This window comes from Carex rostrata, chromosome 1 (assembly GCF_964058835.1).
Source record: "Carex rostrata chromosome 1, lpCarRost1.2, whole genome shotgun sequence".
Lineage (NCBI taxonomy): Eukaryota > Viridiplantae > Streptophyta > Magnoliopsida > Poales > Cyperaceae > Carex > Carex rostrata.
The window spans coordinates 17,871,880-18,087,931 of record NC_135918.1 but is presented as its reverse complement, the minus strand read 5'-3'; the positions used below and the strand labels follow the sequence as shown (position 1 = coordinate 18,087,931).

At 34.1% G+C, this 216,052-nt stretch overlaps 24 protein-coding genes and 2 long non-coding RNA genes across 35 annotated transcripts; 12 read left to right on the top strand and 14 right to left on the bottom strand.

The window, feature by feature from the left end:
- Nucleotides 1-8,101: 8,101 nt before the first annotated feature.
- LOC144562157 (uncharacterized) lies at nucleotides 8,102-13,447 on the bottom strand. Of its 2 annotated transcripts, XM_078311324.1 has the most exons (5): nucleotides 13,118-13,444; nucleotides 11,501-12,818; nucleotides 10,407-10,664; nucleotides 9,115-9,270; nucleotides 8,102-8,433 (listed from the first exon to the last, which is right to left on the bottom strand). In XM_078311324.1, exons 1-5 carry the CDS (start codon nucleotides 13,126-13,128, stop codon nucleotides 8,320-8,322), a joined length of 1,857 nt encoding a protein of 618 aa, XP_078167450.1. In that variant the 5' UTR covers nucleotides 13,129-13,444; the 3' UTR covers nucleotides 8,102-8,319. The 2 variants fall into 2 exon arrangements, with proteins under 2 accessions (XP_078167450.1, XP_078167458.1); XM_078311332.1 differs by lacking the exons at nucleotides 8,102-8,433; nucleotides 9,115-9,270 and adding an exon at nucleotides 9,706-9,924 and having other exon boundaries at nucleotides 13,118-13,447.
- Nucleotides 13,448-21,549: 8,102 nt separating this feature from the next.
- LOC144562045 (UDP-arabinopyranose mutase) lies at nucleotides 21,550-24,567 on the top strand. The gene is made up of 3 exons (XM_078311179.1): nucleotides 21,550-21,766; nucleotides 22,790-22,919; nucleotides 23,284-24,567. Exons 1-3 carry the CDS (start codon nucleotides 21,656-21,658, stop codon nucleotides 23,301-23,303), a joined length of 261 nt encoding a protein of 86 aa, XP_078167305.1. The 5' UTR covers nucleotides 21,550-21,655; the 3' UTR covers nucleotides 23,304-24,567.
- RGP5 (Alpha-1,4-glucan-protein synthase family protein) lies at nucleotides 23,310-24,567 on the top strand. The gene has a single exon (XM_078311169.1). It carries the CDS (start codon nucleotides 23,310-23,312, stop codon nucleotides 24,354-24,356), a length of 1,047 nt encoding a protein of 348 aa, XP_078167295.1. The 3' UTR covers nucleotides 24,357-24,567.
- A 3,536-nt stretch (nucleotides 24,568-28,103) lies between these two features.
- On the bottom strand, nucleotides 28,104-32,579 carry LOC144562031 (paramyosin). Its single transcript, XM_078311156.1, has 5 exons — nucleotides 31,234-32,579; nucleotides 30,981-31,057; nucleotides 30,578-30,689; nucleotides 29,616-29,732; nucleotides 28,104-28,656 (listed from the first exon to the last, which is right to left on the bottom strand). The coding sequence occupies exons 1-5, from the start codon at nucleotides 32,506-32,508 to the stop codon at nucleotides 28,300-28,302; spliced, it is 1,938 nt and encodes a 645-aa protein (XP_078167282.1). The 5' UTR covers nucleotides 32,509-32,579; the 3' UTR covers nucleotides 28,104-28,299.
- Nucleotides 32,580-38,129: 5,550 nt separating this feature from the next.
- Nucleotides 38,130-39,389, top strand: LOC144562148 (glutathione S-transferase U17-like). Its single transcript, XM_078311312.1, has 2 exons — nucleotides 38,130-38,561; nucleotides 38,908-39,389. Exons 1-2 carry the CDS (start codon nucleotides 38,232-38,234, stop codon nucleotides 39,286-39,288), a joined length of 711 nt encoding a protein of 236 aa, XP_078167438.1. The 5' UTR covers nucleotides 38,130-38,231; the 3' UTR covers nucleotides 39,289-39,389.
- Nucleotides 39,390-41,814: 2,425 nt separating this feature from the next.
- LOC144569818 (putative LRR receptor-like serine/threonine-protein kinase At1g51860) lies at nucleotides 41,815-48,511 on the top strand. The gene is made up of 14 exons (XM_078320320.1): nucleotides 41,815-41,887; nucleotides 42,753-43,293; nucleotides 43,422-43,434; nucleotides 43,549-44,100; nucleotides 44,191-44,279; nucleotides 44,367-44,438; nucleotides 44,607-44,678; nucleotides 44,758-44,841; nucleotides 45,544-45,674; nucleotides 46,141-46,484; nucleotides 46,671-46,788; nucleotides 46,891-46,950; nucleotides 47,215-47,404; nucleotides 48,037-48,511. Exons 1-14 carry the CDS (start codon nucleotides 41,815-41,817, stop codon nucleotides 48,509-48,511), a joined length of 2,814 nt encoding a protein of 937 aa, XP_078176446.1.
- Nucleotides 48,512-57,505: 8,994 nt separating this feature from the next.
- LOC144562130 (manganese-dependent ADP-ribose/CDP-alcohol diphosphatase-like protein) lies at nucleotides 57,506-59,907 on the top strand. The gene is made up of 3 exons (XM_078311291.1): nucleotides 57,506-57,632; nucleotides 58,200-59,032; nucleotides 59,469-59,907. Exons 2-3 carry the CDS (start codon nucleotides 58,298-58,300, stop codon nucleotides 59,691-59,693), a joined length of 960 nt encoding a protein of 319 aa, XP_078167417.1. The 5' UTR covers nucleotides 57,506-57,632; nucleotides 58,200-58,297; the 3' UTR covers nucleotides 59,694-59,907.
- Nucleotides 59,908-60,162: 255 nt separating this feature from the next.
- On the bottom strand, nucleotides 60,163-64,028 carry LOC144562139 (anthranilate synthase beta subunit 1, chloroplastic-like). The gene is made up of 8 exons (XM_078311301.1): nucleotides 63,735-64,028; nucleotides 63,449-63,612; nucleotides 62,295-62,365; nucleotides 62,142-62,179; nucleotides 61,947-62,057; nucleotides 61,735-61,834; nucleotides 60,578-60,713; nucleotides 60,163-60,495 (listed from the first exon to the last, which is right to left on the bottom strand). Exons 1-8 carry the CDS (start codon nucleotides 63,820-63,822, stop codon nucleotides 60,382-60,384), a joined length of 822 nt encoding a protein of 273 aa, XP_078167427.1. The 5' UTR covers nucleotides 63,823-64,028; the 3' UTR covers nucleotides 60,163-60,381.
- Nucleotides 64,029-67,321: 3,293 nt separating this feature from the next.
- Nucleotides 67,322-70,618, bottom strand: LOC144562115 (Tetratricopeptide repeat (TPR)-like superfamily protein). Of its 2 annotated transcripts, none has more exons than XM_078311280.1 (5): nucleotides 70,245-70,618; nucleotides 69,657-69,937; nucleotides 68,847-68,999; nucleotides 68,496-68,701; nucleotides 67,322-67,723 (listed from the first exon to the last, which is right to left on the bottom strand). In XM_078311280.1, exons 1-5 carry the CDS (start codon nucleotides 70,474-70,476, stop codon nucleotides 67,516-67,518), a joined length of 1,080 nt encoding a protein of 359 aa, XP_078167406.1. In that variant the 5' UTR covers nucleotides 70,477-70,618; the 3' UTR covers nucleotides 67,322-67,515. The 2 variants fall into 2 exon arrangements, with proteins under 2 accessions (XP_078167406.1, XP_078167409.1); XM_078311283.1 differs by having other exon boundaries at nucleotides 69,657-69,934.
- A 573-nt stretch (nucleotides 70,619-71,191) lies between these two features.
- On the top strand, nucleotides 71,192-79,325 carry LOC144562083 (cyclin-like protein). 5 transcript variants are annotated; one of them, XM_078311233.1, is made up of 12 exons: nucleotides 71,192-71,630; nucleotides 71,885-71,933; nucleotides 72,068-72,355; nucleotides 72,976-73,190; nucleotides 73,542-73,706; nucleotides 74,852-75,028; nucleotides 75,300-75,374; nucleotides 75,480-75,543; nucleotides 75,803-76,949; nucleotides 77,289-77,345; nucleotides 78,209-78,277; nucleotides 78,927-79,325. In XM_078311233.1, exons 1-12 carry the CDS (start codon nucleotides 71,280-71,282, stop codon nucleotides 78,997-78,999), a joined length of 2,730 nt encoding a protein of 909 aa, XP_078167359.1. In that variant the 5' UTR covers nucleotides 71,192-71,279; the 3' UTR covers nucleotides 79,000-79,325. The 5 variants fall into 5 exon arrangements, with proteins under 5 accessions (XP_078167359.1, XP_078167348.1, XP_078167368.1 ...); XM_078311222.1 differs by having other exon boundaries at nucleotides 75,480-75,549; XM_078311260.1 differs by having other exon boundaries at nucleotides 71,207-71,630; nucleotides 72,233-72,355; nucleotides 75,480-75,549.
- A 993-nt stretch (nucleotides 79,326-80,318) lies between these two features.
- Nucleotides 80,319-84,723, top strand: LOC144562020 (F-box protein At4g02760-like). The gene is made up of 12 exons (XM_078311148.1): nucleotides 80,319-80,660; nucleotides 80,761-80,936; nucleotides 81,165-81,269; nucleotides 81,374-81,481; nucleotides 81,570-81,655; nucleotides 81,742-81,845; nucleotides 81,970-82,034; nucleotides 82,431-82,503; nucleotides 82,753-82,815; nucleotides 83,225-83,286; nucleotides 83,844-83,915; nucleotides 84,363-84,723. The coding sequence occupies exons 1-12, from the start codon at nucleotides 80,349-80,351 to the stop codon at nucleotides 84,502-84,504; spliced, it is 1,368 nt and encodes a 455-aa protein (XP_078167274.1). The 5' UTR covers nucleotides 80,319-80,348; the 3' UTR covers nucleotides 84,505-84,723.
- Nucleotides 84,724-85,407: 684 nt separating this feature from the next.
- B73 (molybdopterin biosynthesis CNX1 protein / molybdenum cofactor biosynthesis enzyme CNX1 (CNX1)) lies at nucleotides 85,408-90,983 on the bottom strand. Its single transcript, XM_078311270.1, has 13 exons — nucleotides 90,750-90,983; nucleotides 90,301-90,427; nucleotides 89,978-90,108; nucleotides 89,591-89,692; nucleotides 89,425-89,508; nucleotides 88,950-89,177; nucleotides 88,230-88,408; nucleotides 87,443-87,547; nucleotides 86,963-87,262; nucleotides 86,411-86,568; nucleotides 86,187-86,293; nucleotides 85,834-85,890; nucleotides 85,408-85,746 (listed from the first exon to the last, which is right to left on the bottom strand). Exons 1-13 carry the CDS (start codon nucleotides 90,900-90,902, stop codon nucleotides 85,537-85,539), a joined length of 1,941 nt encoding a protein of 646 aa, XP_078167396.1. The 5' UTR covers nucleotides 90,903-90,983; the 3' UTR covers nucleotides 85,408-85,536.
- Nucleotides 90,984-97,406: 6,423 nt separating this feature from the next.
- On the bottom strand, nucleotides 97,407-100,796 carry LOC144562074 (PTI1-like tyrosine-protein kinase At3g15890). Its single transcript, XM_078311213.1, has 5 exons — nucleotides 100,578-100,796; nucleotides 100,318-100,474; nucleotides 98,982-99,059; nucleotides 98,704-98,888; nucleotides 97,407-98,239 (listed from the first exon to the last, which is right to left on the bottom strand). The coding sequence occupies exons 1-5, from the start codon at nucleotides 100,607-100,609 to the stop codon at nucleotides 97,585-97,587; spliced, it is 1,107 nt and encodes a 368-aa protein (XP_078167339.1). The 5' UTR covers nucleotides 100,610-100,796; the 3' UTR covers nucleotides 97,407-97,584.
- Nucleotides 100,797-107,227: 6,431 nt separating this feature from the next.
- Nucleotides 107,228-128,002, top strand: LOC144543755 (BTB/POZ and MATH domain-containing protein 2-like). Of its 2 annotated transcripts, XM_078292182.1 has the most exons (3): nucleotides 107,228-108,012; nucleotides 127,485-127,554; nucleotides 127,639-128,002. In XM_078292182.1, exons 1-3 carry the CDS (start codon nucleotides 107,232-107,234, stop codon nucleotides 127,868-127,870), a joined length of 1,083 nt encoding a protein of 360 aa, XP_078148308.1. In that variant the 5' UTR covers nucleotides 107,228-107,231; the 3' UTR covers nucleotides 127,871-128,002. The 2 variants fall into 2 exon arrangements, with proteins under 2 accessions (XP_078148308.1, XP_078148387.1); XM_078292261.1 differs by lacking the exons at nucleotides 127,485-127,554; nucleotides 127,639-128,002 and adding an exon at nucleotides 108,164-108,525 and having other exon boundaries at nucleotides 107,228-108,079.
- Nucleotides 112,599-113,456, bottom strand: LOC144543681 (uncharacterized). Its single transcript, XM_078292068.1, has 2 exons — nucleotides 113,284-113,456; nucleotides 112,599-113,137 (listed from the first exon to the last, which is right to left on the bottom strand). Exon 2 carries the CDS (start codon nucleotides 113,134-113,136, stop codon nucleotides 112,786-112,788), a length of 351 nt encoding a protein of 116 aa, XP_078148194.1. The 5' UTR covers nucleotide 113,137; nucleotides 113,284-113,456; the 3' UTR covers nucleotides 112,599-112,785.
- On the bottom strand, nucleotides 121,317-124,178 carry LOC144543596 (uncharacterized). Its single transcript, XM_078291956.1, has 3 exons — nucleotides 123,817-124,178; nucleotides 122,390-122,680; nucleotides 121,317-122,305 (listed from the first exon to the last, which is right to left on the bottom strand). Exons 1-3 carry the CDS (start codon nucleotides 124,102-124,104, stop codon nucleotides 121,352-121,354), a joined length of 1,533 nt encoding a protein of 510 aa, XP_078148082.1. The 5' UTR covers nucleotides 124,105-124,178; the 3' UTR covers nucleotides 121,317-121,351.
- A 13,264-nt stretch (nucleotides 128,003-141,266) lies between the features above and the next one.
- Nucleotides 141,267-141,674, bottom strand: LOC144548126 (uncharacterized). Its single transcript, XR_013509262.1, has 2 exons — nucleotides 141,527-141,674; nucleotides 141,267-141,368 (listed from the first exon to the last, which is right to left on the bottom strand). It is a non-coding gene; the product is annotated as an uncharacterized LOC144548126 (long non-coding RNA).
- A 1,778-nt stretch (nucleotides 141,675-143,452) lies between these two features.
- LOC144569754 (uncharacterized) lies at nucleotides 143,453-148,293 on the bottom strand. Its single transcript, XM_078320245.1, has 2 exons — nucleotides 146,760-148,293; nucleotides 143,453-143,634 (listed from the first exon to the last, which is right to left on the bottom strand). Exons 1-2 carry the CDS (start codon nucleotides 148,291-148,293, stop codon nucleotides 143,453-143,455), a joined length of 1,716 nt encoding a protein of 571 aa, XP_078176371.1.
- Nucleotides 148,294-149,139: 846 nt separating this feature from the next.
- On the top strand, nucleotides 149,140-150,725 carry LOC144576336 (uncharacterized). Its single transcript, XR_013508015.1, has 3 exons — nucleotides 149,140-149,451; nucleotides 149,618-149,776; nucleotides 150,507-150,725. It is a non-coding gene; the product is annotated as an uncharacterized LOC144576336 (long non-coding RNA).
- A 151-nt stretch (nucleotides 150,726-150,876) lies between these two features.
- Nucleotides 150,877-153,509, bottom strand: LOC144569667 (putative disease resistance protein At3g14460). Its single transcript, XM_078320152.1, has 2 exons — nucleotides 151,226-153,509; nucleotides 150,877-150,884 (listed from the first exon to the last, which is right to left on the bottom strand). The coding sequence occupies exons 1-2, from the start codon at nucleotides 153,507-153,509 to the stop codon at nucleotides 150,877-150,879; spliced, it is 2,292 nt and encodes a 763-aa protein (XP_078176278.1).
- Nucleotides 153,510-161,354: 7,845 nt separating this feature from the next.
- Nucleotides 161,355-167,459, top strand: LOC144561998 (E3 ubiquitin-protein ligase RGLG1-like). Of its 3 annotated transcripts, XM_078311130.1 has the most exons (10): nucleotides 161,355-161,438; nucleotides 161,681-161,765; nucleotides 162,101-162,241; nucleotides 162,624-162,737; nucleotides 163,136-163,233; nucleotides 163,595-163,665; nucleotides 164,094-164,199; nucleotides 165,173-165,400; nucleotides 166,564-166,700; nucleotides 167,219-167,459. In XM_078311130.1, the coding sequence occupies exons 1-10, from the start codon at nucleotides 161,388-161,390 to the stop codon at nucleotides 167,232-167,234; spliced, it is 1,047 nt and encodes a 348-aa protein (XP_078167256.1). In that variant the 5' UTR covers nucleotides 161,355-161,387; the 3' UTR covers nucleotides 167,235-167,459. The 3 variants fall into 3 exon arrangements, with proteins under 3 accessions (XP_078167256.1, XP_078167247.1, XP_078167263.1); XM_078311121.1 differs by lacking the exon at nucleotides 167,219-167,459 and having other exon boundaries at nucleotides 166,564-167,058; XM_078311137.1 differs by lacking the exons at nucleotides 162,101-162,241; nucleotides 167,219-167,459 and having other exon boundaries at nucleotides 166,564-167,067.
- Nucleotides 167,460-178,046: 10,587 nt separating this feature from the next.
- LOC144569576 (uncharacterized) lies at nucleotides 178,047-181,594 on the top strand. Its single transcript, XM_078320052.1, has 2 exons — nucleotides 178,047-181,156; nucleotides 181,262-181,594. Exons 1-2 carry the CDS (start codon nucleotides 178,108-178,110, stop codon nucleotides 181,540-181,542), a joined length of 3,330 nt encoding a protein of 1,109 aa, XP_078176178.1. The 5' UTR covers nucleotides 178,047-178,107; the 3' UTR covers nucleotides 181,543-181,594.
- A 2,488-nt stretch (nucleotides 181,595-184,082) lies between these two features.
- On the bottom strand, nucleotides 184,083-185,870 carry LOC144569510 (uncharacterized). Its single transcript, XM_078319929.1, has one exon. It carries the CDS (start codon nucleotides 185,868-185,870, stop codon nucleotides 184,083-184,085), a length of 1,788 nt encoding a protein of 595 aa, XP_078176055.1.
- A 91-nt stretch (nucleotides 185,871-185,961) lies between these two features.
- On the bottom strand, nucleotides 185,962-187,362 carry LOC144569428 (putative disease resistance protein At3g14460). Its single transcript, XM_078319814.1, has one exon. The coding sequence runs from the start codon at nucleotides 187,360-187,362 to the stop codon at nucleotides 185,962-185,964; it is 1,401 nt and encodes a 466-aa protein (XP_078175940.1).
- Nucleotides 187,363-188,432: 1,070 nt separating this feature from the next.
- On the bottom strand, nucleotides 188,433-189,799 carry LOC144576254 (uncharacterized). The gene is made up of 2 exons (XM_078326605.1): nucleotides 189,429-189,799; nucleotides 188,433-189,183 (listed from the first exon to the last, which is right to left on the bottom strand). Exons 1-2 carry the CDS (start codon nucleotides 189,768-189,770, stop codon nucleotides 188,572-188,574), a joined length of 954 nt encoding a protein of 317 aa, XP_078182731.1. The 5' UTR covers nucleotides 189,771-189,799; the 3' UTR covers nucleotides 188,433-188,571.
- Nucleotides 189,800-201,097: 11,298 nt separating this feature from the next.
- LOC144561991 (uncharacterized) lies at nucleotides 201,098-204,613 on the top strand. The gene is made up of 2 exons (XM_078311110.1): nucleotides 201,098-204,023; nucleotides 204,126-204,613. The coding sequence occupies exons 1-2, from the start codon at nucleotides 201,188-201,190 to the stop codon at nucleotides 204,404-204,406; spliced, it is 3,117 nt and encodes a 1,038-aa protein (XP_078167236.1). The 5' UTR covers nucleotides 201,098-201,187; the 3' UTR covers nucleotides 204,407-204,613.
- Nucleotides 204,614-216,052: the final 11,439 nt, after the last annotated feature.

The following is a 216,052-nucleotide window of genomic DNA, read 5'->3' as shown; positions in this document are numbered from 1 at the left end:
GTATCATATATGAATTAAACTCAAATAATTTGTTTTTTTGGTGATGCTGAACCGAACGCCGAATTATTCGGTTGATCGAACTTTGACCGAATTAAACCAGAATAATTCGCGAATTTTACAAACTTTTCCCGAATTTTACTAATTTTTCCCAAATTTTTCCCATAACATATTTTTTTTGGTTTTTTTCTTTTTTTTTTCTCTCTTGCAGGACTGAGATCTCTGGTCCGGATAATTTTGAATCATTCCTGAATTATACCAGAATTATTTCCGAATCACGAATTTTTGACCTCGCCGAACCGAACATGAATAATTCATTTGTCACTATGGTATTCATTTGTGATATACATGGATATTGCCACAGAAGATCTGAGGAGAAATGAGGAAGGAGGCTAGGGTGGGGCCATGGGGGTTGGAGAAGTGGGTGGTGGGGCCAGGAGGAGAAACCACCACATGTATGCACATGCATTCAATGACCCACATGGGATGGGATGGCATAGAAAATGAAGAGCAACATGCGCTACACTGCTCTGCAATTCTTCTCTACAATAATAACTCAAATAATTAATAGGGTTTATTAACCAAATTATTAATTGTTAGGGAAGTGCTCTTATGATTCCATCAAAAACTAAAAAACAATCAAATCATAAGCGTTTAACCATTAAGAATGTGCTAGTTTTAATTTAAAATAATCATATTAAGTGTGACGTTAATTGGAGTAAATTTCTAATTATTAGGTATACATTTTTGTGTGTTGAAATTGGGATTCATTTGGTAGCAATTTATTGAATCAGATGAATCATTTGTATTAGTTATACTTATTTTATTTTTCGACTTAAGGTGATCTTAAAATTAGTATTTCACAATTCAAGTTAGTTTTTGTTAAATATAATATAAATAGGGGGAATGAAAAGAATAAAAAATAAACAACTTATAATATGAGGAAATTTTAAGATATGTTTTTATTTTTATTTTTGATGATGCCGCTTAATATTTTTGATACAATTATAATACAAGAAGTGACACATGCATATATTAGAACAAACAATTTTTTTATCCTAATTTTTTTAAATGATTAATAGTTTAACACTAATACTTTTAATTTAAAAATCGTGATACTATATATTATGCCTGATATTCAAACACACATGTTCATCAGGTCTAACTGAAAGCATACATACATTATGTTCATACATTTTTTTATCTCATACTTCAAATTCCTTTTCGTCGAACTCATGACATGTGTTTACATGTATTAAATCTAATAATTTATCAAAACATAAAATAATTTCTCAAAAAAAAAAAAAATAATTAGTTAAACACACAATTTTAGACAATAGAATTATATGCATTGTAGAGCAAGGGCTGTTTTAATTGCATGAGAGAGAAGTTTGCCATGGTGGGAACCTTATGCCTTTGCTTTCAGCCCTTTCATGCCTTGCCTTGAAGAAGGAATTTGTTTGGGACTGCCAATTGCATTACTCGTTTGGTCTCACGTCTAAACCTATCAATTTCAAGCATCTCAATTTTAATATTCTCAACAAAAACCAACAAAAAAACAAATAATTAAGATTAGGAAATATGCATGAAAGTGCCTTGTCCAAATCCCTAACCTCTCCATGTAATTAATCAACTGTTAGCTTGTTCACATCATATACCGGATAAGCACGCTTATACAAATATTATATATATTGGAATTAATTTAATTCAAATGTGGTGCAAGTACATACTGTCTGTGGATATACACACATGAATTCTTTTTATATGTATATTATATATATCTATTATGGATGTGTTTGTATATATGTAAATATATGCATGTACTTCTTTTATGGGAATGCAATCAATGCCAATGTTGCAAAAAATATTTATTTAGATTAATTAATCGACCGATTAATCGTAAGCGTTAATCAATTTATTACAGATTTTCTCGACTAATCGGACGATTATTTTCGATTATGACCGATTATTTCTGATTATGACTGAGTAATCGCTTGACAGTACCTTGTTTGTCCGACGAACACATACTATTATTTACAACACCGATTAATACATATATATATATATATATATAGAGAGAGAGAGAGAGAGATGAGCTGCGGTGAGTTGCGAAGTAAAACGCGTTTCTACTTCACGTCGTATTTTTATTTTGAAAGTCCAAACGACCGATGCGAACCGTTAGATGTGATCTCCATATTGAAATGTGATTGGAGATCAAATTTTACATTTTGGAAATTTTTACTATTTATTAAGCAATTTTGAAAACTGTTGTTTTGCTGTAAACAGTAAAAAACAGTAAAAATTTCTGGACCATCGGATCAGCGATTTTCAAAATTGCTTAATAAATAGTAAAAAAATTCCAAAAAATGTAAAATTTGGTCTCCAAGCATATTTCAATATAGAGATCATGTTGAGCGGTTCGGATTGGTTGTTTAGATTTTCAAATCGTAAAATATGAGTGTGAAGTAAAATAGTCGCTTTACTTCGCAACTCACCGTAGCCCATCTCATATATATATATGAATATGCTAATATGCTATGCGTAGCATAGAGGGCCTCCGTGCAACGGCTCAATATTCGACTTTTCAAAATCCTAACGGTCGATCCGAACCGTTCATCTTGTTCTCCATATTAATATGTGTTTGGAGACCTAATTTTATATTTTTTGGAATTTTTTTACTATTGTTTTAGATTTATTGAAAATCGCTGTTTTCAGCAAATCTGGACTATAAAAAAACAGCAATTTTCAATAAATCTAAAAAAACAGTAAAAAAATTCCAAAAAATATAAAATTTGGTCTCCAAACACATATTAATATGGAGAACAAGATGAACAGTTCGGATCGACCATTAGAATTTTGAAAAGTCGAATATTGAGTAGAGACCCTCTATGCTACGCATAACATGCTAGCAGGTTCCTATATATATATATAGGATTTGGCTAATATGCTATGGGTAGCTAAGAGGCCTCCCGTGCTACGGCTCAATATTTGACTTTTCAAAATCCTAACGGTCGATCCGAACCGTTCATCTTGTTCTCTATATTAATATGTGTTTGGAGACCAAATTTTACATTTTTTGGAAATTTTTTACTATTTTTTTAGATTTATTGAATATCGCTGTTTTTTATGGTCCAGATTTGTCTGAAAAACAGCGATTTTCAATAAATCTAAAAAAATAGTAAAAAATTTCCAAAAAATGTAAAATTTGGTCTCCAAGCACATATTAATATGGAGAACAAGATGAACGGTTCGGATCGACCATTAGAATTTTGAAAAGTCGAATATTGAGCCGTAGCACGGGAGGCCTCTTAGCTACCCATAGCACCGTAGCCAAGTCCTATATATATATATGATAAAATATATGTGCAACCTTAATTCACACTGTGTGTGCTCGCGACCGAATTCATATTATTTTATTATGTGTTAATAGACTAGCTAGTAGTCTTTTGAAGGTGCAATATATTAATATAGATAACATGGGATCCTTTAGCAAAATATAAAAAATAATACCCAATTAATTATATATGTTCGTTGCACGTTTCAATTAATATCAGGTCCATTTAAATACTTGTTATGTCATCATCTTTCCTCCCCCTGCCAGTGATGATGAAAAAAAAAAAAATTTATAATTTAATTGCTCAATTCTGAAAAAAAAAAAATTATAATTTCTCAATTCTGACTCAGACTGTTTACTAGCGAGTTCAAATTTGTTCCAGCTCAGTTCGTATTGGATCAGCTAGCTAGCAATTATATCTTATAAAAAATCCGGTTAATAGTTAACCGGATTCATATTTTTTTTTCGACTAGTCCTTTATTAATTATTGTATCTCTTTGTGTGTATCATATATAAGAGAATGAAACTCATTTCAAGGAGAAGATTAAATTCTTTTCCAAGTTGTATCTATGTGTTGCTTACTATTTAGAGATCAATTAATGATACAAATTTAGAGATTTTATATCATAATTATAACTATTTAATAATTTTAAGGTATGACGTCGGTCAAAATGAGTAATTTTTAATTTGTAAAAATATGGAGTCAATTTTAGTTTATTTTTGAAAATTGCATTAGAAAAGAAATTATCATGTAAATAAGCTTATTTTTTTCTTAAAAGAAAATGGAGTAATCTTAGAATAATTAACAACTTAATTTGGTTTTTCACTTTGATTTGTTGTTTTAATTTCTTTACAAATAATGTCCTTCCTTTTTTTTTAAATTTCATAAAAGCAAATCTAAAAACAATAATAGATGTCATGTCATAGTTAACAGTAATACTTTATTAACAAAAGTCACTTGATAATTTTAACAACTTTAATTTTTTAATTTGTCTTCATCACACTGAAAGTATTGTCAAATTAAAGTTTGACAGAAGGTACATTATCAAAGATTCTTTAACTTTTTAATTATTTTGTTTGTGATGGTAAGTAGCAGCCATTTGGGCATAAATAGTATTTTCTCTGGCCTTATCTGTTAGAGTAAAAATAGTAAAAGAAATCATGATATAAAATAATAAATGCATGCTCTCAATGACATAACAGCAAGCACTTCATATGAAAAGTATGAGCTATATAACTTTTGACTAGTGTGCTGAATTTCAATTTTTTTTATTAATTAATTAGGGAATTTTCAGTCTTGATATCTAAACTTTTACAAAGCTTTTTTTTTTTAAATGATCAATAGAAGGATAATTTTTGGCTAATTTGAGAAGTGTTGAAGGTCGACTAATTAAATTCATTTATAAAAGTTAAAGGACTATTTAATTTAGTACAAGTTAATTTGCTTACCGAAACAAACTTGATATTAATTGTTTAAAGTCCAAATCCAACGACCAACTTGCTCTTAATTTAAAAATAATAATAATAATAATTTTGTAATGCATTTTGAGTTTTTTTTTTAGTTTATAAATTTTTCTTTTTATCATGACATGCAGTCCAAGAGTTGTCAAATCTTCAATTCATATTTCGTAATATATTATGAGGAGGGATCCATTTACAATATTTGAGTTACAACATTTTATAACAATTAATTAATTTTACGAATTTTAAAGTCAAAACTGTCGATCCAACCCGTTCAACATTATATCTATATTAAATTGTACTTGGAGAAAAAAAATTTACATTTATTTTGAATTTTAATTATTATTTATTAAGTATTTTATAAAAACTGTTATTTTTCAGTGGTTCAGAATCGTCTAAAAATAGTAGTTTTGTAAAATATTTAATAAATAGTTAAATATTCAAAAAAATATAAAAATTAATCTCCAAGCACATTTTAATATAGGAGGAGGGTTCCAATGCCTCCATTTTTTGTACCTCCATCATGCCTCCATTTTTAAAAACTTAAATAACTCAAAATTTAAATTATAAATATCAAAATAAAACAGTTAGATGTGATCTATGCTATTTTCTCTATATGCTCATAAAATATTATCACATTTCAATTTTGTTTTCATGTGAATTAATAAGTTGAAAAATCAACGTCTAGAAATTATCCACATTAGTACGTTTTTTTACAATCTCTTGATGACAACCAAAACAAAGTTGAAATGTCGTAATATTTTACATGTGCATAGATAAAATGATGTAGATCATATCCAACGGTTTTATTTTGACTTTTAAGTTTCAAATTTTTAGTTATTATAGTTTTTAAAAATGGAGGCATGATGGAGGCACCAAAAATGAAGACATTTGAACTCTCTTCTTAATGATAGAGATCCTGTTAAACATTTTAGATTGACTGTTTTGACTTTAAAAGTCATAAAACCAATATTGTTGTAAAATATTGTAAGTAGATCCCTCTTCATTATAGAATTTGTATGTATATATTATAGAATTTGTAATTATGTGCTATACTTTCTTAATTTACTTTATTTTTATTTTTTTTTTTCCTTTTTCCACTACTTTTGATCGGACCTACATAGAAGTGCCAAAATGGTCGGTCGTGTTGACCGTAAATAACGGTCAGCAATGTCTGACGCCTAACAACATACTTTATTGACCGGCGACTTAATTAGAAGGCACGGTCAGACTCAGACAGGTCCGAATCAAAATCATATTGAATTTGATAAAATTTAATATTCAACAAGATATATTTTGTTTTAGTTAAACAAATTAAATATTTATTAATAAGATACAAACTATAAAAAACAAATTATTAAAAATAACATCCGCGTGAATATTAATGCAGATCTAACGGCTCTGATCCGCTTATCTAGAGCTACTTAGGAGCGAAGGTAGAAACTTTTTCTATGAAGACAGGGTTTCAATGAGATCAATAGTAAATATATAATTAATAGTTAGAAATTCAGCTTAATTTATGAAAATATTTCAGTTTGAATTTTAATTCTTATAAATAAATTATTTAAATTTTTGTTAACTTCTATTTTTTTTTATTCAAGGCTTTAAATAGTGATAATGTTTAACTACAGTAACATATGATAAAGCTAATACAAAAATCATCCTATATTATGATAATTAAATTTATAAAATTGTGTGAAGTCTCTCTAAAAGTTAATAAAATGTTCAACTTTTAAAACCACAAATAAAAAGGTTGTAACTAAAAAAGCTTAAATTGTCTCTTTCCTTTGACATGATAAACACGGTATCTAATTCCATTCAAGCATGTTATGTATATATGTTCTCTCTTTCACATTTGATTAAGACTAAGACACATGCATGCAATTGGTGTTTGAAAATTCCCTCTTTTTATTAATTTCAAAATAATTAATTAGCTTAATTGAATAGTGACTCAACTAACTATTTTTATAATATCGAGAACTAGTTTTTAATTTAGTGGCAAAAACAATGTCTTTCGTGTGAGAAGTAGCATGTTTAAAATTCAGATAGAGATTTCTTGTGAATATTAAATAGTTGAGTGGCTTGAACTCCAGCTTTTACTAAAACAGAAATTATTCTTGTAATTTTGATATAGGTATCAAGTGTTTTCAAACAACATAATATGAATTTTTTTTTTATGTTAATATCACCGAGAGAAATATTTGTTGAGCTAAAAAAACACTTTAGTTCTACTCAATTACAAATATATAAAATATGAGGATATATCCCAACAAAAAAGAAAAAAAATTTTGGAACTATTAGAATTGTTTTTTTCTACTCACATATTTATCTAGGTTATTAACTTTTCCATTAAAACTATTTTTAAATATTTTTAAAGTATTCAATTTATCCTTTATTATTATTTTTTTTAAAAAAGTATGTAACCTAGATATTAAAGTCAAATAAGCGAAAAGGCCATTGCTTAAATAGCTCACCAATCCAACCAACCACCACACGTGTATAATTAACATGTACATTATCAAATTTATTCATGCATCATCCCCATTTAATGTGAGGTGTTATCTGAAAATGAGTTGACAAGTTGAAAATCATACATCAGCCGAATTACATTGACTATATATATATTCTCTAGATTTCAAATAAAATAGGGTTGGCAACGAGCCGAGCTCAGCTAAGCTAGAGGTAGCTCGTGACTTGTTTGTTTTTAAAACGAGTGAGCTAATGTTAGAGTTCGAGTTAAAAAAATTGATTCGTGACTTGCTTGTTTTCAGACCGAATCAAAAACGAGCGAGCCACGAGCCGTATGCTTTTTGTTATCTGGATAGTAATGAGCCAACCTTGATGTAGCTCGTAGCTCGTAGCTCGCTCGTTCGTTTCTAAAATGAGAGAGTCATGAACGAGCTAACATTTAGGTTTGAGCTAAAAAAATTGACCCGTGACTCGTTCATTTTCGGATCAAACTTGAGCAAGTTTCAATACTCAAGCTCCCAATATATTTCCACTATTTCTGGATATTTTCATTTTTTTTAATATAAATAATTAAACATTAACAACAGTTTTTAGCTAAATGTTAAGAATTAGTTTGTCAATAATACAAAGTTCAAAATTGGCAAAATTTTGTGACTGAATAAAAATAATTGTTATATTATACAAACTTCACATAGCTTGCTTATTGTTACAACACAATTTTTCTTACTTTTTATAATTGTGAAGTTATAAATTTTTATATTATTGACAAATATGTTGGTCAAATTGAAACTTTATAATTATAGATAAATATCAGTTCCACAGAAAATAAAATAAAAAATGTTTTTCTTATTTCCAATTTACGGTATTCCACCGCATTTGATCATAGACTGAAAATTTGTAGTGAGTTGAACAAAAAGGATTACAATAAGAAAAGAAAAGAAATTTTAAAAAAGAACAAACAAATTCTCCATTCTCCATTGCAAAATCACCTATTAACATATTCAAAACGCTAACTAGATTTGAAGTATCAAAATTGTTATTAAAATCAGGTTGAAATATCATGCAAGGCCTTCCATTGTATACCGAAGATCTTTCGCCCAATCAGCTTTAAACAGCAAGGTCCGAAGTGTTTGCATTACATCGTAATCTGGATCCAACTTTCTTTGCCACCCCTATAAAATGTTCATAAAACTTGCCACATCAGTTGAGTATGAAATTATGTACCAGTCCAGTACCGGTTCAGTGATCTGTTTTGCTTATTTCTTTGTTCGTTGATTTATTTGGTTTTTGTCAGCTGGGTTATTTAATAGAACCAACTGAGAATACTACAATTTTCTTATGGTAAAAATCACAGTAATGTACTATAGTTATAAAAGAATATTAACAGACTAAAAAGAGAAAGGAGATCCAAAATAAAATATGGGAGAAATTTATTTTTTCTTTCTGAAATTATAAAACATTTTTTTTACATAAATCGCTGAAAATATCCAACGTTAAACATTGACAACTTCACCCCGATCTCTACTGAGCAATTTCCTTTTAAAGCCCCCACTCAACTTTATTAGATTTAGGTGCCAGGTCAGGCTATGTGGTACTTTAGTTAATACCAAAAATAGAAAATAAAGCAATTTAGTCATTTTATGATTAATTAATTCACTGGACCATTACTTTTGTCATTAGACCACAAACAACAAAACAAAGTTTGAATGCCACAAATGTCAGGTCTTATGTATCCAAATCCTGGATGCTAATTACAAAAATACCCCAGAAGAACCAAATAGGTAAACCCGCAAAAGAATATATTGAGTTTAATCCCAGAAATGCAAGCAAGAAGTTAAATAGATTAAAGTTACCTCTAGAACTAAAGTGGTGACCATAACAGTGCACACATTGCCATCAATGTTGACCTTGTGGCGCCGCACCTGATCGAGCAATTGATGCATGCACTCTGCCGGATGCACTACATCTCCCTCTGCTGTACCCCAAAAAGAGAACGACTTCTCTACCTCCTGTTTTCACAAAAGAGCTTCAATTAGCAAAAGAATAATGGTGGTGAAATAAAAGACACCATGCAATGTGAGATTTGTGACTGGAGTCAATGTGAGAAGCAAAACATACTTGTGGCATGTAATGCAGAGCTTTTAGTTGTACCTGTCATTTGACATAATGAGCTGGTAGTATCGGGTTTCATTTTTCTTTTCTTTTTTCCATTTCATCACATTTTGTTTGCTTTTTTCCACTCATGGAAAAAAAAACTATAAAAATGCTTGCTTCTGTCCCATAAAATCTAGTCAAAAGTGGGAAGTATGCAAATGATGTGTAAATACAGCACTGCCTATAGAAATATTTGTATAATAGCAACTTTTCTAACGAAGTCAATATTAAAATAAAAAACACAACATGATATTATAAAAAAGAATATAGAAGAAAAGCTCCAGAGCAAAAATGTTTTTTATTTTGGATAACAAAATATTTCAAATAGAAAAGGAAGATGCACTTCTGCTAATACAAAGGAAAAAAAAAATAATCAAGGACACAGAACAAGCACAAGAATTTACGCATAAAAATCTCAAAGAATGCAGGAAATGGAACCAATCAATCTCATATACAGAATGGCCTGATTTGAATCAGTTTTCTTCAGAAAACTTAAACAGTGTAACAGCCTGGGTGAACACAAATGTTTTGTCAGTAAATAACATTTAACTTGGAGTGAGGTTACGGTACTATGTATAAGTGCACTTTGGTCCATACTATGGATCCATATCTTCATTTTCGAAGTCTAAATAGTCGATATGAACTGTTCATCATGATCTCCATATGAAAATGTACTTGGAGGCCTAATGCACTTTGTTTATTATTTTGGATAGGTCGAAAATCACTTATTTTGAAATTTGAATGGTGAAGAGTTTTTAGATTAAGTGATTTTGTACCTATTTAAAGAAAATAGTAAAAAAAAAAATTTAAATGTACAATTTGACATCAAAGCACATTTTCATATGAAGATCATGTTGAGCAGAACGGATCGACTGTTTGGATTTTAAAAAATGGAGACATGCATCCATAGTACGAACCAAAGTGCACTATGCATTGTACCATAGCCTCACTCTTTAACAGATCCTGGGACCTAAGCTCAAAAAAAACATACCTCAATGAAGGCCTGAGGGTTGGGGCACTTCTGGTTCTTTGAAAGCCTGAGTGCTGACAGTGCAGCGGTACGGCCGTCTCGAAGTGCCACCGACTTGAAGAACTCAATAAGGTTGACACGATCGGTGCTTGACAGCTCAGCAGTCATGCCCACGTCAAGGAAAACAACATGCGGCCTCGACTTCTTTGCGCTCTTCGGGCGCACCACACGCACCAAGATGTTTCCCGGATGCATGTCAGCATGCACAAAGTTGTCCACCTAAGAGAGAAAAAGAGGAGCATGTTAAAACCAAGTCCAGTTGATTATCATCTTAGCTACTCCCATGATTTCAAAAAATTTAATCATGTATATTGAAATTTAATTGAATTTTTATTTTTTCTTAACATTTTTATATAGTTCAGTCCCCTCATGAAATGTTAAATGTGTGCTTGTAGCCTAGTGGTTAGAATTCCATTTAGTGGTTGTAGAGACTTAGGTTCAAATCCCAATGACCAAACATGTATTTTCACATATTATGCATTTTACGTTCAGCCCCCCTATCTAAATTTTCTAGTTCCGCCCCTAGTTATCATTTACTCACTAATTCCTCTTTTCTGATTGCTATTTTTTAAGATTTAAACCCTTAACAACAATTTGTCAAGCCTAATACCTGCCTTTAGAATCCTTATCTAAATGAAAAAAAAAAAAATCAAGTGAAATAGAAAACAAATCCATATTCAGTGGGCAATAGAAAGAAAAAAGGTTTAATTCTGGCTTTTTTTTAATGGAAGGCTATATAGCCCAGTTATATTACTGTAAAAGGTTTATATACAAATCAAGGACCTCAACCTGAATGAAGCAATAGACCCCTTGCATTTTTTTCTAAAAAACCCTTGCTGGTATGCCCCAATTACGCTTCAGCCACACACATTACTTTCTTATAGTAACCCAATTTGCATCATAAGCATGGGCATACCAGAAAGATCCAAAATCCTAACCCTTTAACCAAAAGAACAGGAAGGTACTGATAAACTCAGATTGGTACCAAACACTGGTACACCACAATCTGAGGCACATATACTGCAAAAAAAAAAAATAGTTTCAAGTGTAATTACCAGAAGCATTTTCAGAAGAGCATGGGTTCCAATGTGTGCAAGAGCACTCTTCAACCGATCATGGCCCTCCAGCTCATCAACATAACGCGAGACGCTGTCGCCATCTTCATAAGTCTCAACCAGCACAGCCGGGTGCACAAGTGGGTACACGGGTCTGGGGAATGACACATCCTTCCAGCGCCTGAAGTTATATATAAACCGGCTGAGATGTGCGGCCTCTCTTGCCAAATCTACCTGAGCCATCATAAAAACCGCAAACTGTTGCACGCTCTCGTCAAGTCTCAACCATCTCAGCGTGGGGATGCAATTTGAAATTTTTGCAACAGCATTTATTATGTTGAAATCCCGTCTGATTGCTTCTCCCACACCTGGGTGCCTCACCTTAACAGCAACCGTAAGTTGCTTGGCATTTTTTAAACGGGCTCGGTGCACCTGAGCCACACTACCAGATGCAACTGGCTCCTCCTCGAAATCATCAAAGATGTCAGAGATCTTACGCCCAAATGACTTCTCAACAGTTCTCTTGGTGTATGCAAAGCTGTGTGCTGGTGCTTTGGTGTGGAGCTTGGAGAGTTCAGTGCACAGGTCAGCAGGGAACAAGTCGGGCCTGGTTGCAGCCCACTGGCCCCATTTTATGAATGCGGGGCCCGCTTCCTCCAGGGTTCGGCGGACCACACGCAACCAAGTCTGTCTGAACTGGCCATCAAACCGCTCCGCAAAAGGAGCCATGACTATGCTAGGTGTAAATAGCAATGCAAGGTACATTGACCTTATGAGTAATACTACAAACTCAGCTACTGAGAGAATGAAATTGGTGAGGTACACACGGCTGTCTTGTGCATGCATGTAAATGGAATTACTTTGGGGAAATGAATAATCACCATCAGCATGGGCACGTGTTGTTAGTGCTGCGCCACCAGCTGTAAATGCAAAAAGGTATGGTACCACATGGTACCGTTGCGCAGCTAGGGTTAAGGCACATGCAACCCGACTCACAACTGCAGAGGACACACGTCTAGAATGTTTCAAACTAGACAGTCGTTTCCATGCAATCTGAGCCTGGTACGCCATTGTACCAGTGTAAGAGAGGGAAGAGAAGGTTTTCATGCCATGTTGGCTTGTGTAAGGGTTTCCTCTATTGGATAAAAGAAAGGATTTGTATTGTGAGAAACCTCTGGACGAGTGTACCATGGCACGAGTTGTAAATGAAGCGGCATGAATGTGTAGCTCGGTTGAGTGAGGCTTTGCACTTGCAAGGAAAGATCGGCCGAGCTCTCTGATCTTTCCCAGCTCATCTTTTTTACTTAGAAAAAGCAACCTAAAGGAGTTGGATAGACATTGAACTTAGTCACTAATTAAGAACCTACTTTGTTAATACAAATAGGATCAAATTGGGAACACCATACTGTCTTGATTGAGGTGAAGTGCACTAGTTTTACTCATTTTGAAAGCTAACAACTGAACCCTAATTCTTTCCTTGATCGGCATAAAGCACAGTATCTTCCATTCAAATTCAGAAATTTGCTCCTTGTGATAACTATACCTCAATTCGGGGTCAAATTTGACAGTTTTCCATCCTAATTTTCACAAAAGTAACAACAGAAAGGAGAAACAAACCTTGAGATCATTCTCCCAAATTGAAACACCTTTGGCAAGAGATATCAACAACCTGAAACACAAACGGAGAAACCGCGTAAGAAACTGCTCCTCCTATGCAAGGAACAACCGATTCGAACAACCGATGGCGCTACTAACATGTCGGGAGGCGCCCGATTGGATCAGTGCCACGCTCGGTTCTGAGATTTCTCTGAGAGAGGGAGAGAGATGTGAGGAGGAAGAGAGGCCGCGTAAGGAAGGGATCCAAAGCAGCCACGCCGCACCAGAGAGAGAGAGAAAGAGAGGGACAGAGAGAGAAATGGAGAGGAGAGCATAGGATAGTCTCCAGTCAGATATGCACACGTCTTCCATCGGGAGACGCCGCCAAGGAAACGGGAGAAGAATCTCAGCCGTTGGATCGGGGATCGTGATCAGAAGTCGCCAGGACTGCCATTCTACGAACCATTTCCGTTAGAGTGGGGCCCGCTGTCAGTCTCAGTACCTAGAAAATTGGGAGTTCGATCCAGCATCTCTTAAAGTAACCGATTTTTTTAGTTTTGATCTGGACCGTCCGATCATAAATAGGGCCACGTTGGCCCTTTAATATTCATGTTAGAGAAGATCGGACGGTCCAGAATAAAATTAAAAAAATTGGTTACTTTAGGGGATCCGAAATAGAGTGGATACCAGTCCGAAAAAGGAAATGAGAGTGAAGATTATAACAGTTCAGTTTTTACTTCATGCAGTGCAGGAACCGTATGCAGCGCTGTTTTGATTCTATAAACCGTGCACTGCATGAAGTGAAAACGTCTCTGTTAAAATATTTACCCGCAAATAAGGCATTGATGGAACAAAGAAAGGTAGAAGAACTTTATTCTGGATGAAAGCTATGTGTATTTTTAAAAAGTTAGAATAACAAGTCAAAAAGTTCAACAATTAAAATTTATCAAAATATATAACAGTTTTATCATTTAATTATAATATCTGTTTAAAAGAGTGTTTATTTTAACAGAGAGACCCTTTGTGGTTTTGAATGGTCAGAAAATTAATAAAAAAAATTATCATAGCGTTCAAAAGAGACTTGAATAAATAGTGGAGATAATTTAAAGTTTATAACTTATACTGAGCATTGATGCCTTGATTGTGAGATATTTTGTATAGTTTTTATGTTTTGTAAAGTTTATTTTATATTAGATTAAGATGTCAAAAATTGAACATATTAAAATTGATCTATTATAACTAACTAAATTTGTTCAATTATTACACTGGATCTAGTCTAAACTTCAAAAAAAAAAATAATTAAGGTGCAAATATACCTCTCGAAAATAAATAAAGTCAACATTTTGAGTTCACCATTAAAAATTTTAAAAATGAATAAAATGTGAGATTATGATATTTTGTGACATTAATTATAAGCTTGTGCCATTACAACCCTACTAATGTATATATAATAATGTATTTATCTGCGAATAATTATGAATGCGGGCATGATATTTACATATATAATATCAACCATAGGTATAATCTTAATTAATATTATACATGATATACATTTTTGCATATATTATCATACATAAAGTGGTTGGCTAAGTTTATATATAGTGGTAAGACCAAAGTCGACCTAGTACTGCCAGTTTGTTTTTGCATTTATTTTTATAATTTTATAGTTCAAATTGTTGGTTTGAAGTGTTCAATGAGTTCTTCATATTAAAATGTACATAGAGATCAAATTTTATATTTTTTAGAAATAAAATACTTTCTTTAGAATTTTTGAAAGAAATAAAAAAAATTCTAAAAAAACAACAATTTTCAAAAAATTATAAATATAGTAAAAAATTTATAAAACATATAAAATTTGGTATTCAAACACATTTTTATATGGTAAACATATTGAGCATTTCAGGTCGACTTTTTGTGCTTTAAAATCACTAAAATAAACTATAGTATCAAAACCTTGATCATACCACTATGAAATTTGCCAACCTCATACATGTATCTATAATTCAAACATTTTTTGTGGGAAGAGGGGTCTGTCCGATGGCCATCGAACCACTTTTGTGTTCAATGGGTTCTCTCATCGTCAGATTTGCTTTAGGATTCGTGTGTACGGATTTTAAAGCAGACGCGAAATTGCAGGCGCAAATCCTAAAGCAGATTCGACGGTGAAGAGAACTCATCGAACACAAAAGTGGTCCGATGGGCGTCGGACGCCCCCCTCTCCCTTTTTTGTGACCTTTCAGTCATGGCGCCAAAAAATTTCAAAATTTTTGAACAAGGAATTAAGTCAACTCAAATTCAATGTACATTATTTATACATGCCTTAAAAATATCTAATAAAATTAAACTCAGTTTTTGATACATTGAACTTACATAAGGGTAAATTTTATAATTATTCTCCTACTCATATCATTGATAAATAACTGCCAAACCAAATATATATACATCTAGTTATATATCTTATGAACTTCTCAAAAATCAATATATATATCCTTCTTCCCAAATTCTTCTCTAAATTTGCAAAGCAAGAAATTTATCAACATGAATTTCTTTGAGGAACAATTTGATTTGCTCAACCCTTTTCAAGTTGTCGATACACCGCCACCTCGAATGGAAGATATCCTCTCATTCTCCACCATCGACCAATCGACCGATACAATTTTGAATCGGTCCCGTTTCAATAACAAAGCTTGCGAAAACAAACACCGTGCATCCGTCTTCAGGTCGATCAACCTCATGCAACCAAAACCTAAATTTGTTTTCATTCCAACCCCATTCTACACTCCTCCTGCAACAAAGGTTGCTACTCAAAATGATGCAAATAATATGATTACCACTAGATCGACCGAAGATCGAAGCGTTTCACCTAATAGCTCTATGGTAGGAACCAAATCCACTTGCTTGAACGCCATGCCGGAAATTGAACCGAAAACCGCACCTCTGATATCTTGGTTTAACCCTCAAATTGAGCTGAAAACCGAACGAGCATGCGACTTCCTGAAGTACAACGCTCCTTGGAATAGCGCTCCATTGGAAACTATGAAACAGAAGCGCCCGAAATTTGAACTCGGATATAAGTTCCGGGACAACACTACTCCTTGGAATGGTGTTCCAGTTCTAAACTTGAAGCAAAAGCAACATAAAATCAAACCGGCATATGGCGCTATCGAGTACAGCACTCGTCCTTGGAATAGTGTACAAGTTGAAGATGTGAAGAAAAAGCAGCCAATAATGGAACCAATTCCAGCACATGATCACTTCCGGTGCAACGCTTCTTCGACAAGTACGGTGACATCAGTGCAGCTTTATAATCATAGATGCACCATATGCTGTAAGGCATTTCCTTCTCCGCAAAGTCTCGGTGGCCATATGAGCGCACATGTGAGGAAGATCAATAAGAGAGCGCCGAACAATCAAACTACGAAACGCTGTAAGAGGAGTTATATTAATATTTAAGTTGTGTTTTTAATTAAGTTTTAGCTAGAATGCTAGCTCAAATTCATGTTAGGGTTCATAAAATAGCGGTAGAATGCATGCGGCTTTAATGGCGTTTATGATGTTATATTAATATGGTGAGAGAGAAGTAGGTGTAAGAGTAGATTGTGAGGCTTTTTTTTTTTTTGTCATATCAAACAAAATGATTGCTTCCTCTTGAACTCATTATATTTTTTTCTTTGCAGCTCTTCAAATCCTATAGGCAAACTGAAATATTCTGAAACATTTGAAATAACTTGGTAGTGGTATATATATATTGTTTTATATTAGGCTTGGTGCATATATATATATATGGCATTTTGTTTTGTTATAGTGAATTTTCATTGCTCAATACTGTGTTAATTTGTGTTTTGTAGAAAAAATGAACAGAAAACTCTAAACCCTAAACCCTAGACCTATCAGAATAAATATATTGTTACAATTAAATTTTTAAAATGAAATTATAAGGAAGAATTAATTATATTTATTGTTTCCTTGTTTCTTGCATTTAAAATATGCATGCATTAACATATGTATATTCATTGTATCTTTCTCATTTTGCCTTGTCTCCATGCCATTGTCATTTAAAATGAATATATATCATGACATTTTTTTGTCATATGAATCATGAAGTTGAATGAACAATGCATCTATATATACATCCTCCCCATTAATTGGTAAGTATTTATAATTTTCTTGCTGCCTGTAAATACAAATAAGAAATATTTTAATATTTATATTCAAGTAAACGAAATAAAATATGTTGCATGTAATGTTCAAAATTTTGCCTTTTTCCTAACACTTTTTAGTATTAGGTTGTAAATAAATGTTCATTTATATAAAAGCAAAAAATTAATGATGTTTGAAGTGCGTAGTTTCCTCAAATATTGAAGCGGCGCGCAAGAACGAATCCTCAAGCAGATCGGACGAAAGTAGAACTCATCAAACTAAAATTTGAATCTGATGAACATCAGACACACTTTTGAGAAAAGGCGGGCACAAGTAAAATAAAGGGTCGTTCAATTCATAGAGATTCTCAAATTAATATGCATTAATTTTAACTATTTCGTAAATTTAAACTGTATGTATAAATATTGATGTCTAACGCACCATTTAAGTCAGGGGATCGAATCTCCTGCCCCCAGAGTCACTGTTAGTGGGCCCCCTAAACCCTAAACTCTAAACCCGGCCCCACCCACCCTAATTAAATCCGACCCCACCCCGCAGTAACTGAGGGGGCAGGATTTTTCTGCACCCCGGAGAGCAAGTGATCTGCTTCCTTAGGTCAGACATCGAACAAATCTCGATTTGATGTTCATGGGAAGTTGGGAACACCTATAATAATAAAAAAAAAAAAAATCCGAATCCTCCCAGGTACGTACGTACCTGACTCAAACGGACGGTTCAACACAGCCCGTTGAAACGAACGGTTCAGATTAACTCAAAACGGTGCTTATTCGGAGATATATAGCACAGGGGTAGTATTATTTGTGCTTTCAAATTCGTGCTAAGTTAAAAGAACGATCTTGGACCGTCCGTTTCTAATTTGCTTGAATTCTCCGAAAGAAGGAACTAAGCTCGCACTTGGTAATATTTCTTTCCCATCAACACAGCCCGTTAAACAATTTAACAAGCTAGGCCTGATTATGGCCTATATATAATATATGGGCTTATAAAAAATAACACTGCCCGGAAGTTCTAGGCCTTTGCTTCACAAAACAAGGCGCATTTTTCGTTTGTAGAACTCAGAAAGTCAGAAGTACATGAATATCATACCCTAAACAGTATACATCTGTGTGTGTGTGTGTGTGTGGGGGGGGGGGGGGGGGGGGGGGGGGGCAGAGTATCTTGTTCAATATGTGTAAAAGATTCTCTTGACTTTATGGTTTGAGATTTACTCTTAGCCGCTTTGAGATTCGGGCTAGCGCATGGTTAATATTATTTGGATTTTGAGATACGTGCAAATTTAAAAGAACGGTATGGATCTATTAATTCTAAAATATTCTCTTTTACGGTATCGGAGAGGATGTGAATTGGGGGGGGGGGGGGAATTAAAAATTTGGACCATTCAAATTCTTTCTGCACAAATCTCAAAGCACATTAATATTGGCCCCTTACATTTTAAATAGGTATATAAATAAATTGGCAGGGGAGTAGAACTAGGGTGCTCTTAAGCTCACCAAAGTTTTGGTGAGCTTAACTCTAAAACTTATAAAATCGATTTCAAATGACAAATTCGAACCGTTGAAACCTGCCTATCTTACGTGTGATGCATCTACATGTGAAATTTTTAAACATTCGAATTAATTTAGTATAAAGTCAAGCGGTCAAAATTAGAAGGTTAATAAATTAATTTTAGTGCATTCATTTTTTGAACATTTTTTGACCGCTTGACTTTATACTAAATTAATTCAAATGTTTAAAATTTTCACATGTAGATGCATCACACGTAAAGTAGGCGGATTTCAACGGTTCGGATTCGTCATTTGAAATCGATTTGATGAGTTTTTAGAGTTAAGCTCACCAAAACTTTGGTGAGCTTAAGAGCACCCTAGTTCTACTCCAGGGGAGTAGAACTTCTGATTGTATTGGACCAAAATCAGTTCTAAGTTGCCTGATTCGCTTTAATATTCATACAAACTTAAGTCGATCATATGGATTTTGATGCAATATGTATTAGGTACGAATCTTAAAGCGAATCAATTAGCTCCACCGAGCTTTGGACCAGAATCACAGAAATCTTAGTGTCAATCAGACAGCTTTGACCGACTATTTTGTGTTACACTTAGGGGCACCTCTAATTGCTCAAAAACTGAAATTAAATTGCAATTGAAAGTAAAGAGATGAGTTTAGAGAAATTTGACACGCGGGGTGATAACGGAGTTCGGCAAATCAAAGGCCTACGTCTCCGGGGCTTCGCAACCTTGTGAGGTGCGCCTTCCTATTACCCAATACGAAAGGATTACAACTTGTGAACCGTTGAGCCCTTACACACCTAGCGGGAAGTCAAACGGCCAACTCAAAGAGGTGAGAACAAGGTCTCGATTGTTTAGGAACACAAGAGAAACACTCAATAGATCTCTCTAACCTAATCTATAGCTAGATTAGTGAAGTAGGTTTGAGGTTGCTTGAGGGATTTTGAAGTTTTAGGCTCTCACAACAATGGAGTAGGCTAAGCTCTCAGAAAATCACTTTTAGAATAATTAGGGTCGGCTAAGGTGATTTTGAAAGTGATCCCCTCAATCTATTTATAGTGGCAGCTCAAAAATGAGCTGTTTGATGTAAAACGTTACCAACGTTTTATTCAAATGCGATTTAGGATTTTAATTCTCTGACATTTTAGTAAAACGTTACAGAACGTTTTATAAAACGTTACAACGTTTTCCAAACGTTACAACGTTTTATAAACGTTATAACGTTTCTAGTTTGTACTGAACACCTGTTCTTCAGTTATTCTGTATCTGTTAAACGTTACAACGTTTTATAACCGTTATAACGTTTTATAAAACGTTCTAACGTTTTATAAAACGTTCTAACGTTTTATAAAACGTTCTAACGTTGTAACTTGGTTTTCTTTTGATATTTTTGAAGCTTCTGATCATTATAAAACGTTACCAACGTTTTGTAAACGTTCATAACGTTTTATCCCATTTTAATCAACCTCACACATACTTTACTAAGCTTTTGAATTTACATTCTATATTCTATATAAATGTCTTCACGATTTCTTCAGTCCAAGCATATTACATCGCAGTTCTTTACTCTTCTTGGACCTATATGTTCTCAAAATAGAAGAAATCATAAAATTCAATAATTGTATGTTTTTGCAAATTAGTCAAATAGACGTAAAAGATTATTGTACGAACAACATTTTGTTGATTTTAGTCTGATAGCCATTGAACGGGAGAGGGGGGCGTCCGACGCCCATCGAACCACTTTTGTGTTTGATGGGTTCTCTCACTGTCAGATTTGCTTTATGATTTGTGTGTACGCATTTTAAAGCAGATCCGACGGTGAAGAAAATCCATCGAACACAAAAGTGGTCCGATGGCCATCGGACAACCCCCTCTTCCCTATTGAACACCTCATTCTTCTGTACTGGAAGGCAGATTTAAAGGGGCTATGTGAAATAAATAAGTCACTATTAATTTTTTGAAAATGTTGTAATTTTAGATGTAAATTTTCTATATTTTTAATACAAATTTATAGTTTGGTTCTCAAATATTTATTTAATAAGTAAAATTTATGTTTTGTTATAAATATTTGTTATTGGGTATTCTTTCTTTTATTAAATTTCAGTCTATTATAGTAAAAAAAATAAATGTCTTATCATGATCCACAGATCACATTATTATTATGATTATTATTTTATTTGCATAATAAATTTGCTTGCACTCGAAGAAAACATAATGAAGGTCAACCTCGTTCCCTTTGCTTTGCAGTTAAACAAAAGGCGGGTTCATACTTCATACACCTATTATACCTATACACCTCACTGACCTGTGGACCCGTCCAAACGGCTCGCTATCCAGATTACACGTGAAGAGGATTTATTTACAATTACAGATTCTCTGCGGCAGGAAGGTACAGACCTTCGTATGTCAAGGAACTTCTTATGATTTTTCTATGTATTAAACTTAAATTTACTAAATAACATAATTTATGCGAAGATAATCACAGAACAAGATCTAATGACAGTGACAAGTTACATTGTTTAAGAAATGGGTGTCAATGACCCGCTACACCCAGTAATATAGTAATACAACTACATGAAATCAACAACTCTGCATTGAAGAAAGAGAAAGGGACCCGTTGCAGTCTTGCACCATACGATTTTAGATCCTATCCGCTCATTACATACAAGCACGCATCGTAAAGAGGATCCTTGCAGTACAGGGGTGGGCTGGATTGGTCCGAATTCTGATCGGACGGTTAGTAGCTAAACTCAAACGGTGCGTGAATACAGAGCAAGGAGGATTAAATTAGGAAATTACGAAAGAGCCCCGCAAGCACATGGCCTGTCTCTCCGTCTCTCTCTCCTCCAAAATCGTGCGCCATTTTTGTGTATAAATCCTGTCGCTGCGTTGGATGCATCCCCCGACTCTGCTCTCTCTCACCATTGACTCCGCGCTGCTCCACATCTCCCGCTTTTGCGATCTTTCCCATATCCCCGATCCCATCCTCATCCAACTCTTTTTGGTACACACTCCTCTCTTCCTGTTTTATCATTACATCATATTTCCTTGTCGGATCAGTACGAACTGGGCCATATTTTATGGATCTAGGGTTAATTGCGATGATTTATAAACGGGGATGCTGAATTCGTTATTTTTTGTTAATAGTATGCTTTGATTTCGATTCTTTATTTGTATTTACCTCTTTTGAGTTGTTAAAGTTTGATCTGGATCCTTGCAATGCACAATGAGGTTTGATCTGTGGAAATTAATGTTCATCTATAAGATATTAGCTGATTTAAAGGGGAAAAGTGAGAGAGTTGCATATGTAACCAAAGTGGTTCAATCACTTGTAATTGAGAGTATTAGTATAGATCTGAGGCTAATTGTATATAGTATTTCGAATCACAGGGTGTTAAGACTCAAAAAACCAGTAGAACTGGGATCAGGTTAGTGGAGTTGTGTTAGCTTGCACAATTGAGAGATAGAGAGGCTGGATGCTTTGGGATGAAGCTGATAGAGCTCTTTAGTTATTTTTGTGAGATATTTGGCTTCAGAGAATAATTTGAACAGAAAAAACAAGAGATTTTTCACTGCCCTTTTCTTGTTAGTAGTTCTGTTAGTACTGTAATATGTTAAATTAGTACATATTACCAGAGTTCGGTGTTGATGAGTATATTTTGAAATTCGGAGTAAATAGAGACCTATATGTCAAAGAGGATGTGAGAGACAAGTACAATAAGCACATTAAATGATTTCTTTTACAAAATCATGCACTGGTTAAGCCCTGGATATTTCTATTCATAGTGAACCTAACATTGGCACTACTGCCTAATGCTTGTTCAATTCTTATTTTATTGAGGGACTAAAAAATGGCCTGTACCATTACAAATTTTCACCATTGTAAGTTTTTTTTATCTGATTTTTATGGAATTTTTGTTCGATTGGACCTCTTAAATGCCGTCACTTCCATAATTCATTTCATATGGCTGTACTCTCTTGTTAATGTTATTTTGATAAATGTTGTGTATGATTTTTTTGTTTTCAGAGAACTCTGCAAGCTGGTAAGCTGACAGAGAAGGTGTTGAAGTTGTTTGTAGACACAGGCAGTGAAGAAATTTTGGCCCTCATTCATTCCCTTAACATCAAGCCGATTCTTACCCCTGTTCTTCCCACAAGTATGCTTCTTTTCTATTTTTTTCATACAATTTGTTGCACGCATGAGGTATATCATACTGTGTGGGTCTATAATAGCAACCTAGCTTGTATGGATACAATTGCATAATATCGTCTTGGTAAAATTGTCAAAAAATTATCACGAGTTGGTCAGATTAGTGTCTTTCAAGTTGATACCATACATTCCAGGCCAGAATTGATTTGTACAGGTGCCTACCTGGTACTGGTAAAAGTTCTCATTTACATACTGGTATTGGACAACAGTAGGAGACCATAGAGTATTATTTAAGGTAGATGGTAAAAAATGGTGGTAAGTTGTAATATATTTTGCATGACCATATATTTTTTTTTTTTTCAAACTGACAGGGTGCTCTGAGAAATTTTGAGAAAAAATGTCGGTGCAAATTGAAGACAGTGAAGTTGACATTGTTATTGCCGCGCTTCACCCAAACCTCACCCCTTTTCTAGAAGCATGGCGCCCTTTCTTCTCCCGTTTCCACATAATAGTAGTTAAAGACCCTGAACTTGATTCAGAGCTCCAAATCGCCCCTGGTTTCGACCTCAAAATCTACACCAAATCTGACATAGAAGCTGTTGCCAAGTCATCCTCTATTAACTTCTCTGGCCACTCATGCCGCTACTTTGGTTACTTGGTTTCACGCAAGAAGTATGTAATTTCTATTGACCAAGACTCTCTACCGGCAAAAGACCCATCTGGTTTAGTGACTGATGCAGTGGCCCAACACATAACCAACCTCGCCACACCCGCCACACCATTCTTCTTCAACACTCTATATGACCCGTTTCGCCCGGGAGCGGATTTCGTGCGTGGGTACCCATTCAGCATGCGTTGTGGAGTCCCGTGCGTGCTTTCGTGTGGCCTTTGGTTGAATGTTGCGGATTACGATGCACTGACTCAGTCAGTTAAGCCGAATGAGCGCAACACACGATATGTCGATGCAGTGATGACTGTACCGGTTGGTGCTATGATGCCGACTAGTGGAATAAACATAGCTTTTGACAGGCTGGCGCTGGGGCCTGCTCTGCTTCCTGGCGTTCACTTCACGGGTGAAGGGAAGCGACGGTGGGAAACCCTAGAAGATATCTGGTCGGGTTTATGTGCAAAAGTGGTATCTGACCATCTAGGGTTTGGGGTTAAAACTGGTTTACCTTATGTACATAGAGAAGGTGACGGAACCAAACCGCATGGTAGTTTGAACAAAGAATCAGAAAAGGTTAAATTGTTGGATGATGCATTGCCGTTCTTTCAGTCGGTTAAAATTTCTCGTAATGCCACCTCAGCAATTGATTGTGTGGCTGAGCTGTCCGGGATGGTGAGAGAGAAGCTTGGTGCAGTGAGCCCGGTGTTTGGAAGTGCAGCAAATGCAATGGATGAGTGGGTTAATCTGTGGAAGTCTGTTGGTGCTCAGGCCGAGTAGGTTTGTTTTGGTTTTTTCCCCTCTTATGTTGTCTCTGATATACTTTAATAATATAGATTGAGTCGATTTACGCGATGGGTAGTATGGCTTGGCTGGGCTGGAGATTTAAATTTGTGGAATAAGTTGAAAACATTCGCAATATTTTATTTGTGATGTTCTTCGCTTGAATTATATGAATATTATATGAACAAGTACTTGGCAGATTCCTATTTCTTGGTGTCTCAGATAAAATGCTGAGAATCAGACTCAAATAAAAAGCACAATTTTGAGCTGTATTGGTATGAAAAGCGTAAAATTTCTGAGATCATATAGCAGTTTGTACCAGTGTTGTGGAGATTCCTACTTCCTGGTGATTGATTTGATAAAATGCAGAAAATCAGACAGTGTAGTTTGGTGGTGCAAGAATGTGTTTTTTTTTAGGTTGGTTACTAACGTTTACTAAATCAGACACTTCTTTTTTTAGTTTGCATTCTCTAGTGACAATCATCAGTACGTAAACTGGAGTAGGAAAATTGTGTTGCAAATAATAATATCGCAGAAGATGCTTGGATTTTATAGAAAAAAACATATGGTTTGTATGTTTAATTTACATCCACAAATTTCTCGTTTTTTTCTCAGGGTATGTTTTGCGTTGCGATAAATACTTAGATTTGTGTCATTCTTTTGTATGAATTATAATGATCTAGAGTGTTCTTAAAGCTCATCATTAAGTTTTCTGAGAGCTTAACTATAAAATCTATCAAATTAACTTAAAAAATTATAAGTTAATTAATACATTTATTTTTTTATTATTTTTTAACTGCTTAACTTTGTGTTAATTTAATTCGAAAATGTATAACTTTTTTGTGTGCAAACACATGGCTCGTGAAAAATAGATCGGTTTCAACCATTTGGATTTGACGTTGGAATCTATCCAATAGATATTGAGGTTATAACTCACCAAAAGACTTGATGGGATTGTTCGGCATCACATGATTAAATTTTAAGCGGAGCTAAAGAATACTTGTTCGATAGAATAAGATTAAGAAAAGATGCTAAGAAGATAAAAAAAAAGATGTTAAGAATGCTTAATCCAATAAAATTCATGTATTATGAATCTGAACAAAATGAGTGATTCGTTGGAATTAAGAAGCTAAAGAGGCTAAAAAAACTCTTAATTAACTCTTAAGTGAGACTTGTCAAACACCACGAATGAGCTTAAGAATACTCTAATTGTACTCGAATATAATTCTATGAACTTATGTTTATTTTTTCTGAAACAATTTATTTGTGAGTTATAGTAGGGGTGCATAAAAAGTTTGTAGCTCGTGATTTGATTGAGTTTGATTTAAAAAAAATATCGGTTCGAAACGAATCAAACCAGTTCGGTTTTGAAACGAATCAAACTCAGTTCGGTTCAAAATTGATTTGAATCAAACTCGAACTAAGTCTGACTCAGTTCGAAACTATTTCTTTTTAGTGCTAAACTCTTATGGTTCGAATCGCACCGAATCAAACTCGAACTCTTCTTTTCAGTTCGAAACCCTATTTAAATTTTGAACCAGTTCGGTTCGAAATTAGTTCGAACTCAAACTTGAACCAGGTTAAGTTGGATTTGATTAGATTCGTTTGCAGCCCTTCCGTTACAGTAATTAAAAAATAAAAGTGTAAAGGCGTAGGCCTGAAGCGGCTGGTAGAATCAACCTTTCTAAAGCTATACGGCCTATGTACCTTTTTCATGTAAAGAATACCAAATGAGTAGGCCACAAGATAAACCAAGCCCAGCTAACCTTCTTTTGCTTTAATTCCTACCTTTTATATTATCTTGCTGTTGTACTATCGCATAATTAGTTCTTAGATAATTATATATTATTGTTTACTGTTCAAGCGTGATACCAAATGATTGCATCCCAGCCTAGAAATAGTACCTAAATGAAGAGGATGCTTCTATTATAAATTTATAATCATCATACAACAATATATATATAGTATGCAATTAAATCTATATTAGGCAAGTGGTTATGAACTTTTTGAAGTTCATAGTTTGTTGGTATTGGGCTTATAACATACAACTCTTTAATTTAAGTGAGGCTACGGTACTTTAAAAAGCGTAAATCAGTCTGTACAATGGATTTATATCTTCATAAAACAGTCGATCTGAACTACTCAACAGTACCTCCATATATAAATATACTTGGAGACCAAATTTTACATTTGTCTTTTAATTGTTTTTTACTAGTTTTTAATATAAGTAGAAAATTACTACTTTCTCATGGTTCAGAATCTTTAGATTTTTTTTTTTAAATCTTGTCAGTGGCTGACAGATGATTTTCTTATAACTGAAAACAGTAAAAGAATTTTAATAAATGTAAAATTTGATCTTTAAATATATTTTTATATGAAGAAAATTATGTTGAGTGGTTTGAATTGATTGTTTGAAATTTATAAATTAAGATCTGGATTCATAACATGGACCATTTATTGTCTATGGAATGAAAATTGTACTCTTTATCAGAGAACGATAATGTTAATATTCTGGTACCGTCTAAAACCAATTTGGCTGAATTTCGTTTAAAATTAATTTGTACATGACAAACTATAAAATAAAATAATCCTTGGAATGTATAGGTGATTAATTTCCGAATAGCACCAAAATATTTCATCAACTAAGCTAAGAGCCATATAGCTCCTAAAGCCATCAAAGAGCAACTTGGCATTAACAAATTAATTAACCTTGGCCCCTTCCACATCACCACTGTACTTTTATAAATAAATTATAATCCTCATTATAGAAATATCATCATGACCATAATCATTACTTATCTCTAAGACTTCACCATACATCCCTATAAGAAACCATACATCTTCCCAATTCAAATTCCAATTCCAATTCAAAACAACATCAACTCTCTTAACTTTAAAAAAAAAAAAAAAAAATGTCAATGATAGACTCACTAGAGGTGGGATCGATGAAAATGGTACGTTGGCACTCGCGTCGGAAGTTTCAAATGAGAAGAGCGAATGTGATTGTTAAGTCGGTACGACTTGGGAATAGGCGTCAGAGGCTGACATTGAGGCGGCTGGTACGGTGGCCGGTTGTTCGGTGGTGCGTGGTGGTGAATTTAATGGGACCCATTAAGAAAGCCTTGTTAGAGATTGCATATGCTCAGAGGCACCAGCTACTGCCAACCTTCACTCTTGTCAACCATTTTCCTTTCCCTCTTGTATGATGATATGTTTTTTGTTTTGTTTCTGGTACAATGTATTATGTAAATTTGGTGCTGTACCATGCATCTGATGTTTGATAAGGGGTACAAGTTGTAAAATCCTTCTCGTTTAAATCGTTTGGTATTAATAGCATAAAGAAATGAGTTGCTAGTCGTTTAAAAATAATACATCCAAAGACAAGGATTCAAATGTCTTTTTATTTATTAGTGTCTTCATTTGTTAGAAATAATGATTTTGTATCTATCTAACAAATAATAATTTTTTTTCAAAAAATATAAAATTTAGTCTCAAGACATTTTAATACGGAGACCATGTTGAGCGGTTTAGATCAACTGTTTGGACTTCAAAAATGGAAATAAAAATATGAACGATTGAGACATAAAAGACATGAGACATTTGTAACTACTCTTTAAAATAATACATCCAAAGACAGATTAAATGCCTTCACTTATTTCTTTCTTCATTTTTTAGAAATTTAATTACTCAAAATTTAAACAAGAGTACATAATACAAGTGTTCAGCAACTAACTATTCCATCTCTGCATCTGTAAAGCTGCTCTATTATTAATTTTAATATATGAATAAAAAATTAACTATTAGCGTACAAACTAAAGAGTAGTGCAAGGGTCTAAAAGAACACCATCTGAAATAACTCTAAATATATACTAAGACAAACGAAATATTCATCAATCAAACAACCTATTATTTCAAAAACACAATTAATTTACACCAAAGGCTAGATAAGTGGTTCAGAGAGTTCCATCTCATTGGAACTCTCTACTGATTCACCGGGACCCCCGTGGGCCCGAACGAAATTTAGACCCAACCACTGCCATGGCCAGCATGCGTACCTAATGCCATTGACACCTGGCAACAAATTGTTTGGACCGTCGGATTGCTCCACCTGGCGAGAGAGCTCTTCAAGTCTCTCCCGAAGGCGTGTTGACCTGATGTCAGCAAGTCTAAGTGATTTCTCAGCCGCTTCTCTTGCAGCCATGGCCGCGACCGCTGTCTCTTCTTTGAATTTGAGCTTGTTCTCAAGCTCCTGCATTGATTGTTTTCTTTCCTCAAGTTCCTTTTGGAGAGCCAGTATCTGCAACAAGGGTAGGGGCGGAATTAGAAAATTTAGATTGGCAGGGCTAAAATGTAAAATGTAAAAATGTTTAATGTGTTGTAGGTGGGATTTTAACTCATGTCTCCATAACCACAAGGCCAAGCACACATTTGAAATTTCATGAGGGGGCTGAACTATATAGAAACTTATAGAAAAAAATATATATATTAAAAAAATTAAAACCATAGGGGTGGCTAAGCATTAAGATCCGCTCCTATACAAGGATAACACTTTAGTGAGTAGATAGATAATTACAACTTTTGTGAAAACATCGACATCAATATCTATCATAATTAAAGACATAGCACAATAGTAATTTAAGTGAGCCATTATATGCAGTAACAACTTTAGCGAGAGATAATGCCAAGGGCACTTGTGACATCTCAGTTAAATTAAGATTTCTGCAAATGACATCCAACCTTCTTGTAAATGTAATGGGCAGTCAAATATATAATTTTACTTTATTTTTCTTTTTTGAAAAAGGCCAAGATGGCCCCGTTTTCATTACTGAAAGGATAATTACATAATTCAAAGATTAGTTATTCTGGACTTAAACCTAACCCTTCAAATATATAATTTTACTTTATTTTTCTTTTTTGAAAAAGGCCAAGATGGCCCGTTTTCATTACTGAAAGGATAATTACGTAATTCAAAAATTAGTCATTCTGGACTTAAACCTAACCCTTCTACCCAAAATATTAAAATTTTGTCTCCGATACAACGGCAAATGCATGAAACACATGTTTTCTGCAAAACCTGAAGACTTCAGTCTGTACCAGTACACACCTGGTACAGTACCAACCCCTTAATTGGCACAAATGGAAGTAAAATCAAGCCAGTGTGTACAAACGGGTCCAAACTTGACATAAAGACATACTATTAATTAAGACAGCTTAGTTGTCATAATATTATGAACATTATCTTACTATTTACGGTACCTGAGTTTGAAATTCCTTCTCCACAGCTCCTCCGGCAGCGGCTTCTTGTTCGGCTGCTGCTTTCCATCTTGCAATTTCTTCTTCTGCTGCTGTTATATCCATCATAAGACCTTCCACCTTCACATTCATTTAACAATTACTTAGTCAACACTTCAATTCCAACATAGAGTACTTGACCAAAATTTGCAACAATAGAAGCACTGAAAGCTACCACACTTCTATGTGCCAATTCTGAAGGTTTATGAGGTTCATAAGGTTAAAAAAGGAGTTTATAAATTAATTTTAATGCGTACATTTTTCATCATTTTTCACCGCTTGACTTTATATGAAATTAATTCAAAAAATTATAAATTTTGCATATAAATGCATTACTAATAACTTCGCCTGTGTAGAATGTAGTTTCTACACAGCCTGCCACAAGCCAGGAAAAAGGAGGGTTCGTGATAGGCTTGGCGAGCCAATGGTCAAAAAGCAGACTCTATGGAAATGAAACCCTCACGAATTGGGCAGTAGTACTAGCATGGGTGACCTCCTAGGAAGTCCCTGTGTTGTTGATTCCGGTTGGGTTTCATTTCTAGACTACCCCAACTTATTTGGGAATAAAGGCTTTGGAGAAGAAGAAGAACAAAAAATGCACTACTAATGAAGTTTACCAGTTTCAACGGTTTAGATTAGTCGATTGAAGTCGTTCCAATATATTTTTAAGTTAAGCTCACTAAGGGGCTCGGTGAGCTTAAGAACACCCTAGCTCTACTCTACTTCTTTGTGTCAAATCTGAATATGGTAAAAAGGTGATAGCACTAAAAATTTCCTTGTTTCATTTTAGCTTTAGCTGCACCATTGAGGCCTAACATCTCGGTACGAAACCTTTAATTACTAATTTAAAATTAATGGAGAAAATGGTTGAACGATCTGTGGTAAATGCAAAATAAAATAGGCAAAGAATAGTAGAGGAAAATTACACTTTCATTTGCAATTCGTTCTTTCTCCTCTAGATCCTTTATTTGCAGCCTTTGTTGGTTGATCTCCTTTGTTTGAGCATCAAGACGGGCTTTAAGAAGACTAGACTCTGCCCTTACTCCAGTGAAAATATACCAATGCACACAAAAAACATTTCAGTGTTGTTCTAGTCTAATTATTATGTTTGGTTCAATTTCCAATAAACTCAAAATAAGGTACCATAATGAAGATTGACATTGAATAAAACTCCAGCAAGGAGTTCTCCAAAGCAGTATAATTTCTAAAGAGAAATAATTGGATTCTGCACAACTATTCACTGGTGTACCGTGTACATGCTTAAATGGTAACCTAACTTTCATGACACCTCCACAAATCAAATCTATGTGATCAAATCGATATATGTACCTTAAGGCTTCAACCAAATGTTGTAGCTCTATAATCTTAATTTGAGATTCCTTGACTGTGTTTCCAAGTGCACCTGCCTGTAAAGGTTGTATAAAATCAACTGATAAAATACCATGTTGTACTATCATTAATTGATGTTTATCAATTTAATTTCATGTTGTACTGTCATCTAAACCTATTCATGGACTCTTCGTCAACACTTACTATGAAGTTAGAGATTATAAACTGATAAGATAACAGTACTGCATCTTACCAAGGTATAAACTTCATCATCATGTGTTTCACCTAAACTTGATCTCTCATTCCCGTTCAATCTCAACTCAATCCCCGCCTCTCTCAAGCCTTCTTCGGCCACTTGCAACACCTCACTTTTATTCGACAATAGAACACTCCTTAAAAGTGTACCGATATGTTTTTTTTGTTCAACCAATGCATCAACCTTCTCCCGAAGAGTTTTCACCTCTCCATTTCTCTCATCTAATTTCCCCCTTACTTTCTCCCTGGCATCACTGGCTAACTCAAACACCGATTTTACTCCTTCCAATAGAACCTTCAAATTCTCGTCCGAATTAACTTCCTTTGTCATGAACACTGAACTAGTTGGTTCAGTTTCATCCGATTTTCCATCTAAAGAAATTAATTTATCTATATCCTGAATTTCCTTGTGCAATTTTGAGCGATAATTGAGTAATTCGAGTAAAACTGGTCTTTGTGAATCAAATTTTGCCTCCAAAGCCCTTGCCTTCTTATCAGCTTCATCTCCAAACTGTTTCAAATCAGAAATCTCTCTCTCCATTTCAGCAACCGACCCAGACAATTTCTCAATCTCGCATTCCTTGTTGGAAACCTTTTCTTGAAGGCCAGAGATCTTCGCCTCCAGCTCAGACACCTCAATGGCAATCTCGTAATTCCTCTGTTCCATACTCTCTCTAGCCTCATCTCTCGATTTGGATGCCAATTCGACCTGACGAAGAAGCTCCTCCACAATTTCATTAGCCCGTTTAATGACGCCGTACGCCACGGCAGGGAGTCCTGAGTACCTCTGAGACTTAGGCAATCCATCAGGGAATATCTTGAAAGCGGAGATCTTACCAGAGATCTTCTCCATACCAGATGTCAGCATCTGAGTAAGAGTGGTAATCTCAGCCTGGACAGCATGAAGCTGATCCGATGCCTCGACCTTGAGTCGGATTGCATCATCCCTCTGTGCTATTGCATCGGTCTTCAACCGGAGAGCTTCGTCACGCTGCAAAATCGCATCGTCTTTCAACCGAACAGCTTCGTCGCGCTTCTTTATGCAATCCTGGGCGAAGGCCTTGAGGCGACCAAAGCGCGACTCGGAGTCTTTAAGCGCCTTCTCTGAGGCTTCTCGATCGCGGCGCGCTTCTTCAAGCTGAGCGAGGAGGTGTTGGTTGTCGTCGGAGGAGGGGGTGGTGGTGAGGTGGGAGAGGGGTGGAGGGGAGGAGTCGGCGGCTTCCTCCTCGTCGACGTCGCTCAGCACGGCGGATGAGTCGTCGTCGGCAGCCATGCTTTGAGATTCGTGCTGCTTGATGCAATTGTCGGAGAGGAGTCGGTGGATTATTTTTAGAACAAGTCGTCGTCGTCGTCTCTCTGTCCGACAATTTAGATTTACGGGTTGCTTGGAGATTCGTGCTGGAATATAGTTAACGGTTTTGATCTAATATTAGACGTCGAGGGAATCGGGCTGGGCTAAGTTTGGTTTGGTTTGGTTTGATTGGTAGTTGGTTGGGTCTTTTTTGCTTAGTATAGGGGGGCACTCAAGAATGGGACTCACAGATCAGATGAGTGCGAATGGAATAATCACGGCCCACAGCCCACGGGTGAGTCCGGATCCTCTGCATTACCACACCTTCGAGTTCTAATCCGGACAGTCCGATTAGAATTCTGATCATACACGGAGTCCTTTAGGATTCGTGTCGTTATTTAAAGAACGGCTGAGATTGGAATAAAATAGACGAGGTACCTTGGGTATTATGAATTCGCCCACGTGGCCACGTGTGAGGTTGAGGTAGTATTTTATTTGGTGGCGTTTCAGACTTTCAGGTGACGAATGGGACTGGGCAACGCATGCCGTGTGTAAACCGAGAAGATTGGAAATATTTGGAAGGATGTATGGGATTCCTCTTCTGCAATACTTTCTCTACAATGACCATAATCGGAAATTGCTGAGTTTAATTTTATGAGTAAGGCTTGGGTGCTATGGATAGCATAGAGAGCTACGGTGTTATGGCTTAATATTTGAGTTTTCAAAATTCTAACGGTCGATCCGAACTGTTTATCTTGTTCTCCATATTAATATGTGTTTGGAGACCAAATTTTACATTTTTTGAAAAAAATTTACTATTTTTTTAGATAGTTAGAAAATTAAATATCTGAATGGTGCAGAATTTTTTAAATCAAGTGATTTTCTACCTAGCTAAACAAATAATAAAAAATTTTCAAAAAATGTAAAATTTGGTCTCCAAACACATATTAATATGGAGAACAAGATGAACGGTTCGGATCGACCGTTAGGATTTTGAAAACTCAAATATTGAGCTGTAGCACTGTAGCCCTCTATGCTATCCATAGCACCCAAGCCTTACTCTAATTTTATTTACTTGTGCTTGTGCTTGTTATCTGCATTCTAATATTAAACATGTTGTTGTTATCTTGATTCGCTAATGGCTACGATTAAAAGTTAATATCAGTCCTCCAATCAAATAATTCTTTTGATTAAATACATTTTTTTATACATAAAAGTCTAAATTTAGTTAAAAACATACTCGTCATACGTACAACCACAATATGTTACAATTAAATTTGAATGCATTACCTTTTTAGCGACTTTTTTTTCATTTCTTTATTTCTTTGTTTCATAATTTCATATACATATCATCACGATAGAATGGAAATCAAAAGAATCTTTATTTCCTTATTTCTATTAATTTGTTTGTTCCTATACAGATTTTGTGCAGCTAATTTCTACATATTATCATACAATGATAATGGAAATATGGTCATCAGTTTTGGCAAGGAATTAACTTTCAAATAAATAGACCAATTAATGACAAGAATCATGCTTATTAATGAGAGAAATCTCCATATATCTTGCCAGATATTTTATCATATTTGCAAACTTCCATAGCTAGGTTTTTCATTATAAATAAGTCCATATGTTAGAAAAGAGGGGAGATGAGAGTTATTTCATTTTGTCTGTCTTAGTGTGATGTTGAGTTTAGAGTGACTGAATTCTCTTTCGGATATCTTTGGATGAGTGAGTTCTTATTGAATTCGTGTACGGTGAATAAATCCCTTGAAGATTGAGTGATCAGTCATCTTTTGATCGATTGATCCCAACAAATATCTTGTATCATTACTATTTTATCAATATAATTTTTTTTTTTTAAAGTTATCACAATCTCCATTATGTTTGCAATATTTTCCGTTATCAAGATTCCCACAGTAGAATTGAAAAATCTAAAATGTATTTGATTGAAATTATTTCTATACAAATTACCCCACATCCTGAATTGAGAAAATCATGAATAAAATGTTTGAATTTCAAATTAACTTGTTTTCTTTATTATATATCTTGTAATATGTTCGATCTTTTCAGTTTTAATTTTGACCCTTGAAAATTTGCTGAATTTGTAATTTGACCCGTCTCTGTTTTTTATGTGCACAGGTTCTCAAGTTCCAAATCTTCTCTTTGACCTCCGTCGAATCTGATGATCAACAAAAATTAGGACTTTTTGGCAGAGAAAAGTCGTCGGTCCGAGTTTTTCTTTTGTGACGCTCGACTGTGATGTGAGTGTTGAGTGCTTGGACTGAACACCTCTTTTGCGAAGTTTTCTATTTTTTTTGGATCGACTGTGAGCACTGTAATTACAGTAGAATAAGGCTTGGGTGCTATGGATAGCATAGAGGGCTACGGTGCTGCGGCTCAATATTCGAGTTTTCAAAATTCTAACGGTCGATCCGAACCGTTTATCTTGTTCTCCATATTAATATGTGTTTGGAGACCAAATTTTATATTTTTTGAAAATTTTTTTACTATTTTTTTGGATAGATAGAAAATCAAATATCTGAATGGTGCAAAATTTTTTAGATCAAGTGATTTTCTATCTAGCTAACAAAATAGTAAAAAATTTCCAAAAAATGTAAAATTTGGTCTCCAAACACATATTAATATGGAGAACAAGATGAACGGTTCGGATCGACCATTAGGATTTTGAAAACTCAAATATTGAGCCGTAGCACCGTAGCCTTCTATGCTATCCATAGCACCTAAGCCTTACTCTACTGTAATTACAGTTTATTTGTCTCTCTATTTTTTGTATTTTGTATTTTTTATTTTCATTTATACATTTTTTTTTCTTATTATATGTGAATGTAGCTTTTATTCATTGAGCGACGACTCTTCCACTCGGCACCGTCTCACTAAGGATCTCTTAAAATTCTATTCAATCTTATTATATATCCTCATTGCAATGCATGAGCATAATACTAGTTCTTATATTAAGCACGTTGATGTCCTGATCCGTCAACAACTACGATTGAAAGATAAAATTTTGGATTTAATATCAGCCCTCTAATCATATAATCTGTGTTTTTTAAATTAAATATATATTTTTTATGTATAGAAGTCTAAATTTAGTTAAAAACATATTCGTCATACGTATAACTACAATATGTTACAATTAAAATTGAACACACTTCCTTTTTAGCGACTTTTTATTTGTTTCTTTATTTTCTTATTTCCTACACAGATCATCACGATAGAATGGAAATCAAAATAATTTTTATTTCCTTATTTCTATTAATTTGTTTGTTCCTATACAGATTTTGTGCAGCTAATTTCTACATATTATCATACAATGATGATGGAAATATGGTCATCAGTTTTGGCAAGGAATTAACGTTCAAATATATAGACCAATTAATGATAAGAATCATGCTTATTAAAGAGAGAACTTTGAAAAGATATAAGACCAGTTTTGGCATATCATGCATATTTATCCGCATAAAAAAAAATTGAAATTGAACTTTGAAATTTTTTCAAATTGAATTTTGAAATTTCTTCAAATTGAACTTTGAACTTTGAAATTTCTTCAAATTGAACTTTAAAATTTATCCGCATAAAAAAATTGAGCAATAGGCTAGTATTAACCCCTCAAAAGTTAAAAACAATTGCTCGATTGCTCATAATAAAAGTTTGCTTAATGGAAAATGCAAATAAGTAAAAATATGAGCTGACTCGCGAACCGACTCGTGAGCTCGCGAGCCGAGCCGAGTCGAACCAACTGTTTACATGAGTTGAGCCGAGCCGAGCCGAGCCGAGCCGAGCCGAGCTTTTTCTTTCAAAAGCGAGTATAGTTAGAGCCGAATTATTTTGCTTCTCTCATTGAGCCGAGCTGAATTTGAGCCGAATCTTAATCATTAGCAGCCCTAGTTACCGGCTTGATACAATATCAAGCTTATTGCAAATAAGGAACCTCCTTTTCAAAGTGTTTGTATATTGCCTGGTATTAATTAGAGAAATGAATTATTTATTCTCACAAAGTAATTAATTAGAATACAACTGAATACATATTACACGTTACATATTTTTTTTTCTATTTTTTAATAAAAGCTAAAATATAACATGATAAAATTAAAATGAATTTTAATAAAAAAATACAATAATAATTAGATAAATTTGTGGCTTTTTTAAATTTAAAATGATAAATATAGCCACAATATGTTACAATTAAAATTGAATACACTTCCTTTTTAGCGACTTTTTATTTGTTTTTTTATTTTCTTATTTCCTACACAGATCATCACCATAGAATGGAAATAAAAAGAATCTTTATTTCCTTATTTCTATTAATTTGTTTGTTCCTATACAGATTTTGTGCAGCTAATTTCTACATATTATCATACAATGATAATGGAAATATGGTCAGCAGTTTTGGCAAGGAATTAACGTTCAAATATATAGACCAATTAATGATAAGAATCAAGCTTATTAATGAGAGAACTTTGAAAACATAAGACCAGTTTTGGGCTTTTGGCATATCATGCATATTTATCCGCATAAAAAAAAAATTGAAATTGAACTTTGAAATTTCTTCAAATTGAACTTTAAATTGAACTTTGACCTTTGAAATTGAAATTTGAAATTTATCTGCATAAAAAAAAATTAATGATAAGACCAGTTTTGGCATATCATGCAAATTTATCCGCATAAAAAAAATTTTTAATTGAACTTTGAAATTTCTTCAAATTGAACTTTGAACTTTGAAATTGAACTTTGAAATTTATCTGCATAAAAAAAATTAATGATAAGACCAGTTTTGGCATATCATGCATATTTATCCGCATAAATAAAAATTGAAATTGAACTTTGAAATTTTTTCAAATTGAATTTTGAAATTTCTTCAAATTGAACTTTGAACTTTGAAATTTATCCGCATAAAAAAATTGAGCAATAGGCTATTATTAACTCCTCAAAAGTTAAAAACAATTGCTCGATTGCTCATAACAAAAGCTTGCTTAATGGAAAGTGTAAATAAGTAAAAATATGAGCTAACTCGCGAACTAACTCGTGAGCTCGGGAGCTGAGCCAAGTGTTTACATGAGTTGAGCCGAGCCGAGCTTTTTCTTTCAAAAGCGAGTATAGTTAGAACCGAATTATTTTGCTTCTCTCATTGAGCCGAGCTGAATTTGAGCCGAATCTTAATCATTAGCAGCCCTAGTTACCGGCTTGATACAATATCAAGCTTATTGCAAATAAGGAACCTCCTTTTCAAAGTGTTTGTATATTGCCTGGTATTAATTAGAGAAATGAGTTATTTATTCTCACAAAGTAATTAATTAGAATACAATTGAATACATATTACACGTTACATATTTTTTTTCTATTTTTTAATAAAAGCTAAAATATAACATGATAAAATTAAAATGAGTTTTAATAGAAAATACACTAATAATTAGGTAAATTTGTGACTTTTTTAAATTTAAAATGATAAATATCATATCATAAATTTGAGAAGAAGAATACATGAGATTTTTGAAGGGTACCCATCAATTTGACTATGAGGTGCAAAAAAGTCTTAGATGATGTTCCTATATTCACAAAAAATATTGAATAGTCTATCAATAGCATACATGCCCATCAATATCAACCAAGCAAGATATCTGGACTCCTCCTCATTATATAATTTGTAGATAACATAACACAAACAGAGAAGCTCCCAAATTAAAATGGCAGCAATTGAAAATTCGGAAGTGAAATTGCTTGGGGTATGGGTGAGTCCCTTTGTGATAAGGGTAGGAATTGCACTGAATCTAAAAGAGGTGCAGTATGAATTCCTGGAAGAGCAATTCGGTACAAAGAGCGAGTTGTTGCTCAAGTCGAATCCGGTTTATAAGAAGATACCGGTTCTAATTCATCACGGCAAACCCATATCCGAGTCCATGATTATTGTGCAGTATATCGACGATATTTGGGCTCAATCGGCGTCTGCTTTGATGCCGACCGATACGTATGACAAGGCAATGCATCGCTTTTGGACTGCCTATTTTGATGACAAGGTATTATTCATGTCTTCTATATATTCATGGGAGAATTGCTTCTGTGAGAAAAAAAAAGAAATCAAAGTACTTATTTTGAAAAATAATCAAATTCTCTCTGATTTAATACTCACCAAAAAATTTAATTAATTTTAATATTAGTTTGGTCCAGCCTTATCCCCTATTTCCTAATTTTGTCATACAAAAACTGTTAAAAATACACAACAACTTTTTTTTGGGTGGGGAGAAGAGAATAATAAACTAACTTCTTTTTATAATTCAACAGAAACTACATTTTGCAATATAAAAAAATCATTTAATTTTGATTATCTGTTATACTAACTTATTATTTATTCAACTCTTGCAGTTTTATAACTCTTTATTTGGCTTAGTCACAACTGCAACTGAAGAGACTAAGGTCGAGGCCGTAGAGCAAATCATGACGGTTCTACTACACTTAGAGGAAGCTTTTGCCAAGATGAGCAAGGGAAAGCCATTCTTCGGTGGTGACACGATTAAATACCTCGACATAGCAGTCGGTTCTTTCTTAGGATGGATGAGAGCAGCTGAAGAGATAATGTGTGTGAAGCTGTTAGACGATGCCAGATTACCGCTTCTTTGTGCATGGGCTGAAAACTTTTGCAACAATGAAGCGGTACGAACTGTTATTCCGGAGACTGCGAAATTCGTAGAGTTCGGCAAGATTCTTCAGGCGAAGTTTAAATCCGGACCTCCTCCAGCCAAGTGATGTTTCAATTTTAGTTGTTTAATTCATCATCTGCCATGATAGATTATGAGGAGAAGGTTGCATGATGACTAATAAAGAAAAGTCAATTATTATTGGCATTTTCTATGTATTATTTGTGTCTGTGGTGTTCTTTTTTTATATGATTCTTGTTGGTTTTTGAGATATTAATTACTACGTTGCCAAAACCTTATATAGATATATGCATATCATAAAACCAGGATTTAGATATTTATATGTTTTGGAAATTGTTTGCTATTTTTTTAGAATTTTTGAAAATCATTGTTTTTATATGGTCCAGAAATTTCTGAAAAACAACGATTTTCAAAAATTCTAGAAAATTAGTATTTTTTTTCCAAAAAATATGAAATTTGGTCTCCAAGCTCATTTTAACATGGAGAACATGTTGAGCCATTGAGATTGATTATTTGAACTTTGAATCCAACGGTTTACAGTCCAATGTACAAGAGGAACTATACATTGCAATGCACTGTCCATAGCCCAACTCTCTCTCTCTCTCTCTCTCTCTATCTATATATATATGTACATATATTCTCTAGGAGTTATGTATAATTTTGGTTCAGAATATATATATTGCTTATTTTTCTCTTTTTAATGTAAAATGAAATACATTAATTAGCTTATTCTGGATTTGATGAGATACTTTCTGACTGAGTATTTGACGTGTAAATGCGCTTGATTAATTATTTCAAAATATGCACTCAGTTATTACGTAATGCACACTTGGCTGTTGCATAATGTGCATTTGTTATTTTAAATTTTATGTGCATTATTGTCTAAGCCATCCTAAAATGTACATTTAGTTAATTGTTTAATGTATTGTGTACAAAACACTTACCATTTAATTAGTTTATTTTAAATAGTTGACTCAAAACACCAGCTATATTTTTGGAGGTGGAGCCTTAATTGGAAGATAAATATAATATTTCTAACTAGGTAAGATCCCAACCAATAGCAAACCTTATAACTAGCTATTTCATTTGTGCTTAACATTGTAGTGACAATTAATCATCTGGGTATGCAATAAAAAACTTGGTCAAAATGCATGAAAAATCATCAGGAATAATATATATTATAGTGACAAATTGAAATAACAATCAGCAAAAGTACGAATGGTACATTGACTTTGAAAAATGATTTTCTGGCGCACATGACCTAGCTAGCTGGCCCAGCCCAATTACATGGCCGGGGACTAATGAGAGTAACGATCGATGCTAATTAATTAATTAAGAGCCCATAAATTTGGTTATCAGATTCAGACTCGATCGGAGTATATATCTCTGTGGAAAACTTTTTGACGGAACCAACGAACCATCGATTAAAGAAAAATAGGCTGCGTGGTTGACTTCATTATTTAATTAAGTCATATGTAAACGTGCTCTCCTTAATCTGTTTAATTTGTTGGCGCCAGACATACATATATTAATTTTATTTTTCAATAAATCCAACAGATATATATTCTTCAGATTTTAATTGTTAAATAGTTGGAGCCAGATATATATATATATATATATATCATAAAAAGGAGCCCTTTTCCCGTTAACTCTTCAAGTGGAGAAGAAAAATGGAAGTCACCTCAGAAAGAATGAAATTATGGTGTTTCGTTGTGATTTGCATGTCTACTATACGGGTCGATAGTCAGCTTCACCCTTACGGTAAGCATGAATGCATTATTACCACTACACAATCTCGCTTCTAGATCTTCAAGTGCACGGTCTATAATTAATTGTTAGATGCAATTATTTGTCTTGATCATAAAAATTACTTTGTACGTATAAACTTAATTATTTGTTCATTGGATTCCTAGGAATTGCTTGTTATTTTTCATATCCCTGAATATCTCTTTTTCTATATTTGCTCAAACATGTCACGACACAATGCAATATATATTTATGTGTGTGTGTGTGTGTCCGCATATTGGTCTTTACTATATATGAATTAATATCTCAATTTTAAAGTTTAAATATATAGTTGATCTGAACCATTTATCATATATGATCTTTATATAAAAATATACTTATAGATTGAATTTAATATTTTTAGAATATTTTTACAAATTTTTTAGATGGATAAAAAAAAAAACAACAACAACAACTACTTAAGGCTTTAGTCCCAAACAAGTTGGGGTATGATAGAAATGAAACCCAATCGAAGTCACAAAATCAAGGTAGCAAAAGTATAGTAATACTTATAGTAGTAATGGTACCAATAATAATAGTAATAACACTAATATAGTACTTACTATATAAATTATGCCTACACTATATATAAATCGTAGGAGCCTAAGTCCTAATCCCAAATCACTAGCAGAATGACCTAAAGCGTATAACGGTACCCTAAACAATATATCCTAGGTCATGATTCTGGTACGTCGATCTCTAACTTCCACGCATTCTTGTCTGAAGCTAACTTTTTTATTGCTTCCTCCTATGCAATCTTGGCCAACCTCTGCCTCTCCTTGTGTTTTTGATACAACTTATAATTCCAAGTACGCATTGGTGTTTCGGGATGCCTCCGTTGGAGATTCTCAAACCATCTCAAGCGGTGTTGGACGAGCTTCTCTTAAATCGGTGCTACCCAAGTCTGTCACATATATTCTAGACTCGATCCAAATACTCTAGATATTCTATACCATTAAAATATAGTGATTTTCTATATATCTAAAAAATAGTAAAAACTTTTAAAACATATAAAATTTAGTCTGTAAATTCATTTCACTGTGATATATGTTGAATGGTTCAGATTAATTGTTTGAACTTTAAAAATAGAGATATTAATACATAGTATGGACTAACATGCGTTATGCATAGTAACCTACCCTCACCCATTTTTTAATTACAATCAAATTTGTTAGCAATTGTGTAATTATTTTATATTCAACTTTGCAATTACTATATTGGTGATTAAATTTGGTAATCTAACATACAATTAGAAAATTAAAAATGGAAAAATCTGAAAGAAAAATGCTGATCAGATGGTTTCAAACGTAGGCACTTCAGTCTGTATCAGATGGTTTCAAACATTTTGTTATGCTGTAGAGAACTAAACTAGCTATTAGAGAATACTCAAATGTCTATATATAGCTTTTCGGAGCATTGAACAATCAGAAAATATTTGGCTGAAAAATCTAGCAAAAAGTTTTTGATATGCAATCCCTAGCTAGTAAAACCTCTTATGCTGAGCTTTGTTGCAACTTGGAATATTAAAATTCTGCCTCCATACTTGATACTTTGATGCAAATGGATATCGAGACTTCCTTGATAAATATAGTTCATGGTCTTGCAATAGTATAAATAATAGTGGTACGAGTTTTTTCTTAATGATTTATTAATGATATATGTAAGACTTGTTCAATAACAATACAAAGCATGCATGTTTCTGTTGAATTTCTGCCTTTGTTTTTTAAACTTTAAAAAAAAAAAAAATTGTCATCTCTCTCTTTACAGGTTTCATCAGCATTGATTGTGGACGTGCTGAAAATTCTAACTTTAATGTGAGCTATTATAACTTGCCTTTCGTGTCTGATGATCAATTTATCGACACGGGAGAGAACAAAGAAATCAATTCGCGTTTTGCCACAAGTGTCCTATTCAAGGCATATTTAACTGTCAGAAGCTTTCCCCATGGGATCCGAAATTGCTACTCCTTACCCTCCAAAATAGGATCAAAATACATTATAAGAGGATTCTTCATGTATGGAAACTATGATCAATTAAATAAGTTTCCAACCTTTGATGTTCATCTGGGAGTCAATTATATGGATACAGTTAAAATAACAAATGTTACTGGTCCATTAATGACTGAGATCATTGCGACAGCCACTTCTGACTACGTAGAATATTGCCTCGTTAATACAAATCAGGGCACCCCTTTTATCTCTGTTCTGGAGTTGAGGCCATTGCCAACGAGAATTTATCAATTGGCAAATTCCACACAATCATTGGTTACCTACCAAAGGTCAAATTTAGGAGAAACCGATTTACTCAGGTAAACATGATTATTCGTGGTTAGATACTGTTTGTTGCCCGAATTATTAATCAGAATTTAATTTTAAGTCAATGTCACAAGTTAGAGAACTATGATATAATCTTAATTTAGTATGTTTTGGCTAATAGGAGATGGATAAGGGTACCAAACATCTATGATTTAATTGGCTTGTTTATATTCTCTGCTTGGTCCAAACTAAAAAAGAAAAATGTGCATATCAACCATATAAAATTTGAATTTTGTTTAATAGATTAGAATAGAGAAGGCCAGGTATTTAACATATTCTTCAGTAGTCAACCAGTAGTATATATGGTAATCACTTTCTTCTTCCATCGTTTTGTTGGGTACCCGGATGACCCATACAACCGGTATTGGTATCCCTACATGGAGGAGACGTGGATTGATGTCTCAACCAAGGTGAACCTAGATATAGACTTTGAGACCCCCTCTCGCGTCATGCAAACTGCTGTCACCACTTTAAACACCACGCAACCCCTTTATCTTAACTGGACCAGCGAATATGATGTCACCGTATTTTTGTTAATCCTTCACTTCAGTGAGATCGAGAACATATCATCCACTGAACATAGGGAGTTCAATATATATATCAATAAAATCCTATTTGGGAATTGGAGTCGATCTTCAACAACTTCAGCATTGACATACAGTGTCTGGGATAACACGGAATATAATCTCTACCTTAAGGCTACTTCAAGCTCAACTCTCCCACCACTGATGAATGCATTTGAAGTGTATGCCATTACACCTGCCATTGGGATTCCCACCAATAGTGAAGATGGTATATATGTTTGATCATAATTGTCTCATTCTATGTACTTCATTGAATTATATTTTAATTAATTAATCATGCCTTAATGTATGTGATTTCAATTGCAGTTAATTAATCCTTGTGTTCCCAAAGAATTCTTGTGGACTGGTGTCAACTGCACCTTGGATTCCACCCATATTCCAAGGATCACAACTTTGTGAGCATTTCAAAACGTCTCGTCATACATTTTACTTTTCAATATATATACTAGCTAGCTCTGACTACTAAGATTTGTCTTTTTCAGAAACCTATCATCAAGTGGATTGACAGGGCCCATAGTAGCTTCTTTTGGAAATCTAAGTGCTCTTCAGATTTTGTATATATATATATGTTCCTTAAACTAAGATCAATTTTCCTTTAAACTACAACTGTTAGTATGTAAATATTTTCGTTTTTGTGTAAGTCAGATGTCTTGTCTTCTATTGCAATTCCTTTCCGGCATATCACGCTAACTTATAGCTCTTGCTTTATACATTCTTTTCAGGGATTTATCTAATAATGACTTGTCTGGGGATCTTCCTGTTTTCCTTGATAAATTATCTTCCCTTAGATACCTGTAGGTTTGCAAATTAATTAACCTCTATTTTCATAATGAAGATATCACAAATCCGGTTATAATTTTATGGAACTTTCAGGGACATAACAGGAAATGACAAGATTTCAACGACCCTTCCTCCTGGTCTTCAGAATAGAAAACAGGGTGGAAATCTAACGTTTATGTACGTTTCGTTGTTTTTAAGTGGTATTTTTGTTAGATAATTTTGTTATCCCAATCACTAAAATAACTGGACAATTTTTGTTATACAAGGACTTTATCATTATTTATTATGGCTCGTTAAAGAAATGAATTAAACATAGAAAGATAAGTACAAGTCTAACAACTGCACAACACACTATAATTACACAAATAAAAAAAAATCTATTGATGTAAAAGAGTATATAATCATCCCATAGTTAGATAAGTGCACATCACTAGGTCCAAAATTACCACTATGTAACATTATCACCTTTTGTCAAAATGGCATGGGTATACAGTAAAGAATACACAAAAATAACGATTAAAGAAAGGATATATTAATACACCATTTTTTATATTTAATAAGGAATCTGATCCAACCAGGAATTTAAGCGTACTGCCTGTTAGTCTCTTAAAACTTCACAGAGTAATTGTGCTTCTGCGTGCATCTCTGTTTCTTTTCACAAATAAAAATCAATTGGGTCAGCCTATTTTAAACCATGAAGTTTGATAAAGATGAAAAGAAATCATGTAACAGTAATAGATTAATGTATTAGTAATTCTGGCAAATGGCTGGAGTAAAATATTTGGTTGATGCCTTCTTTTTAAATAACATAGCTGCTGGTATTGAGCTCACCAAGCCTCTAGTCTGCGTTTGCATTATTAAAAACATTTTTCTAATTAGGTTTGGACGTGCAGGTCCACTCCCAGCTCCAACTCGAAATCGAACAGTTATTATAGCGGTCGCTGGTGTGGTTGTGATGCTTCTCATTGCAGCTGCCATTATAATAGTTGTGTATGTGAGAAGGCGCAAAGGTAAGTCTGCCTTTTCTTTGAATTTTTTTTCCTTTCTAGAAAAAAAAAAATTCAAAATTCTCTACTATATTGTAATTTTATATAAAGGGATTATTATGTGTACAGGTCTCTAATTTATTACATTTATATATCAAAATTTAAGATGAGGATTGTTTAAAAGGAAAGACTGATATTTTGGATCTTAACCTGAAAATTTTAGGTGGTACACACCAGTACCAGTTGGGCTCTCTATTCAAAACTGGTCATCGATCTTCAGCTAATAGGAGCTCTTTTCTTATTTTTTTATGAAATACCTTCTGTGGTATATATCCAGTAAAATGAAAGCTTTGTGCTCCATCATCTGAAACCGCTTTTAGGACCTCTACAATTTTTTATTTTATTCTAATAATAAGCTGAAAATTAAACAATATTTCTGTCATCAAAGGTTGGAATTTGGAAAGACATAACTCTGGTTTTTGTCTTACAGATGTCCATTCAGAAGTTCCAGAACAACTTGAAATCTCCAGAACAACCCCTAATCTAGCATATAATCACCAGCCAAACTATGCAAACACTCCCCAGGGCAATATTGCTGGCCAAAATTATACAAATGTATCTAAACCAAACGAAGCAGGAGAAGGATTATTGGATTTTGAGAATCGTCGATTCAGTTACAATGATCTGAGTAGAATTACTAATAAGTTCCTGAATAATATTGGCTCTGGAGGATTCGGAAGGGTATATGTGGGGGCCCTGGAAAATGGAACTCAAGTTGCAGTGAAAATGCAATCTCATACATCTTCGCAAGGAATGAAAGAGTTCTTGGCTGAGGTAATTACCATTTATCTTACCTTCTTACCTTACCTTTTACAAAACCACGAATTGGTAGATACTTATATATACTCGCACAGTTGTTTGGCTTTAGGAAAAAAGATTTAGATGTTAATTAAGGAGGCTAACAAAACTATCTTGTAAAGGTAAGTAGAATAAAGATGCAACAATTTTCTTTGTTTCCAGGCTCAAAATTTGACGAGGGTTCATCACAGAAACTTAGTGTCACTAATTGGCTATTGCATGGATGGAGATTCCATGGCACTTGTATATGAGTACATGCAAGAGAAGCTTATGGGTGATTGTTACCTTTTACTTGAAATCTTTTCTCAAGAGGGGCTTCTTTTATTGAAACTATTTACTAGTCAAGGATTTAAACTGTAAGTCTGAAATCTGTCAATTTTAGATAATGCAAGGCCTCTGAGTTGGAAACAACGGGTTCGAATTGCATACGAATCCGCACTTGGTATGAAAGCTTTTTAGTATCTATAATTTTGAAGCATTTATTCCTCATCTAATCATAATATTCAAGACTATATATCAGGAAAAATCTATAGTAAATCAACCTAAAACACTATTAAAATTGTAACAGTACTGATTGTTACAATTAGTTGACCTTACATTTTTTTCCTTATGCTCTAAGGCATAAATCATTTCCGAAAATATTGACGTCATGACTCAATGGTAATATCATCTTTTAGTAAACAAATATGCACAAAATTCAATGCAGGATTGAAGTATTTGCATAAGGCATGCAATCCGCCACTAATCCATAGAGACGTGAAGACCAGTAACATTCTTTTAAATTCAAATCTCGAGGCAAAGAATGCGGATTTTGGGCTCTCTAGAGCTTTCAACAATGGTGTAAGCAGCCATGTGTCAACAGCAATAGTAGGCACCCCTGGCTATCTGGACCCCGAGTAAGACTGCTCTTTTCTCTTTCTTTTTTAATTTTAAATTTTCTTTTCACAATACAATATTTGTTTCCTTGAGTTTCTTTTCCTTTGGTCATATAAGACATGTTTATCTATCATAAATTTGTAGTTTCTTACCAATTATTAATATAATATCCAATGATATGATCAACTGAGTGAGGTGATCATACTATGCATAATGTATATTGGTCCGTACATACAATCGATCTGAACCATTGAACATGATCTACTAATGAAAATGTACTCCCAGATCAATTTTTTTATTTTTTAGATTTCTTTTTAGTAACTTTTTAGATAGGTAAAAAATCACTAACTTTTGAATGGTCTACAATCTTTAGAGCAAGTACATTTTCACATGAAATTAAATCATGTTAAAAGGTTCAGATAATTTGTTTGGACTTTAAATACAAAGATATTGATCCAAAGTACACTATTCATATAAGTATAGAACCATAGCCTCACTCCTGTACGTTAAACTTTTGTTGTACTATCTGAACAAAAATGTTTTCAGTTGGTTGATTAAAATATAATATAAAGGTCTTGTTTCTAAAAGATTAAACAATATTATTCCTCTTACAAATTAAGCGATAAATAAATTAAACTCCTTGATCCTTCAGGTACTATTCCTCATACCAGCTAAGTGAAAAAAGCGATGTGTTCAGCTTTGGTGTTGTTCTCTTGGAGATCATTACAGGACAACCTCCTATCATTGTGGGTCCAGAAGGAGGCCACCTGAAGCAATGGGTGGATCAAAAACTATCAAGAGGAGACATAGAAAGCATAGTGGATCAAAGAATTCATGGGCAGTATGACATAAACTCTGTTTGGAAGGTTACTGACCTGGCACACAAGTGCACGGGGCCGAACTCTGCTCAGAGGCCTACCATGAGTGTAGTAGTTGCAGAACTCAAGGAAAGCCTTGATTTGGAGATATCTACAGAGGGCACCCGTAGCGGGAGTACAACTTATACAAACCCTCATAATAATTCAAGGAATGACAATTTTGTAAGTGATGTTAGTCAGAACAGTGTTTTCGAGATGGCTTACATGGGTGGCACTGGAAGGTCTGCAACAGCTCCCATAGCGAGATAATTTCACCGTTTGTTTTCTTTGGTCGATTTCTTTCTTCCACTTTTGTTAGTCACTTGTGTGAACATAAATTGTCAGTTTTTTTTTTACGCCAACAATTCAACTATTAATCTCGTACATTGGCTCAATCTGGGCATTTCTTCTTTCAACGTTATTGTTTCATTTTTCTTTATTTATATATGCCAAGTTTATTTTTTAATTCGCTCAACTCTTGTTTATGATATGGTTTGGTACTGTATGTTATATTAGCTATCATATTTTATGTAATAATTAACTAACCTTTCTTAAAAAAAAAACTATAGATATATGTAGAACTTAACTACTGCAAGAAAATTAACTGAAGTCAACAGCTCAGCTCTTATAGGAACACCAAGGAATTATCCGCACTGGGCCACCTATGACAGCTTTCGATCGAAGAAGGAGAGTAAAGGAAACTGCAAACACATGAATTTAAATTTATTTAATTTTTGCCAACTAATCTCTCTCCAGTCTACACAGGTGGGTTTAAGCAAAGAAAATTATAAAAAATTAACATTAAATGAGACGAGATGGTTATTAAAGTATTAATGCTATATCCCATATAGCCTATACTCCATACTGGAGATATCCCAATGTTCCACATCAACAAAGGTGGAAGAGTACATCTAAAATGGTGGACCTAAAATAGAGATGTAAATACATAATGACTAGATACATCACAGCTCGACACACTTATGTCACCACACGGTACAGATTGTGTCTTGTGACTTGGGTGTTTCGTGTCATGATCATTTGCATGATGTGACTATCTTTCAAAAAATTGGCCCGGCACGGCATTACAAGTGAACTGGTCAGGTCACAGAATGGCACGACACATGATCAAATGAATGATCAAAACCATTAGATCTTGATAAATCTTAAATAAATTAACTTAAATTATGTAAAAAATAGTTAAATGTAACAAACATAACCAATCACAATGTGACTATAATGTAATGTAAAAATCTGATTTGATCACATAACTAGTCATGTCACGACACAAATTTACATCCTAGTTGGAGCCCTCCGGCTGATGTTTTTGTTTTCTATTCCATACATCTCATGCAGTGCTGGTGCACGTGACCTTTCTGTTTTTTTTTTATAGGAAAATAAATAAATTGATATTGAAATAGGGGTAGGATTTTGTGAAATTTCAGAATATAAGAAGAACGTGATAGCTTATCATGTCCGCTAAATATTATAAACCATCACGTCAAGCTAATTTGAACTGTAACTCCTCACACTTGCTAATTAACTAATAATAATAATAATAATAATAATAATAATATTACTGAACGTGATAGTCAATCGTCTCCATCAAGCGTTGGCCATTATCATACAATGAAGAGTGAAGAGTTTATATTTTAATTGATATCTAATTAAATAAGCACTTAAATTGGAACAGTAGCTGGGGTCAAATGCTCTCTGTCTGTGTCTGTGGGCAAACTTTAATTTCAGTGACCTGATGATCCAAATTCAACGAAATAAAAATCAGGCGTAGGGGTAGGGTTAATGCTTAAACTTTATATGTAATGAGCCGAAGCAAGATTTCAGCCAGAGAAGCAGAAATTAGGTTCAATAAATTTATTGATTTCAAACTCATTAACCAATCGGATACTATATAAAAAACATAATAAACAATCAATATAACAAAAACATAGACACAATGATCAACTTATTGGGTTCAAGTAAATTAGGATTCTAACCCAAATTACCATTACCATTAACAAGACATAATTTATCCTAAAATTCATAAACTAAAAAATGGATCGACCAAAATAGCGAAAAGAAGGAGTGACTTTTCAGGCAAAAAAAATCCGCTTTGGAGCGACGGTCAAGATATTGGGCCAACCACAGAGAAGGGAAACAACAGCGGGGGAAGCTAACAGCGGAGGAAGGCCACGTGAACAGCAACGATGGGGAGAACTTTTGAGTTTTCAACTCATGATATGACAACACTATACCACAGCCACAACAGTGAGATCTCAAAACTTCAATGCAGGGGCTCAGGTTTTTAATGGCCAGGGTAATGCTTCCGATCGAGGAGACTGACCAGGGCTAGCAGAGAGTTAATAGAAAAAAGAAACATCTTGGAGAAAGAAAGCACAGTTTTAATAACGGTGTAGGTTAACAGGCGCATACCAGAGGGGGGAAAACCTACTGTCAAACGTTTCTGCTTAGAGGAAGTTGAAAAGGCATACATCAAAGCTTTTAAGTTTTAAGGAGGGATTATGCCTACGGTCGATCTCAATAGGACATAGACAGGCGCAGTGCAGAGAACCAATCTTGTGCTTTAAAATGCAAGGGAGTTGGTCATAACTCCGGTAGGTGCACAAAAAGAAAAAACTTCTCCTATAAGTAAGGAACCACCATATATAGAAAGGCCCTGCAACACCAACTCATAAGAACACAACCTACACTCAAATAGTTGCAGACCAAAGTTAATTAGCAAAAAAAAATGGATCTGCTTTGGGAGGAAAGACCAGAGGAGATAGATGTGTACATGCCAAGCAGACCGGAGCTAAGAGAGCCCAACCAGTATCTCAACACAACGGGCATGATTGTTATATGAGATGCCAAGGTATTTTGCGAGAGAGTTTGGTTGGACAGGCGTGACTATGAGGTTCATCAGGCAAATCCGGAGGAGGATGCACCTTATCTAGTATGTGCATTATTTTTGGAAGGAAGAAATTTTTTTTTTTTCTTCAACAAGTGAGGAGAGGAACTTAACAAGGATTATTCTCTCTTGACATATTGTAAGTTATTTTAAAGTATTTTAATCATAAAATTAAATCATTACTTACAATATATGATTATCAAGGCATCTACATTCTAGCTGCAAATTAATTATAGGAGCCTGATAATTGTACCTTAAACAAAATCCCCAAGCATGCCCCCCGAGTAGTTTCACAGAAAAAACTTCAAATGTTATCTAACTTCCATTTTCAGCGTTAATATCCAAGCATTTAAAGCGCTGTTTATAACATTTTACAATGCTACTCGCAAGCATTTAAACCTCTGTCTGTAAGCATTAAAATTCTAAATCTGTATAGTTTTAACTCCTAACTACTTTTGCCTTTCACCCATTTTAAAAAAAAAAAATTTCTGATTATTCTCATCCATTTTCTCGACGATCCGTGATGAATTTTGCGAATCTAAAAATATGAACGTTTTTTATCCGATTTTCTCTTTCAAATGAGATCCATGAAGAATAATTTTCGAGTTATATTTATGTCGTAATTTTTTTTACTACTTTAAATCTTTGTGACTTTCAGCGGCCATTTTTATTAATAACCCAAAAAAAAAGTTTTTTACAAAAATAACCTCAAAATCTGAGTTTTTTCAAATATAACCAAACCGCCAGGGTTGCTGGCGGTCCACTTCTATAGCGGACCGCCAGAGTTCTGGGCGGTCCACAATTTTTTTTTTTTTGAGATCTGATTTTTTCTTAATATTTTAATTTGTGAAGTTTTAGTTTTTTTTTTGTTTAGGGTATTTGGGGTATTTGTCAAAAAATTAAGGACTTGGCATTTATTAAAAAAATTTCAAGTTCTGACAGCTTGGGCGGTCCACTAGGGACCAGACCGCCAGTATCCCTGGCGGTCTGCTAGCTGTCTTATAAGCACGCTTTCTCTCTCTCTCCAGCACAGTCTCATTTGTTAAACCACAGAGAAGAAAGAGAGAGTGATTTTGGCGATTTTGAAGCGATTTTAGGCGATTTAGAGGCGATTGCTACAGGTATTTTATTTTTTATTTAATTATTTTCTGTTTAATTTTTAATTAATAATTATTATACCCACAGTATGTAAATACTATAAATTAGTCTTTAATTAATATTATAATTAACTTTTAAATTGCAAAAAATAATGAATCTATTATACTGTAATTCTTATGAATTTTTTTTTTTAAATGTAGTTTGTTAAGGAAAAAATGCTGGTTGCACTGTACGTGGGCGGTAAGCTAACTAAGGGTGTAGAGGGCGTGTATTACTCGAAAGATGCATCATTCGGCTTGCAGGTTAATGAAAGAATCACATTTATTGAACTTAAGCAACTAGTATACGAAAAGACTGGTGTAAACCCCAACCGGTATGACTTAGAATTGGCTACCCGAATTGACACACAACGGGCTGGGGCGGGTAGACCTTACTTTGTGAGTTTTCCTATAATAGATGAGGAGTTGTGGAAGGCTGTGTACCAACAATTTGAGTCTAGGGGGGTCGCGATGATAGACTTATATTCCAGGAGGGTTCCCCAGGCCGGGGCTAGACCTTTTAGTGCGGCTGGGGCTGGACCTTCTAGGGCTCCCCCTGCTGGACCTTCAGGTTATGACAATTCGGCTTATGACAGCCAGGGGTACCACCACTCCCCTCATGACAACCAGGGGTACCACAGTCCCTGTTATGACAACCCGGGGTACCATAACTCCCGTGAGTTTACTGAAGTTGTACCACCACCACCACCACCCAGACAGGAACCCATAATCCCTACATTTCCAGCTATACCAGAGTCAGTACCGATACAGTTATCCGTTAATCGAAATGATACTAATATTGATGTTGATGCTATTGATGCCATACCGAAAAGAGAAATAGAAACTTCTGCGAGGATCACTATGTCGCTAACATGTATCGTACCGATTACCTTGCTTCTACTTGGGGTGGATCTTTCCATTCTTATCCCAACCAGCATGAGTGGCCTGCGTATGTCGGTGATAGAATACTACATTCAGAAGGATGGATAAGGAAGGGGAGGAGGAGACACAAACATGCTATAATGACCATGGACGAGATGGGTGGTAGGAGGCCATCAGAAAATCAGGCTCGCCGTTCCGTTTCTGACAGGCGCAGGGCAGGTATGTAGCATTTTTCAGAATTAATTTATGATTTTATTATATTAATAACTGAATTCTGTTGGTATGTTCAGATGCCATAAATGAACACAATGAAAGAGAAAATGCGAGAGTTGTTGCTGAAGCAACTGGTAGAACACAACCACCTCTTGCGACCCAATCATCTAGTAGCCAAGGGTCTACAAGTACTGCTGCTCCTGCAGCTGGCACCAGAAAATCTTCTCGTCTATTGGGTCTATTCCGACGTCGTGAAAGATGAACTTATTATTTTGCTTAGGTGAACTAAGTTATGAATATTTGTGAACTTCAGTTGTATCGTTGAACTTTAATTGTATTTGTGAACTTATTATTCCGACGTCGTGAAAGATACGTTGTAATTTCAGAAGACCGTTTCGATGTAAAGCAGAAAAAACATAAAAACCAACATGAAATATAAAATAAAACTGCAATCATAATAAAGAGCTACAGTTCAAAATACATCATAAAAAAAACTGCAATCATAATAAATACATCATAAAAAAACTGTATATGTATATATGTATGTATATATGTATGTATGTATGTATATATGTATGTATGTATGTATGTATATATGTATATATTATACATATATTATAAAAACCGAAAAAAAAAAGACCAACAAGCTGTCAGAACTTGAAATTTTTTTAATAAAGGCAAAGTCCTTAATTTTTTGACAAATACCCCAAATACCTTAAACAAAAAAAAACTAAAACTTCACAAATGAAAATATTAAGAAAAAATCAGATCTCTCTAAAAAAAAATAGCGGACCGCCCAGAACTCTGGCGGTCCGCTATAGAAGTGGACCGCTAGCAAACCTGGCGGTTTGGTTATATTTGAAAAAACTCAGATTTTGAGGTTATTTTTGTAAAAAACCTTTTTTTTTTGGGTTATTAATAAAAATGGCTAGACTTTCAGTTTTTTTTTTTTTTACTTCAAAATAATTTAAACCTCTGTTTACAAGTATATAAACCTCATTAATAACACTTTAAATCTCTAGAATAAAACATATAAACCTCATGTACAAAGAATTAAAACTTCAACAATAACATTTCAAAGCATATAAACCTCAACAATAACACTGCATTTACAAAGCTCATTTACAAAACATATAAACCTCATGTACAAAGAATTAAAACCTCAACAATAACATTTAAAAGCATATAAACCTCAACAATAACATTGCATTTACAAAGAATATAAACCTCATGTAAAGCCTTGTGCATTTTAATGATTGTAGACTGAGATTTAAAAACTTGAAAATTTAAAATGCTAATGAGTTTTACTTTAAAAAAAAAAACAAATGACTTTAAAATTACTCAAAAGTATTTCTTCATGGATCTTATTTGAAAGATAAAATCGAATATAAAACGTTCGTATTTTTAGATCGTAAAATTCATCACGGATCATCGAGAAAATAAATTATAATGATCAGAGAAAAAATAAAAAAGAGTGGGTGAAATGAATCTTTCTATTTTTGGCTTGAAGACAAAAGTAATTAGGAGTTAAAACTATGCAGATTTAGAATTTTAATGCTTTCAGTCAAAGGTTTACATGCTTGCGAGTAGCATTGTAAAATGTTATAAACATAGCTTTAAATGTTTTGATATTCGCACTGGAAATTGAAGTTAGATAACATTGGAAGTTTTTTCTGTTAAACTACTTCGGGGACGCGCTCGGGTATGATAGCTCGGGGTACCAGAACATTTCTCTTAATTATAAATGATGGCAATTGCAGCACCAATTGAATATTATTCAAAAATAAATTCTAAAAATGTAAAAGTCATTAAAATATTTGATGCACTTCATTTAACATAAGAATAATTATATTAATCCCCCTCTATCCATACAATTTAGAAATATTGTATTATGGTGTCACTAAGTATTTAAACACTTCTAAAATTAGAGAGTCCACGTTAAATAAGGAAGGTGATAATTATTTAAATGTTGTATTATGATCTCCACTAATTATTTAAACACTTCTAAAATTAGATGTTGTACTATCGTCCCCACTAATTATTTATCCATACAAAAAATATTTATCACAATAAACATATACGAGGTGATTATCCAAGTATTTTTTACATAGGTATAAATACTCTAGTGTATATGTATAAATACTTGTAATACTTGATATTAATATTTTCATATATCAGTTAGTGTCATATGTAAAAAATACTTTCAAGTATAGGTATAAATACTTGCATAATGAAGTATAAATACTTGTGTGACGATGAACCTGAAAGTATGTCATCATGGATCTCATTTGAAAGAGAAAATTACATAGAAGACTTTCGTGGTTTTAAATTCATAAAATTACTCATAGATCGTCATAAATGTAAATGAGATTGAATGAAGACAAAAAATCCACCTCTAAAAACGTGTATAGTCAATCCCCCATGCAATTTGAGATTTGGTTGGAGATACAATTATTTATTTAAAAATTATTTACCTTATAGTTATAAATATTTTCGTTCTTAGATATAAATACTTCTATGTATGAAAATTAATATTTTAGAAAAAAAAAATCAGTGCTGAAACTTTTGTGGTCTCCAAGGCAGTTATGGAAGTTAAGTGCTGGTATAAATGGAGGGATAGAGGTGTGGGGGGACAATTATCATGACCCTTAATATAAATTTCAATAAACTATAAGGATGAAAATTATTTGAATTATTTTCAATTAACAGAAATGATTTGAAATTAATTGAGGAATAAATTTCAAAGCTTATTGATGTGGTAGAAAAAATTATCTTTCGATATTATAAGAATTATGATGCTCTTGGAATATATCAATTTCTTACAATTGCAAAGTACCAGCATTCTAACAATTATTTATCATCCAAAATTAATTTTAAACTATATATCTTCATTCATCTAATTCAATTAATTTCAGTTTCCACCAAAATATGTTGAATGCTTAATTATATTTTTTGTTAATATATTTGTTATTATATATTTGCATTTTAATCTTTAATTTGCATCCATCTTGCTAACAATTTTAAACGATCGTGTAGCAGTTTCGGTCAAATAATTAATGAAGCAAGCTTATAAAATTTATAATTATTGTAGCATATCTCTTCTCTTATTAAGTATGTAGATGTCATGATTTGTCAATAGCTATGACTAAAAGATGAAATTTCGGATCAAATATCAGTCCTCCGATCAAATAGTTTGTCCTTTTCTATTATATGCATCTTTTTATGTTTTTTTACGTATAAAAATCTTGATTTATTTAGATATGTAATTGTCGACGCCTTTCCAATGCTCTCTATCTCATAAAATTTGCACTTCCTCCTCTTTTTCAATTTTTTTTTGAAAATGTCTCAACCCTTGATTTGATTGTCAGATACTCAATTTTCTAATTGATCATGATTTTTTCATTTATAAAATATCATTTGAAAATATTACAAATTGACTGATAATTGATTGGCCAAGTCTTCATTTTTTTCCAATTTATTTTAATATCATTAATAAATTTATTAATTGTTGAATAATTATTCATTTTTAATCAATTTTTACGAAAATATATCATTTTATGTAAGAATTTATTTTTATTCTCTTATAAAAATATTATAATATGTTCTATTGTAAGGCAAGAGCACAATACTAATAATACTAATATGTTGTTATGCACTTGTGTGGTGTAATATATCACATCATCTACTGTTGAAATATCACATCATAACATCTTAGTAATACTAATTGGTAGTGTTCGGCAACCATGACTTAGAGCTCCTTAGTGCTCTAAGGAGTCTTAAGTTTACCGAACGATTGCTCCTTTATCAAGCTTAATATCACTTCCTTAGTGCTCCTTTAGCTCATATTTCTTAAGCTTGCTTAACTTTTTAAGCTATGATTTCACATGACTTAAGTATTTTGTCAAACTTAAAGTTTTCTTAAGAAAGTTCACCAAACAGGTAATCCTTAGTGCAGCTTAAAATTTAAACTTCCTATAGTTTGTTATGCACTTATATGGTGTAATATCATATCATCTACTGTTGAAATGTCACATCATAGGCTCATAGCACAGAGGTGTGTTCCAATTTCCAACATTTTCTTCTAATACTTGGAAAGGTTAAGAAAATGATTCTTCAATTTTGCAATTAGAAAAATTGTAGAGATCCCGAATGAACATCCTCCTCCCTCTTCCTTCCTCCCAATTTATTCCCCTCCTTCGCAAAAAGCCAAAGGCGAAACCTCGTACGCTTTCGCTCTCCAAGAGGCAATTCCTTATTGGTAATAACCAATCTCTTTGATCTCTCTACGCTCCTTTTCTTTTCGTTTTTCCATGTTTTTTTTTTTGCTTCTTTTTTCATCCTAAAAAAAAAATTGGGTATATTTAGTTATTCACTGCAATCGGATAGGATTGCTTCTCTTCTCAATTGGGTCTACCTAAAACCTAGAATGCAATGAACCAATCAGTTTGCAATTAAAACAAACTATGGAGAAATTTTGTTCCGATTTTCTTTCTTTTTGTCATGTTTCTCATAATAATACGAATCATTGGAAGAAACCACATATTTGATCAAATGAAAATGAAAATGTTGATAAATGCATGATCTAAGCCCCAATTAACCGCCTTTTATGTAATTATTTCTTTACAAAAATGCCGAGTAATATTCTTATAATCTTAATTTCAATGTATATGCTGAATTTTGTGAGAAAAAGGAACTATTTTTTATTGATTTCTGATATTATTTCAATCTCTTATACAGAATATAAAGAGCCACTAAAGTATTTCCTAATTATATGATTTGCTATATCATACTAATTGATCTCTAATAAATTTGTTATCTTCAACAGTATACTTGAAGAACTCACTGTAACAAACCTTCAGTCATTGAGAATTTGAGATACCCACAGTAATAAAAAAGGAGACATCAAATACCGTGCAAAAGAAAATGGCCTTAGTTGCCAATGGATTGTCAACATCTCATTCGAAGGCACCTCTATTCTCTTTTGGTGTCATTGCCGACGTACAATACGCCGACATACCTGACGGCCGTTCTTTCCTAGGCGTACCCAGATACTACCGCCACAGTATCCATGTTCTCCAACGAGCCGTCAAGAAATGGAATGATCACAAAAACATAAAATTCTCGATTAATTTTGGAGATATTGTTGATGGGTTCTGCCCGAAAACCGAGTCAGTAACAGCTGTTGAAAAAGTACTGAGTGAGTTTGAGAAATTTAACGGCCCGGTTTATCACATGATAGGCAACCACTGTCTCTACAACCTTCCCAGGAGCAGATTGATTCCTCTTTTGAAATTCCCTTCTAAGAATTTGCGTGCGTACTATGAATTCTCGCCGTGTCCTGAGTACCGATTCATTGTTTTGGATGCATATGATTTTAGTGCATTAGGTTGGCCGGGGGACCACGAGATCACTGTAGAAGCGGGTCGGTTTTTGAATGAGAAAAACCCGAATTCTGACAAGAATAGTCCCAATGGGTTGGTTGGGGTCGAGAGGAGGTTTGTGTTGTTTAATGGAGCTGTCGGTAAGGAGCAGCTGAGGTGGCTTGAGGAGACCTTGCGGGATTGTGATAGGAAGAAGCAAAATGCCGTTGTGTGTTCTCACCTCCCGATGGATCCGGGCACTGCTGCATCAGAGGCATTACTATGGAACTATGATGAGGTGCGTGATAATTGTTTTTCTGGTAAATATGAATTCAGTTATCAGTGGGTAATCTTAAACCCCAGTACTGTATAGGTTAAGTCTGTTATGACTTATGAGCAGTGTCATACAATATGACTATTATTACAGTATCTGAAGGTTAAAGGCCTATTATATATTTAAATCTTTGTTTTTTTGCCGTAACGTCAATGATAATTTCAATTTAAAGAAATTGTGATTTAAAACGGAAATATCAGTGAGATCGAGAGGATACCAGTACACAACAGATATGGTAAAAATATGAATGGAGACATCAGTAGTGAAAGGTGTCATTTTCTGGCACTACTCTAGAATCCAATGGTTTTGTTCCAAATTAGTATTTACGATGGATTTCTTCTAGTTCCATTCAACTAAAAATCAAGTATAGACTCAGTTTTAATGCAAACTAATGTGACAGGTTATGGCACTGATACACAAATTCAAGTGTGTAAAGGTTTGTTTTGCGGGTCACGACCACAAGGGCGGTTACTGCATCGATTCACATGGGATTCATCACCGGTGCCTCGAGGCTGGTCTGGAATGCCCCCCGGGCTCGGATGCATTCGGCTATGTTGAGGCTTATCATGACAGGTTGTCTCTTGTTGGGTCTGATCGGATGGTATCCACTGAGATGATCTTTTAGAATTTGTTTTAGAGTTTATTCAGGGGTAAATTGGTCAGATAGTGGAATTTATTTTTTTACTGAGGTAATTAGCTTCATTTTATAGATCTTTTTTGGGCACATATGGAAAGATAAGAGTGTTGACATTTCACTTGTGTTGGAGAAATGCTTGTTTGAAAGCTGAAAGCTTTAAATGCAAATAATGGTTCTTAAATTTATGCAAATTTCAAGTTTCCATCAGTAACTGTTAAACTCAGAATTCGTAAACAAAATTAAACAGATGAACTCTGGTACAGTACCAATGAACCATACAAAGTTTTACACTGGTGACCTTCTTGCTTGATTCCAAGGAAAAACAGTGAATCTAAAATGCAGCAATTGAAAACAATAACTAAAGGTCAGCAAGCAGCCACAATTACATATATCATTACAAAGTGGCATTGACAAAACATCTAAAGAAAAATAGGAAAAAAAAAGGATAGAAAAATAATTAAAAAGGGAGATTTTTTAAATTAAATTAAGCTAGATGTTGTCAATTGTCATCATCCAAGGAAAAAAAACGGATTAGTTCATATGGTTTCTCCAAATTCAAACAAGTTCTAATAAAAAATGTAACACTTCTAATTTAATTCTTTCTTTTTTTAAACAAAAAAAGAAAAAGAAACCCAGGTCTCTAAATTCACCAATACCCAGATAAGAAAAGAAAACTTTAATTTTCATTTTCCGGAGGCTTCAACTGGAGCTGTTTTACAAAATTCATGAAATTGAGAACTATCTTCTTGCCTTCTGTTGTGATAATGCTCTCTGGGTGGAATTGAACTCCCTGAATTAATCGAGAAAAAAATTTAGAATGTCCCAGCAATGTTCTAATGGATCATAAAAAAAAGTTGTACTGGTATACATACCAGGATATGTTTGTATTTCCGGTGCCGTGCTGCCATTACCAGTCCATCATCATTCCATGCTGTCATCTCCAGAACATCATTAGGAAAAGTCTCATTTTCTATAACAAGGCTGTGATATCTCCCAGCTTTGAAAGGACTACACGAAACCAAATTATTATGTCAATTTTAGTGTAGTAGGCAACCAAGTATTATTATTTCATGGTTTCAATACCAATTGATCTTGTCTGATACTAAATCAATGCTGGGCCTAGATCATCTATATATATATATTTTTTTTCATTGGTTAAATTGGGATTATTCAGAGATCTTGTGAATAATTGGGGCTTAACTAAAAGTCTACATTTTCCATAGGATACCTTACATAATTGCACCAGAACATGTACAATTGCACGAATCAGCCAGTACTACAATCCAAGGTTAGCACTTAGCAATAACCAAGTAATAAACATTTTTTAATACTTCAGATAATCTTCAACAGATGTATATAGCAATTTAAATATTTATAACAAAACTAATACTTCAACTTGATATTAATGCCAGTTGACCGGTTCAAAGGAACATTTGCTTGTCCAGTCAATAAAACGTGAGTTGACCGAAAAGTCATAGATACCGAAATTATTATTATTATTATATTTTCTTATATTATATTTCAAATTGGAAGAGTAACCAACGCTATATGTACTTCTAAAATTGGTAATGACATCAATACTGCTAACATCCCAGTTCCTTTGGCGCCAGGCCAAAGGAAAATATATCTTTCGCATAGGTCAGTGGCCAAAGTCCAATAGCAACATTCCTTTTACTCTTTTTATGATTGTTTTGGGTAACGAGATATAACGCATGCAATACTATAAACTAAATATATATATTATTTCTTATTAGTTTTGGGAGAAACAATAAATTAGGTTAGGTCGCATATGACAAAATTATAAAAAGTAAATTCACGTGGCTCCAAGGACTACTGAAAAACAAAAAATAAATGCATGTGGTCTCTTCAGTTTTGTTCCTACAATGCTTTCATCCAAAAATCATTCAAAAGGTTCTGACATCATTACCATTTTCCAAAATCAGACACCCATTGGCTACTCTTAAATATTTGGAAATTTGAATTATCTAAAAGGGAGCTTAAGAGTAATATCAGAAAGCTATTGGCTCACTTTGGTAACCCTTGAAACAAGCAAGGTTCCATCTTGTCGTCGTAATGAACAAGTGAACCTTTACCATGTACCACTCCAGTAGGAGCACGCACAATTTTTCCTGTAATTCACAAAGAAGGCCATGCCATACATATATTAACTTCTCCTCGGGGAAATAATACTAGATAATGGTACTCATGCTATAGTATATTCTAAGAAAGAGCTTCAATTACCTCCAAAGGCTTCTCCTATACACTGCAGACCCATACAAACACCAAAAATCGGTATTGTTGGCCCAAGTTCCAAAACCGTCTGGAGTGAAATGCCTGAATCTCTAGGTGCACCTGAATTTAAAAAGACTACTAATAACTACTAACCTACCATAAATAATTATATTCAATGATCAACATCGATAGAAGAACATTTACCAGGCCCGGGTGAGATCAGTATCCCCATGGGCTCCATTCTAAAATTGATTAGGGAAAAAAAAATCAAGGTTAGATTTTCCATACAGCAAATCCATTTTTGGGGGAAATTTTACGTGTGAAAATTTAGATCATATCATTATGTAAAAGTTATACCTTCTTATATCTTCCACAGTCAATTCGTCGTTTCGGTAAACCTCAAAATTTGCTCCTAACTCTCCCATGTACTTCGGATATGCCAAAAGAAATCATGAATAAAAACAACACTCAGATTTAATTAATACTGAGGTACTTCCCAGTACCTGATGCTGGGTGTGGTAAGGGAAAAGGCTCGTGTGTGAACACAAATTTCAATTACAAGTAACTTGTATTTCTCAACCTAATAATTAAATAATTGACTTGCTTGCATTTCACTAAAATTACTCAATTAAGGTAGAACAGTTACTAATTCTGTATGGGGGTATACACAAAGTTACCATATCAGTAAAACATAGAAACTACCACACTAAAACGAGCTATATTCATGAGGTCCAAAGTTTTGGGCCTTTTGATCTTTCTGATCGGTCGGTCTAAAAAATTACAAAGGGTAGTAACCGGTCATTAGCTCGAATCGGTCATTAACTGAGGTAGCAACCAGTCACCAAAAAATTACAAAGGGTAGTTTTGTCCTTTTACAATTAAAATATCATTCCGAATCGTGGACATTTTGAAATAGATTCAGTCTCCTCCCGCGCTCTCAAATATAGAAGAGGTTGTGTCTCTAACATCGTCAAGTGGTCTTATTTGGTGCACCTCCAGACATCGCATCTCTTTTCTTTGTTATATCCAGTGAAACAAAGCTTTAAACTGATTCAGTCACAATTACATTATCGGAGGTTCCTTTCAGCAGCAGCAGAGACTTAAGTATCATTTTCTCAATATCAAAACTCTAACAGCAATCACCAGCTACGGATGAGCAAGTAGAGGGGATTTCAGGTGCATGCAAGGAGAGATGATAAACTGTAGCTAAATATAATTATGGATTTCATGGGCAATGTGAATGTTTGATTAGTTAATTTATTTCTTAATCTATTTTTTTCCTTTGTTTTAGTTTATTTTAATTTGATTTTTTGTTTTGTCAAGATGAGAGAGGGAATGACAAAAATGAAACTATTCCTATTAAATATTCAATCTCCTCTTATTCTAAGAATCTGCAAAGGAAAGAAATCATGCCATGCATGCATGCTCGATTGAGATGCATATGCTGATATGCACAGAATTATAAAATCAATCATCCAAAAATTTGAGCATATCAACAGTAATAAATGTACCTGGCACAAATTGTAGGTGAAGCTATCATAGTTATCAATAACAATGATTGGCTTCTCGTCGCTTTTCATCTCTGTACGCACGCTCCCATTTGGAAGAGAGGTTGACAGAGAAGCTGTCACCCGATGGCTTCGCCGAATAGCAACAATTTGACTCTTCAAAGATCCTTAATCCACACAAAAATTAAAATATAAATCAACAATTTTTTTTTTTTTGATAAATATATAAATCAACAAATTAAGAAACAAAATCAAACAAGAAAAAGGAACCGAATAATAAGATTCTTACTCGAATTAGAATTAGGAGAAGACAAGGTGATGACAGGGCGAGCATTGGCTTTGAGTTGTGACATAGCAGAGCAGAGAGAGGCCGCCATTTCTGAGCAGCGACAGAGCAGAGCAAAGAGAGGCTTTGAGTTCCAATTGCTTCAATTCGCCTAGCACCTCTTGCTAAAGAATTAACAAGTACTAGATAAGCAAGCACCTCTTCCTTGACTTCGCGCTAGAGGAGAGGTGGCGCGAGGTGGCGCGACTGCGCGATCGACGGAGTCACGAAGAGCGTCGCTCTAGAGAGGAGAGAAAAAGGGACTTTAAGTGCTAAACCAAAAATCTGAACGAACCGATCTGATTGAACCACATATATATATCCAACGGCCTAAATACATACCTCGTTAATGAGCCGAGTTGGTTCGGTTCGAGTCAGGTTTAACTCAAATTCATTAATTTTAGTTCGGTCCACTAACAAAATAGCTGTAATAGTTATCAAGGTTGGGTTGCATGTTATTTGTTTGAATTAATTTGTTATCAATAGTCAATTTCTTAATTATCCTTCTATTTTTAATTATGTCTAATATGCTCTCTAATTTTTTGTGATTTTAAAATTCGAACAATCGATCCAAACCTCTCACTATATTCTTCATATTACAATATACTTGGAAACCAAATTTTATATCTTTTTAAATTTTTTTACTATGTTGTTCGAGAGGTACAAAATTATTATTTTGGATGGTACAGAATTATTTAAAAGCAGTGATTTTGTACCTATCTAGAAAATAATTAAAAAACTCCAAAAAATATAAATTTTGTATTCCAAGCACATTTTAATATGGAGAACATATTGAGCGGTTCGGATCGACTGTTCAAACTTTAAAATCACAAAAACTGACTTGTTATAACTTAGACTGAAATATTAACGTTATAACATTAGCCGGACTCTATACATATTAATTAATGAGTCATTTAAATTTGGTTTTAAAAATAATAGAGTATTATTGAAAATAATATTTTTAAATTTTTGAGGAAAAAGATAAGAAGAGAAATTAGATATAATAAATAGTATAGAAATAAATAGAAATTGAAAAATTAATTGTATTTGTTTAGGCCAGAATGGGTAATATATTGGACAGCTAATATTACATGGAATCAGCAAATGGGGGATTAATGCATGAATGAGCTAATTAATGACTTTCTTTAAAATGGCTAACCAGGCAATGTTTTGTAATCTACAAAATAAAAACCAGGCATTATTTCCATTTTTGTTGTGAATTACTAATTAATTTCAAGGGCAATTGTCAAAAATCGCTCAAGAGCGTTCACGTGGATATTGATGTCTCACGTACACATACACAAATTTGTACATAATTTATCATTAAAAATTTAGAGTGAGTCTATGGTACTATGCATATCACGGGTTGTTACCATGTTACGGTTCTATATTCGAGTTTTCAAATTCTAACGGTCAATCCGAACCGTTCATCTTGTTCTCCATATTACTATGTGTTTGGAGACCAAATTTTACATTTTTTGAAATTTTTTTACTATTTTTTCAGATATTTAGAAAATCACTTGATCTGAAAATTCTAGACCATCCAAAAATAGTTATTTTCAATAAATCTAAAAAAATAGTAAACAAATTTCAAAAAATGTAAAATTTGATATCCAAACACATATTAATATGGAGAACAAGATGAACGGTTCGGATCGACCATTATAATTTGAAAACTCAAATATAGAGCCGTAACACGGTGCCAAATCGTAATATGCATAGTACCATAGACTCACTCAAAAATTTATTAATAATTCATCCTTTACGGCACAATAAAAATAAAAATCATGTGGATGAATTTTACAGAGTGCATCAAACATGAAGGGTATGATTATAATTAGGAGTGTTAAATGGATCAATTTGGTTCATTTTTTACAACTGAATTAATTGTTTGGTTCGGTTTTTTTTTTTTTTTAAAACCAGTTAGACCAGAATTTTTGAGTTTGAATCCGATCCGTTGGTTAATACAATTTCAATATCATTTGACATTCAATCAAATATAGTAAAATATGGACTATTGAAAATTTCAATCAATTCATTTGAACGGTAAACCTTGCATCAAATTTCTAATTTTTATATGTATGATGTGCGTATAAAATATAAATTACAGTCTAACTGACATAGTTGAAATTTACAAAGTTATCTTGAGATGGTTGTAAAATTTTTTCCAACAATAATCTTGACGGGACACCAAAATATATAGATATCAGAGTAGAACTAGGGTGTTCTTAAGCTCACCAAACACCCAAAGTGTTTGGTGAGCTTAACTTCAAAATCCATCAAATCGGTTTCAAATGACAAATTCTAACCGTTGGAACCCACCAATTTTACGTGTGATGCGTTAACATGTGAATTTTTAAATATTCAAATTAATTTAGTATAAAATCAATCGGTCAAAATTAGTAGGTTAATAAATTAATTTTAGTGCATTCATTTTTTGAACGTTTTTTGATCGCTTGACTTTATACTAAATTAATTTGAATATTTAAAAATTTCACATGTTGACGCATCACACGTAAAATAAGTGGGTTCCAACGGTTCAGATTTGTCATTTAAAACCGATTTAATGAATTTTAAAGTTAAGCTCACCAAAAACTTTGGTGAGTTTAAAAACACCCTAGTTCTACTCTAGATATCATCCCTCTTTGTTCCTCTAACAGAAGCCCGTCAATCGGCCCAAAAGGCCCATCTCACTAAATTCACAAAGCATGGCCCAAAATTGGGTTACTTTAGGGGATCTGGACTCCTCGTCCCCTCTGGTCGCTCTCTCGCTTGCTTAGTAAATCGATCACTAGTTTCCTTGCTCTTCAAGTTAGTTTCAGATTTGCCTAAATCCTTTTTATTCGTTGTCATTAATTCTGACGATTCCGAATCTTTTCAACGGCTATTTGAGAAAGAATTATCAATGGATACTCTATGAATGAGGTATCTATTAAAGAAAGAGTAAAAGTTTCTCTCACCTCTTGCTGTTTCGAGCAAAACTTTTGCTGTCAAAATCTACACCCCTATTTGTAGCCGACTTTAATTTTAATTTAGAGAGAGAGAGCGAGAGTTCTCTTTTTGGTAGTTGCTGTCAACTGATTTTCCTTATGTTTTTTCTTTTGTTCTTTATCACAGGCTGTTATTGAATCTAAAGGTTCCATTATCAGATATTTGGTTTAATTTCTCTGCCACTGTCTATTTCGAACAAACTGTAACCCATTTCATTTGCTCAACATATTTAGTTTTTGATGTCAAGATTTATGCTAGGAAATCAAGTAAGATGGCTCAGTGTAAGGTATTTATTCAACATATAATGTATCAGAATACAACCGTTTTTGTTTTAAAATCAAAATCTAAATGAAGGGGAGTACAATTATAATTAATTTGTTCAAAATGAGTAAAATTGGAATTGGGTTATAAACTTGTAATCCACTAAACATGTTAGAAAGTAGTTCCAAAGAAAAATAAAACGTCAGAGATTAATTTGCCTTTTTAGAAATATCTATCGCATTTTATCAGAAAAGAAGAAAAAATCTCTCTTGCATTTTATCATAAATAGTATTGACGACTGCCATTAATTTTTCTTGATATATATATACCAACTTTGACTATACACATGTTGTCTTAACTATAGTATACAGCTTTTTCTATGTACAAGTAGCACAGAAGTATGCAAAAATCATACAAAGGCATAGGTAAGAAAATCTAAAAAGGAAAGAAAAAATTATAAGCAATGAACCCATTTTGTTTTCCCTGAATGTTTTTATCTTTGAAGGTAGAGAGCAGTAGCAACCAAACAAAACCATAGAGTAACAATGCCCCACAAGTTGCGGTTTTTTTCCCATCCGCTTGGTGCTTTAAGGAAAAAATCACCGAAGTAATCTTGCGAAGATGCCGCATCTTGATCCGTTTTTCCTGTTTTCCTTTTCATTTCCTGGTCTTTGTACTTGTCTGTCCATGTTCCTGCATACCTAAGATAAAATTACAACAGGTTAATTAAACTTCAGTAAAACATGGGAAATGGCTTGGATGGGAGGTGATAAAATTTTGTTTGATTCTATGAACTTAGCAAACGTGATAAAGCATGTCAGAACTTGGGAAATTCGATAAAAGAACAAAGTACAAGATAATAGAAGGCTGATAATGACGAATAAAAAGCATACTAGGTCAAACAAGGTTGATACAGCATGGGATGAAACATTTTCTATATAATGAAAGGAAAGTACACTAGTATAAAAGATAACCATCTACCAGAACTTGCAAGAAATATACAGCTCGGTGACATTTTCTATTATTTATAGAAAATGGGAAGTGAACTAACCAGTCATAGCTAGAACCAATCAACAGTAATCAGGGGCAAAACTAGAAAATTTAGATCGGGGGGCTCAATCATAAAATGCATAACATGTGAAAATACATAATGTGTGGTCACTCAGATTTGAACTCAAGCTTCCACAATCACTAAATAAAATTCTAACCACTAAGAACAGGCATGCATTTAACATTTCAGAGGGGCGCTGAACTATATAAAAACTTTAAGAAAAATGAAAAAATTAAATTAAATTTCAATATGCATGGTAAATTTTTTGAAATCATAGGGGTGGCTAAGCATTCCCTGGGGTATACCTAGATCCGCCCTGACGGTATTGTGACCATCTCATCTTTTGATATCTTCAACTTGGGAGCTTGAAATAAAGGTGACATTTAGAAATTATTAATAAAAAAAAAGGCAAGTGAACTAACCAGTCATAGCTAGAACCAATCAATGGTATCGTGACCATCTCATCTTTCGAGATCTTCAATTTGGGTGCTTGCAAAATGTACCGGAGCTCAGCAGCTTGTCGTCTGATATTGATACTTGGATGCTCTTGCTCGAGTTGCTTGTATAAATCTATGCAATCCTTGTGCCTGTTGTTGGCCTCATATGCCATTGCCAACCAAATTTGTATCTACATATGAAAACCAAAGATCACATTTGATTAAAGGTTACATATCTCAACTCTTTTGGTTTGCCCTTTTTTGTGTCTAATTGTGGCACTGTTCGGTTCCACATTTGGAAGTCATTAGTAAGTTATGATGTGAATTTATAAGTACCTCGCCACCTAATAATGTGGGCCGAGGAATGATAGTGAGAGAAGCCTCTAAGAACTCAATTGCACGTGAGTACATTCCTTTGCCATAAGACTTCTTCCCTAACTCAAACATCAAGTTAGCGGTTGCTCTACGCTCTGCTTGCTCCCTTGCCACCTAACAGAAAAAGATAACAGATAAAGGGGTATCCATAAAAGCAAGCAAATATAAAAGAAGGCCTAACATAAAGGAAAAGGTGGAGAGCACATGAAAGATCGCATAAATGTACACTAGTTTTCAAGTCACTATTTCAAGACTGATAATGACTGAGAGATATTCATGGCAAAATCGAAAGAATGGTTAAGTAGCGAACTCACTCAACAAATTGACTACTAAATATGAAAAAAATAGCGTGAGGCTATGGTACTATGCATAGCACAGATCGGTCCGTACTATAGATAAATATTTTCATTTTCATAGTCCAAACAGTTAATCAGAACCGTTTAACATGATCTCCATATGAAAATGCACTTGCAGACTAAATATTACCTTTTTAGAAACTTTTTACTAGGTTTTTTACAACGGTAGAAAATCACTACTTTTGAATGGTCTAGAATCCTTACATCAAGTAATTTTCAACCTATCTAAAAAAAGAGTAAAACAATTTCTAATAAATGTGAAATCTGACCTCCAAGTACATATTCATATGGTGATCATGTTGAATTTGAACATTGAAAACAGAGATATTGATCTATAGTACGGACCAATATGCGCTATGCAAAGTACCATAACCTCACTAAAAAAAAGAATAGAAAAGCAAATTAACGAAAATACCTTCTCAAGCTCTCTGCGAACCCTCTCCCGCTTTTCCTCCTCAGTCTCCTCAGAGTTGACAGGCTCTTGATCGGCCTTTGTTTGTAATTCCTCTGCTGCTTTCTCAAGCTCCTTCCTCTCCTCCATTTCTTTAACCATCTGCTTCAACTCCTCTTGCCACTCCTCCCATGCCGCTCCATCTTCATCGCCATTTTCATTTTCATCAACCCCTCCCCATTCCGACGACTCCTTTGACGAAGCTGACACTCCATCATTTGCTTCCTTTCTCCTCTTTGGCCCTGCTGTTGTTAAAAATATATTTGTTCTGATTGAGCAATTCTAGTGTTATACCTGCTAAAAGGGGGTATGAAACTTATTTTTGGGAAATTCTTCCTTATTGTTCCAGTTTCAAAAATTTCTTTGTAAGAAGAGGGTTTTACATCCCAGTAACCCCAAATTGATAAACATTAAAAAGTAATACAAAGCAATAATTAGATCATAATGGTAGTTGATTATGTCAACAATAAGCGCGAGAGCTTAACCCCAGTTAATTCAATGTACACTGAACTTAACTGAGCTGAAAAGAAATGAAGTGAATTAATTTCTCACCTGATTTGCTCCCAAAAAGAGGAATTCGATGTGACCGGGTAGGATCAGTGGAGCTGCTGGAAGTGGCAACAGCGGAAAAGATGAACTGAATAGGCGGTGGGTCCCACTTTGGCCGGGGCAAGGGTAAAGAGTCGAGAGGCCAGATCTTGTGTCGCTCTGACAGGTGGGGCCTAGGAGGAGAAGCGGCGTCCGCCATCAGACCAATGTTTCCGACCAGGATGGCGCCTGCCATGGCCAAGCTAGAGAGAGAGAGAGAGAGAGGAAAGAGAGGAAAAGGGGTTGTGTTGTTGTCGTTTTATTCAATACAATAGCTTGTTGGTGGGAAACGGAGGAGAAAAGAGGAGATAGATATTCTAAGGATGAGGTAGACACGAGTCCATATCACCTACAGTAACGCACCGTTTAAGATTAAATATAATCCGTTCGTTATTTATCAACACGAATCTTAAGGACCAGTATTCTGTTTGGACCGTCAGGAGATAAAATCTAACGGTGCGTTGACGAAGAGCATTCGGATTCAGGTAGCCATGCGGTCGCACGCCCGTGTTTTGATATTTGTTTGGTTTCAACCAACGGCTAGATTGTCACCTACACTAGCAGGTGAACGGTCAGATGTGTTTGTATTAATTATGTAATTTTCCGATCAAAGTAGGTTTATAGGTGCGTTTTCTCTAATCGTCCCGATGTGGTCGAGTATACGTGTACGTATGAGTTATCCTCTTCAAGTAGATTTGACCATTGACTTGATATTTGACAACACGTTGTGGTGGGCCCAACTAACAGGCTCCTTTGTGATGGCCCATTAGTGTGATGTTTGGGCTTGAACAGTCTGACCCAGGACTAATTACTGGTCCATCAGTCCTGGAGGCCCAGGCCCACATAGAAACCAAGTCAAGTCTAGATCCCTACATCCTAGTCCGACCCACTGCGAGTCTGCGACTTACTCTCTGTACCCAAAGTCCCGACTCCCAACCCAGCAGAGACAGAGACAGAGAGAGAGAAAGACCGAACCGAACCGTACCAGGTTGCTACTCCATGGAGGGCTTCGCGCCCCTTCGTCCCGGCGGCGGCGCCGATTTACCACCGCCGCCGCAACAGCAACAGCACCAGACCCCACCTTACTGGTACCCTCCTCCTCCTCCGCCTCCCTCTTCCTCTTCCTCGCCTCATCCACACCACCCGCCACCTCCTTACTCTTTGCCTCCATATCACCATTACCCTCCTCCTCATCCCCAAAACCATCAATGGCCTCCTCCATCTTACACGCCTCAACCTCAACCTCCTCCTTACGCCCCTGCGCCACCTCATCCCTATCCGCCTGGCCCACCTCATCACATGCCTCCCCGTCCTCCCCAACAGATGGCGCCTTATCCTCCCCCTAATCAGGTTCTTCTCACCTATTTCTTGAATTTTCTTTACTTTCTATTATTTTTCCAGCATTTATTTATGTAGTGTTATTTCTTCTGGGTATGGTATGGCTGGGGGAAACATTTGGGGGATCTTGAGTGATTTTCATGAGAAATATTCAGTGTTTAATTTCTTCTTCTTTTGTGGGGCATAATAGCTATTAAATTTATGATCTTTAGTGATTCAGTTTTGGATTAGTTTACTTAATTAATACTGTCTGAACTTTTTTGTAGGCATGGCCAAACCAACCTCCGGCTCCATATGAAGGACAGCACTATCCAGGTGTTCCTTTAGCTTCTGAGTTCATCTTTTAGTAATCATATAAAACCATAATAAGTTCAAAATAATTATGAAGGTAGAAATTCTATTGTGGTGCAAACATTTGAAATTAACACTGTTTGCTATGTAATAAAAAGGTGCAACTATTCCCCAAAATGAAGGAGAAGATTGGGCTGCAAAGGCCAAAGCTTGGGCTGCGTCCAATTCCACAACCGGGGCCCACAATGGAATACCTGTTGACCACAGTTATCTTCACCAAAATGGAGAAACACCACTTGATTATAGTCAAAAAATAAATGCAGGAGGTGGAGTTGCAGTTCCAGGTGCAGGTGCAGATCCGGCCACACTAGTTTCTCCTGTAAAGAATTACGACTCATATTCGGCCGTCTACGAGCAGGAGGTACCTAGTTATTCTTCCTCCCAAGGTAATTTTCATCGACGAATAATTACTTGCGGAATGATGCTACAGTGCTATGCATAGCGCACTTTGGTCCGTACTATGGATGCATATCTCCATTTTCAAAGTCCAAACAATCGATCCATTCCGCCCAACATGATCTCCAAATGAAAATGTGCTTGAATGCCAAATTTTACATTTTTTAGAATTTTTTATTATTATTTTTAGATAGGTAGAAAATCACTACTTTCGAATGGTCTAGAATCTTTAGATCAAGTGATTTTGTACCTATTTAAAAAAATAGTTAAAAAATTCTAAAAAATGTAAAATTTGGCATTCAAGCACATTTTCATATGGAGATCATGTTGGGCTGAATGGATCAATTGTTTGGACTTTGAAAATGGAGATATGCATCCATAGTACAGACCAAAGTGCGCTATGCATAGTCCCATAGCCTCACTCATTTGTTGCGATTAGGGTGAAACTTCTTTTTGGTTTTTGGACCTGACTCTGGTTCCATGGGTCAATCAATTAAATAACATTTTTACTACGAGAAATCATAATATTGCTTATGGTAATATCATGCAAACAAAAATATTCTCCTTTTCTTTCCTTGTTCTCTATTTAATGACAATTACATTATTTCAGGTAGCAAAGATAAGTTGCCTCGGTACGACAATACTCAGGACCACCCGCCTTACGCTGTACCACCAGCTCCAGACCGGTACTATCACCAGCAGCCAGATCCGAGTTACATGGTGAATTATGGTCATGATCCAGGTCCTGCGTCCCATTTGTGGGGTCCACCTGCCAATGTGGGACCATATCCTCCACCTAACTTGCCGCCTCATCTTGCACAACAGGTTACCCTCTTTTATCATAAGCTAGCATTTTAAAATCTGTAAAGGAAAACTTTTTACCTGGCTGCACTGGGTTGACCTCTTATATACTGTCCAAGGTTGGTACAGTAATCATAAATCTCCTTTTCTTTCCTTGTTCTACTACTGTTTCTGGTCTGGTAACAGTATGTACTATTTGTGAATTGTACGCTTATGGTTATCAATTGACTTCAATTTAATCGTTCTTTTTGTTTATTAACTTTTGTGTTTCATTTCACTGTCTGAAGATTTTTAAGGTTTAGTGAGAGTGAAGAGCTACAGTACCATGATATGCCTGTACCATGTCTTATAACTTGAAATCCTTTGTTGTTTCAGTATGATATTCCTACTGCAGTCCACCCATCTATGCCTGTACCAAACTACGGGCCCCCCAACATCCCTCCAGCTGCATTTAATGCTCCACCAGTAGCATCACATCTCAGTACAGAGCTTTATCATGGAGATCCTTTGGCCTTAAACCAGATTAATAAATCCAAAAAGGTTGGTATGCATTGTTTCTGCTGATTTATATTTGAGGAAGGTTCAAGTACCTCCATTTTTAAAATTTTAATAACTTAAAATTTAGAACTTAAATGTCAACATAAAACTTTGAGATGTGATATGCATCATTTTCTCTATACACATTTAAAAGATTATGACATTTCAACTTTATTTTGATTGTTATTAAGAGCTTGCAAAAATACACTGATGTGAATTTTTTCTGAACGTTTCTTTTTCAACATATTGATTCACATAAAAACAAAACCGAAAAGTGACAATTTTCTATCTGCATATAGAGAAAATAACATAGATAAAATCTAATGGTTTTATTTTGGCATATAAATTTAAAAAATTTTGTTATTAGAAAATAAAAAATTGGAGACATGATGGAGGCACAAAAATTGGAGGCATTTGAACCCTCTTTATATTTATACCATTGGACAGCAAGTGCTTCATAGCTCAAGCTGTACTAAGCACATGGTTTTTAAGTATTGATTCTGGAAATGGACCATTAGATTTCAGTTTCACACTTGAATTAATCCTGTTAACAGTACTCTGATGGGTACAGTGTGAGGAAGAGTGAGGCTACGATACTATGCAGAGTGCAGATTGGTCTGTACTATGACTCCATATTTCTGTTTTCAAAGTCCAAACAGTCGTGAACTCCATATGAAATGTACTTGGTGCCTAACTTTTATATTTTCTAGAATTTTTTTACTATTTAATTTAGATAAGGTAGAAAATCGCTATTTTCGAATGGTCCAGAATCTTTAGATCGAGTGATTTTCTACCTATCTAAAAAATAGTAAAAATATTCTGAAAAATGTAAAATTTGGTCTCCAAGTACATTTTCATATAGAAATCATGTTGAGCGGTTCGGATTGACTGTTTGAACTTTGAAAATGTAGATTTGAAGCCATATTATAAACTAGCGTGCGCTCTGCATAGTACCATAGCCTCACTTGTGTGAGGTATGTGTACTTGTGTTAGTTTCTTTTACCTGTTTTCCCCTTGAGGTAAAGTGAGAACCCTTAACTGGTTTTTGTACGTCAGGTTGACCAGCAAGTTCTTAAAATCTTGATTCTATATACATTCAATGGTATTTGACAACTTCTGATTGCATGCCATGATCCAATTGAGTGTAGGCAGCGGTACCAAGCTGGTTGCGAGAAGAAATTTTGAAGAAAAAAACTACCATTGGGAGCAATTCATCAGCTCAGGTGGGATCTGATGGCGGTGACAAATCACCAGATGCAACAACTGATCAGACAGACAGCAAAAGTGTTGATTCAACCAAAATTGCTGAAGAGGAAGATGATGAGGTGCTGTTTCATATATATTTTTTTTTCATGTCGATTTGTGATCTGTTTGTTTTGTATGTGTTTCTTCATTGCAGTCGTCTTCTTTATGAGTAATTGTTAACATTCCTTTGGTTTTTTTCTTGATTGGGCGCGTTATTGTGGGGCGTGCTTATGGTTAATACATGTCTTTTAAGAAGTTCTAGCCAGACAATTTGAAGTATTTCTTTTTATTTTCAAGTTCCAAATATGGGAATGGTTTATATGTATATGAGATATTGGTTGTAATTTTTAGGATGAAGTTGAAGCTGCACGAACAGTGGCAATCAACCAGGAGATAAAGCGTATTCTTACCGAAGTACTTTTGAAGGTAATATAATTTGAATCTATGATTTGCGTGAATTGTTTTTCTACTTTGAAGCATGTTCCTTTATCAATTATGTACTAAATGGTCTCTCTTTTATTTGTTCCTAAGGTCACTGATGATCTTTTTGAGGAGATTGCGACCAAAGTTCTTAGTGAGGATGATGACATGGCAGGTGAAGATTTGATTTTTTTCTATTTTTTGCCAGTCAAATTTCTCTTACTTTCTGGAGGCCTGTAATAGTAAAAGAAATTTTTTTTTTCTCTTATAAAAGATGTTGCAATCAACAATTGAAATCAGTAATCATAAGATTATTTTTTTATTACTGGAGCCTAACTATGCAATCTAAACTTGGTTTGTTATTATCACCCCATAAACTTGATCTCTTTTTTTTATAAACCGGGAAGTACATCTGTATGCTCTTGTTTCCATAGGAACTAGTGAGCCTACTTCTCTTGTGAAATCCAAGTCGCACGGTTCAGCACCATCTACTAGTGGTAATGCTAAGATACAGGATAAAGGTGCCAATGGATCAGCTAGTATTGGTAAGGCTGTGGTACCTGATGAATCAACCAAGGGAGGAGGTGGGATCCTCCTTGGTCTTTCAGATTATGACACGGATGATGACGGCGATGATGAGAATGCATCGAGGGACAGGATTAAACAAAATCTGGAACCCGAGACGAACAATTCAAGTTCCTTGGTAAAAAATGATTTGCTGTCTGATCAAAATCAAAGAGAATTGAATCTAAAGAGAGAAGGCGCTGAAGTACCTTCACATTTAGAGGGAATACTTGATACAAACTTTGAAGAAGAAGAGTCTCATGCTAAAGAGGAGTCGCTTGTAGAGGTTGAGAATGGTCAACGTACTAATGGAGATATATTGCGTGATAGATTTGTTGATGGGGATGGGAATGATAATACAGAAAAATCAAAGGTGATGATAGATAGTGAGGATGGCTTCAAGGATAAGAGAGAAGAAAACAAAGAAGGTAGTAGAGATGGCTTGAGAGATGAAGAAGAAAAAAACAAAGGTGGTAGAGGTGGTTTGATAGAGAAAGAAGAAAAAAGCAAAGAGGAGAAAGATGAGATGATGGATGGTAATATTTTGACAGATAAAAGGCAAAGAAGCAGAGAAGATAGAGAAACAGAGAGAAAAGATGATAAGGAGAACAAATTAGGTGATTTGAAGGGTAGTAAAAGAGAAATTAGCAAAGAGGAGAAAGACAAAATAACTGAGAGGGATGACAAAAAGGATAAAAGGGAGAAGAGCAATGAGGAGAAAGAAAGAAAAACAGAGAGGAGGGATGAAAAAGAGGATAGTTCAAAGGGAAGAAGAGAGAGAAGCAGGGAAGAGAAAGAGAAAAGAGCAGAGCGGAGGGATGATAAAGAGGATAGTTTAAAAGAGAGAAGAGAAAGCAGGGAAGAGAAAGAGAGAAGAGCAGAGCGGAGTTCGAGAGGTAAAAGTGACAAAAGCAAGGAAGAGAGGGATGATAAAGAGAGATCAAGGCACAGTAAGAGGTCGCCATCACCCAGTGATAGAAGGCGTTCTAAGGAGCATTCTGACAGCACTAAAAGGAGGTATTCCTAGAGCTTTTTTTCCCAAAAATATGTAACTTTAGAAGTTTCTTTCATATTTTCATTTTTGGTACCACCATACTGTGTAAATAAGTGATGTTGCTTTCTAAAAAAATAGAAGAGTAAGGGGTAATGTGGGCATCTTCTCAAGGAATAAGAAATAGGATGATGTATTGTTTTTATTTGAAGTATGTGTGGGTTTTATCTTTTTTTTTATAGGGATACAAGAAATTTGTTGTTTTGCTGGCTTATATGTTGTAGTTTCTTCTTTTCAACAATACTCGTGATATGTCACCATTTAACATTTTTCTATTGATTTTTTGGATTGATTCTTTACTTTAGGAGGACTGAGTCAAACAAGAGAAGCATGTCAAGATCACCTACAAGGTCAAGGCACAGGTACAATTTTAATTTTCAATATTTTGTTATTGTACTAATATTACTAGTGAAATTTTGCTAAATTGGAGTCAATTTTTTATCTTTTGATTTCAATGCTCAACATTTCTTTCCTTGATATCTCACAGTACAATAGATTATCTTTTAATTTTTAAAGTCAAATCTTATTTAATTTCTTGCTACGTTACCCATAGTATGGTTAGATCGTGCCCAACTGGGGGCTTTATTTAGTGAACAACAATAACATGGACTTGATATATGGCACTTATATAGGTAGCGCACCTATTTGATATGTACTGCTTTATCAGAATGCTACCGGTTTCTCTTGGTACAGTGACATTTTGATTGATTGTTTCTTTCTTGAAGAGAGAATAAATAACCTATAGGACTCCGGTTCCCGTTCATCGAAGGGTCTACTTTTGGTTGTTGATCCTTCACATTGGAGAAGGGAGAGTATATTCTTTTGGAGGAATTTCATGGATACCCCTCAAAAATTTTGAAATTACATATTTCCCCCTTTATAATTCATAATAACATATTTACCCTTCTAAATTTCAAAAACTCACAAATTTAATCATTTATTGTTTTTTCTATTAAAACTCAATTTTAAATTTATAAAATACCCATTTTATCCTTTATTTAAAAAATTAAAATGTATACCCCCATTTATTGTTTTGGTGGTGAATTTAGTATTTACATCTTGGGAAACAGCATGGGCGGAATAAGTTAATTGAGAGTAAAGAAGTACTTGAATGATAATGTTTTGGTATAGAGTTTAGGTCAAAGGAAAAATGGAGATCAGGCTTTTGATCTTTGTTTAATTTCTTTCGGCTTAACCATATAGCATCATATTTGTTTATCTCTAGACGTGATTCGAGGTCCCCACATTCCAAGCATTCTCACCGCAGAAATTCTGCTTATTCTACATCAGACAGGTACAAGTGAAAAAGCACTCACTCTCTTTCTAATTTTCTTTAGTTTTGCAGACCCGTACCACAATTCTATGTATCAGTTGTGAATTCATTTACTTATTGCTAGCTGTTGGGTTGTCTTGCTTGAGGTTTTATCTTAGTATTAGTACTGTAATTGAGGGTTAACAGACAAATTCTAATTAGAAAAGGAGGAGGGTTCAAATGCCTCTATTTTTTAAGTTTCTTGTAACAAAAATTCTAAAACTTCTATGTCAAAATAAAACGGTTAGATGTGATCTATATTATTTTATTTAAATGCACATAAAAGTTATCACCTATTGCTTGTTTTTATATGCTTTTTTTCTTTTCTAAACATCAATGTCTAGAATTAATCACAACAGTGTATTTCTACAAGCTCTTGAAAACAATTAAAATAAAGTTGAAATATCATAATAGTTTGCACGTGCTTAGAGACAATGATATAGATCATATCCAATGGTTCTATTTTTTATTTAAGTTTTAAATTTTTAAGAAGTTAAATTTTTTAAAAAGTGGAGGCATTTGAACCCTCCTCTTAGAAAAAACCCTACTATTCTTGTCTCTGATATGATGTAACACATGATGCTCAAATTGTTACTATCCTTCGCTAATTTGTTCTTTGTAATTTTGGCAGGAGAAGATCGAGGTCAAGAACTCCAACAAGGAGACGGAGGTCGAGATCAAGAACACCAAGCAGAAGGAGATGAAAAGAAATAAAACATGTGGTGCATGTAGGTTTTAGCTGTGTTGTATAAAATATCAGCTGGCATAATTTCATAATATGTAGTATTTTCATCTTTATGATGTAGATGGGGTTTCTTATCAGGCCCTCGGGATTTTGGTATTGGTTAAAATTATTTGTAAAAAATGGATCTCTTAGCTGTGTTAGATTTACTTTTATTAAGAGAATTTTTCTTATTTAGATTTCGACAATTGTGCACTTAGGTAGAGATGATTTTGTGAAATCGCTTAAGAGTAACTACATTGTTGGCTTCCTATACTGGTTAAGTTAATTCGTTATATGTTATGTTGAAAGAGGCTATGTACTTGCTGGTACGGTCAGGACAGCTTTGTTTAATCCACGGTTAGCTATTGGTTCTGGTAAGCATCAGTTCATATTCTTATTTTAGAGCAGTACCTGCTATGTTGCAAGAATACAATATGAATATTCTTATTTGATATGACATGGTTATGGCAGCTGGCCTAGTGAAGAAATGTGACATAACGTGATATTGGAAAAATTGATCACTTAGTGTGACGTGATGTGTCTAAAATAATGAAAACAGTTGTCACGTGAATAGACACATTACAAACTGATAGCAACGTGACTGACATGTGATGTAATGGACAACTAATAGCAATGTGACTAATTTTCTTCACTCACAAACTGATAACAATGAGATTAATTTCCTTCACTCGCCAAAAAACTTTGCACATCATAACTGTTTCTGTTACCAGGCTTTAAAATTTAAATTAAGTATTATGATGCACCAAGGCTGTGTACAAGGCTGCGTATGTCGTAACTAATTATATCATGGGGAAAAGAGTGCATCCGATGACTCATTTGCTGTTCGATCCGGTTTATCCGCACGAATATTGAAGTGGGACTGAACAGATCTTGATAATATCCGGATTCGGATCCGCATGTCATAAATGATGTTTTTATTTTGATTGATATTATACAAGTTACTGTCTTTTCTTTTCGTTATAAGTCAATTTTATCATTTATGACGTTATTTTTTCCCAACTTTTTGTCTTTTCTTGATACCACTCTCCTCCACCACGTGTCAGCTGGTAAACATTTATCTCCACATCTCCTAATAACTCGTGAAGATAAAATATCCTAAGGTACCTGATCGTGTAAAATAAGGTCAGAATCATCTTGGATAAATAGAGTCGCTTTGAGATTCGTATCAAAATAAAACAGATGATTCAGATCTCATTCTACACCGTCCGGTACCGCACTGAATCTGAATTCGTTCCGAAAGGTTCAAAAGGGAACTTTCTCTTTTAGTAGTAACTTCACTCTCCCGCTTTACTCACCAAACGAACAACAATGGCAAATCTCAATCTCCCCAAGCGGCGATGCCTTGCTCCTCCATTTGACACCACCGCTGCCACCGCGACAACCTCTCTTGATCGCTTCCTCGAATCGGCTTTGGCCATGGAGGATTTCTCCATTCCGATCGGGCTCTCTTTGGAGCGCATCCTCGACTCCACCCCTCTCCAGTCCGATAAAGAGAGCATCCTCGACGGCGCCACTCGCCTCGCATCTGCTCTCATGGATGTTTCTACGCGATCCATGCGTAAACTTGCAACTGCTCATAATTTATCCGTTTGGCCCCTTACTGCTGATCTCACTATCAAGGTTTGAGTTACAAGTAAAAGTAAAAGTAAACTGTTACTGGTTACTTGTGTTGATTGATTACAGTTTTCTTACAATTTTGTTTAATTCCTTGTTGATGAAGGTGTTCTCGATGCTAGATACAGAGAGTGTTTGTTTTGCAGCGGCGACTTGTTCACTGTTCAGCAGATGTGCATCAGATTCTTTGTGCTATGCAAATATTGATCTGACAAGGAGTGTGGCTAAAGTGACCAATCCAATTGTCTCTACTATGATACAAAGAGCTGGGAAGAACCTCCAGTGAGGAGTTATTCTACCTTCATCTCTTTTGTTAAACTCTTTTTAAATGCCAGATTTTATTATACTTTCACAGTGGTACATCTCCTTATGAAATAAAGTTGATCAGAAATTGGAAAGTGCTCTGCCTATAGAGTGTGTAAATGTGAATAATTTGATTGATACTTTTTATTTCTATTTTAAGTTGATTAGGATATCTGATCTTTTATCTTTTTATTCATTCAAAATTAGGTCAATCAAGCTTGGTAGATTGCCCCAGGACAATAGCAGATTTGATAAATCTCCTCTTACAGGGTCTTGCCTTGCTGCTTTAGTGTCTGATGGAGGGGCTGCAGGGTATTCATCTTTGACATGATAAAGTTTAATCAGGATTAATGTTTCTTTTCATTTTTTTGCACTATGTGTAATTACTTGTTTTGTTTTCCTTTACATAATTAAAGGTTGCTATTACAAAAACTACATCTCCATAACCTTAAAATGAAAGATTACAACCCCTGCTTAGCATTGTCGGCATGCAAAAATCTCTATGAGCTGGAAATTATTGGAATGTAAGCTATCTCCCCCAAACCCCCCCTGCCATATTTTTCCTTTCTCCTTTTTGCGTAGAATGACTTTGTACTGGACTTGTTTTAACAGGGACGGTTGGTTGGAATTAATATTAACAGTCATATCCCAGAACTGTCATTCAATTGAGCGCCTGTGTCTTGAGGCCTTTGGAGAATGTATGTATTTACATTGCTTGTGATACCCATTTTATTATGATAATTTTATATGGTCTTTAAAAAAATCCACTTCATGGTTTTATCAGGCTTATACCATGTCGAGGGTCTGACAAAAAGCTGCCCTCTCCTTTCATCTTTGTCTCTTAGAGGATTCGGAATTGGGGATGATATATTGTCTAATCTGATTAAGGTAAACTAATTTTGTTTTCTTTCTTAAATTTGTATTATCTAAGTTGATTGCTACTAGGACCCACAAAAGAAAATTAAAGTGTGGTTACGTATAGTACATCCACATTTAATGTTTGGTGTTACAGGGAGCACAGGGTCTAAAATATTTGGATCTTTCAGGTTCAATCATTTTTTCAGGCAGCTTCTTAAGGTTTGATTTATTCAGATGTTTAGTGGTTACAAAGCTGTTTATTTCCTTTCTTAACTTCTTGCGAAATCAACGGAGCCCAAAATTTAACATCACTGACTGCAATCTTTAAAAAAATATTTATTTATTTAATAATGGTTTGTTTGAGTTTACTAAATAACAAATCGCGTTGAATGTAAATGAAAATTGTGGTACATATGAAGTACTACATACCTGGAGTTTGCCAAGCCTGAAACCATTTATAGTTTACTGATATTTTAAGGACTTACCTTATTAGTAGCAGACCAAGTGGGTCTTCCTTGAGTTAATGAAAATGATGACCTTATTGCATGTTTGTCAGTGTATTTTGTCTTTGTTTGCTTCTTTATGTTATTCTAATAAAAAATTCTGGTTTTTTAGAGACTTCGGTAAAGGTGGTGGTGCCAATTCTCTGGAATCCTTGATTCTACGTGATTGCATAAATCTTAGAGCAGTAAGTAGCACATAAGAAATAGATTAGATCCATGCCTACCCGTAAGGAAACTTGATATATCCTTTACTTGTGTACTGACAAGGAAACATCTTTTGAATATTCCTCTTGCTTATATAGTTTATGTTATATATCTTGCTTTACAGCAATTTCCCCCTTGCTTTATATGTGAGGTTTCACGTGGTTATGGCAAAAGTTTTTCAGTAAAAGAACAAAAAATTTATAATTGATCATTTTTATTTTCATTCTTAGAGAGAAGTTTCACTCTTTCTGTCAGCTGTTCTTTATGGAGATTGGAAACAACTAAGATATGTGGTAAGCCCCAATATGGCTGCAATTTAAATAAAAATGGCAATTATTATTATTATTACTAGGGGCTGTAAAAGGGTCCGGATCCCCTATAGTAACTCAAAATTTGAGTTTGAATTCACAGGACCCTTTTAATATTCGTGCAGATTTTGATTGAACTGTCCAGATCTAAACTCAAATTTTGAGTTACTTTAGGGGATCCAAATTCTCTATAAAAGGTGCTACAGCAATGTCACTTAGGACTTACCTCATATGTATGCATTGTGTGGCAGGTGCCTATGTTGGTTAACTCAAATACTCAATTATTCATTGTGTACTTGTATGAGAAATGCATTCCTTCATAACTTTACTGGACTGAAGCAAATTATTTTTTTGTTTTTGCCGCTTGATGCAATCTGACCTTTTGTGTGATCAGGATATATCGAACAGGAAGGGTCTTGTAGTTCCCCGTGGGTCTAGTGGGCCCCGTACACGATGGTAATCAAAATGCACTATCTATATATGAGTGGAATTGGGTTTCGTCCAAAGGGCTTTGGACAAAATCCAATCCAAAGCTGGGTCCAAACCGTTCGATTTGCTTTGAGATTCGTGCTAACGATATACAAATAAATAAATTTAAACGGCCCCGTAAATCTAAACCATTCATGAGAATTGTGATACTGATCGGACAGTTTAGACCTGGTTTTGGATTAAAAAAACCCCACCCATATGAGTATACAAGTATTATATAATGTTTTCTATTAGCCAATTGGAGTGATTATCCCTAATCTGGCCATAAATACCCCAATAAAAAATGATCGGTTGGGAAAGGACATTCCCTCCATATCTGTTACCCTTAACAGGTTAAAAGAACATTTAAGCAAAATATTATGAAATGCAAGCTGCTGTGTCTGGTCTTATCGTACATGTATTAGTATCAGATGCGTGCCTGAAATTCATAGGTATAGCGGATTATAAATGTTTACAAGTAATATTTGTTTGTTTGAGTGGCTTGTGCCTGATCTCTTAGCTATTCTTATTTCTCTCCTCTGCAGTGCGATAGAAGTATCACAGGTTTTACAGAGAAGACCTGACATCCGTTTAATAGCTGACTATCCTCCAGAAATGTAATGTATCTCTCTTTATACCATCCCTCCCGCCTATCACTTTTATGAGGAAGGGTTCCAATACCTCATCAATACCTTATATTGAATATTTCCGTTTTTAAAGTACAAACTATCGATCCGAACCGTTCAACATGATTTCCATACTAAAATATACTTAGTGATGAAATTTTATAATTTTTGGAATTTTTTTACTATTTTTTTAAATAGGCAGAAAATCACTATTTTTGAACGGTCCAGATACAGTATTTTGTACCCATCTTAAAAAATAGTAAAAAATTTGCAAAAATTACAAAATTTCATCCTCAAACATATTTTAGTATGAAAATTATGTTGAACGGTTCGGATCAACAATTTGGACTTTGAAAATAGAGATATACAATACGAGGTATGATGAGGTATTGGAACCCTCCACTTTTATAAGTCTCACATGATTTGCAATTTTCTTAGATGCTTCTATGGCGATTGCACGAATTCACCTTCACCTTCATCCGACACTGATTCAAGTTCATCTTCATGCGACACTCTCTCCTGTTCACTTGTCTATTCCAGTTCTTCCTCAGATGAGGAGGACAGCCATCTGATGGTTTAGTTTCTAGTAATGTGCTTAATTTGTTAAGTGTTTTATACTTTTTAAAATCTATACAATGAAGTGGCTTTCTTTAAGAAATGTACTTGGGAAATTGAAGTGCCTTGGGTGTTTATTTTTTATGTATCTACCTTGCAAGTGGCTATATATCTAGTCATGGAACGAAAAGAACAAGGTGTGAACCTAATTAGTTTAATAGATTATTATTTTTTTTAGATAAAAGTGGGATAACGAATCGATTTCTCATTGAAACCAACAATAGATTAGTTTACTATATGAGTGAGTCTATGGTACTATGCATATCACGGGTTGTTACCGTGTTACGGTTTTATATTCGAGTTTTCAAATCTTAACGGTCAATCCGAACCGTTCATCTTGTTCTTCATATTAATATGTATTTGGAGACCAAATTTTACATTTTTTGAAATTGTTTTACTATTTTTTTAGATATTTAGAAAATCACTTAATCTGAAAATTCTGGACCATCCAAAAACAGTGATTTTCAATAAATCTAAAAAAATATTAAAAAATTTTCAAAAAATGTAAAATTTGGTCTCCAAACACATTAATATGGAGAACAAGAACGGTTTGGATCGACCGTTAGGATTTAAAAACTCGAATATAGAGCCGTAGCACAGTAACAAATCGTAATATGCATAGTACCATAGACTCACTCTTACTATATTGTATTATTATGAATTTAAGCAATTTTGACTATGGACTGTATGGAGACGACAACAGTGTTTTTCGTGCACAAAAATGGAAGTATTGAAGTAGATAAATAAATGCACTAACGTTGCACGAATAGAATGACTGTAGAAGCAAAGTTTATCTTACTCTTCTATGTTTTTAATTCAAAACAAAAGTCAGTTCTCAGTGAACTTGATTAATGTCATTCCTCAGAGCACAATATTCTGATCCACTTTATTTAATTTTATTACAAAAGAAAAAACATTTTGATTCACCATACATAGTCTGCAGATACTCTTCAGAATACAAATATGAAAGTTACAAAATTTCGTGTTACGAGTCAGCTTAATGGGAACAAGAGCAGCCAGAAATAGCAGATGCAGCTTTATAGCTTCGTTCCCATTCGTCAGTGGCACTGGCCTCTGCATGTGGGACATGGCGTGGGTGTTTCTCTCTCTTGTCCCCCTTTATTTGTTTCAATGCATGCTTCAATGTTGGTACCAAAGCTTCCATGCACTCTGCAACCGCATTCGGGTTGCCGGGCATATTGATGATCTGAAACAAGTACCAAAAGCCATAAGAAACTATTCCACTAAACATATTATTGGTGGTAATAATAATAATAACCTTAGATGTGCTTACCAGTGTGGATCCTCGGATGCCAGCAGCAGCCCGTGAAAGCATTGCAAATGGTGTCACCTTTTCCAAAAACAACATTATATTATGAGAGCACAATTGCACGAATCTTAAAGAAAATTTTAAAAAATGCCTGATAGTATGAAATTTAAAAAAAAAAAAAAAAAAAACTAAACAGAATTTTCCTGCCCCTCCATTAATAAAAAAAGAATGTCAACCCTGAGAGAACTCACACAAAAGTTAATAAATATTGATCCTGATTAAGTATGAAATGATATTCATCAAGGTTAAGGTTGTTCATTCAACATATCAATGCAACTTAGAAGAATGGAAACTATTCATGAAGGTCAAAAGTATACCTTAAGACTCTCTTGAAGCATGACATAGACAAGGCCCGGTGTTTCTTTTTCTATAACCGCCTTAGTCGCTTCAGGGGTAACATCTCTCGGAGTAAATCCCGTTCCACCTACATGCCAAACAAAAGCAAAAATTTCGTTAGTTATAAAAAATATCAATAAAATAGAATAATTTAAGTACTGTTATTTTCACCACTGTGACAAAAATAATGAGAAATGCAAGAAACCTAAGGTTAAGATGAGATCAATTCTATCAACATCGCTCCAGTTTTTCAGTGCATCTTTTATTTTCTCTACTTCATCAGGTACAACAGCTTTTGCAACCACTTGTGCACCGCCGAGCTTTTCTGACAGAGAGCTTATAACAGAGAGTGCTCTTGGACCACTACAGTCAAAAGATAAAAAAAATAAACACATGACACACACATTCCACTTTATTTTTTGCAAAAACCCTCCAAAAACATAAAAATAAAATAAAAAATAATATAACAAACTGATGCAGGTACACTAAAAGGAAAATTCATGTGGGGATGATAGTGCATTTGAGTGCTAATCTTATGCAAACAAATGCAAAGAAGTCCCCTATTTAGTTTAGCATCGTATAAGTGACCCCTTTCAAGTTTTCTATCCAAAGAGGTGTATCAGGATGCATTTTTCAGATTTTTTTTAAATAACAACGTACATCTTTAAAAAAAAAAATTAAGTATGAACACAAACTCATTTGATGTAATTGCATACAACTTCAGATGAAGTATGCATAACTGGTTTCTGATACTTACCTCCTATCTGGTCCCGCACCAGAAGAAACAGTATCACTTACTGTAAGTATCGCCACTTTAACTTCTGATGATGTTGTAAATTTAGGGGTGACACCTGGTCCTGATTGTCTGACGGAGGTATCAATAGTGCTTTCAATGTGATACTGAGTGTCGACTTTATCAGAAAGGAGTATGGCTTCGACAGATGTGCCAGCTGGCAGTATTATCTGATTGGTTGCCTTGAGATTTAGCAAGGCATTGGCTGATTTCATGCTGAGAAGGCGGCTACTTGATTGTTTACCCGTGCTCTCGGCAACATAGCTACATAACAAAAGAGATTTATTAATACAAAGTACAAGCAAGGACTGGTTAGATGTGGCAGTGTCGTACCAACCTTATATTACCAAGAATTAAATCAGAAAATAATGTGATTTCATGTACATGAATTTCTTTTTCTTCCCTAAGATGAACAGAGAACTATGTGAAATAACTAAATCTTACCCAGGCCTACCGGTTCCGTCATCAAGTGCCCATTTTAATACTGCACGATGGTATTCTGGTCGGAAGGGATCGCCATTTATTGGATGTGCAATGCGTGCATGCACTCTACCAAAAAAAAAAAATTAAATAAACTATAAATGGGGTCAACAATACATAGAATGCCAATGGTTAATTTAAAGACCTTCATTTAAAGTTCAAACTCGGCCCATGACATCAGGACCTGATGAATTCCAAAAAAAAAAGGACATCCTGAAAAGGGTCAATTGGGTCAACAAGCCAGCATCCTAGCTAACAAACCTATTAGGTCAACTTTTGGGTCTCTATCACAACCAAACAGACTGACACGTACAAACAGAGATCCACAAATCAATAAGAGTGAGTCCATATGCATAGCACAGATTGGTCCGTACTATGAATCACTATTTCCGTTTTCAAAGTCCAAACAGTTGATCTCATGATCTCCATATGAAAATGTACTTGTAGATCAAATTTTACATTTTTTAGAATCTTTTACTATTTTTTTAGATAGGTAGAAATTAGTAAATCACTTGATCTTAAAATTCTAGACCATTCAAAAGTAGTTATATTCTACCTAACTAAAAAGATAGTAAATTTTTTTTAAAAATGTAAAATTTAGTCTGTAAGTACATTTTCATATGGAGATCATGTTGAACAGTTCAGATCAACTATTTGAACTTTGAAAACGAAGATATTGATCCATAGTACAAACCAATCCGCGCTATGCATAGTACAATAGCCTCACTCAATCAATATACTAAGTTTTAACCTTGGAAGCTGGGGATTCAACCATCCAGAGAGAAAGCGTATTGCAGGGATGACAAAAAGATCAAAGCACACCATACAACTGACGGGATTTCCTGGCAACCCAAATGTTAGAATTCTTTTGTTTCCTTCTTTCCCCTTTATCTCAGCAAATGTTAATGGCTTCCCCGGTTTCATCAAAACCTAAAACAAGGTCATTATATTTATAACTGGTAAAAATATGGTAACAGCACACAAAGCATGCTACTGGACAAAAAAAAAAAATAAAAAAATAAAATAAATAAATATATATATATATATAATAAATAGCACCAGAGCTCATGATGAATTTCCATTTTTTTACCTAGGTATTTGTTTGTTCATCCTGATATAGAGAGAAAATAAAAGTTGTTTGCAAGTTGCATCTAAAAACCATACTTGGGGAGGTTTTCCACATTCAAATAACCGCTAACATTTTTTTGGGATATTGTATATACACAATAATTAAATCAATGTGATGAACAGTTTCATCAAATATTAACAGTTTTGCCCTTGCATCTAATAAGCCTCTCTTCCCACAAGGGTTAGCCATAACACGGATGATGAATTCTAATCTACTGATACTCTTATTAAGCAAAAATGAGTGAGTTAATATGAAGTTTCAAAAGTACTTAATTCACCTTTTATAAAACACTGCTTAGCACACAAAATGGTTTAAATAAATAAATTATAAATAAAAGGTCACCTTTTCAAAGTAAATTGTGCCTCTTTTGGCTAAGCATGGCTTGACAAAATCCTTATCACCCATTGAAACACCTCCAGATGTAATGAGTATATCAATATTTGAACTAAAAGCCTTGTCGAAGACATTATATAGACTTTCTTCTTCATCCCTACAAATTCCCAAATCAACTGTTTTGCATTTTTGCTGAGTAGCAGCAGCCAGTAGCATTGGCCGGTTAGAATCACGAATCTGGCAAGTAATATAAAAGATGAATATTACATGCATTGCTAAAACAAGAGAATATTTAAAATTTGTGATACAATTATAAAATATGTGGTACAATAATATACAGATAGAAATTAACCAGCTTTTCCTCAGCAATTATGCAGAAAAGAACTCACAAAGAGGGACACTTGAGGCATATTTTAATCAAACACAGAACAGCTTTTCCTTCTTTAAGTATATTTATTACTAATAACTGTAACAATGAACCAACCTGACCCCATTTTAGGTTTTTTGTATGTGCCTCCGCTAGTTCATCTCCTGTAGAAAGCACTGCAACAGAAGGCCTGCGATAAACCTGTAATCAAACGGCTTAAATTAACTCTATATGTACACTATTAAAAAATTTATTGATATTTCTATGCAGTAAGTTATAATACCTTGACTGAAGTGAGTCCAACTGTTGCGAGCAGACCAATCTCTGCACAGTCAATTAACTCACTAGCCTTCAAAACTATAGAATCTTTCTCAATATCACATCCCTAAAAATACAAGTAGCAGTTTAGACATGAACGATATTTTCTCCTAATTTCCAAGTTATAAATGAACTGTATCCTTTGTATTATCGCATCAGACACCATCATAATATAAGCATAGGGAGAAAAGAAGGATAATTACGCCAATTACGCCTTACTTCCCTGTTTTTATTTGTTTTCTGGCTATTCTCCCTATTGATTTTCCCCTTAACTGAGTTAAATTGAGATCTAAGCCCAAAATGTTTAAACTACAGAAATAAATTCTATAAGCAATCCTTGATAAGTAAGTACCACGTTGCGAATATAATGCCCTTGTGTTACTCTGGTTAATATCTTCACCCTCTTTAACCCATCTGGGGTAGAGGTAACTTCTTCCGTATCCTCAACTTGCACCACTGCATCTGCTCCGTCAGGAATTGGCCCTGCAATTCATGCACAATCGAATAAGAAAAAAATTAACTTGAAAGGAGACATTTTTATTCTTGGAGAATTATAGAAGAGGGTTTGTTTTTCCCTACGAGGCACTAAACCTTTTCAATCTGAACTTATGCTCGATAAATTATTACATTTAAATGCAAGACATATATACAACAACAGTATAAATGGAATCCCACCTCCTGTTGTTACATAAGCAACGGTTCCAGGAGTAACTTTGAGAGGTGTAGCATCTGATCCTGCTCTTGATTCAAGTATTACTGGGTATTCACCGGGACCATCAGAGGCTACTACAGCATAACCATCCTGCAACAAATATACCATACCAATTGTCACATAATTAAAGTGGGTGTTCTATGTATAAATGGATTGGAGAAGGGACAGTGATACTCAAAAACAAAAACTAAACCTAGATATGAAAACTCAAATCTCAACTGGTAGCAACATTCTGGTATCCTGCTTAGATAGACAAGATTACAGCATTACTGCTACGCTCAAAGAGGCTTGCAACTTTTTATTAACACACTTTGAACTCAATTCAGCCACCAGTTGCGGTACCAACTGCACCGTACCAGTATCATCTAGTCCATGTGGTATCAGAGAGAGAGAGAGGAGGAGGTTGATCTACCTTGATGGAAGCGGGGAAGGGAGGGAGGGGCTCGAGAGCGAGAACATCCTCAGCCAAGACGTGTCCGAGCGCGTCGGAGAGCGACACGGCGACCGGGTCGAGGCGGTTCGCCACGCGCAGCACTGTTTGGAGCGCCTCTTCTACCGGAATCATCTCTGCTCCAACCCAAATGTCGCCGATTCCCTTTGTCCGGGTAAGGTTTTGTGGCTCAGTGGCTCGGAAAACAAGAGTCAAGAGAGTAAGGACTAGTTACAATACTTATAATAGGGGACCAATTTAAGATTCGTGCCAAATATTGAAACTGACGACTCAGATCTCACTGTACTCAGATTGCACAGGATCTGAATTCAAGAGTCAAGCAGCAGTTATTTACTTTGGAAGCAAGGCGGCTTTTCGCGCCTACCAGGGTTAGGGTCGGCTCTAAAACACACGACGAGTGAGAGTATTCCCTGCGGTACCGGACCGTGTAGAGTAGTCCAGCCAAACGATAAATATGGGATCCGATTAAAGATTCGTGTCAAAATAAAAATAGACACCTCAGATCTCATTCTACACGGTCAAGTACCGCGTTGGATCTGCATTCCAAACTGGCAGGTGGTCCGTGACTCCGTGTAATATAAATTGATTTAATTTAATTAATTTTTTAATACAACAGTCAAAACCTGATAGTTAATTAAAATTAATTTAATCGTTGATTGCTTTCAGAATATTCAGGAATCAGGGCAGGTAAAGAAAGCATTAATGCGTTTTTAAGTCTGACGTGGGTCACGTGGCTTCCTTGCCAGAACAATGAGTAAAATATAAAGTAAAAAATTGTCACGAGCACACTAAATTTGGCGCATACAAATGTTTTGTTCGGTCTTGGAACAGGGCCGGTTATTGTTAAATGGGCCAAGACGGTCCGTGAACAGGGATGCAGCCCGTTTGTCAATCAGCAGGCATAGAAGAAAGAAGAATCCACTTCGTTTTCGGATAGAAATTGGATGTAAAACAATATTGAAGAAGCTGATGAATTTCTTGAGTAACTCACAAAATATGAATATAAGCATTTTTATATTTCATGTATGAAGAAATATAGTCATGAAATACATGGACAAAAATGAAAGGCAATAAAAAGGAAATTAACCTACGCCCATCATCACTGTTTGAATTCATAACCAGGTCACAGTAAGATATTCAAACTGTGCTCACTGGTAAGGGCTGCTAATTGGTCAGCGGGCATAATGTTCAGTTCATGTTCAATTTAGTTTTTATCGGTGGATCGAATCTAAACAGGGCCTGAACAAAGTTCGGTTATGTTCATTTAGCAGCCTGTTTGAGAAGCCTGTTTAGGCAGGTTTTGAGCAGCCCGTTTGAGCAGGTTTTGAACAGATCTCACTCACTGACACAGTGGTAAGCTACCATTAACCACAGCAAATAAGCCCAATAAATCATAGTTCAACGTCTCATGGATTAGTTTATTGACAAGCAGTAGATCATGTTTATGTCTCATGGATTAGACTAAATCCATGATCTGAATAACAAGAAGATCTGACAACACAAATACTTACCAGCACTCAATCAAGCCTGATCTGAATTCTGAGCCAAGTCATCTTACTAGAAGCTCGAAAATATTTTTGAAGTCAATAAAACTAACCTGACATGACACATACCTTGCAACCAAATCTGACATGCCCCTAAGCCATAAAATGACCGTAACTGAAAAATCCATCCATTCTGATATTACAAAAAGAGCTTGATTTCTGCAACTCTGTTGTTGCAGAAATAACATACAATCTGAATCCAATCTGACCTGCATCGATCCCAAAAGATAATAGTCACCAGAAGAACATCATACAATCTGACCACCACCTAAGGATCATACAAATACAAGAGACAAAATTGATCTAGCCCAAAGTTGACCCTAACACTATGACCTAGTTAGTCAATGAAATCAGCATGTTTGGTTCTTTGAATCAAAATTGGCTACCAACTAATGATGTGATGCATCCTGGTATATAATTCATGTACAAGTGATTGCACAAGTAACACAAAATAGTAATAATAACTGAAACTCGATACATCATTATTTGATCAGCTCCTAATGTCAAAGCAGCATATGCCACAAAAGCATTTCCAAAATCACCGATTTCTCCAAAAAGCTATTGCTTATTTTTGAAACAAAATTCTAACAGGAAAGAAAAGAAAAAGAAAAGATGATTGTTCAATCGTCCTTTAGAATGGTATCAGTGTGATGGGATTGGAACTCAGATTGAGATTGTGACTGGGAATGTGCAGCTGCTTCTGCTGCTGCTGCTTGGTCTTCTTCACGGAGGATCTTCTCCATGTCGTTGAGCCTTGTTCGCACCACACTCCCTATCAGAACTGTCATCCCCAATCAATTAGAAAGGAAAGGAAAGGAAAGATGCTTAATTAGAAATGAAAGAGAGAGAGAGGTGAAAACTGACTAGCGGCAGTGCCGAAGGTCCAAACCCAGAGGATCTTCAGACCAGGGCCCTTCTCGCTCCACCGAGTCACCATCACGCAGCCGCACTTTCTCTCTTTCTCTTTCTCTTTCTCTTTCTCTCTCGCAGTCGAGCTTCCAGTTCGGATTTGCCAGATTACGGGTCGGATCTGTTTAAGGGATCGGTTCGGTGTTTGATAGGAAGAAGATTTGACCGGGCTTGACCATGCCAGTGCAGGTCCATTAAATGGATCCATGGGCCTCGGCCCAAAATCTTAGGCAACGCCTCTTGTAAGTAAACAATCCAATTTCTCTCTGGATTCAGAATTTGGATGGATGGGAAAAATTATGCGGTGTTTATTCCGGTGCTGTGGGGAACGGAATATTACATGACACAGCACATTACCTGATCAAGTGACTAGTTTAATATTATAATTTCTTTTCGTAATTTTTCAATAAATTTATATATTTTTTTTATATATTTTTTGATTTTTTTTTCTTTCAACAAACTTGAAACTAATTAAACATGATCAAAATTGACTACTACGATCAGTCACGACGTGAGTAACGTGTCATGATCATTTTTTCACAATATCATCAACATACGATAGGATACATAACTACTTAATTTGATCACAACACAATACAACGCGACTAATCACAGCCTAATATGTTTATTGGAGATATATTGTAATGAGATTTTCTGATCGTGTGATCTAACATGAACTGTTCTGATAAGATTTCGTCGAGTAAAAACTCTTTTCAAAGTTAAAAAATCTTCTAAATCTTTCGTGAATGGAATCAATTAACTCTATTTATTTTCAAATTTTATATAATTATATATAAATTTGTATAAAATTTAAAATAAAATGTTATAAATACTATAAAATAAACAATTGAACCTCACTATATGTTAAAAGTTTCCGTAACTTAAAAGTCTAACTCCGCTTTAGATTAAGTGATCATTAAAGTATACTCAGATAAAGATGCTGAATAGACAAGTACGGGAGAAGATAAGGATCAGGTCCCCCTTACCCAGTGAGGAAAATTTGGTTATTTGCCACTCCAAAACTTTCAAATTTGAAAAATGTCATCGGAAAATTTGAAATTGTAATAATGTCACTCTAAACTTTATTAATTTTTAATTTTTCACTCCAAATAATTAATGACTAAAAGACTCTCAGGCTCTTCCTCTCCTCTCCTCGCCTGATACAGTGCCACTCTTCAGTTGAATGTTTGATCAAATCCATCATGTGCAACTTTTCATAAATATGCATATGGATCAGATATTATATATTCTGTGTGGTAGCAAATATATAATTTTTTTTCTTGGTGATTTCAGTAATAATGAAGTTTTACTTTCTTCTGTAGCCACCATTAGTCAGAACTACTGTAAGGTGAAGAAGCCAATGCTTTGGAAATCAAAGTCACCATGAATTGGAGGAAATAATGGGCACGCACTATTTGTTAGAAACTTTGAGACCATGTCTCCTCCCTCCCCACTTACATGTTTGGTTAGAAACATCTTAAATTATTGGCCGACAAAACAAAAGTGAAGTCACTGTAATAATGGCCACTGTCAGCATTTTCAAAGTTACCCACTCGTCAGGCGAGGAGAGGAGAGGAGAGGAAGAGATCGAGTCTATGGAGAGGAAGAGTCGGAGGGTATTTTAGTCATTAATTATTTAGAGTGACAAAATTAAAAATTAATGAAGTTTAAAGTGGCATTATTACAATTTCAAATTTCCGATAAGATTATACGAATAGAGATGCATGGAAATTGTGTTTGGTCAAATTTGTTAGAAAGCGAAGAAATAAAAACAGACAGGAGATGAGTAGCTTTCCAGCACTATTATTCAAATAGGGATTCAAATCATTGCCCATATCTTGGTTCATATGATCATATCATACTTTTAAAGATATGTCTAATTACTTAATAGATCCACATATTTGTTAATAGTACATAATTTAAAATGCTCTTTTGCTGTCTAATTTTATTAAATTTCTAGATATTTTCAGATTCTACAATTATTAATTAAACATTAATAATATTTATTTAATTTTTAGAAGATATGAGCTAGGTAGTAATATAATAAATTTAAAATTATTATTTTAGTTCATATCTGAAAGTTGACTTACAAAATATAAACTCAAATCTTTTTCACGTGGTAATTTTATGGCTGATTATTTTATGTAATTACATTCACACCAAACCTCACCTTTATTATTTTCCAGCAAAGCCCATGTTTTTTGTTCTGTCGCCTGTTTCAAGTTCAAACCCAGCTAATCAGCATTACGGAAAAATGATATGCATCTCCGAATTTCAACTCTACCATTTAATTTGAAAATGATCCCAAATGCTAAATCAATATCTTTCCAATGAAAATATTATTTGGGAGAATTTCACATATACCTCTCAAAAATTTCGAAATTATGTATTTTTTTTCCCCTCTTAAATTCATAATATTCCTCTAAATTTCAAGAAGTCACAAATTTACTTAATTGTTTGACTTTTCTATTAAAACTTGTTCAAAATTTATAAAGTTTTCAGTTAACCCTTTATTAAAAAATGAAAATATATAATTGGTTAATTTTCGAGGGCAAAGTAGTTCATTTTCTTACTTATGATGCATACACAGACATTTATGCTTACGCTTGTGTGCATGTCGGATGTAAGAAAATGAACCATTTACACTCACAGTCATAGTCGACCAATTAGAATGCTGACATTTCTCTTAACATGCTTCATTTTTTTATTTTTTCAATAATAGGTAATTTAAAATGAGTTTTAAAAGAAAAAAAAATTGGATAAATTTGTAAATTTTTCAAATTTAGGAGGCTAAATATGATATTATGAACTTTAGAGGAGAAATATGTAATTTTGAGAATTTTGAGGGGCATACATGAACTTCTCTCTATTTTTTAAAAATCTAAAATCCATAACGTGGAAAATGTTGAATGAGACAACTAGACAAGATAAACTGAAAAGAATCAAGAGGTAGCATCAATGTACAGTTGTACAGTGTACACACGTTGCACATTACAATCTCTAAAATCATTGGCCACTACTACTTGCCAGTTGCCACAAACGCGAAGCAAACAGAGAATATCCTTCAACGGTCAAAAGTTATAAGCTGTGTGCATGTTTACATTTTCTTTATTATATATATATTTTTTTTAATTCTGGTCCAAGTTTGATTGTCGGTTCCTATACTCAACTTAGATATCACAAGTCATAACTAAATTTCTTATCTTATATATTGATCCAAACTGGCAGCTTGCAGTGGTACCATTTTCTTCTTTTGACCTTTTCTTTTTCTTTCTTCTCTATTTTTTTATAGAATTAAAATAGGTTAGGCTAGCAAGCTATTTTGACCGTTTCTAAATCTCCAGCTTATAAACAACAGAAAAAAATACAATACTTTATGCAACGCATCTTTTATTTATAAATGAATTAAAAGATACTGTGATGAGGTATGCATCCATGTTTTGGGATCCAAATTTGCTTGTTTTCTTAGCACTCTTCTTCTCTTTCATCTTAATCATTCATAATTCATCACACGGCTTCAATTACTTCTTTTTTTTATATCAATTTAATCTATTGAAACGATTCAGATCGATGTAATTGAAGCCGTGCTTAGGATTTAGGATTTAGGGTCAAGTACAATAGAAGACATTTGCTAATATCCAATTTAAACAAGAGGAGGCCTCCAATGTCTCATTGCTTTCATGCTCTAATCATAATCATATTTCACATATTTATCTCCAATTTTAAAGTCCAAATAGATAACCTGAACCGCTCAATATAATATCCACATTAATATGTTATAATAAAAAATTTTCAAAAAATATAAAATTTGATCTCCAAACACATTTTAATGTGGATATCATGTTGAGTGATTTAGATCCTTTGTTTGAACTTTAAAATTGAAGATAAAACTATGAGATATGATGGGGGCATAAAACAATGGAACATTTGAGCCCTCCACTTTAAACAAATGAAGTTATTGCATGTAACGCCTTTAATTGTTTTTAGTTGGTTTCTTGTAATTAACCTAACTGAGATCAAATAAGAAATAGAATTTTCAATATCATATTCTAACCTCATGCCAAAAAAAAAAAAATCATCACATTCTATCAAACAATGAGAAATGTTACAATTAGTTTCTCCAAATAAGCACGATCACTGAATAGAGGAGCAAATATTAACTTGGAAACACAACATTATCCAAACAAGTACCATCACTAAAAAAAAGGAAAAAAAAAAAAAAAAAAACAGAAGAGGGAAACACTTTGAAACCCTACTTGAGCAGAAAGCTATAAACACAATCAAATGCACAAGCACACAATGCCACCTATTTATTATGTATTAACAACAACATAACCATTTGATTATCTAGCCGTAACCCCTGATTCACTAGATGATGTCGATTCTTCCTTCTTCGGATCCTTCTCCTCTGTTATATCCAAGCTATATTCACTTCCCGAGGCATAAACCCCGGCTGTCAGGCCAGGAATAAACAGTTCATGATTCTCCAACTCCTCGAGCTTCTCCCTCGACTCCCCTTTCAACAATCCGACTACTTCTTGCATTGTTGGCCTCTTCTCGGGCCCGCTTTGCACACACACAAGCCCAACAAGCACGACCCGCTTCACCTCAGCCTCCACAATATCACCCTTCAGTCTAACATCTACTATTTCCTTAAATTTGTTCTCTTTAGCCAGTGGTAAAACCCAGTCAGTAATTACTCTTTTTGTGGTTGGGTTTACCCTCTCTATGGGTCTTTTACCGGTTACTAACACTAAGAGAAATATACCGAAACTATACACGTCACAGCTTTCAGAAGCCTTGCCAAACATGGCATACTCCGGTGCGAGATAGCCTAGAGTGCCTTTTACTCTTGTTGTGACATGGGTTGCTCCATCGGGCATTAGCTTGGCAAACCCAAAATCTGCAACCCGAGCACCGAATTCGACATCAAGAAGTATATTGCTCCCTTTTATGTCTCGGTGGATTATGTGCGTGGTTGCGTGGTTGTGCAGATAGCTATAATTATAGAACAGATGCAGCAAAATCAATTACAAGCTATAATACAATAGTCAATCCGAACCGCTCAGCATGATCAGCATATTAAAATATGCTTGAACACTAAATTATATATTTTTCTAAATTCTTTACTATTTTTTTGGATAAGTACAAAATTATAATTTTGGATGGTCCAGAATCTTTTGAAAAACAGTGATTTCCAAAAAATATAAAATCTTCTGTAAATAATTTCCAAAAAAATATAAAATTTGGTCTCCAAGCACATTTTAATATGAAAATCATATTGAATGGTTCGGATCAACTGTTTAGATTTTGAAAATGAAGATGTGAGGCACAAATGAGTCATTTGAACCCTCCTCATAGAAGAAATATATCACATGCAGGTAAAGGGTTAAAATAAAAACCCATTATACTTGTAATGAACCGTACCAGTACATGCCAGTATAAGCAAAAACTAGACTTACGCAATCCCCTCTGCTGCCCCAATGGCAATGTTCATCCTTCTTCCCCAATCAAGTTGGCATTCGGCCGCATGCTGCCCATGGAGATGTGATGTCACACTCAAATTTGGCATGTAGTCATATACAATCAGCCGTTCTTGGCCTTCGGCACAGTACCCACGCAAAGTGAGCAGGTTCTTGTGGCGGACCTGTCAGAATAAATGCATCAGTATGTGGTCTAGGTACACCATGTCTATCCATTGCATGTTTCTAGTTCTTGTTGGATTTTTTTTTTTTTTTACCTTGGCAAGGACCTCAATCTCGGCTGAGAACTCCATTTCTGCTTTGCTGCTCCAGTTTTTTAGCCTCTTCACAGCAATCTAGAGATACGAAAATTAATTAAGTCACAAGTTATAGTAAAGTATCCCAGACATTGTTTTTTAAATCCAATATACTAAAAAAAAAAAAAAAATTTGAGCCCTGGACAAGGATGTAACGAAGTTGTAGGCACCAATTATGAAAGATAAAGGAGTTTCTTAAAATCAGGTTTTATGGTACAAAAATCATGAAATAAATTCAAGGCGTGAATGTCAACTTGCATGGCATTTTTTTTCACGTAACTATCAACACATATATATACAAATTAGAAAGTTCAATACAAAAAAGGACATGTAACTAACTAAATATCATAAGGAAAAGCTGTGCCAGGAAGGTTACAGCTGTCTTGTTGACCTTAATTTTGAAAATCAACAGCAATACCTTTGTATTTGCTTAATTACTATTATTGCAATTAATCTACAAGGCTATATTTTACATGCAGTAACTGCCAATTGTAAAATGCCAAAATTTAAGTGGCTAACTAAAAAATCACAAAATTTGGGTAACTGATTGCAATTTCCCTATAGTTATAGTGTGGAATTTAAGTGCCCCAAAAGCTAGTTGAAGTGATAAGAACCATTAAAGTCATTTTCAAGAGCAAAGAGACAAAATCATTTTCTTAAAGAAAGTTCAAACTTCAAACCCTTTTTGGCCCAATGACAGCGCAATTTGGAAATGGAATATCTATAAAGATTTTTATATAATAGGATAAGGCTCAATTTAACGCCTGTGTTGCATGTACTAATTCTCATACTATGCACTTTTTTTAACCTAACATAAGCCAAAAAGTCAATAAATGAACCCAAAACAAAACTTTACTTTATACATTCATTCTTTAGAGAGCTTCAATTTTGCAATTTTGGAACAAAAAAAATTAAGCACTACTTTTTTTTTATCTACTATTAAACAGTTAATTCAACAAAATATGAAAAAGTCAGCAAAAACTTTTATTTTACCAAAGTGAATTCTTTTCCGTGATCAAGGGAATGGTGGGGTTCATCTCATATGGAAATTTTTTTGGCCGAGTACATAATGGTTCACTACAAGAGTAAAACTTAAAACTATACATCTCCAGTTTGCACTGGTACCAAATCTGACAGTACCAAAACTGGTATCAAGTTGTTGTTTTTTTCTTTTCTTTTTCTTTTTTGAGACAACTTGGTTTCTAACCACAATTAAGCATTAAATAATGCAAGAGGAAACAAGAGAAAATTTGTAACTGGTACGATGAACGATTGTCTGGTACGGAAAGATACTGACCTGAGAACCATCCCAAAGCTGGCCCCAGTAGACACTACCAAATCCTCCTTCGCCGAGTTTATTGTCATAATTGAAATTATTTGTTGCTGCTTGCAATTCCTTGAGAGCGAAAACTCGCCATGCATCTGATTTCTTTTTCTTCTTTCCTGGTTGTAACCTGACACATATATATTCAATTCTTTCCAAATGTGAATTCACCGCATAAAATGTTCAAATTTGTAATAATCAAATTCAATCAAAAGAGGAATGGAAGGACTTACGCATCATTCTTACAACAGGAGCACACAGGCATCTCTAGATTCTCTTTGTTGGTGTCTCCGCCTTGGGCTTCTTCTCTTTCAAATTTCAACGCTTGTTTTTTTTTCTTCTTCTTCTTCCTCCTCTTGTTTACAAGAGATTTATTCTTCTTCTTGTTTTGCTAATTATTTAAATGAAAGGAGAGAATGGATTGGCCATGAAAGAGAAGAGAAGACTTAACCAGAGAGAGAGAGAGAGAGAGAGATTTTGAAGCCGTCAGTACGGATCCGACTCTGCTGCTTTTTGACATGGGAATTCGTATAACCTAAGGTAACAGAATATTTCTGTTTGAATCTGGACCTTCTAATCAGACTCCACACGACTTTTGAAGTATTTTTATACGTTGGATTGGACCGAATTCCTATCGAACGGTTGTGATCCAAACAGAAACATTCTGTTACCTTAGAGGATTTGGATTCATGACAGAGAACTGTTCCCATATATATATTTAAATTCAAGAAAAGTACGACCCTTTTTATCGCTTTGAAGTAAGAGCTCCCTCGTTTCAAAATTGAAGGCTATTTTCTGTTTAGTCCTCGTAATATCTAACTATTTTTCTTTCCATCCTCAGATATAAACCAACGAAATTGAAGTCCGCCGCGTCTCTGTCGTAACAGAATATTTGAGTTTAGATCCAGACCGTCCGATCAGAATCCGGGTCAAAGCAGATCGGACGGTCGGGATCTGAACTCAAAATTTCAGGTACCTCAGGTGATATGAAATCGGAAATAAATGCACGACCCAGTTGCTTTTTTGTTTTGTTTTGTTTTGTTTTTTGTTTTCTTACACTTGTTTTATGATGATTCTGTACACGGACAGTTCACATTTAATATTGAATTTAAATTCCAGTTATGGTTCGTTCGACACTTTTGAGTAGAACTAGGATGTTTTAAGTTCATCAAACTGTTTGGTGAGCTTAACTTTAAAACTCTTCAAATTGATTTCAAATAACAAATCTAAATCGTTGGAATCCGCCTATTTTGCATGTGATGTGTCTACATGTGAAATTTTTAAACATTCGAATTAGTTTAATCTAAAGTAAATCTGTCAAAATTAAAAGGTTAATAAATTAATTTTAGTACATTTATTTTTTGAACGTTTTTTTGCCGCTTGACTTTATACTAAATTAATTCGAATGTTTAAAAATTTCACATTTAGACGCATCACACATAGACGAGTTTCAACAATTTGAATTCATCATTTAAAATCAATTTGATGAATTTTAAAATTAAGCTCACCAAATACTTTGTTGAACTTAAAACACCCTAGTTATGCTCGACACTTTTTGTTTTTATCGCTCTGAAGTAAGAGCTTCCCGTTTCAAAATTTGAGTAGTTTAAGAGGTTTTTTTACTGTTTAACCCCCGTAATATATAAATATGTTCTTCTGGTCCTGAGATATAAACCATCTTTTTAATGCACATCCTAATTGTTTTTTTTTTCTTCATCATGATTCTGTACACGAACTATTTTTGTATATCCGGAATTTAAAAATATTATCAATAATTTATTTAATTTTTGTTGTATATCCGAAATTAATGCACGTCCCAGTTGACTTATGAACGCATATATAGTTTTCCTAAAAAATTTAAACTAAAGATATTGTTGTCAAAAGATTTTAAAAAATCTGAGATAGACAAAAAAAAAAAAAATCGGTTCAAAATGAATCAAACCCAGTTCGGTTCGAAATTGGTTTGAATCAAACTCGAACTGAGTGTGACTCGGTTCAAAGCTCTTCTTTTTAGTTCTAAACTGCTTTAATTTCAAATCAGTTTGGTTTGAAACTAGTTCGAATCGCACCGAATCAAACTCAAACTCTTCTTTTCAGTTCAAATTAAACCCTGCTTCAATTTAGAACCAGTTCGCTTCGAAATTGATTCGAACTCGAACTAGGTTAAGTTAGATTCGTTTGCAGCCCTGTAACACAAACTATTTTTGTATATCCGGGATTTAAAAAATTATCAATAATTTATTAAAAAAAATTGTATATCCGGAATTAATGCACGTCCCAATTGACTTATGAACGCATATATAGTTTTCCTAAAAAAAATTTAAACTGAAGATATTGTCAAAAAAATATTTAAAAATCTGAGATAGACAAAAAAAAAATCCCTCAATACATGATTCCAAGTACTTTTTCTATAAACTTTGATTAAAATAAAAAAAAAGAGAGAAGATGATTATCATTTTTATGAATCAACTTAGAATTATACCTTTGGTATGAATATTATATTTCTAAATAATTTTTTTTTTCTTCTAACACTTTTTTAATAAATATATTACTCCGCTTAAATGTGATAGCCGAATATAATATGTAGAAATGTCTTTTAATAATGTAAGATAAGAAAAGAAGAAAAAAAGCTATGTAGACTTTTAATAATGTAAGATAAGAAACGCTATTTTATCCTTCAAACTTCTTTTCAATTACCATTCTCTTATTATACTTTTTAACTGTCATTTTTCTAGTATTATCTCCTATTTTGCTAATTAATACCTCAGATATGAGCGATTTATATAATATTATAATTAAGAAGATGCATATCAACAAATGAAAATGTAATTAAGCATAATGCCATGACAAATAGTAAAAGAGATAATGACATGATAATTATTTTGTTTTGCAAGAGATTATATTAAAGGAAAAATTGATAAATGTCAACCACAAGATCGGCACAAAACAATTTTAATAGAAATGGAAACATTATAAATTTAAATTATAATAATAATTTAATAGAAAAAAGTAATAAATTTGATAAATTTATGCTTTTTTTGAAATTTAATTAGAAGAGTAAATATTATACTATGAATTTTAAAAGAAAAAAAAATGTGGTTTTGAAAATTTTGAAAAATATACATGAAAAAAAATAGTCGTAACTGAGTGTATATATAAAAGAGGAAATAAGCCAACAATATAATGTACAAAATATTTCTATCACATATTATTTTTGAATATTTATTTCTCCTTGAAGGAACAACAAAGTGTGTACTTTTTATAGTAGCCATTGTAATATAAAATTATATGATGGTTGTTTATAAGAAATATTATTTTAGAGTTTGAAAATGTCATAATCTAGATCCTCTGTTATGTTTGCTTAACATATTTTTCATACTGAGTCATAGCCTCATAGGTAATCAATTTAGACTTTACAGCTTGAGACAGTTTGGTACATGCATCTCTATTTAATACAAGGAAACTAAGAGCACAAAATAGGCTCCTTGATGTATACTAGACATTTGCTAACGGGTTACCCGTGACCCGTTCCGGGTTACCCGTTACGGGTAACGGGTAGGACGGGTAAAGGGGTAGGTCGGGTACGGGTAAAACCCGTAACGGGTAGACGGGTAATTTTTTCAAAACCTCTATCCGGTCCGTTTATTACCCGTACCCATTGCGGGTTGACGGGTACGGGTACCGCGGGTACGGATCCGGTCCGCCCGGTTTTTTTTTTTTTTTTTTTTTTTTTTTTTTTTTTTTTTCTGTTTTTTCCCTTTTTTTTCTGTTTTTTTCAAAAAAATTCAAATTTTTTTGAAGTGAAACGGGTCGGGTACGGGTATGCGGGTAGATGGGTACGGGTAACGGGTACGGGTATGCGGGTAGATGGGTACGGGTAGGCGGGTACGGGTAGACGGGTAGACGGGTACGGGTATAACGGGTTTTTTTTCAAATTAGGTTGTCCGGTCCGTTTATTACCCGTACCCGTCTACCCGTCTACCCGTTTGTACCCGGGCAACGGGTATGGGTACCACGGGTAACGGGTACGGGCCGGGCAAAACGGGTTCTACCCGTTCCGGGTTTAGCAAATGCCTAATGTATACTAGTGTAGAAAAAGAGAAACGGTGTCCAACCCGTAAACATAGAACGCGTTCAAAGACAATAATAGAAAATAGAAAAAAAGAACCATATTAATAAGATTCGTGAATTATTCGGATTTGAGATGTTGGTGAATCAATCCATGTATTATTCGTGAATTTTACATATATTTTTTCAAATTTTCTGAATTATTTGCAATTTTCTTATTTTTGCTCTATTAATCTAGATCCTCTATTAATTAAGTTTGCCTAACATATTTTTTATACAGAGTCATAGCCTCATAGGTAATCAATTTATACTTTAAAGCTTGGGACATAGTTTGGTACATGCATCTCTATTTAGTACAAGGAAACCAATAGCACAAAATAGGCTCCTTGATGTATACTAGTGTAGAAAAAGAGAAACGGTGCCCAACCCGTAAACATAGAACGCGTTCAGAGATAATAATACAAAATAGGAAAAAAAATCATATTAATAAGATTGGTCAATTATTCGGATTTGAGATGTTGGTGAATCAATCCACGTATTATTCGTGAATTTTACATATTTTTTCCAAATTATTTGCAATTTTTTTTTATTTTTGCTCTATTAATCTAGATCCTCTATTAATTAAGTTTGCCTAACATATTTTTCATACAGAGTCATAGCCTTATAGGTAATCAATTTAGACTTTAGAGCTTGGGACATAGTTTGGTACATGCATCTCTATTTAATACATTAAATAGGAAACCAAGAGCACAAAATAGGCTCCTTGTTGTATATTTGTGTAGAAAAAGAGAAACGGTGGCCAACTCGTAAACATAGAACGCGTTCAGAGATAATAATACAAAACAGGATGATAGAACCATATTAATAAGATTCGTGAATTATTCGGATTTGAGATGTTGATGAATCATTTTGCGTATTATTCGTGAATTATTTGCAAACTTTATGAAATTTTCTTCAATTTTACGATTTATTTGCAATTTTTTACTTTTGCTCTCTGGTGGGATTAAGATCTCCGGTACGAATTCAGTGTGTAATTTCAAATTATTCTTACAAAATGGGCAGGAATGCACCACACGAATAACCACAGAGGATCCGGACACAGCACAGAAGTAAATCCTGAGCGGACTTCAGGATTTTCTGTGGCATAATTAATGTGAGAAGAAAAGAAAAGAGTCTATGCAAGACGATAAATCAAGCCTTAATTAATTTCTAGACTTGACGACTTACAATTAATTTTTTTTTAACTTAAATCCCGGTTAAGACTGGATCAAGTTTTTAATTAAATCATTTTGCAAAACAACTTTTTCAAAGAAAGCAAGTTATAACTATCAGTAATAATGAAGAAGAGAAATTGATCTAAAGAACACTTTGAATTAAAAAATCAAGCTGAGAAATGTTGTTTTAGTCAACTTTTATTCAACTTTGACTTAAGAAAATGAATTGGTAGAGGTCAATTAATGGCAAAACTTTCAACAGTCAATAGCAGATACAATTTTCACTATAAATAAATAAAGTTTGGTCCAAATCAGAAGCTGAGCCATGTTATCAGTTATCAGTTAGGGATGGACCAAAAAAATTTGAGTTTGACTTATTGGATTGACTTTAAATAACAAATTCAATCCGTTAAAACCGATATAATTCGTCATTAATGTGTTTATATGCAAAATTTCTAAATTTTCAAATTCATCTAGTACAAAGTCAAACTGTAAAAAAACAAAGATTTTTAAGTTAATTTTAATATATTCATTTTTTTACTATTTGACTTTTTGACAACAATTTAGCCAAACTCAAATAAAATTTAGAGAGATTTTATAAATGAGGCCTGAGGCCCAATCTAGGGATAGCTAGAAGAAGAAAAAAAACAGATGATTTTAGTGCATAATGGTCATTATAATTAATGCTGATTCGAAGAAAAAGAAGAAGAAGGCAACAAATTAGTTGATATTTTCAAAGATTTGTGCGGTATGTAGCTGATTGCATAGTGCTGATGACTTGATTCCAGTTGTTAGTTGTTACACAAGAAATTATTAGGCTCAACTATTTATAAATGCTTAAAGCGATGTGCCCTGGTATGAGCTAATTAAGCAATTGGGCCAGATATGAGATATGAGATTTATTCTGCAAAATCTTTTTACAGAATCATTACATCAAGTTCAAGTGGCATAATTAGATGGCATTTCAGTGAGATATATATGGTCTTGCAAGGCTCCAATGAAGGTTAAATTTTTGGCTTTTTTTATGCTAAAGGAGAAGATTTTAACGCACGATATGGTATATATCTACTATTCAAATACGGATAATTAAATTCAAAACCATATCCGTATCTAATTTTTGAATACAGATGCGGATATGGTCGAATAATATCCGACCCGTTTGCACCCCTAACTGCAAGTCAGTCTGCGACTTGGTAATTACCAGAATAAGCTTTAACTAGAACAAGGTTTTACGTACTGAAGCATTAATTTTGTGAAATAAGATAGTACCTTTATGTGAAGCAATTTGCATTTCCAATATACATTGGGACGGATAATTAGAAAAAAAAAAAAAAAAAAAACGAACAGGTTTGGAAAATAAGCTTTAAATGAGATAATTAAACAGTACTGTCACTGTACAATTTCCCTGATTCGTTGCTCTTCTCCATACAGATACTTGCTCTTCAAATAAATTAATTAGCTCACACTGGCTGCCTCAATTTCCAAGGCGGCCGTTGAGTTGGCAGTATTAATTATTCTCTAAATCAAAACCCTATATAACAAGAAAAGGATTTCACCGTAGAATTATAATCTCTAATCTAATAAATATACACTCTCGATAAGTAAATGGGTTCATCTGCTCAAGCTACCAGTCATGAAAACCTCGACACAGCCTCAGCAATTCGAACAGAAACCATAACTGGATCACATGTGTTTCAGATTTATGGATATTCCCTGATTAAAGGGATTGGCATAGGAAAAAAAATTAAATCTGATATTTTTACGGTTGGCGGGTATAACTGGATAATTATCTTCTATCCTGATGGGAAAACCAACGATGAAAAAGAATTTATATCCATTTTTCTTCAACTTGAAAGTAAAGCTACTAAGGTGAAGGCACGAACAACTTTCACAATACTTCAACAGAATGGTGCCTCCTCTAACTTGAGCAGAACAATGCCAGTCCAAACTTTCAAAAGTACCAGAGATACATCTTACCCGTCTTGGGGTTATTTGAAATTTGCAAAGCAAACTGAATTTGAGGCATCAGAACATCTGAAAGATGATACTTTCACAGTGAAGTGTATCATCAGTGTTCTTAAAGGAACTAAGCTTGAAGTAACCAATCCTTATGGCATCATTGTCCCACCGTCAAATTTGAACAAAAATTTGGCTAACCTGCTAGAGAGCGGTAACGGGGCGGACGTTACATTTGTAGTGAAGGGAGAGAGATTTAAGGCACATCGGTGGATGCTTGCAGCGAGGTCGGCTGTCTTCAATGCTGAGCTTTTCGGTTGCATGAATGAGAAATGGGCAGACACCATAACGGTTGACGATATGGAAGCAACAGTTTTTAAATCAATGCTTTACTTCATTTATTCTGATTCACTGCCCGATTTTGAAGGTTGTGATGTTGACAGTGAAAGGCAAAATATGAGGTTGATGGCTCAGCATTTGCTTGTAGCTGCAGATAGGTATCTATAATATTTTCTTTTTAATATTTTCCTTTTAATATTTTTTACTAATTTTAAGTTGACGAACAAATATATGAAAAATAGATATCAGCTGGAGAGATTGAAGTTGATGTCCGAGGATTTACTGTGCAAGAACCTCGGTGTAAGCAACGCGGTAAATACGTTAATTTTAGCTGAGCAACACAATTGCAGTCAACTGAAAGCAGAGTGTCTCAAATTTATGAGCTCCCCTGAGGTTTTTAAAGCTGTGGTACTGACTGATGACTTTCACAATTTGATGAAGATTTGCCCATCAATTTTGAAGGATTTTAATTGAGTTTCTTTTTTTTTCATGATTTATAGTGTCATATGGCTTATGAATTATCACAGTTTATGAAATCATGTGTACTGGGTTTCCCACTTGCATATGTTACATCTTATGTGGAAATGACTATATAGGTTATTACCTTGTTTTTTTCACTGTACTTTGCTTTCAAGTATTTCTCTATACAGCTTACTTTTTTACTGTATTGTTTTTATTTTCAATGACCTTTAACTCAGAAACATGTGAAAAGTGTTAAATTCATCACCACATGAATTCAGTCATTGCAAGAGAGAAAGGTAATAGCATTTCTTAACAGTCAGCGGGCAAATTAATTGTTGAAATTGAAGAAGTTTGATTAACAATTTAAGGTTAAATTTCAAAGTAGGCATTTTGTAGGGTCTTAAGTGCTTAAAAATCTTGTCATCAGAACTCAGAAGTTGAACTGTTTGCTCACATTATTTACTCATCAGAACTCAGAAATTCAAATTATACAGTCTCTGTCTCACTATATTTAATTTTTTATCACCAAAATCACATGTGTTTCTAGTTGAACTGCTTGCATTAAAAAAACAATTGAAAAGTGAAACTGCTGACAGATCTTTGGTGACAGAGAACTATTGGGAAACCAGTTGAATTGGGACATAGTTTGGTATATTAATACTAGAAAGATAATTTTTCTGAATGTATATTTTTAACAAGTTGAATTGGGACATAGTTTGGTATATATATATCTCTATTTAGTGCAAGGAAACCTAGAGCACAAAATAGGCCCCTTGCTGTATAATTGATAGAAAAAGACAAACGGTGCACAACCCGTAAACATAGAATGCGATCAGGGACAATAATACAAAATAGGAGAATAGGACAGCACGGTGTCCAATAGAGCCCTTCCTGCAAAATTTATTTGTTCGAGTTTCATATAAAAGCCTTGTTTATTTAATCTCTCAAGGTTAAAGATATGAATGTATCAAGTTATATTAAAGTACCTACATGCGCAAGATTGACGCAAGAAACATGAAGCTAAACAAGACAGAGTTCAAGAAACAGCAAGACTGCAAACTTCATACGCAGACAGTACTTACCTGAAGTCAGGAGGGATGAACATAGAACCGGGGGGGACTTTCCAGTGTACCAGTAGGCAAACTGGTACGAGGTGGATACTGGTACCAATTTTGTTTCATTTCCCGTACTTTCGTTTTAATTTCTGTATTTTTTTTTAATTTCGTTTTAATTAATTAAAAATTAAGACAAGGCATTAAGCATAATTAAGTTGAGAAATGTTGTTTTACTTTTATTCAACTTTGACTTAAGAAAATGACTTGGTAGAAGTCAATTAATGGCAAAACTTCAAATAGTCAATAGCATATACAATTTTGATTATAAATAAAGTTTGGTTCAAATCAGAAGCGGAGCTATGTTATCAGTTAGGGATGGATAAAAATATTTGTGTTTAGCTGAGGTGGTACGAATAGCATAAGATGTCTGGTGCTATATATTGTCTTGAAAATCTCCAATGAAGGTTAAATGCATGATGTCATGCATAGAAGAAACTGAAACTGCGATGTTAAATGTGTTCTATGACTCCGAATCAGATGGTTCAGTCGGTTTGGGACACATCTTTGGGTGAGATGTGTAAAAGGGATGCTACTGACATGCAGTATGAAAATGGTGGTAATTCAATCTATGAATGCAGTATGCTGATAACTCATAATCATATAAACAATTTTTTAATGAAATCTTAGTTTATTTTCTGATTGTTTAATGAAGCTTGAAATGGTGTGAATTTGGGCATTCTTATAAAGTATAAACATCTAGCAATGACTAAATAGAAAGCAGTTTTAATTTTAACATTGTCAAGAAAAAGAGCTCTCTGCATACGCAAGAGACAGACACCTGGAGAAATTGGAAACTGACAAAGGTTTCCAAGGAAACAAACGGTACCAATCGGTACACGAACAGGCAAGGAGCAGACAGCAGTTCTCACTGGTAAATTTGAACCTGGGCAGAGAGTATTCACAGTTTACTTGTATTTCAGAGGGGCTGTCAGAAGACTACGGAAAAATCGCATTTAGATCCCCAGGTTCTTCTCTTTTTTCAAAGAGCGAGAAGGGGCACAGGCCTTTTTAAATTCTCAGTACTGTAGTTTTACTTTTCAAATTTTTATGTATTGTAAACTCTATCAATTTTAATATATCACACCTACAGGTTACCACTCAAAAAAAAGAAGAAGACAGCAACAAAAAGAAAATCCAAATATGGCTATGCTCACGAAATTCTATATGAAAATGTATATCAGATCACAATCTCCATGCTCACGATCATGAATTTATCTCATCAGGAACTATTTTTGCTCTTTAATTTTGTGTTTTTCTGTTTTTGGGTCAGAATTGATGCCAGAGAAGAACCTTTACATACTCTCTTGGTATTTGACATGGGGTAGGTATTGCATTGCATTGGTACATTGGTACATCAACAAAAAGCAAATCTAAATATTGCTATGCTTGCTTCCTGCAGAAATTAAACCAAATTACATCCGTACACAAAGCACAAGAATAGTAAAACAAAGATGCCTATGAGCAATTCCACTTGTGCTAAGAAAACCACCTGTACAGAGGCAACAAGCAAACCTAGGTATATTACAGGTACTTGTCAGTAGGAAAGACAATTGGTACTTAACAAAAAGCGTTTCTGCTGTGAACAATCCCCCTCTGACATAAAACAAGCCCCATGTGACAATCATAAAACTGGAAACATCAAACATAAAACAAGACCATCTTACATGAAGCCCCCTGTGATAATAAAAAATCACCAACAGTAGCACATGGTCCCTTCATGTCTAATTTCAGATATACCTCTGAACAACAAAATTTTACCCAAAAGACAGCTCCCAAAGAACCTGAAAACCTGAAATGAAACATCCCAAACCACATCCCAACCAAACAATACTCCAAAATCCATGCTGACACCATGATATTAGGCATCCAAAAAACTTCCTCAAATGCCCCTATATATTAACATAAATCTACATAGTGTTATACACATATCTACTATCCAAAGTAAAAATCTAAATGAAGAACAGCCAGTCACAACTAAATAAACAAGCAGCTAAATACACAAGCAATATAACTAATAGTTCACTGAATAATCAATCAATCAGTCACAACTACAGTATAGACGAGCAACTAACTACACAAGAAATTAATAGTTTAGCACATCTCCTCAACTCCATAACATAACTGAAACAATTTATGACATCTTTGCCACCTCTATTAGATTTCAGCAGTCACCAGTGAGAGGGGTGTTAGGTCGAGGCTGAGATTAGTGCGAGGGGGTGGGAGGTGGGGATGGAGGAAAACGCCCGCATCCAGGCGGATACCGACGCACGGAGGAAACATGGCGACGCTTGGGTGGAGGAAAGTTGCTGCTGCCAGGGACCCACTGACGAACATCTAGGGGGACACGGTCAGCAGAGGCAGAGGGAGGAGGAACACGTCCGCATCCTGAGGGCCACCGGCGGACGGCCGATACATGGCGAGGCTTCAGATTGCACGCTGATGGGGCCTCGGAGATCCGCCGTGGCGGCTTGGGCTGTGGCTCAGGCTCACCATTGGGACGTGCAGTTGATTGGCACTTCTCTGGGCCCCACTTGGAGCTAGAGCAGACGGTCGCTAGATCAGAGAGGTTAGAGAAGAACCACTCTTGGGAGATTTCTTCAGAGAAGTGCGAGGGCTTGCCAGGGCTATTCTCTGCCACCTTTGAGTGTGGGACCAGCCCTGCCAGTATGTCCGCAACTCGTCTGAAAAATTAGCAGTTTATATAAATCAAATATCTGAAAACTTAGTGCTTGAAAATATCGCAACATAATTTCATCAAGTTTGCTATTAGGATCAACTATCTGATTATTATTTTGTTAGTATATGTTATTAACACAGGTTCTTCATATATATTATTTTGTTGTTGTTATCAGAATAAATTCTGACAAAGTTCAGCAACTGCAATTGTAGGTAAAAGCTTTCCCAAAAACTAAAGTAACCTTAATTATGTGTAATTGGACAAAAAATAACATGAGAAAAATAAGTTACCACACTATGGTTTGACTGGTACGTTTACCATCATTTGCTTGTTGTCTGTGCCTGTGTTCTAGTACCACATCACTGGTACCATATATTGCATTTGAGTATGTGCAAAATTGGGTCTGGTAATAGACCAGTAAGGTACCAGACCTAGTCCATAGTAACCTAGCAGTAAAAATGGACTAAAGTGTACCCAACTGTTTGAATTGAATCCCCTGCAGAATTTTTTTATTGAATAATATCCAAATGTTAACAGTGGTTGATGAAAAGACGTATAACAATTCTGCGTAATTTATAAATAACACCCTGTACCAGTGGTTAATGTGTAATTACCTCTTTTGTCGGCGGTGAGTACCAATTGCTGCAGCAGCAATAGGCTTGTCAGGTTGGAGTTTAGAGGAGGCGGTGTCCTCCAAATCATCTTCAGATGCCGGGACCTGTAACCCCATGAGTTCCTCATTGAAGCGTGCATTGGACAGGCAATTCTGTGGAGCCCACTCTGTTCTAGAGCATGACGTCGCAGAATCAGATGGGGGCCGACAGAAGAACCACGGGGAGACATAAGTAGAGGTTCCCGTCTCTTCTTCGCCAGGTTGAGGTCCTTGTCTTCTCTTCTTCAAGGATTTCTCATCCGAGCCCGATGAGATGCTGATCACGATGGTGTCGTGAGATGATGCCATCCTAAAAAGGGAAGAAAATGAATCTTTGTGTATGAAAACGAAAGAAAATGAAAGAAAACCCTAGAACGAGAATGGGTAACAAACCTTAGAATGAGATAAATTCTTAAAATAAAATAAATAAAAATCAGAGAACGAAAGATAGCATACAGGAAATGGCTTAGGAGCGACAAGAGAAAAGAGAAACCAAAGCCTCGGCAAAGAGGGCGTGGAGGGAGAGCGCCGAGTTGGAGTCGAGGTCGGAGTAGAGAAGAGAGAGCTGGAGTGTCGGGGTGAGGGTATAGAATAGAGAATAGAGAATAGAGAGCAGAGAGCGGGGTCAGGGGAGGAAACGAAATGAAATGAAATGAAAGGGAGCGGGGAGGGAAAATAAATAGAAATAGAAACAGATAGGCGGTGGGTGGAGCGAGGGAGGGAAAAAATAGAAAAGGCAATTTCTAAGCACGGGGGCAGTATTATTTGTGCTCCAAGATACGTGCCAAGATCAAAGAACTATCCCGAGCCATCCATTCCTAATTTGTTTGTTTAGTCACTTAAGTTTAATTGTCGTAATGTAGCCACGGAACCCATACTATATATATTAATTGAAGCACAGTAGCACAATTTCTGGATCTCTCGATCGTGCATTTATTATATTTGTATAGACTAGTTAATACAAATCGACAAAACTAATAAATAATCTAGTATATTTCTTTAAAACTAATAAATTTTGTACTTTTATCTTCATTTTTATATTAAGCACGAAGATGTTCTAATTCGTCAATGATTGTGATGAAGATGAAATTTTGGATTACATAACAATCCTTCAATCAAATAATCTTTCTTCTTTTGATTAAATGCACATGTTATACGTGTACGTGTACATGCACGTGTAAGTCTAAATTTAATTAGAGACATATTCGTCACACATACGGTCACACAATATAAGAGATAAGAGTTCCATTAGTCTCATGGCAACAAATATTTTTGTAAGTAGGAGAGAGTAATATGAAAAAAAAAAAAATATGAATTCCCATTAGAAGAAATGAAAACAAGATGATTTCATTTAACTGATTAAAGTATCGATGAGGTGAAATTCAAGGTTTTGAAGCACTGCTCATGAAATGGATATGAAAGATAGAAAAAAACAGTGACAGTCAGTGGTCAAAGTCTATAGCAAACTTGCATAACATCACAAACCCGATACACCTGTCATCTCAAACCTAGTCATTCTTTCTGGTGGACTTATCCAAACTAAAAGACTTCTATTGCATCTCTGTGGAGTACCAGACGGACCTGGTAAACTGGCGATGGACGACGGGGGGAGACTTCTCGAGCGCATCCGCATATCACATGATGCACAACTCAGGAGTGATGTGCCGATACCACAAATATCTATGGAAGATCAAAACTCCACTAAAGGTCAGAATTTTTCTATGGTTGCTGAGGGGGAACAGAATACTGACCCAAAAGGTTCTTACCAAGAGGGGAATACAAGTCACTCCTCACTGTGTGTTATGCAACCAGGATGTCCTTGAGGACAGGGATCATATTATGTGGTCATGTGCATTTGCACGGCGTTTATGGAGGTGCATTATACCAAACTTAAACAACTTACCGGCTACAGCCACAATCACACGAATTTGGATGATCCGGCGTAATTTTATACAAGAAAGTCAAAGGATTTCATGGGATGCGACGTGGGCAGCGGCGGTTTGGGCGTTGTGGCGAGAGAGGAATAGACGTGTCTTTTCCCAAGAGAATAAGGAGGTGCAAATACTGGTAAATGAGATACAATTACAAGTCAAATTATGGTGCTCAATGTTATAGTTCAGGGGTGATAATGGGTCGGAGTCAGCAGGAAAGAGATCAATCAAGCTGCTATTGCGTTTTCTTAGAAGTTTTATTTAATAGTTAGGTTTTCTTATTAGTTTGTTTGTTTCTTTCTTTCTTTCATTCATGTAACTTAAGTCAAGGTGATTCTGATACTTAGTCTTGACTTTGACCTAGCAGATTAGGGCATTGTAAATATTTTTTTTCGTTAATTAATTCAAAATGTTAGCGAGCCATTGCTCACTGACCCTCAAAAAAAGAAATTCAAGGTCTTGAAACTTTGCCTTAAGTTTTTTTCCCATATATAGATTTGCGTTTTTTTATATCGAGATCGACGTGTTCACAATATCTAATTCAATTTGTTCATTTATACGCTTTCAAAGCACTACCTACCTTTCTAATGTTAAATATGTCAAAAATTGATTCTTGATTCTTTATATGCAATGATAAATATGTCAAAATTTATTCTTGATTCAATATAATAACTTTGATTTGAGGCAAAAATAACAAAGATATTATGTATATATATTTATTACGTGGAATATTTTAAGGGATAGAGAAAATGTCACGAAGACTACAGAAAAGAAATTGTTAATTACTAATTATGTTGAGAGCAAATTGTTCATCAAAAGTTAATTATTACTTCTCATAATTTATAGGATTTTTTTTTTAACTTTTTCTTTAACAAGCAGTCCAAGTATCAGTTGAAAGTGCACTTGCAACGAATGTACAAGTATAGAAAAGGATTCATTAATTAACACATAAATTATTGATAAACCGAAATTGTATCTATTGAAACCTAGGGTTTGTTATGTAAATTAAGCCAAGTTTTGATTAAATTAGGTTTGATTACGTTAGAAATGTTCAAAAGTTCAAGTTACTTCCCTAGTTATGTTTATTTTGCAGGTAATCAAGTGTTTGGAACTTAACGGAGCAAAACGGGTGATCTGTAGCAAGTCAACACGAAATTTGGAGCATCTTTCACATTTATTGCGGACCGAAATGAAGTTATTGCGGGCCGCAACATTATCAGACAGAGCCAGCTTCCAGACAGCATTTTCCGAACTTTTATTGCGGCCCGCAAGGACCTTTATTGCGGCCCGCAATGACCTCTCCAGATTTTTCTGCGCAATCTGTTAACTGCCTCCACTCATTGCGGTCCGCAATGAATGTATTGCGGCCCGCAATAAGGCGGTTCAGAGCCCGAATTTGCTATTTTTAGTTAGTTATTTCTAGGTTTTAGAGATGGGTATAAAAGGGGACCTGTAGAACAGATTGAGGACGTTTTTAGAGAGAGAATTTCTGGTTATTAAACAAGGAAAAACAAAGAAAAGCAAGAAGAGAGAAGAAGGAAGAAGAGATCATTGATCAATCGGTTTTATTAATTTCTTTCCTTTGGAACTCTTTTATTCTTTTGATTTCATTTGTGCTTTAGCCATGACTGGCTAAAGGCTTTTCTAGGGTTGATTAGGGCTGTACTTGAAACTTTTATTATGATTTAGTTGGTTTTATTTTATATATTCTTGTTCTTTGTTATGATCTATTCTTTATTTTAATTGATTGTGAAGACTTAATCGAAATCACATGAAACCCTAGGATTTGGTATTTGCAATTGAGAAATTGAATATTAGGTCCAGACCATAAGGAATAGGGTATTTGATAGGCTAAGTACTGAGAGGTAACGCTTATCTTATACGGGCTTTACCCAATAGTTTAGATAAATTGTGCCAAGTACCGAGAGGTGAAAGACGATTTTCTAGATCAATTGGGACAGTAAGAACTTAATGACTTTAGATTAGAGTAGCCAAGTACCGAGATGTGACGTTTATTCTAATTTAAAGATGGTATTAATATAGAGATATCACTTTGTACCTACAACATCCAACTGTGCCTTCATAAATATAAGAACAAAGTTTACAAACCAATTAGTCGTAACATTAGTGGATAAGAACCATAAGAAACCCTAATTTCTCATTATGGTTAAAAACCTAATTTTGCTTTAAAGACTTTAGTTTAATTCATTTTAATCGAAACCAAACCACTTGAACAAACACAAAACCTTTTTACTTTCTTTTACTAAATTAAATTGTTAGGTTAGAGTTAATATTCCAACTTGTCCCTGTGGAGACGATCCCTAAGTACTACTTGACAAGGTTGTACACTTGCAACCGAATTGAGTATCAACTAGAATTTATTACTTGTATTGTAATAATCACATCAATTATCAACACACACCAACAATTAGGGTCTAGAATCAACCATTAATTATTCTTTAATTACTACACAAATTTCAAATAAATAGAATCATACAAACTATTCCTCAATATTAAACTTCAAATGGACCTACCTATAAATAAATAAATAAATATCAATACAAGTAATTTTTGAAAAAATTGATTTAACAGACTTCTTCTTTTTCTTCTTGTTTCTTTATCTTCTTCGAGCATTATTGGAGAAATTGCTTTCAACCGACTTGGGCTCTTCAATCTCCCTATCCATTAATTTGCTGTTACCTCTCATATCCACCGTAATTTTCTTCATCTAATTATATGCAAGTAGTAGTAAAATTTTATTTTCTTCATCAAAATTCTTCTAATCATAGAACTAACTCAAACATAACTGGAAATTAATTTCATGAAACTAACAAAAGAAATATAAAAAAGAGAACATATATACCAAAATATTTGTACCTCTTGAGTCTTCCATGTCTTCTGGAGAGCAACGAACGAGCCAAAACCTCCATTCTTTTTTTTTTCTCCTGTAACTTACAATATGAAATTAGAACCTTCAAATTACAAATTACAGTCTCCCTATTTTATTTAGAGATACAAACATTTAATTATACAATTGGGTTTTAAAAACTGCCAATTATGAGTCATACATTTTCTCAAGTCACATACACAAGTCCAACTATGAACAGCCAAACTAAAAAATAAAAATGCACAATCTAACAAACTAAATATATATGTGTGTCTATATATATATTGGTTGTGATATGTACAACAATAAGGGACACGCCCATAATTTTTTCCAGAGTTAAAAAAAAAATTCACTATTAATATTCACTATCAATATTCATTTTCCTTTAACTAACATTATGAAATTAGAACCCTTCAAATTAAAAATAACACTCATGTAACACTTTACAATTATTTAGAGAGACTTGCTATCATTTAATTTAAATACTGTATCCTTGATACAAACATTTACATTAATGTATCCTTGATACAATGCATTTAATCTATATATTTCTCTCCAAGAGTATTCTTCATGGTTTGACCCTTCATAAATTTTAGATGTTTTGATATGAATTGATGGTATGACTTAACAAACTTCACACTTTACAAATGGCGGTTCTATTACTAATACATTTGTCATATTTTATGTTTTGTTTATATATAGACTCATAATAAGTTCTTTAGGTTTATTGCTAACTTCAAAAATGATCAAGTCTTTCTGTTGAAATTTTGATATATAATTTATTGGTTGTCTACAAATATATATATTGTAGTAGTTCATGGAAATTTTTTTTTGAGATTTTGGATAAAACTAATTAATGGACTATTACTTAATTATTGAACAATTCTATGCACGAGTGTCATTTGTAGGTGGCCAAAGCATAAGGTTTTTGTCTTGTCTCTCTTGATCCAATCAGTTATCACATCACATTATTTTTACAAAGAATCAGTTGAGAATGTAAAAATCTGACATTTATATATATTTTTTTCTATTGTCATAGATCGCCAATAGGTGCGCCCTTTACTGTCCTGTGCTATAAAATTAGATTCTGGTAGAAGAACTATGGCGAGACGAAACTGTCAGAACTCAGGAGAGTGTGAGGGTCACCCGAGGCTATTCTCCCCCATCTTTGACGACAAGCTCAGTTTTGGCAACATTTAATCAATTATATGTCGACATATATACTTAGTAGGTTCTTAATTAAATATATATTGTTGTTGATAAGACATATGATTAGTTTAAATATCTCTTCTCTCTTATTATACTAATTGACTTTTTATTTATTATTTAAATTTATAACCAATCTATTTTAATATCATTCATATATGTATATTGTGGAATAATTATTCTTTTTATTGTTCTATTTTTCTTTTATGAATATGTCATTTTGTATGAAAATATTTTTATTCATATTTACTTATAATATGTCCCCGTTACAACACATAGAAACGATACTAGTATTAATTGAAGCACGGTAGCACAATTTCTAGATCTCTCTGCTCTCTCGATCGTGCATTTATTATATTTGTATTCTATAAAGAATCAGACTAGTTAATACAAATCGACAAAACTAAAAAAATAATGTAGTATATTCCTTTAAAACAAACTACTTAACAAGTTTTTGTAACTTATAATAAATATTTACATATTACACTATCATTCTTAACATTAGTTACAATACCAATAATATTACACATTCTGCTACCAGTTTCAGTACCAATCTATATATTTTCCTTTTCCTTTTCGTCATTAAATAATTAATCGTTTTTGAAAGCCCAATAATGAAAAATCCCATGGAGCCCAGCCCATATATCCCTTTCCTTGCTCTTTCTTAATTAACTATCTCGCGACTCGTTAAATTAAGTCTAATTAATACGGCTCAAATGTTTTAAAAACAATTGTAGAAAGTGGTGAAATGAAGTGTGTTCAAACTGTCAAAATCCTAAGAAATAAATTGAAGTATATTAAGAAATAAACCGGAATATTAAGAAATAAATTAAAGTATTTAAAACAATTGATTAAGAAATAAACTGGGGTATTAAGAAACAAACCGGGGTAGTCTGGACCAAATTTATCATATATAAAAGTTTGGCCAGTTCGGTTATTTAGATTTTGAAAATTTTCAAACCGAACCAAACCAAAGTTGTTAGTTTTTAAAAAACAAACCAAACCAAACCAAACCAAACTATTAAACCAAATCATTTGATCCATACTAATTCGGTACGATTGAAAACGGAATATACCGGACCCAATGAACACTCCATACTTGTTCTTTACTTCTTTTGACCATTGTAACAAGACTCGCGATATATTCGCGTTTTTTTTGTTTTTTTTTTACGTTTTCAAACAAAATTTTGAATAAAACGCAAAAAGAAACGTATACTACATTTTATTCACAAATAAAACACAAATCATGAATTATTCACTATAAAAACGCGAAAAAATTGCCAATTTTTTATTTTTTTTATTTTTTTTTGCTGATCAGAATTTTTTCTTATTTCTTTATTATAGTAAATCATTCCGAAATTATATTAAAATCATGAATTTTTTATCTGCCGAATCAAATCCGAACTATTCATTTCATTTGTCACTGTGCTTTTTGACTGGTTTGTTGGAGCAGCACCAAGTTGATCCGATAGCTCTGACCAAGTTGAGGTGCTGGCACTGGAGCTTCTCCTCCTTTTTTTCTCCCCCTTCGATTTTCCTCAATCAGATCGCCTTCTCCCCATTTCTCTCTTCCTCCGCCTTTCTCTACGCCTCTCCCCTTCTTTGGTCTGAGGTACTGATACAAAAACCAACATGTATTGCGGGTATGTCCCGACTTCTTGCAATTTGTGCACAGCTCGCCCTCATTTTTGTAGCTAGGGTTTTGGCGAGTGCCAGAGCCTCGTGTCCCTTGCTGTCGGCTTGTGGATCGCTCAGGGCTGGTCGTAGTGGCTCCTCCATTTTTTTCGTGGTCACCACTGTTGCAGAGTCGGGGCGAATAGAGGAGAGCAACGAGTCTGAGATTGGGAAAAGATACTCCTTCAATTTCTTTATGAATTTTGAGGAATAAGTTGTTGAGGCATATGTTTTTTTTTTCGTTTTTACTGGTATTTTGGTTGTATCAGTCTTGGGATTTTGATTTCCTTTTACGGCTCTTGCTCTATTTGAGCTTTCTTTGTGGGTGGCTGCTATGGTGTGCAGCTCTCTTGGTGGCTTTTTTCGGCACTTGTTTTGTTGAATCAGATTCATTTTTTTTTTTCTGGTAAGGACAGATATTAGGTTTTTTCTGATTTTCTGGTATTTTTCTGGTATCTCTGAGTTGGATTTTGAGCTTTTTAATGGTGCTGCAGTTCTTCGTTACCTGTAGTCTTTTGTTGTTGTTCGCGGAATTTGTGACATGATTACGTATTTGGTTCTGATACCATGTTTGATTTTGTGACAGAGAGTTAAGACAAAATGAAGATTATAATTTTTATTCAATCTATTCTTTTTTTTTTACAAGTATGGCTATCTTTTTTTATATAGCTCTGTCTAACGGTTGCCTAGAAAAACCTATGCCTAAGTAACGGTACAATACTAAAAATAAAAATAAAGGTGGAGCCGTGGAGGTATATTTTGCTCCCTTTATTCTAAAAAAGCCAATGACTAAAGTACCCTAATGGGTCCGAAGCTTAACGGGTCCCTAATCCTCTTTATTTCTCGACACCATTAAATGTATTGCCATACCTATCCCAAAAACTACAAAAACAGTGACAGCCAAATCAAATAAACACGATAATACTCCTTTAATTTTAGCCCATCGAATAACTCTAATTTTTGGCACGCAGAGATTACTCATCCAACTTGGTTTGCCGGGTATTTTGCCGAGTGAAAATATAACTTCACAACATAGTAGTGCAGTCGCAAATCCGAAAAAATAAATCCATATGTTCAAAAACCGGTTAAACCACTGAAAATTTCTAGTTTTGTATAGTATGATGGATAAGGCAGAGGTGAATGCTAATATCATGAAAAATATTGAAATCAACAGGGCCAGCAGCAAGATCTTCTTCATGGTATTACCTCTTCGGATAAATCCAGGTAGGCAAAGTAGAATAACAGATACTGATGTAAACAATGCCATATAGTAGCCAATGAAGAATTTTTCGAGGTTCCACAAGTATACCGGGCTTCCTACAGGGTATAATGTGTCCATATTTTTCCAATTTGTAAACCAGTTGGGATTGTTACGATCACGATCATCAAATGACATCTGGATGGTACCACCAGGAGGGTTCAATGCTGCCGCAAAAGTGACAGTTGCCACCAGCGTTGCCACCACTATCAAATTATTTTCAATGTTTTTGGAGGTTTTGTCGGTTTTAGATCTGGTTCTTCTTATTTTGTTGCCTGGAGTCGAGAGTAGTATTGCCTTTGAGGTCTTACAGTCATCATTTGGAGAAGAGCACTCCACAATGTTAGTTTCAGAAGCCTGTAGTTCTTTTGCAGTTTTCCCACCAGCAGCTCTTATCATCTCTCCAAGGTAAAGATCTCCTATCTCGTGGTTGGTTACCAGAAGTACATCAAGTGGAGTGAGACCCGCTGAGTTTACCGGGTTGACATCAATGTCAGCTTGGCTTAAAAGATGCTTAATTACCTATAATATATAGATCATGCGATTACTAAGCTACTATTTCTTAAAACTCAAAACTAAGTAAAGAAAACTATGGTGCTAGCTCACCTTCCTTTGCCTTCCTGCAAAAGCGAGATGTAAGCAGGTATTTCCATTTCCATCTTTTTTATTTTGTAAAAGCTCTGTAACACCACGCGCTGTCAAAAGTTCGACTATTTTTGCGTGCTTCGCTTTTACAGCAAGATGAAGAAGTGTCTCTGCAAAACAGGTAGGCACATTTACTGAATCCTCACATTTCCCAACTAGCAGTGTGACAAGGTCATGTCTTCCTTTGATCACTGCTATGTGAACAGGAAGATAGCCATCTTTATCTTCAAGATAGCACAAGTCAGCGTCGACCTAAAATTTACATGTCAATACTCAATACATAGTGAGTGATTTAAAAAAAATATATACAAAGTGATAGCATATTTCTAATTCAAATTCTTTTAAATGAAGAAGCAGGTTTTGATCTAGTGACAAAGACAATACTCTCTTTTAGAATGGTAGCAAATTCAAAACCATGGTTCTAAAACTCGGAATCGGAATCGGAATCGGAATCAGAATTTTGACTGTGGAATAGGAATCGGATGAATCGGCTGGAATTGGAAGAATCGGATCGGTAACTCAGATTTTTTCGACAGAAACTTGTTTGGACTTAAAATAATAGAAGAAATTAATAAATAAAATATTTTTGATTCCTAACATAAATAAATATAAAAAGAAAAAGAAAAGATGAAAAAGAATAAAAAAATGAGACAAAAAACATAGAAAAACAATTTGAAAACAAGTGCAAAAATGTAAAAAAAAAAAATGCAAAAATGGATGGGTTCAATAGGAACGAAATGGAGACGACAAAGAAAAGTGGAGGCAGTCTTTTACATGTCATTAAACCTTACATGTGGCCCATCTCCCTATCAGAATTTTCTGGTTGCTCCTAGTTCATTATGGACCATTGTTTTTTAGATTTCTATATTTAATAGACTTGGTACACCAAGTTTATTTAAAATGTCTCTGTTAGCCTTTCTTCCTCCACAGAACCCATCGTTCACACAAAGAAAAGGCAAAATCTGCTCATCTGGAGGAGAATCGTCCTGAATCGGTCTGGAATCGGTCAAGACTCGCTTGACTTGGTCTGACTCGGCTTGACTCGACCAGAAAATCGGATGACTCGGCCGAGTCAAGCACTGTTCATCCAATTTTTTCTGAGAAACTCACATAGGCGCAAGACTCGGGTCAAACTCGGCCCGGTCCTGTCCGATTCCGAGTCAACTCGGCCGAGTTGACTCGGAATCGGCCGATTTTTCGAACCATGCTCAAAACCTGGATGGGTATCCTTTTCGCTTCATGATGTGTGAACGCTGCTTCAATAGTCGTACAGATTAAGCGCACATAAATTTGAAGCAAATTGGACAGATTTGGGTTCGATGTCCATCGGACTCGCCCCACTCTGAGTTAAATTAATAGAAGAAAAATACAGAAATAATGATAAGGACCTGGAGTAGCTCCTGTGCAACATCAACGTGGCCATGTGCTGCAGCCAAATGCAGGGAAGACATGTGCTGGCTATTGAACTCATGAGCAAACTTCGGCTTCCGCCTGAGGATCTCCCTTGCAAAATCAGCATAACCCAGTGTTGCTGCAATGTGGAGAGGATTGTTGTTCACCTCATTTGTGGTGACTGCCATATCCAGCAGCAGGTTGTCTTCTTCAAGTAACTCATTCAGGGAATACACATCTCCCGCATGTGCTGCTTCATACAGACGTTTCAGCCTGAAATCCATCTGCTTTTTCTTTTTCTTTTTCTTTTTTTTGCTAATATGACGATTATTTCGTTTTTGCTCTCTTGTTGGGAAAGTTAACTTTTTAACTCGCTTACAAGATTTAGGGATACAATTATCATCCTTAATTGGCTTGCATATTTTATAGCGTAGATCCACATCAAGCTCTAGGAAATTAATGAATGGCAGCATGTAGTCAAACAGAGATCCACATCAAGTTTGAAATTGTAAAATATCATATGGGCGATTCATTTGATTGTTTAAATCCAGTTTTTGTTATCAAGAATGACGTCGTAGTTAAAACCATTTTTCCTATACGTAGTTGTCCAATGCATAATTTAAGTTCCTGGTGGCGAAATTATAATATTAGAGCATTTAAACTAATATTTAGAATATTTAAACATTTTCTGAAGATATTTAAGGAAGATATTTTTATTGCCATATTAGATTATTAGTGCATGTCTTTGTCATGTAAGTATGGGAATATTGTACAAATATGATAATATATGATTTAAAACAAATCGACAACTGCGGGTGCCTTTGGCAATTAATTAATTTTTTTTTTATTGAATCTCAGCATCAAATTAAAAAGAAAAGAAAAAGGTATTGTTAATTATTATTGATGCTAATTTGTAGCTATAGGTAATAGTTATGATGCTATACTAGTTGCTCGCATGCCGGATTTTGAGTTTGGAGCTTCATGAGTTAATCTTGAAGTGAATGGACGTTTCTGATGTTGAATTAGAGTAGAACGAGGGTGTTCTTAAGTTCACCAAGCTCTTTGGTGAAGTCAAGTCTAAAATCTGTTAAATCGGCTTCAATTGATGAATCCGAACTATTGAAATCCGCCTACCATATGAGTGATGCGTCAGCATGTGAAAGTTTAAACATTTGAATTAATTTAGTATAAAGTCAACCGGTCAAAAAAGTTCAAAAAATGAATGAATTAAAATTAATTAATTAACCTTCTAATTTTGACTGATTAACTTTGTACTAAATTAATTCGAATGTTTAAAATTTTCACATGTAGACACATCTCTTGTAAGGTAGACGGATTTTAACAGTTCGAATTTGTCATTTAAAGTTGATTTGACGGGTTTTAGACTTGAATTCGCCAAAAAACTTGGTAAACTTAGGAACACCCTAGTTCTACTTGTTGAATTATATATAGCTTGATGCTATGCAATGGATTGGAAGTGAAGCACCCATTAGAGCTGCTGTCAATGAATACTACCTGGATATGATAAGATCATAATTTGAATTAATTAAGCATTTAAGTAATCCACATAGGATTTAATGGATTATAGACTAGAATATGATTCATTTTAGCATAATTAAATGAATATTCCTTAGAAGAAAGCTAAGGGGCTGGAGTTCCAAAAAGAAAAATAGCGATTTTAAATTGACTTAATAAATAGTAAAAAAGTTTCAACAAATATAAAATTTGGTTTGAAAGTATATTTTAATATGAGATTGAATGTTGAACGGTTTGGATTGACTATTTGGACTTTAAAAATGTAAAAATTGAAACGTTTGTTCTATGATTTAGGAATAAATGTTTTGATATTATCCAAACTCTATATATATCTATAGGCACAAACTCTTGTCCAATTTTATCAAATATGGTACGAATCAAGTAAATGAATGCCACAGATAAACCATTTAATTATGAAAATAACAGTATGTTGGAACATTCAATGCTTAGTCATTGGGAATCTCCTTGACCTCCAAGTATACTGTTCAAGTCTTCCACACTTGTCAATTTGCACCCCTAACTGCAAGTCAGTCTGCGACTTGGTAACTACCAGAATAAGCTTTAACGTACTCATGAAGCATCAATTTTGTGAAATAAGATAGTACCTTTATGTGAATTAAATTCTGAATAAAATAAAATTTTGAATAATAAAACAATCTGTACCAGTTCGAACATTTTCTAACGTGAACAATATTATTGCAAATTCGGATTCATAAAATATGAATTTCCAGAATTTGTGAATTACCTCGTTGGCACAGTCCACATGTATCAGATGAACATTGTAGTTTATTACTTGACTCGGGAGGATTTAAGGATATATATTGGATTTTGAAAGTGGCCAAAATTGAAGATTTATCTATATATTAATCATCATTAATTTATATTTTTTAGTAAAAAATTGAAAAAATGGGTTTATTTATAATATAGTTATATTTAAATGGAGAAATAATTAATTTTGATGTTTTGATAGGAAGTCTCTAATTGAATCGAAAGTTCTCTAACAAGTAATGCTATCCCATTTAAAGCAATTTGCATTAATTTTCAATATACATTGTGACGGATATTTAGAAAAAAAAAACGAACAGGTTTGGAAAATAAGCTTTAAATGAGATAATTAAACAGTACTGTCACGATCCAATTTCCCTGATTCGTTGCTCTTCTCCATACGGATACATCCCCTTCAAATAAATTAATTGTTCATAGTTTCACACTGACTGTCTCAGCTTCCAAGGCGACCGTTGAGTTGGCAGTATTAATTATTCTCTAAATCAAAATCCTATATAACAAGAAAAGGATTTCACCGTAGAATTATAATCTCTAATCTAATAAATATACACTCTCAATACCTAAATGGATTCATCTGCTCAAGCAACCAGTCATGAAAACCTCGAAACAGCCTCAGCAATTCGAACAGAAACCATAACTGGATCCCATTTGTTTAAGATTTATGGATATTCTCTGATTAAAGGGATTGGCATAGGAAAAGCAATTAAATCTGATATTTTTACGGTTGGCGGGTATAATTGGATAATTGTGTTCTATCCTGATGAGGAAAACAACAATAACGAAGAATATATATCCATTTTTCTTCAACTTAAAAGTCAAGCTACTGACGTGAAGGCACGAACAACTTTCACCATACTTCAACAGAATGGTGCCTCCTCTAAATTGAGCAAAACAACTTCAGTTCGGACTTTCAAAAGTACTAGCGATACATCTTACCCGTCTTGGGGTTTTTTGCAATTTGCAAAGAGAACTGAATTTGAGGCATCAGAACATCTTAAAGATGATAGTTTCACAGTGAAGTGTATCATCAGTGTTCTTAAAGGAACTAAGCTTGAAGTAACCAATCCTTATGGCATCATTGTCCCACCGTCAAATTTGAACAAAAATTTGGCTAATCTGCTAGAGAGTGGTAACGGGGCGGACGTTACATTTGTTGTGAAGGGAGAGAGATTTAAGGCTCATCGGTGGATGCTTGCAGCGAGGTCGGCTGTCTTCAATGCCGAGCTTTTCGGTTGCATGAAAGAGAAATGGGCAGACACCATAACGGTTGACGACATTGAAGCAACAGTTTTTAAATCAATGCTTTATTTCATTTATTCTGATTCACTGCCTGATTTTGAAGGTATCGATGATGATGGTGAAAAGCAAAATATGAGGTTGATGGCTCAGCATTTGCTCGTAGCTGCGAATAGGTACGTATAAGTTTTTCTTTTTAATTTTTTTCCTTTTAATATGTTTACGAATTTTAATTTGATGAAGAAATAAATGAAAAATAGATACCAGCTGGAGAGATTGAGGTTGATGTCTGAGGATTTACTGTGCAAGAACCTCGGTGTGAGCAATGCGGTAAATACATTAATTTTAGCTGAGCAACACAATTGTAGTCAACTCAAAGCAAAGTGCCTCAAATTTATGAGCTCCCCTGAGATTTTTAAAGCTGTGGTACTGACTGATGACTTTCACAATTTGATGAAGATTTGCCCATCAATTTTGAAGGATTTTAATTGAGTTTCTATTTTTTCATGATTTATAGTGTCATATGGCTTATGAATTATCACAGTTTATGAAATCATGTGTACTGGGTTTCCCACTTGCATATGTTACATCTTATGTGGAAATGACTATATAGGTTATTACCTTGTTTTTTTCACTGTACTTTGCTTTCAAGTATTTCTCTATACAGCTTACTTTTTGACTGTATTGTTTTTATTTTCAATGACCTTTAACTCAGAAACATGTGAAAAGTGTTAAATTCATCACCACATGAATTCAGTCATTGCAAGAGAGAAAGGTAATAGCATTTCTTAACAGTCAGCGGGCAAATTAATTGTTTAAATTGAAGAAGTTTGATTAACAATTTAAGGTTAAATTTCAAAGTAGGCATTTTGTAGGGTCTTAAGTGCTTAAAAATCTTGGTCATCAGAACTCAGAAGTTGAACTGTTTGCTCACATTATTTACTCATCAGAACTCACACTACTACAAAATTTTGAATCAACACCGCCCCAACAACACCGGTTTTGATATACACCGGTGCTGTTTACAATTAGCACCGGTTTTTATTAAAACTGGTGTTGTATCTAACACATTTAGTACCGGTTTATTATTAAAAACCGGTGTTAAAAATATAGCACCGGTTTTTATAATAAAAACCGGTGTTGAAACTTAATAAAAATTTGAATTTTTTTTGTACAAACCCGTCTCTTCCCTTGTTTCTTCTGAAACCCCATCAGTTTTGAATCACCCCTAGCGCCTCTCACTAACTAAAACCCTTGGCTCTCCCTCATCGATCAAGGCCGGCGACTCTCCTCTCACCCTCGTCAATGCCGAGCACAAGGTTGTTTCACTCTCCTCACTAAGGTCGCTGCACTCCCCCCCTTCCGAAAACCCTAGGTTGCCCCTCCCTCGTCAAGACCGATCACGACTCACCCTCCTCACTAGGGTTGCCACAACCCTTAGGCGGCCTCTCCTTTCTGAAGATCGAGCCCCTGGCCACTCTCCCTCCTCAAGTCCGAACCCTAGCAAGGTACAATACACGGCCTCATTAAATAGTTTTTGTGGACTAATATTTTCTTTGATCTGATTGTGTATAACAAGGCTTCTCGTGTTATAAATAGTTCCTTTTTCTTGTTCTTTTTCCTCTAACATGTTGTTAATTTATATAATTACGATGGTAGTTCTTCTATTAAATCTGGTTCCTATAGTAAGAAAGATGCATGAAACCAGGTAAGAGGCTTATTGGAAAGAAAAATAAGGATTTAAAGCTTCTCAAGTAACATAGGTCATTTATTTCATATCTCCATTACTACAGAACTTTGAATTTTACATATTTTTTTATGAATTTGATTCCATTTTATTTTTGAGAATATATTAATATTTAAAATTTACCCGAGAAAAACCTAGTAATTAATGCTTATGGTTTGCAGGTAACCAAAAGCAATTGAGTTGGAGAGAGCGGCTACGCATTGCCATTGAAGCATCACATGGTTATACTAAAGCACTAATTAATGCTTATGGTTTGCAGGTAATTAGTTAATCAAATTTTTAGTTAAGTAATCAAGTCTGAATCTTCATTTCTCGGCTTTTAAAAAATGTTAGGGCTTGAATATTTGCACATAGGTGTTGGAAGTCTATATAGTTTATAGGGATGTAAACAGCAAAAACATTAGGAGAAAACTTGAAGGCTAAGGTGTCTGATTTGGGGATCGCTAGAGCTTTCTGTAGCCACTATGAAGCAACATGCGCAGCTTCTTGAAGTATGTATGGTTACATCGACCCAGAATACATATGTTTCTGATTTTAAATTTCATAATATAATTAAAATTTAAAGCATCCTTACTATAATCTAACATACATAGTACTTTCTGCCCAAATATAGGTCCATGAGGTCAAATATGATCACTGTTAAGTGTGATGTATACAGCTTTGGAATTCTTCTTGAGTTAATCACAAGCATATTGCCTATCATTCCAGGACAATGTCATGTATAGCAGCATGTAAAAGCTTCAGCGAGAAGACATCACGAGCATGATTGATAAACGGTTGAAAGGATAATATGATGACAACTCAGTGCGGAAAGTGTTGGAATTGGCCCAGGGTAATTGCAATGTATAAGACCCTACTAAGAGACCCACAATGACGTGTGGTGGCTGTTGTGAGAGCTTGCTACTTTTTATTTCATGGAGGAATGTTTGTGATTGACAATTGATATTTATCTTTAGCTTTCGTTGTTTGTTGTAAATATTTATCTAACTTTCCAATTATGTGAATTTCATTTGCAAATTTATGATATCTCAATTCTATATTTTGTGCATGTCAATATATATCTAATTTATGGCTAATCAATTTGGAAGCTAATCCAATATAAACCGAATTATAAAATATAAAAAATGAGATTTAGCACCGGTTTTTTCAAACAAAACCGTTGCTATATGTTATATACAACACCAGTTTTTTAAAATAACCGGTGCTATATGTTATATACAACACCGGTTTTTTTCAAATAACCGGTGCTAAATATAACATATAGCACCGGTTCTAAACCGGTGCTAATTGATCGTACAATCAGCACCGGCCCGATCAGCACCGGTTGTAAAACCGGTTTTGAATGTAAAAAAAAACCGGTGTTGATTTGAAATTTTGTAGTAGTGTCAGAAATTCAAATTATACAGTCTCTGTCTCACTATATTTAATTTTTTTCTCATTTTTTTATCACCAAAATCACATGTGTTTCTAGTTGAACTGCTTGCATTAAAAAACAATTGAAAAGTGAAACTGCTGACAGATCTTTGGTGACAGAGCACTATTGGGAAACCAGTTGAATTGGGACATAGTTTGGTATATTAATACTAGAAAGATAATTTTTCTGAATGTATATTTTTAACAAGTTGAATTGGGACATAGTTTGGTATATATATATCTCTATTTAGTGCAAGGAAACCTAGAGCACAAAATAGGCCCCTTGCTGTATAATTGATAGAAAAAGACAAACGGTGCACAACCCGTAAACATAGAATGCGATCAGGGACAATAATACAAAATAGGAGAATAGGACAGCGCGGTGTCCAATAGAGCCCTTCCTCCAAAATTTATTTGTTCGAGTTTCATATAAAAGCCTTGTTTATTTAATCTCTCAAGGTTAAAGATATGCATGTATCAAGTTATATTAAAGTACCTACACGCGCAAGAGAGAGAGGCAAGAAACATGAAGCTAAACAAGACAAAGAGTTCAAGAAACAGCAAGATTGCAAACTTCATACGCAGACAGTACTTACCTGAACTCAGGAGGGATGAACATAGAACAGGGGGGACTTTCCCCTTGCAACAGCTTGAATTCTATTTGGGACTGGCCGTTGGAACAATTGAAGAAGATGGAAGGAAACGGGATCAGACAGTAACGGAGTTGAGTGCTCAAACTACTGCAGCTGGGTCCCAGAGAATTAAAGTAGCAACAGAGACGTTAGTGGAAGGATACAATGACAAGCGGGCCAGGGTTGAAGTAACTGGAGAGGGAGCTGGTTGGCGGAATAGAGAGCATCGTAAAGACTAATTAGGACATGTCATCAGTGCTTATCTGACGTGTCAATTGAAGGCTAATTAGGACAATTTACCCAATGAGATTGTATGTTTCTTTTTCTGTTTAGATCGCCTATATAAGGTGAAGTGGATTGTGGATCCAATTTATCTTAGAACAAAGCTATTTCTGAAAGTTCTTTTGAACTGGATCGTTTAGCTGGGGCTAGCGATATTGTATCTGTTTCCTTCAATTTTAATAGATGTTGTTTTTGTTTGTTGATTATCTCTATTGAATATGAGGATCGTTGCAAGTGGTATCAGAGCACACGATTGCATCTGGGAAGCATCGGAGCAAGAGAATCAGTTCAACATGCCGAGTTTAAAGAGCAGCGATCTGTCTGGTGAAGAGTCTCCCTTAGATCTAGCTACGATCAGTGAGAGAATCGACCAATTCGCTCGTGATATGCGGATCTCGTTTCAGATCTATGATGAGAAACGTATGGCTATGATCAAGGCACAGAACGAAAGGTTTGATCAGCTCAAGGTGGCATCAGATGAACTGGCAAGTCGGATCAAATCGTCCGTAGCCGGTACGATATCAAATGTGGAGGAAGGTAACGACTCAACCAGACGTCCACAACAGCAAGATAGAGCTGATGGTTATGGTAATAGGCACGCATCACCATTTGAGATCAGATCTGAAGAGGTTCTATATTCTATGCACGACAGCCAAGAACCGATCAAAGAGCAAAAAGAAGAAGAAAAGACAGGTCAACGCAGTAAAACAACGCACCGATCGGGTCTACCCTGAGTTGGGAGGAATGCAACAGCTTGAATTCTATTTGGGACTGGCCGTTGGAACAATTGAAGAAGATGGAAGGAAACGGGATCAGACAGTAACGGAGTTGAGTGCTCAAACTACTGCAGCTGGGTCCCAGAGAATTAAAGTAGCAACAGAGACGTTAGTGGAAGGATACAATGACAAGCGGGCCAGGGTTGAAGTAACTGGAGAGGGAGTTGGTTGGCGGAATAGAGAGCATCGTAAAGACTAATTAGGACATGTCATCAGTGCTTATCTGACGTGTCAATTGAAGGCTAATTAGGACAATTTACCCAATGAGATTGTATGTTTCTTTTGCTGTTTAGATCGCCTATAAAGGTGAAGTGGATTGTGGATCCAATTTATCTTAGAACAAAACTATTTCTGAAAGTTCTTTTGAACTGGATCGTTTAGCTGGGGCTAGCGATATTGTATCTGTTACCTTCAATTTTAATAGATGTTGTTTTTGTTTGTTGATTATCTCTATTGGATATGAGGATCGTTGCACCCCTTGTTTCTGACAAGGAAACCAAACCATTAGAACACCAGTACCAGTAGGCAAACTGGTACGAGGTGGTTACTGGTACCAATTTTGTTTCATTTCCCATACTTTCGTTTTAATTTCTGTATTTTTTTTTAATTTCGTTTTAATTAATTAAAAATTAAGAGAACGCATTGAGCATAATTAAGTGGAGAAATGTTGTTTTACTTTTATTCAACTTTTGACTTAAGAAAATGACTTGGTAGAAGTCAATTAATGGCAAAACTTCAAATAGTCAATAGCATATACAATTTTGATTATAAATAAAGTTTGGTTCAAATCAGAAGCCGAGCTATGTTATCAGTTAGGGATGGATAAAAATATTTGTGTTTGGCTGAGGTGGTACGAATAGCATAAGATGTCTGGTGCTATATATTGTCTTGAAAATCTCCAATGAAGGTTAAATTTTTGGCTTTTTTTATGCTAAAGGAGAAGATTTTAATGCATGATGTCATGCATAGAAGAAACTGAAACTGCGATGTTAAATGTGTTCTATGACTCCGAATCAGATGGTTCAGTCGGTTTGGGACACATCTTTGGGTGAGATGCGTAAAAGGGATGCTACTGACATGCAGTATGAAAATGGTGGTAATTCAATCTATGAATACATCCCCGGGTCAAGCGCTGATGAGCACATTGAACTATCCATGTGGCTGAGAGCCCTCACAGCCCAGGCACAACGACGCAATTAACAGGGGCAGTATGCTGAAAACTGATAATCATATAAACAATTTTTTTAATGAAATCTTAATTTACTTTCTGATTGTTTAATGAAGCTTAAAATGGTGTGAATTTGGGCATATGATCTTATAAAATATAAATATCTAGCAGTGACTAAATAGAAAGCAGTTTTAATTTTAACATTGTCAAGAAAAAGAGCTCTCTGCATACGCAAGAGACAGACACCTGGAGAAATTGGAAACTGACAAAGGTTGCCAAGGAAAAAATGGTACCAATCGGTACACAAACAGGCAAGGAGCAGACAGCAGTTCTCACTGGTAAATTTGAACCTGGGCAGAGAGTATTCACAGTTTACTTGTATTTCAGAGGGGCTGTCAGAAGACTACGGAAAAATCGCATTTATATCCCCAGGTTCTTCTCTTTTTTCAAAGAGCGAGAAGGGGCACAGGCCTTTTTAAATTCTCAGTACTGTAGTTTTACTTTTCAAATTTTTATGTATTGTAAGCTCTATCAATTTTAATATATCACACCTACAGGTTACCACTCAAAAAAAAAAAAGAAAGACAGCAACAAAAAGAAAATCCAAATATGGCTATGCTCACGAAATTCTATATGAAAATGTATATCAGATCATAATCTCCATGCTCACGATCATGAATTTATCTCATCACGATCATGAATTTACGCATCTCCATGCCTATGAGCAATTCCACTTGTGCTAAGAAAACCACCGGTACAGAGGCAGCAAGCAAACCTAGGTATATTACAGGTACTTGTCAGTAGGAAAGACAATTGGTACTTAACAAAAAGCGTTTCTGCTGAGAACAATCCCCCTCTGACATAAAAAAAGCCCCATGTGACAATCATAAAACTGGAAACATCAAACATAAAACAAGACCATCTTACATGAAGCCCCCTGTGATAATAAAAAATCACCAACAGTAGCACATGGTCCCTTCATGTCTAATTTCAGATATACCTCTGAACAACAAAATTTTACCCAAAAGACAGCTCCCAAAGAACCTGAAATGAAACATCCCAAACCACATCCCAACCAAACAATACACCAAAATCCATTCTGACACCATGATATTAGGCATCCAAAAAAAAACTTCCTCAAATGCCCCTATATATTAACATAAATCTATATAGTGTTATACACATATCTACTATCCAAAGTAAAAATCTAAATGAAGAACAGTCAGTCACAACTAGGGGTGATTAATGAGCGAGCATGAGCGAGTTAGGGTATGCTCATGCTCGCTCATTAAGTAAATGAGCGAGTTGTTAATGAGCGAGTTTAAATGAGCGGATAAATGAGCGAGTTGTAAATGAGCGAGCTTTTAATGAGCGAGTTATGAGCGGCTCACGAGTTATGACTTATGACTCATAACAAAATTATATAGTGTTCACGCATAACAAAATTTGTTAAAAGTCATCGTAATAAAATCCAACAGATTGTTATAATTCATTTAAATGAGTGAGTTGTTATGACTATTACTTGTTTTGGGCTTTTGGCGGAGGTTTTGATTCTGCCGATTTACAAAAAAAATGAATATGAAACTATGAATATTAGTATATTACACAGGATTAAATATTACATTGTACTCATTATATTACACATAATTAAATATGAAACTATGCTCACTATCTATCAATTTTAATGAGGCAAGGTTGATGTTATACAGAATTACATAGGATTAAATGTGGCAGGGATTAGGTGTGGCAAATTCTTAATGAGCGAGTTATGAGCGAGTTGGGTCATGCTCATGCTCGCTCATTAAATAAATGAGCGAGTTGTTAATGAGCGAGTTTAAATGAGCGGATAAATGAGCGAGTTTAGATGAGCTTTTAATGAGCGAGTTATGAGCGGCTCACGAGTTATGAGCGATTTACTCACCCCTAGTCACAACTAAATAAACAAGCAGCTAAATACACAAGCAATATAACTAATAGTTCACTGAATAATCAATCAATCAGTCACAACTACAGTATAGACGAGCAACTAATTACGCAAGAAATTAATAGTTTAGCACATCTCCTCAACTCCATAACATAACTGAAACAATTTATGACATCTTTGCCACCTCTATTAGATTTCAGCAGTCACCAGTGAGAGGGGTGTTAGGTCGAGGCTGAGATTAGTGCGAGGGGGTGGGAGGCGGGGATGGAGGAAAACGCCCGCATCCAGGCGGATACCGACGCACGGCAGAAACATGGCGACGCTTGGGTGGAGGAAAGTTGCTGCTGCCAGGGACCCACTGACGAACATCTAGGGGGACACGGTCAGCAGAGCAAGAGGGAGGAGGAACACGTCCGCATCCTGAGGGCCACCTGCGGACGGCCGATACATGGTGAGGCTTCAGATTGCGCGCTGATGGGGCCTCCGAGATCCGCCTCGGCGGCTTGGGCTGTGGCTCAGGCTCACCATTGGGGCGTGCAGTTGACTGGCACTTCTCTGGGCCCCACTTGGAGCTAGAGCAGACGGTCGCCAGATCAGAGAGGTTAGAGAAGAACCACTCTCGGGAGATTTCTTCAGAGAAGTGCGAGGGCTTGCCAGGGCTATTCTCCCCCACCTCTGAGTGTGGGACCATCCCTGCCAGTATGTCTGCAACTCGTCTGAAAAATTAGCAGTTTATATAAATCAAATATCTGAAAACTTAGTGCTTGAAAATATCGCAACATAATTTCATCAAGTTTGCTATTAGGATCAACTATCTGATTATTATTTTGTTAGTATATGTTATTAACACAGGTTCTTCATATATATTATTTTGTTGTTGTTATCAGAATAAATTCTGACAAAGTTCAGCAACTGCAATTGTAGGTAAAAGCTTTCCCAAAAACTAAAGTAACCTTAATTATGTGTAATTGGACAAAAAATAACATGAGAAAAACAAGTTACCATACTATGGTTTGACTGGTACGTTTACCATCATTTGCTTGTTGTCTGTGCCTGTGTTCTAGTACCGCATCACTGGTACCATATATTGCATTTGAGTATGTGCAAAATTGGGTCTGGTATAGGCCAGTAAGGTACCAGACCTAGTCCATAGTAACCTAGCAGCAAAAATGGACTAAAGTGCACCCAACTGTTTGAATTGAATCCCCTGCAGAATTTTTTTATTGAATAATATCCAAATTAATGTTAACAGTGGTTGATGAAAAGACGTATAACAATTCTGCGTAATTTATAAATAACACCCTGTACCAGTGGTTAATGTGTAATTACCTCTTTTGTCGGCGGTGAGTACCAATTGCTGCAGCAGCAATAGGCTTGTAAGGTTGGAGTTTAGAGGAGGCGGTGTCCTCCAAATCATCTTCAGATGCCGGGACCTGTAACCCCATGAGTTCCTCATTGAAGCGTGCATTGGACAGGCAATTCTGTGGAGCCCACTCTGTTATAGAGCATGACGCCGCAGAATCAGATGGGGGCCGACAAAAGAACCACGGGGAGACATAAGTAGAGGTTCCCGTCTCTTCTTCTCCAGGCTGAGGTCCTTGTCTTCTCTTCTTCAAGGATTTCTCATCTGAGTCCGATGAGATGCTGATCACGATGGTGTCGTGAGATGATGCCATCCTAAAAAGGAAAGAAAATGAATCTTTGCGTATGAAAAATAAAGAAAATGAAAGCAAACCCTAGAACGAGAATGGGTAACAAACCTTAGAAAGAGATAAATTCTTAAAATAAAATAAATAAAAATCAGAGAACGAAAGATAGCATACAGGAAATGGCTTAGGAGCGACAAGAGAGAAGAGAAACCAATGCCTCGGCGAAGAGGGCGTGGAGGGAGAGCGCCGAGTTGTAGTCGAGGTCGGAGTAGAGAAGAGAGAGAGAGAGCTGGAGTGTCGGGGTCAGGGTATAGAATAGAGAATAGATAGCAGAGAGCGGGGTCAGGGGAGGAAACGAAACGAAATGAAATGAAAGGGAGCGGGGAGGGAAAATAAATAGAAATAGAAACAGAAACAGAAACAGATAGGCGGTGGGTGGAGCGAGGGAGGGAAAAAATAGAAAAGGCAATTTCTAAATTAGCGGCAGAGGGCAAGGGGGCAGTATTATTTGTGCTCCAAGATTCGTGCCAAGATCAAAGAACTATCCTGAGCCATCCATTCCTAATTTGTTTGTTTAGTCACTTAAGTTTAATTGTCGTAATGTAGCCACTGAAACCATACTATATATATTAATTGAAGCACAGTAGCACAATTTCTGGATCTCTCGATCATGCATTTATTATATTTGTATAGACTAGTTAATACAAATCGACAAAACTAATAAATAATCTAGTATATTTCTTTAAAACTAATAAGTTTTGAACTTTTATCTCCATTTTTAATTATATTAAGCACGTAGATGTTCTAATTCGTCAATGATTGTGATGAATATGAAATTTTGGATTACATAACAATCCTTCAATCAAATAATCTTTCTTCTTTTGATTAAATGCACATGTTATATGTGTACGTGTACATGCACGTGTAAGTCTAAATTTAATTAGAGACATATTCGTCACACAAACGGTCACACAATATAAGAGATAAGAGTTCCATTAGTCTCATGGCAACAAATATTTTTGTAAGTAGGAGAGAGTAATATGAAAAAACAAAATATGAATTCTCATTAGAAGAAATGAAAACAGCATGATTTCATTTAACTGATTAAAGTATCGATGAGGTGAAATTCAAGGTCTTGAAACTTTGCCTTAAGTTTTTTTCCCATATATAGATTTGCGTTTTTTTATATCGAGATCGACGTGTTCAAAGTATCTAATTCAATTTGTTCATTTATACGCTTTCAAAAGCACTACTTACCTTTCTAATGTTAAATATGTCAAAAATTGATTCTTGATTCTTGATTCTTTATATGCAATGATAAATATGTCAAATTGATTCTTGATTCAATATAATAACTTTGATTTGAGGCAAAAATAACAAAGATATTGGTCATGTTTGGTTGTCGAGTAAAGTTAAACCGGATTAAATTTCTTACTCCAAGCTAAACCGGAGTAAGTTAATCATGTTTGGTGGAGTAAGCTAAACCATCTCTCTAGGTGGTGTAAGTTACTCCGGTTTAGCTCAAATCTTAGTTCATCTTAAACCGCGCGCCTATATTACTCCTCGTTTGGCTCCTTAAGCGTGGAGTAAGGGGTTTACTCCACCTCTTACTCCACAACCAAACATGGCCATTATGCATATATATTTATTACGTGGAATATTTTAAGGGATGGAGAAAATGTCACCAAGACTACAGAAAAGAAATTGTTAATTACTAATTATGTTGAGAGCAAATTGTTCATCAAAAGTTAATTATTACTTCTCATAATTTATAGGATTTTTTTTTTAACTTTTTCTTTAACAAGCAGTCCAAGTATCAGTTGAAAGTGCACTTGCAACGAATGTACAAGTATAGAAAAGGATTCATTAATTAACACATAAATTATCAACACACACCAACAATTAGGGTCTAGAATCAACCATTAATTATTCTTTAATTACTACACAAATTTCAAATAAATAGAATCATACAAACTATTCCTCAATATTAAAGTTCAAATGGACCTACCTATAAATAAATATCAATACAAGTAATTTTTGAAAAAATTGATTTAACAGACTTCTTCTTTTTCTTCTTGTTTCTTATCTTCAATTCAAGCATTAGTGGAGAAATTGCTTTCAAGCGACTTGGGCTCTTCAATCTCCCTATCCATTAATTTGCTGTTACCTCTCATATCCACCGTAATTTTCTTCATCTAATTATATGCAAGTAGTAGTAAAATTTTATTTTCTTCATCAAAATGCTTCTAATCATAGAACTAACTCAAACATAACTGAAAATTAATTTCATGAAACTAACAAAAGAAATATAAAAAAGAGAACATATATGCCAGAATATTTGTACCTCTTGAGCCTTCCATGTCTGGAGAGCAACGAACGAGCCAAAACCTCCATTCTTTTTTTTTTATCTCCTAATTCTTACCATCTAACTTCTAAAATCTAGCTAAGAGATTTTAGTTTACAACTTCACTCTTTTCTTAAGAGAAGCACATGTGCGGCGTCCAAAATGAGCATGGTCATGCTATTTATAAGCACATATAATCAATTTTAACCATTATATGAGGTACGTACAATCCTAAATAAACAAAATCATCTCCACTAAATACCTAAATAACCTGGTTTTAAAAAACAACGCCGCAGAAAACATCGCTGTGGTTTTTAAAAAATCATAAAACATATTTCTAACACTTTTGCCACTAAATCGAGCATCTTATGCTCCAATCCCGGATCGACAATGTGAAGAACCTCTCCTGCACAACACATTACCCTGTGGGAGATGTGCATAAAAACAAATAGAGAGAATTTATAAATTCACTACAACCAAAGAGAACTCAATTTTTTTGCTTATGATACAAACAATTTGAGGACACTTAATTTGGCCACTAAATCGAATCATAACAGAATTTCTTTTTGGTTCAGGCTGTAATTTAGGTCTTCTACTCATCGCCAAAAACACATTAATAGTGTACGAGGAATACAAGGAAATAAGGTTATTAGTGTATCCAAACGAAGTTTCTAAACTCTATGTTTATATTAAACCTTTATATATATGTCTATTTCCTTTTTAGGGTACATGGTATTAATTAGTAATCATAACACATTCTTTCTTCAATTAAAATAAATGTATACTAACCTTTTGTTAGGTTTTCCTTTTCCTAGACCATTCATGCTGAAATACAAGATAGTTCGTCTGACCACGATATAAAAATAAAGAAAGTATATGTTAGCAGCAATTGCTTTCAGGACTAATATACAAAATGTTACTTCAATTAAAATTAAATTTTTTTTTTTGCAAATAGAACAAATGAAAATATAATAATTTTCTTAAAAGCATGCATGTTCCGTCATTAATCATGTATACAACTCTTTCGTTTGTTATTATGTCCAGATTAAAAGAAGAGCGAATGTGGACCTAGAATATCTTGTAATTTAACCAGTACATCTATTATTTTACTTGACAAACTTCAAATAATATTACACATAGTTTGTAATTTATGCAGTACTAGAATCTCAATTTTGTTGGCAACTTTGTGTATTAGAAATTCTTATGGGGAAATAACAGTAATTGCATTAACATGAAATTAATTTTTACACTGAAGAAACCTTTGGCAAAATTACTAATTGTCATCTTAAATCTATACGTTCGGTTATAAATTGAACTGTCTGATAATAAAAAAAAATTGAGAAACACATGAATACACAACAACAGAGTAGACACTTTTCGCGAGGGAAAAAAATGCATTTATGACGGTACTCCCTCGCGAAAAGTACCGTCACAAAAAGAAAAAAACTGAATAATAACGGTACTCTGTCGCGAAAAGTCACTTTTTTATTCTCGCAAAAAATATTTTTGATGAGTTTTCAGTTTATGTGTTAATTATATTTGTGTAACTTTTGTTACTTTGTATCATATTTGTTTTTTGTTTTTAAAGTTATATTTTGTGTCAGTATTTAAATATGTACATGCTTAGTCTTGATTAGCATGTTAATGTATGGTTCTTATCATACTAGTTCAAAATTAACACTAATGTAATAATATAAGTTTATATTCAAAACAATAAAACTTAATACTTAAGAAAATAGAAATTAATAATCACGAAGTGCCGCATTAATTCAGGTGCTTACTATTTTATTACATTTTTCGTCAAAAACAAATATCAATTTGTGTAAAATTCAGAAAAAAAATATATATAACACAGGCAAACCAGAAACATACTCAATCTCAAAAAAGTTTTCTAATATGTGAAAAAAAATCTCAATATTATTTTTGTTGCATCAGTCATTCAAGTCACTGCACATAATTAGATTGGCACATCAATTGCCTTTATCGGGATCCCGTTCTTCCTCGGATCCCGGGGGTGCTGCCATTAGGTGGTCGTCAGAGTTGCTACCCAAATTCCTATGAAACACCATTCAATAAAACATTTTTTTGTTACAACACAAGAAATAATAAGGGTATTATGTAATATGTATCTGTTTCATTTTTAGGGGTGGTATATGTCGAATCGAACTATGAACAAAATAAATAAACAAGGAAAGAAATGCAAAAATAAGTACCTGTTTGGCTGAAGCAAGTTGGTTCCCTGATTCATCAGATCATTGCCATTTAGAGGTCCCGGATGGTTCATTGCCAAATGTTGAACGGCACTGGTACTGGCACTAGCACTGGTACCGGCACTGACTCTGTCTCTGAACCTAGCCATCTGTGCCTGATTGTCCAAATTCAAAAAGAAAAAAAGAATCAATCTCTAGTGTAGCTTAGCAGTTCTAATTATAGAAATAAATTAAAGACGATTTGTGTAATTTTATTTAAAATGTATGAACCTTCTTCCTTTCGATCAGGTAGATTGCAGTTTCGTAGGCAGTTTTCAGGAATTTCAATTGTTCTATGTATCTGTAAATGCAGAGAATTCACAAAAAAAAAAAAATCAAGTAATTAAGTCTTTCCTTAACCACAGCTTTCCTCATTCCATTGAAATGTAATCTTTAATTTGCTCCAGTTTAGAAACTAAACATAAAACAATCCAATTTTCACAAACTAACTCTAATTTGTTCAACTGAACTTCAATTAAAGTGCACTCCATTGCTTATCAAAAAGTGCACTCCATTGCTGTCAAAAGAAAATTAAACGATAATTTGAACTAATAAGGTTTTGTGAAATTATTACCCAAGCTCGCCAAATTTTGTATCTGTTGGATATATTTCCTCGGTCAGGTTAAGAAACCTCTGCTGGCCCTGTAAAGAAAGAGTATAATCAGCACTTAACAAGAGAACAAAAGAAGGAAAACACATGACATTGTAGTATCGAGTGATTTTCTACTTATCTTAAAAAATAGTAAAAAAGTTCTAAAAAGATAATAAATTTGTTTTTGGACATTTTATTTTTTTATATTTCCAAAAATAAAAAGTTCGGGGATGCTTTCGGCACAAGGTAAGAAAATACAGTAGATTATAATACCTGCTCGATGGCATGAGAGGTACCGGATCCCCTGAAAAAGATCATTAAAAAAAAGATGTATAAGCTTTGATTTAATTGACACAGAAATTAACATAATTCTCCATATATCTGTTTATCATCATTTTGGTTAACAGCTGGTAGACCAAGATGTAACTTGAAATGAAGAATAACAGGTATCAAACAGGTACCAAATATGGGGCATTTGTTGTCAGAGAGAAAACATATTAATAAAACTAAGTACCCAAGATTCATGCGCGGTTGAACATCGATTTGATGGTCGCTGTTATCTTTGAAGGCTTCTTTTACAGCCTATTTATGTAAAGTAAGAATGTTTATACCAGATTAATATTAGTTATAGCCAAACTTGTTAGAAAAAAATTAAAAAATAAATAAAATATTGAAAGAACTAGAGTTTATTATGTCTACCTTAATACCTTCCTGCTCACTGCTCATATATATAAGAAACACACCAATAATATGGAAAGAGAAAAATATGTAATTAGCAACAGCTGAAAAACAAAGAAACGTGAACTACTTTGAAACAAGGCAATGAGTAACACACCTCTCACATCTCTCTTTGGGACTCAAATTAACAAACCTGTTTACCATGTCCTCAAAATTGCTGAAAAAAGAATAAAAAAAGGAATCATATAATTTTATTGGCACTTATTTTAATCGTAAAATATATTTTCCAATATTCTCATTTCATCTAAATCGAGTTATACTTGTTCTCCATTTCCAAAACAAAGCAATGAACTCGAGAATATAAAACAAAAACTGTAACATTATGAATGGAAAAAAAGCTGGTAAACAGATACCAGCACTTGGTAATACTTTATAAAAGACTCACCATGAACTTCTCTTCAACAAGTTAGATAATTAAACTCCAATTGTCAGATTAAGAAAACATAAAGGAATTCTTACAATTTATCCTAAATTCAGTTACAGATTACTCTTTCACCAAATCATGTAAATAAGGACTAAACATATACAAAATAAAAAAACAAGAGATAAGGAATTAGAGGTTACGTATTCGGTCCTAACACAAGCTCTGCCTTCCCATTGGGATAAAACGAGAGGAAAAATGTTTCCGTATCGCTTAAAATGGACAATTCTTCCATCTTCTTTGCCATGCCACTTATCCTCCTTTGATGGCTGCTTTCCTTATTTTCATCCATTTTCTTCTTGTTTCCATCCATCCTATTAACTTTTAAAAAAGAAAAATGAGTTGTTATTTGTCAAAGTAACCTAATTCTCAGAACAAATAAAAGATTTTTCATTTATCACTTCTCACAAAATAAGTTCTTTCTTGGAAATAACCTGGAAAAAAAAAAGGTTAATTAAATCCAGCAGTTAAATTTTCAAACCAAAATAATTAAAGATCAAGTCTTTAGAACAGTACAACTAAACCCAGGTGAATAAATGGATATATTTCTGAAAAGCGCACCAACTGGAGCATGCAACTGTTGGTAGAAAGAATTAAGAGAAACAGGGAGGGTTTAAAATTGAATATATTTATTTCAGTTTTAAGCAACTAATTAAGCAAAAGGAAATAGAAATAGGGAGCTAATTAGAAAGAATACTTGATGGAATTCATGTGATATAGAATGCAAAAAAAAAGAAGTACTTTTAAAGGAATCCAATTACAAAATCAAGAATGTGTCAAGAAACATAAAATACAAATCGGCTAACTAGTAAAACAACCTCACTACAGATTATTCATTGAATCACAATCCATTATGAGGTACTCCCATGTGCTATATCTTGCAACAAATTGCACAAAGAAACGAACTAAACACGACCCAGAAATTAAGTGAGGTAGAGTAGAGCAGAATAGAGATAGAAACCTCAGAGAAGAAAAGAGGAGAGATAGGCGCTCCAGTTGCTCTACCTAGTGCCTTTGCAGAGTTGTACAAGAAACAGAGGAGGTGATACTTGAGACTCGAGAGAGAAGAGGGAGTAAGAGGAGGTAAAGGTACATTTCACGTAGTAAAGGGAGTTTTAAGTGGTCAAGTGGATAGTGTAGGCGGTTTCGGATTTAACCTTTTCGGATCTACAATTTTAATTGGACCCTTTAAGGGAAGCCCACTAGAAACAGAGACTCTCTGAAAGGAGGGAGAGGGGGGTTTCCGATGGGCATCGGACCAAATCCTGTTTGATGGGCTGTTGGAACCGTCAGATCTGCTTTAGGATTCTTGTGTACGGATTTTAAAGCAGACGTGAAATTCCGTACACACGAATCCTAAAGCAGATCCGACGGTTCCAACAGCCCATCGAACAGGGTTTGGTCCGATGCCCATCGGACACCCCCCTCTTGGGCTGGGCCCTTTTTTGTTCTAGATTGAAGAGCAAATTATTTCTGTTGACATCAAATTGTATACTCATCCCTGTAAAAATTTGTATCTACATCGTAAAAAAACATTGGGTAACAAAAAAAAAAAAATTGACATGACTATTTGGAATTTTACAGAAAAACATGAATTTCATCGAAGCCACATCATAAGTAACAAAAGTACAATAGGACGTTTTAAACAAAGTTAATTAATTAATTATTTCTTTCAAAAAAATTCGGTTGACAAGGCAAACCTCAGAAATCTTTATAAAAAATGTGACCATAAAAATAAGAAAAAAAAATAAAGAGCAAAATCATTTGCAACTAGAAACAATCACAAATCACAAATAAATCAAACCAAATTTGTCCCATGTAAAAATCAACAAGTAGTCTTATCATACATAAGTCCACATAAACTCACAATACACACCATATAAAATACAAACCGTACAAAGTAACTAGTACCAGTTGTTAAACTCAAAACACAAAAAAAAAAAACATCAACAACTCTTAAACATACAACACAAAAAAGGTACAATATATATATTTTTTTCAATAATATTGTTGTATCACCCAAACTTAAATTAGAGCATAATTTTTTTTTTTTCATTTTTCCCCCTTTTTCCTTTTTTTCCCCCTTTTTCCTTTCTTTCCCTTTTTTTTTCCTATAGTTTTCCATTAACATTTAAAGTATTTGTCAAAATAAATTAAATCTCAAAGTAGAAGACAGCACTCCCCACCAACCTTCCCTGTCTTTTATTTCTTTTTAGAAAATAGTATTACAATTCTTATTTTTCAATACACAGCTACACATGCCCTTTTATCATCATTTTAAGATAGATGGTACAGCTAACCAAATCAATTACAATCAGCCATCTTTAGTAAAGGAAAAATACAATTATTGACTATCTCTAATTAATCCTCCAGAGATGGAAACACAGCCAAGAGAGATCCTTAGAATTGCCTCCTTTCATTTCCCGTTTCCTTCTTTGATTTGATACGGATCCAACCATATCTGCTTGTAATCCCAACAGTATCAAATAAGTTCGACAGTTACACACAAAATTATACTTCTCCCTATACTGGGGTGTGAAGACTTGAGGAGATGGATACAACAATTGTCTTCAATTATATAATCAATCGAGATTCGTTTTATCTTTTTTTTTTTTTTTTTTTTTTGGGTTTTTGTAGTTTTTTTGTTGTGGTTCTATTTTTTTGTTAATTTTGTGGATGAGGTGGTGTAGAGGGCATATGGAGAGACAATAGAGAAGAAATTGAAGTGAATGGGCAAACAAGTCCAGCCTAAAAAAGATTCCTTTCTTCTGCAAGAGAAACAAAGTTGAGAAAAAAAAGATTAGCATCTTATAGCATGGGCTGAGCAGAAAAATATTATGACTACTATCAGATTGATAATATATAAATATTGCAATGCCATTTACTTCTTATATGGACGTGTTTATGAATATGCCAACGGAAGTAGTTTAATAATGAATAAAAAAGTTTCAAAAGTTATTGCTCTCAAATGCTAATGGTTGGAATACAAGATTGATGTAAATTAAATAGTTTCTAATGGGAAAGACAACTCCTATACTTTTTCTTTGGAGAAAATGTTAAAGAATCTGTGACTGAAATCCACCGGGACAAAAAATGAATTTAAAAATTGGTTTACTGAATAGAAGTTGCAAGTACGGAACAAATACAATGAGACTTAAAATAAAAGGCCAACGAAGCACAAGTACTTACGGTATACCAACAAATTAGAAATCCGAGTATGAAAAAGGAAAACCGAATTACAGACATCTGGTACACTGGTACTGTTCATGAGTGCAATTATGATCCTTATGTCAAGTACCAATGTCGTACCAATAAGATCTTTCTAATGATGCGTTCCCTCTAATGAAATAATGATTAATTAATCAAAACGATGTATCCATCAATAAAGAGAAGATATAAAATTAAAAATTTAAGTAGTTCACTATGAGGTCTCAAAAGTAGGTTACCTTCTGTTGGAAATGTCACAAATGTGCTTCCTTCATTAAACCAGACTTGGTAATTAGGGCCACCCTTCTTTGACTTCTCCGTCAGAGTTGAACAGTCTTTAATTTCCAGCTCGCGAAGATTCTTGGGTTGTTCTTCGATTAACTTCTCTGTCAGAGTTGAGCAGTCTTTAATTTCCAGCTCACGAATATTCCTGGGTAGTTGTTCCAATTCCAATTCACATAGGTTTTGACAGTTATGTAGATGAATATACTGGAGAGATGCAAGATTCTTCAAGTTTTTCGGAAAATGGGTACTATTGTAATCATAAATTGACAAATCTGTGAGAGAGATCAGAGACCGGAAAACCTCTTCATCCAAGGAATATTCATCAATGTAGTAAATTACGAAAGCTTCTAGTGCTGAGATAATTTCATTTGATAGTATCAATTTCAATAATAAAAGGTTGTCAACTGCAACCTCTTTAAGTACAGATGTGTACTTATCCATGGGAGATAGTTTCATCTCAGGGCTGTGCCTCACCCGTAGTGTATGAAGTGCAGTTAATGAATTCAATCCCTCTAAACGACCATCTAATCCCACTACAGTCAGCTCCTTGAGACTAGGCAGGTGACCAACACGTAGAACTCCCCTCAGTTTTTTAAACATTATATACCATATCTCAAGGGAACATAGTACCGGTAGATTTGATTCGGCAATAATGACATCAACATTTGGGCAATCCGAAAATTTTAGCCTCTCCAAGGAGGAAGGCAATGGTTCATTTGATGTGATCAAATTGAGGCAGCCATCTAATTCAAGCACTATCAGGGAGGTCAAGGCTCCAATACCTCCCAAGGAACTGAGCAAATAGCATCCTTTAATGGTAAGAGACTGGAGATTCTTCAATAAACATAGGACTTCCTTGGGAGGAAGAGAGGTTATTGTCTGAATATTAGTTAGTTCAAGTTCAGAAAGGGAAACAGTGCATTGTATGCAAGTGGATAATGCATCACTAGTAATGCAACATGTTGATATCTTAAGTTTAGCGAGTGAAGACGGTAAAACCAACTTGGACTCTTCATTTTTCTTGAACATTTTTTCTATGTGGTAATGCATGAACATAACCCACCCATCCAAAAGCTGATCTCGAGAATAATCTTTATTCAAAGGGTCAAATGCCAATATCTCTGCCCACTCATCCAAAAGTGGATCCGGAGAATCATCAAATGCTGCTTCCAATCTGTGTTTCACTGAAAGAATAAACAGCTTCACATTTGACTCAAAATTTCTGGGTAATAGTACATCCTCTTGTTTCAGGCACTCTACTATTTGCTTCACAACCTCATGTTTGGATTGGTTCCTTTCTTCCTTCTCCAACAAATCATTCCCAGAGAAATAACTAAGTTGTGGGATGTTGCTAATCTCTAAAGAAGTGAGATTTGGTGGAAATGTAGGGATTTTTTTCAGGTTCTTGAAGCCCTGTAATATAAGAGTTGTACAACTGGGAAGTGATTCGTGAATGGATGAGATTTCATCTACCTTACTACAATCCATTAATATTAGTGATCTGAGATGTTTTAGTGAATTCTGACTTAAGAACCAATTTGGAAATCTATCTCCTCCAAATCCTTTAAGTGTGAGGGCACTTATCTTAGGATGAGGATGCAATGCCTCTAATAATTCAACATGTTGAGTAGAGAGACATGCAACATTATTGGTGTTGCTTTCATCAGAGGTCCACTCAAATTCTAGTTCCTGGAGATGTTTCTTGTTTCCCAAATTGGCCTTTACACACTACAGCAAAATTGATTTTTTGCGACCGGTATCAGCGACCGGCGTCATAACCGGTCGCAGATACTTAATTTCTCCAAAAAAAGAAACGAAATTCGTTAAAAATCAGGCGACCACTTGTATCAGCGACCGGAATCAGCGACCGGCGCCGACACCGGTCGCAAATATTTTCTCTGCTGAAAAAAGCGCGACTCCTAAAAATAAAATGCGCGCCTCTGCCAAAATCTCGACCCCCAAATCACCCCCAAATCCTCCCGCGTCCCGCCTCCCTGTCTCCCGACCCAAAACCCTTCCCACATCTGCTCCTCTCCTCTCCTCTCACCTCTAGACCAAATCCTTCCCGCCTCTCCTCTTCGATCTTGCTCCTACCTCGTTTTCCTCTTGGTCGGCGGTGGCAGCGCGACCCTCTTCTCCACTCCGGCCGTAATCTCTCTCGATCTCTTCTGTGGAACTCAGTCAGTCAGTCAAGGTAAGTCTCCTCTCTCTCTCTCTCTGGTACGTAGCCATAGGAAAAGCGGCACCTCTTCGACTAACGAATCTATATGATTCCAATTAGAAGCCATAGGAAAAGTGGCACCTGTAGACACCAAAGGGAAATGTATGATTCCAATTTCAACTATGAGTAGTAGATTTCGGCAGAAAAAATCAGATTTTTTTTTATACGTTTTTTATGTTTCGTTGAAATTGGGCTTTAGGGTTTTGTACCAATTAACTCAAATTCTATCAAATTAGTGTTGCTTTTCTGCTTATTTCACTTATGTATATATCTGCTTCATATTGTTGCTGAAATAATTTTCATTTTTGTTTGTACCCCATTTTAGGGTCTTAAGATTTTGTGGAAATTCGCTCAAATTAGCTCTAATTAGCGTTGTTCTGCAGTGTGCTTGCTACAAGATAAGTATAGTTATTTCCTACTTTGAGGTAACTCTGTATTTTAATTTCTTTTAGGTTTTTAGAAATAAAGGAGAAACATTATTAGTTGATCTGTTTTCCTTATGAAAAGAAAAAAACGGATGTCGATGCAATTTCTCAAGAAAAATTATTGTGTTTTAAACTAGGAATATAAATTTGTATTTCTTATTTGAAGGAAGAAGAAGGTGGTGATGGAGAAGGCAAAAGAGGCTAAGACAGAGAAGAAATCAGCAAAGAAGCCTGTCGATGCTGGTACGGTTAAGAAGGACGAAGCAACGAGTTCGAGCAAGAAAGCCAAGATCGAGGAGCCAGATAATGATGACAAGAACAAGGAGTTAAGTCTCTTTCTCTCTATTGTCTTTGATTCATGAATTGCAAAAAGTGTGAAATGCAGATTTGATTGACCCTTGTCTCGGTTGATGTTTGCTGTTGTGCGAATTACCCGAAATTATGACGTTCGATTTGATAATTGATATCATGACCGGCTTGTGCCTTGTTTGTGTAATTAAGGCTTGCTTCATGTGATTGTGCCTTGGTTAAAAGCAAGCAACCTGTGATTTTTTTTTTAATGTTTTTTTTGGCTTATTTGGGAATTATTGCTTACATGTCCTCTTAGATGAAAATAATGGTGGAAATATCATGGTTAGTAAGTATAATAAATTACAAGTAAAGAGGTTAGTAAATATTTTGCTGTTTTACTGGCACTAAACATAGAAAGTATAATAAATTAAATATCAGGGATCAAAGTGTGATTGCTACATTTTTGTTATCTGACAAGATGAACTCTTTGCATTTTTTTGTAAATTAAACCTTCAATTTGTTGTTCTTCTATATGTGAAGCCCTAACCTGACCAAACTCTAATCTTTGTTCTTCTCTGATAGTAATGAGTATAAAAAAATTAATGAAGTCAACAAGAGAATTGTCATTAGTGCCAAAAATACCCCTATCCTTATGCCAAAAATACAGTTTGATTAGCTAAAACAAATTTGACCTATGTAAGAAGCATCCTTATTCTCATTCAATTGAACTGATTCAATGATTTAACTTCACTTTGTTTTTGTAGGTAATTAATTAATGATATAAGAACGAACTATGAGTCCGAGAAGATAGAGGTTGTTAACTTGAAAAATGCAAAGGTACAAACCAATTTATTTATTTGTTAACTTGGAGAAGGTAGAGATGTGAGGTGATCAGATATGGTGGTTTGAATAATCTTCTATTCGGTGTTTTGTATAAGCGATGTGAGGTGATCATAATATGTAACTGAAGACATAATTTTTGTATAAGCAATGTGTTTTGTATAACCAATTTGTAACTGAAGACATGATCTTTTACATGTTTCATAAATAGCAATCTCAGTTCTTAGTTCTTACTAATGGTTTAATTATTATTGTATTTTAAGCATGATAGTTTATGTATGGATGATTGGGCAATCAATTCTCTGTCAGAATTGAGAACATTAGCAATTGGTGCAATTGATGTAAATAACAAAATAAACAAAAAAAAAATGTTGTTAGAAGCATCAGCAACCGGTTTTTTGGGTATCAGCGACCGGTTCACTGGTCTCAGATACCTTTTCATGACGTCAGCAAAAACAACAGCGATAAAAAAAAATTGGTCGCAAAAAAAGTATCAGCGACCGGATGACGTCATTCAGCGACCGGTGACGTCATCAGAAGAGTATCTGCGACAATGCTTTCAGCGACCGGTCTATCAGCGACCGGAATCAGCTTTCTGAGACCGGTTGAACTTTCAGCGACCGGCGACAATACTTTCTGCGACCGGAAAACCGGTCGCAGAAAGTCAGATTTGCTGTAGTGACAGCATCTGCTGTACTCCCTACATTCTCAAGACCTGTAATGCGCATTCTACCTCGAAGTTGATTCAAATTTTCTAGTTGGTGTAATTCATACCCACGTTCCTTTCTTGCAATGAATTGATGAAGGCGTTGGAGGGACGTCAGTCTTCCAACTTCAGAAATATGAGGTATCCTCTCCTCAAATGTTGTTAAGCGCCTCAAGCTAATGAAGTCAGAAACCTTGGGTAGGGATTCACAATATGGCAGGACAAACGTTTGAAGGTTGTAAAGTTTGCTTATGGAATCGGGAAGTTTCTTACTAGGCTGAAGGCCATAAATATTCAGGGAACGGAGATGCTTTAAATTGCCCATATAGTCTGGCAAGTCAACAACAGAATGACAAAGATCTAACACCCTCAGTTTTTTCAAGTGTTTCAATATCTCTTGTAATACTTCCTTTGCGACAAAAAAACCATCATTTTGCACAATAAAAGTGCGTAATTTCTTCATGAGGCATAATGTTTCTTTCTTTAATTTGTTTACTATGCTTGAGGGTAAATGGATGTGGCGAATGTTTTCCATTCTAGATAACATGTTGCTTATGTGGAAAGGAATTTCTCTGGAATTAGTGGTGTCTATTCTGAAAAAATCATCACCTTGAACCTGTTCTGCAAGCTCATAAAGCAGGTCATGTAGTTGATAACGTATCTCCTTTTTATATACAACTTGATCCAAAAAAAACCTTGATACGAGCTCATTCAAGTAATTTTGACCGATATCCTCCAACCTTTCTTGATTATGTATTGGCCTAATAAAACCTTCTGCCATCCATAAATCAATTAAATATTGTGGTGCGAACCTCGAAACTATTGGATATAAGCTACAGATAGCAAAACAACGTTGGAGATCCAGAGGAAGCTGCTGATAGCTCCAAATCCTCGCTTTCATGTTATCTCCCAACCAATTTTTTTCTGCTACTTCCTCCCAATGCCTTAGGTCAAGTTTTCCACTCAACTCATGACCCACTAGCTTTGCTGCACCAGGATCTCCTTTTAGCTTAATAGCTATTTTTCGACCTATTTCTTCGAACTCCTCTTTTTGCAAATGAGAATTGCTAGGCCAAGCATAGTGCATAAAGAGCTCCAAAAATTGATCCTCATGTATGTCCTGCAAATAATAGGTCTCTATTTCTGTAACACCAACAAGGCCGACCTTTTGTGCAACATTTTTGGATTGAGTTGTAAGTATAATTCTGCTCCCTGGTAAGCAACTACTTAAGCAACCAATGAATTTCTCCCATTGTTCAATAAAACCCTCAATATCACACCAAAAATCATCTAACACAAGTAGAAGTTTCTTAGATCCTAACATGTGTCTTATTTGTGTTAAAAGAGCTTCAAGAGATGTAGGGGGGTTATAATTATGAGAGCATTCTATTGCCTTTATTATTTCTATCATGATCTTAATCACGTCGGCGGCGTTAAATTTGCGAGGGGTATGCACCCACAAACAAAGATCAAATTGCTCTTGCCCATCCATATGTTTATAAACATGCTGGGCAAGTGCAGTTTTCCCAACACCAGAACGGCCCGTAATGGCAATAATTGGGATTGCTTGCCTAGTGTTTGGTCCAGGCTCAGAATTTAAAGGTTTTTCCATGAGTAAGCTGACTATGGTTTTTTTATCTATCTCACGACCGAAAATTCTGGCAGGAGGCTCTGAAATTGTATCCCTGTCAACATCACTATCACTAGCATTTTCTTGGTCCTCTAACAAATCACGAAATTCGTTGGCCTCCTTTGCAATTTCTATGAGTTTGTCTATACAGCGCTTTAGCTTGATTCTTTTCCAGGAGAAAACAGATAAACCATATTTTAACTTAATCGAAGTAATATCAAGACGCCGGGGTACAAATTGGGATGGTAAACTAATTCGGGTTCCCCTCTCATTCTTCTCCTTTTGTTCTAGTGTTTTTCTATCATCATTTACCTTTTGCTTAAGCAGTTCATACTCGAATAGGTCGATTGCTTCCTCAGCCTCATAGTATGCATCCTTGAGCCTTCTGAGCCAGACCTCTAGCTTGTCCTTGTTGCGGCTCTTTTCAGCTTTCTCAATTGCCAGAGAGAGGCGAGGAAGTACTATAGCCGCAAGTATTTTCCTTCTTTCATCGATGCCAGTGCCGAGATAGTGATGCGCTTTGTCGAATAGCATTTTCAATAAGGGGGACGCCAGCCAACCTAAGGAGGTGAGAACAGCCGCCTCAACCATATCTGGCCTTGTCTTCTCTTCGTACGGGTTTTAAGTGGGATCACTTAATTTTGATACATGTGTTTGGATAGTGTTGAAGAAAGTTCAGAAAATTAGAAAGGAATGATACGAAATGAGATAGTAATGTAGCTAATTTTTTGGGTGGGTAGGGAAGAACTTGGATGTGATAATTAAGTTCAACGGTTCTTTCTTTATTCTCTTTTATTTTGCACCTTGGAATTAGAAAAGTGGTTTTTCGCTGAAAGCAGAGAAGTGATGTAATTATTTTCTAACCCATGTGCCAGTGAAGTTGACATGTTTTTCTTATAAAAAAATTTAAGGCATTTAATTATGTTGAATATTTAGTAAGCATTAAGAAAATATCATTTTGATCTTGACATTTATGAGGTACCATTTTGAAAAAAAAAAAAGAGCGCCATAAAATGTTTTTCAAAACATAACAGTCATCCTTTATAAATCTTCATATTTTCGGATGATCTTTGCTATTCTATAAATTAGTTTTCTAAATCACAACCCTATGAACTCCTTTCAATTTATTCTAAAACCTCACAAAACTTGAGTTTTTTTTCTTCTTTTAAAAAGTTTTAATGGATCACACAATCTTATGGTAATATTTTGGCTTTAAAAGTTTGATTTTGATACTATAGTTGTTGATGGTGATGGTGATGGTGATGGTGATGGTGATGGTGATGGTGTTGGTGTGGGTCAGACATGCAATATATATTGTTGGTATACACTATTGACTGATCTATATATTTTAAATAGAGTAAAGCTAGCGTGTGACATGCTCACCAAGAAAGTTTGGTGAGCATAACTCCAAAAGTATATCGGATCGACGTCAAATGTCAAATCCAAACCGTTGAAATCCATGTAATTCATTAGTGATGCATATACATGCAAAATTTTGAAAGTTTCGAGTTTATTTGCTACACGGTCAAGTGGTCAAAGAAATGAACATTTTATTATAAGTTATTTTATATATTCAATTTTTATTATTTCTTTGACCACTTGACCGTGTAGCAAATAAACTCGAAACTTTCAAAATTTTGCATGTATATGCATCACTCATGAAGTACATGGATTTCAACGGTTTGGATTTGACATTTGACGTCGATCCGATATACTTTTGGAGTTATGCTCACCAAACTTTCTTGGTGAGCATGTCACACGCTAGCTTTACTCTTTTTAAATATATCGAGTGAGGCTATGGTACTCTGATATTAGTTCATATGATGGACTAATATCTCCATTTTAATAGTTCAAAGAGTCGATCTAAACCGTTCAACATAATCTTGATATGAAAATGTACTTGTAGATTTAATTTGAAAATGAAAATATTAATCCATAGTACAAACTAATATACACTATGTATAATAGGGAGTAATATATATATACGCGCTTAACTTGGATATCCAGATTATATATTGCCAGCACATTAGATGAAATTTCGTGTATATCTTTTTGTAGAATAGCATCCATAAGATCATCACGCGTTCAAGCCTAGACTATTTGATTCTGTTCTCGGGTGCTATTTGTCTATTGAAAAGGATATAAAATAATATTCTCTGAATATATATTTCATTGTAAGAGATTTTAAAAGGAAGCGTCTTCATCAAGGTTCTAAATAGCGATTATAGCGGCATAGCGGGGAGACAAAAAAAAAAAGCTATTGCGAATAGCGTAGCTATAGCGGAAGCTATCACATATAGCGATTTTCTCTTTTCAAACTTTATATTCTATATTTCTACTAATTATCAACATAATCAATATTAGAGAATAGATGTAACAACTAAATGACAACTAATCTAAGTCTATACTTTTTATCAATTACACAAATAAGAAGGAAAAAAAAATCTAAAAAGTAACATTATTTAATAGTTTATATTTCATGGTATTACATATTATAATAGACAAAGAGCAATTAATTTTATAAGGTAAATGAAGTCAATATACATATTTAAATATTTTATAATTATAATAATAATCAAAATCAGCTTTCAATTGAAATGAACGATAATGATTTTACAAATGAATACTATAAAAAGAGTAATCAAAATGAAGAATTAGTATTTGAATATTTCTCGATATAGAATGATAGAATAAATCACAAATAAAAATAGAAGCATATAATTTGGTTTAGTATACTTATCGCAGAAGACCATGTAGCATTAGAAATAAGAATAGAAGTACATAAGTCCATATAAATTGCAAAAAAAAAACCATGTAGCATAGCGGTAGCTATAGCGGGTCTCATATAGCGGTAATAGCGGTCAGCTATTATAGCTATAGCGGTCGTAGCTGAGTTAGTGCAATTTTATCTCATAGCTTAGCGTTCATGGTCCGGAGAAGCTATAGCGCAGCTATAGCTAGCTATTAGAAGCCTGGTCTTCATTGAGCATATCTTTAGTTTATATATACATTTAAAACAACTTGGAATATGTATATTTAAAACAACAACTTGGAATATGTATATTTAAAACAACAACTTGGAATATGTATATTTAAAACAACAACTTGGAATATATATATTTAAAACAACTTGGAATCAATTTTAAAAACATGAGGCGCCTCATGTTTTTAAGAGAATTATCGACTTTTAAATTGTAATTAGTGTCAATAATCTTACGTGACATCAAGTTTTTAACAAACACAATTAAACTTATGATTTAATCGTTTAATTGTTTTTGGGTCCCTAAAAGTGAAAATTTTCTAAAACTCAAATCGCAAATGACAACTAATTAACCAACTTGAGCTGATTAAGTATCGTTGAATAACACCGAACGTTAAAAGTCGTAAAATGTCTTCTTATAAGCTTTTTGTGATATATTCATGAAACAAAAAATTCGAACAATTTTTTTTTTTTTTTTTGCAGCATAAATATACCTTCATGTTTTACTTCCTCGTCAATGAGCTATATATTCTTAATAGACTAATGATTTTCATCCTAAGCTATATATTCTTAAAATATAATATTCTTATTGTTAATGGACCAGTCCATGATCGAGGATATTCATTTCATACATAAAATAGAGCATTTGATAGTAGATTAATTATGATTGAATATTTTAAGGGATGTGATTGTTTAAATTAAAAGATCAGAGTTAAATTGAACGGAATTTAGGTTTCGTATTAGACTGCGGGAGCAAGTATTCAAACTAGCGAGGGATAAAGAAGCAAGGTGGAAACAATGCTCTGGATGCACGTGGCAGAGATTAGTGGACAATAATACAAAATACTTTCATGCGTACGTACAAAAATACGGGCACAGCAATTACCTGCTGATTAGTATTTAATTAATTAAAGAGAGTTAAATCGGACATAATTCAGGTTGTGTATAAGACTGCGGGAGCGTGTATTCAAACTAGCGAGGGATAAAGAAGCAAGGTCAAAACAACGCTCCGGATCGAAGCATGTGACTGAGATTAGAGGACAAAAATATAAAATACTTTCATGCGATTGCAAACAACAAAAAAAACACCAACTCCGTGATCTTGTTAAGAACCGAGAAAGGTACAATAATACGGGAACAACAACTGCCATAGATGGCCTTGGTGCTGGGCACCCAGGGCGGTCGGTCCCAAGATCCAAAGGGCTCCTAATACAAAAAAATTAGACCGGCTAATCGCTTCCATAAATACTTCAATATATATATATCATATGTTTATTAGTCATTTTTGCGTTTTAAAAGTCCAAATAATCGATCTAAACCGTTCAACATGATATCCATATTAAAACGTGCTTAATTGGAGATCAAATTTTACATTTTTTTATTTTTTTACTATTTTTTAAGATAGGTAGAAAATCATTATTTTTTATGATTCATAATCATCTGAATCAATGAATTTTCTACCTATCTTAAAAAATAATAAAAAAATTCCAAATTCCCAATTTTCAAATTCTCACACGATATTTATTATTTTTAATATATATATTTTTTATTTCCCTATGTATAAAAATTTCGGTGCTGCATTTATGCATGCTGATTGATGAACTAGATGATGGAAGCTCTCCAACTCTAATTGTAGCCGGTAGGAGAGAATTTACTAATGACTACCCACCTCCATTGGGGCCCAGGCGCTGGGTATTTTATGATTAAGGTGAAATTTCCAATGTACTTACCCTCGGCTTGATCTCTTCTTCTAAGACAATTATTTATGTATTATTTTTCTCTATCAAGCTACCGACTTCATTTTTTTTCTTACCAATCCGGCTATAGCATGCTACCAACTTCAACTTCATATTTTTTCTAATAAAAATAAAGAATATGAGACGAAGTTTTATTGGCTTACCCTTCTATCTCCCCGATGAAATATTCTCTCAAATTGCTCGCTTAGCTCCTTCGTTCTCATGTGCATAACCCAGAAAGAAAATAATTATTTAGCCACTATAGGTACAATATGAAATTTGGGTGGTTTTAAGTTGTCTTTACAGTGAGTTTCCATCGCCCATTATTTGGGCCCTCATTTGGATTTCTAGCTAGATTCAACAGTCAATTATTCCTACTTGGATCAAAGCAGCAGGAATTATTTCTTTGTATAGTTTGTTTCCTTTATAGCATAATGGGGAAGTGAAAGAAACATATTAATTAGTTTGTGATTTAATATGTGAAGACATCACATCACAGAAAGTTGCTGTTGAGCATTTCTTTTTGTATATTTTTTTTATGTAGGCTGTAACATTGTGCATGTTATGAGATACACATCATGTACTGTGTCATTTATGGTTAAATTAGGATGATTTTGTGTAGATAAGTTACTAAACTACGCTTGTAATAACCCAATTGATTTATAAGTTTTAAATAGTTTAAATAATAATTGGCGGGAAATAAAAAAATTATCATTTCATCATATATTATATATATTTTAACATTCCGTAATTTTTATAATTTTTTATAAAATTATTTTTGTACTTAATTATAATTATGATAAACTTGAGGGTCTATTTTTAAGATGTGTTAATTTCAACTTCAAGTAAAAAAAAGAAAAAAAAAAAGAAAAAGGTGGACGTGGTATTCAAAGCCACGCGACTTATGTTTGTGTTTCCACATTTAAGTTGACCACCGTTAAACATCCCATAAAAATATCTCTCTATCTTGTAAATTTCTCTTAATTTGGAAATTGAGTATGAAAAAAAAATGGAATGAAAACCGAATTGGAAAAAAAAAACAGCTAAATGAGAAGGAAAATATTTCATAAATATAATATTGTGATATTTGATTTCATATCCGATTAAATTCCGATGAAATTAGTCCCCCCTGGTCTGATTAGGGGTGTAGACGGAATAACATGTGCTCGTGTTCCTTTCTTCCCCTTCTTTTGTGCGAGTGGTTTGTGAAGCATGCCCTTAATGAGTAGGATGCTGTTGGGTAAAATTGTTCGACAAAAATATCACTTTTTGTCTTAAGGAGGCGAAAAGGAGGCAGCAGCGCTAAGAAGGGTGGGAGGCAGGATTAATAATTTGGTCTAAGGACCTTAATCTTGTCTAATTCGGTCAGCTTAAGCTGTTAAGAAAAACTAAGGAAGCTAAAGTAATGCTGTCGGACAGGACAGTAAAGATTAAAGGGATTTTTTTAGAAAAAATGTTTGAAATGTAACATTTTTAGAAAGATCAGAATCAACGGTCCCAATTTAAATATGGAGATCATTAGTTCCAATTTAAAATTTTAATATTTTCTTATTCATTCTGAATTAGGCCTAATTAACATTAGTTATAGTATCAATGCTTGATTAAGTCTAATTAACACATTAGTTACAGTACCAATAATATTATACGTACATACTGGTACCAATTTCAGTACCAATCTATATATTTCCCCTTTCCTTTCCGTCATTAATTAATCGTTTTTAAAGCCCAAGCCCAGCCCATATCTTCCTTGCTCTTGCTCTTGCTTAATTAATATTTTACGGATGGATAGTGATTAAGAAATTGAAGATGTAAATGTAATGTTTAATACTGTTTTTTGTGAGTTAGGATACACCTAATGTTTTCTCTGCTAAAAAAATATTATAGAAAATTATAGAAAGTGGTGAATGAGGTGTGTTTAAACTGTCAAAATCCTATGCCTACAAGTATTTTTCTTGAATTGACTCTTCATGAGCTTTAGCTTCTTTTTGTTATATGTATTGATGGCATGACCCAACAAATTTCACACTTTGCAAATGACTATTCTATTTCAATTACATTTTCATGTTTTATGTTTTGTTTCAATATAGATTCACAATATATAAGTGCTTTAGGTTTATTGTACTTCAAGAAAATAAATCCATAATTGAAAGTCTTCTTGTTGAAAGATTGCTGTATAATTTATTGCCTGTCCACAATTCTATGCTTATTTTGACATGTTTCTGGAAAATTTTCTTTTTTTGAGATTTTGGAGGAAACTAATAAATGGACTACTACTTATAATTGAACAATTTTATGCACCACTGACGGGTGCGCCGATGGTGCCTCAGAGATCCATCACGCGCGGTTTGGGGCTGAGTCTCAGCAATCACCACCGTTGGCATGTCTCTATGGACAGTCTATAACAAATAATGTCAACATTGGTGGAAGGGGGTGGAAGCGGGCCCGCGACGGTGGAAAGTGATAGCAGCCAAACTAGCATCTTTCTCCAATGCTGAACGTTTGATGGGAATAATTTTCTGTCTGCTTCTCCTTACATAGTTTTTTTTTTTTGAGAAACTGATAGTAGCTATCAGCTAGATTCCTCCTTATATAGTTAGATTTAGTTTCTAAATTGCAACAAATGATTATTTTTTTTCACCGTTTATTGTTTATTTTTCCACTGTTGCTATTTTTAATTAATTGAGACTTATTATTGACAATTTGTTGAAATAACTTATTAATTTGTCCAAAGCATGCCAAAGAATTTTTGTTGTGTGGCGTCTCATGAGCATACTCCATGATCTTTTGTGGCACACCTTAATTTTGTTCTAAATTTAGCGACTTACAATAAAAAAATTAACAGTTTTATTATATAAAAAATAACAATGAAATTATTTTTAACTTAAATCCTGGTTAAACTGGATCAAGTTATTAATTCAATTAATCATTTTTCAAAACAACTTTTATAAATAAAGCAAGTTATAAAAATATCATTAATGAAGAAGAGAATTTGAATTAAACCACGTACTCTTAACTAAAAATTAAGACAAGGAATTAATTAAGCATAATTTGATGAAGGCTGTGTTAATTTTATTCAAGTTGGATTGAAAAGAAGCTTACTTGATAGAGGTCGGTGTAAAACTTTGAATAGTTAATAGCACATGTAATTTTCAATCCAATTACTAGAACCTGAACCGTGGCAGCTTCTGTCACATTTCTTAGAACGGTTGGATTGGAATTAAGGCACAAGTTTCTAGAGGCAGCTTCTATCACATTTCTTGAAAAAAAGAAAAGAAAAAATCAATTACTAGAACCTGGGCCGTCCTTGTATGCGGCCCATTTCCAATCCGTGGCAGCTTCTATCACGTTTCCAATCTATTTCCAATCTATTTCCAATCCGTAGCAGCTTCTGTCCATTTCCAATCCAATTGAATGAATTTTATTGGATCATCTCTATCGAACTGGACCGTCCATTTCCAATCCGACGATCGAGATCAAAGATTAACTGCGTTCTCCCTGCCGAGTCCAGTTGGGCTCCAGTAGTAGTTGATGGGTGCTTGGGGGTAGAGAGAGAGAGAGCAGCTTCTGCGAAGGTTTACAAAAAGGGAGAGCTTGGCGCGCAATTCATTTTCTTTATTATTAGTTTGACCTCGCGATGGTAGGAACGGGTGTAGTTTCACGCGCCTCACTTCGTATATTAAAGGTGATCCATTGATTTCTTCTCATATCATTGAATTCTCTGTATTCTTTAATTGTGTTGCTTTCTAATTGACAATGGATAACCGATACTCCAGGATTCCGGACAACTACACAAGCCAGGAACAGGTATTTGCTTCAATTGTTATACATACCTTTTGATTTTGGTTAGCATTTGTAGAATTTGGTTTTTTGTTTTTGTATTGAGATTTTTGAAATGAGTACTGTTAGGGTTTTAATTAACCCCTCATTTGACCAAAATCGAGTAGATGAGAATCTCAGTTGTGTGACCCGATCAAGATAATTTTAATTTTAAATTTGTTGTGTGGAAGCTTCATCCTAAAACTTTTCTTCTTTGTTTTTCCTTCCAGGTGACAGAGGCTCTGCAGAAAGCAAATCTGGAGTCATCAAATCTTATTATCGGCATTGATTTCACAAAGAGCAATGAGTGGACAGGTTTTTATCTTCTTTTTTTTTTTGCTTTTACTGGTTAATTATCTCTTCAATTCATCTAGGATTCCAATATGTGGGAACTACCCTTAGTAAAATTTACTCGGTTAAACCTTTTTGTTGAAATATATCAAATTTGGTTAGGCTTATGAGACTCAATTGTGTATGCTTATCTTAATTTAATAGAAATAAGCTAATTAAATCTCAATTGTTTAATAATCGAAGCATAACTGATTTGCATTTGTCAGTTTTTGACCTGATTAGCATAGCAATCCTTGATTTAATTACAATTGTTTTCATTTTATTTTATTTTGGATTAATTGGTACATTAAAATGGGCAGGAAAACAGTCGTTTAATGGACTAAGCTTGCATCATATCGGCAAGACTAAAAACCCATATGAACAAGCAATATCTTGCATCGGTAACACCTTGTCGGGCTTTGATGAAGACAACAAAATACCATGTTTTGGATTTGGAGATGGTAAATTTCATTCTTGGGATTTTGTAATTTAGAAAAATTTCTGTGTTCTTACTGTCATAGCATACCCATTTGCTTTGATTTGATGAGGTAAAATTAAGAAAGGGCAAGTCAATTGCATCTGAACTGATCAACTGGGAATTTTTTTTTTTTTTTTTTGAAATCGTGATAGTGGATATCAGGTTGATCAACTGAGACACTTGATGAATATATATCAACTAAAAGGGAAGTTCAAGAAGCAAAATTAGAAATTATATAATGTAGTTGTTGTTTTTTCACAACAGCCCTTACAAACAACTTAATTGACCACCACTGTAATGCACTAAAATCTTTTTGTGTGCTATTTATTTTCAAACTGATGTTGGTTTTAATTTGTTGTTAACAGCATCAACAAAAGACAAAGATGTGTTCAGCTTTTATCAAGACGACAGGGCTTGCAACGGGATTGGTGAAGTCCAGGCACGATATAGGGAGCTTGTAACTGATAAGAGATTGTCTGGTAAATGCATTTACCCAAAGACTATTATACCCCTCCCCTGCAGGAATTGTCTGTCCTGCTAGATTGGTTACTTATTGCCATAGTTTAATTTGTTTTATTTTGTTGTTGTTGATCCTTGCTTAGTTGATTGGTTAATCATGATTCTCTTTTTTCTTTTTTGTGAGCTCAATTAAGGGATATATAAAGCTGTGGTGAATTGTTGTTAAATACTGTAAGGCAAATAGAGATACCCTTTTACACAAATCACTTGAAAATCAAAAGAATTAAATTCAAAGTAATATGCAACTTTTTGTTTCAGTATTGATATATGAATGTGTAATTCTTCTTGCTTGCAATTTTAGACCTTCTTGTATTATTATTTTACTTTTAACCCATTATTTTCCTTAATGTTCTTGTAGGGCCCACATCATTTGCTCCCATAATAAACAAGGCTGTGGATGTTGTTATAAGGAGTGGTCATCGCTACCATGTTTTACTTATAATTGCTGATGGACAGGTATATTGAAGCCTTAATACGAGGCATCATCGCCCCCCTTTCCTGACAACCTCCCTTTTATTTTATTTTATTTTTATTTGTAGGGCTTCTATAAGGGTTTATTTTTTTCGGCAAAGTTGTTATTCATTAAGAGTTCTAGTTCTTAAAATTCTAGATAACCTTTCTACTTTTTATTTTATTTTAAAAATACTTTACGATGCTTCCTCCTTTTGTTTGAGAAAGTAGGGAAGGGTTTAGTATTTTTAGGTTTAATGTGGATACATATATTTCTGTAATTTTCTTGGTCTAGGAAATTAACTTTTATACTTTATACATATTTTAGTTGTTCAAGATTGAGTAGCACATATTTCCATTGACACAGGTCACTGCCAGTGGAACTGAAAAGTTAAGCAACCAAGAGGAATGTACACAAAAGGCTATACAGAGGGCTAGGTAATTATTCTCAGTGATTGTCTTCATGAGTTGGGCTAATATACTTTATAAAGCACGGGCCCTTTTGTGCTTCACGCCCTTCCGTGCCTTTTTAAGGTGCAAACAGTCGATTCGAACCGCTCAAGATGATCGCGATATTAAAATATGTTTGGAGACCAAATTTTACTCTTTTTTTTTTTACAATTTTTTTTTAGAAATTTTGAAAAAAATATATTCCAAAAAAATGTAAAATTTGGTCTCCAATCACATTTTAATATGGAAATCATGTTGAGTAGTTCGAATCAACTATTTGAACTTTGAAAATGGAGATAAGGGCGTAAGGCACAAGAGGGTCTACGCATTACAAATCACCTTAGTCCATCTCTGGTGTTCATTACAGTTATGTTGATTTGATTGAGGTTGTGTTCTGTTCATTTTTTTGTTTTCAGCAATTTCCCGCTGTCAATAGTACTAGTTGGAGTTGGTGATGGCCCCTGGGATCTTGCAAACAATTATGATAACTGTTTACGTTCACGCCACTTTGATAATTTCCAGGTTTTGCACTAATTTACATTGTCTATGTTCTTGAAGCGAGAAATTTTAATTTATGTCATTTTTAGATCAAACATAAGAGCTATGTTGAATTACAATTATTCAATTACACCAGTAAGACATGGGGACTTCAGATCTACAATTGCACCAATAAAATTGGAGAAGATGGTAAAACCGTATAATTACCAACCAGTATCAAATTACCAGCATGTGCTGGTTGTGGTACAAAGCCGGTGCAGCTGCAGATCGCTGCCATACAAGTGCATTTTTCTTTTTATGTGCTTTTTGTTCTAGATTTACTAATTATTACTGAGTTGAGCATCAACTGTTCTTCAAAGTCAAAGTAAAGATGCCAGTACAGCCCCTCCCCACCTCCAAATTCCAAACCCCTACTCCTAAAAGTTTTCCCTCACAAACAAATAAATAGAAGGATAAGAAAATCAAATTCTGGATCGATACAGTGATTTTTAGTTTAGCAAGATTGTGATCTTATTTCATAGTTCGAGTGAGGCTATGGTACTATGCATAGCGTGGATTGGTCCGTGCTATGGATCAATATCTCTGCTTTCAAAGTCCAATCAGTCGATCTGAACCGTTTAACATGATCTCCATATGACAATGTACTTGTACATCACATTTTACATTCTTTTACAATTTTTCTACTATTTTTTTTAGATTGGTAGAAAATCACTTGATAAAAAAATTATGGACTTTTCAAAAGTGGTGATTTTCTACCTTTATAAAAAAATATTAAAAAAAATTCTAAAAAATTTAAAAAATTTCAAGAAGTACATTTTCATATGGAGATCATGTTGAACAGTTCAGATCGACGATTTGGACTTCGAAAACGAAGATATTTATCCGTAGTATGGACCAATCCGCGCTATGCATGGTATTGGTACCATAGACCATAGCCACACTTTTCATAGTTCTTATGAACTTGTAAATTTCACCAATATCATGTTATTATTTTCAGTTTGTAAATTTCACTGAGATAATGTCAATGAACATGCCTGATTCTGCAAAGGAGGCACAATTTGCTCTACAAGCACTCATGGAAATACCATTGCAGTATGCTGCAATTCAGGGACTTGGCATTTTTGGGGCCCCACCTAGACGCTCCATTCCACAAATTTCTAGTGGGGCCGGCTTCGAATCAGTGGTCCAGACGTTTGACCATCCCATTGTGTATGATGCTAACCAGGTAAAGCCCTCTGTCCAACTTATAATTTTGCACAAGTCAGGCTATGTTACTATGCATAGCGCATATGGACCCGTACTATGAATCATTATCTTTGTTTTGAAAGTTCAAATAGTGGATCAGAATCGTTCAACATGATCTGTATATAGAATTGTACTTGCAGACTTAATTTTACATTGTTTAGAATTTTTTTACTATATTTTAGGTTGGTAGACAATTGCTACTTTTGAATGGTCTAGAATCTTTAGATCAAGTGATTTTCTACCTATCTGAACAAATAGTAAAAAAATTGTAAAAAATAGAAAATTTGATCTACAAGTACATTTTCACATGGAGATCATGTTGAATGGTCTGGATCGATTGTTTGAACCTCAAAAATGGAGATATCGATCCGTAGTACGGACCAATATGGGCTATGCATAGTACTGTAGCCTCCCTCTGTAATTTTGCAGCTTATTCATTGATAGTCAGGCCTGATACTGGTATTGGTCAGGTCCAAAAAAACTTTTCTGGTTTTAGTACTAGTCTTTTCTTGCTTGTTGACTGTTGTTTAAATGGTAGTTTTGGGCAATAACTAATCTGTCTGTTATTATCATTCTCAATTGTCATAGTTAATTTGTGTCAGTATCAGATTAGCTAATTAAACATAATTGTATCAGTAGCTAACATAATTTTGCAAAATGACCATGATTTGAATCTGTATCAGATCTGTGAAAGTCCGAGATCTTTAACAAACAATATTAGTTCAAAATGCAGACAAATTAAAAAATTTAATCATCAGACTAAAAATACAGATAATTTATTAAACATAATTGAGTTACAATGATGATGCATTAACAATTCAGAAAATTACGGATAATTTGTTTTGACTCATCAGGAAAAAAAAATCACTTATACACAAATCAGCAAAATAAATAGGTTAATTAACACCATGTCCATAGATACTATTTAACTGATATTATGTTATTTAAATATAATTGATTAACTTTATTATAAATAAACAAATCATGATTATTTGTATCATAACCATACACAATGGACTATTGATTATTGTAATATTGGATATATATTAACGGCTTAGTTAATCTCTTATATAATATATCACACGTATAAAAAACACTAAATCATCATTATATAAATGGTGTCGGTTATGTTGTGAATAATAGCAGATCAGGTCTATACCCCTACATGCCCGCATACAAGGAGGCCTACACCGAGTACAAAGCAACCGGTTCAGGCGAGGATCTGGCAGGGTATCCAGAGCAGTATCTTCATTCTCTCGCTTGCTTGGTCTTAATTTCAGGTGTGGCATTTTTGTAGCATTCTTTTTAGATTTCATTTATCTTAATTAGGATAGGAATTGTTTGTGCACAAATGCATTTTATAAATTTCATTCATTCCTTTTCAACTGTTTTGTATTTAATGATTTGCAAATCCCCAAAACTCAAATAAATTAGTTTACAATAGGAATAGCTTAATTAATTATTACTGTTAGTGTAAATTCGTTTTATTATATTATTATATTATTTTCATTATATTTTTATTTTGGGTAAATTTATGCTCATTGTATTTTCTTTTGGTAAATTTGCATGTTGGCATGCCTTTTTAAAGCAAATGACAGGGTAGATGTACTTATTTAAAAATTTGTTTATTATTTTATTATTTTATTATTTGTTTATTATACTTTTTTTTTAAACTTGCATATCGAGTTATAGACTTTAGAAGTTAATTTCTATGTTCAATTGTGAATAAAATGTTTCTGTTCCGAGAGATTTGACATTTCGACTCTGGAAAGGATTGATTCGACATTTTGCTTTGTAGGTTCTTAGGTATGTAGACAGATGACTTAGACTGATGAGTTGGAGAGATGACTCAGCTAGGATTTTTGTTCATGCCATGATTTTTATCTTTTTTTTGTTAGGATCTTTTATTAATTTGTTCTAACAAGTATTGGTACTTATGCATATTAGATTCATTCAAAGCATGTATATATATTCCTCCATGGCTGTTGTAATCATTTATTTTATTTTGGTGACACATATTGTAAGGATATTTTAATATTTTCTTATATAAATGAATGAGTTGTATTATTATTTTGCTTATTTTGTTGTTTGTATTTATTCAGCCTTTCACATATAAGAGAAATTATATCTTGTGACTTGTCATCTTTTTCTGAAATAGGCATTTAAATATTATATGTTGGGAATTCTATAGAGTGCTACACTTAGTGTGATTTTTTTATTTATTTTTTTACTTTGGATATGGAATTAGAGTTATTAAGTTCGGGATTCTTTACCCTTGAAGTAATTCAAATAAAAAATGAGTTACCATACTTATTGATTGAATTTGGACTTGGTTTAAAGGAATCTGCCCCCCTTTGAATTTGAAATTCTTTGTTTGATTGATTTCTATGGGTCGTTTTTTAATTTTATTTGAACTTTTTTTTGTGGAGTTTCTAATGTTTATATAGATGTTTTGGAGTTAATTGGGCTTTATAGGAATTTATTAGGATTTTTCTGGGTTTGTAGGTAAGTTAATAATGTTTATATAGGTGTTTATATACGATTTATTTGGATTTTGGATTACTCTATAAAGTCAGAAGGGTATTATTGGAAATGTAAAGTTTTCTCAGGGGCTTGTACGTAATCTTTTTTTTTTTGAAAACTTGATAGTAGCTACCAAGGTAACTTGTACATAATCAAAGAGTTCTTTAGGGGGGACAATTGATCACTTTCCCATCTCCCAAGGGCCTCTCTTTGAAGCATGAAAACCTAAAAGGTTTTATGTGCATATTTCCAGCAACAGCGATTGAGATACTTAAGTTTGTTCGCGTTATGTTGCAAACTTTCCTTCCAAGATGAAATCGAATCTTAAGGTCCTCTTCGTGAGGCATGAAAACCTAAAAGGTTTTATGTGCATATTTTCAGGAACGGCACTTGAGATTCTTAAAGTTTCTTGGGTTATTTCTCAAACGTTCCTTCTAAGATGGAATCGGATCTTTACAAAACTCGTGTTTTTCTTGATGGACCTGAGGGTTGAGAACCCGATTAGGGATGAGATCCGATAACAGATATAATTGCCTTGTACCGGGGATTCGATTGGTATAGTTATCGGCTATTGATAAATCCCTAAATGGGCTGAAAAATAAGGCCTCTTTTCCCGACTGAGCTGAGAATCGATTTCCCATTATTTTAGCTAATTCCTTGTGCACAGAGTATCGTAAGGTCATGTAGAACATAAAGTTAGAGGCTTTATTGCTCTAATTTATTTATTTTTAATTTTTTCCCCATGAATTTTGTTCTAAAGTATTCACTGTGAAACAAAAAAGAAACATTAATATGGATTAAACTTATCAAGGCTAAAACCATGTTTAAATAAATTACACAAATCTCAATACACAGTATAATTAATCGATCAATCTTACAAGTTTGGAAGAATAAAATAAAATAAAATAAAATAAAATAAAATAAGCACACCCATTAAAGAAACATCTCACATTTGAAATGAATACCTTTCCATTGTCTAATATTAAATAAATAATTGGTGTAGTGCATGCACATATGACATACACAAGTGAATAAATGCATGGAAAGCCTTTAATTTATGACCTCCTGTGCTATAAACATCTTAAATTTAATACAACTTGACTCTTATTTTAATTGCAATACGACAAATAGGACATTTTTCCATGTTGTTGCCACAATTACAGCATGTCTAATTAAGAAAAAAAAAAATCAACTTGTTAGTGAAAATTACTTTCAATGTGCGTCTCTCTCTCTTGCCCTCGCTCCGTGCTTCACTTCCTAAGTTCTATGAGCTGAAAGCTCAAGAAGAGATATTGTAGATCTTTTAATGGTCCCCATGACTGATTCTTTCTCATTTCTTGCTTTTTCTTTTTTCTTTTTCTGAGAGTATCAGTTCATATTGTTAAGATCCTGAAGCAGAGGTGCTTTCTTCAAACCACACCTAATGTCAATCAAGCACTTCTTCCTTCACCATTCACCAAGTGAATTATGACCCTATACGTTGTTTTTAATTTCTTAGTTTCTTCCCTTTTTTCATTAATAATTCGTGATTGTTTGGTAGCATGCATGGATCGCACCTTTTAAAATTTGTTCTTATTTGGACAATTTTGCTAGAATTACCCAATATTTCACTTTTTTTTGTACCAATTTAGTTTTCCGAATAAACTGAAATTAACTTCGGTTTATTTGGTTCGGTTCTGTTTTATTTTTGAAAACCGAAAAAAAGTTTAATTCGATTATTTTATTTTGGTTTGAACCGAACCGACCGTTTGAACACACCTGGTCATAACGTGACTAATATGTCATAATTCTTCTCCAAGTAATTGATGACAATCCGTATATTTAGGGTGCCTTGAGTTTTGATAAATAATCTTAAATCCGTATATATTTGAGTTTTTGTCTACTCCAAATTGTAAATTTTGTCCACCTCTGCAGTGAGAAGGTGCACATGTGCTCTTAATTCTCAGCTCCCTCTTCCTTGGACTACAAGAAATTAACTTGAAAATTTTGTTTCATTTTCTATTTTTTTTTTTTTTAGATCTAGTTTGTATTTTGGATATTCAAATACTCCCTAGCTAGAGCAGATAACTCCTTTAGCCATTTAAACCTAGTGCACATGAGCCACCAAAGAGATTGTAATGGAATTATGTGAGCTATGTCTATACAATAAAATATCAAACATAAAGATGCAATATGTGAGATTTATGGAGAGAAGAGACGACTCCTTATCTTTTTATCCTTCACTCCATTTTAAAATAATAAGATGTCTTCATTTCCATTCATTTACTCTTATATCTTTCTCTCCATTTAGGAATCCAATAGCCTTCATTTCTCTTAATATTGTGTTTGAATTTGTTTTATATTTTTTTTTCTTTCCTTCATTTTTCATTCTACATTTTTATTTTCTTATTTTTTTTCTAATTGGATAAGGATATGGAAGAAAAAAAAATATAATTAACATTTAAAATTTTAGATGAAATTTGTAGTTTTTATTTTATTTTTTCTTTACTCATCTCTGATCAAAATCCTGACTACGTCACTAAATCTAACGCAATAATAGAGTATCTCTACTTGTGTTATGAAAGTTTTAGGTTCGAATCAGCCTCCTTGCGAAATGCAAGAGGAAGGCTGCCTAGAAATTTCCTGTATATCTGACAACATGTGAGACCTTTGGACACGAAATACATCTTTTTTATAAACATAATTTTTTTTATAACTTAGAATAAAATATACTGTACAAAAATAATAATTATATAATTGACCGATGACCGATTCTATAAGTGTTAACTTCCATAGTCCGCAAATTTATATCTGACGGACCGGTGACATAACTGTGGTGCATCATCTCATCTGACATAACTGTAACAGACACAGACCAAAAGTCTTTTTATTTATTTATTGCATCTACAGATCTACTGTGCGCTTATTAATAAAGTTGACTAGCTCAAACAAGTTCCTTTTTCTTTTAATTTTCCACTCTTTTTTTTTCTGTTAGATTGGTTCTGTCACATTTGTAAAGAACAAGCGGGGAACCTACTTGATTATAACATTTCTTGAAATGTAGTACACTGAAAAGAAAAATCCATTTGCTGATGATATATATAATTAGTGACCAGCAGATTTACTCCACAGATTCCACATAGCTTCCAAGAAATTTGCTCCACATAGATTCCAATTTATATATTGGGAGAAAGACCAGCAGACAAATGAAAAGTCAATCACTATACTTAATTGAAAGGGAAATTGTAATGCACATCTAACTTTTCTCTTTAATTAAACCATTATTCAAAATATATAAAAAAAGAAAAAAACTTGTGAAAAATGCGTGTATCAAATTTTGATCAATTGGGAAATCATTGAGCTTTGTACAAATCTATTTTTAACATGTGACTTTTTGATGAATGACCAATTAAATTTTAAATTAATTCAAATTTAACGTACGCCCTATCTAAATGATCAATAACACATCTACAAGTTTACTTGTAAAATTTGAAAACAAAAATGGTTGTAATATATATATTGAGAATTTGAGATCATAATAATTTTCCACACCTTGAAGTATTGACTGGATACAAGACTTGATTCAAATTCAAAAGGAGCGGGCCAGAACAATTTTTTTTGCTCTAAAAATGAAGCCCAATAAAATACTTGGCCCAAACATAATTAAAAACCCAAAGAAAAAAGCGAAAACATAAACAAGACTCGATTCAAATTCAACTCAACTCAACTCGGGAAAAGAAAATGCATCATTAATTGGACCGCTTTATAGCCGCTTTTATTTGAAGAAACTATTATTTAGAGGGTTTGGGCATATTTGTACAAGCTGAAATTTTCATGGTGAATTATGTAGAATTTTGGTATGTGCCTTATTTTATTCTATGAATCAAAGGTATTTTTTTTAATATGGCCCATTTCACGGATGACTCAAGTGCCGAAGGTACTCGTGCTAAAATTACCAATTCATGAGTACTAATTTTGAGCTTATGAACAATTATTACTGGTCTTTTATATTGGGTTAATTTTGATTCTTTCTTTATGTTAATTCAGCTTGGGACTACTCTGCATGGGCTAAGTGCTATGCATGCATTATTGTTCTTAGAGAAGAATTAAACTTGAATGTCTTCGCGTGCTCAAGTACGATATAGAGACTGATCCACAAGTTTGTGATCTAAATTATGTTTTTAGCTTTTGATTTTGGTATTGTAACCATAAAAGGAAAAATTGGCCGTTCTGGAATGAAATTAATCGGTCGATCCGGATTGGAATCCGGCTGTACCGATTCGATTTTAGGCTGAGTTACACGGTATGTGAATTTTTCGTCTAATTTCAGCCGAAATTGTCTAATTCTAGTCAACTTTCGGACAAAATTGTCCTATTTCATTCAAATTCCGGTCGAAACGCACAAATACCAATCTCCAAAAATATGTTTTTGGTTGATTTTGGTATTGTATGTTTGTAACTATCAATATGTTGTGTATTTTTTTTTTAAATATCAATGTGTACCTTTTGTGTTGTAAATATTGTTATTATTGGTAATGAGAAGGATTTATGAGCTGTGTTTTTAGTGGTTGCTGTATGTGTTCTGTATATATGAAGCATTATATGGTTTTTTTTACTTATGAGGTGTGTTTGGATTGTAGTTTATTGAAATGAATTAAATTTACGAAGAAAATAACGGGTTTTAGCGACCAATGTTTAACCATCATTGGAATAGCGTCGTTCAGCGACTGACGACACACTTTCATCGACCGATTTTTTCAGTTGCTGATGCCCCATTTTGCTGTTGTGTAATTTAATGAATATGTATAAGAAAAAATTTCTCCTCATTCATACGTTCATAGCCACACAACATTTCTCGAAGTCAAGAGTCTTTTCATTGTATAATATATTATGGGGAGTGCTATACTGAGGGCATTTATTCTAATTTTGAGGGCTAAGAGAAACTTTTTTCTCTAAACACCAATTTTACCCTTCCACATTCTCTCTCTCACTCATTTAATAAATGAACTAATAAAGGAAATAATTTAATGAAAACTTTAAAGTTTCTTCCATCTCTGGGAAAAAAGAAGAGGCCTAAATTTTTTTTCCTTTCGTGATTAATCTCCAAATCATAGGAAGCACCTCCAATCCATGTGTGCCAGCCAGCTGCCTCCTCCTTCTCCGTGATTAAAAAGCACAAATAAAAGGAGAAAAAACAATAATATACAAATTGGTCACATAAAACAAGGGATGGTTAGTTGATAGAATTATCGTGCACCAATGAAACCGAAAAGAAAAAAGAAAAAAAAAGATCACACTTATGCAAAGTTTTCATGGATTCAGTTGTCAGTATATTGTTCCTGAAAGTAGATTTGTTTGTATTTTTGGCTCGTAATTTCAGATCTACTATGTACCTAACTATAGTATATGTACTCAATATAATTAATAATTTATTCATGAATTGCTTAACTATATTGTATAGTGTTACTTTAATTTTTTTTGTTGAATGCTTACATACCATATACTGGCATAGTTCACAGGGTGTAACACTGTCGTGTACAATTCAATTACATACCATATACTGGTACAGAGTGGTACATCAGGTATGCAGTTACCATGTCGAAAGATTCACAACCAACAAATCAAATTATTGCACCAGTAGGTCCATCTCTTTACCATAAAATAAATAGATCTGGTACTGAACCAGTATATTTCAAAAAGAATAAAATGCTCAAAAGCATAATAAGATATAGAATTCATGGTGCCCTTTAGCAGAATCAGAAGAAAGAATAATTCTAGTAAGGAAGAAGTTCCCCCAATTACAATTCTTGACAAGTACATTCTATTTTACCACTTAAAATTAAACAACAGGTTTAAATAGTACATCTATGCAAGATACCGTACTCATTGCATACTTGTTTTAGAAAAAAAACATGAAACTCTGCCATGTACAATGCAATCCAACTGTGCCACATGAAAATTATACAAAAATGAAACTTTTTTGTTCTAATCAAAATCTGTTTATGTACGTTGTTCCGAGTTTCTCTCCGATTTGGACAGAGAGATTTGAAATCGAAGATTTCCATTTTTGCGTACTGGAGAAAGAGCAACTTAGCATACAGACATGAGAAGATTTGCAACTGATTCATTTCCATTTTCTCCTCCTTTATTAGCTCCCTTCTTAATTACTTTGGAAAGAAAGAGTAAGGGCAAAATCGGAATTTAAGAAAAAAAATTCTCTCTGCTCTGAAAATCTCAATTCATGCCCTCAGAATAGCACTCCCCTATATTATAGGAGCAAACGGACTTGAACATACATATTGCATTCTTAGTCTCCGCTCAAATATGAACGGATCAAAGCCAAAAGTAGAAAATATCACTTATTAGATTTTCCACTAATGCCTAAAAGTGGCGAGGCCAATATTCGTTATGGATCCTAGCTAGCGTTAAAGGTTTGGATTAGTGGTTTTAATCATCTTTAGTTGTGTCTTTCTTTTTTTAAAAAAAAAATATTATTCTTTAGTTGTCTTTGGTAGGCAGGAAAAAAAGATACTTTTGACCTAAAGAAAACAATTAATAAACGAATATGCTATTGACCGTCAAAGGTTAAGTGTTTTTAATTGAAGGATTAATTAATGGACACTGACCTGGCGACCTCTATCTATTTTAATAATTTTAAAATATTAGATATGTATAATAAAAATTTAATTTAATTTATTATTTTACGAGTTTTTATATAATCCGGTTTCCTCATAAAATATATATCGAGTGTACTTGTAGTCTAGTGGTTCGAACTTATTTTGCAGTTGTGGATAACTTGAGTTAAATTCTCATCACTTACCACATGTTATGCATTTTAAATTTGGTGCGAGTCCAACTGAGTTGGAGGTAACTTGGATTTGATTCATAAATTAACCGAGTCAGTAAACTTGAGTCAATTTGCAGGACTCGAGTCAGTTTCAACTTGAGTCAATTTTGACTCGAGTCAGTTTCAACTTGAGTTATTAACGAGTTGAATTCGAATTGATTCCAAACTAAGTTTCGAGTCGTGAGCTTTTTGTGCACCCCTAGATGTAACTGTATAATAGACAGAGACCAAAAGTCTTTTTTTATTTATTACATCTACAGATCTACTGTGCGATTATAAATAAAGTTGACTCAAACAAGTTCCTTTTTCTTTTAATTTTCCACTCTTGTTTTATTAGGTTGGTTCTGTCATTTTTGTGAACTAGGACAAGCAGGGAACCTATATAGCTACTTGATTATAACAGTATTTAAAATGTAGTACACTGAAAAGAAAAATCCATTTGAAATTAGCTAGTGACCTTCCAAGAAATTTGCTCCCCATAAATTCCAATTTATTGGGAGAAAGACCAGCAGACAAATGAAAAGTCAATCACTATACTTGAAAGAGAAATTGTAATGCACATATAACTTTTATCTTTAATCAAACCACTATTCAACATATATAAAAAAAAAAAACCATATTTGTAAAAAAATGCGCGTATCAAATTTTGATCAATTGAGAAATCATTTAGCTTTGTACAAATATTTTTTTAACATGTAACTTTTTGATGAATGACCAATTATATTTTTAATTTATTCAAGAACACATCTAGAATTTTACTTTAAAATTTGAAAACAAAAATGGTTGTAATATATTGAGATCATAATAATTTTCCACACCCAGAAATATTGACTGGATACAAGACTTGATTCAAATTCAAACAATTTTTGTATTATCTTAAAATGAAGCCCAATAAAATACTTGGCCCAAACATAATTAAAAACCCAAAGAAAAAAGCGAAAACATAAACAAGACTCGATTCAAATTCAACTCAACTCAACTCGGGAAAAGAAAATGCGTCATTAATTGGACCGCTTTATAGCTTTTATTTGAAGAAACTATATATTATTTGAAGGCTTTGGGCATATTTGTACAAGCTGAGATTTTCATGGTGAATTATGTAGAATTTTAGTATGTGCCTTCTTTTATTCTATGAATAAAAGGTATTTTTTTTTAGTATGGACCATTTCAAGGATGACTGAAGTGCCGAAGTTACTCGTGCTAAAATTACCAATTGAGTACTAATTTTGAGCTTATGAACAATTATTACCGGTCTCTTATATTGGGTTAATTTTGATTCTTTCTTTATGTTAATTCAGCTTGGCACTGCTCTGCACGGGCTAAGTGCTATGCATTATTGTTCTTAGAGAATAATTAAACTTGAATGTTTTCGCGTGCTCAAGTACGATGTAGAGACTGATCCACCAGTTTGTGATCTAAATTATGTTTTTAGCTTTTGATTTTGGTATTGTAACCATAAAAGGAAAAATCGGCTGTTCTGGAATGAAATTAATCGGTCGATCCGGATTGGAATCCGGTTGTACCGATCCGATTTTAGGCCGAGTTACACGGTATGTGAATTTTTCGTCCAATTTCAGCTGAAATGGCCTGATTCTAGTCAAATTTAGAACAAAATTGTCCTATTTCATTCAAATTTCAGCCGAAACAGTTTGATTCCAGTCAAACCATCAGTCAAAACACACAAATACCAATCTCCAAAAATATGTTTTTGGTTGATTTTGGTATTGTATGTTTGTAACTATCAATATGTTGTGTATTTTTAAAAAAAATATCAATGTCTACCTTTTGTGTTGTAAATATTGTTATTATTGGTAATTAATGAGAAGGATTTATGAGCTGTGTTGTTTTAGTGGTTTTTGTATGTGTTTTGTATATATGAAGCATTATATGGTTTTTACATATGAGGAGTGTTATGGATGCTAATTCATTGAAATGAATTAAATTTAAGAAGAAAATAACAGGTTTCAGCGACCAATGTTTAACCATCAGCAAAGATCCATTGTTGATGTTAGCAAAATTAACTATCAGCGACAAAAGAAATCGAACTCTAAAAGGTCAATGGCGACACACTTTCAGCGACCAATTTTCCCAGATGCTGATGCCCCATTTTGCTGTAGTGTAAATTAATGAATATGTAAGAGAAAAAAATTCTCCTCATTCACACGTTCATAGTCACACAATATTTCTCGAAGTCAAGAGTCTTTAAATTGTGTAATATATTATAGGAGCAAACGGACTTTCACATACATATTGCATTCATAATTAGTCTCCGCTCAAATATGAACAGATCAAAGCCGAAAGTAGAAAATATCACTTATTAGATTTTCCACTAATGCCTAAAAGTGGCGAGGCCAATATTCGTTAAGGATCCTAGTTAGCGTTAAAGGTTTAGTGGTTTTAATTATCTTTAATTGTGTCTTTCTTTTTTAAAAAAAATATTATTCTTTAGATATCTTTGGTAGGCAGGAAAAAAAGATACTTTTAACCTAAATAAAACAATTAATAAACGAATATGCTATTGACCGTCAAAGGTTAAGTGTTTTTAATTGAAGGATAATGGACATCGACCTGGCGACCATTATCTATTTTAATAATTTTAAAATATTAGATATCTATAATAAAATTTAATTGAATTTATTATTTATGAGTTTTTATATAATTTGGCCCTCTCATCAAATATGAGGTGTACTTGTAGTAGGGGTGGCAAAAATTCATTTAAGCCAGCTCTATAATTTTAAAATATTAGATATATGTATAATAAAATTTAAGTTAATTTATTATTTTGGAGTTTTTATATAATCCGATCTCCTCATAAAATATATATCAAATGTACTTGTAATTGTAGTTTAGTGGTTCGAACTTATTTTGCAGTTGTGGATAACTTGAGTTAAAGTCTCACCTAACACGTGTTGTACATTTTAAATCTTAGCCATCCAATTAAGATTTTCTATTCTAGTTTCCCGTTAATGAACTTGGAGCACGGTTAGTTCAAATACGACAAGGTAACACACACAAGTTTAGCTAGTCCATATTCATTTGATCACTGAATATATTGTAGTCACTATTACGTCTCTGATTTTCTAGTTCCCGGTAAATGAACTTGGAGCATTGTTAATTCAAATACGACAAGGTAACCGTAACACACAAGTTCTACTCTAGCTAGTCCTATATTCATTTGATCATTGAATATTGTAGTCTAATTGCCGTCGAGCACGTGCGTTGATTAATCCTGTAAACTGGTCTTGTCTATCTCACCACTGAGTTTATAAGAGGGCCAGCTCTGATGCATGCCTTGATAACAAACTACAAGCTTAAGTTGAGCTTTTAGCATTTCAGCAATGAAGAGCATTCTTTTGTTCTTTACACTCTTTCTACTTCCTCTAGTTCAATCTTCTGATCTCACATCTCAAGCACAAGCTCTCCTCCATTGGAAATCCACTCTCCAGACATCCCAACAGTCGCTCTCAAATTGGAATCTGCATGTCCACCCGTGCAATTGGACTGGAATCACTTGCCGTCATGCTAACAAAAGAAGGCAAGTCATCACTAAAATTTATCTTTCCCAAAAGGGTCTAGGTGGAAAATTAGATGCTCTCAATTTCTCTGCTCTTCCATCCATTAGAAGTTTTAATCTCAGTCATAATAAACTGAGTGGCGTAATTCCTCCATCAATTTGTCTCTTCTCAAAACTCACACATCTTAGTCTCAGTGATAACGTTTTTAGCAGTTTGATCCCGTCTAGCATTGGAAACTTGACAAAAATAAAAGTTTTGGGACTTTGGGGTAATAATCTCTCCGGACAAATCCCTCCTGAAATTGATCAACTTAAACTTTTGACAAAATTAGATCTATCAGAAAACTTTTTGAGTGGGGAAATACCTACTAATTTGGGAAACTTGCCCAATCTACTCTATCTGTATCTTTGGCATAATAATCTCTCTGGACCAATACCTCCAGAAATTGGTCAATTTACACATTTGATAGATTTAGATTTATCAAGTAACTTTCTGAGTGGGGAAATACCTACTAATATGGGAAACTTGACAAAAATAGATTTTTTGTCTCTTTGGGGTAATAATCTCTCCGGACAGATCCCTCCTGAAATTGGTCAACTAGAACTTTTGACGGTTTTACAACTACAAGAAAACTTTTTGAGTGGGGAAATACCTACTAATTTGGGAAACTTGACCAATCTACTCTATCTGTATCTTTGGGGTAATAATCTCTCCGGACAGATCCCTCTTGAAATTGGTCAACTTAAACTTTTGACATATTTAGATCTATCAAGAAACTTTCTGAGTGGAGAAATACCTACTAGCATTGGAAACTTGACAAAAATAGATTTTTTGTCTCTTTGGGGTAATAATCTCTCCGGACAGATCCCTCCTGAAATTGGTCAACTTAAACTTTTGACACATTTAGCACTATATGAAAACTTTTTGAGTGGGGAAATACCTAGTAATTTGGGAAACTTGACCAATCTACTCTATCTGTATCTTTGGCAAAATAATCTCTCCGGACAGATCCCTCCTGAAATTGGTCAACTTCAACTTTTGACAGATTTATTACTATATGACAACTTTTTGAGTAGAGAAATACCTACTAATTTGGGAAACTTGACCAATCTACTCTATCTGTATCTTTGGAATAATAATCTCTCCGGACCAATACCTCTAGAAATTGGTCAATTTACACATTTGACAGATTTAGAGTTATCAAGTAACTTGCTGAGTGGAGTAATACCTACCAGCATTGGAAACTTGACAAAAGTAAATTTTTTGTCTCTTTCGGGTAATAATCTCTCCGGACAGATCCCTCTTGAAATTGGTCAACTTAAACTTTTGACAGATTTAGAATTAGGCGGAAACTTTTTGAGTGGGGAAATACCTATTAATTTGGAAAACTTGACCAGTCTTCTCTATCTAGATCTTTGGGGCAACAATATCTCCGGACCAATTCCTCATGAAATTGGTAAACTTGGACATTTGATGAGATTAGATCTATCAGGAAACTTTCTGATTGGAGAAATTCCTTCTGGTCTTGGAAACCTAAGTGAGATGAACGTTGTTCGTCTCCAATCAAATTCCCTATCAGGGGTAATGCCGGCAGAACTTGGCAGATTAAAAAGATTGATTGAACTCAAGTTAAGTGACAACAATTTAACAGGAATTGTACCAAAAGAGTTGGGAATGTTATCTTCTTTAGTAAGTCTTGATATATCATCAAATAGCCTGACAAGTGTGCCAGAAGAACTAGGCGACTGTGTCAATATTCTATTACTAGACCTCAGTAACAATAAGTTAAGTGGAAGAATTCCATCTCATTTTGGAAACTTAGTACACTTACTGTACTTCCTGGATTTAAGCAGAAATTCTTTAATCGGACAAATACCAATAACACTAGCACACTTAATAATGTTAGAAAATCTTAATCTATCTCACAACAATCTAACCGGTCCGATTCCGTCTTCATTGGGCCAAATGTTAAGCTTGTCAACCATGGATTTGTCATACAATCATTTAGAGGGTCCGGTGCCTGATATAAAGCTTTTTCAAAAAGCCCCAAAACAATGGTTTATACACAACACAAATCTTTGTGGCACTGTTCAAGGTTTGCCCTCATGTCATGAATTTGTTAAACATAAGAATGGCACAACTAGACTACGAATGGTTAAGTTGATTGCATCTCTAACTTGCGGAGGTGCATTAGTAACCTTTTTTATACTCTGGCTTATTTACCTCTGTTACACTAAGAAAAGAAAATCAAAATTGGAGAACATTAGAGATTCTAGTAAAGGAGACATTTTTTCCGTGTGGAATTTTGATGGGAGAGATGCATATGAGGAGATTATAAGGGCCACAGAGAATTTCGATGAGAAATACTGCATTGGTAGTGGAGGCCATGCAAGAGTTTACAAAGCAGTTTTAGGGTCAGACAACCTCACAGTTGCTGTAAAGAAAATCATGTTAGCAGGCGGAGAAACCTCACTAGATGTTGAAGCATTCCATAGAGAAATTCAAACTATTACCCACATTCGACACCGCAACATTGCTAAATTATTTGGTTATTGTTCCTCACCTCAAAATAAATTTCTTGTATACAAGTATTATGAGAAGAGGGATTTACATAATATTCTCAATAATGTGGAAGCAATAGAGCTGGATTGGGCAAAGAGAAAGGTTATATTGAGAGATGTTGCATGTGCTCTCTCACATTTGCATCATGATTGTTATCCACCAATAGTACATCGGGATGTAACTTCCAGAAACATCTTGCTTGATTCTGAGTTTACAGCAAGTATATCAGATTTTGGTACTGCTAAATTTCTCAAGCCGGAGTCTTCTAATTGGAGTATGCTTGCTGGAACTTGCGGTTACATAGCACCAGGTTCTGTATATATAAACACGCTATTATTGTATTTTAATTTCCATCACTTGTATAAAAATTAAAGTGGAAATAATTGCAATTTGAATTTTTTTTTTCTTTATGCAGAACTTGCCTATACCATGAGAATGACTGAAAAATGTGACGTATATAGCTTCGGGGTAATAATGTTGGAATTGCTTATGGGAAAGCACCCTGGTGATATGATCAACCTATCCGCTTCCGATAAAGAAGAAATCATACTCCAAGATATCATTGACCAACGCATTGAACCACCAACAAAACAAGACATCAATGAAATTCTCAAAATTATTCAAGTTGCATATGAGTGTCTGAATAATAACCCGTCACTTCGTCCAACAATGCAAGAAGTGGTGAACAGTATCTAGAAATGAATAGCCAACTGCTTCGTAATTTCTTATAGTAGCTTCTATGTTTAAAGATTAGCGTGCTATTGGCAGTTATAATTCAGTTTTAGAGCACGATGCTTTTTATTCATATTTTTGTATTTGAAAGTTTTATACTTTATTAATACTCACGTATTCTATGTAAGCGTGGTGGTAAATATTCATTGTGTCGTAATATTATTGTAATATCTATGTTTTGTGAAATTAACATTATTATTCACAATATCTCTTCTAGAAATAGCTTGTCTTGTAATACATTTAGTGTCATCTCCTTAATAACTGGCCACCTTGTATTTCAAAAATTGGCAAAAGCTGCAATATATTGCTTTTGTGTGCTAATAGTGTACCAGAACCCTCATTGTTTCATCTATTTTTTGTAATAGTGTACCAGAGTCACCAAACAATTTTTTTATTTCTATTGAAATCGGTGGATATTCCCTGGTATAATTAAAAAACGAAATAGCCACCAATCAACCTATAATTTAAAAAAAAAAAGGTGTTCATTTTAGAATTTTGAATATATATATAAATACTTGAGAATTGTATTGAATTTTGGAGTCATTAGTAGTTTTAATTTTGTTTTTTTTACTTTGCTGGACCGGAGACCATAGTAGCTGCCCATGCATGATAACATGTGCTGGTTTTCTTGGGCTAAGTAAAAAAGGGGCCTAACAATATTTTGTGTTAAATGTGTCCTGAATATTTTGGGTTATAATTAATAGTTAATTAATGAAATGAATAGATGGAATATAGCATGTTCAACATCAGAATTCAGAACTATGATTTTGTAATCTCGATATATATTAATATTATCTTTATCAGTGGACGAGTTATCAGTATCATAAGCTTTAGTGATAAGGTCAGAAAGCTCTCTTATATATTCCTGAAAAATATTTGTTGTATATATATACACATCATGTCTTTCTTATTTGAATAAAGAGAAAAAACTTTCAGCAAAATCTTTTGCAATTGAAACAATCACAGTATATCAAACCAAATTTGTCTTATATAAAAATCAACAAGCAGTCTTATCATACACAAGTCGGCATAAATAAACTCACAATACACACCATATAAAATACACACCGTACAAATCCACATAAACAAGCAGTCTTATCATAGTACCAGTTGATGAACTAAAAACACATAAAAAAAGACAAACAACTCTTGGAACGTAAAACACACACAAAAGTACAATCTTTTTTTTTTTTCAATAATATTGCATCACCCAAATTTAAATTAGTGCACAATCTTTTTTTCATTTTTCCCCCTTTTTTTTTTCTTTTTTTCCCTTTTCCATTTTTTCCCATTTTTTTTTATAGTTTGCCGGGAACATTTAAAGAGCCAAATAAGTTCGACAGTTGCAAAATATTATAGAATCTCCCAATAATTATTGTACTGGAGAGTGAAGACTTAAGTAGATGGATACAACAAATTTCTTGTAATAAATAATCAATGGAGGAGATTCTATTTTTTTTTTTCCTTTTTTTAGTTTTTTTGTTGTTATTTTGGTTTTCCATTTTTTTTTATAGTTTTGCGGATGAGTTGTTGTGGAGGGTTGCGGAATTGGAGATATTGGAGAGACAGCAGAGAAGAAATTCAAGAGAGTGAGCAAACAAGTGCAGCCTAGAAACGGTTCCTTTCTTCTGCAAGAGAAAGAGAGTTGAGAAGAAAAGATTAGCATCTCATAGCATTCGCAGAGCAGAGCAAAATTATGCCTATCAGATGGATTATAAATAAATATTGCAATGCCCACATTAGTTACTAACAAAAGAAATTCTTTCGCATGTTTTTAGGCATTACATGGGCGTGTCTGTGAAATATGTAAATGCAAGCAGTTAAAAAATGAATCAAAAAGTTTTGAAATTCTTTCTCTGAAATATTGATAGTTAGAATAGCAGATATTATGTAAATTTAATAATTTCTATTTGCAAAGACAACTGTTATACTTTTTTTTTTTCAGGAGAGAAAATGTCGCAGGATCTGTGACTGAAATCCATGGCCACAAAGGTGAATTAAATAATTGGTTCACTAAATAAAAGTTGCAAGTGCGGAACAGATACAAGAAGAATTAAAGTCAAACGACCAAGTACGGTATACCAACAAGCCAGAAATCAAAGCAAGAAAACAGAAGAAGAGGTCAGGTACACTGCACTGTTTGTGAGTGGCAAAACCAATTACCATACCAGTAGTCCATAAACACAGACTGCAGAAGAATACCTTGTCTCCAATGCTAGCTACAGATTTAGGGAAAATCTAGACAATTATGTTCCTTGATATCAAGTACGAGGGCTGTACCAATGAGGTCTTACTAGACTTATTATACCAGGAGCCCTTTAAAACTCCTGCCCATTTTCTACTCATGAAATTAAGCAACAAGAATTTAAAAGCTTTGGTGAACCATAAGGATAGAGGTCTTGAGGTACCTTTGGTTAGATCCGTTTATCATAAACGGTTTAATGACTGATCAAAATGATGTATCGATCAATAAAGAAAACAAATAAATTTAAAATAGAAATGCTTTACTGTGGGGGTATCAAAATTAACTTACCTTCTGTTAGAAATATCACAATGGTTCTTCCTTCGTTAAACAGTACTCGATAAGGACCAGCTTTGTTGAACTTCTCTCTTAGCGATGGACAGTCTTTAATTTCCAACGCACGAAGATTCTGGGGTATTTCTCCCAATTCAGATAGATTTGGACATTTAATTAGATTCATACACAAGAGAGATGCATGATACTTCAAGTTCTTCGGCAGATGGATATTATTGCATTTATAAAGGATCAAAGTCTTGAGAGAGGTAAGAGACTGAAAAACCTCATCATCTAAGGAATCTCCTTGGAAAAAACAAATTGACAAAGTATCTAATGAGGAAATAATTTCATTTGATAGTATCAATTTCAATAGTAACGGGTTGTCAATTTCAACAGCTCGAAGTGCACATTTGTCTTTGTCCATCAGAGTTGAGAAGTTGATCTCAGGGCAACGCAACACCACAAAAGTATAGAGGGAAGTTAATGAATTCAATCCCTCCAAACGACAATCACATGCAATTATAGACAAGATTTCGAGACAAGACAAGTGACCGACATGTAAAACTCCCCTCTGGTTCTTGAATGTTGTATTCCAGACACAAAGAATACGTAGTACAGGTAAATTTGATTTGACAAGAATATCATCAACATTTGAGCAATCCACAAATCGTAGCCTCTCCAAGGATAAAGGCAATGATTCATTGGATGTGCTTAAATTGATGCAGTTATTTAATGCTAGCTCTATTAGGGAGGTCAAGGCTCCAATACCTCCCAAGGAGCTGAGCAAATAGCATTCTTGAATTGAAATAGACTGGAGGCTTTTCAATGAACATAGGACTTCCTTGGGAGGAAGAGATGTTATTGTCTGAATATGACATAGTTCCAGTTTAGAAAGGGAAACAAGGCTCTGTATGCAGGTGGATAATGCATCGCTAGTAATGCTACATAATGATATCTTAAGGTGAGTGAGTGAAGATGGTAAAACCAACTTGGACCCTTCATTTTTAATGAACATTGTTTCTATGTGGTAATGCATGAACATAACCCACGCATCCAAAAGCTGATCCACGGAATAATCATCATTGTACAGGTCATATTTCACTATCTCTGAGATAAAAAACTGAAGTTGTGAACTCGTGATGCAGATTTCGGGTGAAGCTTCCAATCTTTCTCTCACAAACTTTACAAATTCCCTCACAGTTAAACCAAAATTATGGGGTGCAAGTACGTACTGTAATTTCAGGCACTGTTCTATTTGCTTCACGACCTCAAGTTTGTAGTGCTTTCTTTCTTCCTTCATCAACAAATCACCCTCAGATATATAATTAATATGTAGGATATCATCTACAACTAGATAAGTAAGTTTTGGAGGAAGGGAAGGCATTTGTTTAAGGTTTTTGAGCCCCTTTAGTATAAGACTTGTACAACTCGGAAGTGATTTGTCAATGGATGAGATTTCTTCTATGCCACAATAACATAATTGTAGTGTTGTGAGATGCTTTGTCGAATTCTGACTTAGAAGCCAATTTGGAAATCGGTCTCCTCCAAATCCTATAAGTGTGAGAACATTTATATTAGGATGAGGTTGCAATGCTTCTAGTAATTGAACATGTTGAGTAGAGAGACTTGTAACATCTTTGGTGTCCCTTTCATAAGAGTTCCACTCAAATTGTAGTTCCTTCAGATGTTTTTTATTTCGCATATTGGCCTTTGCAGCATCCACTATACTCCCTACATTCTCAAGACCTGTAATGAACAATGACCCTTGAAGCATATTCAAATTTTCTAGTTGGTGTAATTCATTCCCACATTCATTCCTTACAACAAATTGATCAAGGCATTGGAGGGATGTCAGCCTTCCAACATCAGACATGGAACATTGTATCCCTAACTGTTTCAAAGCACCTCAAACTAATGAGTTCAGAAAAATCTTTGGGTAGGGATTCACAATATGGGAGGACAAGTGTTTGGAGGTGGTAAAGTTTGCATATGGAATCTGGAAGCTTCTTAATAGGCTGAGAGCCATAAATATTCAGGTAGCGCAGATGCTTTAAATTCCCAATAAACTCGGGCAAATCATCCCCACACTCTGGAAGAAATAAAACCCGCAATTTTTCAAAGTTTTTCAATATGTCTTGCAATACTTTCTTTGGGACAAAACTATTAGGTTGCACACAAAAGGTGCGTATATTTTTCATGAGGCATAATTCTTTTTTAAATCTGTTTATCATACTTGATGGCAAACTGATGTGGCGGATGTTTTCACTTGATCTAGATAACATGTTGCTTATGTGGGAGGGAACTTCTTCGCAATTACTATTGTCTATTCTGATAATATCATCTCCTTGAACCCGCTCTGCAAGATCATGAAGCAGGTCATGAAGTTCATAATATATTTCCTCTTTAATTATGACCTGTTCCAAAAAAAACCTCGATACGAGCTCGCAAAAGTAATTTTCACCAATATCCTCCAACCTTTCTGGTGGATCTGTTGGCCTGATAAAACCTTGTGCCATCCATAAAGTAATTAAAAGTTGTCTTGGGAACCGAATGCCTTTTGGAAGTAAGCTACATATTGCAAAACAACATTGGAGATTCAAGGGAAGCTGCTGATAGCTCCAGATCCTCGCTTTCATATTGTCTCCCGACCAATCTTTTTCAGCTACTTCCTCCCAATGCCTTAGGTCAAGTTTTCCACCTATTTGATGACCCACCAGCTTTGCTGTGCCAGGATCTCCTTTTAGCTTAACAGCAATTTTTCGACCTATTTTCTCAAATTCCTCTTTTGGCAATTGACAATTGCTAGGCCAAGCAAAATGCATAAAGAGGTCCGAAAATTGACCCTCCTCTATCTCCTTCAAATAATAGGTCTCTACTGCCGTAACACCGGCAATGCAGGCCTGTTCTGCACCATTTTTAGATTGAGTTGTAAGTAGAATTCTGCTCCCTATTAAGGAACTACTACAGCAACAAATGAAATTCTCCCATTGTTCAACAAAATCCTCAGTATCACTCCAAAAATCATCTAACACAAGTAGAAGTTTCTGAGACCCTAACCTGTGTCTTGTTTGTGTTAGAAGAGCTTCAAGACATGTAGAATGATTATCATGACTAGCACATTCTTTTGCATTCATAATGTCTATCATGTTCTTAATCACGTCGATGGCCTTAAATTTTCGAGGGGCATGCACCCAGATAAGAAGATCAAAATACTCTTGTCCATACATATGTTTATAAACATACTGGGCAAGTGTAGTTTTCCCCATAGTTCGAAAAATCGGCCGATTCCGATTCAAATCGGCCGATTCAACTCGGAATCGGACTGGACCGATCCGATTTTTGCCCGATTCTCAAGGTGGTGCGATTTTTTTCAAAAAAAGCGGATGAACAGTGAAAAAATCGGCCGATTTTCCGATTTTCTGGCCGATTTATACCGATTCAAGCCGATTTAAAGCAAATTGAGCCGATTTAAAGAAATTTTTTTTTCAATGTCACTAACCTGTGCCGATTCAAGGCGGAGGAGAAAGAGGAAATCGGGTCTATGCGATTCTCGGGTCTGTGCGCCTGTGCCATTTGAGTGAAAGACGGACGAGACAGAGGAAATCGCGTGCGCCGGTGCCAGTCAGCGGAAGAGAAACAGAGAAAGGGAGTCTCGAGGAAAGGAGAAAGAGATGGAACGGGAAGAGGAATTCCAATAGAGTTCAATTCAATAGAGTTCAATTCATTTCAATTCAATAGAGTTCAATTCATTTCAATTCAATAGAGTTCAATAGAGATGAATTCCAATTGAATTTTGGTGATCGGAATAAAAATAAAAAAGAATTGAATTCTTTTCACACTTTTGATTGGAAAGTGTAACATAATACAAGAAAATGATTTCATTTAAATTAAAATGACACTTGTGCCCTCAAACATATGATTAGTAATGATATGATGATTTGTCTCATATTAACACAAGGATATTTATTCGGTACCGAGTCATCGATTGTACCAGTAAATACCATAAGAAATCACCTCTTCTCCACAGCACCTGAGCCATATCTCCTCTTCTCCACAGCACCTGTTATTTACTGGTACATGGTTTATTTTCATGTCAGCCCTCCAATTATTTAATATTTTATGTTGCTCTCAATTATACAGATTTTTGAAAACCATTAGATTGTAGAATTGAGTGCTCATCCAACATGAGCATTTTTTCAACTATTTCAAAGAAGCAAATATTTCTTAGCAGCCATTAAAGAAAATATAATCAAATTAGACACCAACAAAATTAGACCACCAATATAAACATATAATTATAACAAAATATGTAAATTGATTTTAACCCATGCATTAACAAAATACTGTCATCTATATATTAACAAAAAGATGACATTACTACCCTTGGTGCATTAACAAATTACTACCCTCTTACAAAAAAGATCACTGAATTGCTACCCTCTTACCAAAAAGACCACTTTAAACTGCTCTTAATTCTAAAATCCATTACGCTCTAACCATTGTCGCTTCAATCTTTCGGGACAACAGAAGAAGGTGTCAGCCTTTTCATTATTAGTTTTGAGAAAATTTGCAGCGTCAAGTAACTTATCATCAGGAACCCCAAGTTTCTCAAGCTCATCATAAATTTCAGTGCTCGAATAAATTCTAATGGTTGATCTGTCTAGCCTCTTATTTGCTTCATTTAGAGCTCGTGCAATTTCAGCCATAGACTCATTCACATTCTTCAAGCCCTCCTCAATTGGGTTTGTTGAATTTTTACCTTTCTTTTCTTCAGAATTTATGTCATCATGTTTTCTTTTAACACTCAATTTGGATGAAGACTTCTTCAAGGTTTTGTTAGAGGATGTGCCACTTGAATTTTCTAGTTGAGAAGAAGTGTGCAGGTCTTCCAAATTTTCTAGAATTACCACATTTTCAGCTTGAAGCTGGTCCACCTCATCAATTGTATTGGTCTCTTCCCATTGACGGAGTCTCTCTTTTGCGGTCCTTGCCTTTGTCCCGGTTGCTCGATCCTTCTCATAAATGTCACGAAGGAGCTCCAAATTGGGAATCTCCTTGTCCCGAATACGCTTCATTTTTGGTTTTGCCTTACAAGAAAAAAATAGCACTTGATTAAGTGATATTCGATTAACTTGGTACCAGATTTTTAATTGTTGCTATACTAGATTTTTAATTATACCAAAATGAGCAATCAAGGGCAGAACTGGTATGAATATGGTACAGATAAAAGGGCAATACCATTTCAGATAAAGGGCAATACCATTTTTAAGACTTCTCAAGTTCAGATTAATCCAAATTAAAAAATAAGCATCAAATATATACTACTCCATACCTTAATTAGTTCATTCCAAGTCTCCGGTCCTGCTTCTATCTTCTTTGTGGTATCATTCCATGATATACCACTCTTTTTAAGTGCATCTAAAGCAAGATGCATTATGTCTTTTAAAGTCTTCAAACGGTTAACAATTTTCTCTTTTGTAATATTGCATTTAAATTGTTTGTTGATGGCATCGATTGCAACCCTATAAGCTTCTCCTTGAAAGTTCCTGTCATCTTTTAAACCTTTTATCTTCTGCTCTCGCAAAATTTCGAGAAGAAGAGTGTCCATCGCCCTTGGCCATGAAAAGTATCCACCTTCTGATTGCTTCTCACCATGCTCAACTCCATCAAACATCTTTTCATTGCTTCTGTCATGTTCATCGAACAAACCATCAAGCTCCATGATGCTCTGCAATTGAAGACAAAAAATTATGTAAGCTTCAATTTTAGTACCATACAATATCATACAATATACAAGTACTGGTAAACATAGTGAATGCATTAAAAATACAAAATTAGTCTTAAAAGTACAAAATCAGTAAATTAGTCTTAGAAGTACAAAATCAGTACTATAAGTCACAAGTACAAATTCAGTAATATAAGTCACAAGTACAAAAATCAAAATACTACTATTACGTCTAATGATCGATAATATAAACTAATGTCTATTAGAAATATAATCTCGCCACATCATAAAAGCAATATTATCTCTAATCCTTTCCCCACGCCTGTACTCATTATTTCTAGTAGTTGGTGGCGTGTCGTCTTCCTCTTCACTATGCATAAGCTCATTGTCGACTTCATCAATTAGTTCTTCATCAGGGTCAACACCCATTAGAAAATTGTGGATAATGCAACAAGCAATAAACACGTCTGACATAGTATCCTCATTATAATGAGGCTCAGTGCCACTGGCTATAATCGGGAATCGCTTTTTCAAAACACCAATGCACCTTTCAACTGCATTTCGTAGGGAGGAGTGTCTGAGATTGAACAGTTCCATCGGATTTTCTGGAGCATGATTTGTGTACTCCTTAAGATGATATCTCATACCACGATAAGGGGTAAGGAATGAAGGTGTTAACATATATCCAGCATCAGCTAGATAGTACTTACCTAAAAAAAAAGGCAAAAAAATGAGTTTTAAGTTTTTATTATGCTAGATAACTATGTCTAACTAAAAATTACTATTATCAAAATCATTACCTTGAGGTATCTTTAATTTATCTGCTCGAGTTAAGGCATCCTCAAGTATCCTTGAGTCATGTGCTGAACCCTCCCAACCCGCTAAAACATATGTAAATTTGAGATCAAAAGTACATGCTACTAAAATATTTTGCGTGGGAAATTGCTTTCTGCTTCTATATTTCCTAACATCATCACCAAATATTTTAACCCGCATGTGAGTTCCATCGATTGCTCCAATGCATTTCTGTAAAACAAATGTATATATACATAACTTAGATAATATTTATAGAAAATCTGCTAATTTGGTATAAAAGAGGGAAATGCAATGTTCATACCTCAAAATATGGGAAAAATTTTCCTTCTTTCATCAAAATCTCGTTCGGGATTGGACAATCATCCGTTGGTTGAACTAAAAATCTATCTTCAAGTGATATCAATGCTCTAAGTACATTGTGGAAATGACTACTGATGGTTCCAAGTGATCGTCCAAAGAAAAACCTAAGTGTGCGATTCCTTACATTATGAGATAGAACATGCAAAAACTTAGCCACTTGTTCCTCAACACAACTGTATTGATTATCTCTAAGGCGACCAGTGCCTCGAAGAATATAGCACAACCTTTGAAAAGCATGTGGCCTCATGCGTATGACATCACGAGAATCTTCAAGCTTGTTTAAGTCGTTTATCAAACGATCACGGGCTTTTTTTCGTTCAAAATTAGCCTCAGCTCTGGCTTCTAAAATCAGATTCTTATTGTACTCAATAAAAACCAGAATATTCAAATATGCGACGTACGCAGTAAAAGCTGCTATAAAAATAGTCCTATCACCTTCAAAATCATTCATCCTTTTCCTAAAACCAAATGAACAATATTATGGCTAAGAAGCAATTACTAACTATCAACCTATATGAAATAATCTGATTCTTAATGAAATGAGCATAAATTTGATTGCCAATAAGTAGAACTAAAAATCGACAATACAGCTATGTTAACAGTACCAAAAAATTAAAAGTGTGCCACAATTTGGCTCAATAAATTGCAATATCAAAATCTTAGAAGAGAGAGATGCAATACGGGACCAAAAGAACTCAAAAATCAAATGAAAGTTATAATAGAAAAGAAGAGGTGTTCCAACCTGAAGTTGTGAAGTATCCAGAGTTTAATGGAATCGTAGGATTGGCTCCTCGTTTTTCCTCTTCAAATGGTTCTCCAATTTGTTTTCCTTCTTTCTCTTTCTTAGCTGCTGTGATCGAACTGTGAATGGAAGAAATATATAAAAGAGAAGTCGGAAAACGAAGAGTCACGAAGGGTATTGCTGGAAATAAAAATGGCGCCACTTCTAGCGAAATGAACTCCCGCCGAATCTCACCCATTTTCGCGAGAATTTGTTGGAGCCAAAAATTCCCTCCAAATCGCCTCAAAAGAATTCGTTTCTCGTCGCTGCCGCTCATCCGATCGGAGAATTTTGGAAAAATCCAATTCTATTTCTCGTTTTAATTGGGGAAAGGGGGTTCCGATCAGATCCGAAAAGAGAAGAAAGGAAGAGAAATGGGCTGTGGGGTCCGCTGTCAGTGGAACAAAAGAGGAGAGGGAATGGAGGGGAATGTGATGGACCCGAAAATTCCGTTCAATTGGGTTAATTCAGCACATGAATTCAAATCACAGCTTTGAGATCTGTGCTAGCTGTGATCCGACGGAATAAGAAAGGTTTTGAAAGAAATCAATATATATATTTGAGTGTGGAGTGTGGATCCGAACCCTTCAATTAAATTTGATTAATTTCATTTCTTCTTCAAGACTTTGAGATTTGTACGGCTGGTATTTGATTGATTAATATACTTCCTAAATTCTAAATTGTCATGTAGCACTTCAAATTTAGCTAGCTAAGAATCAACGAATCTATTTATTTATTCTTAATTAACATAGTTTTTTTTATAAATTATTTTTATCAATTTTTTCCTACTTTTTAGCTACAAAACAAGGTTTCTGCCAAAAAAACCCGATTTACCGATCCGATTTTCCGATTTCGGCCGATTTATCCGATTCTAACTAGGCGGTCAAAAATCCGATTCCGATTTTTTGAACTATGGTTTTCCCAACACCAGAACGACCTGTAATGGCAATTATAGGGATAGCTGGCCTAGTGCTTGGTCCAGGCTCAGAATTTAAAGGTTCTTCCATGAGTAAGCTGACTATATTTTTTTTATCTACCTCACGACCGAAAACTCTAGCGGGCCTAGTGTAGGGGTGTCAACGGGTACGATACGGGTCGGGTGGAGACATTTTCATACCCATACCCGTTATGATAACGAAAAAAAATCTTTACCCTTACCCGTATTTTCGAATACGGTACGGGTCGGGTAAACGGATAAAAAAACGCCATTAACATTTCAATTTGTGTTTTCGATAAAATAATTTTTAAAATAAGAAAAAAATATAATGAATACAACTAATTTGTATTATGAAAATTTAATAAAATACAAAAATTTTATTGTATCATGTATCATCTTCATAAAAATATATATTTATATATGTAATTTTATTTTTTTAAAATTATCTTATACTAAAACGGGTAAGATAACGAAAAAAAATCATTACCCTTACCCGTACCCGATTAGCTAACGGAATAAAAATCTTACCCTTACCCGTGTTTTCGGATACGATACGGGTCGGGTAAACGGGTAAAAGGGTGCCATTGACACCCCTAGCCTAGTGCTTGGTCTAGGTCAAGAATTTAAAGGTTCTTCCATGAGTAAGCTGACTGTGTTTTCTTAATTATCAACCTCACGACTGAAAACTCTAGCGGGCCTAGTGCTTGGTCTAGGTCCAGAATTTAAAGGTTCTTCCATGAGTAAGCTGACTATGTTTTCTTTATCTACCTCACGACCAAAAACTCTAGCGGGACGATTTGAGATTGTTTCCCTGTTGGCGTCACTGCCACTACCATTTTCTTTGGCCTCTAACAAATCACGAAATTCATTGCCCTCATTTGCAATTTTTATGAGTTTGTCTATACAAACCTTTAGCTTTATTTTTTTCTGGGAGAAAATAGAGAAGCTATCTTTTAACTTCTGGGGTACAATTTGGGATGGTAAACTAATTTGAATTCCTGTCTTACTCTTCTGCTTTTGTTTTAGTATTTTTCTATCATCCTTTACCTTTTGTTTAAGCAGTTCATACTCGAATAGGTCAATTGCTTCCTCAGCCTCATAGTATGCACCCTTGAGCCTTCTGAGCCAGTACACTAGCTTGTCCTTGTTGGGGCTCTTTTCGGCTTTCTCAATCGCCAGAGAGAGGCGAGGAAGTACTGTGGCCGCAAGTATCTTCTTTCTTTCATCGATGCCAGTGCCGAGATAGTCATGAGCTTTGTCCAAAAGAATTTTGATCAAAGGGGATGCCAGCCGCCCTAACGGGGTGAGAATAGCTGCCTCAGCCATGGTTGGCCTTTTGTCAATCTCTTCGTATGGGCTTTAAGTTGGTTGACTTAATTTTGGCACATGTTTTCAATAGTGTTTGAGGAAAGTTTATAAAAGTTGAAAGGAATGCTTCGAGATGAGATGGTAATGTGGGAATTTTTTAGTGTGGTTCTCGGAAAGGACTTAGATCTGATCGAGTTCAATGGTTCTTTCTTTTTGTTCTTTTCTTTTACTTAAGAATTAGAAAAGGGTGTTTCGCTGGAAGAAGAGAGGTGATGTAACTTGTAACGCAGGTACCAATGAAGTTGACTTAATTTTTCCTAAAAAATGAAAAGTATTTATTAATATGAATATTTAAAATGCTCCAGTGGCATTTTTTTTTTCTTTTGGAAAAAGAGTGCAAAGTTTTTTATTACTTATATAACGACGTGTTCTTGATTCATAACAGTTATATGCCCTGTAAATGTTCATAACAGTTACAAATTATTTAGCTAAATTCCAATTTTAAGACTTTTTTAAAATTTATTTTAAAAGAACACAAAACTCGAGGTAATAATTTATTTAAAAAATTAGTTCTCATGAATTGTACGGATACTGTACAAGAATCTGTTTTAACATGGTTCTGAAGATCGGCCGATACCGAGTCAACTCGGTATCGGACGGGACCGGTCCGAGTTTCACCCGAGTCTTGCGCCTATGTGAGTTTTTGAGCAAAAATCGGATGAACAGTGCTTGACTCGGCCGAGTTATCTGATTTTTTGCAATCCGAGTTAGACCGAGTTGAGCCGAGTTAGACTGAGTGGAGCCGATTCAAAGCAAAAATGATAGATTCTCACCAACCTAGACCAAGTCTCAGCCAGTTGTGCTGTCGTAGGGTGATTTGGAGCACATGGAGGCTTGACCTGGACCGAGTCTCAGCCATCAACAGGGGTGCTATCGTATATGGAACAAACAATAGGCAGAAGAAAAGATTTCAATCGGGGGTGTTGGTAAAGAAAAGTATCTCTCCATCAATCGGGATTCTCTCTGGCAATGAAAAGATAAATAGGCAGATGAAAGAAATGGGAAATGAGGAAATCAAAAATCTCTCTCCATCGGGGGTGTTGGTATTTGGTAAATGGGAAAGGGGATAAAGAAGGAAACTTACAGACTAACCCCTCATTTTTTTTATTTTTCTGGTTGAAAAAAATTACATATATTGGAGAAAAAAGTTTAATGGAGCTGTTTATTTTTAGTAGTTTTTGATATTTTACTATTTTAACTTGTCGCTATCTCAATTATAGATTGTACTCAATTACAATTATAGATTGTACTCAATAGTAATTGAAAAAAGTTGGAATCTTTTTATTCTCACCGTGATATGTAGTACATTTATTTTTTTAGACTAGGTTTTTGAAACTTTGAAATTTTTTACTAAAGTAAAGTTAAAAGGCTGATTTGACTAAAATTTAAAAAAAAAAAATACCATGTGATTTACTAATTTGTACAGTGTATAATAAGCAGAGGTGATTCAGCCAACTTGACATAGCTTTTGGCAATAAAAAGTGTCTTCTATTTGTAATGTTGTATTACATTATAAAATTAGTAGATTATTTGAGTGTAATGTTTTGTCTTAACATAGTTTTTTTACAAATTATTTTTATCAATTTTTTCCTACATTTTGACTAAAAAACAAGCTTCAGCCAAAAACATCTGAGTTATCAATCTGATTTTCTGATTCCGGCTGATTCATCCGATTCCGATTCCACAGTCAAGAACCCGATTCCAATTCCGATTTTGAGTTTCAGAACCATGGTTTTATGCGCCAAAGGAAAATGAATATTGTTTTTAGGTTAAGGAGACAATTGCCATCCCTACTGTTTTCATATATTAAAAAAAAGTATTTACAGCTGTCACTTAAGATATATTACATCACAAATCCTAGTAGCTAACAGCACACTTTCTAGCTAGCTACCATAATATTTACATGTTAGCTACCTGACCTAACGTTAATTTCATGAACTCGTCTTACGCTTCTGTATATAAGTGAATGTGCACCGTCTTTGACTTGTTATTGAATATTCTCCTCCCGTTGCGCTCTCGTCATTGTGCCCATAGCTTTGCGGCCCATGTCGTGTCTTATCCTCTCCTCTGTGCCACGTCTATGGTCTTACGGTGTTGAAGCCAGAGGTCAAAGTGTCAAACTGTGAGGATATATTGCGCAGTGGCTGTGTCCTGCCCATTTGCGTAGAAAGAGTCCCAGAATTCTGATGCAAATGCCAATTGGGAGAAAAATGACATATTGTCGAGCATAAACTGACAAAAATTATTATATCCAGAAATATTGTTATTATCGATTGGAGTATCATGAGAATACCATAAAACAGATTCTTGTGGTGATGCAACATATGTTTTGTTGGTAACTTGGTGTACGCCTAGTGAAATGTATTTTCTATATAAATATTAAAATGAGGATGGATCCACTTACACCAAAAATAGTGACACCTCATTACACTTTACATTTTTTAAATTTTCAAAGTCCAAACAATCGATCCAAACCATTCAACACGATGGATATATTAAAATGTGCTTGCAACTCAAATTTTATATTTTTTGAATTTTTTTACTATTTATTAAGAATTTTACAAAATCGTTATTTTAGACCATTGAATTTTTGTACCCATCTTAATAAATAGTAAAAATATCAAAAAAAAAAAAAATTGATCTACAAGCACATTTTAATATATCCATTATGTTGAATGAGTTAGATCGACTGTTTGAACTTTGAAAATGTAGGATATAATCTGGTATCATAAAAATAGATGTAAGTGGATCCCTCCTCATATTAAGTATATATACCCATGCATATATTATGTAATATATATAATATAAATGCATGTATATCTAGATAAACTATTACTAATTATATTTTTGTTTCCTGTTGAAAATAAATGATCAGAGAATATCTAGCAAAATCTGAAAATTTGAAAATGTATCAATTATACCTTTCTTTCTTAATGTATTTGATTTGTTGTAATCAGCTGAATTAGATATTTAATAACCGGTTTTTTTGTCACTTGCCCTTTTATTTCTTCCATATGGCTTTGGATAACAGCTCACAATGGTTTCAGTTTAATTGCAATTCTATTTTAGATTTGTGGTCCATTAATAAAGATATACATACTAGAGAATATTTGCTTTTAGAGTTAATTAGAGCTGCCATTTTATGATCAATTTGATTGGTTAGAAATAAAATTTGTTTTAATAATAGTACTATACCTTCACTTGTTCTGTAGCTGCCTCCATTATTTATTTATCATCTTATTGGGGGCAAAGCTCTCGTTTTCTGGATGCTATTGAAAATGATGTATAAATTAAAATTAGGTGAATGGTTCATTGTAAGAGATTTTAAAAGGAAGCACGTCATTAAGCAATATCTTTTAGTTTATATATTTAAAGGATCTTGATAATTATCCCCGCATTCCGATCCCTGCATTTATCTCCGCATTAAATTACATGACTACCATGGGGGGACCATAAAAACTTCAACACTGATTTTATTATCTAAAGTATCTCCATTCTATTATTAAGCATGTTGGGTGTCCGATCTGCCAATGGCTACGATTGAAAGTTGAAATTTCAGATTTAATCTCAGCCCTCCAATTACGTAATACGTCTCCTTTTGATTAAATACATCTAAAACATGTGTAGAAGTCTAAATTTAACTAAAAACATACTCACCACACATACCGTCACACTATGTATTACAATTAAAATTAAATAAATCTGAAATTTAGCAATATAATTTGTTTCCTTATTTCTCCCTCTCCAATTTAGCAATATAATTATATTTCCTTATTTCATTTATTCCTTATTTGTCATGAGAGTGAATTTTTTTACCAGTTAAACTAATTTGATTAAAGTTAAGTCATTAATATATCTGTATTTAGTATTTGTTATGAAATGAAATCACAAGAAACAAGCAATCTGAAAATTAATCTTGACATAAATTTGAAATAAGGTCAAAAAATATTCAAATTTACAAAGTCAATTTTAATTTAGCATTAACCATGACTTAGTTTAATATTTTAGTTCATAGATTTTGATAGTGCATTTTGCAACTTAGGCTTTAATTTGTAACTTCACATATTTATATCTATCTGTTATTTATAATTCAATATTTATCGCTGCTAAGTTATTTCTTTGTCTAGATAAATTTAATATATGATTCTTCTTATACATAATCATAACTATATAAAATAAATAAAGAAGGATAATAAATCTTAGTTATTGCAATATCGCGTTGATTATTCAAAATGGCAATAAATATTTTTCTTCCAATAATTCACTCTTGATTGTTGCATCCCGCTGATTATTCAAGATGGCAATAAATATATCAGTTTAATTATTGCATTCCAATTAGTCAATCCTTTCATCAATCTGTCCACATATAGTCGCAATTAATTGCAATTACCCTTAATCGGTTTCCTTACTAGAGGGTAAACAAAATTCATTTGATTTGACTGTTCCGTTCTAAGAATTCTGCTAGACGTAACCAATTAAATCTCAATTTGCAGAATTCATTTATTTTTCATTTCTAATATAACTGAATAGGTAATACGAGCTTTGTTAAAATAGATATTATGATTTTTATGAAACACTTGTACATAATTTTTGTGTAAACTGGCAAGTATATATAATAATTTTTGCATCTCATTGATTATTCAAAATGGCAATAAATATTTTCCTTCCAATATTCACTCTTGATTATTGCATCCCGTTGATTATTCAAAATGGCAATAAATATTTTCCTTCCAATTCACTCTTGATTATTGCATCCCGTTGATTATTCAAAATGGCAATACATATTTTCCTTCCAATTCACTCTTGATTATTGCATCCCGTTGATTATTCAAAATGGCAATAAATATTTTCCTTCCAATTCACTCTTAATTATTGCATCCGTTGATTATTCAAGATGGCAATAAATACATCAGTTTAATAATTGCATTCTAATTAGACAAGTCTTTCACCAATCTGTCCACATATAGTTGCTATATATTCAATTGCAATTACCCTTAATCAGTTTCCTTACTATTCTTCTCTAACAAGATAATTATTGCATTCCCTTTCATTTATCTTTCACAATCTATTGTGGACACATTACTTATGTTACATATTCAATTATTCTTCTACACACATTTTTTGTGTGCCTTATAGGAGCATGATTCTTTTCGTTGTTTCTTGATCTACTTATCAATTACAATCGCTCTATATCAGTGTTTTACTATTTTGAGGTAAAGATTTTAACATAGCAGTTTTTGCTTCATGCAACACACAAACTATAGAATCGGAATAGTGCTGCATATATGGTTCGAAGTTTCATACGTTGCATGAAGCCATAACTGTTCTGTTAAATCTTCCCACTGATGAAGTGGCAAAAAATTGTGTTGTCGATTTAAAGCAAGGGCCCGCTATGATCAGCATCACAGGCCTTCTATCTTGCTACTTGTTCAACAATTTTCAGACAAATCTATGATCCAAAAACTTGCACCGACTAGAACCGTACTATTGATGCGGTTCCATCTATTTTTCTAAGAAAAAGAAAAATAAATTTCTTTCCTATAAATTGAATTTATTAATTTCTAAAACATAAACAAATCCATATATATTTTCTTATTGTATGAACAAAACTAATATTCTCTTATGAATTCTTATATATTCCTCTAATTTCATTTATCTAATTACTTTCAAATCATATAATTTCAACATAAAACAAAATATTTCTTTAAGATAATCAATTACCTTTGTTAGTTTATTTCATGTTCTCTTGGTACTTTATTTTTTATTAATTCTTTTGAAAAATTGAAGTGTATAGTTAGGTTTCCTATATATGTATATTTTTCTTGGGCTTTAATTAATAGTTGAAAAAGAAAGTTAAATAAACCAAAATATCAGTTTTATCTATATTATACTTGCTAGCGAGCACATAGAGGTTCAATGAAATTAGGTATTAATTTATGTTGTTATATGTTATTATCTCCTGCTGGCCGAGTAGCTAGCGTGAATGAAGGCCTATGATGCTGATAGCAGGTCCTTTCATTGAAAGAGCAACAAACAACTTTGTGCTACCAATCTGTGAAGTGATTTAATAGAGTGATTGTAATTTGAAAAATACACACACACATTCTATTATTAAGCACGTTTGGTGTTCGATCCGCCAACGGCTACGATTGAAAGTTCAAATTTCAGATTTAATCTCAGCCCTCCAATTACATAATATGTCTTCTTTTGATTAAATACATCTGAATCATGTGTAGAAGTCTAAATTTAACTAAAAACATACTCGCCACACATGCCATCACACTATTTGTTACAATTAGAATTAAATAAATCTAAAATTTAGCAATATAATTTGTTTCCTTATTTCTCCCTCTCCAATTTAGCGATATAATTATGTTTCCTTATTTGTCATGAGAGTGAATTTTTTTACCAGTTAAACTAATTTGATTAAAGTTAAGTCATTAATGTATCTACATTTAGTATTTGTTATGAAATGAAATCTCAAGAAACAAGCAATCTGAAAATTAATCTTGACATAAATTTGAAATAAGGTCAAAAAATATTCAAATTTACAAAGTCAATTTTAATTTAGCATTAACCATGACTTAGTTTAATCTTTTAGTTCATAGATTTTGATAGTGCCTTTTGCAACTTAGGCTTTAATTTGTAACTTCACATATTTATATCTATCTGTTATTTATAATTCAATATTTATCGCTGCTAAGTTATTTCTTTGTCTAGATAAATTTAATATATGATTCTTCTTATACATAATCATAACTATATAAAATAAATAAAGAAGGATAATAAATCTTAGTTATTGCAATATCGCGTTGATTATTCAAAATGGCAATAAATATTTTCCTTCCAATAATTCACTCTTGATTGTTGCATCCCGCTGATTATTCAAGATGGCAATAAATACATCAGTTTAATTATTGCATTCTAATTAGACAAGTCTTTCACCAATCTGTCCACATATAGTTGCTATATATTCAATTGTCCGCTGATTAATCCTGTAAACTGCCGTATCGTGTCTCACCACTGAGTTTATAAGAGGGCCAGCTCTGATGCATGCCTTGATAACAAACTACAAGCTTAAGTTGAGCTTTTAGCATTTCAGCAATGAAGAGCATTCTTTTGTTCTTTACACTCTTTCTACTTCCTCTAGTTCAATCTTCTGATCTCACATCTCAAGCACAAGCTCTCCTCCATTGGAAATCCACTCTCCAGACGTCCCAACAGTCGCTCTCAAATTGGAATCTGCATGTCCACCCGTGCGATTGGACTGGAATCACTTGCCACAATGCTAACAAAAGAAGGCAAGTCATCACTAAAATTTCTCTTTTCCAAAAGGGTCTAGTTGGAAAATTAGATGCTCTCAATTTCTCTGCTCTTCCATCCATTAGAATTTTTAATCTCAGTCATAATAAACTGAGTGGCGTAATTCCTCCATCAATTTGTCTCTTCTCAAAACTCACACATCTTTCTCTCAGTGATAATGTTTTTAGCAGTTTGATCCCGTCTAGCATTGGGAACATGACAAAAATAAAAGTTTTGTCTCTTTGGGATAATAATCTCTCCGGACAGATTCCTTCTGAAATTGGTCAACTTAAACTTTTGACAGATTTAGCACTATCTAAAAACTTTTTGAGTGGTGAAATACCTACTAATTTGGGAAACTTGACAAAAATAAATTTTTTGTCTCTTCAGGGTAATAATCTCTCCGGACAAATCCCACCTGAAATTGGTAAACTTAAACTTTTGACAGATCTATGTCTATCAAGAAACTTTTTGAGTGGAGAAATACCAACAAGTTTGGAAAACTTGACCAATCTAGTTAATTTGGATCTTTGGCATAACAATCTCTGCGGACCGATCCTTCCTGAAATTGGTAAACTTAAACTTTTGACAAATTTAGATCTATCATTTAACTTTTTGAGTGGAGAAATACCTACTAATTTGGGAAACTTAACCAATCTTGTTAATTTATTGTATCTTCAGCGAAACAATCTCTCTGGACAGATCCCTCTTGAAATTGGTAAATTTAAACTTTTGATAGATTTAGATCTATCAGGAAACTTTTTGAGTGGAGAAATACCTATTAATTTAGGAAACTTAACCAATCTTATTTTTCTGCATCTTCATTATAATAATCTCTCTGGATCAATCCCTACTGAAATTGGCAAACTTACACATTTGACAGAGCTGAATCTAGATGCTAACTTTTTGAGTGGAGAAATTCCTTACGCTATAGGAAAACTATGTAATTTGAGCATCTTAACCCTGTCACAAAACTCATTAAGTGGAAATATACCTACTAATTTAAAAAACTTAACCAAAATGCACAAGCTGTATCTTTGGGGAAATGATCTTTCCGGATCGATCCCGCATGAAATTGGACAACTTGGACTTTTGACTGATTTACAGCTTGTAGGAAACTTTCTGATTGGAGATATACCTACTAATTTAGAAAACTTAACCAATCTTGTCTATCTAGGTCTTTCGGATAATAATCTCTCCGGACCAATTCCTCGTGAAATTGGTAAACTTAGACATTTGACAAAATTAGAACTATCAGGAAACTTTCTGATTGGAGAAATTCCTTCCGCTCTTGGAAACCTAAGTGAGATGAACGTTGTTCATCTCTCATCAAATTCCCTATCGGGGGTTATGCCGGTAGAACTTGGCAGATTAAAAAGATTGATTGAACTCGATTTAAGTCAAAACGATTTAATAGGAAATGTACCAAAAGAGTTGGGAATGTTATCTGCTTTAATGAATCTTGATATATCATCAAATAGCCTGACAAGTGTGCCAGAAGAACTAGGCGACTGTGTTAATATTCTATCACTAAACCTCAGTAACAATAGGTTAAGTGGAAGAATTCCATCTCATTTTGGAAACTTAGTACACTTACTGTACTTCCTGGATTTAAGCAGAAATTCTTTAATCGGGCAAATACCAATAACACTAGCGCACTTAATAATGTTAGAAAATCTTAATCTATCTCACAACAAACTAACCGGTCTGATTCCATCTTCATTGGGCCAAATGTTAAGCTTGTCAACCATGGATTTGTCATACAATCATTTAGAGGGTCCGGTGCCTGATATAAAGCTTTTTCAAAAAGCCCCAAAACAATGGTTTATACACAACACAAATCTTTGTGGCACTGTTCAAGGTTTGCCCTCATGTGATGAATTTGTTAAACATAAGAATGGCACAACTAGACTACGAATGGTTAAGTTGATTGCAACTCTAACTTGCGGAGGTGCATTAGTAACCTTTTTTATACTCTGGCTTTTTTACCTCCATTACACTAAAAAAAGAAAAGCAAAATTGGGGCACATTAGAGATTGTAGTAAAGGAGACATTTTTTCCGTGTGGGATTTTGATGGAAGAGATGCATATGAGGAGATTATAAGGGCCACAGAGAATTTCGATGAGAAATACTGCATTGGTAGTGGAGGCCATGCAAGAGTTTACAAAGCAGTTTTAGGGTCAGACAACCTCACAGTTGCCGTAAAGAAAATCATGTTAGCAGGCGGAGAAACCTCACTAGATGTTGAAGCATTCCACAGAGAAATTCAAACTATAACCCACATTCGACACCGCAACATTGCTAAATTATTTGGTTATTGTTCCTCACCTCAAAATAAATTTCTTGTATACAAGTATTATGAGAAGAGGGATTTACATAATATTCTCAATAATGAGGAAGCAATAGAGCTGGATTGGGCAAAGAGAAAGGTTATATTGAGAGATGTTGCATGTGCTCTCTCACATTTGCATCATGATTGTTATCCACCAATAGTACATCGGGATGTAACTTCCAGAAACATCTTGCTTGAGTCTGAGTTTACAGCAAGTATCTCAGATTTTGGTACTGCTAAATTTCTCAAGCCGGAGTCTTCTAATTGGAGTATGCTTGCTGGAACCTGCGGTTACATAGCACCAGGTTCTGTATATATACGCGCTATTATCGTATTTTAATTTCCATCACTTGTATAAAAATTGAAGTGGAAATAATTGCAATTTGAGTTTTTTTTTGTTTATGCAGAACTTGCCTATACCATGAGAATGACTGAAAAATGTGACGTATATAGCTTCGGAGTAATAATGTTGGAATTGCTTATGGGAAAGCACCCTGGTGATATGATCAATCTATCCGCTTCCGATAAAGAAGAAATCATACTCCAAGATATCATTGACCAACGCATTGAACCACCAACGGAACAAGACATCAATGAAATTCTCAAAATTATTCAAGTTGCATATGAGTGTCTGAATAAGAACCCGTCACTTCGTCCAACAATGCAAGAAGTGGTGAAGAGTATCTAGAAGTGAATAGCCAACTGCTTCGTAATTTCTTATAGTAGCTTCTATGTTTAAAGATTAGCATGCTGTTGGCAGTTAGAATTCAGTTTTAGAGCACGATGCTTTTTATTCATATTTTGTATTTGAAAGTCTTTATACTTTATTAATACTCACGTATTCTTTGTAAGAGTGTGGTAAATATTCATCTTGTCATAATATTATTGTAATATCTATGTTTCGTGAAATTAGCATTATTATTCACAATCTCTCTTCTAGAAGTAGCTTGTCTTGTGATACATTTAGTGTCATCTCCTTAATAACTGGTCACCTTGTATTAAAAAAATTGGCTAATACCGCAATATTGCTTTTGTGCGCTAATAGTATACCAGAACCCTCATTGTTTCATCACCTTGTATTTATGGTTCCGGAAATCGGCTGATTCCAAGTTGAACCGGACCGGACCGAGTTTTACCCGATTCTTGTGCCTATGCGAGCTTCTCAGAAAAAATGAACAGTGCCGAGTCAGCCGAGTTTTGTCCGATTCTCACTAACCTGTGCAAGTTTTGTCCGATTCTCGTAGGCTGAGTTGTGCTGAGGAGAAGAGAAGAGGAGAGAGCGGGACATGGCTTCTCGTCGAAGCAAAAAGAAGAGGGAAAAATCCCTTCTCCTCTCTTCTCCAGGAAGGAGTAATGGAGAGCACAAGAGGGATCGGTGGGTGTGCTAGTCAGCGGAAGAGAAACAGAGAAAGCGAGGTCGGCTCCTCTGCGTGGAAAGGAGAAAGAGATGGAACGGGAAGAGGAAAAGAGAAGAAAGGAAGAGAAATGGGCTGTGGGGTCTGCTGTCAGTGGAACAAAAGAGAAGAGGGAATGGAGAGGAATGTGATGGACCAGAAAATTCCATTCAATTGAGTTAATTCACCACATGAATTCAAAGCACAGCTTTGAGATTCGTGCTAGCTATGATTTGTCGGAATAAGAAAGAATTTTGAAAGAAATCAATATATTTGAGTGTGGACCCGAACCCTTCAATTAAATTTGGTTAATTTCATTTCTTCTTTATGACTTTGAGATTTGTACGGCTGGTATTTGATTGGTTAATATACTGCCTAAATTCTAAATTGTCATGTAGCACTTCAACAACGGATCTATTTATTTATTTATTGTTATTTTTATTCTATTCGAATAATTCGATATTAAATCATATGTATATGTATATTTATAGAAGTGTGTTATATTTGTAAAAGTGTGTTCTATTCGGCATAGCTTCTGACAATAAAAGTGTATTATATTTGTAATATTTGTAATACATTATATAATTAGTGGATTATGTGAGTGTAATATTGTTTTAATTAACATAATTTTTTTTACAAATTTTTTTTATCAATTTTTTTTCTATTTTTTGACTACAAAACAAGACTTTTGCCAAAAATACGGAAGTCGTACCGTTGAAGATTAAGAGGTTGCATTGTTAAAAAAATAAAATTGCTTGGGTCCAAACTGTCAAGTTAAATCACATTCTTGGCCACAGCATGCATGCTAGCTACAGAAGATAATAATTATGTGTAACTCCAATTATAGCCGGTAGGAGGGAATTGACTACCCGCCTAATTTGGAGCCCATACGCTTCATTATTTTTATCCCTCGAATCTCTTCTTTTAAGAAGGATTAATTAATTAAATCTTCAAATTTTGTCCTACAAACTTATTTTTTTACTAATAAAAAATTAAGAAGAGAAGAAATTTTATTCACCTCCCCTTCTATCTCTCCCCGAAAACATATTTCCCCAAATCGCTCCATATCGTTTCGTTCCGGCCTTAATTAATATATTAGTTACAAAACTTGCCAACGGCCTTAATTAATATATTAGTTACACATTTAGCGATGTACTAAATAAACCTGTATTAGATCACATTTTTTAAAGCAACATAATTGACTAAATTAGTCATTTGTGCCATAATTAATTTGTACGTCGCACATTTTTTTTTATTTAAAAAAAAACAAATAAATGGAGAAAAAAAAAACCAGCACCGCTTATTATTATCAACACAGAAACCTTCATATATAACCTCAATGACATTCAAAGTTCAAAGCTTGGATGACACCGGACATGTGCTACAAGTTCAGTGCCTACGTAACTGTCACGTTTTAGGTATGAGGTTCAATCAAGTATATACAAGACTCCGATCATGTACTATCATGAATACGACACGTACATAATTTATGTTACGACCATAACTTGAAATTATGTAGACGTTATATTCTTGGTAGTACATAACTTGAAATTATGCACTTTCTTCGAATATAGCGTCTACATGACTAAAGTTACGCACTACAAATTCAACATATACATAACATAGTCATGCACTACCACGAAAATGACGCCTATGTAATTTTTGTTCTATGCTACAAGTTCAGCACATACATAATTAAAATTACGTGATTTTCCCGAATACCTTGAATATGACACCTACATGATCGTCAGCTTTAGTTCATTAGCAAAGTTCATTTAGAAACAATATCATATTACTAATCATTATTAACTTCAGGAAATATAATCATGCTGAGAATGGGGCGGTACCACAGTTGGCTAGAAAAATTTCTAGAACTGTTGGATACCCAAAGGTCGAGAGTTTGAGCCCCACTCACTACTTTGTAGCCTATGCAAAGCTTTAAAAAAAAAGAAAATATATATACATATAATCATGTCTCACATGCAAAGTTATGTATTCAGGTCATGCATCTATAAAAAAATAGTTATGCATACATATCATGCTAACAGTTCATTTAATATCATGCACTAGCTTACGAATAATATGATCATGTCCTAAAACATTAATTTCAAGCATTCATAGCATGCAATTTTCTAATCCATAATAAGTACCTAACTATAATCCTATAAACAAACATAAGAACAACACGCAATAATCATGAAAAATAGCAATATGTAATTTGGGCCCATGTGCATTTGTAACCCAGAAAGAAAAGAAATATTTATCCACTAGGAACAATATGTAATTTGGGCCGTTGTCTACTGTCATTAGAGAGAGTTCCATCGCTCATTATTGGGCCTATTTGGCTCGGGCCTGCTTATTTCTAAGATTAAACAGTCAATAATTCCTACTTGGATCAAAGCAGCAGGAATTATTTATTTGGACTAATTTTGTAGTGAGCAAAATAGAAAAATGCTAGATATGATTATATGCAATTAATTTGTATGACATAAAACTAATTATACTATGTTGTTGTGAAAATAACCAAACAATAGTAGTCAATCATCTCTCTCCTGTTTTTTTCTACCTTTTTCTGTTTTTCATTTGAAGAACCTTCGCCAACATGCCAATACCACTGCAAATACACCTCCCAGGGATAAGAGACATAGGGCTGAAGAGAGAGCCTAAAAATGATCTTTCGTATATAATCATATTTCTGTTTGCATCAAATTCTGTAATCATTTCTTTGGAGATTGAAGATAAATGGTTCCTGTGTCTCCATTATGCTACAAATCAAGCAAAAATCCTAAACAATATCACGTTCTTTTTTCTCTTTAATTTTCCAGGAAAAATAGTGAAAATACCACATTTCTTACAAGGATAGCTTAAAGCAAACAAATTTTAACTACTCCTAAATAGCAAGAGTAAAATAGAACTTTCTAAAAAAATAATCATTCCTTTAAAAATGGTTCAGTTAGGCAAATAACGTCATAGATCTTTATTAATAACGTGCTTCAAAAAAGAAAAAAAATATAGGGCAAAATTACAATGATAATATATACACACCGTATAAAACTCTTCAGCAGAATCTATTACAACCAGAAACAATAACACTATATATCAAGAGGAGGGATCGGATGACACCCTTTTTTGATGACATCGGATAACATCGTGCATTTTTAAAGTTTTTAAAGTCCAAGCGGTCGATCCAAACCGTTCAACTTGATAGATATGTTAAAATGTACTTGCAGATCAAATTTTATATTTTTTGGAATTTGTTTACTATTTATTAAGTATTTAACAAAATCGCTATATTTAGACCGTTAAATTTTTGTACCCATCTTAATAAATAATAAAAAAATTCAGAAAAATATAAAATTGTATCTGCAAGCACATTTTAACATATCCATCAAGTTGAATGGTTTGGATCGACTGTTTGGACTTTGAAAATGTACGGTGTCATCCGATGTCGCCAAACAAGGGTGTCATTCGATCCCTTCTCATATATCAACCCAGAATTGATATAAATCAACAAGCAATCTTGTCATACAAATTAATGTCCACATAATTACACACCATATAAAATACACACCATATAAAGTGACAAGTATAAGTGCAAAACACATGAAAAAGACCAATTCTTAAACATACAACACACAAAATTATCACTCGGACTGAAATTATTGTACAATTTTTTTTTCAGTTTTTTCGTTTCTCTCTTTTTCTTTTTTTTTTCTTTTTTTTTTGTTTTCTTATATAGTTTTCCTAGAATATTAAAAGCATCAAATAAGTTCAACAGTTACACAAAATTATACAATGTCCCATAAAATAATTGTTTTGGAGACTCAAGAAGTTTAAAACAACAAATTACTTCTAATAGATAATCAAAGAAGTTTCATTTTTTGGTTTTTTTGTTGTTATTTTGGTTTTTAAGTTTTTTTGTTGCGGTTTTATTTTATTTATATTTTGTGGTGTGAAGAGCTGCAGAATTGGAGAAGGTGGGGTCATATGAAGAGACATCAGACAAGAAACTAAAGAGAGTGAGCAAATGAGTCCAGCCTAAAAACGATTCCTTTCTTCTGCAAGAGAAACATAGTTGAGCAAAATGATTACCATCTTATAACATCGGCAGAGCAAAAAAATAATATGACTGAGATTGATAATATATAAATATCACAATATCAACATTAATTACTAACAAAAAATAAGTAAAAATAATTTCATGCTTTAAATCGAGACATGGACGTGTCTGTGAAAAATAGATTTATTGAAATATGTAAGGCAGCTGTTTAAAAATGAATAAAAAGTTTTGAAGTTTTTGCTCATAATTAAATGCTCATGGTTGGAATACAAGATTTTCTTTAAATTAAATAATTTCTGTTTGAAAGGACAACTCTTATACATTTATTTTTCAAGAGAAAATGTAGCAGAATTTGTGACTGAAATCCACATGAACAAAAATAAATTGAAGAACTGGATGGAAATAAATTTATAAATAGAAGTGTTTTATTATGGGGTCTCAAAGTTAGCTTACCTTCGGTTGGAAATTCAAAATAAGAAACTAAAGAAAGTGAGCAAACGAATCCAGCTTAAACATGAATCCTTTCTTCTGCAAGAGAAATAGAGCCAAAGAGTAGATCCAAATCGTTAGATTTGATCGCTATATTAAAATGTGGTTGCACACCAAAATTTACATATATGGATCAGTGTTATAAATAACGGTATGCGGTCATTGGATGGATGGGGTACCGCCAAAGGATTAATCAGTATGCGGATAATTTAACATTTTTATTAAATTTATGTATATATATATATCATAATTTATTAAAAATATTTTATTTAACTCATTAAACTTATCAGATAAACTTAATTTAACATAGTTCTATTATTATAACATGACACTACTTTTTTTTTTCTTAACGCATAAGCACTTTGCATATGTGAGTAACACATTTATTTAATAAAGAATAAATTCAAGTAACATATTATTTGAAAGAAATAAAACATTAATTCCAACATAAAATCACTAAATTTAGTTTATAATAACAACTTAGTTTCATAAATGAACATTTTTTACTAATTGAAAAAAATATATCAGTAAGTAAGAAAATATCTAGTATATAAATAATAGAGCAATTAATCAATTTCAAAGTAAGTGAGAAGAAAAAAATATATATAAAAAAATATTGGATGTATGTCAAAGCACAAATAAAACTACAATATATAATTTATAAAACTTATTATCACACACTATTACAGAAAAGAAAAATCAATATGATAATAAATATTCACTAGAATAAATTAGAATAAATAGAAATAAACGGAAATAAATGGATGATTAAACAGTAAAATGTCTGATTAATCATTTTCATCCGCAAACATGCATCCTTTAAGTGTATTCGTAATGCTTTGGCTGCTGTAAATGATTAAACGACCGTTTAATCGGCCGCTAATACCGTTTTTTACAACACTGACGTGGATGTATCTGTGAAAATAGATATATTGGAATATGTAAACTGAAGCAGTTCAAAAATGAATAAAAATGTATTGAAGTTCTTGCTATGAATTGTTGACTGTTGGAATACAGGATTTTCTGTAAATTAAATATTTCAATTGAAATGACAACCTTAATTTTGTTCTTGTACTTATTTTTGCAGAAAAATGTAGCAGAATCAGTGAGTGAAATCCATGCTTGGGCACAAAAAATAAATGAAGAATAGGTTTACTGGATAGAAGTTGCAACTTGCAAGTTCAGAGCAGATGCAATGGAAGTATGCTATAACAAGCCAAAAATCAAAGAAAAAAGGAAAATGAAAAAAAGGAAAGGGGTCAGGTAAGTAGTACTGTTCATAAGTGCTAAACCATATCATCAGTCTAGCACAAAACCATATCATCTGTGCAATTATGCTCCTTAATATTAAGTACCAAGGCCGTACCAATAAGGTCTTTTTTATCAAATTTATTCCTGGTGCCCTTTAAACTCCTAACAATTTTGCAATGATGAATTTAAAGAATAGAATTTAAGTGCTTTGGTAAACCAAAATGATAGAGGGGTCTAAATACATTTGTTTAGATCCCTCTATGATCAAAATGATGCATATATCCATCAATAAATAGAAGAAATAAATTTAAAAATTGAAGTGCTTTATTGGAGGGTCCCAAAATTAGATTACCTTGTGTTGGAAATGTCACAATGGTGCTTTCTTCATAAAATCGAACCTGGTAAGTACCACCTATTCTGGGGTAGATCTTCCAATTCAGATAGATTTGGACATTTATTTAGTTTCATGTACTGGACAGATGCAAAATTCTTCAAGCTCTTCGGCAGATGGAGAATATTACATTCATAAAAGGACATTTGTTTGAGAGAGCTAAGAGACTGAAAAATCTCATCATCTATGGAATCTCCTTGGGAGGTTATTGACAAATTATCTATTGAGGAAATAGTTTCATTTGATAGTATCAACTTCAATAGTGCTGGGTTGTCAACTTCAACATCTTGAAGTGCATGTGTGTACTTGTCCGTCGGAGATGAGGAATTGATCTCAAGGCAATGCACCACCACAACTATATCGGATCTTTCCAAAACTCGTGTTTCTTGATGGACCTCAGACTGAGGGTTGAGCACCCGATTAGGGTTCAATGTTAGTCTACCTCTTCCGGCCATGGCCGGCCATGATCTGATCACAGCTATAATCACCTTACACTGGGGATTCGATTGGTATTGGTATCGGCTATTGATAATGCAATGAAATGTGATTGCTTTGGGGACGACCGTTGGAGCTCAGAAGAGAGGAGAAGGAGATGAGTTAGCGGGCAGGAAGGTCAGAGAGCTCGGGCAGAAATAATCAATCTGCAACTTGGCGCAGGAGTTTAAATGAAAGCGCTTTCAAAGCCATCGGAGAACATTTAGTTTTTTTTTTTTTTTTGAGGGGAATCGGAGAACATTTAATTAAAGACCTCGTGGTGACACGTCAGGCGCCAGAACAACACATCCTGCTGAAGTGTCGCGCTGAGAGCATTTAGAGCATTTTACTCGATCAATTTTAATAATTTCAGATGTCGCGCCAGAACAACACATCCTTACATTTTTCGTATTTTATGTTTTGTTTAAATATACACTCACAATATAAAAATAACTCCATAAATAATGAAGTCCTTTTGTTGAAAGATTGATATATAATTAATTTACTGGTTGTTTTTATCAAAAAAAAAAAAAAATGAGGTTTTGGAGGAAACTAACTAACATGGTCCATTACTTAATTCAACAAGTCTATGCACGTACGTAGAAACAGGTTTCTAAATGTAAATGAATGTCGTTTGTGGGTGGCAATTAACAGGTTTTTTTTCTTGTCGTTCAATCAATCAGTCAATCACATCACCTCCAATCAATTAGACACAATGAGGAGCTCAAGAGGGATCAGGAAGGAAACGACCTTAGCTAGGGGGCCACCGACGAACGACGGAGGCACAGCTAAGAGAATGAAAGGAAGGAGCCACCAACAGAGAACAGAGACGCAATGAGGCTTAATTGAGATGATTGTCTTTGTAATTATTTGTTTTTTTTTAATTATCATATTTCGTTTGTTGAATGAAATTTAAGAAATTGCAAAAAATTAATTTGAAGCAATGCAACCATGTTTGGAGCAATTCAACGAGGTTAATTTCTTTATTGCATTTGTAATTATGTTTTAATTGTATTTGTAATTATTGGAGCAATCCAACTAAGTTTTTTTTTCGTTTGTAATTATAATACTAAAAAAAAAGAAACAAAAATATTTTCACAAAAAACTAATTACTTTTACGATTTATTTATATATTTTGAAACTATAAATAATCCCTGATTGATTATGCGATGATCATAAATATGTCAAATTGATTCATGAATGAATAAATAAATTCAATTTAAGGCCACAATGACCAAGATATCTTGTATAATTTGCTACATATATAATCAATCAGGGGCAAATAAAATGTCAACACGATTACAGAAAAGAAGAAAAATGTCAAAATTGTAACAAACTTTCAAATCCTGTAACTTACAATATGAAATTAGAACCTTCAAATTACAAATTACAGTCTCCCTATTTTATTTAGAGATACAAACATTTAATTATACAATTGGGTTTTAAAAACTGCCAATGAGTTGTACATTTTCTCAAGTCACATACACAAGTCCAACTATGAACAGCCAAACTAAAAAATAAAAATGCACAATCTAACAATTACACTAAATATATATGTGTGTCTATATATATTGGTTGTGATATGTACAACAATAAGGGACACGCCCATAATTTTTTCCAGAGTTAAAAAAAAAAATCACTATTAATATTCACTATCAATATTCATTTTCCTTTAACTAACATTATGAAATTAGAACCCTTCAAATTAAAAATAACACTAATGTAACACTTTACAATTATTTAGAGAGACTTGCTATCATTTAATTTAAAAATACTGTATCCTTGATACAAACATTTACATTAATGTATCCTTGATACAATGCATTTAATCTCTCTCTCCAACAGTATTCTTCATGGTTTGACCCTTCATAAGTTTTAGATGTTTTGATATGTATTGATGGTATGACTTAACAAACTTCACACTTTACAAATGGCGGTTCTATTATTAATACATTTGTCATATTTTATTTTTTGTTTATATATAGACTCATAATAAGTTCTTTAGGTTTATTGCTAACTTAATAAATGATCAAGTCTTTCTGTTGAAATATTGATATATAATTTATTGGTTGTCTACAAATATATATTGTAGTAGTTCATGGGGAAAAAAAATTGAGATTTTGGAGAAAACTAATTAATAGAATATTACTTAATTATTGAATAGTTATATGCACGGATGTCATCTGTGGCCAAAGCATAAGGTTTTTGTCTTGTCTCTCTTGATCCAATCAGTTATCACATCACATTAATTTTACAAAGAATCAGTTGAGAATGTAAAAATCTGACATTTATATTTTTTCTATTGTCATAGATCGCCAATAGGTGAGCCCTTTACTGTTCTGTGGTGTAAAATTAGATTCTGGCAGAAGAACTATGGGGAGACGAAACTGTCAGAACTCAGGAGAGTGTGAGGGTCACCCGAGGCTATTCTCCCCCATCTTTGACGACAAGCTCAGTTTTTCCAACATTTAATCAATTATATGCCGACATATATATATATAGTTAGTAGGTTCTTAATTGAATATTGTTGTCATAAGACATATGATTAGTTTAAATATCTCTTCTCTCGTATTATACTAATTGACTTTTTATTTATTATTTGAATTTATAACCAATCTATTTTAATATCATTCATATATGTATATTGTTGAATAATTATTTTTTTTATTGTTCTATTTTTCTTTTATGAATATGTCATTTTGTATGAAAATATTTTTATTTATATTTACTTATAATATGTCCCTGTTACAACACACAGAAACGATACTAGTATTAATTGAAACACGGTAGCACAATTTCTGGATCTCTCTGCTGTCTCGATCGTGCATTTATTATATTTGTATCCTATAAAGAATCAGACTAGCTAGTTAATACAAATCAACAAAACTAAAAAAATAATTTAGTATATTCCTTTAAAACAAACAAGTTAACAAGTTTTTGTAACTTATAATAAATATTTACATATGACATTATCATTCTTAACATTAGTTACAATACCAATAATATTACACATTCTGCTACCAGTTTCTGTACCAATCTATATATTTCCCTTTCCCTTTTCGTCATTAAATAATTAATCGTTTTTGAAAGCCCAATAATGAAAATCCCATGGAGCCCAGCCCATATATCCCTTTCCTTGCTCTTGCTTAATAAACTACCTCGCGACTCGTTAAATTAAGTCTAATTAATACGGCTCAAATGTTTTAAAAACAATTCTAGAAAGTGGTGAAATGAAGTGTGTTCAAACTGTCAAAATCCTAAGCCTACAAAGATACATAGTATTTTTCATGGTTTGACCCTTCATGAGTTTTGGATGTTTTGATACATACTGATGGTATGACCTAACAAACTTCAGACTTTGCAAATGGTGGTTCTATATATTACTACATTTTTATTTTATTTTATGTTTTGTTTATATATACACTTTCAATAAGTGCTTTAGGTTTATTGAACTCAGAATTTAGAAAGCAAATCCATAAATAATCAAGTGTTTTTGTTGAAAGATTGATATATTTGGTTGTCTACAAAAATATATGCTTATTCTAACATTTTTTGGAAATTAAAAAAAGTTGAGATTTTGGAGGAAACTAATTATTGGGCTATATTACTTAATTGAACAATTCTATGCACGTATATAGGAGTTCTCACGCAGTCAGTACCAGTACCAATGAGGGGGACGCACGAGACAATTGCTGCAGCAGCAACAGGCCTATCAGGTTGGAGTTTAGACGAGGCGGTGTCCTCCAATTCCCAATCAAGTGCCGGGACCTTTAAGCACATGATGTCCGTTTTAAAGCCTGGTGTGGACAGGCAATTATAAATTATTCCGTGCGGTGTTCTAGAGCATGACGCCAGCATCTCCGTGCGGTCGGCTGTAGAATCAGAGGGGGCCGACAAAAGAACCACGGCTCTACAAAACTATCATATGAGCTATCCTTCCCTGCCTCTGATGATGGGGCCATCTGCCCCTAGGTTGAATGCTGACCTGGAAAATTTGGCAACTTAATTATTTGATCATTACCTCAAATTTAGGGCTTTAATAGTGATCTCAGGAAATAAAAGGGAAATTATGAAATTTTTTGCGCCAACATTAAAATTATTTAAATTATTCTGTGCAATTTAGAAAAGAAAAATCTAATTTGATAGTGCCTAACTTGATTTCGTTAATTAGTTTTAGATTGACAAGGAGTTTTTAGTTTCAAACTTTCAATAGGACAAATATGCTAACAAAATATATTATTTAGACTGAATTTTTTTAATGCAATTAATTAATTT

What these genes read in the sequence shown, in the direction of transcription:
- LOC144562157 (XM_078311324.1), bottom strand. An exon ending in CTCTTCTGAAAATGCTTCTG is followed by an intron (nt 10,665 to 11,500) that starts GTAATTACACTT and finishes TTTCTCTCTTAG; the next exon opens with GTGGACAACTTTGTGCATGC. An exon ending in TCACCACTTTAGTTCTAGAG is followed by an intron (nt 8,434 to 9,114) that starts GTAACTTTAATC and finishes AACATTTTATAG; the next exon opens with GGGTGGCAAAGAAAGTTGGA.
- LOC144562045 (XM_078311179.1), top strand. Translation starts at nt 21,656, where the DNA reads ATGCATCCCCCGACTCTGCTCTCTCTCACCATTGACTCCGCGCTGCTC. An exon ending in TCCTCATCCAACTCTTTTTG is followed by an intron (nt 21,767 to 22,789) that starts GTACACACTCCT and finishes TTTTGTTTTCAG; the next exon opens with AGAACTCTGCAAGCTGGTAA. An exon ending in TACCCCTGTTCTTCCCACAA is followed by an intron (nt 22,920 to 23,283) that starts GTATGCTTCTTT and finishes TCAAACTGACAG; the next exon opens with GGTGCTCTGAGAAATTTTGA.
- RGP5 (XM_078311169.1), top strand. Translation starts at nt 23,310, where the DNA reads ATGTCGGTGCAAATTGAAGACAGTGAAGTTGACATTGTTATTGCCGCG.
- LOC144562031 (XM_078311156.1), bottom strand. Translation starts at nt 32,508, where the DNA reads ATGGCTGCCGACGACGACTCATCCGCCGTGCTGAGCGACGTCGACGAG. An exon ending in ATGATGAAGTTTATACCTTG is followed by an intron (nt 31,058 to 31,233) that starts GTAAGATGCAGT and finishes CAACCTTTACAG; the next exon opens with GCAGGTGCACTTGGAAACAC. An exon ending in AGAAGGAATTTCAAACTCAG is followed by an intron (nt 28,657 to 29,615) that starts GTACCGTAAATA and finishes CCCTTGTTGCAG; the next exon opens with ATACTGGCTCTCCAAAAGGA.
- LOC144562148 (XM_078311312.1), top strand. Translation starts at nt 38,232, where the DNA reads ATGGCAGCAATTGAAAATTCGGAAGTGAAATTGCTTGGGGTATGGGTG. An exon ending in CTGCCTATTTTGATGACAAG is followed by an intron (nt 38,562 to 38,907) that starts GTATTATTCATG and finishes CAACTCTTGCAG; the next exon opens with TTTTATAACTCTTTATTTGG.
- LOC144569818 (XM_078320320.1), top strand. Translation starts at nt 41,815, where the DNA reads ATGCCTCCGTTGGAGATTCTCAAACCATCTCAAGCGGTGTTGGACGAG. An exon ending in CTAAGTGCTCTTCAGATTTT is followed by an intron (nt 44,439 to 44,606) that starts GTATATATATAT and finishes CATTCTTTTCAG; the next exon opens with GGATTTATCTAATAATGACT. An exon ending in AGAGAAGCTTATGGGTGATT is followed by an intron (nt 46,789 to 46,890) that starts GTTACCTTTTAC and finishes TGTCAATTTTAG; the next exon opens with ATAATGCAAGGCCTCTGAGT.
- LOC144562130 (XM_078311291.1), top strand. Translation starts at nt 58,298, where the DNA reads ATGGCCTTAGTTGCCAATGGATTGTCAACATCTCATTCGAAGGCACCT. An exon ending in TACTATGGAACTATGATGAG is followed by an intron (nt 59,033 to 59,468) that starts GTGCGTGATAAT and finishes CTAATGTGACAG; the next exon opens with GTTATGGCACTGATACACAA.
- LOC144562139 (XM_078311301.1), bottom strand. Translation starts at nt 63,822, where the DNA reads ATGGCGGCCTCTCTCTGCTCTGCTATGTCACAACTCAAAGCCAATGCT. An exon ending in TTGTTTCAAGGGTTACCAAA is followed by an intron (nt 60,714 to 61,734) that starts GTGAGCCAATAG and finishes GGTTTCGTGTAG; the next exon opens with TCCTTTCAAAGCTGGGAGAT. An exon ending in GGAAATACAAACATATCCTG is followed by an intron (nt 60,496 to 60,577) that starts GTATGTATACCA and finishes CGATTAATTCAG; the next exon opens with GGAGTTCAATTCCACCCAGA.
- LOC144562115 (XM_078311280.1), bottom strand. Translation starts at nt 70,476, where the DNA reads ATGGCAGGCGCCATCCTGGTCGGAAACATTGGTCTGATGGCGGACGCC. An exon ending in TCTTTTTGGGAGCAAATCAG is followed by an intron (nt 69,938 to 70,244) that starts GTGAGAAATTAA and finishes TTTTAACAACAG; the next exon opens with CAGGGCCAAAGAGGAGAAAG. An exon ending in ATTGGTTCTAGCTATGACTG is followed by an intron (nt 67,724 to 68,495) that starts GTTAGTTCACTT and finishes ATTTTATCTTAG; the next exon opens with GTATGCAGGAACATGGACAG.
- LOC144562083 (XM_078311222.1), top strand. Translation starts at nt 71,280, where the DNA reads ATGGAGGGCTTCGCGCCCCTTCGTCCCGGCGGCGGCGCCGATTTACCA. An exon ending in CTTATCCTCCCCCTAATCAG is followed by an intron (nt 71,631 to 71,884) that starts GTTCTTCTCACC and finishes ACTTTTTTGTAG; the next exon opens with GCATGGCCAAACCAACCTCC. An exon ending in TAGTTATTCTTCCTCCCAAG is followed by an intron (nt 72,356 to 72,975) that starts GTAATTTTCATC and finishes ACATTATTTCAG; the next exon opens with GTAGCAAAGATAAGTTGCCT.
- LOC144562020 (XM_078311148.1), top strand. Translation starts at nt 80,349, where the DNA reads ATGGCAAATCTCAATCTCCCCAAGCGGCGATGCCTTGCTCCTCCATTT. An exon ending in AGAGCTGGGAAGAACCTCCA is followed by an intron (nt 80,937 to 81,164) that starts GTGAGGAGTTAT and finishes ATTCAAAATTAG; the next exon opens with GTCAATCAAGCTTGGTAGAT. An exon ending in TATTGTCTAATCTGATTAAG is followed by an intron (nt 81,846 to 81,969) that starts GTAAACTAATTT and finishes TTGGTGTTACAG; the next exon opens with GGAGCACAGGGTCTAAAATA.
- B73 (XM_078311270.1), bottom strand. Translation starts at nt 90,902, where the DNA reads ATGATTCCGGTAGAAGAGGCGCTCCAAACAGTGCTGCGCGTGGCGAAC. An exon ending in TTGGACTCACTTCAGTCAAG is followed by an intron (nt 89,509 to 89,590) that starts GTATTATAACTT and finishes GTTTGATTACAG; the next exon opens with GTTTATCGCAGGCCTTCTGT. An exon ending in GCATCCGAGGATCCACACTG is followed by an intron (nt 85,747 to 85,833) that starts GTAAGCACATCT and finishes TACTTGTTTCAG; the next exon opens with ATCATCAATATGCCCGGCAA.
- LOC144562074 (XM_078311213.1), bottom strand. Translation starts at nt 100,609, where the DNA reads ATGCCTGTGTGCTCCTGTTGTAAGAATGATGC. An exon ending in TCCTGTTGTAAGAATGATGC is followed by an intron (nt 100,475 to 100,577) that starts GTAAGTCCTTCC and finishes TATATGTGTCAG; the next exon opens with GTTACAACCAGGAAAGAAGA. An exon ending in AGATTGAGGTCCTTGCCAAG is followed by an intron (nt 98,889 to 98,981) that starts GTAAAAAAAAAA and finishes TTATTCTGACAG; the next exon opens with GTCCGCCACAAGAACCTGCT.
- LOC144543755 (XM_078292182.1), top strand. Translation starts at nt 107,232, where the DNA reads ATGGGTTCATCTGCTCAAGCTACCAGTCATGAAAACCTCGACACAGCC. An exon ending in ACTGCCCGATTTTGAAGGTT is followed by an intron (nt 108,013 to 127,484) that starts GTGATGTTGACA and finishes CTGATTTTGAAG; the next exon opens with GTATCGATGATGATGGTGAA. An exon ending in TTGCTCGTAGCTGCGAATAG is followed by an intron (nt 127,555 to 127,638) that starts GTACGTATAAGT and finishes AATGAAAAATAG; the next exon opens with ATACCAGCTGGAGAGATTGA.
- LOC144543681 (XM_078292068.1), bottom strand. Translation starts at nt 113,136, where the DNA reads ATGGCATCATCTCACGACACCATCGTGATCAGCATCTCATCGGGCTCG.
- LOC144543596 (XM_078291956.1), bottom strand. Translation starts at nt 124,104, where the DNA reads ATGGATTTCAGGCTGAAACGTCTGTATGAAGCAGCACATGCGGGAGAT. An exon ending in TTGCACAGGAGCTACTCCAG is followed by an intron (nt 122,681 to 123,816) that starts GTCCTTATCATT and finishes TGTAAATTTTAG; the next exon opens with GTCGACGCTGACTTGTGCTA. An exon ending in TTGCAGGAAGGCAAAGGAAG is followed by an intron (nt 122,306 to 122,389) that starts GTGAGCTAGCAC and finishes TATATATTATAG; the next exon opens with GTAATTAAGCATCTTTTAAG.
- LOC144569754 (XM_078320245.1), bottom strand. Translation starts at nt 148,293, where the DNA reads ATGGATTGTAGTAAGGTAGATGAAATCTCATCCATTCACGAATCACTT. An exon ending in TGTGACATTTCCAACAGAAG is followed by an intron (nt 143,635 to 146,759) that starts GTAACCTACTTT and finishes CTTTTTTAAAAG; the next exon opens with TTAATAGGATGGATGGAAAC.
- LOC144569667 (XM_078320152.1), bottom strand. Translation starts at nt 153,509, where the DNA reads ATGGTTGAGGCGGCTGTTCTCACCTCCTTAGGTTGGCTGGCGTCCCCC.
- LOC144561998 (XM_078311121.1), top strand. Translation starts at nt 161,388, where the DNA reads ATGGATAACCGATACTCCAGGATTCCGGACAACTACACAAGCCAGGAA. An exon ending in ACTACACAAGCCAGGAACAG is followed by an intron (nt 161,439 to 161,680) that starts GTATTTGCTTCA and finishes TTTTCCTTCCAG; the next exon opens with GTGACAGAGGCTCTGCAGAA. An exon ending in AAGGCTATACAGAGGGCTAG is followed by an intron (nt 163,666 to 164,093) that starts GTAATTATTCTC and finishes TTTTGTTTTCAG; the next exon opens with CAATTTCCCGCTGTCAATAG.
- LOC144569576 (XM_078320052.1), top strand. Translation starts at nt 178,108, where the DNA reads ATGAAGAGCATTCTTTTGTTCTTTACACTCTTTCTACTTCCTCTAGTT. An exon ending in TTGCGGTTACATAGCACCAG is followed by an intron (nt 181,157 to 181,261) that starts GTTCTGTATATA and finishes TTCTTTATGCAG; the next exon opens with AACTTGCCTATACCATGAGA.
- LOC144569510 (XM_078319929.1), bottom strand. Translation starts at nt 185,870, where the DNA reads ATGCTTCAAGGGTCATTGTTCATTACAGGTCTTGAGAATGTAGGGAGT.
- LOC144569428 (XM_078319814.1), bottom strand. Translation starts at nt 187,362, where the DNA reads ATGGGGAAAACTACACTTGCCCAGTATGTTTATAAACATATGTATGGA.
- LOC144576254 (XM_078326605.1), bottom strand. Translation starts at nt 189,770, where the DNA reads ATGTTTGATGGAGTTGAGCATGGTGAGAAGCAATCAGAAGGTGGATAC. An exon ending in CTTGGAATGAACTAATTAAG is followed by an intron (nt 189,184 to 189,428) that starts GTATGGAGTAGT and finishes TTTTCTTGTAAG; the next exon opens with GCAAAACCAAAAATGAAGCG.
- LOC144561991 (XM_078311110.1), top strand. Translation starts at nt 201,188, where the DNA reads ATGAAGAGCATTCTTTTGTTCTTTACACTCTTTCTACTTCCTCTAGTT. An exon ending in CTGCGGTTACATAGCACCAG is followed by an intron (nt 204,024 to 204,125) that starts GTTCTGTATATA and finishes TTGTTTATGCAG; the next exon opens with AACTTGCCTATACCATGAGA.